The 255,981-nt window shown below is 41.2% G+C and overlaps 3 protein-coding genes and 1 pseudogene across 8 annotated transcripts; all 4 read left to right on the top strand.

The window, feature by feature from the left end:
- The first annotated feature begins 22,293 nt into the window (after positions 1-22,293).
- On the top strand, positions 22,294-232,914 carry LOC140204795 (trinucleotide repeat-containing gene 6B protein-like). 6 transcript variants are annotated; one of them, XM_072271598.1, is made up of 27 exons: positions 22,294-22,503; positions 36,511-36,612; positions 53,892-53,961; positions 54,632-54,731; positions 70,367-70,435; positions 82,934-83,004; positions 167,960-168,047; positions 177,208-177,229; positions 184,721-185,047; positions 186,771-189,200; positions 194,478-194,662; positions 198,703-198,777; positions 200,599-200,647; positions 201,946-202,091; positions 205,203-205,373; positions 206,937-207,071; positions 207,683-207,811; positions 208,261-208,362; positions 210,808-211,006; positions 211,692-211,847; positions 213,001-213,165; positions 214,359-214,505; positions 214,788-214,883; positions 215,515-215,724; positions 217,428-217,507; positions 220,363-220,502; positions 221,538-232,914. In XM_072271598.1, the coding sequence occupies exons 4-27, from the start codon at positions 54,678-54,680 to the stop codon at positions 221,905-221,907; spliced, it is 5,616 nt and encodes a 1,871-aa protein (XP_072127699.1). In that variant the 5' UTR covers positions 22,294-22,503; positions 36,511-36,612; positions 53,892-53,961; positions 54,632-54,677; the 3' UTR covers positions 221,908-232,914. The 6 variants fall into 6 exon arrangements, with proteins under 6 accessions (XP_072127699.1, XP_072127698.1, XP_072127701.1 ...); XM_072271597.1 differs by lacking the exon at positions 36,511-36,612; XM_072271600.1 differs by lacking the exons at positions 36,511-36,612; positions 205,203-205,373.
- On the top strand, positions 60,078-60,209 carry LOC140205618 (U2 spliceosomal RNA; annotated as a pseudogene).
- LOC140205399 (uncharacterized) lies at positions 60,539-61,869 on the top strand. The gene has a single exon (XM_072272990.1). It carries the CDS (start codon positions 60,568-60,570, stop codon positions 61,669-61,671), a length of 1,104 nt encoding a protein of 367 aa, XP_072129091.1. The 5' UTR covers positions 60,539-60,567; the 3' UTR covers positions 61,672-61,869.
- A 4,422-nt stretch (positions 232,915-237,336) lies between the features above and the next one.
- Positions 237,337-249,310, top strand: polr2f (RNA polymerase II, I and III subunit F). Its single transcript, XM_072271595.1, has 5 exons — positions 237,337-237,444; positions 239,239-239,308; positions 242,235-242,365; positions 246,935-247,006; positions 249,108-249,310. The coding sequence occupies exons 1-5, from the start codon at positions 237,425-237,427 to the stop codon at positions 249,196-249,198; spliced, it is 384 nt and encodes a 127-aa protein (XP_072127696.1). The 5' UTR covers positions 237,337-237,424; the 3' UTR covers positions 249,199-249,310.
- The last annotated feature ends 6,671 nt before the right edge of the window (positions 249,311-255,981 follow it).

Below are 255,981 nucleotides of genomic sequence, written 5' to 3'. Positions count from 1 at the left end.
CTGGAAGGTGATAGGTGAAGCCAGGTGGGTGGGAAAGGTCAAGGGCTGAAGAAGAATCTGACAGGAGAGAAGAGAACCATGGGAGAAAGGGAAGTGATAGGCAGGTGAGAAGAGGTTAAAGGTCAGAGTAGGGACTGAAGGAAGAGGGAAGGAGGGGGGAGAATTGTCTTTACTGGAAGGAGAAATCAATATTCATGTCATCAGGTTGGAGGCTACCCAGGCGGAATATAAGATGCTGTTCCTCCACCATGAGGAGGCCACCCTCTTCTCACAGCTGCTTTCTCAGGTTCCCACTGGCTTCAAAAGGGCAGCAAACAGTTTGGGGCGCATAAAGAGCTGGATGTGTTGCTTCGATGACTATCGCCCAAGAGCACTCACATCCGTTGTAATGAAGTGCTTCGAGAGCTTATTTATTTATTTAGAATTAAACCCTGTCTGAGCAAAGACCTGGACCCACTGCAATTTGCCCACCACCTCAACAGGTCTACAGTGGATGTCAATCTCACCGTTCCTCTGCTTTGGAGCACCACAAGACATCCTTATTGACTGCAGCTCAGTGCTCAACACCATCACTCTCTCAGTACTAATAACCAAGTTTCATCAGCTGGGAATGCAAACATGTCTCCAGATCAATATTAAGGGCTTCAGGATAATTGTCCAATAATTCCACTACTATTGAAATCAACAAAGTAGGTGGTCTAGATTTCGCTTCTCATTGTTTCCTTGATGTTAAAGCAGAATTGCAGGCAGCATGACCCTGATTCTGTGTGTGAAAGTTGCTTAAGGAACGAGAAAATCAATAACGAAGTTCAGAGGACAGTATTGCTGGGATTTACTGGGTAACACTGACATTGACATTTCAGCCTCACATTTCTTAACTATGTGTTAGGAAATCCTTGGCATGTAGCAGACAGAGGTGATCTTCACGGGCAGCTCTTAAATGGCAGACCAAAAGACATAGGAGCAGAAAATTAGGCTATTGTGTTTGGGCTTGAGTGCTATCACCTCTTATAAAGTGAATTCAGGCGACAACAGAGCTTCGTTTCCAGATAAGCTCAAAGCCTTCTATGCTCGCTTTGACAATCAAAACATGGAGGAACCATCACGAACGCTCGCAGCCTGTGTTGACCCTGTGACTTCAGTCCCTGATGCTGATGTGCGAGCAGCCTTCAGGAAGGTGAACCCATGAAAAGCATCTGGCTCAGACAGGGTACCTGGCTATGTACTAATGATCTGTGCTGATCAAGTGGCTGGAGTGTTCACTGAGATCTTGAACCTCTCACTGTGGCAATGTGTGGTAACCACCAGCTTCAAGCATGTTTCACCTATACCAGTGCCTCAGAAGAACACGGTAACCTGCCTCAACGACTATCGTTCAGTAGCACTCACACCCACAGTGATAAAGTGTTTTGAGAGGTTGGTGATGAAAAATATCAACTTCTGCCTGAGAAGCACATTGGATCCACTCCAATTTGCCTACTGGAGCAAAAGTACCACAGTAGTTGCCACCTCATTGACTCCTCACCCAGCTCTGGAACATCTGGATAGCAAAGATACATATATCTGGATGATATTTATCGACTACCGCTCAGCATTTAATACCATCATCCACCCAAAACTAATCAATAAGTTCCAAGACCTTGGCCTCAATACCTCCTTGTGCAATTGGATCCTTGACTTCCTCAGTTGCAGACCCCAGTCAGTTCAGATTGGCAACAACACCTCCCCACAATCTCTATCAGCACAGATGCACCACAAGGCTGTGTGCTGAGCCCCCTGCTCTACTCACTTTACACTTATGACTGTGTGCTCCAATACCACATACAAGTTTGCTGACAACACCACTGTCATAGGCTGAATCAATCGTGGTGATGAATCAGCGTATAGGAAGGAGACTGAAAAACTGGCTGAGCAGTGCCACAACAACAAACTCTTAATCAATGTCAGCAAGGCAGTGCCACAACAACAAACTCTTAATCAATGTCAGCAAGACCAAGGAGCTGGTTATTGACTTCAAGAGAAGGAAACCGGAGGTCCATGAGCCAGTCCTCAGCAGAGGATCAGAGGTGGAGAGGGTCAGCAACATTAAATTCCTTGGTGTTATTATTTCAGAGGACCTGTCCTGGGCCCAGATTGTGCAATTATGAAGAAAGCACAACAATGCCTTTACTTCCTTAGGAACTTGTAAAGATCAGCATGATACCTAAAGCTCTGACAAACTTCTATGGATGAGTGGTGGAGAGTATGTTGACTGGTTGCATTACAAGCCTGGTATGGAAATACCAATGCCCTTGAACAGAAAATACTACAAAAAGTGGTGAAGTTGGTCCAGTACATCATGAGTGAAGCCCTCCCCACCATTGAGCTAATCTGTACAGAAGATTGTAGCAGGAAAGCAGCATCTATCCTCAGGGACCCCACCCACCACCCAGGTCACGCTCTCTTCTCACTACTGCCATCAGGAGGAAGGCGCAGGAACTTCAGGTCTCACACCACCAGGTTCAGAAACAGCTATTGCCTCTCAACTATCAGGCTGTTGAGCCAAAGGAGACACCTTCACTCAACTTCACTTGCCTTATCATTGAAATGTTCCCACAATGTATTGGCTCTCTTTCAAGGACAGTTCATCTCATCTTCTTGATATTTATTGCTTATTTATTTATTATTAGTAGTATTTCTTTCCTTTTTTTATTTGCATAGTTTGCTGTCTTTTGCATCCTGGTTGAATGCTCAAGTTGGTGTGGTCTTTCATTGATTCTACTATGGTTATTACGGTATTATGGATTTATTAAGTATGCCCATAAGAAAATGAATCTTAGGGTTGTATATGGTGACATTTATGTACTTAGATAATAAATTTACTTTGAACGTTGAATGTCCTTCTGAAGTGGAGGGAGGGAGGGAGGGAGAAAGAGGGAGGGGAGAGAGAGGGAGAGGGAGAGGGAGAGAGAGAGGAAGAGGGAGGAAGAGGGAGAGGGAGGGGGAGAGAGGAAGAGGGAGAGGGAGAGGGAAAGAGGGAGGAAGAGGGAGAGGGAGAGAGAGAGAGGGAGAGAGAGGGGGGAGAGAGGGGGGAGAGAGAGGAGGAGAGAGAGGGGGAGAGAGAGAGAGAGAGAGAGAAGGAGAAAAGAAAAGGAAAAAAAAAACAACACACACATGGGGTGAAAAGGACCTGGTCCAACCAATAAAGAACAGCGCCCACAGGAGGAATCTTCTTGGGGGGGCATGGAAAACCTTCAAGGAACTGGTACACGGTTCCCTGTGACATCTCTGTAGCAACATGAATACCTGCAGCTTAGATTAGCCTGCGATGCAAGCAGATGCCCATGGGGTCTCTTCCTGCTTCTGTGAGTTGAAAGAAAAATCTGTTCTCAGACTGAGTGAGCACTCTAATACTGTGCTGAGCAGCAGACTGTAAAATATACTGTAGCGGAGGCTTTGATAGAGACCAGGGTTTGAGCCTGTCTCTCAGTCCTGTCAGTACTGAGTTTGCCCATTTTCCTTATGATGCGTGGGTTTCCCGCTGGTACTCCAGTTTCCTCCCACATCCCAGAACATGCCAGTAGGTTAAGTGGCTGTAGTAGAAGGATCACCTGCAAGATAGAAGGATATCTGGGGAATCAGTGGGAAAGTAATGGGTGAGGGAGAATCAATGCAGGGAGTGGTTGGAATGGGACTGATGGGTATGATCTGAGAGCTAAGCATGGGCTTGAAGACTGAATGGCCCTTATGTATGCCATGGAAAAACACGAAGGGCAGCATCAGCTGGCAGGAGTAGTCCTGCAGAAACGAGAGGAGAAGGCAGCCCAAACGCACATCTGAGGCTCGGTTTGAGGCCTTAAGCCACACATCTCCGTGAGGCTAAAGGATGCAGTTCAAGTGTCAAGTAACATCTCACCCAGGGAAACAGTGCTAATAATTTTGTTAGAGACACAGCACAATAATAGGCCCCTCCTGCACAATGAGCACTTACATATTTTGTTAAATTTTAGAGATGCAGCACTGTAGCAGTTTGTTGCCTTCTGCACTCTGATTGATTTTTCATTGATCCTTTTATAGTAACGATTCTATAACTTTGCTGAGTGTGCCCACAAGAAAATGAATTTCGGGGTTATGTATGATGACATAGATGTACTTTGATAATAAATTTACTTTGAACTTTGGTATTCTTTTCCACAGATGCTGTCTGACCTGCTGAGTTCCTCCAGCATTTTGTGTGTGGCTCTGGTAACAAAGTAATGAACCCACACTGCCCAATTACACCCAGGTAACCAATTATCCTTCTGTCTTTGGAATGTAGGAGGAAACCAGAGCACCCAGAGAAAATCCACACAGTCACAAGGAGGATGTACAAACTCCTGACAGACAGTGGTGGGAATTGAACCTAGATTGCTGGCACTGTAATAGTGTTACTCTCACCATTTGATATCATGCGGCCCCATTAGTTATTATTATGTTTCCAGATCACGTATAAAAACATATAAACAAGGGAATACAGTATGCTCTTACAATGTTATATAAAGCGCCCAAAGGAAATCCACACGGTCATGGGGAGAACGTACAAACTCCTTACAGACAGCCACATCGCTGGTGCTGTAGTGGTGATATGCTTACTGCCACACTGCCATGCTGCTCAAAAAATCTGGCTATCCTGTGAGCAAATTAGAACAATAATTTTTCAGACTTGTTGGATTACGGGAGACTCACAATACGCTGGAGGAACTCAGCAGGTCAGGCAGCATCCGTGAAAATGATCAGTCAACGTCTTGGGCCGGAACCTTTTGTCAGGACTGTAGGGGGAAGGGGCAGAGGCCGCTTCGTCGAGCACCTCTGCTCCGTCCGCCACAACAGACAAGATCTCCCGGTTGCCACCCACTTCAACTCTGCTTCCCATTCCCATTCAGATATGTCCATACATGGCCTCCTCTACTGCCATGATGAGGCTAAACTCAGGTTGGAGGAGCAACACCTCATATACCGTCTAGGTAGTCTCCAGCTCCTTGGTACGAACATAGAATTCTCCAACTTCTGGTAATTCCCTCCCCCTCCCTTCCCCTATCCCTATTTCACTCTGCCCCCTCCCCCAGCTGCCTATCACCTCCCTCATTGTTCCGCCTCCTTCTACTACCCATTGTGTTTTCCCCTGTTCCTTCTTCACCTTTCCTGCCTATCCCCTCCCTGCTTCCCCTCCCCCACCCTTTCATCTTTCCCCTTACTGGTTTTTCACCGGGAACCTACCAGCCTTCTCCTTCCCAGCCTCCCACCACCTTCTTTATAGGGCTACTGCCCCCTCCCTCTTCAGTCCTGACGAAGGGTCTCGGCCCGAAACGTTGACTGGTCGTTTTCATGGATGCTGCCCAACCTGCTGAGTTCCTCCAGCGTGTTGTGAGTGTTGCTTTGAACCCAGCATCTGAAGACTATTTTGTGTTTGGATTAGGGAGAGTCTTACAGAAATGTGCTAGGATGAAGATTAGCTTTATTTCGTCACATGTGCATCATATAGTGAAATGCGTCGTCTGCATCAACAACCAACCCAGTCCGAGGATGTTCTGGAAGGACAGGCCGCAAGCTTCGCCATGCTTCTGGTGCCTACAACTTACTAACCATAACCCAGACATCTTTGGAATGTGAGAGGAAACCAGAGCACCTAGAGGAAATCCACGGAGACCCGGGAAGAACATACAAACTCCTTCCAGACACTGGTGCGTAATAACGTTTCGCTAACTGCTACCACCCTAAGAATTCAGTTTATCCTATGAACAATTTTACAGACTTGTTGAATTTTGTGATGTCATATGGAAGAGTCTTACATGGGAAAGAGATGTTCCAGGAGGAAGGAAAACTCTGGTAACAAACAAAGGGAGGGATTTTCAATAGACACCAAAGCAGCTAGAAAGCAAAACTGCTCTACTCTGGTTTAACTCAGAATGTGTGTGAATGGTGAAATCAATGCTCCACATCACAGTGAAGCACTTAAGAGGAAGTGAGGTAACTCATGATGCAGAAAGGGTTGTTGTTAATATGTGGTTAAATAAGAAGGTGGGACGTTTATAACGGATATGTACCCTTTTGGGGCAAATGGTCTGTATAATCAGTGGCTACTTTATTAGGTACATCTGTACACCTACTCATTAATGCAAATATCTGATCAGCCAATCATGTGGCAGTAATTCAATGCATGACAACATACAGACAAGGTCAAGAGGTTCATTTGTTGTCCAGACCAAACATCAGAATCAGGAAGAAATGTGATCTAATGACTTTGACCATGGAATGATTGCTGGTGCCAGATGGGGTGGTTTGAGTATCTCAGAGACTGCTGATCTCCTGGGATTTTCACACCACAGTCTCTAGAGTTTACAGAGAATGGTGTGAAAAACAAAAAATGTCCAGTGAACAGTAGTTCTGTGGGCGAAAAAGCTTTGCTAATAAGAGAGGTCAGAGGAGAATGGCCAGACTGGTTCATGCTGACAGGAAAACAACATTAACTCAAATAACCAGGCATTGTAATAGTGGTTTGAAGAAGAAACTAGATGGGCTGAATGACCTAATTCTCCTTCCATATCTTGTGGTCTTATAGGATGACCAGTGGTTCATATTTAAGGTTTTGGGCAAAAGATAGAAAAGGATTTGAGGAAGGACCTTCTCCTTTGAGCAGCAAGGGGTAATCTCCTGGAGAGTTGCCTACACACTGGAAGAAGCAGAAATGATCAACGCTTTACACAGAAAATCAGATACAAACTTAAGAGAACTTGTGGATTGAGCAGGAAAACGACACAGAGAGGATTTTCCTGCAGAGAGCTGGCATGGGTTCAATGGGCAAACATTGTGTTCTCGTGTAATATAGCAAATCTATGAATGTCAGACAAACATTCTGTAGTGAGCACATGAAAATCATGGACATGAAGTAACAATCAGACCCATCCTAGTCATACATTGGGATCCCTTCAACTTCCTGTGATGCATTACTCACTCCTGTTAGGTACCTGGGAAGGTTGTGCACTGAGTCTGCTGTGGCAGAGTAGGCAGTCCTCTCCCCCGTGTCTCAGAAGATCAGGGGTTGGTCCCATCTCAGAGATTTCAATAGGTTTCAATAGGCATGTTTAATGTCAAAAAAATGTATACAATATACATCCTGAAATTCTTTTTTTTTGCAAATATCCACGATTTGAGCATACACTCTCAGCAGCCACTTTATTAGGTACACCTGCACTCAAAGATTCAAAAAACATTTATTATCAAAGAATGTATAAATTATACAACCTTGAGATTTATCTGCTTACAGGCAGCCACTAAGCAAGAAACTCAAATAACACAATTATTAAAAAAAGAAAGACCAAAAACCACTGCACAGAGAAAGAGAGGGAAAATAAACACAAATTATGCAAACGAAAGAAGCAAGCCAATAGCATTCTGAACCAGATTGAGTCCCTAGATCCGCTCCTGGAGCAGCCAGAGTAGGCCCAAGCCTCAGTCCTAATTCATCACACCAGCGGGCAAATAACGCACGGCTACCAGATCAGTTCACAGCCCTGGTGCCATGGAGAAAGAAAGAACATTCACGGGAGAGCGAGCAAAATCAGACCAACCCTCGCCTTCCAGTCTATTCGTGCAGACATTTAAATTGTCCAAGCACCAGGTAGTGGCTCACGATCCAGCCTCACACCCAGGTTAGGTGGACCCTGCACGTTAATGCAAGTACAGTATATTCCGATTAATTGGGATGCATCGGGATGAGTACATTTTGGCCCAATTAAGAGGCTGCTCCAATTAGTCAAAGTTTCATGCAAATAATTAAAAAGGTCTAGAATGAACAACTTCCATTTAACTGAGTAACAAATTATGTACGTATTTAATTGAAATACAGAACAAATTAGAACACTACCAATACTACTACAGTCCTATAAAACCGTGTATTAGCTCCTACTAGTTATCGATGGAGGAAATCATCTAGTGTACGTTCATGTGTTCTTTTGATTGACTGTAACGAACAAAAACTGCACAGACACCTAATGCAGATGATGGATTACCTTTATACAGTAAAGGCTTTTGGTGATTGCAAGATCCAAATCTTTCATTTTCAATTTAACATTCAAGATGATTGTCGACACATTCAAGTTCTTCATAGTCCTAACTTGCTGAAGTAGTGAAATCATTTAATTTTCACTCCCTGGAAGAGAAGGGTCTTGGCCCGAAACATCAACTGTTTACTATTTTCCATTGATGCTGTCTGGCCTGCTGAATTCCTCCAGCATTTTGTGCATGTTGCTTCATTTTCACTCCTGGCCATTTCTGGCATCTCCAAGCCTGAATGCTTGAAACTGCAGTGAGCAAAATAGTTCTGAATTGGCTTTCTGCTTCTTTCTCATCAACTATGAGTGACAAAAATCACTGTTTTTTAAACATAAATGCATGCAACTGATACTATTTAAAAGCTGTTTGCTTTGAGTATGGCGTAGTGCCTAAAGGCCACACAGGAGCATGCAACTGATGGTAGTTTGAAACTATTCAGCAACAGTTTCCTGTCCTAATTAAGCAGCATAGTGTCCCAAATAAATGAAGGGAATCCCAGCTCTTTATTTGATTAGTTTTTGTTCTTTAGGAGTTATCCCAAATAAGCGGCTGCCCCAATTAACTAGAATACACTGTATCTAATCAATCAATCATGTGGCAGCTACACAACGCATAAAAGCATTCAGATATAGTCAAGAGGTTCAGTTGTTGTTCAGACCAAAGATCAGAATGGGAAAGAAATGTGATCTAAGTGACTTTGACTATGGAATGATTGTTGGTGCCAGATGGGGTGGTTTGAGTATCTTAGAAACTGCTGATCTCCTGGGATTTTCATGCACAACAATCTGTAGAATTTACACAGAAAATCATCTGGTGAGTGGCAGCTCTGTTGAAAAAAATGATTTGTTCATGAGAGAGGTCAGAGAAGAATGGCCAGACAGGTTCAAGCTGACAGGAAGGCATCAGTAACTCAAATAACCAGGTGTTACAACAGTGGTGTGCAGAAGAGCATCTCTGAATGCAAGACACATCAAACCTTAAAGTGGAAGGGCTACAGCAGCAGAAGATCACGACCATGAACTCAGTGTCCTCTTTATTAGGTACAGAAGATACCTAAAAAAGTGGCCATCGAGCGTACCTGTTTGGCACATTTTATGTAAGAGACTTGTTGGAACACTGTGACATTAGACATTTGCTTTGGCAGCTGACGTCCTCCACGATTCCAAAGTAAGAATGGGAATCTTTGGTCTCATTTACGATAACAATTAATCACATTGACACTGCTGCAAACAACCACTGTGAAAAATCGTTAAAGTGGTGTTATTTTCCCATTTCCTTTGAGCACTTCTGTTCACTATTTGTCAAGATATTGATATGGGGTATGGTATCTGTGCTGGGTAGTTGGAGGAAGAATGTCAAACTTCCAGGAATACCCTGGACAAAATTAGCAACGCAAGTCGTACCATCAAGGTCAGAACAAGTGGAAATGATGATATGGTCATAGTCATAGTCATACTTTATTGATCCCGGGGGAAATTGTTTTTTGTTACAGTTGCACCATAAATAATAAATAGTAATAGAACCATAAATAGTTAAATAGTAATATGTAAATTATGCCAGTAAATTTTGAAATAAGTCCAGGACCAGCCTATTGGCTCAGGGTGTCTGACCCTCCAATGGAGGAGTTGTAAAGTTTGATGGAATAGAACTCAAATCCCTAACTTTGAGTCTGTGGAACTATTAATGAGCTATTATGTGGGGTAAGCATAAATTAGAACTTTAAGAAAGGTTTTGTGTGGTTAACAGTAAAAGTTGTTTTACCCGCTAACAACTTTGTAAGACTGGGATATTGGAAACTACTGCCGTTGTCTGTAAGGAGTCTGTATGTTCTCCCTGTGACTGCATGGGTTTCCTCTGGGTGCTCCTGTTTCCTCCCCCAGTCCAAAGGCATACTAATTGGTAGGTTAATTGGTCATTGTAAATTGTCCTGTGATTAGGCTAGGATTAAATCAGGGATTGCTGGACAGTGTGGCTCGAAGGTCCAGAAGCGCCTATTCCATGCTGTATCTCAATAAGTAAATTTTTAAAATTTGTATACTGAGCCAGCTGGCACATAAAAGATACAGAACAAAGAAAAATAAAGATGTTGTTACATGACTGGTTGCAAAGGATGAGGAATATACTAACCTTCAAATGAGACCCTAGTGAAAGCAATTGATGCATTCTAAGCACATTGTGAACCACCTAGATATGAAACCAGTTTTGGTTCTTTACATGTACCAGTAGTAGAGAGAATACTTTGAATTTTCTTTTAAAATGGAACAAAGGTTGTTGGCAGATCCAATATTCTTTGCTGGATCCAGTACCTGAGCTCATTACCTTTACTTTACTTTATTGTCGCCAAACAATTGATACTAGAGCATACGATCATCACAGCGATATTTGATTCTGCGCTTCGCACTCCCTGGAGTACAAATCGATAGTAAATAGTAAAAATTTAAATTATAAATCATAAGTAGAAAATAGAAAAGGGAAAGTAAGGTAGTGCAAAAAAAAACAAGAGGCAGGTCCGGATATTTGGAGGGTACAGCCCAGATCCGGGTCAGGATCCGTTCAGCAGTCTTATCACAGTTGGAAAGAATTTTATACAACAGAGAACAGTGCAGTGCAGTGCAGGCTCTTCGGCCCATGATGTTGTGCTGACCCTTTAACCTACTCCAAGATAAACCTAACCATTCCTTCCCACATAGCCCTCCATTTTTCTTTCATCCATATGCCTATCTTAAATGACCTTCTACCACTACCCCAGAAAGAGTGTTCCATGCACCAACTGCTCCCTGTGTAAAAAAGATACTTCTCACATCCCCCTCTACTTTCCTCCAACACCTTAAACTGGTGCCCTCTTGTATTAGTCATTTCCACTGTGGAAATGACTCTTATCTTCATGTATACCTCTTTCAAGTCACCCCTCATCCTCCTTTACTCCAAAGAGAAAGTCCAAGTTCAACTAATTCGAAGCTGAGTTTAATATGGGAACTCCTGCATTAACCTCCATGTTGAACTCATGTATTAAGGTTGTGGCTTTGAACAATGCATCTACCTGCCATTTAACTCACAAACTTTGGTTAACATGCGTGCTCAGGCTTTTATACAAATGCTATTGCCAGTTGCTGTTACAGACTTTGTAAGTATAAAACTGCTTGTACTGTATATGAGAAATAGGGAACAGATAATCAATAACGTTGATGTTGACTAGGAGAGAAATTTTGGCAAAGACATAGAGATGACCCCTTTGCTCCTCTTTGAAGTAGAGCCATGGGAGTTTTAATTGTTCAGGTCTCATTTTAACATTTCACCCAATTGTCATGGGCAGTTGGTGTATTGCTATTACCTGGTCCCTCATTATCACCTCCCTGAACAAGAAGGCACAGCAGTGCCTCCACTTCCTAAAGTCATTAAGGCAAGTGAGGCTCACCCCACCCACCCACCCACCAGCTTAACTACTTTTTATCATTGAGAGCATCCTGACAAGTTGCATCTCCATCTAGTAGGGGAGCAGCCAAGCATCAGACCGAAAGTCCCTTCAAAGGACTATGAGAGCAGCTGAGAAGATCATAGGGGTCTCCCTACCATCCATCGGGGACATTTATCAGGGGCACTGCATATGCAGGGCCCTTAGTATTATTAAGGACCCTACACATCGATCCAGCATCCTATTTGACTTTCTACCATCAGGCAGGAGACTCTGATACATAAAGGCAAGAACGGTCAGGTTGGGAAATAGTTTCTTCCCCCAGACCATTAGGCTTCTGAACTCCCTGCCACATCACATTCGAAATATCACTGGTACCTTACAATATTTAATATTAATGCACTTTAGTTTGTTACTTTTACGTGATTCATCTATAGATTTTATCTTAGCCTTCATAAGTTATTGTGTGTTATGTGCTTTACACCTTGGTTCTGAGAAACATTGTCTCGTTTCTATATACATTATATGGTTATATACGTTATATACATGTATATAGTTAAATGACAATAAACTTGACGACTTGACTTACAGCGCCAGTGACCCGGGTTCAATTCCACCACTGTCTGTAAATAGTTTGTATGTTCTCCCTGTAGCCATGTGGATTTCCTCCAGGTGCTTTTGTTTACTCCCACATTCTGAAGTCACACGGGTTAGTAGGTTAATTAGTCACATGGATGTAATTGAGTGGCGCGGGCTTGTTGGACTGGATGGACCTGTTCTGTATCTCTAAATAAATAAAACATATACAAATAAAAAATACTTATAATTCTGCAGATTATTGTAGGATGTGGCAAAAGTTAATCCCAGAAAAACAGACACAGATATGCAAAGCAGAGGAGACTAGCGATGTTGGATGGCCAATAACAGTACTATACGCATCAAAGTGCTGGTCAAAATATAGAAGGTATTGGCCTTTCTAAAAGTTGAAAGTATTGTTTTCAGCAATATAGCTGTTTGAAAATGATATTCCTTGGTTGGATCTGTGCAATATGTATTTGAAAATGGAAAGAGGGAGGACAATGAAGTCCATGCAGTAGATGAGATGCCTTTGTAGGTCAGATTTGGAACACCAATTGAAAGCAATGCATCTGGTGCCATATGAGGTCAATTGTGTGAAAGGAACACCCATTAGAAGGAACTATCCAAGATGTTGGTGCAAGGACAACTACTGCCATTTCCCTTTCCCCTCCCCACTTTCTTAATCTCTTTCTTCCCCCTTTCTTTCCAGTCCCGATATAGAATTTTAGCCTGAAACATCATTTGTTTATTCCTTTCCATGGATGCTGCATGACCTGTTGAGTTCCTCCAGCATTTGTGCGTGTGTTGCTCTGGATTTCCAGCACCTGCGGAACCTCTTGTGTCAGTAACATTTCAACTTGATTCCAAAGTGATATGTGATGTCCTCCTGAGGCAACCCATCTATTTCAAAGAAAAGTAGTTAAATCCATATAGTCAAGTGTACCAGATCAGCTGGGACAAGCCCTGTGAAGGTAGTGAACCCAAAGATTCATGAGAATCTTTGTAACAATGTAGTTTTATTAAAATTGTAATGATTGTAAAAATGTAGTAAACTGGAAAGATGTCCAAAGATTCTTGGGAGTAATTTCTGTATGGCTTTGTAGGCTAATGAAGATTGATTCAATCCTATCCATGATTTCAGCCTCACAGGTAACCATGCACATCCCTGTAGTGCAGCAGAGACACTGGAAAGCAAATGCTATCAAATCCTAACTGAGCACGGGCAGCACAGTAGTGTAGCGGTAAGTGTAACACTAATACAGCGCCAGCGATCCCGCCACTGTCTGTAAGGAGCCTGTATGTTCTCCCCATGACCCTTTGGGCTTCATCCCCCACTCCAAAGACTTAAAGGTGAGTAGGTTAATTGGTAACATGGATGTAATTGGGCGGCGGGGGTACATTGGTACATCGGTTACTGTGCTGTATCCATAAAGAAAATAGTAAGGAGAAGCAGTGGCAGTATGCTCTCACCTGTATCAGTGGCTATCAAGGATAAATTCAAAGAAGAGGCCGAGTCACTGACTAAAACAGTGACAGTGGCCCTAATACATAGACTTGCTCCCCATTTTCTCATTTGGTGTGTGTTACAATATAAAGTAGCAAGCTGAGAATTCGGTTGGGTTCAAGAGATCTTAAAAGGGCTCAGAATAGTAGCCATGAAGCTATGAAAGATTTTCTGATAGAGCTGAGAAGAGGGAAAAATTTTCAATGCATTGGATGTGGAGAATGCAAGAGAAGTACATACTTAGCCTAGTGCCACATATCATTTTAAATCATTGGAGATGACTGCTATTTGGAACCAACATGGCACGAGAGGAATTCTAGCAAAGCTGGATGGTGTATGGGAAGGTCTCAATGGAGTAAAAATCATGGGAAATGATGAATTGGTCTTTGTAGAAGGACAAACAGGACAAAAGGCAGAATGAGTCCATGACTAGAAGCAGATGAAGGGAAAATCTGTGGAATACTGAACAACTAAATTTTGAAGTTCTGGGTGAAGAACACCACTTTCATGAGTCACTTGATTGGCAGAAATGATCTGAAGTGAGATCCAGCAAAAGTGAACACCATGAAGCAGATACCAGACCCAACAAATTTTGCTGTGGTGCAGTTCTTTCTAGGGTTCGTCCATCTTCTAAGCAATTTCTTGCCCTGGCCAAGTGAAATACTTGAAAAACTGTGACAGTTGATTGAGTGGAAGTGATTTAAGTATTAGAACAAAAATAACTGGAAGGACTGGAAATATGAAAACCAGGGGATTCTGGAAGTGTTCAGCTGATCATTCAGGATCAGTTGGGGAGAGAAGCAGAGACAATATTTTGGATCAAGGACTTTTCGTTGGTGTAGTGTTGGCTGGATCAGATGAAGCAAGGAAACATTCACACAGAAAGGACTGTTGTTCAATGATTTGCTGATAAGAAGGTGCTGTCTGTATATGCAGACTTGTCTGTAGAAGATATTGGAGCAATGAACTATCTTGCTGCCATCAGGAAGAAGGTACGGGAGACTCAGGACCTACACCACCAGATTCAGGAACAGGTATTATCCCCTGACCATCAGGCTCTTGAACTATAGGGGATAATTTCACTCAGCTTCATTTGTCCCATCATTGAACTGTTTCCCCAACCAAAGGATTCATTTTCATGAACTCTTCATCTCATGTTCTCAATATTTATTGTTTATTTATTACTATTATTTCTTTCTTTTTGTATTTACACAGTTTGTTGTCTTCTCCACGCTGGTTGACTGCCCAAATTAGTGGTCTTTCATTGATTCTCCCATGGTTATTATTCTACATATTTATTGAGTAGGCCAAAAAGAAAATGAATCTCAGGGTTGTACATGGTGACATTAATGTACTTTGATAATAAATTTACTTTGAATTTTGAAGTAAAAGCTGCTAATGGTATACACAGCAGAGCTCTGTCAGATGTGGAGACGTATTACAAACCGTAAAAGAGCTACTTGTTGGCGTCGTTGGACTGAAGAAATGTTACCAGTAGCAATTATGGTAATGGTATGTGGGTACAGAGATCAGACATCATTTAAGAGGAGCAGATTGGGAGGCAGATTTTGGAAAGGTGCAAAAATAACAGGGTTGTTATCATGGGTGACTTTAACTTCCCTAATATTGATTGGCACCTGATTAATTCCAACACCAGAATTTATTAAGTGTGTCCATGATGGATTCCTGTCACAGTATGTGGACAAGCCAACCAGGGGGAATGCCATACTAGATCTAGTACTAGGTAATGAACCGGGTCAGGTCGCAGATCTCTCAGTGGGTGAGCATCTGGGGGACAGCGACCACCGCTCCCTGGCCTTTATAATTATCATGGAAAAGGATAGAATCAAAGAGGACAGGAAAATTTTTAATTGGGGAAAGGCAAATTATGAGGCTATAAGGCTAGAACTTGCGGGTGTGAATTGAGATGATGTTTTTGCAGGGAAATGTACTATGGACATGTGGTCGATGTTTAGAGATCTCTTGTGGGATAGAAAACGTAGAAAACATAGAAAATAGGTGCAGGAGTAGGCCATTCGGCCCTTCGAGTAAGGGATAAATTTGTCCCAGTGAGGAAGATAAAGAATGGTAGGGTGAAGGAACCATGGGTGACAAGTGAGGTGGAAAATCTAGTCAGGAGGAAGAAGGCAGCATACATGAGGTTTAGGAAGCAAGGATCAGATGGGTCTATTGAGGAATATAGGGAAGCAAGAAAGGAGCTTAAGAAGGGGCTGAGAAGAGCAAGAAGGGGGCATGAGAAGGCCTTGGCGAGTAGGGTAAAGGAAAACCCCAAGGCATTCTTCAATTATGTGAAGAAAAAAAGGATGACAGAAGTGAAGGTAGGACCGATTAGGGATAAAGGTGGGAAGATGTGCCTGGAGGCTGTGGAAGTAAGCGAGGTCCTCAATGAATACTTCTCTTCGGTATTCACCAATGAGAGGGAACTTGATGATGCTGAGGACAATATGAGTGAGGTTGATGTTCTGAAGCATGCTGATATTAAGGGAGAGGAGGTGTTGGAGTTGTTAAAATACATTAGGACAGATAAGTCCCTGGGGCCTGACGGAATATTCCCCAGGCTGCTCCACGAGGCGAGAGAAGAGATTGCTGAGCCTCTGGCTAGGATCTTTATGTCCTCATTGTCCACGGGAATGGTACCGGAGGATTGGAGGGAGGCGAATGTTGTTCCCTTGTTCAAAAAAGGTAGTAGGGATAGTCCGGGTAATTATAGACCAGTGAGCCTTACGTCTGTGGTGGGAAAGCTGTTGGAAAAGATTCTTAGAGATAGGATCTATAGGCATTTAGAGAATCATGGTCTGATCAGGGACAGTCAGCATGGCTTTGTGAAGGGCAGATTGTGTCTAACAAGCCTGATAGGATTCTTTGAGGAGGTGACCAGGCACATAGATGAGGGTAGTGCAGTGGATGTGATCTGTATGGATTTTAGTAAGGCATTTGACAAGGTTCCACACGGTAGGCTTATTCAGAAAATTAGAAGGCATGGGATCCAGGGAAGTTTGGCCAGGTGGGTTCAGAATTGGCTTGCCTGCAGAAGGCAGAGGGTGGTGGTGGAGGGAGTACATTCAGATTGGAGGATTGTGACTAGTGGTGTCCCACAAGGATCTGTTCTGGGACCTCTACTTTTCGTGATTTTTATTAACGACCTGGATGTGGGGGTAGAAGGGTGGGTTGGCAAGTTTGCAGACGACACAAAGGTTGGTGGTGTTGTAGATAGTGTAGAGGATTGTCAAAGATTTCAGAGGGACAGATGACAACGTATGATAGCCTTTTCGACCTTACTGGCTAGGAGAGCCATTTTATTGAAGTAGAAGGATTCTAATCCACCTACGGTCTTTTATTGGCTCTCCTCCATTATATCCTGTTTAAGTTTAGAGAAAATAAGAAGTCGGACATTCGATACATCCTTTAAATTTGAGCAAATCTGGCGACCTTTTATCCAATATTTGCATTTAATTTGATTTACTACTCTTTCAATCTTTTTTTTCCCGAAGTTTTAGATTTGATCAGAAAGTCTTTCTTTCTTTTTTTTGGTCCTATCCTCAAAATGGACTGCCCAGTCCCTTTTTTTTGTTTTTTTTTCCCTATAGTGTAGTGGGGGGGGTTTCCTTTTCATTTAAAACCCAATGTTTTTTCTTTTCTCATCATAAACTGATAAGAGGAGAATTGTTATTTCCATTTTTTATTATATATTTTATACTAGTTTAACAATACCTATGATTTTGAAAATGTCTATCTTAATTTCGGTTTATATTGTTACTGATATATATGTTTGAGATAATTCTCCTCTTGATTGTATTTATGCTCCTTTTAAATCAATAAAAAGATTAATAAAGAAAGAAAGGACTTAGACAGATTAGGAGGATGGACAAAGAAATGGCAGATGGAACACAGTGTCGGGAAGAGAATGGTCACGCACTTTGCTAGAAGAAATGAAAGGGTTGACTATTCTCTAAATGGAGAGAAAATGCAAAAAAAAACTAAGGCACAAAGGAATTTGGGAGTCCTTGCGCAGTATTCCCTAAAGGTTAATTTGCAGATCGAGTCTGTGGTGAGGAAGGCAAATGCAATGCAGCCATTCACTTCAAATAGAAATATAAAAGCAAAGATGTAATGTTGAGACTTTATAAATCACTGGTGAACCCTCACTTGGGAGTATTGTGAGCAGGTTTGGGGCCCTTGTCTTAGAAAGGATATGCTGAAAATGGAGAAACTGGAGAGGGTTCAAAGGAGGCTTACGAAAATTATTCCAGGATTGAATGGCTTGTCATATGAAGAGCGTTTGATGGCTCTGGGTCTGTATTATCTAGAATTCAGAAGAATGAGCAGTGACCTCATTGAAACCTATCGAATGGTGAAAGGCCTTGATAGAGTGAATGTGGAGAAGATGTTTCCTGTGGTGGGAGAGTCTAAGACCAGAGGACACAGCCTCAGAATAGAGAGGCGTCCTTTTAGAACAGAGATGAGGAAGAATTTCTGCAGCCAGAGAGTGGTGAGTTAGTGGAATTCTTGCCACAGGCAGTTTTGAAGGCAAAGGTCTTTATGTATATTTAAGGCAGAGGTTGATAGATTCTTGAGTGGTCAGGGCATGAAGGGATACAGGGAATTGGCAGGATATTGGGACTGAGGAGAAAATTGGATCAGCCATGATGAAATGTCAGAGTAGAAGCAATGGTCTAAATGGCCTAATTCAGCTCCTATATCTTATGGTCTAAGGTGGTAGATGATAGGTGAAACCAGGAGAGGGTGAGGGGATGAAGTAAAGAGCTGGTAAGTTGATTGGTGGAAGAGATAAAGGGCTGGAGAAGGGGGAATCTGATGGGAGAGGACAAAAGACCATTGACGAAAGGGAAGGGGAAGGAGCACCAGAGGGAGGTGATGGGCAGGCAAGGAGATGTGAGAGGTAAACAAGAATGGAGAATGGTGAGGGGGCAGGCAGTAATTACCCGAAGTTCAAGAAATTGGAGTTCATGCCATCACATCAGCTTGGAGGCTACTCAGATGGAATATGAGGTGTTGCTCCTCCAACCAGAGTGTGACCTCATTGAAGCAGTAGAGGAGGACATGTTGGAATGGGAATGGGAAGAAGAATTGGGTTGTCACTGGGAAATCCAGGCTTTTATGGCAGATGGATTGAAGGTGCTCGACGAAGCGATGCCCTAATCTACGTTGGGTCTCACCGATGTACAGGAGGCCACTCTAGGAGAATCGGATACAGTAGATGACCCCAACAGACTTGCCGGTGAAGTGTCGCCTCAGCTGGAAGGACTGTTTGGGGCCCTGAATGGTAGTGAGGGAGGAGGTGTAGCACTTATTCTCGCTTGCAAGGAAGTGCCCATAGCGAGATCAGTGGGGAGGGGTGAGTGGACAAGGGAGTTGCGTAGCCTACAATCCATGCGGAAAGTGGTAAGTCGGGGGGGGGGGGCGGTGGGATGTGCTTGATGGTGGGATCCTGTTGGAGATGATGGAAGTTACAAAGAATTATATGCTGGATGCAGAAGCTTGTGAAGTAGTAGGTCAGGACAAGAGGAAATGTCAACAGTTTCACTTTCTGCAGATCTGAGAAAGTGCCTTTAACCTGGAAGTTTGACTTTGTTTCTCTGTTCACAAATGCTGCCTGACTTGTTGAGTAATTCTGTGTCGACTTCAGAATACCAGCATCTGCAATTTTTAGATTTTCGAGATAATAAAGCAGTGGCTGAAGCAAAGGGTAGGGCAAAGATTGACTGTGAGGTTTAATCTATTTCAGACCATAGTTTAAATTGGGAGATAAACTCACCAGGCCAAATGACCCAATCTTTGTAGGCAAGGAGTAATTCCTAACAAGTCATAGTTGGGAGTGAAAGGATGCTTCTCTAGAGAGCAGAGGAACAATTACTGGGCAGGTATCTCAAGAATAGAATCAATAAAAGCAAATGTTTCATTCTTAACAAGTTCTAGACAGACCACAGGCGAACTGTTTTGTGTGAAGGCACACACTCAATATTCAGGAAGAGCCTCTTCCCCTCCTCCATCCAATTTCTGAATGGACATGAACACCACTTCACTACTTCTTTATTTCTACTTTTTTGCACTACTTATTTAAGTTAACTATTTTATATATATAATTCACAACTTTTTTCTCTATTATTATGTATTGTATTGTACTGCTGCCGCAAAGTTAACAAATCTTACAACACATGCCGATGATATTAAAACCGATTCTGAACTAGAGGGAAAGTTATGTGTGAAAGTTGTTACTTTGTGAATTCCTGTCAGATAGTAATCAAGCATTTATGTTATATGCCTGCATTCACACAGACATTTTCTACATCGTTGTGCACGTTTTATTTAATGGGAACTGGTATGTTGCTTCAGTCAAAAGACATCAATGATCACTCACAAGGTTTAGTTTATTAGAGAAGCATCACTGAGATGCTGTTCATGATTGACAGGAAAAAAAAATGTTGGAAATCTGAAATTAAAAAACAGAAAATTCTGGAAACACTCAGTGGATCAGGCATTATCTGCACAAAGAGTTATTGCGAATGCTTCCTATTCTGGTATCTTTTGTCCCCATTTGTTTAATCAATACTACTCGGTCCTCGAACGTTCAATAGTGGAAGAAATATTCCTTTTACTTTATCCGAACCCATTATTTTTTTTCACCTCCATTGAATCTCCGCTGAACCTCCTATGCACCAAAGAGAACAATTCCTGTTTCTCTAATCTAATTGTAGCTAAAATATCCCATTCTTAGACCTACTCTACAAATCTCTTGTGCACTCACTTTAGACCTCCATGTCCTTCCAAAAATTTGAAGACCAGAATTGGCCACAATAGATTATAGTTGTGATCTAACCAATATCATCTATGAATAATTATGCCTTTTTTGGAAAATATGGGAAATTAGCTTTCAGTTTTTTAAAAAACTGCGGCATACCAAAATACTATTATTCCAGTGCTAATCATAAATTAATTTTAGCTTTTTAAATGGCTTGACTTTAAAATTGGCTTTAAATATGACCATTTAAAAAAATAGTTTACCAATCCTCTACAATTTTGGAATCTTTCTGACAAGGGCACCAGATCCGAAAGGTTATTTTTTTTTTCACGGCCACTGCCACAGACCTTCCTGACTTGGAAATGTATCACCATTACGCTGGGGCAAAATGCTGGAACTCATCCTAGAAGCATAGTGGGTATGCCCACTCCTCAAGGACTGAAGCTCACCTTCTCAAAGGCACCTTTGGACAGGCAGTTATATGCTGGCTCAGCCCATGAAACCCACATTCCTTGAATGAATATTAGACCAATGATGCCTGACCTGATGAATGTTTCTCCCATTTTTGATTTTTATTTCAGATTTTCAGTATCTGCTTTTTAATCATTTCATGTTCTTATTTTATACCGTGTGGGGAACCACACTCTGTACTTCACTTTCAATATATTCTACCACTTTCAAATGGCATCTACCGATCCATGTATGTACTTTAGCATTATGTCATAACTATGGTGCTCTTCTTACCTCTGAATCATAAGTGTTCCCTCCCTCTTTCGAAACTTCATTTAGGCTGGTGTTGTGAACTATCAAGGAGTACTGCATTCAACTGATGGTTTCTAGCAGGTGGAACTAAGAGAAAGATCAGAGGACTTGGTCTAGGGCTGAAACCCATCCATAAACTCACGTTGCTAAAAAAGGTTGCCTGCTGTTTCTGGAATCTTCGACTGTTGAAATTCGATGTGGTGTACCTTACAGCAGTTTTACACCTCAAATAGCACTTTATTACCAGTGAATTACTTTGGAATGGCATGATAGGTACTGTCGACGAACAAGAATCTCTATTATTATTCAATAATATTCAATATTCCTAGATTTAAAGAGAAATTAGTAAACTGTATTATTTTATTTACATTTTATTATTTCTAAATCCTACCTTCCGCATTGCTTTTGCTGGTTCACTAAGCTGAGACACAATATATTTAATTTAGAGCCTTGGGTTTAAAGGGCATTAAAGAGATAATTAAATTGGTGCGAAGCTCTCGCAAATCGGAGTTTTGCAAGTAAATTTTTATTAGCCACTGCCCTCTTCTGGTCTGCTGGGCAGAAATTTGAATTTAGACGTCGAAAAACAATCACTTAAGACCTAGTCCGCTGCCATTATAAGGCCCAGAAAGAAGGTAAACAGCAGCAAACAGCATGGAGGGCGGTACTCCTCGGATGGACGTTTCCTTCAACCAATCCTGTTCCACTGGCTTGGCCACGAGACACGTTTGGGGCGGGTTATTTTTGTTTTTGATGGACGGCAGTGCATACCTTTTGGCTCGAGAGCTTCGAGTGAGGTAATGTTAGAGTCGGCCAATGAAAAGAAGAACACACGCAAAACAGGGTAAAGAATGTTTGATTGCCATTAAAATTATCCAATTAAAATACAACAAGGCAGGTCGACCTTATGTAGTGGTGTTTTGATTGTCAACTCAGTTGGCCAATTCCATGTCGAATTTTGGATGAAGTAATAGCGACGAGAGAGTAGGCGGGCAGGTTCTTTGAGTGACTTCTCTAATGTCCATTCACCTAAAAGAAGAGGCGGAACTATTGATCGATGTGATGTTGATCCATTTACAGAAGTCTAACGGACTGATGGACATTTGTTCTATCCAATTACATTTTGAATCTGTACCGAAGGCTTTGGATCGGAAACCAATAGGATACACTGTCAGGGCAGAGGGCGTTGCTCTGTGGCGGAGTTGTGTTGTGTTGTGATGGTCGGCGAGAAAGTTTTTTGGCGAATTCTCTGGCCCGTTTCGCGTCGCGGAGCAAGGAGAGAAGATCCTTAAGAGAAATAGCGGGATCGGAACCCTCGGAAGTCAATGGGATAGCCAGCAGCGCGAGTAAGAGCGGAGATACTTCCAGAAGATTCTGCGGGAGCCCAGGTTTACGGTGAGTTTGGGCCAAATGGCTGTGAGGAGTTTAGGGAGGGAGGAGGGGGCACGAAGGGAACCTGTGGGTTGCTGGGTGGGAGGAGGCGAGGGGGTGGAGCGCTGCTCTGAGGAGGGGCTCTGAGTTGGTGGAGGTGTGAGGGATTGGGGGACTGGTAGGCGGGGAGGGGAGGAATGAGGGGGAGGGGGAGGGGCAGGGAATGCCTTGGAGGGGGAGGTCTGGGTTTAGGAGGTAGAAGTGGGATCTCGGAGGGCTACTGGCGAGATGAAAAGGGGTAGGTGAGGGACTATGAAGGCGTAGACGTGGAAAGGGTGTATCAAGATTGCAGAGGTGGGAGTAAGGATAGATGTAGGCTCAAGAGACTGCAGGTGATGGAATCTGGATTAAAAATAGACCGTTGGAGGAACTCAGAGGGCCGGGCAGCATCTGTGGGGTGGGGAAATGGAGTGCTTGGATGCGATGTGTGGAGTGGCGAGTTTACCATCACGGGTAAAGCTCTCCCAACCATTGAACACATCTACATGAAACACTGTCGTAGGAAAGCAGCGTCCATCATCAGAGATCCCCACCACCCAGATAATGCTATTTTCTCGCTGCTGCCAAGAGTTAGAAGGTACAAGCCTCTGAACTCCCACCACCAGGATCAAGAACAGCTACTAGTCTTCAACCATCAGGCTCTTGAACGAAGGAGGATAACTACACTCACTTGTCCACTTATTGAGATGTTCCCACAACCAATGATCTCACTTTAAGGACTTTACCTCGTTATCTCGTGTTCTGGTTATTTATTGCTATTTATTTAGATTTGCATTGGCACAATTTGTTGTCTTCTGAACTCTGGTTAATTGTTCATTGATCCTGTTATAGTTACTATTTTATAGATTTGCTGAGCATGCCCGGAGGAAAATGAATCTTAGGATTGTATTTGGTGACATATATGTACTTTGATAATAAACTTTAATTTGAATTTCAAACTTTGGGTGGTATGTGTGTGTTTGGATGTGTGTGGTTGTTGGCGGGGGGGGGTGGTAGGCAATGAAGATGGCAGAGGTAGGAATATAGAGGGGTGGAGCCTGAGTAGTGAGTAGGGGTGGAAGAGGAAGATGGACTGTTTTGATATGGTAGTTGGGAGAAAAAAGGATAGTGGGAAAGGAATTGGAGAGGGAAAGTGATCTTTACAACCCTAAGGATCAAGGCATCTCCTTGATCCTACTTGTAGGAGACCCCTGTCTGTCTGTCTGTATCTTGTTTTACGGCGGTTGGATGTAGGAGACCCCAGTTAATGATCCACTACTTAAGTGCCTTCCATTAAAAGACCATAAGGCTATTAAGACATGGGAGCAAAATTAGGCTATTCTGCACATTGAGTCTGCTCTAGCATTCCCTCATGGCTGATTTATTATCCCTCTCAGTCCCATTCTCCTGCCTTCTCCCCGTAACCTTTGATGCTCTGACTAATCAAAGGACTCGCCATCTCATTTCTGTGATATTTATTGTTTATTTAGTTATTTTTATTATTTCTCTCTTTTTGCATTTGCACAGTTTGTTGTCTTCTGCGCGTTGTTTGAACGCCCAGGTTGGTGCGGTCTTCCATTGATTTTTATCATGGTTATTATTCTATAATGGATTTATTGAGTATGCCCACAAGAAAATGGTTCTAGATCGTGACATAAATGTACTTCAATAATAAATTTTGTTTTGAACTTATCAGCCTGCACTTTAATTGTCTTGGCCTCCAAGGTTATCTGTGCCAGTGAATTCCACAGATTCACTACTCTAGCTAAATAAATTCCTCCTCATCCTCTGCTCTAAATGAATGTCCCTCTATTCTGAGGCTGTGTCCTCTTGTCTTAGACTCACACACTTATCGGAAACATCTGCCCGACATCCTCTGTATCCATTCTTTTCATTCCCAGAGTCATTCTTGTAAACTTCCTCTGGACCCTCTCCAATACCAGCACATCTTTTCTTAGATAAGGGGCCTAAAAACTGCTCTCAGCACTCCAAGTATGGTCTGACCAATGCCTTACAAAACCTCAGCATTACATCTTAGCTTTTGTGTTCTAATCTTCGCAAAATGAATGCTAACATTTGCCTTCCTTATCACTGGCTCAACCTGCAAGTTAGTTTTTTGGGAATCCTGCACAAGAACTCCCAAGTCCCTTTGCACTTCTGATTTTTGGATTTTCTTCCCGTTTAGATAAGTGTCTATGTCTATTTCTTCTACCAAAGTGCATGACCACACACTTCCCTACACTATATCGATCTGCCTTTTCTATTGTACATACTATTTATTATGCAACACACATAAAAGTTGCTGGTGAATGCAGCAGGCCAGGCAGCATCTCTAGGAAGAAGTGCAGTCGACGTTTCAGGTCGAAAACATACTATAATTTACATATTATAACATATTATAATTTACTATAAATTGCACATTGCACATTTAGGCAGAGACATAACGTAAAGATTTTTACTCATGTATATCAAGGATGTAATTAATAAAGTCAATTCAACTCAACTCAATTCTTTGCCCATTCTCCCAATCTGTCCAGGTTCTTCTGCAGACTCCCTGCTTCCTCAGTACCACCTGCCCCTCTACCTACCTTCACATTGTCTGCATACTTGGCCACAAAACCGTCAATTCTGTCATCCGTATCATTGAAATTCAACATGAAGAGAAGCGGTCCCAACACCAACCTTGTGGAATGCCGCTAATCACCAGCAGCCAAACAGTAAGGCCCTCTTTACTCCCATTCTTTGCCTGCTGACAGTCAGCCAATCTTATATCCATGTAGTGCCATGGGCTCTTATCTTGTTAATCAGCCTCGTGTGCGGCACCTTGTCAAAGGCATTCTGACTTTGACACCATCAAAGTCAGAATGCACCATCCACTGACTCTCCTTTGTCTATCTTGCATTTTATTTCCTCAAAGAATTCCAACAGATTTGTCAGGCATGGTTTTTTAAGGGAAACTATGCTGATTTTGGCCTTATTTTCTCGTGGGTGATACCAGGATCACCTCTTAGACCTATGCTGCTCATCCTAGACCTGCTGATTAGTGATTATGCCCCGTGTCAGTTATATGTGTACTAATAATAGCCATAAATCCACAGCACCCACCCTCCATGTCTAATGGCATTTTACCAGTTCAATAATTGGCTAATTAAAAGGGATAATAATTACTAATATTTTAGCACCTTTCTGGTAGTTGTGGGATGGGGAGAAAACGCTGATGTGTGATTATTAATTCCGTAAGATAGGGCAATTAACTTCTGCTCCTCAGTCAAGTATCATTATTAAAGTCTAGTTGTACACATTAGTCTCAGTTGTAATAAAAGATAGCTTTTTAGTTGGAAATCTGTTCAAGGCTGCGAGTAGAATTGCAGTGGATTCAGAGCCAATTGCAGAATCACCAGGAGTATATTGTTCTGCATGATTCAACTCTGTAGTGGCTAGTCAAAATTTGATTCTTATCTAAAATTACCTAGTAATAAAACGATGTTAAGAAGACTGAGTTTACTTAATTATCTAACTTGGAGAAATTCAAACCCAAATCATCGATAGAGCTTTGTAGGCAAATGTTTTCTAATTTATTTCTGGTATGCAGTGTTTTAAGTACTTTTATCTAAACAAGTTGATTTGAGGAAATCGGAATGTATTCAGTGTGGAAATTGGAACAGATTCACAGCAGAAATATTTCCAGTTGTATCCATGGATGCAAAGCCCTTTTGGCTAAAAGTGACTTTAGCAAGGAAAATTTATGAGTTCCTTGTTGCAGTCTTCCTGAATCAGAAACCCTGGATCAATGGTTCCGTGCGAGCAGCACTTACAGCGTGACATGGAGCGTACAACACTGGCGATCATCTGGAGCTCGAGAAAAGCAACTATGATCTGCACAAAGCTATCGAGGCTGAGAAAACAATATAGGGAGAAGATTGAGTCATGATTCACAAAGAATAGCACACGTGACTTGTGGCGAGGGCTGCATACCATTGCAGACATCAAAGCTAAACGTTCTGGTGCCGCCAACATCGCAGCCTCTTTCCCAGATGAGCTCAATTGCTTTTATGCTTGGTTCGATGTCAGTAACTCTGAGTGTCCGAGGAAAGCCACTGCTATAATCTGCAACCTGGTCATCTCTGAGGCTGAGGTGCGCAGATGTTTCCAATGAGTGGGTAGTCATAAGTCTGCGGGATCAGATAGCATCCCAGAGCGAGTACTCACGATGTGCGCAGCGCAACCGGCAGATGTGTTTACTGACATTTTTAATCTCTCCCTCTCCCAGTGTAGCGTGCCCTCCTGCTTCAAATTATCCACCATTGTCCCTGTACCAAAAAAGACCAAGGTAACATGCCTGAACGACTGGTGTCCTGTCGCACTCACCTCAGTAATAAGCAAATGCTTTGAGAGGCTGGTCAAGGGTTACATCTGCAGCTTGCAACCACCCAAACTGGACCCCCTACAATTCGCCTACCGACACAACTGATCGACAGATGATGCAATTGCTACTGCTCTACATACCGTCCTTACAAATCTGGAGAAGAAGGATGCTCCAACCCTCTGACTCTCAATACAGGAGCCCCTCAGGGCTGCGAACTGAGTCCCTTCCGTTACTCTCTGTATACCCATGACCGTATCACCATCCACAGCTCCAATCTGCTACTTAAATTTGCCAATGACACTACATTTATTGGTCTTATCTCAAGCAATAACTCGGTGGCCTACGGGGAAGAAATCATCTCTCTGACTCTGACACAGTGGTGTCAAGAAAACAACCTCTTTCTCAAAGTTGCAAAAACAAAGGAGCTGGTTCTGGATTACAGGAGGAATGGAGCCGGGCTAACCCCTATTGACATCAATGGATCTGGGGTTGAGAGGTTAAACAGCTTCAAGTTCCTCGGCATCCATATCACCGAGGCCCTCACGTGGTCTGTACACACCAGCTGTGTGGTGAAAAAGGCACAACTGCGCCTCTTTCACCTCAGAGACTTGAGGAAGTTTGGTATGGACCCCCAAATCCTTAGAACTTTCTAAAGGGGCACAATTGAGAGCATCCTGACTGGCTGAATCACTGCCTGGTATGGGAACTGTATTTCCCTTAATCGCAGGACTCTGCAGAGAGTGATGCGGACAGTGCAGCGCATCTGTAGGTGTGAACTTTCCGTGATTCAGGACATTTACAAGGTCAGGTGTATAAAAAGGGCCTGTTGGATTATTGGGGACCCAAGTCATCCCAACCACAATCTGTTCCAGCTGCTACCATCCCGGAAGCAGTACCACCCATAAAAGCCAGGACCAACAGGCTCCGGGACAGCTTCTTCCACCAAGCCATCAGGCTGATGAACTCATGTTGATTTGAGTGTACCCTATATTACATTGACTGTTCTATTTATTGTGAATTACTATGATTGCACATTTAGATAGAGACGTAACATAGAGATTTTTACTCTTCATGTATGTGAAAGATGTAAGAAATAAAGTCAATTCAATTCAATGTGTTTTTTTGAGGTTTATGTTTCGTGCTGTGCACCTTTGTCCGGAGTAACAAAACGTTTCATTTGGCGGTGTACATGTATGTGGTTGAATGACAATAAACTTGACTTGAGAAGCAATATTGATCTTTTGCTTCAGTTAAATCGAACCAACCTGAATCAGTTGTTGACAAAATCATTTGACGTGTAGTGATAAATCTGACTTCTGTACTCAATTGGGTGTGAGACCTTTGTCTGTTGGGGTCGACCAATGATGTTGCATCCTAGCTGTCTAGATATGCAGACCTGGGCAGTACAATATGGAGAGCAAACTGCTGCCAACGTAGCAAGCTCCCTCTCTCCATGCATCTGATGAACCCAAAGGAATAGCAGAGCCCGATACAATTTGGCCCCAGCAGTATTGCAAGAATGTTTGGTCAGCGTTGAACTCAACATAGGGACTCTGGCTCCGGAGTTTTCCCTCTGGGTTTATTACTCCATGAGTGGGTATAGCCGCAAGGCAGTGCAGAGTTTTCCTACTTTTAGATGAGCTCCCAACTGTGACTCATGAGCCCCATCTGCCTGAAGCGACTGGTTTTGAGGCATCAGTAACCAGCCTTTGCCCTTTCTCCTGTCAGTAGAAACAGTTCTGCCAGGCTTAGTAGCTAAACCGCACGTGAAGTGCCGGAGCTGGATTTGGTTGTCAGAGGCTATTTGAGTTGCACGGATTGGGAGCATTTAATAGGGAGCAGGAGCTTATCTCCATTACTGTCCTTGGCTATAAACATCTTAAGAAACCTTGTTGGGAGTGGTGAAATTTGTTGCCTGAGGGGAATAACTTTCAATTTAAAACTTTCTGAAAGTGTGTGTGCAAGTTAGGAATAGAGTGAGTATAAAAATGGGAGGGAGGAAGAAAGAAAGAAAGAGTGTACTAAAGGAGAGGGATGAGTTATAATGATCGATGAGCAATTGGAGAAAAAGCAGGTGATGCTAATAGAGGGTGCCTATTTAGAAGCTCCTTTCTGATGAGTACAGAACCTTTTTTTAGTCAGAAGAAATGTCATCCCCAGCTGTATGTTTCATCTTAGAACTGACTGTGGACAAGGCAACGGTGAACTAAGAATGAAGTCTTTATGACATTGTGCTTTACCAAATCAGTAGCGATTATATATCTGGTAACTTAATATGTTAGTCTAAGCGAATTAAAAAATAATTCCATGAAAATTTCTGGAAACTTTTAGCTAGATTTTGAGAACAAACTTTCAGTCAATGGATTTAACCTGTCTGAATCAAATTTAGTGCTCTTTACCCAATCCAGAAATTTAATATAAATTGCCATCCAGATTGCTAGCCGAATTGTGTGCTGGAGTTTCTGGATTGGGGAATGGGTTACTGGATACTGCATCCACCCAAAGGAAGATGTCTGGGTATTATTACAGTGCCCTTTGTGGAAGCTTGAAGTATACAATTGGCTGTTAGGTTTTCTGTTAGACAAAATTGAAAAAGTGTACTAATTCTGTACAGTGGGTGGAGGTTTGTAAACTCTGGTAGTTGGATTGATACTATAAAATACATATGTTAATGGTACTTGGAAGCATATATTACAGCAATCTTCCAATTTAATATTGGGATGGCGGTCCTTGTACATACTGGTAAATGTACTGAGTAATTCTCTGAGCACGTTTCCACGGTTCCCAAAATACAAGAGCATGTTGTTACATGAAATCCATTACAATAAATGATTGGTATTTAGAGGTTGTATTGTACAAGTTATGCTTTCTGTAATAAAATATTGTTAATATTATTCATAAACAAAGTACAATTTCTGGAAAGAACTGGTTTTAAGAACCTAATCTTGAATTACTCCAGAGAGCCTGATTGTACACTTAAAATTGAAATTTGGGAGAGTTACAGAAGACAAGTTTTTATTTTGTACATTTTATGCAGTGATTTCATGCACTTTTTTGTTTAGAAATGTTCTTATTGTTTGTTAATTTCAACTTTGAGTAATAATTCCCTTCCTTCACATTGTAAAAATTTTCCAGTTCAGCTCCACATTGCCAACCTTTACTTCTGAAACTTCAAAGGTAATAAACAGTGCTAAATATTATTCTCAATTAAGAGAAAAAGAAATGCGCGTATGGGAGATGATTATATTTTTGATTGAATATCTTTCACTAAGATTTATTGTTAATTTAGTATAGGAAAGATCCCATGTTACATAGAAGAAATAAAAGCAGATAGACTTTAAAATAGTTATATGGGAAGTTGCAGATAGTTGTACTAAAATCATTATGGTACCAAGTTAGTTTTGAGGAAAAAGTGAGCTGTGCTGTAAAAATTAATTCCTGAAAAATAATCCCTATGTTTCTATCTCTCATCTACGTATATTACAAAAGTGCCATTTCTTTGTAATTGCTAGTTACCTTTCCAGATATCCAACAACTCGTCCTCCATTTTCAGTATATTTATCATATCATGGGATTAGTTTAACTGTCTAGGTCTTGCTTATTGTTATATTAAGCAATTGTAATTGTGGGAGTGTGCCTGTGCTGTAAAAACTTACTACTGCTAATAACTTCCACACTTGGAACCTTGTTGAATTATTTTACTTCCAGCTTTTATTCAGTTTCCAACAGAGCCATTTTGACAACTTAATGCAAAAGTTGACCAGATAAAAATATTAATAGAATTAATGAGGGATTGTTGACCAATGTTGTTTCTGTGTATGAGTTCTTGCACATGCTCTTTGGGTTGTCTTTAAGGTTTTAATTTATCTTCTGAAAAGGGATTTAAATATGCCTGGGTTTAAAAAAGATCCATAGTCAAAGCTTTTAATTTCAACTTTTGGAGAGTCTGAAAAATGTTCTGTGCACAGAATTAATTTCTGAGTTAGATTAGAATAATCGTAGCCTATGGTTTCAGTTTTCAAATTAATTACTGATGGCTTTTTGGAACAGAAAGTGAAAGGAACTGAGCAATAGGGTGTGGCAAAATAAAAATACAACATGAAGCTAAAGCTTTAAAATTGTAGCGAAAATGCAAATTGGCCTTAATCAAGGTTTCATTTCTGTGTTCAGATTTTGGTCACAATTTACCCTTCTAAGTGATTGGGGCATTAGTAAGAGTATCTTTGCTGCCTTCTGACTCTTCAACCATATACCCACCCAGACCCCCTACCGCAGCCATGTGTCCTTCCTGGGAGCTTGTCTATTAGATTCCTTCTTCTCCAGCCCTTGACCTTTCCCACCCATCTGGCTTCACCTGTCACTTTCCAGCTAGCCTCTTTTCCTTCCTCCACCTTTTTATTCTGGCATCTTGCCTTTTCTGAGTCCTGAAGGAGGGTCTCGACCCATAACGTCGATCATCTATTCATGCTGCTTGACCTGTTGAGTTCCTCCAGCATTTTGAGTGCGTGTTGCAATAGTAAGAGTACTTGTTTCTATATTGTTTGAACCTTTGTAATGTTGCTGAAAGCCAGCATGATCTTAGGATTGTTCCAGTATGGATTGAACTTGTAACCTTGCTTCAACTGCAGTGTAATAAATCTTTAATACAATTTGAATTCTCTCACCAGCTATATTTATATGTCCCAAAGGACACTTTGCTCCCCAGATGCTGCAGTGCATTGCTGGTCCCGTCTTTAATCTCCTTTTCTACAATCTCTGGAATTTCTAAAACTTCATTTCTCTCTTCGCCAGCTTCTACCTCTGTCTGAGAATTAAAGAACTGTAAAAGTGGACCTGACTGGTAAAACTATTCTGGTGCAGTTATCTGCAGCTAACAGTAGAAAACAAAAGTTTGATATCTATATGATCTGATTGATTTTCGCCACAGTAGAACAGTGCTTTTACAGCTCATGGTGTTGGAGCTTGGAGTTCAATTCCAGTGTCCTTTGTAAGGAGTCTGTATGGCCTCCCTGTTAATGTGTGGGTTTTTCTGGGTGCTCTCTTTTTCTCCCACAGTCCAAAGATGTACCGGTTAGTACTGCAAACTCATTGTCTTGCGTAATGACAATAAAGTTCGATTCTAGTAGGTTAACTAAAATTTTCTATGATTGGGCTGGGGTTAAATCAGTAGGTTGCTGGCAACACGGCTTGAAGGGCTAGAAGGGCCCATTCCACGTTGTATCTCTAAATAAATAAGTAAGCCTCCCTGTAACTCTCTTAAATTTATTGACATATCAACCTCTTACCTCCTTTTTGGGCGAGTCCTTTGACCTACTCAGTGTGGATATTTCTATTTGTTCTGTTCATTCACATGCTGTCTCCTAAACTTCAGTGTGCTATGTTGAGGTCAGTCAGGTTATGCTATACTGATACCTTTGATGACCTTGAATTATTTCTATTGGATCCCCTGTCATTCTGTAGAATAAATAGATAAATTAATAGAATACAACAAAATTGCAGTGTGATCACCATTCCTTAAGATTGGACAAATATAATATTTGCATATAAAAGTACCTATGTAGATAATGTTGATCTTTTGAAGGTCTAATTTGTGCCATTGGATTGTCGGCACATGGTGCATCATTTCAGGCTAAGAGTTCTGTTGTACTTCTTGTTAAGTTAGAAATGTTTTTAACGAAACTATTTAACTTTAGTGCTTTGCATATGCATTTAAGAGCTCAAAATTAGCAGCAGATTCAATGGGTTGAATGGCCTAATTCTGCTCCTACCTTATGGTCTAAAAGTGGAATCTCAACCTGAGAATTACTCTTTTCTGCTGGAAGCTACAAAGTAGTTCTATAGCAGCCTACTTCAGAATTACAGTTTCAAATGTCCTCTACATAAACCATCTGAGTTTATAAGGCCAGTGCCTTTTTGCCTCATCTTGTTAAGCTCAATGTTTTGGTTTTCTACCCATGCCTTTTTTTTTAACATTGATCAATGTTTTGGTAGCTAATCAAGAAGAAAACTTACAAGCTGAGGAAGTCACTGATATACAATTTAAATTGTAACAGTAATTCTCCAATGCAGTGTGTCTAGGGGCAATATCTGATGCAGAAAGTTGATGGTAAGCAAAGTATACTGGTTTCAAATTGTTTATTAAATGTGAAACTGTTAAGTTAGTTTCAACTTGGCGTTAATATTCCAATAGAATTTATCAACTTTAACTGTTATAATTTAATAATGATCTGCTTAGTAGTGTAATCTGTTGCAACTTCTCTGAGCAGCTGAAATTATGTGGGTATCAAACTGAAACTGAAACTTTAAAAATGTTTCCTTTTTAAATATAATTTTCCACCCCTGATCCCTCATCCCACTTCACTTATTGTCAGTGATATTTTTTCCCCCTGTAATTCCATTGTAACATTGTAAAATTTCTGGTACATTGAGAACTTTTGCTTTCAGAATTTCAATAATGACCTCTATGTATGTGTGTTTAGAATCTGTCCTTTGGTGTTGGCCCTGTCATTGTTTGAAGCTCTGCGGCAGTTAAGGTATAGAGTCGATTCAGCTTAATCGGGGCAACCACTTATTTGGGACAACTTTTAACAAAAACTAGTCAAGAAAATTACTTTGATTTCCTTTGTTTATTTAGGACACCATGCTGCTTAATTGGGGCAAGAGACTTGCTGAACAGATTCTAACTAGCATCAGTCGCATGAACTTGTGTGGCCGTTAGACGCTACGGTGTACTTACAGCAAACAGTTTTTAGTAGCGTTGTTGTGTGTGTTTCTGTTCTAAAGGCATTTATTTTTGTCATTGATAAGTTGGTGAGAAATAAGCAGTAAGACAATTCAGAACTGAGTTGCTCACTAGTTTCAAGCATTCAGGTTTGGAGATGCTAGAAACTCCCACGAGTGAAAATGAAACTATTTCACTACTTCAGCAAGGTGGGAACTACAAAGAATTTGAAGGTATTGACAATCATCTTGAATGTTTTAATGAAAATGAAGGGTTAGATGATGCCTGCACTGATTTTGTTCATTGCGTACACTGGATGAATTCCTCCATCGATAACTATTAAGGAACTAATACAGTTTTATAGTACTGTAGTACTATTGCTAGTGTTCTAATTTCTTCTGTATTTCATTTAAATACATAATTTGTTACTCAGTTTGTCTTTTTTTTGGTACCTTTTAAATTATTTCCATGGAACTTCAACTAATTGGGGCAGCCGCTTAATTGGGCCAATATGTTCTGGTCCTGTGGATTACAAGAGGAATGGAGACAGGCTTGCCCCGATCAACATCAGTGAGACTGCAGTTGTGAGGGTAAGTAGTTTCAAGTTTCTCAGTATGCACATCACCAAAGATCTCACCTGGACTGTACACACCAGCTGTGTGGCAAAGAAAGCACAGCAGTGTCTCTTCCACCTCAGGTGGCTGAAGACGTTCAGCATGAGCCCGAAATCCTCAAGACCTTCTACACGGGCACCATTGAGAACATCCTGAGTGACTGTATCACCATCTGGTATGGGAACTGTGCCAACCTTGATTGCTCGCTGGGCACTGCAGAGATTGGTACAGCAGCCCAGTGCATCTGTGGATGTGAACCGCTCCATTGAGGACATTTGTAGCAGCAGGTGTGTAAAGAAGGCCTGGAAGATCACTGGGGACACCAGTCACCCCAACCATAAACTGTTTCAGGTGCTTCCATCTGGCAAATGGTACTGCAGCATTAAAGCCAGGAGCAACAGGCTACGGGACAGCTTCTTTCTACAAGCCATTAGACTTATAAATTCACATGTCTGTACGAGGGGTGATTGATAAGTTCATGGCCTACGGTAGAAGGTGTCAATTTTAGAAAACCTAGCACATTTATTTTTCAACATAGTCCCCTCCTACATTTACACATTTAGTCCAGTGGTCGTGGAGCATACAGACCTCCAGAAAGTGTCCACAGCAGAGGTGATTGATAAGTTCGTGGCCTAAGGTGGAAGGAGATGAGTTATACAACTCTCGTTACATGCACATGCAGTTCAACTCTGAGTGATTATGCTGAAAGTTTGAAGTTAATAATGCATTGGGGTGATAGATAATTTCGTGGCCTAAGGTAGAAGGAGATGAGTTCAAACTTCAGACTTTATGCATAATCACTCAAAAAGTTGACCCGCATGTGCATGTAATGGGAGCTGTATAGTTCATCTCATTCTGCCTTAGGCCACAAACTTATCAATCACCCCTGCTGTGGACACTTTCTGGAAGTCCAAGATCTGTATGCTTCACGACCGCTGGACTAAGTGTGTAAATGTAGGAGGGGACTATGTTGAAAAATAAATGTGCTAGGTTTTCTAAAAATAACTCCTTCTACCTTAGGCCACAAACTTATCAATCACCCCTCATATATCATAATGGAGTCTTAATGCAAAGATTTTTACTCCCTCACATTGTGGGATGGATATCAGCTTTAAATAAATTCATTTCAATGTGTCCCAATTAACTAGTCCATTGTATTTTGTTTTTTTTTTGGCATTCATTGGAACAATTATTATTATTGAAGTGGTTGTATTTTGGATTCCAATAATTCCTGGAAAAGAGAGACCTTGCATTTATATAGAGTTTCCTCTACTTTGGTATTATAATACTAAAGTAGTATTGCAGCCAATCAGATACTTTTTGAAATTCTAGTCATAATTTCACTGTAGGAACTGGGAGAGCCGTTTAAGAGATGTTAAGGCCCTGTCTCAGTGTTTCAACCTGAAACATTAGCAGTTCCTTTCCTCCCATAGAATCTTCTTAACCCACTGAGTTCTTCCAGCAGGTTGTTTGTTGCAGCCAGTTGAGTGTTCAGAAGCAGTTCTACAAACAACAGCGTGAAAATGACAGGAAATTCTGTTTAATTATGTTGTTTGAATGATACTTGCTTCACTTACTGTAATTCAGAATAGTGCTATAGAATCTTCAATGCTGGTTGGAGAAAGCAGAAGATATCTTTGTACACCAGTTCATTTCAGTGCTACACTGGCATGTCAGATCTCTGGAGTGAGAGTTAAACCCACAAATTGTGAACAAAGTTTAAGAACTTGTTGGTTTTGGCCAACAGTACAGAATTCTGTTATGAGTCCCAAGGTGTGCATATATCCACATTTTATTCATGATAAATATAACAATATGCTTCTCATGAATACTTCTATGGCAGATTAACCTAAAATCTGCCTCTGTTTTGAGATGAATATGGATGCACTTTGTGTTCATTTTCTGTGCCGATATTTCTAGGACCTGATTGTTGTCTGATGATGTTGTGCTTTGTTCAGAATTTAGTGTTATCCATTGTTTTGTTTATGTTGAAGACCCAGACTCAATGAATGTTCTACTCAAAGGTCACACATATGATGCGCCATGTTGTTTTGCAGTGAATGTGCAGCTTTGTTAGTGAAGTTCTGGATTGTAGTCACACCACTGAAGGCATGTACCAAATTGAAGTTGGCATGCTTGTAAAGGAAGGGCAAAACTATGTTTGACAGCCTATTCTGCTTAATTTAGTTTTAATATTCCACACTGCATTGTGAATTTGTAATTAATGTTTCCTTCATTTAGTCTTTCTTCATCATTGGGCTAAAATGACACACAATGTATTTCCATATCAGGATAGTGTGCAGCATGAGGAGAACCTAAAGATGGTGGTGCTACCTTTGTTTTTCTTGGTGGTCGAGGTCGTGGATTTGGGAAGCACTGTCTGAGTAGTCTGGGTGAGTAACTATAATGCATTTTGTAAATGTTCACCTCAGCTACTTACTGCCAGAGGTGAATGGTATGAATGTTTATGCTGGTTAATGAGATGCGAGTCAGGTGGACTCCTTGGTTCTGGATGGTGTTGAGCTTCTTAAGTGTTGTTGGAGCAGCATTCATCTGAACAATTATTTCATTGAACTCCTAATTTGTACCTCACGTGGAAGATCTTTGTTTGTCGGAAGGGAAACACTTTCCACAAGAGCCTCTGATCTGCTCTGTAACTGTATTTAAGTGGTGGTCCAGGTAAGTTTCTGGTCAGTGGTGACCTTTGGGTTGTCAGTGATGGGGGAACTCAGCAATGGTAGTGCTATTGAAAATCGAGGGTAGATAGCAATACTCTCTTGTTGGAGATAGCCACTACTTGATTTTTTTGTGACACGTGTATTTTCTGCCATTTATCACGCCTGGATGAAGTGCACCACAGAAAGGGCAGTTGTTTCAGCTGGAGTATCAATTTATAGCCATTTGGGCTTTTAAAAGAGATTGGAATATGTTAAGCCACAATGAAGTGCAGAGGTACCAGGTGTCAAGGAACTGGGGCAGTGAATGATGTGTGATTTGTTTTGAATCTCTCTTTATCTGGTTTGTGAGATAATGGCTTTTCTAGGTATGTTTGCCCTTGTAAAGGTGATGGGAACTATTGCAGGCCATAAGGTGAAGATACTCCCACTATTTTCCTAGATGGGGCTTCCAGGATTTGAGGCCCGTTGAAAGAATATTAATGCTTTGAAATAAGAATAGTGTGTGACTTGGAAAGGAGCCTACAAGCAGCCATGTTATTTTTAATATATGGTTATGGAAGGTGGTTTTAACAAGTAGAATAATTATCCTTTATTAATTTAAATGGCTATACAGTTTGATTATCAAACAAAATTTGACACTGAGCTGAAAAGAAGGGAAACAAGTTCAATTAACCAAATGCTTCGTAATTGGGGTAATTTTTAAGTCGAATTGTAAACGAGGAAAGGTAAACTGGGAGGAAATTCCAGAGTTGAGGACCTAGCAATTGAAGTTATGATTACTATTGGTGGAATGATTGAATTTGTAAATGCTTAAGGCCTGTAGTCATGAAAGCTCTTGGATAGTGAAAATTGAAGAGATGACAAATAGCATTCAGGTAGCTAAGAATTCTGAAAACAAGAATAATTTTTAAAAATTCTCAATTAGATTATTTAGCAAAGTTCAATTATGGATGAATGGGAATAGTGAAAGTTAAGATGGAGGCAGTGGAAGTTTGGATGGCTTTGTGTTATGGAGGTAGAAACTGGGAGACAGGTCAGGTGCGTGTCAGATGAATTAAGAGGAAATGAAGGTATGCATTGTATGTCTGAAACAACTGTGCTGCTCTATTAATTATCTGTTGCTGGTTTGACCTAGAGATTGCACTTAATGCATAATATGTTAGTGGAAGGTACTTCTATTTTTATTCCATATATATAATATCTAAATTAAATAACTAGTGCAAAAATAGAAATAAAAAAAAGTAGTGAGGTAGTGTTCACGGGTTCAGTGTCCATTCAGAAATAGGATGGCAGAGGAGAAAAAGTTGTTCTTGAATCGTTGAGTGTGTGCCTTCAGGCTCCTGTACCTCCTTCCTGATGGTAACAGTAAGAAGATGGAATGTCCTGGGTGATGGTGGTCCTTAATGATGCCACCTTTTTTTGAGGCATCGCTCCTTGAAGATGACCCGGATGCTACGAAGGCTAGTGCCCATGATGGAGCTGACTGAGCTCGCAATTTTCTGCAGCTTCTTTCGATCCTATGCAGTAGCCCCTCTCCCCTCTACCAGATGGTGTTGCAGCCAGTTAGAATGCTCTCTGTGGTACATCTGTAGAAATTTGTGAGTGTCTTTGGTGACATACCAAATCTCTTCAAACTCCTTATGAAATATAGCCGCTGTCATGCCTCCATCGTAACTGAGTTGATATGTTGGGTTCAGGATTGATCCTCAGAGATGTTAACACCCAGAAGCTTGAAATTGTTCACCCTTTCTACTTCTGATGCCTCTATGAGGACTGGTGTGTGTTCTCCTGTCTCATCCTTTCTGAAGCCCACAATCAGTTCTTTGGTCTCACTGATATTGAGTGCAAGGTCATTGCTGCAACATCACTCAACTAGCTCCTGTATCCAGTTAAAACTTTCAACACATGGAAAGTGATGCGTATATTATGCTTAATCATTAAAAATAATCAAGTTGAGGATCTAGTCTGAATGTTTTAAGACCTGTGAAGGAAGATGAGGAAAAACAACACTGATGCAGAAAGTCTATATGAATTTATAAATCAATTATAAGTACTAGGTATTTATATAATTTATTTCACTATTTTGTTATTATAGATAATGTCAGTGTTGTTATGTGTGATCCCACAAACAGCAGTATGACCAGAATATTTGGAGTAATGTTAATTGAATTAAGTATCAGCAGCACACAGGATATATCCCCTAGTCTTCAAAATAATGCCGCGGAATCTTTTGCCTTTATTTGAGGAGGATTATTATAAAATTTGAAAGGTTGTATCTTGGACAGCCCAATGCTCTGGTAGTGGTGCTCAGAATGTCGGCCTAGATTTTGTGCTCTAGCCTCTTAAAGTTTAGAGTTCAAATCCTATTTATGGCTTGTGGATGAAAATAAACTGAAGGGTGTTTTGAAGGTGTTCAGATGAGTTTGAGGTAAAGAATTGTACCTTTAAGGGAATAATAATCCAGTCATCTATTTTTGTTGCATTTTCTCGCATATTTCATTAGTTCCCTTTTATACAGAGTTGCTTAGAGTTTGTGTGGGCACTAACCCAATTACTTAATGTTGTGATTGTAATAGCAGGTTCATATGCGAAATCCTCTCCTGTAGACAACATTCCAGTGATATTAACATAGAAACATAAAACATAGAAAATAGGTGCAGGAGTAGGCCATTCGGCCCTTCGAGCCTGCACCGCCATTTATTATGATCATGGCTGATCATCCAACTCAGAACACCGCCCCAGCCTTCCCTCCATACCCCCTGAGCCCCGTAGCCACAAGGGCCATATCTAACTCCCTCTTAAGTATAGCCAATGAACTGGCCTCAACTGTTTCCTGTGGCAGAGAATTCCACAGATTCACCACTCTCTGTGTGAAGAAGTTTTTCCTAATCTCAGTCCTAAAAGGCTTTCCCTCTATCCTCAAACTGTGACCCCTCGTTCTGGACTTCCCCAACATCGGGAACAATCTTCCTGCATCTAGCCTGTCCAATCCCTTTAGGATCTTATACGTTTCAATCAGATCCCCCCTCAATCTTCTAAATTCCAACGAGTACAAGCCCAGTTCATCCATTCTTTCTTCATATGAAAGTCCTGCCATCCCAGGAATCAATCTGGTGAACCTTCTCTGTACTCCCTGTATGGCAAGGATGTCTTTCCTCAGATTAGGGGACCAAAACCGCACACAATACTCCAGGTGCGGTCTCACCAAGGCCTTGTACAACTGCAGTAGTACCTCCCTGCCCCTGTACTCAAATCCTCTCGCTATAAATGCCAGCATACCATTCGTCTTTTTCACCGCCTGCTGTACCTGCATGCCCACTTTCAATGACTGGTGTATAATGACACCCAGGTCACGTTGCACCTCCCCTTTTCCTAATCGGCCACCATTCAGATAATAATCTGTTTTCCTATTTTTGCCACCAAAGTGGATAACTTCACATTTATCCACATTATATTGCATCTGCCATGAATTTGCCCACTCACCCAACCTATCCAAGTCACCCTGCATCCTCTTAGCATCCTCCTCACAGCTAACACTGCCACCCAGCTTCGTGTCATCCGCAAACTTGGAGATGCTGCATTTAATTCCCTCATCCAAGTCATTAATATATATTGTAAACAACTGGGGTCCCAGCACTGAGCCTTGCGGTACCCCACTAGTCATTGCCTGCCATTCTGAAAAGGTCCCGTTTATTCCCACTCTTTGCTTCCTGTCTGCTAACCAACTCTCCACCCACACCAATACCTTACCCCCAATACCGTGTGCTTTAAGTTTGCACACTAATCTCCTGTGTGGGACCTTGTCAAAAGCCTTCTGAAAATCCAAATATACCACATCCACTGGTTCTCCCCTATCCACTTTACTAGTTACATCCTCAAAAAATTCTATGAGATTCGTCAGACATGATTTTCCTTTCACAAATCCATGCTGACTTTGTCCGATCATTTCACCGCTTTCCAAATGTGCTGTTACCACATCCTTGATAACTGACTCCAGCAGTTTCCCCACCACCGACGTTAGGCTAACCGGTCTATAATTCCCCGGTTTCTCTCTCCCTCCTTTTTTAAAAAGTGGAGTTACATTAGCCACCCTCCAATCCTCAGGAACTAGTCCAGAATCTAACGAGTTTTGAAAAATTATCACTAATGCATCCACTATTTCTTGGGCTACTTCCTTAAGCACCCTGGGATGCAGACCATCTGGCCCTGGGGATTTATCTGCCTTCAATCCCTTCAATTTACCTAACACCACTTCCCTACTAACATGTATTTCGCTCAGTTCCTCCATCTCACAGGACCCTCTGTCCCCTACTATTTCTGGAAGATTATTTATGTCCTCCTTAGTGAAGACAGAACCAAAGTAGTTATTCAATTGGTCTGCCATGTCCTTGCTCCCTATAATCAACTCACCTGTTTCTGCCTGCAGGGGACCTACATTTGTCTTTACCAGTCTTTTCCTTTTTACATATCTATAAAAGCTTTTACAGTCCGTTTTTATGTTGCCTGCCAGTTTTCTCTCATAATCTTTTTTCCCCTTCCTAATTAAGCCCTTTGTCCTCCTCTGCTGAACTCTGAATTTCTCCCAGTCCTCAGGTGAGCCACTTTCTCTGGCTAATTTGTATGCTTCTTCTTTGGAATTGATACTATCCCTAATTTCTCTTGTCAGCCACGGGTGCACTACCTTCCTTGATTTATTCTTTTGCCAAACAGGGATGAACATTTGTTGCAGTTCATCCATGCAACCTTTAAATGCTTGCCATTGCATATCCACCGTCAATCCTTTAAGTGTCATTTGCCAGTCTATCTTAGCTAATTCACGTCTCATACCTTCAAAGTTACCCCTCTTTAAGTTCAGAACCTTTGTTTCTGAATTAACTATGTCACTCTCCATCTTAATGAAGAATTCCACCATATTATGGTCACTCTTACCCAAGGGGCCTCTCACGACAAGATTGCTAATTAACCCTTCCTCATTGCTCAAAACCCAGTCCAGAATAGCCTGCTCTCTAGTCGATTCCTCGACATGTTGGTTCAAAAAACCATCCCGCATACATTCCAAGAAATCCTCTTCCTCAGCACCTTTACCAATTTGGTTCACCCAATCTACATGTAGATTGAAGTCACCCATTATAACTGCTGTTCCGTTATTGCACACATTTCTAATTTCCTGTTTAATACCATCTCCGACCTCACTACTACTGTTAGGTGGCCTGTACACAACTCCCACCAGTGTCTTCTGCCCCTTAGTGTTACGCAGCTCTACCCATATCGATTCCACATCTTCCCGGCTTATGTCCTTCCTTTCTATTGCGTTAATCTCTTCTTTAACCAGCAACGCCACCCCACCTTCCCTTCCTTCATGTCTATCCCTCCTGAATATTGAATAACCCTGAACGTTGAGCTCCCATCCCTGGTCACCCTGGAGCCATGTCTCTGTGATCCCAACTATATCATAATCATTAATAACAATCTGCACTTTCAATTCATCCACCTTATTACGAATGCACCTCGCATTGACACACAAAGCCTTCAGGCGCTCTTTTACAACTCTCTTAGCCCTTATACAATTATGCTGAAAAGTGGCCCTTTTTAATGCTTGCCCTGGATTTGTCGGCCTGCCACTTTTACTTTTCTCCATAGTACTTTTTGTTTCTACCCTCACTTTACACCCCCTCTGCCTCTCTGCACTGGTTCCCATCCCCCTGTAGTGAACTAACCTCCTCACGCCTAGCCTCTTTAATTCGATTCCCACCCCCCCAACCGTTCTAGTTTAAAGTCACCTCAGTAGCCCCCGCTAATCTCCCTGCCAGGATATTGGTCCCCCTAGGATTCAAGTGCAACCCGTCCTTTTTGTTGGAGTAATGAACTTCACTACCAGATCTCCAAGAGTCTGCTTTATATAAACACAAGGGATTCTGCAGATGCTGGAAATCCAGAGCAACAGGCGTTTTGATTGTGTGTTTTTATATGTTGTTGAAGTCTGTTTGTCACCCTTTTGACTTCCCTTTGTGTTTAGGTAGATAAACAATTTCAGATAAGTGTAATTCTGATCCCAGGGTGCAATGTTTTGTCTGCAGCTGATGTGTTATTGACGTCCCTTTTTAACTATAATTTATCAAGTTTTCACACTTTCCCTTTTAATGTTCTTTCCTTTTTTTTGAGAAGGTGTTGACTTTGTGAGTGCCTACTTCACATGCAGGTTGTTTTTGATACTCTACCCAAGTGGCAATTTCTGTGAGAAGCATTCATTTTTATAAATAATCTTTCATGACTGTAGGGCATTGCAAACTATTTCATAGACAATTAAGTACTTTTGAAGTGTGGACTTTGATGATAATGAGCAGATGCTGATGACAGTGGTTGAGGAATAAATATTTGGCAAGTGCACTGGGGAACTTCACATGGCCGCTTTTGATTTGTATTAGATGATCTTCCATGTCCTTGTGAAAGGGAAGGTGGCATCTAAGTTTTTCCTCATGAAGGGCAGCAACTCTGAAAACAGTGCTGTCCAGGTACTGCATGGAATGTGTGTTACCAGCAACAAGACTAATCATGGGAGATTCCGTCAATGCTTTCGCCATTCCACAACCACTGTTATTGTTGTGGCTGAAAAAACAGCTGTGCTTGAACCAGTGTACATTCTTAAGTGGAAATACCGGCCATATTTCTCTGTCTGTGTGTCTCTGTCTGATATCTAACATTTAATCACAGTCTTCCACTCCCAAGATTTCTTCTTGAAAGAACATAACCGTAGGCAGGAGTGGATAGAAATGGAAAGGGAAACTTGTTCAATCACTGCATTTACTTATGGAACATGCTTCAGTTTTACAGTGTACATTTTAAACAAAAATACCTCGGGGAATTGGTGTAGTTCCAGAATTTATATTGAAACTGGGTTATGTGATACAAATGTTATGAGGAATTTAAGCAATTAATTTTTCAGCCGAAGTGTTTATGGAATGGATAACTAAGTCAAATAAGTAAGCAGGCAGTTTGGTGCAGTTTCTTGAGCTTGAATACAATGTTCTGCTCAGTGATATTGTTTTGAGTAAGGACAGTGCACAGGACCAAAGTGTTTTTTTCCTGAATTGCATAGTTCTTTAAATTACTTTGGGGGTAAGCCTGAATGCTTTGATGTTTCTAATTGTCCAAGTTTGCTGTCTGAAGAGACACTTCATCTGTGCAAAAACACTTACCAAACTTATGAAAGATTATAAATGGGGAAAACATCTTGGGAAAGATTTTTTTTTACATAAAATGCACTTTCTCATTATGATGAAAGAGTTTTAAACAATAATCTAACAGGGTAGGATATATGGAAACAGATTGTTTCTAGTGGTAGAGGGATTTAACCTGATGTGAGATAATGAACAGAGCCAAAAATTAGCATTTGAAATTGGAATTCTCTTTCAAGATTAGTAGGGAAGGAAAAATAATATGAGAGTTTTAATTTAGATTAAATAGATAGATGTTAGAAAAGGAAACCAGTTGGTAAATATGATATGGGCCATAAAGATACTAAGTGTAAACGTAAGCTTGAATGGGCTGAGTTACTGGTCTCTGATTTCACATTTCCGTTCAGCCTTTTAAATCTGAATTTTTGAATCCTGAATCAGAATTTCAATCCTAGCCAACTAGCTATAAAGTGCAAGCTTGATGATTTTGGTTATTACGGTTAGAAATAATTGGGAGCAGTTTGTTTTTTTATGTCCTATTAACTAATTGTAAAGCATTAACTTAACAGTAATTTGACATTTAGATGTTGAAGCCAAATAAATAAAAATGGGATTTCCAGAGTAACAGCTTTGTGACATCTGTCTTCTATGTGAGTTGCACATTGGATTCTTATGTTTTCTGTAGTCTCTTTCTGACAGAGAGGTACATTGGAAAATTGCAGTTTTTGCATTAGTTGTGCGTATCCGGCATAATTTGTGTGGATAAAATGTAGAGATAGTTGTAATCTGGAGAATCAGACTGGAGGATCCTCTGTATCTGATCTTTCATGAGGTGCCTATTTGTGATCTGGTTCCTGAGGAGGAGATGCCTTCAAGCAACCATTCATCAGGACCTTAGTACCCAGCAAACACTGCTTTCCTACTGAGACTGAGACCAGAGTTCTCTTGTTGTTTTTCAAGTTCTATGTGTCAGTTTTTTTAATTAGCTGTGAGTTCTATTTAGCATTCCCAGCTCTTAATCAGAGTTGAAGTTACCTGCCACACTTAAATTGATGTTATTCCGTTAAGATTGCCAATCCTGGATTGTCGGGAGTCTTCTGGAATTAATGTCTTCCAGAGACTGCTAAGTACAACTTGGGAAATGGATTGACCTGTCTGTACGCAGAGATTGTGCACATTCGGACAATGAAATTGATCAACCCAGACAGCATGCTGAGGTCTAATTTTCCAGGTTGAATGGGGAGGGAGCACCAGCCCTCCCATCCAAGGCATTCACAGGTTTAGAAGTACAGTTGTGTCTGTGATAGGATAACTCACTTCCCCCTAACCCCATGAACTAGTATGTGTGTTGAGGAGGAGCAGTTGCTTGAACAGGAGCTCACAGCAGTTCAAATAGCACACATACGCATGGGCAGTATACAGTCCTTATTGTCAGTGAGGTCTGAAAACATTGGATCTAAACATTTCATGATGTGATTGAGTGACAGCATTATACAAGATAAGGCTTATTTCAGTGTAAAAGAGAATAATGTTTGTACTTTGTTATTGTGCCTTCTCGCTACAAAATTGTGTGACTTACTGCTATTTGAAAAGTACAGAATTTGTGGATGTGCTAGCTAGTTTTTAGATCAAATTAAATCTTGGTTTTGTGTTCTTGGCTACTCAATTGAGAAACATTTAGCACTAATCCATGGTAAATTTAGGTTTCATTTCTGCTACAATAGGTCAAACAAAGGTTTTGTTGGCACTTCTATTATGAAGGTAAAAACTGGTGTTTTTTGAGGACTTATCTTGAACCTTTGATTTTTGTGTACATGAAGTGATTGAAATCTTTAGCGATTTTGTTCTTCACAGATAAAATCCAAACTCTGGCGCAACCGAGAATCATTTTATAATTGAGCAGCATGCACAAAATGCTGGAGGAGCTCAGCAAGTCAGGCAGCATTTGTGGAGGGGAATAAACAGTCAATGTTTCTGCCTGAGCCCCTTTATCAGGCTGGAAAGGAAGGGACCAGATTACTTTATAATTGTTTTAGTCATTTCTTTTCCTGCTATTGTATAACACTGTATAACCAAATCTAGTAGAAGGTGAAAAAGGATCATTCAGAATAGTGTTTCTCACAAGTTTAACAAGTGGAATGATTTTTTAAAAATTGGTGAAAAAGCAAGAATGTAGGAGCATTGAGGCACATTGGTGTTCTCTGGTATTGCTGATATAAAAATGAATGGAAATGCTGAGTTAGTTTTGCAAAAATGTAGCAATTTTAAAGATAGTAAATATATTAATCAAGCTGATTATAATTTTTGGTTTAAGTCAATGCTACAATTAAAGATCAGGAGAGCACGTAAATTCTTCACCCTAGTAATGAGTAGTATTTTGGAGAATGCACACGCGGTGAGTTTTCAATGTCTGATGAGATCGTAAATCTGTTTAAACAGATTGTGATGCAGACACTTGGCTAAGTTATTTGAGTTTATCCTAATGCAGATTTTAGGAAGTAATTTTTAAAAATTCCTGGAAAAAAGATCTATAATTTAAAAATGCATCAATACCTACACTTCACTAGGAAACTACCTATCATTGTACATAAATATGCTTAACGTGTTGCTCATTCATTTAATGCATTTTCTAAGATTTTAAAGCAGTGATGCTCATACAATTTCACAACATTTGTGAGAATCTTTAATATTATGTTCATTGAGCTGTGAAATGCACGTGAGATTGTTGCCCATCCATATTCTGGAAATGATCTGTGCCGATTAACAAATTCATTAATTGATGTAAATATTCATTTGTAATTTTGTCTATTTTTAAGGTGAAAGTGGTACCTTCTCAAGTAAAGCAAGGGCTGAAAATCCAAAGATTATTGTTCACCTTGCCAAAAAATCTGTAGTTGTTAACCAGTGAAGTTTCAAGTGATTTTGAGCAAATTAATCTAAATGGAGATAAAGCAATGTGCATTTGAAGAACTGTTCATGCTGGAGAAAGTTACAGCCAGATGCTTTTTTTAAAAATTGGACCTGTGAAAAGCTGAAGGGGGCAAGGCCTTTTAATATGTCTATGTCAGCCAACAGTTGGAAGTCCATTTGGCCTGCTACTGATAACCTGATTTATTGAATTCTATCGGAGGATTGAAAGGTCTCCTTATAGAGTGAAAAGAAACCTCCCCTTTTCCCAAGAGCTTTGGCTTATGGAGGTGGATTCATGGTCATTGTACAGTCCCAAGCAGCTTGATGTATGATTGGTCAATAGGATGGCTGCTAGTCACCCATTTGAGGGTAGAATAATTGGCATAAGGCATCAAAACTCAGCCTGATGTGTCATGCTCTTTGTATAAATACTCTTCCTTAGTAGTCGCAAATTCAAAAATCAATTGATAATTTCTTCGTAGAGCTCTGGAAAATTGTGGATTGTTTGCACCAGAACAGTTTCTTGATTAAAGTTTTATTTCCAGGAAAGAAAATTGTTGATTTTAGGTACCACAATATATGAGGAAAGAGTACTGTTTTTCTTCCAGGGGAAACAAATACTGTTGCAATATAATTTGGAAGTTGTGTTATAATTGGGACCACGAATCTGCTTGTGGCAGACAAGGGTTAATAAAGTTCTTTCTCTATTGCAATACTCGTGAAATTCCAGCCTCCATTTTCTCTACAGTCGCCTCGGCATAATTTTTTCAGTGCGATGTTGTGAAAACTACATGGGTTTCTGATTTCTTTCCTTCTACGCCTCCTCCCACCTTTTCATTGACAGTCATCCGTTTAGTTATGAGGTGGGCAAACTGCCAAATATGTGTGACAGCAATTAAGTGTATGCAAAGCAGCGTTGAATTTTGGGGAGGCGGTGCCTGCAAGCAACCATTCATCAGGACCTCTACCCAGCAAAAACTGCTTTACTACAGAGAGCGAGAACAGAATTTTGTTGCCATTTTTCAAGTTCCCACTGTGTGTGTCTACATCCATGTGTTTTTTTTGTATTTTTTAAAATTTCCTGTCCCAGTATTTGGCTGGCTTTCAACTGTCGCAGAGATCTTTTGTCTTATTTTGTCGTTCTCTCTTCGGTTGAGACGCGCTTGAGATTGGTGAGCGTTAAATGGGAATGAAAAATATGCAATTTTTTTCCAAAACACAAAATGTACCCTTCCTCACTAGGGGGGAAAATAAAGGTCATAGTTAGAAAGAATTTCAAATAGTCAATTCTTGCTTATACAATCTGTGCAAAAAAAATGTTACATCTTTTAATTCCCTGAGAAAATAATGACTTTCTTGAGACGTTGTTTGAATTGATAATTTGGTTCAAATTTCTTTCTTTTTAAGTGTTGGTTTGGTGTGCAGTGTTAATATTTGAATTTTATGTATCTTAGAGTTTAAAAAATTGTCTGATAATTTATTGCTAAATTTCAAAATGTTGCCCTTGCAGTAATTTTACTGTTGCATATTTGTCATACTACATATTTCATAACATTACTTGATTTTTTTTTTGGGTCTCAAGCACATCTCTTCCTATGTGAAACCTTGCAATTTTTGTTTTGTTTTGCTGTGGATTTTGCCTCCTTTCCCTATTTCTCAACTCCACCCACTGGGCAAAGGACTGGTGGTGAACACAGGTGCCAGTTCATTGTTGGGCTTTTGCCCAAATGATCAATCTCTGAATGTGAATTTTGACTGTGAAGATGTCAAATTCTTTGAAGGATGTATCACAGCTGATTGATGCTATCTCATCCAGTAACCAGGCATATGACTTTCTCAGCAACCTAGTTACCAGTCAGGAGGCATGGTTATTTTGCTTTCTCTTCCTTCTCCTAGGTGTGATGTGATAGTTGTAATATAACAATAATCTCCCAATGAAGTGAGAATAAGCTATGGCATAAAATAGAAAGTTTATTAGCTTGGAATGTCGGATCACAGTGGCTGGAACTAAGGCATGAAGAGCCAAAACATTGAGAAAAGTTTATGATGCCGCTTCTTCTTTTCCTCATTTCTCTCTCCACACCTGCTGTGTAGTTGTAATGCTAAGAAGGCTAAGCTGTGAAAGTCAAAGGATAATGTCATCAGGTGGTATAGTCGATGGGAGCTTTGATGTTCATGTAGATTGGACAGACCAACAGAAGATGGGTTTATTATTTGATTTCATAGTTTCTTCTTCTGGCATATCCAGGGACCAACTAGGGAAGATGCATTTTGGACCAAGTTTTGTGCAAAGTTAGGCTAATCTCGTTGTAGAAGTGTGTCAAGGGATGAGTTGACATAAAATAATTTTTAAATTGAGTCTGAAAGTGAATTAGTTAAGTAACCCGTCTAGTTTGCTAGGTGTTGGCTATGTCGCATTGTGAAAGTAGATTTCAAAGTCAGTCGATTAGTTAAAGGTAAATACTCAATAGAAGGATTTGTATTGTAACTCCTAATTCAAAATTCCCTAATCAGGGGGAATAATTACCAACATCTACCCTTTCTTTAGGTCATTTAAGCTGGAGATTTGATGCATTTTAATTCTGTTAATTGTTCCAGTACTTGTTCTGTGCTAATACATTGAATGGATATTACTTTTATGGAATAAAATACTCAAATGCGATATAGTTGGTCCAAACATGAGCGCTGAGAAGTTGATCAAGAAGTTTATAAGCAACACACACAATACTGGAGGAAATTCTTGGTTTTCCACCATCTGCAGATTTTCTCTTGTTTGCAAGAAGTTTATAATATTGTTTTAAGACCATAAAATATAGTAGAATTAGACCACTTGGCCTATTGTGTCTGCTTTGCCATTTCATCGTGGCTGAACCTTTATTGGGTAAAGAAACAAACGAAAGTTGGAAGTTTAATTGAGAAAATTTTTAGAATTTGACTAAGGATGCTCTGCAGAGAAAACGGTGTGAGATAAAATAAAAAATGTATAATTTTTATTTGTATGTAAACTGAGATGAGTAAAAATAATTTGGATCCCAAACTAACACAGAAAGGAGAAATTATAAATTTAATTCTTAACAGGAAATGACAAAAAGATTACACATTTTCATAATGTAAGTTAAATGTGTTCCAGAAATAATTGGGAAACCAAATCTCTGGTGAGAATGAGGAACTTAAAAACTAGTATTAGTACAGAAAAGATTTGGGAGTAACTAATAGAAATAAAAGCTATCAAGCTCCCAGACTTGAAAGCTGGAGATTATTCCTGCTGGTTAGAATTAGGAGTTGGTCTCAAAATTAGTTGGCCACTTAGACTGAGATTGCATGAAGAAAATTCTCCCAAAATGTTTTGTAATTCTCTATCTCTAGAGGACTGTGGATATTCAGATGTGTGTGTGTATATATATCAACATTTAATTGCTAGATTTTCAAATGCAAAAGAGATTAAGAGTTAATGACGATTGTTCTGACAATTAGAGTTGAGGGGGAATATCAGCCAATGATTAGAGTAGACATCGTTTGAATTGGCAGCTAGTCTACTTCTGCATAAATTGTTCCTTTCACATAATCATCTCAATGAGCCTTCCAGGGAATCAATGCTGTTGGTAAAATAGATGAATGTATTGCATTAGTGCTTCCTGATTACGCCATTCAAGGTAATATTCTACACAAGCATGAGATTGCTTTAGAAACCAAGGAGAAAATTCACAAAATTAGGGGTTTTCACTTTGATAATTTGGCCCTTCAAATTTACTGAGTGATGTCTAAGGTGTCGTGTCTGAGAATAAACATGAGGAAAAGTAAGCTTAATGTATTTGCATTTAACCATGCTAGAACAACTGTGATGGAGTTAAATTGAGGACTTACCGTGCTGTGCAAAAGTCTTAGGTACATATATACTACTAGGCTGCCTAAGACTTTTGCACAGAACTATAGTAATTTTATGCATTGTGCTGTACTGTTGCCGCAAAAAAAAACAAATTTCATGAAATATGTGAGTGATGATAAACCTGATTCTGATATGGGTCTCTATTGTGGACTGAGAGTGGGAAGGGGGCAGGGAGAGGGAAATCATGATTGGGAAAAGGAGGAAGGGAGTGAGGTGGAAGCAGGAAGCATCATAGCGACATTCTGTAATGACCAATAAATCAATTTTTTGTCATCAAATTACCTTGATTGGTGTCTCAGGGCTGGATGTGTCTGCACCCACACTACCTCCTCTGTCCCTGGCACTTCTCTGTCATTTGTCCCACACCCTTCCCATGTTGCTCCACCCTCACCACTTCCAACATTCTTTACTCCTGCCAGATTTACAGATTTGCTCTCTGCTCTAAACTGACAAATACAGTACTGTGCAAAAGTTTCAGGCACTCCAGCTGTATAGAGAGGTGTTAGAAAGTTTGTGAACTCTGTAGAATTTTCTCTGTTTTTGCATAAATGTGACCTAAAATGTGATCAGATCTTCACAAGTTTACAAATGGAGGAAACTCAGTACTTTTGCTACTCTCCCTAGGAGTGGGCTTCCTGCAAAGATTGCACCAAGAGCACAATGTGCAATGCTGAAGGAGATGAAAAAGAACCCAAGGGTAACAGCAAAAGACCTGCAGAAATCTTTAGAACTTGTTAAAGTCTCTGTTCATGTGTCCATTATAAGAAAAGCTCTGAACAGGAATGGTGTTCATGGAAGGACACCACAGAGGAATCCACTGTTCTCCAAAAAAAAACATCGCTGCATGTTTCAAGTTTGTAAAAGACCACCTGGATATTCTACAGGGCTTCTGGAACAATGTTCTGTGGACAGATGAGATGAAAGTTGAACTTTTTGGCAGAAATGCACATTGCTATCTTTGGAGGAAAAAGGGCACTGCACACCAACACCAAAACCTCATCCCAGCTGTGAAGCATGGTGGAAGGAGCATCATGGTTTGGGGCTGCTTTGATGCCTCAGGGACTGGACAGCTTGCAATCGTTGAGAGAACAAAGAATTCAAAATTGTATCAAGACATTTTACTGGAGAATGTCAGGGTAGCTGTCTGTTACTTGAAGCTTAATAGAAGTTGAATAATGCAACAAGACAATGATCTGAAAGACAAGAGCAAATCAACAACAGAATGGTTTAAAAAGAAAATTCCTGTTTTGGAATGGCCAAGTCAAAGTCCTGACTTTATTCCTATAGCAATGTTGTGGAAGGACCTAAGGCAAGCAGTTCATGCAAGGAAGTTCATCAACATCCCAGAGTTGAAGCAGTTTTGTAAGGACGAATGGCCTAAAATTCTTCCAAGCTGATGTGCAGGACTGATCAACAGTTAACAGAAATGTTTGGTTGAAATTATTGCTATATAAGGGGATCACACCAGTTACTGAAAGCAAAGGTTCACATACTTTTTCCAACAAATACATATAGTATTAAATCACTTTTCTCAAAAAATAAACAAGTATAATATTTTTATGTTATTTATTGAATTGAGTTCTCTTAATCTAGTTTTAGGACTTGCATGAAGATCTGATTACATTTTAGGTCGTATTTATGCAGAAATAGAGAAAAATCTACAGAGTTAACTGACTTTCTAGCACCACTGTATCGGTGCCTAAGACTTTTGCACAGTACTGTATGTTAAAGTTTCTTTTAATATATAAGGGGCGATCAACAACTGGAGCAAGCTGGCAAAGGATGTGTTAGGGTCAGAATGGAAGCTATAATGAGAAGAAGGTATGGATGGCTTTCTAGTAGGTTGAATAAAATATAATTAAAGGCCTTGTCCATCTAAATCGATTTGATTGCTGTTGCTTTTACTTTTTAGTTTTCAGTCAATAAATCCAAACTTTGCAATGAAGGGATGGAAATTAGCAGATAAAACAAATGGTGAAAAGATGGAACATGCAAATACAAATTCAGTAATGCAGTTACTTTTTGTGAAATAATTTGCAGCTAACTTAAATTGCTTTTATTCTTCCTCTTGTCTTATTAGACCATAAGACATTAAGAGCAGAATAGGGCCATTTGACCCATTGAGTCTGCTCTACATATATATTATGTAATATTTTGAGATAAAATTGGATTTGATGTTTATTTTTTGTGATTCTTGGGATGTGTATGACACTAGCAAGGTTGTTATTTATTGCCTGGCCTTGGCTGTGTTTGTGGAAGTGGTGGTGATGATGATACCTGTTAATTTCAAGGATTCAAATTCATTGTTATGGAAATAGGGTGATGGATGTTTAAATTGGTGGAGTGTGATTTGAAGGGCATCTTTACATTGATACCTTTTACCTAATGGCTTTGAGTTTCCAGGTGTTGTAGGTTGTGAGTTTGGAAGATGCTGTTATGGAAGATCTAGCAAATTATAGCAGTGTATTTTGTGAAGGTTACCCACTGCAACAGTGGTGTGCTGATAATAGAGGGAATGGGTTTTAAAGTCAGATGCAATTAATATTTACAATACTTTAGCAGCTTTTTCTGATGAATAGCTTCTATGCTGTGTCACCCAAAATTTGAAAAGAACAATTGGAATCTTACAGAACCACTGGTGTATCTATTGTGGATGGAATTTGTGTCGGGGAATTGAGAGTGACTTTTGTAATGCCCAAGATACAGTTTAATGTGTATTTGCTTATGCACTATTTTCTGGTACCATTCACATTCTTGAGATATTCCAAAATATTTTTCTCCCAGTATCTGTAATTGTTGTAATTTACTAGAAAGTTCTAAGGTTGGTATCATCTCACAGAAATGTACTAAGAATGTTTATGGATGCAGAAGATCTTAGAATATGCAATAAACACATCTTTTGAAATAAATTGTATTTTTGTACAATTGAAAGATCAGCTTTTAATAATTAATGAATTCTTATGAAAAATTAAAGGCGGTAAAAACATAATAAAAAACATAATTAATTGTTATTTATATTGCAGGATCTTTTCACTATATGTAGTTGGGAGAGAAGATCTGCTGGGCTATAAACGCCCTTGAAAACTGTCACAGGTAATATGTATTTTCTAATTAAGTGGCTGGTGAACTTTATTTTTATTATGAAGCCCATGTGTAAATTTCTATTAAAATCTGCTCCTGAGCATGGAGTAGCAAGCCATCTAGTTTGATGTCTAGAGTGATGTAGCAGTTTAAGTTGTAGGAATTGTAAAAGTACCTCTTAGAATGCATTAAAGGATCTGAGTAAATAAGAAATGTTTGAAAATGGGTTTTATGTTCTTGTAGATTACTTATAGTTCTTCCCATCTCCTCCCTTGTCTAAGAGCTAGATAGTGAAATAACCTTAAATAGTTTCAATATGTTTACCATTAGATACTCAATTCTATTCGCACCTGATTGCTTGATGACTGGTGTTGGAAATGGAAGACTGTCACCCTGGGGTGCAGTTGGGACTAATGCAAATTGTTAGTGCAGAATAATATGAACTATTCGACATTATTTTTAATTTTGATAAGCAGAAAATACTCCATTTCCCAACTCTAGAGCCTGGTTTCAGGTTATAATAATGATTATATAGTGATACAGTAAAAGTCCTGCTGGTGGGGGAGGTGGGTCTCAGATTTAATTTAAGCACTTATAATGGAGCCTAATTATTATTTGAAATAAATATTGCATTTGCCATGCCTGAGTTTTAATCTGTAAAAACATTTCTCTTTTCAAACAGTGTTTGTACAAAAGTGTTTGCGGATATTTGCACAGAAACCCTTCTCATGCAGGTTAATGACGGGTCAAGGCACCAGGAAGCAAATCCCAAGACCTTTAAGGTAAAGATGTCAGGTTTGGAGTTTTTGGATTATGTTTGTAATATAATTTGATGGCCTTTGATTGCGATTGTTTTGACTGTTCTATGAAGGGGATTCTTGGCCTGCTGGCAACACACAAGGTGCTGGGGGAACTCAGTAGGTCAAACAGCACCTGGAGGGAAATGGACAGTTGACGTTTTTAGTTGAGACTTTACCTGGACTATCCAGTGCCTAGGTGAAATGTTGATTGTTCAGGGTTTACTGGAGGTTCAGTGTCACTCCACCCCAACACTTTGAATTTAATGGTGACTTGTTTTCTGCAATCCCGGATTGAGCTTAACTTTCTTGTTCCTTTTCGCGTTCTTGGTTTCTTGGCTTTTTTAAAAAATCAGCACTTCAAGGACTGGGAAAATGAAAGGCGTGTCACTCTTTGGTTAGGTTGTGATTATGTGGGCAGTGGGAAAATCATCTCTCTTGTGCTTCTTGATCTCGTCACTCGAGATTCGGTGTCATGCAACTCTGCCACTTTGATCTGCTAAGTTCCTCCAGGGTGTTGTTCCCGATTCCAGCACACAGTCTCTTGTGTTTCAGTCTGATTTAGATGCTTTAAGCCTGATTCAATCAGGAAGTGCTATTATGGACCTCTGCACTGTGAGACTATAAGAGAGGAAATTATCCAAATTCCAAAAGTGGTAATTGTCCTCCAACTGTTGATTGAAGCTATTGTGTCTGCAGATGTTATGATGTGCAAGAAACAGAATAGTCTGTCAGTGCAGTGTCCAGGCTTGTTTTTTTAAACCAAGAACTGCAATAGCTTATAAACAATTAACCAAACGTAGAGTGATCCAGTTTTAGTTGCTCAGTTTGAATATAGGATTCCCAAATGAAAGTTGTATCAAGCATTTGTGTTTTTTAATCTATCAAACATTAATGGAAAATGTTGAAGTCCTCTTGGTAACATTGAATATCTGACATACCGTATAGATTGGTGCATAAGACTTCAACCTCACTTTCTGTGGTTCTTCAGCTTGGGATTTCTGCTCAATCTTTTCACTGCACTTTGTTAAGAACCAATCTGGTATAGGTTGGAAGCCCTTTATGCAGCTTTAAAAGCTCATCTATTGCAGGTGTGGAAAAAATAGAGACTAAATAATGATCATGTTACCATTTAAAACATAGTTTTAGTAGATAGTCAGCATGCTTGAACTATTTTTATGTCCAGGAAGTGATGCACGGCATTAATGTCGAAACTACTTTTAGAAACCTGCTCTTCTATACAAAGAATAACCGCTCTGGGTATTTTACTTTGAGTAACTTTTAAGTAAGTTGAAATCTCTTAAGTCAATTGTCTTCTATCTGTTACAATATCATAGTAGGGGTGAGTTAGATAATAAAGTTACAATTGGGTTTGCATACTGAAATTTTTTAGTGCATTTCCTTCTTCTTGGTTCAATTCTGTAAATTAGTCTCATACAATCTACCACTCAGTCAGAATGTTTTCACTTAGCTATTACCACAGGACGAGAACATAAAATGTTCCAATGCAACATCTGAGGATTAATTATAATAGCCAAATGCTGATCTTTATCAGGATGTGTGATTGAGGCTCAGTATCTGTTCAAGTGGTCAGGTAAGTATTCAGAATGTTGCAAAGGAAGGAAAGTAAGGTGTTTTCCAGGCAACACACACAAAATGCTGGGTCAGGCAGCATCTGTGGAGGGAACACCAAAAGGCTGAATGGCATACCTCAGCTTCTATTTCTTTTTATATTCTCAACAAAACTAGTATCTGCCTTACTGTAAAGTAGAGCAGTGTATAAAATATAAACATGAGGAAGTCTGCAGATGCTAGAAATCCAAAGCAACACACACAAAATGCTAGAGGAAATCAGCAGATCAAGCAACATCTATGGAAATGAATAAACAGTTGCCGTTTCGGGCTGAGACCCTTCTTCAACACGAGAAGGAATGGGGAAGATGCAGGAATAAAAAGGTGGGGGAAGGGGAGGGAGGCTAGCTAGAAGGTGATAGTGAAGTCAGATGGTTCGGAAAGGTTAAGGGCTGGAGAGGAAGGAATCTGAAAGGAGAGGAGAGTGGACCATAGGAGTAAGGGAAGGAGGAGGTGGCCTGGGGGAAGTGATAGGCAGGTGGAAAGAGATGAAAGGTCGGAGTGGGGAATGGGTAAGGGTTTTTTTTTACCTGAAGGGGAAATCAATATTCATGCCATCAGATTGGAAGCTACCAGATGGAATATAAGATATTGCTCCTCTACCCTGAGGATGGCTTCATCTTGGCACAAAAGGAAGGCATGGACCAATATATTGGAATGGGCATCGGAATTAAAATTTTTGCCAACAGGAAGTTCCGCTTGTAGCGATGGCGCAAAGGTGCATAAAATGTTAGCCAAGGTTGCCTAGGTAATAGCCATCTTGTACTTAAAATAAAATATGTAAATAAGTTAGTGATATACCTAGGTGATGTAATTCTTTGTTATCTGCTCACACTCCACTTTATTAAGATAATAATTTTTGTGTTTGTGATTGAGGTTTGATCTATTGAGTTGCTTGACTTGCTACTTTAAAAGTCTGTAAAATTATGTAAGCATAAATGGATTTGCACCAGTGGAGGTTGCACGAGACATTTCATGTCATAAATTTCCTAGTACAACCATAATAAAAACTATCTCAATTGTCTGAATAAGGTTCTATGTTCTTTATTTTGCCTATTTAAAATAGGATAGCCCGTCTGATTGCTCTAAAATTTGACAAAGTAGTGGAGTATTTATGACTCCTCAATTGATTAGATTTGTCAAATATTCCAAGAAATCATTGTTGTCAACTTGATTGCTTCTTGGAGAAGCCATTTGAAACATTCATGGCTATCAATTTAAAAATAATTGTGTAATCTGTCTTACTTTGACCACACTTCTGAATTTATTATTGTGAACTGGGTCTATCAGAAAGCATTTCTTGAGGCAAACCTTGAAAGCTGTAACGATTCTAGCCTGTGAGCCTTTTGTCTATTCTACATAAACTCAAGATTCTGCTGTTTCTCGCTGAAGCTGAAGTATCTGATACTAAGCTGAACAGTTTGTCTTTTCTATCTATTTTCTGGCACTATCAGTGCTCTAGCTATAAGTATTACTGCAAAGACTTATTTTTATTATTCTTTATTCTTAATTGCCGAGTTTGAATTGAGGTTGACAGGCCACTTCGGGGCACCTGAGAATAAATCATATTGGTGTGAAGGTGTGCACTATACTGAATTCACTGTTTTGTTTACAAAGCACTGCATGACCCAAGAGACAATTTGAGTTATTTACTATTGAATGTACAGTTTCAATGGCAAGTACAGTGATATCTCAACTGTTTTCTATGTGGTAATATTTTTCTAGATTTTTCCCAGTTCCATCATCTCTTCAGTAAGTTATCTATATGTCCTTTGTTGCCCTCCATTTGGGTTGTACTGTCTTTTTTTAAATCACTAGTAGTGGATTTATTTAAGTACCATTTTGGAGGCCTGTGCACATTAAAAATCTCAACAGTCCATTTTGTTTTGGGTGAGACATTAACCTGACACCTTGCCTGCCTGCCTTTTCAATTTGATAGGCTTGAAGGATCTTGTGGATCTCCCTCAGTTATTCTGGTTGATATTGCTCAGTTAAAGCTACAAATAACAGTATCTAGTCATTTTCATTATACGTTTTATGCACAAATGAGTTCCTTTGTTTTCTGCAAGTCATTCCAGTCAATTGAAGTGAAAGATGGAATGTAAATGCAGACCTGTCTTTACCTGATTCTTAATGATGAATATCAGTAAACTGTTTGTTTATGAAGCCAGCTGGTGGTGTAGTGGCATCCTCACTAGATTTCAAGGTGAGCGGTTTCGGGTTTGAATCGGCTAGCTCCCTGCCTGCTTTCCATCCATGCTATGTTGAGTGTCGAGCTAGCAACTCAGCCTTGTTAAAAAACGAACAAAAATGCTAAAGAAATGGCAACACGAGGAAATCTGCAGATGCTGGAATTTCAAGCAACACACTTAAAAGTTGCTGGTGAACGCAGCAGGCCAGGCAGCATCTCTAGGAAGAGGTACAGTCGACGTTTCGAGCCGAGACCCTTCGTCAGGACTAACTGAAAGAAGAGATAGTAAGAGATTTGAAAGTTGGAGGGGGAGGGGGAGATCCAAAATGATAGGAGAAGACAGGAGGCCACCCATTTTAATTCCATGTCCCATTCCCATTCTGATATGTCTATCCACGGCCTCCTCTACTATAAAGATGAAGCCACACTCAGGTTGGAGGAACAACACCTTATATTCCATCTGGGTAGCCTCCAACCTGATGGCATGAACATAACTTTCAATAATTCCCCACCTCCCCTTCGTACCCCATCCGTTATTTATTTATATTATTATATATATAATTATTATTTTTTTCTCTTTTTTTCTCCCTCTGTCCCTCTCACTGTACTCCTTGCCCATCCTCTGGGATTCCCCCCTCCCCTTTCTTTCTCCCTAGGCCTCCCGTCCCATGATCCTTTCATATCCCTTTTACCAATCAACTTCCCAGCTCTTGGCTTCATCCCTCCCCCTCCTGTCTTCTCCTATCATTTTGGATCTCTTACTATCTCTTCTTTCAGTTAGTCCTGACGAAGGATCTCGGTCCGAAACGTCGACTGTACCTCTTCCTATAGATGCTGCCTGGCCTGCTGCGTTCACCAGCAACTTTAAAGAAATGGCAAGGTTGCTGCCCGATGCGCCACAAAGCACGGAAAGGAACAACAATTTGTCTGTAAGGAGCAACTGAGCTTTAGCAAAACCTGTGCTGTCATTTGAATTTTCTCATTGATACCATGTAGTCAAGCACTTGGTATAATTTCTGCCACTGTTTTAACTAGAAGAAGCTAAATTAACTCTGGGATGTTTCTTGTCTGGGAACTGAGCTTTTTGCTGGATAAATATTAGACCATGGGGAAAACTTAAGAAACATTTCAACATTTTAGTACACAAACAAGAGAAAATATGCAGATGCTGGAAATCTGAGCAACACACAAAATGCTGGAGGAACTCAGTGGGCCTGGCCTCAGTGGCCTCCAGCATTTTGTGTGTGTTACTCAACATTTTAGCAATTTATTTTGGAATTTTGTTATGGTAAAGTTCCTACCTTAGGCTTAGACCTGCTTTTATTTTTTGTCTCTCCTTTCAAGCATGTTTGTAATTAATCAGAGCACCACATACATTGTGGGGACTTTTAATTGCTTCCTGCTGTAACAGTAAGGAGATATGAGACTGACACCAGTGTGTAGGACGTGAACTGGATGCAGCTGACTGAAAGAAGTCATTGAGCCTGCGTTAAATTAATATTAGTGGAAATGCTTCTCGGCCTTTTGGCGAAGATCAAGTGTAGTATCTGTTCTTATCAGACCAGAAGGCGGAGGAGGAGAGTTCGCGCTGACGCAGGGGTGGATCCTAATGCTGATTGGCCTCCAATCTAACACCCCATACCAGCGACAACAGCAGTGAGGAAGAAGATGGCAGCAGCGAGCAGTACATCAGCTCGAGGCCAGGGTATCAAGAACACTGTCAGGCTGACAGTGCGAGACCGGAACGGGGGCACCGGCTTCACCCGAGAGACCTTCATCCGGAAGGTCTTGCTGGAATGCTGCAGATTTACGCCCGAAGACATCTACTGCGTCCAGGACTTCGCAGGTTTCTTCGATGTCACTTTCTGGCAGGCTGCAGGGTGGCAGAAGCTGTACCAGCAGCTTCAGCTGAAGGGGACAGAGGCGCCGCTGTCGCTGCTGAAAGCACAGCCCCTCTTTGCAACGGCTACGCAACAGGAAAGGACAATCACGGTGCACATGTTCAACCCGCACGTGCCAGTGGTAGATGTCCTTACGTTCCTCGCTCGGTATGTGGAGAGCGTAGGAACACCAGCGGACGTGAAGGACGGGCTGGGAATCTGGACCAGCAAACGGCAGGTGAAGGTGAAGCTGAGGTTGGATTCCAACGGCGGCATCATCCACCCCCCCTCCGTCTTCGCCATCGGAGGGAACCGAGGGTACATGGTGTACGCGGGACAACCCAGGGTGTGCCGAAACTGCGGCAAGGAAGGGCACATCGCAGCCCAGTGCAGGGTGGTGATGTGCAGGAACTGTAAAATCGAAGGCCACCTGACCAAAGACTGCACGCAGGCCAAGGCCTGCAACCTCTGCGGACAGGCTGGCCACCTGTACAGAGCCTGCCCGAGGCGTGGGGGCACCTACGCACAGGCGACCAGGGGAGGTGCTGGCCCTGAAAGGGCCCAGGCAGATGCGGACGTACCCGCCAGCGCTGCAGATGAGGCACCCGACAGGACGGATGACGAGACCAGGGAGGAAGGTGCAAGCACCCCAAGACCTGCCACCCCACTGCAGACCCTCCAGGACCAGGCAAACGACGAGCAGGAGTCCATGGAGGAGGGGAGAGCTGAGGGGGAAACCGAATGGAAGGTCGTGAAACGAAAAAAGACCCAAAAGGCGGCAGCCAAGCGACAGAAGGCGGAGCAACGCCAGAAAAGGGCAGGGAACCACACAGCCCCTGGTACCCTGTCCTCTTCAGAGGAGGAAGGAGTTGGGGGAGGCCAGCAGCCCCGGCGGAAGAAGCGGCTGGCAGAACAGGTGGAGAGGAGGAGAGAGAGGGGAGAAAGTCTGCTGGCCACCCCCCAAGTACAGGAGGCGGAGAGCAGCAGACGCACAGAGCTCCGGGAATCCGGGAGCAGAGCCACGGCTGGCACCCAGCAGCCGGAAGGGGAAGCAGCCCAGGAAGTCAGCAACCCCCCGGGCCCAGACCCAGAACCAGAACGGCCACACACGGAGGAGTACTACCAGCAGTACCTGAGCCCACAGGAGGTGGAAGACTTCACAAAGGCGGTGGGGATGAAGGCTCAGGATGGCAAGGGTGAGGACGGAGAGCAGCCAAAATAAAAGACTTACAACGATGGCAGACCTTAAATTGGCGTGCTTGAATGTGCGAAGTTTGAAGAGTACTGGGCGATGCGTCAGCACGCTCCAGTACCTGGACACTGTAAAGGCTGATGTGACCTTCCTCCAGGAGTGTGGACTACCACATCTCCGTAACTACCGGAGGTGGTCACGGTGGTGGAAAAAAGGTTTGTCGGTGTGGTCGGGGGGCAACGATTGTCGCGCTTCCGGCTTGGGGATTCTGCTGCGGGGAGGCAACTTCTCAATCACCCAAGTTAAAGAGGTGGTTGCGGGGCGCCTCCTGGTAGCAGACGTCAAATACCGGGGCACTCCGCTCCGGCTGATCAACATGTACGCCTCCCCCGTGCGGAGCGAGCGGCTGGCCGTCTTCGAGCAGCTCCCACAGCTGCTGGTGACGACCCAGCCGGTCGTTCTGGCCGGAGACTTCAATTGCACCATTGATGCGGCTGGAGGACCCGGCAGTGCCGACGGCAGGCTAGACAGTACCTCTAGACTCCTGAGGGAAATGGTGAAGACAGCCAAGCTGCGCGACGCCTTTGGCACCCCCACAGGTCGAGCACAGCCGCAAGCCACCTGGACACGATCGGACGGCTCAGCCCGCTCCCGGATCGACTTCCTCTTCCTGTCTGAGTCCCTCACGGTCAGGTCCACCGACGTCACGCCGGTGTTCTTCTCTGACCACTGCCTTCTGAGAGCCACCTGTCACTTACGGGAGGACCAGAAGGCAGGCAGGGGGACGTGGAAGCTGAACGTAAAGCTGCTGACCCCAGAGAACATCGAGGAACTAGAGAGGGAGTACACAGGTTGGAGAACCTTGAAAGCCTTCTTTGATTCCCCGGTTCACTGGTGGGAAGCCACCAAGGAGAACATGAAGAGGTTCTTCATCTGCAAGGGTATTCAGAAGTCAAGGCAGGAGCAGAGGGAACTGCGTAAACTCCAGACAGAGTTGCAGCAACTTCTCCTTCTGCAGTCGAAGGGGGTGGATGTCAGGGAGGAACTGCGAGAGGGGAAGGGCCGGCAAGCCCAGCACCTCGCCGCTGAATCCTCCAAGATCATCTTCCGATCAAGGGTCCAAACCGTGGAGCAGGACGAGACGTGCTCACGCTTCTTCTTCCAAAAGGTGCACAGGGGGAGCTCTGTGATCCACAACCTTAAGGAAGAGGACGGCTCAGTCGCGTCCTCGCAGACTGACATACTGAGGATCTGCAAGTCCTTCTATGCCGGTCTGTACGAGGAAAAGGCCACAGAATCCACAGCCTCCCGCAACTTCCTGTCGTCTATCACGCAGGTCTTAGATGACGGCAAGCGGGAGAGTCTGGATCAGCCACTGACCCTGGACGAGCTGACAGGCTCCATCCGTTCCTTTGGGTCGGGTAAGACTCCCGGAAGCGACGGCTTACCGGCTGAGTTGTACTCGGCTCTGTGGAACTGGATGGGCCCAGACCTGCTGGAAGTGTACAACGCTATGCTTCTGGCCGGCAGTATGTCTGAGTCCATGAGGAAGGGCATCATCACCCTCATCTACAAGCAGAAGGGGGAAAGGGAGGACATTAGGAATTGGAGACCCATCTCTCTCCTGAATGTGGACTACAAGATCCTGTCCAAGGCTATCGCCAACAGGGTCAAGTCTGCTCTGGGACAGGTGATCCACCCGGACCAAACCTGTGCTGTACCGGGCAGGAAGATCTCAGACAGCCTCGCGCTGCTGAGGGACACCATCGCCTACGTGCAGGACAGGGGGGTGGACGCCTGCCTGGTCAGCTTGGACCAGGAGAAAGCCTTCGACAGGATATCGCACACGTACATGGCGGACGTGCTCTCCAAAATGGGATTTGGGGAGGGAATCCGGAATTGGATCAGACTGCTCTACACAGACATCCGTAGTGCAGTCCAGGTCAACGGGTGGGAAACAGACAGCTTCCCCATCAGGTCTGGAGTCAGGCAGGGCTGCCCCCTCTCCCCTGTCTTGTTTGTCTGCTGCATAGAACCCTTTGTGGAAGCCATCAGGAGGGATCGGGGCATAAGAGGGGTGACGCTGCCAGGCAGTGGAGGGACCCAAGTGAAAACCTCCCTGTACATGGACGACGTCACCGTCTTCTGCTCTGATCCGAGGTCAGTTCGCAGGTTGATTGGCACCTGCGAACAGTTCGAGCTAGCGTCGGGGGCCAGGGTCAACTGCACAAAGAGCGAAGCCATGCTCTTTGGCAACTGGCCCGACCAATCCAGCATCACCATCAGGTCCGACCACGTGAAGGTGTTGGGGATCTGGTTCGGAGGGGCTGAGGCGTGCAACAAGAACTGGCAGGAGCGGACTGCCAAGGTGAAACAGAAACTGGGACTGTGGGGAAGGCGCTCCCTGTCGATAACGGGCAAGAACCTGGTCATCAGGTGTGAGGTGCTCTCAGGGCTGCTGTACTTGGCGCAGGTCTGGCCCGTCCCCCGCTCCTACAGCTCGGAAATCACCCGAGCTGTCTTCAGATTCGTCTGGGGATCCAAGATGGAGCGGGTGAGACGGACCGCCATGCACAAGTCCCTGGACAACGGGGGCAAGAACGTCCCCAATGTCGCCCTCACCCTGATGGCCAGCTTCGTATGTGGCTGCATCAGGTTGTGTGTAGAGCCCAGGTATGTGGGCACCAAGTACCACTATGTGCCCAGGTTCTACTTGTCGCCCTGGCTGCGAAGGATGGGTCTGGCCCCACTCCCGCGCAACGCCCCAGTCAGCTGGTCGTTGCCGGCATACCTATCCCACGTAGCAAAGTTCTTCCAGGAGAACACCTTTGACCACAGGGCCATCAGGCAGTGGTCGGCACGAAGTGTCCTGCAGGCACTGCAGGAGAAGGACGTGATGGACACAGTGGGGTGGTTCCCTGAGCAGACTGTCCAGTTCATCTGGCAAAATGCCTCATCGCCAGATCTCACCAACAGGCACCAAGACCTCGCCTGGCTGGCGGTGAGAGGGGCCCTCCCAGTCAGAGCCCTCCTGTACGCCCGGAACGTCGTCTCCGCACCCCACTGCCCATGGGAGGACTGCAGTGAGGAGGAGTCTGTGACCCACCTCTTTGCACACTGCCAGTTCGCAAAGAGGGTGTGGAGGAGGATGGACGGGCTAGTGTCACGTTTCATCCCCAGCAGCTGCGTGACAGAGGACTCTCTGATCTACGGGCTGTTCCCGGGGACGCACACGGAGACCAACATCCGGTGCTGCTGGCAGATCATCAACTCGGTGAAAGACGCTCTTTGGTCAGCCCGAAACTTGATGATCTGCCAGCACATGGAGATGTCCGTGGGAGAATGCTGCCGACTCGCACACTCTCGGCTGCAGGAGTACGTGCTGAGGGACGCACTGAAACTTGGTGCAGCCACCGCAAGGGCCCGGTGGGGAAGGACCACAGTATAGGTTTCTCCACCCGTGGGAGTGGGAGGGGTGGGTGGGCGAGGAGTATACCCCTCAACAATGAGATGCTAAGCTGAACTACTGGAGTGCCACGTGGGTGGCTATAAACACGGGTATTTTACTGAGTATAATGGAAACGTATGTAAAGGATGGGAAGTTATTGAATGGTTTATTGTATATATTTATTTTTGAATAAAGTATATTTTGAAATAAAAAAAAATATTAGTGGAAATGAATTATCGATGTAAAACATGCTTCACTGACCCTGTCCTTTCGGCTGTCTTTGTTATTTCAATGCTTTTGTATCATCTGAATTTTTTTGTGAATAAATTGTATGAGGCTAAAAGGGAAGTGAGGGGTATGTAAATACTGAATTTCTGTTTATCCAATATTCTCCAGAAATCAGTGGCTATCCTATATTTTGATGAAGTGATTCTTGTTTATTAGTGAGCTTTGACAGTGACTGTTGCTGTGTGTCTGGCTTGGCTCAGTAAGTGCACTGTTGTGGATTCAAGTTACGAAACTTGAGCACTTAGTCTATGCTGATACTTCAGTTAATTCCTGAGGGAATCCTGTACTATGGTGATCCCCTTTATTTAAAGGGACATTAAAATTGGATTCTATCTGCCCTCTCAAATGGATACAAGTAACGCTCTGGTGCTATTGAGAGAACTGCAGAGAGTTATTTGAGTTACTTCTGTGCAGTTTACCCTTGAACAAACACTTCATGTATAATACCTATTCATTTTCCAACTACAACGGTTTGCAGATCTTGCAAGCCTATTTCTCTTTCACCAGGACTTCTGAGTTTATGCTTTCTTTTTTTTTAAATTATCTTGTCACTTTTTTGTTGGGTTAGGGTTCTTGTTCACAAAATGTCTAACCGTCTGTAGATTCCCTTCATTTTAACTATGATGTCACTTCAGAAGTGTTCCATGAGATGTAAATTGCTTTAGGTTACTCTGAGATTTTGAAAACTTACTATAGAGATTGTTCTGTATTCCCATTCATCCTTGCGAGAAATTGAGGCCAACTGGATTCTGGTGTTCATTTTCAGTAATGCATCACTGACTTGTGTTAAGGAATGTGGAGCCCTTAACATTTTATTTGTTCACTAGTCCAGGCATGTAGGTGGTTTTCATAGCACTCGACTTTTACTTAAAACCTTTAGCTTTTTCATCTGTTGCTTTTATTTTTTTCCTTGATCTTTCCACTCTTTTCAGAATTGAAAATAACAATGTATTAGCTGCTATAATGTAATACCATGCACTGGATTGTGTATTTTCTTCATTAATTGTGCAGTTTTTAAGCAGATGTGCCGTAAATGAGAATGCTGACTTCTGGAGCTGATCATTATCCTTCAAGATCCAAAGAAAGCGTGAATAGATATTGGGTGGGGATGTGTTCAGATACTTCTGCTACCCTCTCTGTGATTCTGAATGTTGTTAGGAAGGAACCAACGTCGAAGTTATTTAACTTCAGATAACTGGTGTGCATGGGACCAAATCAAATCACTACATATTGAGAAAAGTGGGAAAAATGTGCAGGTTCATTGATTTTAAGTTTTAATCTAGGACTAAGGTATGCTTAAAAATGTCATGGTTCCTATTATGAAGTGATGTCCCATGAAGTCAGAGGCTAAATGCTGTTATTTTCTTGCTTGCCTACCATCCAAAATAATTTATGCAAGTATGGAGCATATTTATTATTTGTTCTCTTGTTTATTATTTATCAGAGACAAACTAATCAGAATCATTAAAAATAATTGACGTTCATTCCATTTCTACACTGGTTGAAAAGACTTATCCAATTTAATTTCACCTCTCAACCGTGGACATATAGTCCTATCAGTTAATTGTACACATACATGTATTTTTTAAAGGTGATTATCAGAGTCAGTTTTATTATCACTAGTGTGAAATGTGTTGTTTTATGGCAATACATAATAAGATATAAAAACAAATAGTGCAGCAAGAGAGCGAAAGAATACGGTAGTGTTCATGGGTTAACGGACCTTTCAGAAATCTGAGGGCAGAGGGGAAGAAGCTGCTCCTAAAGTGTTGTGTGTACCTTCTCCCTAATAGCAGTAATGGTAAAAGGCCATGTCCTGGATATTGAGGATCCGTAATGATGGATGCCATTTTCTTGAGGCATCTTCTTTTGAAGGTATCCTCGATGGTGAGAAGGACTTTCTCGTGCCTGTGTTGGAGCTTGCCGAGTTTACAACATTCTGCAGTTTTTTTCACCTTCTGTGAATTGGTGCCTCCATACTAGGTGGTGATGCAAACAGTCAGAAGGCTCTCTGTGGTACATCTGTAAAAAAAAAAATTGTTTGTCTTGGGTGGCATACCAGATCTCCTCAAAATTGTAATGAAATATAGCTGCTGGCATGCCTCATTCATAATTGCATAAGGATGAAGAATATACATTTTTTCTAAAACACCGCATTAGAGGTTCTCCATAGCCCAGTGGGGCCTGATTTAATTTTTCCTATTGAAGACTGATGAGTTTTTTTTCATATCTATTTTTGAGGCGCACTTCTGAGATTTTCTTTTGAATTAGTTGTTTCAAATTTGAGCTTATTCATCTCAATTCAAAATTATACCCATCATTACCGTGCCACGAAAGAATGAGTGATTGCAGAGCGTCATTAGAAAGATGTGTGTGACCTGCATTTAGCTCAGTAGCAAAACAACATAGAAATCTCTGTTTTGGCAAGTTAGGTTGAGCATAGAATGTGCACTGCATCTTTAATTTTTCTAAAATCTCTATAGGGCCCCTCCAAAGCCTTAAGGGGGTCTAGTTATAATTCTTCTCATTGAAATTTGATGAGATTCTTTCAGATCTATTTCTGAGGTACTAAGTATTTGGGTGGACCTGACTTCAGTACTTTTGACTGATACCAGTACCTGAACCACAAAGGGAAACTGAAAATTTGTGCATCAGGTGGGAAACCAGCTACAATTAAATCATAGACAAGTATATCTGAGAGAAAGAGCCACATTTAGTGAGATACGGAATAAATGCCTTTTATTTACAATGACCGAAAAATCTTTCTTTTTGGATCCCAGTGGTGGAATGGATAAAACTTGCCATATTAATCTACTTCTAACTAAAGTTTGAAAGCAGAGCTTGATTGCCCTGGCTGTGCCATCATTAATACTTTTGACTTGGCGGGGGGGGGGAGAAATTGCACACTTAACCCTTAAATGGCAAATGTGGGGATTCCCTAAGTGGTTAGGGAACTGCAAAAGAAAAATATGTAAAAGATTGTAAACTGATTGGCTGAGATGAATATACAATGGTTTATAAAGCAGCTGTTGAAGCCTTAGTTCAAATGGTATATGATCATAGACAAGAAAAAATTGGAGATGTTACTTTAGGCGTAGCTAGATATTTTTATCATGTGTTACATTTATTTGACATTGTATGAAAGCAGATGAATTGAAAGCCTGTACTAAAACATCATTTATTTGGGAAAATGTTAAATAATTTGACCTGATAAACAATATGGATATATATTTGACATTGGTAAGAAAGCTTGCTTCAAATTTACTCAGATTAGAAAATGGTGAAGTTTAACAGCAAGGGGCAAGGAGTTGTTTATAATGTATTGGCCTTAATCTTAAAACTCAGTGCTTTTTTCAAAGTCATTTATATATTATTTGTCCAGAGTTGGAAGTAAAACAAAATCTAAATATTCTTAAAAATACAAAGTCAATTTATTATCAAAGTACATATATGTACCTATACAACCTTGAGATTTGTTTTTCGCTGGCATTCACAGTAAGTACAAAGAAACACAATAGAATCAATGAAAGACTGCACACAAGATGGACAAGCACTCAATGTGCAAAAGACAACAAACTGCAAATACAAAAAGAAAAAAGATAATAAAGTGATATGTAGTGTACTCTGAATACTACAACATTGATATCAAGTAAATTTACACATTGTTCATGGATACAAAAATACTTGTAGAGAAACATGTTAAAGGTAGTTTTTGATACATAATTTCAGTGTGTATGTTTTTATTATCTTTAACCCTCGATTTATAACAATGGTATTCAAATTGTGTTTAATTCACAAGGAGTGTTATAAAATCTGAATGCATTGAAATAAAAGCATATGTCATTATTGCCAACATGATAATCTAAGCATGGCAGGGTAAATCTACACAATACTCAACTTTTGGACTAAATAGTGTTTTGTGAAGATTTGTCATAGCTCCCTACTCTGATATTCTGCATCTTGCCTTTTTATCACCCTAATAAAAACTGCTTTAGGATCAGTGGACATACTTTTATAGTATTCGTATCTGGGGTGTATATTTGTAAATATGCTGCAGGCTGAGGCAATGAAGCTGTGTATAAGGAAAGAAGGAAAAACAATCATAAATCTTAATCTAATATCTTCTTACTCTGATACTGAGGTCAGTTTTGCATTTCGAATTCAGGAAGTGTGCTGGGCAGGTCCATAGATGTCACATGGCCAACTTAAAGTTATTTGCCTTTGTGCAAATACAGTTCGCATACTAAGGGCTTTGAACTATAGACCTTATGATTTGGATGAGGTCGGTACCAGATTTAGTAAAATGGAGGCATTAGAGACTGCAGATGCTGGAATCTGGAGTGGAAAAAACACAACCTGCTGGAGAGTCTTGGTAGGTCAGGTAGCATCTGTAGAGTGTAAGTGGACAATTGACAATAGAGGGGAATGGATGGTTGATGTTTCTGGTCAGTCCATAGGGTTTCGATCCAAATATTAACTATTATTTTTCTCTCTGCAGATGCTCCCTGACCTATTGTGTTCCCCAGCAGTTTTTTTTTCCTGGCTTTGTGCCAGATTATCTACCCAAAGCTATAAGATATGATTCTCATTTGCCTTTCTCCAGTGTATTACATAGGCTCTTGCCATTAAACAGTGAACCAGATTATTGTTCATTCTGGATCTCAAGGATAGCATCCTCTGGAATGTTTTATTGTCTGTTTGTGAGGCATTTGCAAGTACATGTTTTCTGTTTTCTACCCTCACTTTCTCTTGCTCTCACTTTCATTTTATTTTTCCCCACTTAATTGTGTTTTCTTGCATGTGTGTTTCTTTGGTCTCTCCCTCTATTCCCTTTCTCTTATCTTTTAACAACTACTCTGTGATGAATTACCTGCTGTACTGTGTCATGGCTTTGAATTTTTCACCTCATTGACGATCTAATCTATGGTCCAGGACTTGATATTGTAGAATTTACAGATTGCTCAGAATCTGATGTTATTCTGTTTCTAGGAGATGGAGAAGATGACAGAGGAACTGCACATACAGGCAAAGGAACATAATGCTAACACGGAGGTTCAGGTAAAAATGATTGTCATTTCAGATCACAATGAGTTACCTGGTTCTGTTGCATGTGCCACTGCTGCTGTTTATGGCCCAATGGCACAGTCAGCAAAATTACACAAAGTAAAATTCCTCAGATTTGTAAGATGAGTTCACTATTTACTTTAAAAGTACAGATAGTTTATTTAGGCTAACTGCCAGAATGATCACCATTAGGGAAAAGCAGATGTTCTCTTTAGAAATACTATTATAATCTATATACTACTAAAACTCTCATGCTCTGTCTGTTTGTGACCTCCAATTAGTGCAAGCGGTGCATTACAGCAGCACTTTTTTTTGGCTCAATTGAATTAAAATGCGCTAACTTACAGAATGCAGGCAAAGTTCAGGGTTATATATTCGTATAAAATTGCTCATTCGCCAAAAATCAACAGGCTGGCTTTCACCCAAGACCCTATCGGCCATCATGGAAATTGGGACACGACAGCTCGACGCATGCACACGGCCAGCCTCAGCAGCGACACCTACCGGAGCAAAAGGGTAGGGCAGCTCTATTTGGAGGGGACATTCTGCTCATCACCATCAGCATGTGCAGGATTGGGACACATCTAACTGCCACCCTCAATAAGAGATAATTAAATCTTATTGTAATGACGTACTCCGAGACACCCATAAAACCCTTTGCTGCAGTTGAAGGAGAGCGGTGACTATATCACATCCATTTAGGAGAGTGCCAACCACATCATCAAGAATAATCAGCATCCTTTGGTGTTAGTGCTTTGTATCTTCTATCCAGCATTAGAGTAAAAAAAATGGTCAGCCTAATTATGCCGCATGGAAAGGGAAGGGGGACATTATGGTCAAGAGATGACGCCATACGTCATTGGGAAGCGGCAAGGAGAGGGAGAGAACAAGAATCGGATGAGGCCAGGGCCGCACGACTCCAGGATCAGAGTCAAAACAAAAAAAGATGAGAGAAGAAGAGATAGAGGAGGAGAGGCATGCACGTCTCCAGGATCAGAGACAAACAACAAACAGCAGAAGAGCTGAAGAGACGGGGGATGAAAGGGCTGCATGTCTCCAGAATGACAACGAGAAGCACAAGGGTGGCAGATAAACCAGAAATGATGCCATCAAAAGTGTCTTTCGTTAAATGAGGAGCAGTTATATTTGCTTTGCTACGTGTCGTTCTTCTTTAATAAACTGAGGTTTTCTACTTCAGTTTGCAAAGCAAAGTGATACCAATAGCATTCAGGAAAATTTAATGTTTATTCTGGTCACATCAGACTGCACTACCCTTCTCTCCAAGGGTGCCCCAACGGGTTACCCTGTTGTCTAGTTGTTCTTTAAGCACTTGAAGTACAGTGTAATAGCACTTTACACACAATGTGTGGATTGGATTATTCCATGAGCTTTCTGATTTTTTAGCACACTTTATTTAAAGGAAGCTTTTTCTAACAACTTCTGTGTGTGACCCAACTGTAATTTTGTGGCTCCTTTCACATACACTGCCCCACAAAGTTTATCTCCTAACAAGTCTGTAGATCTTCAATCAACTTTTTATTTAATCTTTTATGCTTCAATATGTCATGTCCCTTACAGCCATGGTAAATGAACAAAGAAGTTCTACTGAATACAATGCTATAACGATTAGTTAATGAGGTGACTTTGGTTGTTGTGAGCATTTATTTTCGCATTGGATGCTTAGGAGTGTGAAATAACCAAGAATCACTGTGTGCTTTATGGTTAGCCATAATGGTCTGTGGAAATTGTATTTAACAAGTTCAGAATAATACGACTAAGAAGCAGAGTGATTACTAAAGCTAGAACAAAATAGCTAGAAATGGTTATTTTACATTGAATTTCCCAAGTCAAAAGGGAAATAAAAAGAAAGTTGTAAATGGTAAAAATCTGAAATGACTGCAAGTGCTTGGGGGATGCAGCAGCTAAATCAACAAATGCATGAAAATGGATATCGGTGTTTGAAGTGGAACTCTTTGATCTTAGCTCAGTAATGAGTGTCTCCACCTAAAAGAGCGACCTTCCCTTTCATCTTTTCAGATACTGATTAACCTCCTGCACAGTTCAGTAAAGTTGTACTTAACTGAATTGTGATAAAATTTGTATGTAGACCCCCAAACAGTAGTGAAGGTGTGGTCTACAAATTACAACGGGAGATAGAAAGACATGCAAAAAGGCCAATGTTACAATAGTAATGGGAGATCTCAGGATGTAGGTAGATGGGGAAAATCAGGTTGGTGCTGGATCTTAAGAGGGGGAATTTCTAGAACGCCTACGAGAGCAGCTTGTGGTTGAGCCCATGAGGGTATTAGCTGTTCTGGATTGGGTGTTGTGCAAAGAACTGGAATTGATTAGCAAGCTTAAGGTAGAGGAACCCTTAGGGACCAGTGATCATAATATGATAGAATTCACTCTGCAAATTGAGAAGGAGGAGCTAAAGTAAGATGTATCAGTATTACAGTAGAGTAAATGGAATTACAGAGGCATCTGAGAGGAGGTGGCCAAAATGGATTGAAAAAGAACACTGGCAGGGATGATGGCAGAGCAGCAATGGCTGGAATTTTCTGAGAGCAATTTGGATGGCGCAGCTTATGCACATCCCAAAGAGGAAGAAGTATTCTAAAGGCAAGATGACGCAACCATGGCTGACAAGAGAAGTCAAAGCCAACGTAAAAGCCAAAGAGGGGGCATATAATAGAGCAAAAATTAGTGAGGATTGGGAAGCTTTTAAAAACCAACAAGGTAACTAAAAAAAGTTATAAAGAAAGAAAAGACAGAATACAAAGGTAAACTAGCCAATAATATTAAAGAGGATACCAAAAGTTTCTTCAGAAATACGGAGTGTAAAAGAGAGGCGAGAGTAGATATTGGACCACCGGAAAATGATGCTGGTGAGGTAGTAGTGGCGGACAAAGAAATGGCAGACAAACTGAATAAGTATTTTGCATCAGTTTTCACTGTGGAAGACAATAGCTGTATGCTGGAAGTTCAAGAGTGTCGGGGCATGAGGTGTGTGAAGTTGCCATTATTACGGAGGAGGTGCTTGGAAAGCTGAAAAGTTCCCTGTACCAGATGGTATACACACCAGGGTTCTGAATGAGGTGGCTAAAGAGATTGTGGAGGCACTAGTAATGATTTTTCAAGAATCAATTGATTCTGGCATGGTTTTAGAAGACTGGAAAATTGCAAATGTCACTCCACTCTTCAAGAAGGGTAGGAGGCAGAAGAAAGGAAATTATAGGCCAGTTAGTGTAACCTCAGCGGGTGGGAAATTGTTGGAGTCGATTGTTAAGGATGTGGTTTCAGGGTACTTAGATGTATTAGGGAAAGTATTGCCTGATAAATCTGTTGGAATTCTTTAAAGAAATAACAAGGTGGATAGACAAAGGAGAATTAGTGGATGCTGTGTACTTGAATTTTCAGATGGTCTTTGACATGGTGCCATACAGGGGGCTACTTAGGTTAAGATTCCATGGTATTACAGAAAAGATGCTAGCATGTTCCAGTTTTTTCAATCAACCATTGGCTGATTGGCAGGAGGCAAAGAGTGGGGATACAGGGAGACTTTTCTGGTTGGCTGCTGGTAACTTGTGTTCCACAGTGGTCTGTACTGGGACTGCTTTTTTACGTTATACATCAGTGATTTGGATGATGGAGTTGATGGCTTTGTGGCCAAATTTGTGGATAATACCAAGATAGGTGGAGAGGCAGGTTGTTTTGAGGAAGTAGAGAAGCTACAGAAGGACTTAGACAGATTAAGAGAATAGGCAAAAAGGTAGTAGGTGGAATACATTGTTGGGAAGTGTTTGGTCATGCACTTTGGTAGAAGAAATAAAAGCATTTTCTAAATGGAGGGAAAATTAAAAAATTCAGTGAGTTCCTGTGCAGGATTCCATAAGACATAGGAGCAGAATTAGGCTATTCAGCCCATCGAGACTGTTCCGCCACTCCATCGTGGCTGATCCCAGATCCCATTCAACCCCGTACACCAGCCTTTTCGCCATATCCTTTGGTGCCCTGACTGCTCAAGGAATGATAGACTTATGCCTTAAATATACCCAGGGACTTGGCCTCCACAGCAGTCTGTGGCCGAGCATTCCACAGATTCACTACTCTCTCGCAAAAAAAAAAGTCCTCCTTACCTCTGTTCTAAAAGGTCACCCCTCAATTTTGAGGCTGTGCCATCTAGTTCTGGAAACCCCCACCAAAGGAAACACCCTCTCCATATCCACCCTATCTAGTCCTTTCAACATTCAATACGTTTCAATGATATCCCTCCCCACCCCCTGCAAAGCTGCCAAATACTCCTCATATGATAACCCCTTCATTCCTGGAATCAACCTTGTGAACCTCCTCTGGACTCTCTCCAATGACAACACATGCTTTCTGAGAAATGGGTCCAAAACTGTTGACAATACTCCATCCTGACTAGCGCTCAGCATTATCTCCTAGCCTTTATATTCTATTCCCCTTGAAATAAATGCCAACATTGCATATGCTTTCTTTACCACAGACTCGACCTGGAAATTAACCTTCTGGGAGTCTTGCACAAGGACTCCTAAGTCCTCCTTCACTTTTGATGTTTGAACCTTCTCCCCATTTAGATAGTAGCCTGCACTGTTGTTCCTTTTACCAAAATGCATTATCATACATTTTCCGACACTGTATTCCATCTCTCACTTTTTTTGCCCGTTCTTCCAATTTGTCTAAGTCCTGCTACAATCGCATTGCTTCCTCAGCACCACCTACCCCTCCACCTAAATTGGTGTTATCTGCAAATTTTGCCACAAAGCCATCTATTCCATTATCCAAATCATTGACAAACAATGTGAAAAATAATGGTCCCAATACTGACCCCGAGGAACACCACTAGTCACTGACAGCCAACCAGAAAAGGCCCCTCTTATTCCCACTCGCTGCATCCTGCCTGTCAGCCATTCCTATATCTATGCTAGTATCTTTCCTGTAACGCCATAGGATTTTATCTTATTAAGCATCATGTGTAGCACCTTATCAGATGCCTTCTGAAAATCCAAGTAAATGACATCCACTGCCTCTCCTTTGTCCGCCTTGCTTAAACTTCCCTTTACAGAACCATACTGACTTTGTTTTATTTTATCATTAGTCTCCAAGTCCCCCGACACCTCATCCTTAATAATAGACTCCAACACTTTCCCAACCACTGAGGTTAGGCTAACTGGTCTTTAATTTCCTTTCTTTTGCCTTCCTCGCTTCCTAAAGAGTGGGGTGACATTTACACACTTCCAGTCCTCTGGGACCATGCCAGAATCAAGTGATTCTTGAAAGATTATGAAAAATGCATCCATTATCTCTTCAGCAATCTCTCTCAGGACTCTGGGATGTAGTCCATCTGGTCCAGGTAATTTATCCACTGTAAGACCTTTGTGTTTGCCTAGCACTTTTTCCTGTGTAATAGCAATGACAAACACTTATGCTCCCTGGCACTTATGGACCTCTGGCACACTGCTAGTGTCTTCCACAGTGAAGACAGATGCAAAGTCCCATTAAATTCATCTGCCATTTCTTTGTCCCCCATTACTACCTCACCAGCATCATTTTCCAGTGGTCCAAAATCAACTCTCACTTCCCTTTTACTCTTTGTATAACTGAAAAAAACTTGTTTTTTTGATTCCCTAAAGTTACTTTGCAGGTTGAGTTGGTGGTGAGGAAGGCAAATGCAACGTTATGCTTCATTTCAAGAGGACTAGAATATAAAGGCAAAGATGAAATGTTGAGGCTTTATGAAGCACTGGTGAGACCTCACTTGGGGCATTGTGAGCAGTTTTGGGCCCCTCATCTGAGAAAGGGTGGCTCTGGGGATGCCTAGAGGATGGTTCCTATGGTGGGGCGTCTAAGACCAGAGGACACGGTCTCAGAATAGAGGGACATCCTTTTAGAATGGAGATGAGGAAGAATTTCTTCTGTCAGAGATTAGATTAGATTACTAGATTATGAGGACACTCAGTCCTTGTTTATTGTCATTTAGAAATGCATGCATTTGCATTAAGAAATGATACAATGTTCCTCCAGTATGATATCACAGAAACACAGGACAGACCAAGACTAAAACTGACAAAAACCACATAATTATAACATATAGTTACAACAGTGCAAAGCAATACTGTAATTTGATAAAGAGCAGGCCATGGGCACGGTAAAAAAATGTTTCAAAGTCCCGATAGCCCATCATCTCACGCAGACGGTAGAAGGGGGAAACCCTCCCTGCCAAGAAGCTCCAGCGCCGCAAACTTGCCGATGCAGCACCCTGGAAGCACCGGACCACAGCCAACTCTGAGCCTGTCCAAAAACTTTGAGCCTCCGACCAGCCCTCCGACACCGAGTACCATCTCTGCCGAGTGCTTTGACCCCGCCCCGGCTGCCGAGCAACAAGCAAAGCCGAGGACTTGGGGCCTTCCCCTCCAGAGATTCTAGACCACTCAGTAGCAGTGGCAGTGAAACAGGCATTTCAGAAGTTTCACCAGACGTTCCTCCGTGATCTCACATCTGCCTCCATCAAATCAGGACTGTGCTCGGCACCCTACTTGACAGATAACGGATATTCATCACCAGAGTGGCCGCTGCGCACTGCGTCGTGCTGCCATCTTCTCCTCTCCTAGAGAGTGGTAAATCTGTGGAATTCGTTGCCACAGGCGGCTGTGGAGGGCAAGTCATTTGGTACATTTAAGGCAAAGGTTGATCAATTCTTGTTTATTCAGGGCATGAGGGGTTACGGGGAGAATGCAGGAAATTAGGGCTGAGAGGGAAAATGGATCAGCCATGATAAAATGGCAGAGCAGACTTGATAGCCCAAATGGTCTAATTCTGCTTCTATATTTTATGGTCTCAGAAGTTACTCAGGGCTTTAGGTGTATGAGAGAATATTCAAAGGGACATACATCATGGAAGGTGGTTATTGGGTCCATTATAGCTTGTTGAGAAAGAACTACCCTGTCTAATCCCACCTTCTGGTTTAGGCCTGTAGGTCACAGCTATGAATACATCTGTAGTTCCAATTACTTTTTAAATGTGATGATGGTGTTGCATTCTACCACATTTTCAGATGGTGAGTTCATTACTCCTTACCCTCTGAATCAAAGGATCATCCCCTCTCTAATATTTCCAACAATTACTTAAAATCTATGCCCTGGCTTTAATCCATTCTGGTTTTGGAAGTAGGTCCTTTTTAGATAATATATCTAGGTTTTTCATCTGAAAAGTCTTCCTTTAGCATTCAGCTTTTAAGAAAAACAACTCGTCCTATCCAATCTTTCCTAATAATAGTTAATATATTTCCACTCTTAGCAACATCCTGTTAAATATGCTCTACACCCTATTCAGTGCAATCATATCTAACTTGTAATGTGGTGACCAGAATTCTGTAGTACTCAAGCTGCACACAAGTTCTCATGTAACCTCCCAGCTTTTATTCTGTACATCAGCAAATATCTCAAGAGATTCCACTTGTTTTAACCATCTTATTCACCTGACTCACTACCATCAAGGATCTATGGCCATGCACTTGAAGCTCCGGTTGATCCTTCACACTTCTCACTTGTTTTATATAGATCCCTGGTATGGTACACATCCCTAATGCACAGCCTTGCGCTTCGCTGGATTAGATGTCATTTGTCACTTTTCTGTCTAATTAACCAGACCATCTGTTTTACACTTTAGCAGTTTTCTCTGCACTGACAACAACATGGCTATTTTTTAAAAAATCTGCAAACTTTCATGGTCCCTATATTTCACTAAACTATCATTATGTTCTCCAACAGAGCAAGAGACTAAGTAATGAAAGCAGCCTGTTAAAATGTCTGTGAGCAATTACTTATTTCTTCATGACACTGACCATTTCTGGATCCAATTTGCTGTCCTATCATGGATTTAATATATTTTCATTGACCCAATTACCCTGTCAACCACCTTTGTAATTCATGCTCTTACCCTCTTCAAAAATAAAAAACTCTGATCAAGTTAGACAAGACCTTCCTTCATGGATCCATTCTCAATATCCTTGATTAATTTGTGCCTTTTGAACGATGGTGCCTCTCAAAATTGATTCCAGTGATTTTCCCGCTGTTGAAGTTAAACTAGCTGGTCTGTAAGTGCTCAGGTTATTCCTTCCTCTCTTTATGAACATTGTCAGTTCTCCAGTCCTCTGCATCACTTTTAAAGTCATGAAGGATTTAACTATTATTTCCTCCCTTGCTGCTTTTAACAACCTGAAATATATTTCTTCTGGTTTTAGCAATTTATCCACTTTTAATGATGTTAACACTAGATTTGGCACCTTTTTTCTTTGTGAATAATGAACCCTTTGCATCTCACTCTTGAATTTACATTCCATGACTATAAGACTGATTTACTTTCGTGCAGCTGGTTCTGATTCACTTTTCCTAAAACTTCATAATCCAATAAAATTTTTGTATTTTCCCAATTTGGATGCTTTTTCTTAATTTAGCTTTATCTTTTCTTCCATAACTATGCTGTCTAATGGAGTAATGATTACCACTGTAAAAATGTTCTTCCAACTCTGCACTCTTATATCCTAAAGCTAGATCCAGAATTGCCCCACTCTTGTTGAAACCATACTGGCTAAAAAAAAAAGAAGCAGGGATTCTGTGATTTTTATACCCCAGCATGGAATTCATCACTATAATTGTTTTAGTGTTTTTACAGTTGTAAGAACTTAATAGATTTGTTTCTTTGGGCCTTTGTGCTATGTGGTATAGCCCCAAAGGTGTGATTATGGTGTATGAGACTGTCCTGCTGGTTTTATCCATATAGCCTAATTTGATGATCTTTCATACTGTACATATTATCCCTTCTCACCTCTTTGACTTGTCCTAACCAATCTTGGCGTTCCCTATATTTCTTTTAATCCATCTCTATCTTGTACATTGAATCTTTGCTGCAAATCTTTAACCAACGTGATATCGTTAATTAAAAGAACATTCTTTCATGCCTCTTTGGTTCTTCGGCATATGTATACACTTCTGTACACATTGGACTGTTGCACTGGAATTAATTTGGAGATAACTAACTTCAGTGGTCCTGCTTCTGAATATCTTTCCTAATTCTTTTAACACTCACCTGCATAACCTTGTTCCCCTTTCTGCCAGTATTATTGGATATATATTGACTCTGGTCTCTGGCTACTCACCTTTTCCCTCCAGAATGTTCTGCAGACACTCAGTGATATCTTTAGCATTATTAATGCAATATTTCATCCCCAAGTCAATCAGCAAACTTAGAAATGCCTATCCATTATCTAGTTGTAGAATTCCTACCACTACGGTTTACTTTTCTTGACTTTTCTCCTCCCTCCTTGTATCATTGTATTATTCTTTTGTAATGGCCTTGGTTTGCTCCTTTACAAAAACTCCTATCCTATTTCTATTCAGACTCTTATTGATTGGAGAGCAAGATCCTCCCCTTACAGAAGGGTATACTTTTAAATCAACACACTGCTTTTTTTCTTAGTTGTCTGTGTACAATGTCTTAGTTCACAAGAAGACTATGATGTGAAGCACACTGTTGATGACACATACCTTGTAAGTGACCCCAGAGATGCCAGCAGCTCATCAGATTCCGAAACCGAGAGTTTAACCTTCTCCAACTGACTAGACTTCTTGGACCTGTGGTTATCTAGGAGTTGAGGATTGAGATGCTTTGCCACCAAAAGTAAAATGCACACACACACACTCACTCACAGCACAGTAACCAGTTCTTTCATTTGTTCTGACCTTAATCAGCAAGCCAGCACCATGCTGTTTCCCACTCCCTCTTGTGTCATTTCTGTTTTCAAAAGAATGTATTTGTGAAGTGCTTCACCTAATTTTCCCACTTCTCACTTCCTGAGTTTTGTACCCTGCATGAGTGAAGGGCTCTGGGGAATTGGCACTAGAGAAAAGTTAGGCCAAGGAGGAGCAGCTGAAGTAATAGTGAATGGCAGAACAGGCTTGAAGATTCAAGTGGCCTCCTCCTGTTTTCGTATGTTTTTGTGCACTCTATGAAATTCGACATGTAGAAATTTCAAGTTCAAAGTAAATTTATTATCACAGTACTTATATGTCACCATATACACAGGGTTGCTTCTCCCTGTAAAATTAGTATCATTGATTACGTAGCTGAATAGTTTCTCAGTGTTAGTCGTTTAAGGGAACATGGTCCCTTGCTTTTTTCCCTTCTGTGTTAGTTATGCCCACTCCCTCACCTTTGAGTTGGATGTTACGGGCTTGAGACTCAAAGTTCAAAATAAATTTATTATCAAAGCACATACATATATGTCACTCTTTATAACCCTGAGATTCATTTTCTTGTGAGCATACTAGATAAATCCACAATAGAATCAACGAAAAACCCCGCCAACTTGGGCTTTCAACCAGTATGCAAAAGACAACAATCTGTGAAAGTACTAAAAGAAATAAATAATAATGAATACATGAGCAATAAGATTGAGAATGTGAGATGAAGAGTTCTTGAAAGTGAGTCCATAGGTTGTGGGACCATTTCAATGATGGGGCAAGTGAAGTTGAGTGAAGTTATCCCCTTTGATTCAAGAGTACGTTGACATAACTGTTCCTGAGCCTGATGGTGTGAGTCCTGAGGCTCCTGTACCACCTTCCTGATGGCAGCAGCGAAGAGAGAGCATGTGTTGGGTGATGGGGATCCCTGATGATGGATGCTGCTTAGTGTAGAAATGCTCAATGGTTGGGAGGGCTTTACCCATGATGGACTGCACCATATACACTACTTTTTGTAGGATTTTCCATTCAAGGACATTGGTGCCTGCGTACAACGCTCCTTTGGTCAACATCTGGATTGATCATGAAACCATCTTTTTCACTTCTTATGTCTTTTACATTTGTATCTCATCTTGAATGTGACTCTGGAACTGTTGGAGCCTGTTTTTGCTGTATGGAGATCTTTTGGGTGCGTCAGCATTCTGTAGTCTCTGGGAAGCAGAGGCTCTGTGAGTGAACCTCGTGGTGAGAAGGCTGCAGGATGGCGCGCAAGCTGATGTTTAACACCATTTTGCCGGTTATAGCTTCCATTGTTTGCAGATTAAAGTGCCAAGGGCAATTGAAACAGCAAGGCAAGTGCCGAAGTTTGGAGTTAGTTTGCATGTTCAAGCGCTCTGACAGGATTCTGGGAGGCAGAGACAGCATGCACGAACGTCATAGTGGACAGGCGGCAGGACAGGATGCAAGACTATGTTTGGCGCCGTTTCATCGATTATAGCTTCCATTCTTTGCCAATTAAAATGACAAGGGGGATTGAAGCATCGAAGTGAGTGTAGAGGGTGAGCACTGGCTACTTGCCTTTTGATTGGTTGCTCTGTACTGGAGAGGGGAGGGCCTGTCGCTGCATGTTGGCCAGGTTTTTTCTGCATTTTTGATGTGGACTTGGACTATAGACTCTTACCTTCCAGTCTTGTAGCTGTTATATTGTGTTTTTTCACCAGACCTTCTCATTTTTTGTGTGCGAGGAGGTGGGATTTGGGAGTTGATGATTGTGGTGCTTTTCTTTTCTTTCTTGGTTTCATGGCAACCTGGAGAAATGAAGAATTTCAGAGTTGTATACTTTGATAATAAATGAACATCTGAACTGTTGGTGTTTCCATAACAGGCTATGAAGCAGCCAGTCAATGTAGTCCCTGCTGGCAGTCAGTTCTACTGTGCCACTACCACCAGACAGCGTCTTATTTAACACAGTGAAAGAAATTAGTCTGGTCAGAGTTAAGTTAAAATTTTGATTGCAACACCTAACAAAATTTTTATACAGATTCTGAATTTTGTGTTTTGTTGAAGCTGTACTACTTGCTAGTTATATTGTGTAAGTTTGGCTTTGTAAGATTAGTCTTTAAATAAGGGAAGAAAAGATTTGTGATATATATATTATTCCAGAAATACTCATTGTCAGATTATTTAAAAAGGTTAGTCAGTATTGATTTACAGGCAAACTTATTAGTCACTTGGTGCACAAAATGGATCCTTTGTATGACATTGAGGTAAATAAAGAGTTGACTTCTTTTGACAGGTCCTGACTATCATTTTTAATTTATTAAACATGGAGTAGTTGCTCAACATATGAAAATTGTGACCAATGCAGTTTGCAGCACTGACTCTGCTGGGAATTGAAGACATACTGGAGAATTGTTTGAATGGGGTCGTCTGTTTTTTTTAATTTCCTCTGCTTTCCACTAACTAACAGCATTTAGCAAAGAAGTGCCCCATGGGGTATGATCTTGTAACAAATCAAACCATAAAAATTCATATCTCCTGGAAAAAATGCAAAACTAATCCCTTGAGAAATAGGAATGTCCTGTGAAGGAAAATTAATAGTGTTAAGATTTGGAACAAAGGTAGCTTAAGAGAGACTTCATAGAGAATAGAAGATATTAAACGGTATAACATTTGGAGAAGTTTTTCTGCTTATGATCTTTGTCAGTCCTTGCCATTCTTGTTACAGACTGAACGAGAAGATTTTTCATCAGATGAGCACCGTGACACATCAGAATCTCCAAGTGAAGAGAGCAAGCAGTAAGTAGTGAAGAATGTTCAAGGAGATTGTATTTGCAGTTGGTTTATGATGCTTTGTTTGCCAAAGGACTGCCTCTGAAGTGAGATGTTGTTTCCTTTTGATGTAGTTATGTTCCCTCCCCTTGAGGATTTGATATAAAGTATATATTTATATATTAAATAATTAAATTAAATAAGTGGTGCAAAAAGCAGAAATTAATCAAAAAGTAGTGAGGTAGTGTTCATGGGTTCAACGTCCACTTAGAAATTGAATGACGGGAAGAAGCTGTTCCTAAATTGCTGAACGTGTGTCTTCAGGCATCTCTACCTCCTTCCTGATGGTGACAATGAAAAGGGGGTGTATCACTGAACAATTAGTAGTCTGTGCTCCCCTCTTGCCTCATCTGTTATTCAAGAGATAACTTGCCCACTTTAAGTAGATCCTCTTACTTTGGCCCATGTTATTGGATATATATTACTAGAAACTAAGCACATAATGCAATGATATGCTATTGGAATAATACAGGAAGAGGAGTGAAGGGCCTTTGTTTCATTTGTGATATAGTCACAAAGGTTATGTGTGCAAATCCCACCCTGAGAGAGAAAAATATTGTCTGATACTCCTTACAGTTAATTAAATGCTGCACAGTTTCAGATGCATTTTTTCCCAGATAAAACATTGAATTGACAATTGGACATGGCCTTTTGGATGAATTCAAGAAGGGGAATTCCCTCTGTGGTTCTATCTAGTAATTATCCTTCATCCAACATCGTTACAGCAGATTATTTATGCATATTGCTGTCTGTGGGAGCTTGCTCTGTGCAAATTGGCTGCATAATTCCTGTGTTGCAGCATTGACTACAGTTCTAAAATATCTAATTGACTGGAAAGTGTTTCTAAAGTCTGCTAGGTCACAAACAAGGTGGTGTATGAATCTAAATCCTTGCACTCTTTGTGATAGTTGAGTATACTCGTGTATCTTGCAGTCTGTGAAGAGAAGTATGTTATTACTTCTGTTGTGCTTTGCCAGTGCACAATGTTTTAACACATTTGTCCCTCAGGTGGCTTTAGTTCATGGGTTTTTTTTTTGTAATTTATATTTTATTGAATTTCATCATCAAAGAAACATTTCCATAAGATGTTTTTCAGATACTGTAAATATATATCATATAATCATATTTGTCACAAATCTCCACATAATATTTATCTGAGGTATACGCTTATAGAAAGGAGAGGAAAGAAAGAACAATCGAAAGAAGAAAACTATGTACAGAGTAGGAAGTGATCTTTTTTTGCAACATATTCATTGACTTGTGAGAATAAAATCAGGCCTATGAGGTGTTACGTAGTTAAACCATTTTTTCCAGTATAAATAAAATTGTTCCAACTTAATGATTAACAGATGCTGTTATCTTCTCCATTTTGTAAATGTCCATTGCAATTTCCATCCATACATTTAAAGTTGGGCTCTCCTGTGATAACCATTTCCTGGTAAGGGTCTTTTTACCAGCCACCAGCAGTACATTCATTAAATATTTATCTCTTTTCAACCATTCATGAGGTATATACCCAAATTAATGGTCTTACTCTCTAAGGGTATTACACATTTAAAGATGTCTTGTAGGGCATTATGTATCCCACTCCAATAGTCTTTGATAACAGGGCATTCCCAGAAAATATGATAATGGTTTGCATTTTGTTTTCCACAATTTCTCCAGCAAACAGGGGGGTTACTATCGTAATGGGATTTCTCAGAGGGTGTAATAAAATATCTTATCAAGTTTTTCCACCTGAACTCCCTCCATTTCTGTGAACTGGTACACTTCCATTGATACCTCCATATTATTGTCCAGTCTTCCTCCGATATTATTATCCCTCCTTCCTTCTCTCATTTTGTTTTAATGTATGAAGTCGAATGTGTTTTAAGATTTGACAAACCCTTATACACGCTTGAAATGATTTTACTACCATTGTCTGAATTAAATGCTTTTCTAAATAGCTCTATCAGACATGTACTTGCCTTGGTTACATTTTTAACTGTCCTATTAACATACTGTTGCATCTGTAAATACCGGTAAAAGTCTTGTTTTTCTAATAAGTGTTTCTCTTTGAGCATTTCAAAACTGAACAGTGTTCCTTCTTTCATTATATTGCAAATAGCTGTTATTCCTTTAGCTATCCAGTCCTTAAATCTAGCATCCAGTTTATTCGGCGTAAAATCCGCGTCATATGCACACCATTTAAGAATTGCAATATCTCTCTCTAGTTTATATTCTTTTATAATAGTTTTCCATATTTTAAGAGTCCATTTCACCCATGGGTTGTCAATTTTATTTGTGTAACTCTGTAGGTTGTTCTCAGCCATAATTGCCTGTATGGGGATGGAAAGTATCCTCTCCTCAATGTTTTTCCATTGAGCGTCATATGATGGGTTGCACCAGCAATCACAGCTCTCAACTGTGCTGCAAAATAATAATCTCTAAGAGAAGGTAGGCCCCATCCCCCCTTTTCCTTGGCTACTTGCAAAGTTTTGAGACAAACCCTAGGCCTTTTACCTTGCCATATATACCTTGATAGCATCTTATTCCATTCATTGAATTGATTTTGGTTAATCTCTATTGAAAGAGATAAAAACTGCAATTAGGGTCTGGGCAGTATATTCATTTTAATAGATTCAATCCTTGAACTGAGACCAAGAAAAGGAATTAGGTTCCATCTTGTTATACCTTCCTTAATTTTTTTTTCATATAGACTGATAATTGCATTCTGATAATTTTGCCAAATCTTTTGGCATAATGGTGCCCAAATATTTGATGGACTTTGTTTGCCATGCCCAGGAATATCTACTTTCAATTTCTCTTGGTGGGCTATAGTTATATGAAAGTAGTTGGGTTTTATCTATGTTGATCTTTGTATCCTGATAATTGGCCATATTGTTCAAAGGATTGCATCAATTTGGGTAAAGAGTCTGTTGGTTGCCCTAGATAGATCTAAATGTCATCCGTGTAACAGGCCAATTTATGCTCTGCTCCTTTAATAGTAATTCCCCTGATATCTTCATTTTGTCTGATGTACTGAGCTAATGGTTTCAGATATAATGCGGAGTAGTGGTGACCATGCACAACCCTGTCTCGTGCCCCTTTCTAGGAAAAACTATTAGATAAATATCCATTGATTTTAATCCTGGCAGTAGTGTCGTATAGTGCCTGTATAGTTTTAATAATTGTGTCATGTAGACCAAATCTATGTAAAACTCTATAAAGAAAATTCTAATTAGCCGAATCAAATGCCTCTTCAGCATCCACTCTTATCACTATTGCTTCAATTTCATTTTTTTTATATGATCCATAATGTGAAGTGTCCTTCGTATATTGTCTTGAGTTTGGCGTTGTTGTATGAAACCTGTCTGATCATTATGTATCAGTGTGGGTAGAAACTCTTCTAATCGTTTGGCAATGATGGAGGTAAATATTCTATAATCCACATTAAGAACAGATATTGGTCTAAATCAGCGGTCCCCAACCACCGGACCGCGGACTGGTACCGGGCCGTAAAGCATGTGCTACCAGGCCACGAGGAAGCGATATGAGTCAGCTGCACCTTTCCTCATTCTTTGTCATGCACTGTTGAACTTGAACACAGGGTTGCCAACTGTTCCGTATTTGCTGGGACATCCCTTATATTGGGCTAAATTGGGTTTGTTCCATATGGGACCGCCCTTGTTCTGTTTTTCCCCTGCTAAGGTAGAGCATTCCTATGAAACCTTTCGTGACGAAATGGTGTAAAGCGAAGAAGCAATTACCAGTAATTTATATGGGAAAAATTTTTGAGCGTTCCCAGACCCGAAAAATAACCTAACAAATCATACCAAATAACACATAAAACCGAAAATAAATAACACTAACATATAGTAAAAGCAGGAATGATATGATACACAGCCTATATAAAGTAGAAATAATGTATGTACAGTATAGTCGGGAAGATGAAGGCAAAACCGATTTGTGGGGGAAAAAAAATCGACACGTACGCGCATGTGCACATCACATGCGCTTCTGGTGCCCGCGCAAGGCTTCATGGTCATGGTAGTCTTCCTTGGTGTAAAGTGTCCCGGGATTTGACTTCTACTTTTGTCCCTTATTTGGGAGTGAGAAAGTTGGCAACCCTAACTGTAAAAGACATGTTAAGGTGAGTTTAACCCTACTTGAACACCCCTCTCCCCCCCGTCAGCCGGTCCACAAGAATATTGTCAATATTAAACTGATCCGCAGTGCAAAAAAGGTTGTGGACCCCTGGTCTAAGTGACCCAAATTCCATTTTATCCTTGCCTTCTTTCGCTGTAGCTGAGATTATCGCCTCCTTCTAGCTGGATTGCATTTACGCCTTTCTCAGGGCCCAGTTCAGTGTGGGGAGTAAAATAGGAATTAACTCGCTTCTAAACTCTTTATACCACTCTGCCGTGTATCCATCTGATCCTGGTGACTTGCTTAATTTAAGCCTACTAATTGCAGTTTTTAGTTCAGCTTCAGTTATGTCAGCAGTCATCTTTCTATTTTGTTCTTTGCTTAAAGTGGGTAACTCTAAAGAATTCAGGAAGGTGTCAATTTGGGTTAAGCTTCCCCCTGGAACTTTGGAATTATAGAGTTTTGTAAAACATTTCAAAAGCTTCATGACTTTCACTTAGCTTATTTTTTTTTATCACTTTTGTTCTTGGATCTCTAATTCTATGAATTGTATTTTCTGCTATCTTTTTTTCAGTTTCCATGCCAGTATTTTCATAGATTTAGATCCACTTTCATAGTGTCTCTGTTTCAGAAACATTAATTTTTTTCTAATTTCTTGTGTAGCCAAACTATTAATTGCATTCCTAGTTTTTTTAGTTTCCTCTAGTATATCCTGTGCCAAACTCAATTTGTGTTTTTTTTCTAGTTCCTTCAGCTTATTTTGTAATTCCGCTAATGTTTTATTCTTTATTTTTTTCTTATATGAAAATATCACTATAATTTTCCCTCTTAAGACAGCCTTCAGAGTATCCCATAGAATGGGAGGTGAAACCTTATCATTGAATTCTAAGTAAAGACCAATTTTTAAAATTTGTTCCTTAAAATAGGGATCATTGAGTAGACTTGCATTTAGTTTCCAAATAGTAGTCTTTGGTTGTAGGTCAAAATCAACAGATAAATATATAGGTGCATGGTCACTTACATCTATTGTCCCAATTCCACAGGTGACTACTTTGTCTCTATCTTTTCCAAATGTTATGAAATAGTCTATTCTTGTATATACGGAATTGGGGTCAGAATAATGAGTGTAATCCCTTCTGTCGGGGAAAAGGTCCCTCTATATACCAATTAGACCAACATCCTCAAAAAGAGTGTTAACTTTCTTATGTAAGGACTTTGTTTCATAAGTTTTTCTATTGGAAGAGTCTAACTTTGGTTGTAATTGTAAATTTAAGTCTTCCCCCACATATCAAAAGACCTTCTGTTTCCGTTACCACAATATTAGTAATTTTCTGGAAGAAACTAATATCACTTCCTGGGAGTGCATATATATTCAATAAAGTAACTGGATTTCCATCTATATTCCCCCTTACAAGACTATATCTGCCCTCCTTATCTCCCATTTCGAATACTTTTTCAAAATTTAGCTTACTTGAGATGAGAATAGCAACTACTCTTCTATGTCCTGATTTATATGAGGAGAAAAACAAATTAGTGAAGCCCATTCTCTTTAATTCCATTCCATGCTCATTATCACTTAAGTGAGTTTCCTGTAAATATACTACATGGGCTTGTTCTTTTTTCATTTTTGATAGAATTTTACTGCGCTTGACTAGATTCAACAGCCCATTGACATTAAAAGAAATAAATTGTCCTTAGCCATGTGTATTTATCTGTTAGTATATCATTGAAATTTGCAGAATATAATTTAATCGATCTACTCCCTGAACAAATAAGAGCCAAGAAACATGAATAATTTAAAAAAAAAGGTAACGAAGGTGTGATTCCAAGGCTGGGGTCTCTAGATGACCTGGGTTGAGCTAGAAGAGACGTCTAGCCATGGGGGATAGCCCCTCCTACCTGTGAGTTGAGGGCCCCCGCTGCAGTACCTATGAAAGTAAGTAAAAAAAAAATCTACGTCCATTACACAGAAATGATTTCCTTGTGTATTCCTCCCATGTATATATTCTCATTTAGGTGGGGAAAAAGGAATAAATGAATGAATTTTTTAAAAATTGAGTAATATAAACTCCACATTATAATACATATTTCTTGATATAGGTATATCATCATCTATTTTTCAACCAGAGAGTGGTGGATATATGGAATGCTGTGCCCCAGAAGGCTGAGGAGGCCAAGTCTCTGGATGCTTTCAAGAAAGGGATGGATAGAGCTCTTAAAGATAGCGGAATCAAAGGTTATGGGGATAAGGTGGGAACTGGATACTGATTGTGGATGATCAGCCATGATCACAGTGAATGGCGGTGCTGGCTCGAAGGGCCGAATGTCCTACTCCTGCACCTATCGTCTATTGTCTATTTTTGCTTCCGTTTAGTTTCTCAGCACTTTTAAAGTTAGCCAAACCGTATGGCTCTTCTGGAGGAGGTGAGGGCTGCCCTCGGAGAACTCACAGCCTCTTCCTAATATCCTTCTCTCGTACTGTTCCGGTCCCTTGGTTTCTTGGTTCTCTTACTATTTCCTAAGCAGATCGGGATAGCTGCTCAGCCAGACTTTCCCTTGGTTTGACCACGCTAATGGGCAGTCCTCTGTTATTCATGTCTGTAGTCGCCTCTTCCACCGTCTGATATAGCTGTATCCCTTGGTAAAATACCCTCAGTTTAGCAGGGTATGGGGTTTGGAATTTAATCTTTTCTTGCTTTAATATTTGTTTTGCTTCGGAATATTCCTTCCGTTTCTGTAGGACTGCCGGGCGGTAATCATGATCGAAGTATATTAACTTCCGGTTCCAAAACACCCTCTTCATACCCCAGGCCCTTTGTAGAATCTCCGCCTTATTCTTGAATTGAAGGAATTTAAGTACTACTGAGCGCGGTTTGCTTTGTCTGTCTCTGGGAGGCCGTGGGACAACTGAACGATGCATCCTCTCAGTTTCAATCTCCATAGTCTGGGGAATCTCCAGCGCTTCTCGCAGCCCCTTGTCTACAAAGTCTATGATGGACAATCCCTCCCCTTTGGGAACATTATAAGTCCTGATATTTTTCCGTCACGATCTTCCCTCCTGGTCAAGCAATTTACTTTCCTGTTGATTTAATGTTTTTATAGTCTTACTTCGTATCTGTTCCACTTTTTGCACGCGATCTTCCACCTTCTCAATTCGAGTCTCTGCCACCACTATTTTCTGATTGATGTTGGCGAGCTCTGACTTTATGTCATTGAGTTGCTGTTTTATATCTTTTTGGACTTATCTCTTCCAGAATTTTTATCATATTTGCCGCTTCGCCTGAATGAGGCCCCACGTCAGCCTAGCCGCCACGCACACGTGCGGGAGAGCCGCTCATTGTACCTCTCTCTTCCATAGGCTCTGGAGTGGTGCTTATTTAATCTCCATTCTTTTTCCCCATTCTTGCCCCCCCCTTATCAATTCAGATATTTTCAAAAGATCTTGTATATGATGGACTAACGGGGCAAAATGTGCGTTTTTCCGGAAGAGCTGTTGATTTAAGCTGCCATTCTGGACGATAACGTCACCGGAACTCCCAGTTCATGGGCGTTTCAAATGGAATTACAACTTGGAAACTTCAGATTAAATTGTTGCCAACTTTATGCTTTTCAGCAATAACCTTTAATGTTTTGTATTACTTTATAACTTTCATATACTTAATTCTAAAATACTGATTTTGTAGAAATGATTTACAGTAATTGATAATCAGTAACTGTAAATTCAGAAATCGCCTGGGTCCAAGAATTAGCTCACCACCTAATTTCTTCTGTGCTCCCATCTAATTTACTAGCGCCATTATTCCTGAGCCCCCTTTAAGTGTACTGAGTTCACTGGGAAATTTATTATTTAAAAAATAGTGAGAAAGTGTTGTGGTATGATGGCCCAAAAATCCTGAGTGTGCCAGATTGTTAGAGTTTTACTGTACACAGAATTTCCATTCTAGGATTTTGTTTGTTCTCTTCTTGTCCTAAATTTCCTAAACTTGATGCTGTTCCTGGACAGGTTAATTTTTTTTTTGTATAATGATAAATACTTCAGTTTCATGGTAGATAGCTATAAAATATAGCATAAGTCGCAAGTACACAAATAGCCAATTATGTATAAATATGTTGAAGATCGTGTACAGTTTGAGTAATTTAGTTTAATTTTGTACTGTGTGGACGTTCTCTCTGCAGAGCTTTTATAAGAGGGCACATTACGTTTTGTACTTTATATGGGATACAGTGCTCAGCCTAGGTATGGACAACTGTTTTTTAAAAAAAAAACTTGCAGTCGATTTTAGATGATTAAAACTGGTTCAAAGCAGAACTTGTTCTCTTCTTCCTTCCTTGTGTTGGAATTGGACTATGATTTCTCATCTTTAATTTTATTTGAAGATTCAGCATTCCAGTTTAATGTCACCAAAACCATCACTATTCTTGTGATGGTGCCCATATGCAAAGACCATTACCTTAGGATAGCTCTATACAGAGCAGAATTTCTGCGTTTCTGCATAATGCTTTCTCATTTTCATGGGGCATCTCTGGGGAGTATTTACTTTTTCCTCTGATTTACCTCTGAGCAACTGCCTTCTGGATGAACTACAAATCTTCAAGTTGAAGACAGAAAGGTAATTGACAGTTCCCTTTTGCTCAATGTGCCTATAACCTTGCCATTATTCATTAAGCAGACCCTTATCTTGGAGCCTGTCAAGTAATTGCTCACCTGAGACCTGCAGCTATTGCTGAGTTTTTTTTTTGCTGACACCAACCCTGTTAGTAAGTGTGGGCATCCCCTATATTTGGACAGGCAGGATGCTGTTCGTACAATCTTTTAGTGGATATTGAGGCAACAGGGACCTGTCCTATCCATTCTTGATGATGGCTCACAATTGCCCATTATATTGAGTTCTTCTGAATAAAATACTTTCTGGACCTTGTTATTGGTTAATTTCTCAAGTCACATTAATTGTGTGCTTTCCTGTAAACTTTTATCTTCCCTCCAGCAGAATTTCTGACTAGATTTCTGAATGCCAAAGTAAGATTTAATCAAATTTATAAGGTGAATTTATGCAAAATTAAAGTAGCAATCTTGTAAATTTTAGCAGTGCTTTTTCCATTATAGTGCAGTTGGAATCAAACTGCCATTAGAGTGTAGTTGGAATCAAACTGCCTGCCTGTGTACAATTTGATCCAGAGCAGCTGTTTGTCTAAACCAGTTATACCAAGTGTAAGTGTGCTGTGTAGCAACTCCGACCATATGAAAAAGAAATAGCTTGCATCAACAAGGCAAGGGCCCAGTTTGGGGAAAGCTTGTACTTTTTCTCTGGAAAGAAATTCTGTATGAACATAGTTAAAGTTCTTTAAGAGGTACATTTATATTGGGCACTTCCTTTCAGGCTGTTGCTTTGTTTTACAGTTGAATCATAATTCTGTTGAAATATGGCAGCCATTTTCCAGATAGCTGGTGTTCTCAAACAATAAATTAGTAATAGGGATAGCTTAACTGCTGTTCTATGAAGTAGTGATAAAGGATCTTTATATAAACTGGAGAGAATAGATGGGACCTCAATTTAAGTATTCATCTGAAAAATGCCTGCCATCTTTCTGCCATGTACAGCAGTCTTTCAATACTTTCCTTGGGCTGCTGCCTAGTTTTGTGTGTGGAGTTTCTGGAGCAAGATTTAAACCTGCTTGTCTGAACGATGCCAGAATTTGCATTAGTAATTGGACTTGGAAAATGTCAAATAAATGTTATAGAATTAGATAGAACATAGAATAGTACAGCACATTACAGGCCCTTTGGCCCACAATGTTGTGCTGTACTATTGAAGGTGACAAATAAAATGAACCTGTTATTTCCAACAAAGTCTATGTATTCTCAACCTTAAATGAAATCAAAATGCTGGAGATACTCATCAGGTCTAACAAGAAACAGTATAAAACAGTTAAAGCTTTAGGTTTATACCTTTTCATCAGAACTTCCATTGATCAGTTGTTGACCTCAAACATAAAACACTATTTCTGTCAGCATAGATGGCACCTGATTTCTAGACTATCTCCAGCATGTTCTACTTTTATTTCTGATTTTCATTAAATGCAGCATTTTAGCTTTTGTTTATATCAGGGGTTCCCAACCTGGAGTCCATGGACCCCTTGCTTAATAATATTGGTCCATGGCATAAAAAAAGACGCTGGTGAAGCTTTAGTGTTAAAAGTCCAAGGGGATTACAAATTACAACGGGAGATAGAAAAGGCATGTAAAAAGGCCAATGTTACAATATTCATGGGGGAGTTTCAATACGCAGGTAGATTGGGGAGAATCAGGTTGGTGCTGGTTCCCAGGAGGGAATTTGTAGAATGCCATCAAATTGGCTGCTGGTGACTAGTGGTATTCTTGGATGATTGAGTTGGTGGCTTTGTGGCCAAGTTTGTGGATGATACAAAGATCGGTGGAGGGGCAGGTAGTGTTGAGGAAGCAGGAAGTCTGCAGAAGGATTTAAACAGATTAGAAGACTGGGCAAAGAAGTAGGGGATAGAATATAGTGTAGGAAAGTTTATGGTCATACACTTTGATAGAAGGAAGGAAGGTGTAGACTATTTTCTAAATAGGGAGAAAATTCAGTAATCAGAGATACAAAGGGACTTGGGAGGCCCTGTGCAGGATTCCCTAAAGGTTAGCTGGCAGGTTGAGTTGGTAGTGAGGAAGGCAAATGTAATGTTAGGATTCATTTCAAGAGGAATTGGATATAAAAGCAAGGATGTGATGCTGAGGGTATACAAGGTACTGGTCAGACCACAGTTTGAGTGTTGTGAGCAGTTTTGGGCCCCTTATCTAAGAAAAATATTATTGGCATTGGAGAGGGTCCAGAATGGCATTGGAGACGGCCCAGAGGAAGTTCAGAGAATGATCCCGGGAATAAAAGGATTAATGTATGAGGAGCGTTTGATGCCTCTGGGCCTGTATTTGATGTGGTTTGGAAGACTGATGAGGGATCTTATTGAAACCAGTCGAATATTGAAAAGCTTAGACAGAGTGGATGTGGAGAGGATGTTTGGGAGTGGGAGAGTTGAGGACCAGAGGGCACAGCCTCAGACTTGAGGGGCATCCATTTAGAACAGAGGTGAGGAGGAACTTCTTTAGCCAGTTTGTGGTGAATCTGTGGAATTCATTGTCACAGGCACTGTGGAGGCTGAGTCATCGAGTATATTTAAAGCAGAAGTTGATAGGTTCTTGATTGACCAGGTTTAAAAGTAATGTGGAGAAGGCAGTAAAGTGGGGTTGAGAGGATAATATGTCAGTCATGATGAAATGGTGGAGTAGATGAAATAGTCTAATTCTGCTCCTTATGGTTTCAGTCAATAATTTCACTATTTACTTAGAATGACAATTTATGTTCTTTTTTCTTTCTTTTGTCTTAACAGTAGTTGTGTGCCTTTTTTTGTTGTGACATTCATTCTTGCTTTTATCTCGTGCCTTGACCCAGAGAGTCAATCTGCCTCTACAATTGCTGCTTTACCCACTGAGTTCGTCTAGCAGTTTTGCTCCAGATTCCAGCATCTGAAGACTCTTGGGTCTTCATTATCATGCTTTCTTCCAATTGCCCTTAACATTTTCCCTTTGTATTTATCAAATTCTTTTATGACAATTTGTATTGAATCTACTTCCACAGCATTTTTTTTTGGAAAACATTTTGTCAACTCTGCTCTGCATACATATTGTCGGTGCATAATTGCCAGCCTAATCTAGTTTGGCTAAATGTCATGTTTCAGCTTAAAGATATGCGTTTCAACACTCTATCCTGTGTTTACTGACCCATCTGCCACTGCTCTAGATGTGAAAGATTGTATTGCACCTCAGTATTTGCTGACACAACCTGGTGATCCAACGGATAAGACCACTTTAGGGTACTTCCCTATGATTGGTATAAATATTCAAAACCTTAACTTACTACAGTCTCCACCTTTTGAGCATCCATATTTACTTTAAATCTGTCAGCTTTATTTTTGTATATGTGCTGCCTTACATACAGTTCACACAATGTATTGTGTGTGTTCGGTATATTCTTTAAAAGTTTTTTGTCCTTTGTTGACAGGGAAAACTATTCAGTGGAATCCCCTCAAATATTTATCAAAACAGTTAATTGAAGGTGAAGAAATCTGATAGATTTGATAGTTAACAAGGATAAAACTGAGGAGATATGTAGGAGCGAGATAGATCAGCTGGTTGAGTGCTGTCAAAGCAACAACCTTGCACTTAACATCAGTAAGATCAAGGAATTGATTGTGGACTTCAGGAAGGGGAAGTCAAGGGAACACACACCATTTCTTCTTTGAGGGATCAGAAATGGAAAAGGTGAGTAGCTTCAAGTTCCTGAGCGTCAGCATCTTTGAAGATCTATCCTGGGCCAATATATTGATGTAATTGCAAAGAAGGCATGACAGTGGCTACATTTCATTAGGTGTTTGCGGAGAATTGATACATCAGCAAAGACACTCACAAATTTCTGCATATTTACCATGAAGAGCATTCTAGCTGGTTGCACCACCATCTGGTATGGAGGGTCTACTGCACACAATCAGAAAAAAACTGCTGAGAGTTGTAAACTTAGTCAGCTTCATCATGGGCACTAGCCTCCATACTGTCCAGTACACCTTCAAAAGGTGTTGCCTCAAAAAGGCGGTGTCCATCATGAAGGATCCCCATCACCCAGGACATGCCCTGTTCTCATTGCTGCCATCAAGGAAGAGATGTATGAGTCTGAAAACACACACTCAACGTTTTAGGAACAGCTTCTTCCCCTCCACCATCAGATTTCTGAATGGACAATGAACCCATGAACACTATTTTTTCCCTTTATTTTGCATTACTTAATTTTCTTTATTGTAATTTATAATTTTTATTATTATTTATTACAATGTACTGCTGCTGCAAAACAACACACTTCATGACATTTGCCGGTGATGTTCTGAACTTCCTAATCAGTATCTGAGGGAGATTGTTCATTTATACTTCCAGGTAGACGAAAAAGGAGCAGAAAATAACCAAAGTACTTGTATTAACAATGATATAATTGACAAGAAGGTGATTCAGCTGATTAAACTTGTTTTATTAAAGGCTTTAATTTGGGCTGTATTTAACAAATCTCTTCCTCAGTTCTTCCCAAATACTCGCAATATGGATGAATTACTATAGAAATATTTATGGCATTGCGCAGTGGGGTTCTCCTGTTACTCATGTGAGGATCAAAATTTGGTGGTCTTGAGCATGGGTTCCCATCTCTTGATGTGGAACAACAGGTTCCAATTTATTTTTTGTTTTGTAAGGAGTATTCAACCTGTAAATTGAACTCTTTATTCTCAGGTATTGAAAGATCTGTTGAGTGGTTCTAGCAATTTTAATTTTGATTTCAGATCTCCAGTACTTGCAGGATTTTTTGTTTTGAATTTAAGTCTACTTTTCAAGGGAAGAAGACTTCATTCATTTTAGGCATTATGACTCAAAGAATGTACGGAAACACTAATGTATAATTTTGCACTTTGTGGTACCTGAGAATAACAGGCTACTAATAAAATAACTCATTCAACATCCGGTCGGATCATCTAGCAATGCCGATGTCAGGTGCTGTTTATTGATTACATCTCAGTGCTTGACACCATCACAGCCTTAGTATTAATCAACAAGCTCCAAAACCTGGGCCTCTGTACCTCTATCTGTATCTGGATCCTTGACTTCCTCATTGGGAGATTACAGTCAGTAATAACATTACATCTTCGCTGAATGACAATCAACATTGTGCATCTCAAGGATGTTTACTTAGTCCACTGCTTTACTCTCTCTATACCAGAGATTTCTAACCTTTTTTTATGCTGTGGATCCCTACTGTTAACGGAGGGTCCGTGAACTCCAGGTTTGGAGTACCTGCACTACACCCACAAATGTATGGCTAGTCACAGCTCAAACACCTTCTGTAAATTTGTCAAATGCACAACTCACAACTATTGTTGCCAGAATTTCAGATGATGTGGAGGAGGTGTACAAGATTGAGATAGATCAGCTGGTTGAGTGGTGTCGCAACAACAACCTTGTATTTAACATCAGTAAGACCAAGGAACTGATTGTGGGCTTCAGGAAGGAAATGTAGAGGGAACACATATCAGTCCTCATCAGGGGGATCAGCGATGGAAAGGGTAAGAAGTTTCAAGTTTCTGATTGTCAACATCTCTGAAGATCTATCCTGTGCCCAACATATTGATGCAACTATAAAAAAAGCATGACAATGGCTATATTTTGTTAGGAATTGGAAGAGATGTGGTATGTCACTAAAGACTTATAAATTTTTATAGATGTACCATGTAGAGCATTCTAACTGGTTGCATTACCTTTGGTATGAAGGGACCACTGCACAGGATTGGAAAACGCAGCAGATTTGCAAACTCAGCCAGCTCAATTGTGGGCACAAGTCTCCCAAGCACTGAGGAGATTTTCAGAAGGCAATGCTTCAAAAAAGTGGCATCCATCATTAAGAAACCCCAAGATGACCCTCTTCTCATTGCTTCCATCAAGGAGGACAACTACCCTCTGTCTTCTATGGGCAAGCCAGTTCTGAACCCAAACGGCTAATTTCCCATGCATCTTAATTTTGTGGATGAGCCTCCCATGAGGGCCCTTGTCAAACAGCTTACAAAAATCCACATAGACAACATCCGCAGCTCTTATCTTCAACAGTCACCCTCGTCACCTTGTTAAAAAACTCAATCAAGTTAATAAGACACAACTTGCCCTGCATAAAGCCATGCTGGCTCTTCCTAATTAGGATCTTTTCCAAATGTTCATAAATCCCATCCTTAAGAATCCTCTCCAGTAACTTTGCTACCACTGATGTGAGACTTAGCAGTCTAAAGTTTCCAGGATTATCCCTTGTTCCCTTCTTGAATAATGGAACAACATTAGCTACTTGCCAGTCCTCTGGGACCTCACCTGTGGCTTGAGAGGTCACAAAGATATTAGTCAAAGCCCCCAGTAATCTCTTGCTTCTCTCAATAATCTGGGTTATATCTCATCAGACCCTGTGAATTTACCTAGCCTATTGCTCTTTTAGAGGCCCAACATTACCATCTCCTTTATGTTGAAATGCCCTAGCACATTAGTTTGCTTGAAACTGATCTACCTATCCTCCACTTCCTTCTCGTTGGTAAATACTGATGTATTTATTAAGGTCCGCACCCATATCCTCTGCATCCAAGCAAATGTTCCCCCCCAGCTTTTACCTTAGTGGTCGTACTCTCTTCCTAGTTTTCCCCTCGCTCCTGAGTATCTTAGAATGTCTTGGGCTTCTCTTTAATTTTACATGCCAAGGACTTCTCATGGCCCCTCCTGGCTTTCATAATTCCCTTCTTGAGTTCTTCTGTGGCTTCTTTATAATCCTCAAGGCCTCTGTTTGATTTTAGCTTTCTAAGCTGTAATACTTATGCTTGACTCTTCTTGACTAAATTAACCATCTCTTTTGACATCCAAGGTTCTCTTACCTTACCATCCTTGTCCTTCTGACTGAAACATACCTGTCCTGTACTCTGTCCAGTTGATCTTTAAGCACCCTTCACATGTCAGATATTGGCTTGCCCAAAAACAGCTGTTGCCAATTAACTCTCCTCAGTTTGTGCTTTCGTAATGCTCTCATTACTTGCTCTGCTCCAATTTAATACTCTCCCATGAGGTCCATACTTAACCTATGTTAAAACTTAAAGAAATTGTGGTCACTGTTCCCTAACGGTTCATCTACTGAAAAGTCAGTCACCTGGTCTGGCTTGCTACTTACCACTAGGTACAGTACAGCCCCTCCTCTTACTGGGCTATCTACATTTTGATTAAAAAAAACCTTCCTGAATGCACTTAACAAATTTTCCCCATCTAAATGTTTTGCTTTAAGGTAGTTCTGGTTTATATTAAGTAAGTTGAAGTCTCCCATGATAACAACCCTATTTTTACACCTTTCCTAATCTACTGCATATCTGTTCCTTAATATCTGGGTGGCTACTGGGGTGGGGGGGGGGTGTTGTAGTACAATCCCATCACAGTGATTGTATCCTTCCCATTTCCCACTTCCTATAGTGGGAGAAAAATTAGTAGCGATTCAGGGAAACGGGATCTATCAACATTTGGAAAGGCAAGGACTAATTAAGGACACTTATGATCATTTTGTTTGCTGGAAGTTGTGTCTCATGAATGTGAGTTTCTTTAGAGACATGACCCCAAGAAGATTGAAGGCAGAGATGTAATTGCTGTTTATAGGGACTTTAGAAAGACGTTTTAAAAGACCTGGGAAGTCAGGTTACATGGAATCCAAAGTGAGCTAGCCAAGTGGTCACAAGATTGTGAGAAGGGAAAGATTTAAAGGTGGCCTGAGAGGTGAGCTTTACACAAGGGCTGTGAGCTGCTAGAGGAAGTGGTTGAGGTGAGTAAAATTACAACATTTAAGAACACTTGGATAGATACATGAAGGAAGGCCTGGGATAAATGCAGGTGAATAGGACGAGCTCAAGATAATGACTTGGTTGGCATGGACAGGTTGGGCTGAAGGGCCTATTTCCATACATCTGTATGATTCTTTGACTCTATTTTTAAGTGCCTTAGGGATGTGCATTGAGGATGATGGTGGATGAAATCAATCCTTTCATAAAGTATGGAGAGTATTATTGAAAGCATACTACCTTTTGCCTACCATTCCTCTTTATGCTCTTGAACTTGGACGTTGCATTGATCACTGTAATCAGGTGATTGGTCCAGGCTTGCATATATACTGCACCCTTGGACTCTATGCAAGGCAGTGCTAAATGATTGAAAGTTTTGGGTTAGTGTTTATTGACAGCAACCAGATCATCCAATGAATTGGAGCTTGGGTGGTTCATAGAACTTGCACCAAGCAGTTTATTGTGCATCAAAGTTAAGTTACTCATTAAATTGAATATCTAATAAACAGAGGAAGCAGAAACCATAGTAACTTCCAATAATACCAGGGTCGTTTCTCTAGTAAAATGCAGCAAGTGAAGGATAATTACTTACAAATGATGTGCCTAAACTCACTCCCAGTCATCACCAAGCTTAATTGATCCACTCGTCTTCATTTGTTTGGTTACTCTGAAACTTTTCACTATAATCAATGTATCTATTTTTAATTAGTGTACAGATTGTATCCCAAAGACATTTAAATAACAAACTGGATAAATTGTGAATGAGTTAGGGATTTAATTTTAGTAACTATTGCGACATAATTAGCAATAATATTTTAAGAAAAGGAGCAGAGGTATAGGGTTAACAGCTCAAATTTAATTATTACAATGCCACCTCCACCCAAGCAGTCTACAACATGCAACTAGCCTGCTTAAAGCTTTCCTGAATTCTTTAGGGCCATTGTTCCCAGCCAAAGGGAGGAGTTATGCTACAAAGAATATACTGGTGCGGCAGTAATACAGTTTTCATGTTCACATTTACTTCCTTTCATAACTAGCCTACAATGATTCCAACTGCATGAGATCATCCACTAACTTCTGCTGAAAGGCTCAGACTTCAGAAATTGGGTGATGTGGAATTTAAATAAATTGTTCATTAAAATATGCCTGCTGCACATTTGTAGTTTTGTTTCCCACTCCTGATTCTAAAAGCTTGATGACTTCTTGTTGCATCAGCTGAGGTCTGACATGTAAACATAAGTTTCTGTGGGCCCCCTAGTAAATTTAATCACCACCAGAAAGTTCAGGTTTCTGGGCTGAGTGCCATTTCTTTTTGCTTGGCTGTGTGAGCACTCCTGCCTGGTTATTGCACAGAGGGCCACCACGCAGCAGACTGAAGGAAAGTCGCCACCTATTTGCCTTGTCTGTTAAGAATAAAAGCAGAAAGTTCTGGAAATACTCAACAATTCAGGCTACATCTGTGGAAGCAGAAGCTGTTATAGAAACATAGAAACATAGAAAATAGGTGCAGGAGTAGGCCATTCGGCCCTTCGAGCCTGCACCGCCATTTATTATGATCATGGCTGATCATCCAACTCAGAACCCTGCATCAGCCTTCCCTCCATACCCCCTGATCCCCATAGCCACAAGGGCCATATCTAACTCCCGCTTAAATATAGCCAATGAACTGGCCTCAACTGTTTCCTGTGGCAGAGAATTCCACAGATTCACCACTCTCTGTGTGAAGAAGTTTTTCCTAATCTCGGTCCTAAAAGGCTACCCCTTTATCCTCAAACTGTGACCCCTCGTTCTGGACTTCCCCAACATCGGGAACAATCTTCCTGCATCTAGCCTGTCCAATCCCTTTAGGATTTTGTATGTTTCAATCAGATCACCCCTCAATCTTCTAAATTCCAACAAGTACAAGCCCAGTTCATCCAGTCTTTCTTCATATGAAAGTCCTGCCATCCCAGGAATCAATCTGGTGAACCTTCTTTGTACTCCCTCTATGGCAAGGATGTCTTTCCTCAGATTAGGGGAGCAAAACTGCACACAATACTCCAGGTGTGGTCTCACCAAGGCCTTGTACAACTGTAGTAGTACCTCCCTGCTCCTGTACTCGAATTCTCTCGCTATAAATGCCAGCATACCATTCGCCTTTTTCACCGCCTGCTGTACCTGCATGCCCACTTTCAATGACTGGTGTATAATGACACCCAGGTCTCGTTGCACCTCCCCTTTTCCTAATCGGCCACCATTCAGATAATAATCTGTTTTCCTATTTTTGCCACCAAAGTGGATAACTTCACATTTATCCACATTAAATTGCATCTGCCATGAATTTGCCCACTCACCCAACCTATCCAAGTCACCCTGCATCCTCTTAGCATCCTCCTCACAGCTAACTCTGCCACCCAGCTTCGTGTCATCCGCAAACTTGGAGATGCTGCATTTAATTCCCTCATCCAAGTCATTAATATATATTGTAAACAACTGGGGTCCCAGCACTGAGCCTTGCGGTACCCCACTAGTCACCGCCTGCCATTCTGAAAAGGTCCCGTTTATTCCCACTCTTTGCTTCCTGTCTGCTAACCAATTCTCCACCCACACCAATACCTTACCCCCAATACCGTGTGCTTTAAGTTTGCACAGTAATCTCCTGTGTGGGACCTTGTCAAAAGCCTTTTGAAAATCCAAATATACCACATCCACTGGTTCTCCCCTATCCACTCTACTAGTTACATCCTCAAAAAATTCCATGAGATTCGTCAGACATGATTTTCCTTTCACAAATCCATGCTGACTTTGTCCGATCATTTCACCGCTTTCCAAATGTGCTGTTATCACATCCTTGATAACTGACTCCAGCAGGTTCCCCACCACCAACGTTAGGCTAACCGGTCTATAATTCCCCGGTTTCTCTCTCCCTCCTTTTTTAAAAAGTGAAGTTACATTAGCCACTCTCCAATCCTCAGGAACTAGTCCAGAATCTAATGAGTTTTGAAAAATTATCACTAATGCATCCACTATTTCTTGGGCTACTTCCTTAAGCACCCTGGGATGCAGACCATCTGGCCCTGGGGATTTATCTGCCTTCAATCCCTTCAATTTACCTAACACCACTTCCCTACTAACATGTATTTCGCTCAGTTCCTCCATCTCACTGGACCCTCTGTCCCCTACTATTTCTGGAAGATTATTTATGTCCTCCTTAGTGAAGACAGAACCAAAGTAATTATTCAATTGGTCTGCCATGTCCTTGCTCCCCATAATCAATTCACCTGTTTCTGTCTGCAGGGGACCTACATTTCAGGTTGGTGGCCTTTCATTAGAACTTTGAAGAGATAGCAATAAAAGAGGTTTAAATTGCATTGAAGGATAGGTGGTGGGGGAAGGTTGGTCCACAGAAAAAAACACCCTGAAAAAATAAAGAGCAGAGATAGGCTGCTAACCCTGCCATTCACTATGATCTGCTCCTGTCTCAGCCCTCAACTCCCCCTTTCCAAAATTGACCTATTTTATAAATACTTCACTGAGCAAACCTTCACAGTTCCAGAGATTTACCATACGCTGCAAGAAAAAATTCCTATGATCTTCAGTTTTAAATAATTGCCGCTTGTCTTGTTTGAGCCTTGCCTACTAGTGCAAAACTTCAACATCTATATTGGCTTGCTCTTTGTCTTATATGTTTCAAATACAATCACCCCCTCATTCTTGTATACTCAAAAAGAAATGAAACCTGACTTATACAGCCATTCCTGTTAAGGCTAGTCTGTTACCCTAGGAATTGATAAAGAGAACCTCTTCTGGATAGCTTCTAGTGTTTGTATATGCTTCCTTAAATAAGGGGACCAAACTCAGATATAACATTCCAGATGCCTTGCTCTTCCAATGTATGGTTTTGTATTTCTAAACTATTTGCCTTTCAAGCAGCTTGCTGTACCTGTTTGCTAACCCTATGTTTCACACACAAGAACACCTAGAATCCCCCCACCATGCTCCACTCATTTGTAGTCTCTCACTATTTACATAACCTGCTTTTTGAACTACATCTCACATTTTCCTAAATTAAGCATAATTTATAAACATGAGATTTGGCTAATGGTGGAAATCCAGAGCAGCACCCACAAAATGCTGGTCAGATCAGGCAGCATCTGTGGGAATAAATAAAGAACCGATGTTTTGGGCTGACACCCTTCTTCAGGACTGGAAAGGAAAGGGGAAAGGCATCAGAATAAAAAGGTGAGGGGAGATGAAAGAGCACCAGCTAGAAGGTGATAGGTGCAGCCAGGTGGGTGGGAAAAGTAAAGGGATGGAGAAGAATGAACCTGATGGGAGAGGAGAGTGGACTATGGGAGAAAAGGAAAATGGATAGACACCAAGGGAATCCTTCTGACCCGGTGTTCTGTTTTATAACCAGTCTTCAATCCATGATAATATGCATCCCCCAATACCATGTGCTCTTGTATAACAGCCTGTTATATGACAGCTTATCACATACCTTGTGGAAAGCTGCAAGTTCACCTGCATTGATTCTGTTTGTTACATCCTCAAAGAACTCCAGTCAATTTGTCAAAGGTGATCTCTGTTTATAAAACTATGTTAACTTGAATGCACCAAGTTTCTCTAAAGTGATCTTTACTTATACGCTCCATCATTTTGCCAGCTTAGTGGTGTTTAGTTTTCAGCTTTTTGACTTCCTTCCTTGAATAAAAGTATCATATTTGTGTTTATTTAATCATAGAATTAAGTTTTGAAAAACTTCAGCCAATAGCTGCACTACCTTTGTAGCCACTTCCTGTAAAACACTTGGTTACAGGCTTTTGACTTATTGGTGATCTTTATGCCTTTAGCCTTATTAGTTTTTCCACTGCTTGTCCTTTGTGATTGGGATGGTTACAGATTCTTCCATGCTATTTGAAACTAGCCCATTTGTCATCTCTGGGATATAAGTAGTGTCCTTTACTGACGCAAAAAATTGGTTTAAATTACTTAGCAAAAAATTATTTACCATTATTAATTCCTTAGTGGCATTCTCCAGAGGTTCCATGTTTGCTTTCACTACCATTTCCCATCTGAAGGATGCAGACTAAAAGAGGGCAGCATTGCCACACAGTCAGTGGAGCTGCAGAGACCCAGTTAAACCCTGACCTGTGTGGAGTTTGAATGTTCTCTCGAGGGTCTTGTAAGTTTTCACCAGGTAGTCTGGTTTCCTCCTACATCCTCAAGATTGATTACTGTAAATTTCACCTACTATGTATGTGAATGGAATAATCCGAGGGAAATTGATGGTAATATGGACAGAATTAGAGATTACTATAGGATTAGTGTAAATGAAGTGTCTCAGTCCCCAACATCAACTGTTACATCATTTCTATAGACGCTGCCTGGCCTGCTGAGTTCTTCTATCACTTTTGTGTGTGTTGCCCTGAATCTAATCAGTTGAAGGGCTTGCTTCCGTGGTGTATCTCGATGACTCTTAGTTTGGAAAAGGCTAGTGACTGACATGCGATAGCTGGAAGAGTTGTAAATAGAGGGAGATAAAATCTGACATCACCAGCAGACAGAAAACAAAATACAGTGCTGGAAATGGTGAAATACAAGACTGAAATGGCTGAATTCAATATCTGTACTTTCACCTTGTCCCTTCCATCTTTCAGGGATCCAAGCAATCTTTCCATCAGAAGCAGCAATTTGGATGACTTCTGATCTCATGTAGAACAACTGGTGTTCACAATATCATCTCCTCTGCTTTTGGAGAAACCAAACGTAGATTGGATGTTTGCTTTGTGGAGCACTTCATTCTTCCGATATGATCCTGAGATTCTGGTTTGCTACCACTTTAATTCTCCATCAAATTCCCATTCTAATAAATCAGTCTGTGGCCTTCTGCACTTTTATGATGAGGGCAACAAGGAACAACATCTCTTTCACCTGGGATGTAGTAGCTTTCCATATTGAGTCTATTTATCTGGCCATGAATAACTTGCTCCTTTCTCTCTGGGTTAGAACTGACCACTTCTACTTGTCATCTGTGATTTTTGACTCTGACCTTCCCTACCTCCAGTAATATAGCCTAATGTGCTGAGTGTTTCCAACATGACAGACAATGGTATAAGAACATTTAGACAACCGTGCTGCATAGCTCTTCTGGAAGTAGTTATTCTTATAGACATCCATATAAGACAATATTCACATTTCTGCCTTCAACCTTCTTGGGTTCACCTCTTTTAAAGAAACTCACAATCATGAGACACAAAGAGTTTTTGCTATATATTGGAATGTACGCGTTAACAGCTTCCAATATACCAGAATTTCCATCAATGGGGAATCCAGAAGCTGCCGCATTCACACATTTGGTCATATCCTATCAGAATATTTCTTCTGTCCTATCTGGCCTTCCCTCATCCTCAAACTAAAACTAACTTTATTTTTTTTCCCTATTCTGACTTAGAGTCTTGGATATTAAGTCTGTTTCTCTTTATGCCTGATATTGAGTGTAATCAGTATTCCCTGGTATTTGTAGCATGTGTTGCATTGCTTGTTATTCAGACCTCAAAATAATCTGTGTGATGTGTTGTTTTAGTAATTGGCAAAGTTGATCATGCACATTGTTTCCTGATAGGAATGGGGGTCATATCCCAAGCAACAAAAACATAATTGCTGAGAAGATAGCATTGAGGGAGTAAGTTAGCTGAAACTGGTAGCCCATTAGGGGAAGTTAGTAAAATATACTTCAAGGGATAAATGCTTCTTGGCAGAGAAAATTGAAGGATATGGTTAGAAGGTGGATAGCTGGAGTTTTTCCAGTAAAAGAAACTGTCTTATTTAATCCAATTGATCAGTTCCTGTTCCTAAAAATCAAAATATTCTTAACTGTAAAGTTCAAAGACAACAAACAGAACATTCTGTGTACCAGTGTAATATCTTATAATTCTCTTTACCCTGAAATGTGTAACACTGGACATATTGTTTTCTTGCCAGTTTCTTCTGTTTAGCGGAAGAGGCAAAAAAAAACTGCAGGGCCTTTTCTGCTTTAGTTTCGCCAAGGAAAACAGCATTTAAAAATTAACCAGTTGGGTATCAGAGAGCATTAGAGTTGCTTACATTTTGTTCAACTGTGTGTGATTACATCGGGTAAGTTTCGGTCTTTGTATATTGTGGCACAGTAAGTGAAGGAGGCAATTTCTTTCAATTCACTTTCTATATAGTGCTTTCTTTTGCTTTGTATTTTTCCTCAGTTTAGCTAATACAAACAAAACTCTCAAGGTAAGGAAGTAAACTATGCCTATATAATCTGGTCCTGGTAAACATACAAGCTTAGACTATGTAGAGTAGTAATCAACTGTGTAAATACCAGACATTGATAATCTTCAACAAGGTTGATTCTAACAACTGTCTATGATGAGCAGTACCTTTGTTAGATTCCTCCATTGTCAACATTTTGAGAGTCACCGTTGACCAGAACTGAAAATCAGGGGAAGAAAAAACTATAGGTGCCCAAAATCTGAAATATACATGGAAAATGCAGGTATTTTAACATCATCTTTTCTATCATTGGCCAAAACTTTATCTAGACCAGACGTGCGCGTGTGTGTATGTGTGTATACATGCAGTGGGTGGAAGAGTATGTCAGAAGTGACAAGTGACCCTTCAAATAACCACAGATAACCTTTCATCACTTAATAGATTTGAGTCAGCAGTTTCTTGGAATATTTTGCACTTGCTGAGATGGATATAACTTAAATATTGAGAAAGTTGGAATCCATAAAAACAGATGAATTAGGTGTAGAATTACAGTGTCTCTCAACTCTGCACTGTTATTTAATGAGATCAAAGCTGATCTGATTGTTACCTCAACTGCATGTTCCAATCTACAGGTGATAACTTTTCTGTTGATAATTCTTGTTGCTTATTAAGAACTTTTAAATATTCAGAAACTCTTGGTTTCATCATTCATTGAGAATGTGTGTTGCAAAGATTCACAACTCTCAGAGAAAATGTTTTGTCTAATTTCTTTTTCAAATGGATAAGAGATAAGCACTTATTGCCTAGTAACACACATAAAAGTTGCTGGTGAACGCAGCAGGCCAGCCAGCATCTCTAGGAAGAGGTACAGTCGACATTTCGGGCTGAGACCCTTTGTCAGGACTAACTGAAAGAAGAGCTAGTAAGAGATTTGAAAGTGGGAGGCGGAGGGGGACATCTGAAATGATAGGAGAAGACAGGAGGGGGAGGGATGGAGCCAAGAGCTGGACAGTTGATTGGCAAAAGGGATATGAGAGGATCATGGGACAGGAGGCCCAGGGAGAAAGAAAAGGGGGAGGGGGGAGAAAACCAGAGGATGGGCAAGGGGTATAGTGAGGGGGCAGAGGGAGAAAAAGAAGAGAGAGAAAAAGAATGTGAATATATAAATAAATAACGGATGGGGACCGAGGGGGAGGTGGGGCATTAGCGGAAGTTTGAGAAGTCAATGTTCATGTCATCAGGTTGGAGGCTACCCAGACGGAATATAAAGTGTTGTTCCTCCAACCTGAGTGTGGCTTCATCTTGACAGTAGAGGAGGCCGTGGATAGACATATCAGAATGGGAATGGGATGTGGAATTAAAATGTGTGGCCACTGGAAGATCCTGCTTTCTCTGGTGTACAGAGTGTAGGTGTTCAGTGAAACGATCTCCCAATCTGTGTCGGGTCTCGCCAATATATAGAAGGCCACATTGGGAGCACCGGACGCAGTATATCACCCCAGCCGACTCACAGGTGAAGTGTCACCTCACCTGGAAGGACTGTCTGGGGCCCTGAATGGTTGTGAGGGAGGAAGTGTAAGGGCATGTGTAGCACTTGTTCCGCTTACAAGGATAAGTGCCAGGAGGGAGATCAGTGGGGAGGGATGGGGGGGGTCGAATGGACAAGGGAGTTGCGTAGGGAGCGATCCCTGCGGAAGGCAGAGGTGGGGGGGAGGGAATAATGTGCTTAGTGGTGGGATTCCGTTGGAGGTGGCGGAAATTACGGAGAATTATATGTTGGACCCAGAGGCTGGTGGGGTGGTAGGTGAGGACAAGGGGAACCCTATTTCTAATGGGGTGGTGGGGAGGATGGAGTGAGAGCAGATGTGCGTGAAATGGGGGAGATGCGTTTGAGAGCAGAGTTGATGGTGGAGGAAGGGAAGCCCCTGTCTTTAAAAAAGGACAACTCCTTTGTCCTGGAATGAGAAGCCTCATTCTGAGAGCAGATGCGGTGGAGACGGAGGAATTGCGAGAAGGGGATGGCATTTTTGCAAGAGACAGTGGATGGAGAACCAGTGGATGTGGTATATTTGGATTTTGGGAGAACCAGTGGATGTGGTATATTTGGATTTTCAGAAGGCTTTTGACAAGGTCCCACACAGGAGATTAGTGTGCAAACTTAAAGCACACGGTATTGATGTGGATAGAGAATTGATTGGCAGACAGGAAGCAAAGAGTGGGAATAAATGGGACCTTTTTAGAATGGCAGGCAGTGACTAGTGGGATACCTCAAGGCTCAGTGCTGGGACCCCAGTTGCTTACAATATATATTAATGATTTAGACGAGGGAATTAAATGCAGCATCTCCAGGTTTGCAGATGACACGAAGCTGGGAGATCCGAAATGATAGGAGAAGACAGGAGGGAGAGGGATGGAGCCAAGAGCTGGACAGTTGATTGGCGAAAGGAATATGAGAGGATCATGGGACAGGAGGCCTAGGGAGAAAGAAAAGGGGGAAGGGGGAGAAAAACCCAGAGGATGGAAAGGGGTATAGTGACAGGGACAGAGGGAGAAAAAGGCTCCCCCTCCCACTTTCAAATCTCTTACTAGCTCTTCTTTCAGTTAGTCCTGATGAAGGGTCTCGGCCCGAATCGTTGACTATACCTCTTGCTAGAGATGCTGCCTGGTCTGCTGCGTTCACCAGCAACTTTTATGTGTGTTGCTTGACATTCCAGCATCTGCAGATTTCCTCGTGTTTGGGATCAAGTCCCTCTCTCTCTTCTGAACAACTCCAGGAAAAAGCAGCCTGCTTGATTGGCAGCCCATTCATCACATTATATATTCATTCTCTCCACTGCTTTTATGGTATAGGTATATATTGTACCATATATACAGTGGTAGCATTTTATCAGATTGTCAAACTACCCTTAATGACACAGACATATGCTTTCTATCACCCAGAAAGGCAATGATCAGCAGATACATTAGATAACTTGAGTTAGAAATTATCACAGCTTGGAAATAAATGGGCATTCCTTTGTTGTCATAGAGTCAGAATGTGAAACTCCACACCAAGCAATACTAGACTTCATGGAGAAAGATTATTATTAATGTATCAAGGGTAATTGGGGATTGATGTTAAATACTAGCCTTACTAAATATGCCATATAAATGAATATAAATGACTTGAGGATTGCAGCTAAATGTCACAGGATTATGAGTGAGTTTATTTTATAAAATGATATTTTCTCTCTTTATTTCTCTCTTACTTATACCTTTTCCATCACACTGATCTAGGGTTTTCTAAATACTTGGTCTCTGGGAATACCAGTACATCCTATTCCCCCAGATCAGACATGATTGTACCTTGGAATCATATTGACTTTCCTCCTTTACCACTGATTCAGAATCCCAGAACCCTGCATCCTAAACTGTAATTCTTTAGTTTGCCTGCCCCTGAGTGTGCTGTTTATACTTCCTTTGTGTTTGTTTGCATGCTGCTGAAATAGCAAGGGTTACTGGGGTGCAACATGATGTCACTGACAATGAGTGACAATACAGCCTATTCCTTTGGCTGTACCCGCATGCGCTTTCCTATCAGGAACTACTCAGCAGTGGCAACTGGGCTTGAATTTATTTTTTTTGTTAGACGTGCTCAAATTGGAGACATGGAAGCTTCCATACATCCAAGGTGAGCACGTCTAACAAAAGTCAATTACTTATCTTTGCTATAGCAGAAATCGAAAATCTGGTCAGCATCATGGTAACAATTGCATGTGATAGGGGGCTATAACAGGAGTTAAAAATGGGTCATGTAATTCATTACTATTTGTCTTTTAGCTTCAACCCAGAAAAGCGTAAATATAATTTAAAAACTGCATCTATGTTGTATTTGATAATCGAATGAGTTTATTGCTCATTTAGAACCAGGTGCACAGATCTAGGTAGTACCCCATATAGGCCATTGTGAAAACAGCTTGACTGTTTCATTCCTTGATGCTTTTAAGTCTAAATGGTAGATTTATTTTGTTTGTCAAAGCCAGGCTGGTTGAAATTAGTGGCGCAGTTGAGGCATTTGTGGCTGGTTGAATTAACCATAAATGTTAATAATTAAACTTAACGTGTGCTCTAGACGTAAGGTTATTTGTGCAATGTGACAGTTGGCAAGGTGGGAGAAGGGTTTGGTGAATGTTGGGATTCTGCTCAAAGAGCAAATGCTGGGCCTTAACCTACGAAGAGAAATTTAGAAATAAAGTTAATGGGAAACATTTATTAGGGTGCTGGAGGAAAGGGCTGCAACACCGGAAACTCCTGGATGGGCGGTGGATTATTGGGAGTGTGAATGGTGCAATACAATTGCTGATTGTAGGTAAGTTGTATCGTGCATTGACCACACAATGTGGAAAGTTCAACACTTATCTGGGTGTCTACTGGAACAAATAACTTGCAGGAAGGCAGTGGAAGAGTTAACGCTGTTGCTAAGTTGCAGATTGCTCTGGTGCTGTAAGCAGAGGGATTAACCTTACAGGGTTCTGCTGCATGTTCGAACATGTAAACTACCAATCAGAGTCCCTGTGCTTCCAGGGAAGGTGGGACTCAGCCTCTCTCGCTCTCTCTCCCTTACCCCACCTCTCCATTTGATTGATGGGACAATAGATCACATGACAGCCTCTCTCTGAAGGTCACAAATAAAAGCTTCCCACAGAAGCTAGCTCTTAAGTTCCTGCCAAAATGGCCGCCGCAGTCTCTGCTGGCTTTTGAGCGTTGTTTTTTTTAAAGAGAAGAGAGATCAGTTTTTTTTTGATTTATTATTCTTCTTTTGCTCTTGCCTTGAATGCCTCAATTTGCTGGATCCTTGCACTGCTGCACTTTATGAGGTTTGTGACTGATGCCTGTTCCTGTGGGTTGGGCTATTTTTTTAAAAAAAATTCAACAACACTGTTTAGTCTGTCTGGCAGCAAACAGCTACAGGGTTGGAACCTGGGCCTGGTTTAAAAAGGCCACAGCCATTTTATGAAAGCGGGTGGGTGGGAGGGGAAATGGTGGCTTTAAACTTTAAAGATGCTATTCCTTTCCAAAAGTCGGAAGGGTTGAAGATTCTGCAAAATAACGCCATGCTGTAAATGAGCAGCTGCTGATCAGTTTTCATTGCGAATGTGTATTGTCTGGCAAAGCAGTGAACACTAAATTATTTTCTCCCAAATCTTTTTGCTTTCATGCTGTTTTACCAATTTTTAAAATAAATGGCAAGTTGGTACAAGGAGGATTGTTCTTGCACTAGTCATTTTGATGGCGGAAAAAGGTCTTGTTTCCTCTGGCAAAGGGTGCTTTCTAACCAATTAGGTTTGATTTGCAAAACTGCCAAGTAGCTGGTTGAACTTACTTATAACATTGCGGGATAGTCTAACTAATTATAATTTCGAAACCTTTCAGTAAATCAGAACTGCAAAACTGTTATTGGTTAAAATGCTCATAATTTTAAAATTTATTTCACATCTTTTTTTTTAAAGATCAGACAGTCTGCTGCAGTTTTTAAATTGGTAATGTCGGATAGGTCCAGAAATTGCTTGCTTGTTTTGTCGTTACCCTGTCATTAACAACAAAAACCATGGTTGTGATCACAGCCAGTAAATTCCATATTCAAATTAAACTCCAATGTGAGCTTCTCTCTCTCCCCCCCCCCCCATTAAGTTTGTATGATATGCGTGCTCAGTTGTTTTGTTTTTGGATCCTGAGGTACTATGTGATATCTTGTTTTGTCTGCTATATGTTCTTCTCTCTTAGAGGATGACAGGGAGAGGGGGTGGATGGTGGTTATACTGCCAATGGTCTCATGCGTGAAAGCAGTTCCTTGCATCAGGAAGGTCATGAGTTCCGGCTTTTGGATTTGTGAGGCACCTCAATCTTCCTGCTCTTTTACCAGTAGTTTGGAAAGATTGTTGTAAAATTGACTTGAGAAAGAGTGACACACGATTAGCAGTTGGGAGCAGAGAAGGACTGTTGATGGTAATTGAATGAAGGAGCAAAGAATATCTTTGCTAGTATGACTGGAGTAGAACTTAGAATATTAAAGTTCAGTGTCATGTCTTCAAGCTTTCTGGAAAAAATATGTATTTTAGATGTGTGTTCATTGGCGCATGTGAGAATAGTTTTGCTGTGCTTTGGTTTATTCAGGATATTGGACATGAACAAATGGGATTATTACCAAGCAAAGGTTGTGTGGATAAGTGTGGATTGACCAGTGGTCAAATTCCGATGACCAGAGAATCAGGTGTATTATCAATGACATATGTTGTGAAAATTGTAATTTTTTTGTGGCAATGGTACAGTGCATCTAAGTAGTGCAAAAAAAGCAAACAATAGTAAGGTAGTGTCATGACTTAATTGTCCATTCAGAAATCTGATGGCAGGGTAGAAGAAGCTGTTCTAAAATGTTGCGTGTGTGACCTCAAGCTTCTGCATCTCCTGTGATGGTGGTAATGAGCATGCCCTGGGTGTTGGGCGTCCTTAATGATGGATGCTGCCTTTTTGAGGCATTGTCTTTTGAAGGTAGCCTTGATGCTGGGGAGGCTAGTGCCCATGATGGAGCTGGCTGAGTTTGCAACCCTTTGCAGTTTCTTCCAGTCCTGTGCAGTGGCCCCTCCGTACCAGATGGTGATGCAACCAGTTAGAATTCTCTGCATGATATATCTGGAGAAATTTGCTGGAGTCTTTAGTGAGATACCAGATCTCCTCAAACTCTTAATAAGATATAGCTACTGGCATGCCCTCTTTGTAATTGCATCAATATGTTGGGACTAAGATGGGTCTTCAGAGATGTTGACACCCAGGAATTTTTAAAACTGCTCACCCTTTCCACTGCTGACCCCTCAGGAAGGTGTAGTTGAAGGAATACACACCAGTCTTTACTGAAGTCCACAGTTCCTTGGTCTGCTAACATTTAGTGCAAAGTTGATGTTGTGACACATTCAACCAGACAGTCTTATCTTACTCCTCTATGCCTCTGACGCATCCTGAGTTGTGTCATTGTTGAATTTATAGATGCCGTTTGCACTGTGCTTAGCCACACATTCATAGGTGTAGAAAGAGTAGAGCAGTGGGCTAAGCACACATTCTTGAGGTGCCCCAGTGTTGATTCTCAGCAAGGAGATGATGCTATTTCCAATCCGACCTTAATGACATTCAAGAGAAAGCTGAGAAGGAAAAGGCGAGTGTAATATATAAATGGACTTATAAAAGAAAGAAGCAAAATATAAAATGAAGTATCGTACACCTAATATTAACATATAGGGTAATGGCAGAAAATATTTGATTTTTTTTAAATAGGTTCCCAAATGGTTGAAGTAAAGTAAGTATAAGTCAGGAAATAGAAGTGCATGTAACAAGAATAATGAAGTAAGCATGGGGGATTTTAACCTGTAGCTTGACTGGGTAAGATGTTGACAGTTTTAGTGTGGAGGATGAACAAAATATGGTTTTCTAACTGAGTGTTGATGAATCTAAAACTGGAGGGGTGAAGTATTTCTTTTAAATGGTCAAAAAAGAGCTTGGTAAGCCTTGGGTATCCTTGTACTTAAATGGCACTAGTAAAACTTCATCTGAAAAATGGTTTACCAATCTCAATCTCTCTATCCAAAAACAGCAAGGGTCCACAATTTTCTGGGCTGGTAGCTTTGTTGCATGATGAAGCATTACATCATGCAACTCCAAGGGTGTGGGAGATGCAGGGATGATGATGGTGTTTGCATGCCAGGGCCACACAAGAAGTTGGCTATTCAGAGCAGAAGAAATTCCTTTCACCAGAAAATAGTGATCCTTTGGAATTCTTTGACCAGGAGGGCTGTGAAGGCTCAGTTGCTGAGATCTGACTTTTAGATATTAAGGGATTCAACATATAGGGCAGAAAAGGGCTGCTGAATAAATTGGTCATGATCTGAATGGCCTATTCCTATTTCTATTGTGTTCCCAAATGCATTGATAAGGTGCCGCAGAAGATTGAAGGCTAAGGAATAAAAGGGACTGGACAAGTATTGATAGAAAAATGGGTAAATAAAAGGAAGATGGTTAGCAGTAAAAGATTGTTTATTGGACTGGAGGAAAGTGTATGGTGGAGTTTCTTGGCAGTCTGTACTATGACCAGTATTTTTCCTCAATATTTGATGCTGAGGAAAGTGAAGTTTTACATTTTAGTAGTCAATGAGAAAGGACAAGATTAAAGAGCAATATTCTAAGTGTTGCAAAAAGGAATATACTTTGGCTTGTATGTGCATAGTTCATTGGAAAGTAGAGAATTTTGTGAGAGTTGTTTCAAACAAAAGTGTATGGATATCTTGCCTTTAAGTAGAAGCGATAGAATTGGAAAGAGTAAAAAAAACATAGTGATCCTTTATCAAATGCTGGTTTGCCACAATTGAAGTATTCTGTGTTCCATGTTGTAGGAAATACATGAGAACTTGGGGAGGATGCCCGTATGATCCAGGATTCCAGGAATACACTGGTTGTTTTCCCAGGAACTAAGGAAATGGCAAGGAATCTGATAAATATTTAAAATCATGGAAGGTTTAGATACGAACTCCTTTTTGGCTGATCAATAGCATGGGCAAAACAGTTGAAGTTGACATGAGGGGAAAAAAGTTACACAGCAAGTGGTAGGACCTGAAAGGGACTACTAGTGTAGTAGTAGCTGATTTCATTGTAGTGTTAAACAAGGAGCTGACAAAGTATTTGAAAGGATGGCATTCGTTGGCTGATGAGGAGGTGGCAGGGGAGTGGGACTGTAACCAACCAAGAATTTTTTGAAGAATCTTAGAGCAGATTGAAGTCCAGTGCATGACAGTATGAATGAGAGATAAGAGTCTGCTTTCAACTTCAGTATTTATAAGTAATAGTTTAAAGGCTTAAGATTATCAGATCAAATTGTTGATGGCACATGTTGAATTCTGTGTGATACATGATCCTAATAACAAAACCAGAGGGCTGTTGTGAACTTGAATCCCAGACTGGTTGTACCGCAACCCCAAACTTGTATTAAAATTTGGACTTGAAATCTAATCCCAAATCATAGCGTGAGCAGTAATTTCATTCTTTGTGACTGGTTGTTAGTTTTAGTGTGGTTTTTTTGTGTAGCCTATGCCTAGTTACTGTCTATTACCCCTCCTGTGTCACCTGAACCTCCTTGGTTTTGCTCTTTTAGTTGAAGAATTTATACAGGTACAGGGAAAGCAAACAACACAGTTGTAGAGGTGGCCTGCTGGAATCATCTCTTACACCAAGACTGTTATATTGACTCTGGACTAAATTGCAGACCTTTGGTTTCATCTAGTGTTTTAAACAGGTCATGAGAGCATTCTTTGCAAAAATCTGATGTTGGCAAGCATTTCAGATGTATGAAAAAAAGACTAAGGAAGTAAGTGCTTAGTTTCTAATATGATCAGTACTGCATATCCTTAAGGCGTTTGGATTTTGAGGCATCTGGTGCTTTGCATCTGAACATTGGGAACCTGAATTGAAGGTCAAGATTGCCTTGAGCAAAAGAGTCCTTTGACATGAAGATATGGATGTTTTAATTGTAGAAATGAATAACAAGCTGCTATCTATTTTCTGTGCATTTATGGTGCAATTTGGTTTCACAAGTTAACATGACATCCACGTTGTGAATCTACTTACAAGGACGTCCCTTCAGAACAGAGATGAGGAATTTCTTTAGCCAGCGGGTGGTGAATCTGGAATTCATTGCCACAGGCAGCCGTGAAGCCCAAGTCATTCAATATATTTAAAGTGGAAGTTGATAGATTTGTGATTAGTAAAGGCATCCAAGGTTACGGAGAGAAAGCAGGAGAATGATGTTGAGAGGGACAATAAATCGGTTATGATGGAATGGCAGAGCAGACTTGATGAGCAGAATGGCCTAATTCTGCTACTGTGTTTTATGGTTTTATCTGTGATTATGTTGTGCCCAGACAGAAGTAATACCTGATCATTTTGGTATAAGAGATCAACGTGATACACAATAGGCCCAGAATGTTGGTGTAAACATGTCAGTAAATCCAATGAAATTTGCACTTACTGGGACGTTTTATGCAGCAAATTAAATTAGATCCAACAGTGGAGTTGTGGAGGGTATATTTGGAAAGTAGAATCAACACTACAAGAAAAAGCAATTTGTACTATGTGTAAAGGGTTAATCTTTGATATGGTGGGTAAATTACTGAATGGGCAATCCCAAAGTCCTGGACCATTGATTTGAAGGTGTGTTTGAATTTCACCATGGTGATTGAGAGATTTACATACATAGGAGTTAAAAAAAGTAGGATCCATAATGGTGACCATGAAACTGCCAGGTTGTTGAAAGTTCATTCTGTTAATTAGTGAGCTTTAGGGAAAGGGATCTAATTCTCTTGCCCATCTAGCATGTATGTGACTCTGGATTTCACAAAAATATGCATTTGATGCTTTTCTCAGAAGTGCACAAAGAAGCCATTCATCTCAGTGGCTATTTATAGGCATCCGTTAATCTCGTGAGACCATGGATTTGCACCTTGGAAGGTTTCCAGGGTGCAGGCCTGGGCAAGGTTGTATGGAAGACCGGCAGTTGCCAATGCTGCAAGTCGCCCCTCTCCACGCACCGATGTTGTCCAAGGGAAGGGCACTAGGGCTGATATATCTTGGCACCAGTGTGGTCGCTGAGCAATGTGTGGTTAAGTGCCTTGCTCAAGGACACAACACGCTGCCTCAGCTGAGGCTCGAACTAGCGACCTTCAGATCACTAGACTGACGCCTTAACCATGCGCCAACAATGGCCATTAGGGTTGGGGAAATAGTAACACTTCCCTGAATGGGTCAGTTTTAGGGGAAAAGCTTCCCTAGGTGCAACTGTAGCAGGTGTCCATTCATTCATGAGCATAAAATATTTTTTACCAAATTACATTAGTTCAAAAAGCAAACAGCTAGAGGAACTCAGCAAAATGAGGGATCATCATTGAACATAAAACAGTACAGCACAGGAACAGGCCCTTCGGTCCATAATGTTGTGCTGAACCAGCTAAAAAGCAAATCAAACACACCCAAACACTAAACCTTCTACCTACACAATGTCCATTTCCCTCCATCTTCCTTATATCCATGTGCCTGTGTAAACATCTCTTAAAAGCCTCTAATGTATTTACCTCTACCACCATATCAGGCAGCGCATTACAGGCATCCATCACTTTTGAGTTTTTAAAAAATAAAACTTGCCCCTTGCGTCCCCTTTGAACCTACCCCCTCTCACCTTCAATGCATACCTTTGGGTATTAGACATTTCAACCCTGGGAAACAGATATTTCCTGTCTGTTCTATCTATGCCTCTCAATCTTGTAAACTAATTGATCTCCCCTCAGCCTCCAGTGCTTCAGGAAAGACAACCCAAGTTTATCCAGCCCCTTGTGATAGCACATGCCTTCTAAACCAGGCAGGATCCTGATAGACCTCTTTTGCACTCTCTCTAAAGCTTCAGCATGACAAAGGAATAGCTGATGTTTTGGGTCAAGACCTGGTTCTGCTAATGCTGACTGACTGGAGTTCCTCTAGCAGCTTTTTTTCTTGCTCCTGATTCTTGCATCTGCAGTCTTGTGTTTCCAATAAACATAGTGACCTGATAAAGAATTAGATTGTGAGATCGTTCCAAATGGCATTGCATTAATATTTTATTTACAAAGTTTATAATTCGATTATGTCCAAATGGAAATGCGAGCTTCATTCTAGATTAAATGTGGGTTGGAACTTACACATGTTCAGCTGAGTGGTTATATCCAATCAGGCAATATTTGTTACTCAGCTTGGTTGACATTTACACTTACCCTCCATTTTTAAAAAATCCTTAGTGGTGATTTAATTATTTATTTCCGGTGTGTGTTCTTTTTTGCATTCTTCACATAACATCAAAGGTAGAATTCTATTAGGTTATACATTGGTGGGCAATCCTTCAGTGTCCAGCAGTATGTGGTTAACTCGATAATCAGTAACTTGAATTTTATGCATTTCTTATTCCCCCTCTATGTGAAACTGGGCAGGTTTATTACAGTAGGAAATGGAAAGAGTACTAACATTTAATCACTCAACCATGATTGATATCATTGCAGCTTCTTATAAGTATTTCTGCTTCTTAAAAATATGCAACCAAGAAGAAGGCTCTTCTACCTGTTGTTTTTGTAGTAGCTGTTTGAAAGTGCTATTCAATTAGGCCCTGTGGTACTCATTGCTCAGTAGCTAATATCTCTACTGCACCATATTTATCAAGCTGCCTTTTGGAAGTTATTACTCAATCAGTTTTGTTCTTTTAGTGTTACAGATCATTGTAATTCACTACAAATAGAAAAATAATGTTCCTCTTCTCCCCCCTCTCTTTCCCCCACCCCCCCATTTTTAATTCTTTCTGGAATTTTCAGCCTTGTGCTTCCCCATACTAATAACAATACATTTACTTTAGTACAGCAATGGTCCTCCGGGTGAATCATAAGTTCTGTTGAGTATGCAGAAAGAAATATTTCTCTGGCATTGTGGTACCTTATCGATTTCCTCAATTTAAAAGAAAAACAAAAAATGCTGGAAAACTCAGCAGGACAGGCTCTGGAAAGAACCAGTCAACATTTTGCTTGTGCAACCCTGAGAAAAAGAGAGAGACACGTTTTCAGACAAAAAGATAGGGGAAGGAAAAGTACACAAAGGGAATGTCTGTGATAGGAGGACTCAAATACTTAGCCTCAATTTAATTTCTCCTAGCAGCACTTAGTTATCAAAGATGATCTGTAATTTGGAAAATAAGAGCCTAACCTCACTGAATTTCTTTGAGTGGTTCACAAGGATGGATACAATTAGTATGAATTGGCTTCATTGTAACAACTTTTAGGGTAGATTGGATTACTGGCCAACAAATGCACTGGATCATGTGATTATAATTCCTTTCGAAAGTGTTGCTCAATGAAGGTTTTAACAGTGGTATAGCTTTGACGAGTTCCATGCGCACTTTAGTCCAACAATTATATGTTTCTTTGCTATAATAATTACAATTTCACTACACATGCCAACGTTCAAAGTAAATTTATTATCAAATTACATGTGTCACTATATAAAACCCTGGGATTCATTTTCTTGTGGGCATACTCAGTAAATCTATAGATTAATATCCATAATAGAATCAGTGAAAGACTGCCCATTTAGGGCATTCAACCAGCATGTAGAAGACAAAAAACTTTGTAAATACAAAAACAGGAAATAATACTATCAAATAAATAAATAATAAACTTTGCCTCCAAGTTGATGTGAGGGAAGGGCTCACGCCACCAGGTTCAGGAAGTTATTACCCCTCAACCATAAGGCTCTTGAACCAAAGGGGATAATTTCACTCAACTTTACTTACATCTGCTAGACTTTGATCTATGTTTGAATATCTTGTGCACTGTTATTGAAGATCTTCTAAGCTTTTCAACCTCCTTGATTTGAAATCAAGGTGGATTTTATTGATTTTTACCTTTATTACTATGTGGTCATTACTATATATGACATTAACCACACCTTGTCCCATTTTCTCTTTACTGTTTTTCTGTAATGATTCATAAGCAAAAACTGAACAATTAATTTTCACTTTTTCCTAGCTGCTTATTGGTTAAGTAGTTCAGAGTAACAAAAATTAAAGGAATTGGAGACAGGGAACTAGCTGTATCTACTGGATTGAATTGAGTAGTAATTGCTTTATGGACCAACATTAATATACCTGTTGATTGGTCTTGGAGGCAGAAACAACACTGGTGGTTCTCCTGTGACAATGGAAAGCCATTAAGGGTACTCTGGGAAGATAGATGTATACAAATGAATCCCATTTTTATTTTATTCTGAGGGTGGAAATATCTTGGGTTACTGCTCCAGCTCTCAGTTGCTCTTATTGTGCTCTGCAAGCATGCATACTTGGAGGATGTATTGAACTTTGCTGAAAATCTGATGTTGCTACTCCATCCAGTTTCTGAGGTAATGAATAGCATCTTAATCACGTTAATAGAGAGGAGTTGAGTGGTTGATGTCTGTGCAACTGTAGGACAAAATTGCATGTAGGGAAAAAAAATTTCTCAGATTGGCAATGTACCTGTCTTGGATCGGTATGGGTATTGCTTACATTCTGGGATTCTGGAATTTATCTATTTGAAATCAGGGTTTACATGCCAGAAATTTGTTAAAAAAACTGGTCACTAAGACAAAGACAAGCCACTCACCACATTGCATTAGCTTGCCTTTGTATTTTCTAACTAGGTTCTCCTCCTATTTGAGCTGATGCAGCCTTTTCAGTCTCCTTGCTCGGCTGTATCTGGCCGCTGCTGATACATTCTAAGCATTAGGTAGTCAGTTTGCACACTTGTGTGGGTGTGAGAGAGCTGAGATTTGATTATGTGTTGCAAAGTTTAGCAGATCTGGGATTAATCGGCCCTAAGCATCAACTGTACTTTTTTACATAGACGCTGCCGGGCCTGCTGAGTTCCTCCAGCATTTTGTGTGTTGCCTGGTAAAATAAAGAGCTGGGTTAGTGCAAAGAGAATGATTTTGAAGAACCTAGGTTAAAGTTTGGAGTTGGCTCATTAATTTGATGTAGAGGCTGGTTTGGTTGTGAAGGTATCAATCTGATACTGACTGCAGACAGTTTCATTCCAAATAAACTAGAGTCTGCTTCATTGCTACTGTTTTGTTCAGTTGTTAAAAGTTAAGATTATTTAAATAGGAATCACAAAAAATTAATATGAGGATGTCAGAAATAAGAAATAGGTTATTTTTGCACTACTGTACATTGGTATACATAATGGACCATACAGTTGATTCTGAACAGAAGTGGAAAGTTAAACGACTAAAAGTTATAAAATTAAAAGATGGCTTATGACTTTTTTCTTAAATGCATCAATTAAATATTTTTGTGCTAACCAGTGAGATGGTGAATGATCGGCAATAACCTTTTTACTATTGTTTAATGAGTCAACGTTATAGGAAAAAATTCAGCAACAGTTACAGTTTGAAGAATTACTGCTGTACTTCAGTTTTTGAAGGATCTTAAAGTGATTTAGTTATTGCAATTCAAGACTAAATTTATTGCTGGTATTCTAGAGCAAGTTGATGAAATGGAACATGTGCCCACCAGAATTGTAAATGTCTTTAATTCCGTTTGCTCACTCTTTATGAACCCTTATCTAGATTTGTGTTCAGAGTTTCACTTCTCGGAGCAAACACACAAGACCTGTTGTGAGCTGCAGCAAGGTCACCAGATGGGACTAGGTTTCTGTTTTTAGTTGTTATGACATTAGTTTTCCTGAGAGGATTTGGTATAAACTGTAGAGCTGGGGAACCAAAGTCAGTACTGGTACCAGTAAAAATACACAGATGCTTCTCTTTCCCTTAAGAAAGTAGCTGGGTTTTATAGCAATTCTGTAACTTTCAGTTTGTTTCACTCTTGCGATCGTCAGCAGTGTACCAATTACTTAACAGTTTCAAAACTAGTTTTTGAAAATCAGGACTATGGGTTGATAGTTTAGTCCTTGTCTCCTTCTTCCACAGGTTACAGAATGTTTTGCTTATATTCAAATTGAGCAGCACTGCAGCGTGGTGGTTAGCACAACACTACCAGTAATCCAGGTTCAGTTCCCACTGCTTGTGTAAGGAGTTTGTGCATTCTCCCCATAACCACATGGGTTTCCTTTGGATACTCTGGTTTCCTCCCACTGTCCAAAGATGTAACCAGTTGGCAGGTTACTAGGTCATTGTAAATTGTCCCATGATTAGGGTTAAATCGAGGGATTGCTGGATAGTACAGCTCGAAAGGCCAGAAGGACCTATTCCGTACTCTTTAATTTTTTAGAAAAAAAGTTATTTGATTGCATAGTCTATGTAGGACCTACGATTACCCCCAAAGGTGTGTGTTTATGTAAGTGAGGAAACTTCACGTGTTAACTTGGTTAAATTGGTGAGATGGAGCCACCAGTTGCGAAAGGTGGAAACCTTTTGAGATGCCAGAGTAGGGGCGTGTATACTCGTTTGGGGAGATATCTCAGGGAGAGGTTTTATCCAGATAGATCGGCCAGGATGGCACCTATTGAGGTCAGGCAACGTCAGGTTGAGAACCCTGATGATCCGAGGCAGCCCTTGACCTTGATTACGGCTATTCATAAGCCCTTCACCCCTGGGGAGAAACAGCATCTTGTCTGAGTTGCTCTCACTTAAAGTCACCTGTGGGAATTCAGAATTCTGGCACAAGCTCGAGGAAATTGTTGAAATTCACCAGATGCACGCGTTAGTAAAAGCGAAGTGCCCGAGGAATATGTGGAACAAGATGGCCCAGGGGGTGCAGGATTGTACATGGGCAACTACCTGGAGTGCCAGTAATGAAGAAAGATATCACTCTTTTAAAGGGGAAGTGAGGCAGCGGCTGGGGGGAGGCAAGAGTAGCTGGGGAACGATAATGGCGGTGATTCAAAAAGCTGACGAGACAGCCATAGATTATGCGGAACGTAAATATCGAACATATGAGGAGTATTCAGGGTTGGATAATCCCGGAAGAGATGACCCAGTCTTCCTAAAAATGCTGAAGGAAGGCCTGAGCTCAGTCTACCAGGAAGTTGTAGATTTAGGCGTAACGGTGGGGTCCAACTACTCTGCGATAGTTTTGTGGGCCAGCGAGATAGACCAAAGAAAAGGCAAGAGAAATCGTGAAGTGGGTATAGTGGGTGCAGCTGTTACGATGACACAGGGTTTGTTTTAGGTGCCAACAACCAGGGTACCTAGCAAAGGACTGCTGGACCAAGTATAAGACAGTGAAGGAGTTGATATGCTACAACTGTGGCCTATCAGGATGTGGCTGGAGACAGTGTCCAAAAGGGAGGGGGGAAAACCCAGGCGAAGGTCATGGCGGACACCCAGTCACTCACCCCATCAACAACCAGTCTAACTGTTGATCAGATCAAAGAGCAAGTAACGGCGCCTCTTAGGGCAGGAAAAGATGTGGCATCGGGCTCCACTGCTAGCGCTGGTGACCCACGGATGTACACAACGGCATTGTTAGGGGGAAGGCAATGCAATACGTTAATAGACACGGGCATCGGTATTGATATCAGATTTACCCTTACCAACAACCGGACAGGCCAGTTATATCAGGGTTGTAGGAGGGAAAACAGTAAAAGTAGAAAGAAGCGAGTCGCAAATACTAGAAATCGGGGGAGTGCAGCTTCCAGTGTATTTCTGGGTATGTCCAAATAATGAGGGCATGATCCTTGGAATAGAAATCCTAAGGGAAGCAGGAGCTGTTATAGATTCAGGAAAGGGAGAAATAATATGAATGAGTCAGGGGCAGCGAATGCATACAACCAACAGAATACACAACCTGCCCAGCATAGTCACAGCCGCCCTGATTATCAGAGACCGCATCCTGGATGGGGTCTATGGGTTACCTTGTCAGCAGTTCTCATCTGTGTGGGCTAGACACAGGCAAGATTGTGGGCAGGTAAAGATAGACCCAGTTAAAATAGATGGGGACCTGCATAAGCCCCCTAAGCAGGACCCTACAAACTGATACACTGACTGCTGATCAGGGTATAGTGAAGGAACAAAAACACCAGGGGATACTCAGAGAGACTGCAGCCACTCCAGAACATAAAGTTTTCCTAGTTCCTCCGAGGGCAGACATCACTGCAAATAAGGCAGCAGGGGAACTAGAGGCAATTGAAATTGCAAGTGTGCAGGAGGAAACAGCAGAAGCCAGCTTAGTAAAATTATATGAAGAGGTAGAGGCAGAAGAGACGGAAAAATGGAGGAGAAAAGGAGCAAAGGAGGGACCAGATGGGTGCTGGACACATGGGGAGGAAGGAGTCGTGGTGGCTCCACCCTGTATTAGACAGATACTAAAGTTATTATCATGGAATGATGCATGAGGGAAGGCAGAGCATGATCACAACCCTTCGGCAGGACTGGTGGTGGCCAGGGATGGGTGGGGATGTTTAGAAATTCTGCTACTGTTGTATCATTTGTGCTCAGCATATCCCTGGTAAGGGCAAAAAGCTACAGCTGGCAAATCAGCCTCGGCCGAGGGGACCCTGGGAAAACATCCAGATAGACTTCACAGGGCCCCTGCCAAAAAGCAGGGGGAAAAGCTACTGTCTAGTAATTATGGATCACTTCACTCGGTGGGTAGAGGCTTTCCCAACTGCACCGCCCGGACCGCTGCATGGATCCTAGTTCAGGAAATCCTCCCAAGCTGGGGAACCCCAGTCCAGGTGGATTCAGATCAGGGAACACATTTCACAGGGAAAGTGATGAAGGAAGTGTGCCGACTGACTGCTAGGGATTCGACAACGGTTCCATGTACCCTACCACCCCCAGGGTTCAGGGATGGTAGAAAGGATGAACCGAACAATCAAGAATGCGTTAGCCAAAGCTATAGCTGAGACAGGGAAGACGTGGGTTGATGTACACCAGGAATCCTGATGAGATTGCGCGCAACCCTGAACCGCACATTGGGTTTTAGCCCCTACGAATTATTGATGGGGTGAGCAATGCAACTCCCCTATGGGGTAATTACGGGTTGTGGGGAGCCTGGGGCTTACAGGGATAGAATGACCCAATATGTGAAAGACCTTTGTAACCAACTTAGAGTGTTGAAGGACCGAGCGAAACAAGAGCAGCGAATGGCTGATCAGAGAGAGCCAGAGGGAAAGGGGACAGTCCTTCTACAGCCCAGTGACCAAGTTATGGTGAGGGTGCTGCCAGAAAGGCCAGGGTTTGCCCCCTGGTGGATAGGACCACAGACGGTACTCTTAACCAATGATACGTGTGTCTGTGTGCAGACTCGGCGAGGCAGCCAGTGGAAACACTGGACCCAGGTTAAAGCATACAACTCACCCTCTTGTTGCTCCCACAGACTGAGCGGGGGACCAAGTGTACCCAGTAACCATGTAATTACAGGGAACCTAAGAGAAGAACACCAGCCGGCCATGGCAGACCTGACCACAGCTGATGAAAGCGTACCCGGAGGAAACGCAAAGGCAGAAAACGCCGAGAGCGTGGCAGAAGACACTGAGAGCGTGTTGGAAAATAATGAATAGCCTGCTAAAGTGTGATGATAATGGTACTCTGTAAAGAAGGCTGGTTGCTGAAGGTAGATGATTAATTTTATAGCATAGTATAGAAAATTATTCGAAAATAGATGTGGGGGGATTTTTAAGTTAAAGCAGAGATGGCAAGTTCCACCAATTTGATGGCATTTCGGACTGCACACGGCATCTGAAAGCAGTCACCCCCAGTCTGAGGAGCTGGGCCCTTTTCAACAGTTGGGCCAGTGATCGACCAGACAGTTCGGAAGGGGGTGCCACCGGGGAGAGGTCCTTGCAGACATTTAAGTAGCGGCCACCCCAACCCCTTCCTGTACATCGAGAAGGCTTGTGGGTGCTCCTGGAAGAAGGGTTTCAGCGACCAGAGGATGAAGGGCTGAAGACAAAGGAATGTGATTAAGCTGCAGTCAGCCTGCAGAGAGAGAGCTGACAGGCACATGAAAGGAACCACATTTTCTAAAGACTTGGAACAGCCTCTCTGCTTAACATTTGGTAGGTAACGATTAGGGAATGCTCGGATAGATATTGAGTCGCACAAAATTTGCGGGGGGGCAGGTGGGAATTTCGAGACAGGGCGTTTTTGCTGCCCTATTTGAGCAGATCCTCCTAAATTGGCCTTTCCTGGTACAAATTTAATTTTTGTCCAGGAGGGCCAAGAGGAGGGACTGTTAGAGTGAATTTTTGGATAGATGATTCACTTACACTTAAATGACTTTGGCTCTATTTGACAAAGTACTGTGGATTGAGTTCACAAAAATGTATTTCCTAAAAGCTGTGAATATCAGAATACTAGCCAGGTGCTGCGGATGGAAGTGTGAAGTTTACAGGTAGTTTCGAAGACAGCCTTATCTATACTTTATAAATATGAATTGTCCTCTGTGTTAGCACGTAAAATACCAAATAAATGTATTGTGGATTTAACTTGCATTCCTAAAGGCTGTGAGCACCATCCAGACATGGTGGGCGTCAGGAGGAAAGGATGAAGTCAGAAGGTGTGATGTTTTGTATGTAGCTTCAAAAGAAAGCATTGTCTATGCATTGTCTATAACCTTGTAAATAGGAATTGTCCTTTGTGTTTAGCAAATAAATATCGAGCCCACATTGGGCTAGCAGACCTTTCTACCGAAAGCATCTCCGTTCGTATGATGCCTGCTGTACCTTGTGTAGAATAAAGAAGCTGCTTTGTACCTACCAGTAACTCTGTCTCTGGTGATTTCATCCACGTTACTACATTCTTGCAACACACATCAAAGTTGTTGGTGAACGCAGCAGGCCAGGCAGCATCTGTAGGAAGAGGTGCAGTCGACGTTTCAGGCCGAGACCCTTCGTCAGGACTAACTGAAGGAAGAGTGAGTAAGGGATTTGAAAGTTGGAGGGGGATGGGGAGATCCAAAATGATAGGAGAAGACAGGAGGGGGAGGGATGGAGCCAAGAGCTGGACAGGTGATTGGCAAAAGGGGATACGAGAGGATCATGGGACGGGAGGTCCGGGAAGAAAGATGGGGGGGGGGCGTCCCAGAGGATGGGCAAGAGGTATATTCAGAGGGACAGAGGGAGAAAAAGGAGAGTGAGAAAGAATGTGTGCATAAAAATAAGTAACAGATGGGGTATGAGGGGGAGGTGGGGCCGGGGCCTAGCGGAAGTTAAAGAAGTCGATGTTCATGCCATCAGGTTGGAGGCTACCCAGATGGAATATAAGGTGTTGTTCCTCCAACCTGAGTGTGGCTTCATCTTTACAGTAGAGGAGGCCGTGGATAGACATATCAGAATGGGAATGGGATGTGGAATTAAAATGTGTGGCCACTGGGAGATCCTGCTTTCTCTGGCGGACAGAGCGTAGATGTTCAGCAAAGCGGCCTCCCAGTCTTCATGAAATTCAGATTGCGGCTCCTGCCACTGATCTCGGCGGCTCCAACACCTCAGGGCATATTCAAAACCCGGACTCCAGCAACGACCGTGGACACCTTCACAGCGATTGCGCAACCACCAACTGCGACGCCAGCCTTGAACTCCAGGCCGGGTCTTTATGTGCTGCTGTTGTGACTCCCGTCTCCCCTTCCCCCACTACCACTCCACAGCCCTGTCTTCCTCAGATCCCACCGTCAACTCCTGGGCCCTCGGAGGCTCCATCTTCCTCTCACCCCAACCCTCCCCTCTCCATTGACACCCCCAGCCTCCCCCCTCCCCCCTCTGATCCCAGCTCTCATCTGTGCCGGGTCTTTACCATCCCCTCCGACCTTCAACTGTCGGAGGCAGAACGCTCGGTCCTCAGTAAGGGCCTCACGTTTGTCCCCCTTCGCCCACACCTCAGTGAGTTCCGTGTTCGCCACGATGCGGAACTTTTCTTTCTCCGTCTCCGAGCCTACTTCTTCGGCAAGGACTCTTCCACCCCCACCGATGACCCCTTCTCCCGTCTTCAACCCTCCTCTTCATGGACACCCCGCTCTGGTCTTCTGCCTGCTCTGGATCTCTTTATCGCTAATTGCCGACGGGACATCAACCGTCTCGACTTCACCGCACCTTGTCCCCATTCCAACCTCACTCCTTCTGAATGCTCTGCTCTCCACTCCCTCCGCACTAATCCTAACCTTATTATTAAACCGGCCGATAAGGGGGGTGCTGTTGTAGTCTGGCATACTGACCTCTACCTTGCCGAGGCACAGCGACAACTCGCAGATACCTCCTCTTATTTACCCCTCGATCGTGACCCCACTAAGGAGCACCAGGCCATTGTCTCCCACACCATCACCGACTTTATCCGCTCAGGGGATCTCCCATCCACTGCTACCAACCTTATAGTTCCCACACCCCGCACTTCCCGTTTCTACCTCCTACCCAAGATCCACAAACCTGCCTGTCCTGGCCGACCTATTGTCTCAGCTTGCTCCTGCCCCACTGAACTCATTTCTGCATACCTTGACACTGTTTTATCACCCCTTGTTCAATCCCTTCCGACCTATGTTCGTGACACTTCTCACGCTCTTAAACTTTTCGATGATTTTAAGTTCCCTGGCCCTCACCGCTTTATTTTCACCATGGATGTCCAGTCCTTATATACTTCCATCCCCCATCAGGAAGGTCTCAAAGCTCTACGCTTCTTTTTGGATTCCAGACCTAATCAGTTCCCCTCTACCACCACTCTGCTCCGTCTAGCGGAATTAGTCCTTACTCTTAATAATTTCTCCTTTGGCTCCTCCCACTTCCTCCAAACTAAAGGTGTAGCTATGGGCACCCGTATGGGTCCTAGCTATGCCTGCCTTTTTGTTGGGTTTGTGGAACAATCTATGTTCCGTGCCTATTCTGGTATCTGTCCCCCACTTTTCCTTCGCTACATCGACGACTGCATTGGCGCTGCTTCCTGCACGCATGCAGAACTCGTTGACTTTATTAACTTTGCCTCCAACTTCCACCCTGCCCTCAAGTTTACCTGGTCCATTTCCGACACCTCCCTCCTCTTTCTAGATCTTTCTGTCTCTGTCTCTGGAGACAGCTTATCCACTGATGTCTACTATAAGCCTGCTGACTCTCACAGCTATCTGGACTATTCCTCTTCTCACCCTGTCTCTTGCAAAAATGCCATCCCCTTCTCGCAATTCCTCCGTCTCCGCCGCATCTGCTCTCAGGATGAGGCTTTTCATTCTAGGACGAGGGAGATGTCTTCATTTTTTTAAAGAAAGGGGTTTCCCTTCCTCCACTATCAACTCTGCTCTTAAACGCATCTCCTCCATTTCACGTACATCTGCTCTCACTCCATCCTCCCGCCACCCCACTAGGAATAGGGTTCCCCTGGTCCTCACCTACCACCCCACCAGCCTCCGGGTCCAACATATTATTCTCCGTAACTTCTGCCACCTCCAACGGGATCCCACCACTAAGCACATCTTTCCCTCCCCCCCCCCCCCCCCCGCATTCCGCAGGGATCGCTCCCTACACAACTCCCTTGTCCATTCGTCCCCCCCATCCCTCCCCACTGATCTCCCTCCTGGCACTTATCCGTGTAAGCGGAACAAGTGCTACACATGCCCTTACACTTCCTCCCTTACCACCATTCAGGGCCCCAAACAGTCCTTCCAGGTGAGGCAACACTTCACCTGTGAGTCGACTGGGGTGATGTACTGCGTCCAGTGCTCCCGATGTGGCCTTTTATATATTAGCGAGACCCGACGCAGACTGGGAGGCCGCTTTGCTGAACATCTACGCTCTGTCCGCCAGAGAAAGCAGGATCTCCCAGTGGCCACACATTTTAATTCCACATCCCATTCCCATTCTGACATGTCTATCCACGGCCTCCTCTACTGTAAAGATGAAGCCACACTCAGGTTGGAGGAACAACACCTTCTATTCCATCTGGGTAGCCTCCAACCTGATGGCATGAACATCGACTTCTCTAACTTCCGCTAGGCCCCACCTCCCCCTCGTACCCCATCTGTTACTTATTTTTATACACACATTCTTTCTCTCACTCTCCTTTTTCTCCCTCTGTCCCTCTGAATATACCTCTTGCCCATCCTCTGGGTCCCCCTCCCCCATCCTTGCCTTTCTTCCCAGACCTCCCGTCCCATGATCCTCTCGTATCCCCTTTTGCCAATCACCTGTCCAGCTCTTGGCTCCATCCCTCCCCCTCCTGTCTTCTCCTATCATTTTGGATCTCCCCCTCCCCCTCCAACTTTCAAATCCCTTACTCACTCTTCCTTCAATTAGTCCTGACGAAGGGTCTCGGCCTGAAACGTCGACTGCACCTCTTCCTAGAGATGCTGCGTTCACCAGCAACTTTGATGTGTGTTGCTTGAATTTCCAGCATCTGCAGAATTCCTGTTGTTTACTACATTCTTGGGCTGTTCTGCTTTTGCATAGCATTCACGTGCTCTTTGCAAAGATGTTTGCTACCTTTCTGGACATTTTACCTCAGTTGAAGTGGCTGTGGGTAAGTGAGGGTGTTGCATTTTTCAGAGAGGCTTTGAAAATATACTGGAGATAGCTCTGCCATAACAGATTTCCAGCAATGCACTAACAGTAAGTTATCTGATTTGGGAGTCTGAATATTAGTTTAGTTTGTAAACCATGTGGCCCAATGGAGATCATTGAGTGTAAGTATAGCCTTGATACTAGTGGCATTGGCCTGGGGGAGAAAATGCTGATCCATTTGAAGGACTTCAGAGTTTTGGTGTCATTTCTTGTGTTCTGAGGTGGCTGAAGGAGATGAACTATGTCTCTAAAGCACGTGGGAAGATGGAATCAATGCTTCATTTGTAGACCATAATTCTTCTGTCGGATTGGAGGTCTTGGATTGGTTCATTATTTTATTAATTGATTGCCAGAAGTCTATCGTTGGCTGTTTCAATACTGCTTTGGCTTCACCTCTTCACTGTTGTAATGTTTAAAAGCAGGAAGTTCTTGGTGGTATCTGTTCAGGATGTGGCTCCTGCATGTAAGCAACAACCAAAAGAAGTGTGTTTTTATCCAAGAATTGTGTGCTGTTCAATTACATTTTGAGGTGAGCTAACTACATAGTTGAACCCTCATCACCACAGCCGCTGGTTCAATATTTTTTTTTAAAAGGTAAGCTAGAGCTTAATGGGTAGCATTGCCTACCTAGAAGTTCTTGGAAAGGATGTTGGATTTTTTTTTAACTTGAATAGTTTTGATGTATCATTCTCCTGAATGCTACCTGTACATGATTGTCCTATTATGCACAGATTTGAAATTCAGCTATATGATCTTAGCTTCCTGTACTTAATTAAATCAACTACTATAATTTCCAAGTAGTAGACCTGGGTTTTGCTGCCTCTTTGCTGTTGTCTAGGAGTGTGATAACATAATGAACCTTGTTGCTTTTAATGGAAAGGTTTATGTTTTTAACTTGGACATTCATCACAGAACTATGGTTTACCTTTTGATTTGCAAACACAAATGGGAATGCACTTCAATTCAATGTCCTCTGATAGGAATTAAGAAATATGTTCTTTTACAGCCAACCACTGACATGACAAATGTGAATATGGCAATAATTGGTAGAGTCTTCAAGGTAATGACTATGCATTTCATTGGACTGGGAAGGTAGCAGCAACTGCAGCTTCCTTCCTATTACAAAAGATTCTCTCACATCAAGAAAGTAGTCACAGACTGAAATACTCCTGCCCGAGCGATGGTCTATGAAAGTTGGTGTGCTTCTGGATATTAAGTGTTATTATGTCTGGAGCTTTAATAAAATACCCTTGTATCTTGCTTTATGGGTGCTTTAGCTGATCTAGTACACAACTTAGTCGCTTTGGTTCTAGTTGTGCTTCTGATGTAAGATGTCTGGTAAAAGAAGAAGTAGTTTCACTTGGTTGCTTTTTCTTACCAGAAAAATGTGGATAGTCTTTGACATAGAGACAAATGGCAAGAATAGATCTATCTCTTGTTTTAATTGAGACCACTCTAAACATTCAGTCCTTCCTCACTGGTGCAACTTTTCAAGGGCATTGGGAATGGATGGTATAAAAATGAGCTTGCTGGCAACTACTACATTGAGAAATGAATGAGAAAAATTAGTTGCATAAGACCAATCAATTCTGCAGTCTCATATGAAAGTTCTCCCAGTCCATTCCAGGTACAGTCCTTCCCACCATTGAGCACATCTATACTAAACACTGTCACAGGGAAGCAGCATCCACCATCAGGACCCCCACCACCTGTGACATGCTCTCTTCAGCTTGCTGCCATCAGGAAGATGGTACAGGAGCTTCAAGACTCGTACCACCAGGAATAGTTACCCCTCAACCATCATGCTCTTGCGCCAAAGGGGATAACTTCATTCAACTTCACTTGCCCCATCATTAAAATGTTCCCAGAACCAAAGGACTGCTCATCTCATGTTCTTCATGTTTATTGTTAATTAATTTATTATTATTATTTCTCTATTTTTGTATTTATACAGTTTCTCTTTTTCACACTAGTTGAATGCCCAGGTGCTGTGATCTTTCATTGATTCTCTTGTGGTTATTGTTCTATGAACTTAAAGAGTGTGCCTGCAAGAAAATGAATCTCTGGGTTGTATATGGTGAGATATCTGTACTTTGATATATTTTCTTTGAATTTTGGAATTTCAACATGATGGGGAATCAGTTAATATGATTTGCTGTGAGAATTTTGCTATTTTTGATAATTAAATCTTGTAAAGTCCTGTAATTCAGACTTTCCAATCTTCGTTCAAGTAATTTGGAAGAAAATACTGGACATGACTGTATCAGTGGAATGTTGTGATGTGAAAAGGTAGCTAAACATCTGTATTAATGTAATTGGTGAGACCCATATACCAGGCATTATCTAATGGGAAATTGAAGTTTTGTTCTATGGCTGATTCATGAATAAAATTATATGCAGTCACCTGGAAGAGATTTTTTTTTCCCTTGCTGAACCAAAGTTAAGATAAGTAGTAACTTGGCGAGCTGTAATTAACGGGGTGGTGTAGAGATCAATAGTGGAACCTTAGCTATTTACAGTTTATATTAATGGCATGAATGGACTGTGTGTTATGTGACCAGCTTTGCCCAAATTGCAAAAATAAGTCAGAACACAAGTTTGAAAAGGCCATGAAAAGTTTGCATTGGAAGATCAATAGGTTAAGCAAATTTTGCCGAATGAGTATAACATGGGGAAACGTTACCAAATTTGGTAGAAAGAGTAGAAAAGCATAAAAACTGTGTATATCAGATACTTACAGGGTTCTGACAGCATTGCTAACTCAGATTGACAAATTCAGCGTGAACTGTATGTTGATTCTTTGACAAGTAAAATGTGCAGAATATGGAGGACTTTACCCCTCCGGTTGCATAAAATTTTAAAGATTTTGTTTGGGGCTTGATTTATTTTAAAATGGCATACTTGTCAGATTTCTTTGAGGGACAGTAAACTGATATTGTCAATTTCAAGAATTTTGGGGTGGGGGGGGCGAATACTTCTCTCTAAAACCTGTGCCAATCAACAAAGGGCAAACTGGCTTAATGAGCCAAGTAGTCTCCTATTAAATATTAGATATGTTGTAACATTAACTGAATTGTTGTGTATACAATTCAGTGTGAATTGCTGTATACATATGGATGTTTGTGTGATAAAAGATATTTGCAGGTTAAGAAAAGATTTGCCCCTTAAGGCTTTTCCACAGTGGCTGATCTGATAGTGACCTACATTTTGCATTACTAATCCACATTTGCTAAGGTTGTTGTAGCCGGTGGGGGGCGGTGGTAGAGGGGATAAGCTCCTGCTACCTATTAAATGCTGTCAATGGTATGCGTCTCAAATGGCCTCTGACAATCAAGGCCAGCTCCAGGACTTCACATTTCTACTGACAGAAGGGGCAAAGGCAAGATACTAGCACCTTAAAACCAGCTGCTTTGGACAGATGGGGCTCGTCAGCCATGGTTGTCAGTTCATGTAGAAGGAGAAAAATGATATCAAATGTGCTCTGCCTTGTAGCTATATCCACTCTTCAAGAAGGCTTTGGGTACCCACTCATGGGGAAAGCTTCGTGATTAAAACCCCAAGGAATCTGGAACTGGAGTCTTGAAGGCTGTCCTACATTAAGTTCAAAGCTGACTTGCAACTCCTGCGATATCACTGGTGCTAAACTGTATCGGTGGGCCATTCCTTTAGATTCATCAGGTGCGTGGTGCGTGCGAGCTTGCTACGTGGGCAGCAGCTTGCTCTTCATGTTGTACTACCTTGGCTTGCAGATAGCAGGGTCACAAAATCCTTGGTTGACCCCAACCAACATGGGCCTCAAGCCATGTTAAGGTTTCACACGTTGTTTAGCAAGACCCCTTAACTTTCAATAACTATTTTGTTTTTAAGGAAATGTTCCAAACATACAACTTTTGATATGGAAAATTTTGCCCTTATCTGTCATAAAGTGATGGTCATTTATTTTTAAACAGTGACTCCTAGCTCTAGATTTTTCTGTAAGTGGAAATATCTCTACATTTTCATGCTATAAAGCCCCTTCACATAAACAGTAGTCATAGACAATTAATCACTGCAGCTGAAGAAAGGCTGATGTCTAATCAAGTAAATTGTTAATGAAAACTAACCAGATACTGATTATAACATTTAAAAAAAGCCCGATGCTGGAAATCTGGAAAAGACAACATCCTTGAAATTCAGATCAGACAGCATCTGTGGAAGGTGAATCTATGTTGATGCTCAAGTCTGAGACCCTTTGTCAGAACAGGCATTTTTCAAATTGAAAAGAGTTTTTTTTATTTGTCTGCAGCATACAGTTTGGGAAACTGAGAGGAGAAAGAAATTTCAAACCACAACTCAGCACATCTGCCATTGGCAAATCTCAGCCTTAATATCAACTAATATATGAAGAACTGATATCAATATTTATATCAATGATCTGGATGGATAATGTGGTAAATTGGATCAGCAAGTTTGCTGATGATACCAAGATTGGAGGTGTAGTAGACAGTGAGGAAGGTTTTCAGAGCCTGCAGAGGGACTTGGACCAGCTGGAAAAATGGGCTGAAAAATGGCAGATGGAGTTTAATACTGACAAGTGTGAGGTATTGCATGTTGGAAGGACAAACCAATGTAGAACATACAGGGTTAATGGTAAGGCACTGAGGAGTGCAGTGGAACAGAGGGATCTGGGAATACAGATACAAAATTCCCTAAAAGTGTCGTCACAGGTAGATAGAGTCGTAAAGAGAGCTTTTGGTACATTGGCCTTTATTAATCAAAGTATTGAGTATAAGAGCTGGAATGTTATGATGAGGTTGTATAAGGCATTGGTGAGGCCGAATCTGGAGTATTGTGTTCAGTTTTGGTCACCAAATTACAGGAAGGATATAAATAAGAATGAAAGAGTGCAGAGAAGGTTTACAAGGATGTTGCCGGGACTTGAGAAACTCAGTTACAGAGAAAGGTTGAATAGGTTAGGACTTTATTCCCTGGAGCGTAGAAGAATGAGGGGAGATTTGATAGAGGTATATAAAATTATGATGGGTATATATAGAGTGAATGCAAGCAGGCTTGTTCCACTGAGGCAAGGGGAGAAAAAAAACTAGAGGGCATGGATTAAGGGTGATGGGGGAAAAGTTTAAAGGGAACATTGGGGGGGGCTTCTTCACACAGAGAGTGGTGGGAGTATGGAATGAGCTGCCAGACGAGGTGGTAAATGCGGGTTCTTTTTTAACATATAAGAATAAATTGGACAGATACATGGATGGGAGGTGTATGGAGGGATACGGTCCGTGTGCAGGTCAGTGGGACTAGGCAGAAAATGGTTCGGCACAGCCAAGAAGGGCCAAAGGGCCTGTTTCTGTGCTGTAGTTTCTATGGTTCTATGATGCTGTAAAATATTTTGTATAACTCCATTGCTATGAGTTGGGTTTCGTGCTGCAACCCTAGTGAAATCAAATTAAATAACTGCTTTGGCAGTGCCTGCCACGTCCCCCTGGTGTGCTTCCTCCTGTATCTTCCATGGTCCCCTCTCCTCTCCTGTCAGATTCCTCCTTTAGCCCTTTTTTTTTTCTCTTATCACCTCCCAACTTACTTTATCTCACCTCCCCACCCACCCATTTTCCCCTTCACCTATCACCTGCCAGCTTGTACTACTGCTGTTTTCCCCCCACTCCCACCTCCTTATTTTGGCTTCTTCACCCCTTCCTTTTCAGTCCTGAGGAAGGGCCTTGGACTGAAACGTTGACTGTTTATTCTTTATAGATGCTGGCCGACCTGCTGAGTTCCCCCAGTATTTTGTGGGCATTGGTCTGGATTTCCAGTATCTGCAGAATCTTTTGTGTTTGTGGAGATGTTTGTGCTGAAATTGCTATTTTTGTATAACTGTTGTGGAGTTTGTAGAGTCATTGTTTACTTAATAAACACAAATTATTTCTAACGTGGACACTCTTAATGATGGAGTGATCCCCATATATTGACAACTGCTTTGTTGCACTTCTGTATGTATAGTCATTTAGTGAAAGATAATCATGAGAATATTTTTCAAAACTGATTTTGATATACTGTTGCATACAACAGTATTATGATTCTATAAATTGCAGAAACTGATTTCATTGTTGGCATGTTGCTGGGTAAATTGTATAGTCTGTAATATGCAGTATCTTTGCCTCTTAATTCACCTTTGATGCTCTTAACTCCCACCACCATCAGTAATAGACCAACTATTATTACTCCTGTCTGTTTTAAGAGTTTATAATGTTTGTTCAAATATATCTCAAGGACATTATTGCACTAGATGTTGTTGCATCTCTAGTAGATACTTTTCAAAAAAAAAACACACTTACATTTGCAGTAATATTGAACCATTAGTGATGGTGAATTTTTTTTGATGGTCAGAGTTAATCGTAGTTATGCTTAAATGTTTTAGATTTGTTTAATCATTTTGGTCCACTTTCTTCACTGTCTAGTCCACTTGTTCAGGGTCCAAGTCTTTGGAGACTAGTCTGTGTTTTATATCTTCTTTTGTCTTAACGAAAATACTTTCATCAATAAGTTTCTCCATTTTATTGAACCTTTTAAGCAAATAGTTGGAATTTTGGCAGATAACAATTGGTTATTTTAATTTGGCTATTTGCAATTTATATACATAGACTTTTTATAGAGTCTAAGAAATTAAGGTGCAGTGTCATCTTGTCTCAACCTTCGCATTTGTATTGGTGCAGCAATTTATTTATTATTCCCCCCCCTCCCCCCACAGAACTGGATCAGCTGAGTTCGGCTTGCTATATATAGCTTGCTTTCCTTCAAAGTGCATTCACTTTATGTTCTAATAGTCCGACAGAGTAATAGTGGTGGAGCAAAATGTGTTCCAGAAATTTGCCCACTAAATTAAACCATCTAGTCCCAATTCATTTTGGGGGTTTAGGAAGAACCTTCATTTTGGAGAGGCTTACTTCTATGAAGGCAAATTGACTTTCACAATAGAATGAGGGAAATCTGCATTCTCTAGAGTAAATTTTCCGCTTTTACAAAGTAGAAGCTCAAAACATCAACTGTTTATTTTCCTCCATAAACGGTGCCTGACCCGCTAAGTTCCTCCAGCACTTCATGTATATTGCTCAGGATTTTCAGCATCTGCAGTCTCTCTTATGGCTAGGCCAAAGAGGTCATGAGTTTAATTCATGGTTTGAACCTCAGCAGTTGATCTTAGCTGAGGTTATCCAGAGGTGGCCTCAGACAATCTCGGTGGTTACCATGAGGATAACCCACAAGGTAGTCAATATGGAGTGGAATACATTGGAAGTTGCACTAATTTCCCCTCTCTTCTCCTTCACCCCCTTGCAATCTTTGTATGTTTGCATGTGATGTGCGGTGTTATTCATTCTCTATGGCAGGACGGTGTGACTTTCTGTAATTCTGGATTCTTTCATAATGAGTATTACAGCTTTTTTTTATGAAAACACAAGTGAAAAGCATAAAAATGAGTTTCAACAGCATGAAATGCAGTTGATGTTCACTCTGAGCTCAGACATTTTTTGTCTGTGCAGACCAACTCACTGAATTGCAGTGCTCCATTTTGAATTTCTTTATTTTTAGGGAAACATTATCATTTTGATTTTCTTGAAGGATTTGTAACTCATCACTTTCCTGATGCTTCAGACATTTATTAAAAGGAATTAATTATCCTGCACTGAGTTATGGGCACCCCAGTTAAACACATTTTCTGGGTACCATTGCATAATACCATAAGATATAGGAGCACAATTAGGCCATTCTACCCATCGAATCTGTGCTGTCATTTCATCATGGTGAATTTATTTTTCCTCTCAATCCCATTCTCTTGCCTTCTGCCTGTAACCTTTGACATCCTTATTTACCAAGACACTATCAACCTTTGCTTTAAATATAACCAGTGACTTGGCTACACGGCAGTCTGTGGTAGTGCCATCCACAGATTTTTCACCCTCTCACTAAAATTCTTCCTCATCTCTGTTCTAAAGGGATTTCCATCTCTTCTGAGGCTATGTCCCTGGTCATAGACTCCCCTACGACAGGAAACATCCACTCTATATAGGCCTTTCAATATTCGATAGGTTTCAGTGAGACCCCCACTCTTATTCCAGCGAGTACAGGCCCAGAGTCGTCAAATGTTTATTAACCCTTTTGTACCTGGGATCATTCTCATGAACCTCCGCTGGGCTGTCTCCAATGACAGCACATCCCTTCTTCGATAAGGGGCAGTCTGACTAATACCTTATAAAGCCACAGCATGGTGTCCTTTTATATATTAGTCTTCTCGAAGATCCTGAAGAAAAATCAAAAATAAATACACAAATACTGTTGTAATGTGAGCATTATAAAAGTAAGTAATACTGATTAGGATAATGGTAATATAGCAATATTTTCACTAAAAAGCTGTTTGTAAAGAGTGATTGTTTCCGGGTTGCAGGGGTTTAGTTCCATTCTTTCTGCCCAGTGCGCATGTGTGTAGTTCCCCCACCATGCACCGCATTTTCAGCGTAGCCTGTGCTGCATCAAAGTGACCAATCAGATTAGATAAGAGTTCAGACTGTTGCAAACATCAATATACGGCAGTGGTCCCCAACCTCTGGGCCGCGAAGCATGCAGTGGTGCAGCCGTAGTCGGGATGCACACAGCACATCTTTAAGGAAAGAAGCCGAAATAAACAGGCCCGGCACGTAAATGTCAGCTCAGATCAGAGGCGACGCAATCACTCGTGATATCCTGATAGCATAACAGAGGCTCCACGAAAGAAGACGAAAACATACAAATTCCATCCAGAATGGGAAGAAGAATTTCTATTTACCTTGGTGAAAGACAAGTGTGTATGTATGTTGTACCGCCAAACAGAAGCACTGACTAAAAGAGGCAACACCAACCACCAGGAATTTTAAGACACCTACCCCCCAAAGAGCGCAATTCGTGCCTGGAAAGTTGAGCTGAAATCGGGGTTGAAGGCCCAGCAATTGTTCCACAAAACATGCTGCTCAAAATAAGGCTGCTATTGAAGCATCATTTCGTGTAAGTCACCTTTTGGCTGAACACAAGATGCCTTTTACAGATGGTGATTTATTCAAGGAAGCAATGGTCATTACCGCAGAGATTGTTTTTAATGACGTTATAAACAAAAGTGGCATCACAACCGCAATACATAATATACTGCTTGGCCCTGCAACAGTGACAAGGGGGTAGAGTCACCGTCAGAGGACGTGAATATTTTTCACTACAGTTCGATGAATCCCTGGATGAAATGCAAACAGCTCAGCTTGTTGTATTTGTTAGAATGGCTTTCCAGGATTTTACAACAAAGGAGGACTTCCTCACTCTTTTGCAATAAAGGAAAGAACGAGAGGTGAGGATATTTACAATGAATTTAAAAAAATATGTCCGTGAAAATGACATTCCCATTCATAAACTGGTGGCAATTACTACTGATGGGGCCGAGCAATGCATGGTGTGCGCGTTGGTTTTATACCGCTAAAAGTCAGTGCCTACTTCGGGTCAAATTATCTATGTGAAATTGCATTTTCACAGATGAAAATTATTAAATCTAAGTACAGGAGCTGATTTACTGACGGACCTCACTAGAGTTGCCAACTTTCTCACTCCCAAATAAGGGACAAAAGTAGCAGTCAAATCCCAGGACGTTTGTGTTTACCCTGAGAAAGACTACCATGACCATGAAGTCTTGCATGGGCACCTGTGTGCGCATGCGCGTACGTGCCGATTTTTTTTTTACCCCACAAATTGGTTTTGGCTTAATTTTCATTATTTCTACTTTATATAGGCTGAGTATTTATCATATTCCTGCTTTTACTATATGTTAGTGTTATTTTAGGTTTTATGTGTTATTTGGTATGATTTGGTAGGTTTTTTTGGGTCTGGGAACGCTCAAAAAATTTTTTCCATATAAATTAATGATAATTGCTTCGGCGTAAGGCATTTTGGCACGAAAGGTTTCATAGGAATGTTCTACCTTAGTGGGGGGAGTACGGGACGGTTGGCAACCCTACACCTCACAGACGGTCTCAGACTGGCTGTCTGTAGTTATGAGCCAAATTTCAGGGAACTAGCAGAATCTATATTCAGCCCCAGTCACCACACTGAGTGCAACAGTCAATTTTTATTCATTTATTTTTCGTGTTGAAATAAAATTAAATAATGAAACTTAGAATTCAAGGTGTGAAGTATTGTAATATTCTTAAAGAAAGACAGCTATGGCCTGTTTGATATGCTAGTTACAGTGTTTTCTTGTTTGAATTAATTTGAAAGTTTGACAAAAGTATTTTGTGTAATTCAAATACAATTCGCCCAAATAAAAGGCCTCAAATTGGAAGTACAATCTGAGCTGTGTTTTCCCTAAACGATTTAGTAGGTAGATCTTGCCTTTCACTGAGGTCGAGGTAGGGAATCTTGGGCTTAAAAGGTTTGCTGACCACTACTGTACACCATGGTGCTAGGAACTTGGTATGAACATCTGTTGCCTTTGCTGCTGTGTTGGGAACCTGGTGCAAACCCCAGCACTCCCTGTTCCTGCAAGCCTTTTCCTCTGTTGGCATTCTGATTCTTTCCAGGGCTTTGAATGAAAAAAAGCTCCTTGTAAGAGCAGTGGGCCATGGTCAGCAATGCGGCCACTAAACACTAAGATACAGAGCACAGGGATAACCCTGGTTGACATCTAAGTGTAAACCAATGATGTCTGGCAGTTCCTCCATGTATTGCCTGTTACTGTATAGAAATACTGCAGCCAAACAAGGGAGGATACAGCGACTTCCACTGCATCCAAAACGTGGTGATGAAGCAAACTGTAGAACTCAGGTGGGTTGTTAGAACATAGAGCAGGTGCTGCCAGTCCCCAACTTTGGCCTGCGCTCCCTGTGCCAGGCAGGTTGTGACCTTGAATCTTGCAGTCCATTGCCTGTGCTGCCTGCCTACCTAACACTAGTTCATGCAGGTTGTCTTTCCACACTGAGCTATAGAGTAATTGTTTGCTACAGGAGCAGCAGCAGCACAGGCAGGTATTTGAACCAGCATCCTAGCACAGCAGCATGAAATAACAGATCCCTTCATGTTTCTTTTAATGCTGATTCTATTAACATTGCTTTCATGGGCATGCACCCTGAGTACTAAGTAAGGTACCAATGTATTAGAACTACCCAATCATTCATTCATTCTTTCAAGGTTAATATTCTTGATGCATAAATAGCCAATAATTAATGCTTTTCATATTGGAAGATCAAACTTATTCTTTGATAAGGGGCATTCTATGTAAAACAGTGCCTCCTTTAAAATAGACTGAGGAGGCTCCTAAGTGTCCATTAAAGGCTTATCCATCGATAAGCCTTTAATGGTGTAGCCTCCAACCTAATGGTATGAATATCAATTTCTTGTGAACAGAATCCTTCTCTCCCCTCCCCCCCCCCCCCCCCCCCCACTCTATTCCCCTATTCCCCGCTCTGGCCTGTTACCGCTCCTCACCTGCCTAGTACTTCCCCCGGGTCATTTCCTTTCCTTTCTCCTATTGTCCATTCTCCTCTATTAGATTCTTTCTTCAGCACCTGACCTTTCACACCCACCTGGCTTTACCTATCACTTTCTGGCTAGCCTCTTTTCCTTCACCACCACTCCCCCACCTTTTAGTTCAGCTCTCCCACCCCTCACCGTTTTTCTGTCAGTTCTAAAGAAGGGTCTCATGAAATATTCATTTCCATAGATGCTGCCTGACCCGAGTTCCTCCAGCATTTTGTGTGTGTTGCTTTATCCATTGATAATTCAGTTTTTAAAAAATAATGTATTATATAACAAAAAAAACACAACATAATTCCTTTGGAAAGAATTTGACTTTTCCATCTGTTTCTATTACTTGCTGCTATATGGTTTCCAAATGTGTAAATGTGTTAATTGAAGTATAGCTTTGGTGTACCCATATCCAGGAGAGTTGCTATCTTTTGATAACACACTATGGATCAAGACAGCATGGTATTCTTCAATCAGATGGGTTTGGCTGGTTGGCACACAGCATTTAATTTCTTCTAATGCATTACTTACGACATTTGTCAAATCTCTGCTTGTTTAACATGGGAGCTCATTAATTAATTATATAGGAAGTTGGAGTTCTAAACCTGAACCATTCAGTTCATAATACAGCCTTTGGTAAATGCACGGCTCTTATTATATTGGACCATGGATCCCGTGTTAAGTACAGGCATAACGGGTTTCTGTAGAAATTTTTCAATCTTAGAGTTCTACAGCGTGGAAACTGATCTTTTGGCCCACTGTATCTGTGCCAGCCACCAAGCACCTATCAATTGTGATCCCATTTCCTGCACTTCAACCGTTCACATTGTGTGCCATAGTTTTAAATACTCATCTACATACAGTTGCAAGAAAAAATTTGTGCACCCTTCACTATTACCTGGTTTTCTGCATTAATTACTCATAAAATGTCGATCTTCATCTAAGTCACAATAATAGACAAATACAATCTGCCTAAACTAATAACCCACAATCAATTGTACTACTTCTTGTCAATACTGAGTACAGCATTTAAACAATCACAGTCTAGGTTCAAAAAAAGTATGTGAACCTTTGGGGTAATGCTTTCTACAAAAGCTATTTGGAGTCAGGTGTTCCAGTCGATGATATTGGAGGTGTGGATTGTAGAAGTGTTTTGTCCTATTAAAAAAAGACACACAAAATTAGGTTACTGACAAGGCCTGCTCTTCTCAAGAAAGATCTGTTTATGTGCATCATGTGTCGATCAAAACAATTTTCAGAAGACCTTGGAAGAAAAATTGTAGAGATGCATGAAGCTGGAAAAGGCTACAAAAGCATCTCTAAAAGACCCGAGTGTTCATCAGTCCATAGTCAGAAAAATTGTATACAAATGGAGGAAACTCAGTACTGTTGCTATTGGCCCTAGAAGTGGGCATCCTGCAAAGATCACACCAAGAGCACAACGTGCAATGCTGAAGGAGGTGTAAAAGAACCCATGGGTAACAGTGAAAGACCTGTAGAAATTTCCAGAACTTTCTAAAGTCTCTATTCATGTGCCCACTAAGAAAAACACTGAATAAGATTGGTGTTCATGGAAGGACATGACAGAGGAAACCACTGCTCTCCAATAAAAAAAATTCTGCAAGTCTCAAGTTTGCAGAAGATGTCCCACAATGCTTCCAGGACAATGTTCTGTGAACAGATGAGACAAAAGTTGAACAACTTCTAGAAATGCACACTGCTACGCTGTAGGTAAAAGTGTACTGCACACCAACACCAAAACTTCATCCTGTGAAGCATGATGGAAGGAGCATCATGGTTTTATGCTTCTTTGCTCCCTCAGGACCTGGACAGCCGGCAATCATTGAGGGAATCAACAAATTCAAAATTGTATCAAGCCATTTTACAGGAGAATGGTAGGATCGCGGTCTGTTGTCTGAAGCTTAATAGAAGTTGGATGATGTAATAAGATAATTATCCGAAATGTGAGTAAATCAACAGAATGGTTTAAAAAGAAGAAAATTTGTTTTGGAATGGCCAAGTCAGAGTGCAGATCTTGATCCAATTGAGATGCTGTGGCGTGACCTGAAGAGGGCTGTTCATACAAGGTATCCCAGAAATATTGATGAACTGAAACAGTTTTGTGTGGAGTAATGGTCTAAACTTCCTCCTTGCTGTTGTGCAGGTCTGATCGACAGCTACAGGAACAGTTTGATGGACGTTATTGCTGTTAAAGGAGTTTCTACTAGTTATTAAATACAAGGATTCACATACCTTTTTCCAGCTTGGACTGTGAATGAATTGAACAATGTGTTCAATAAAGACATGAAAAGTTCAATTGATTGTATTATTAGTTAGACAGATTGTGTTTGTCAATTATTGTGATTTAGATGAAGATCAGACTACATTTTATGAGTAATGCAGAAAAATGGGTAATTGCAAAGGGTTCACTAACTTTTTCTTGCAATTGTAAATCTTCAATGTTTCATGAGAGTCCATCACACCTTTTGGGCACTGTGTTCCAGGAATCAGCCGCACTGTGGCCGGTGGGGGGGTGCGGGGGGAGAAGAATTCTCAAGTCCATACTAAATTCCCTATCCATCACCACCACCATCATCATCATCCTCTGGCTGTGGTCACCTATAATAAGGGAAAATTTTCTCACTCTCAGTCTATGTCCTTCATAATTTTGTATGTGTCAATCAGGTCCTGTCTTACCATTTTCCATTCCAAGGAAGTTAAACCTAGCCTATCCCAGTCTTTCCTCATAGTTCAAATGTTCCATCACATGCTACGTCCTGGTGAATCTCCTCTGCACTCTCTCCCATGCAGTTACATTTCCTATATGTGGCAATCAAAATTGTACATGGTTCTCTAACGCTGGCCTACTTAATGTTTTATTTGTTGTCCCGTAAGCTCATTGCTCTTATTCTGTGCACTAGACAGTGAAGGTATACGTCTCATATGCTGCCTTAATCACCTTCTACCTGTGTAATATCTTCAGGAACTTCTGGAGATGTAAACCAAGTTCCCTCAATTTGTCAGTACTTCCAAGGGTCTTGTCATTCATGAGAATATCCTATTTGTAATGTTCCTCTCAAAACACATCACTTTACATTTTTTAGATCAACTTCTGTCTGCCACTTCTCTTTGCATCTTACTGATTGATCAATATCATTGTTTCTGCAGATTATTCTTCTCTCTACCATTAACAGCTCCAGTAGTTGTGTTTTGTGTATCTAGAAACTTAATCGTATTCATAATCTAGACTGTTTAAAATGTGTACGACACTGCAAGTATCCTGCATTGATCCCTGTAGTTGTTACTGGTTACGGACTTCCAATTGCAACCCTCTGCCTCCTATCAGCAAGCCAGTTTTGGGTCCATTTTGCCAAATCGATCCTTAATTTTTCAGAACTTTCTCCCACATGGGACCCTGTCAAAATCGAAAATCCATGTGGACTATATCAATTTCACCACACTTATTGACTCTTATTCATCTACTCAATATTCAGTCAGTTTAATTAAACAGGTTATCCCCTTAATCAAATCGTTGATTAATTCCTGTCCCTCCAAGGAGGATCAGCATCTCGTATTCCATCTAGGAAACTTCCAACCTGATGGCATGATTATCAATTTCTCCTGGTAATTTTTTTTACCCCTCCCTTTCCCTCTACGTTTCCCTACTTTGGTCTCTCACTTCTTCTCCTAACTTGCCTAGCACCTCTTCCTGATGCCCCCCCTCCTTTTTCCCATGGTCCACTCTCGTCTCCTATTAAATTCCTTCTCGAGCCTTTACCTTTCGCACCTATCTGGCTTCACCTATCGCTTCACCTATCACTTCATTCCCTTCCCCCCAACCTTTTTATTCTAGCATCTTCCCCTTTATTTTCTAGTCCTGATACAAGGTCTCAGGCTGAAACGTTGACTCTATTGATTTTCATAGATGCTGCCTGACCTGCTGTGTTCCTCCAACATTTTGTTATTCCTCTGAATCTTTTCCTGCACTTTATTTGGCTTTGTTATTATTTTCCCGTATGCTATAATGCACTGATGTGATGAAATGGCTTGTATAGATACCATGCAAAATGAAGTTTTTCACTGTAGCTCACTCAGTATATGTGACAATAATCAATAAATAAATCGGTACTGAGACTCATTGCCTAGTAATTACCTGGCTTGTGGAGAAAACTACTAACTTTGCTGTTCTCAATCATTTTGTATCTCTGTGGGCAGAGAAGATTTGGAAATTTCTGTCCGAGCCTCAACAGTCTCCTCCCTAGAATGCATCTCATCTGTGCCTGGGATGAATCACCTTTAAGCCAACTAGGACAATTAATAATTCATCCTTCTCTATTGTAGTTTGTTCTAGAAAGCCCTCCCCACCTTTGAGCACATTTACTACATGTAGTTCTGCCATCAGAAAGCTGCTGCCACCATCAAGAGCCCTCCCACCATCCAGACCATGCTCTCTTTTCACTTCTACCGTCGCGCAGGAAATATAGAAGCCTAGGATCTAATGCCACTAGGTTCAAGAACAATTATTACCCTTCAACCATCGGGCTTTGAACCAGTGTGGATAACTTTACTCACCTCAATGCTGAACTGATTCTGCAACCTGCTGACTTGCTTTATAGATCTCTACAACTCATGTCCTCAGTACTTTTGTTTATTTGCACAATTTGTCTTCTGCACTTTAGGTGTTTGTTAATCTTGATGTATAGAAGAAGAAGAAATCCCTTAACTCTGAGTGGAGTCATCGAGACGCCGTCATGACAGCGTTTTTTTAGCAGGCTTTCTTATTTTTACGAGACCGAGTTGCTAGCTCGACGCTCAACCCAGCACGGATGGAAAGCGTGCAAGGGAGCCGACTGGTTTCAAACCTGGGAGCTTTGGCTCCGAAGTCCAGCGCTGATGCCCCTACGCCACCCGCCGGCAGTCCTGATGTATAGCTTTTTTGTAAATTCTGTTTTTTTGTAAATGCCTACAAGAAAATGAATCTCAAGGTAGTATATGGTAACATATACTGTAGGTGCTTTGATAATAAATTTTCCTTTGACTAGTCTCTGAATTCTCCAACTACAATGTCCTTCTCATTAAATACAGATATGGAATATTTATTTATGATCTTACCCATCACCTCTGGCCTCCTGCACAGATTGCCACTGCATTATATTTTTTACAATTACATAGATCAAAAGGTCCATGCAGGCTTTTGGGGGAAAGCATTGTCATGTGTCCTGCCTTCTCCTCTCCCTCAATTCTCTCCACCCTTGCAACTCATTCTTTTCTGTATATTACTTCAACTCTCCTGTGATTTCTTTACTTATTAAGCCACACTAAGGAATAATTTACTGTAGCCAATTAACCTTTTAGCATGTCTTTGGGATGTGAAAAAAAAACTCAAAGCATCCAGAAGAAACCTGATCATGGAGAGAACTCAGCACAGTTAGCACTCCTAGGCCCCTGGAGTTGTGAGTTAAACTGCGGCACACTGTGTGCCTCTTTGCTGTAAGAATTGATTATATAGTGTTGCATTTTCGATAGAGCTGCGATAGCAGGTGAGATCAGGGATCAGTTTAACCTCAATGTTCTCTACTCATGGGCAATCGCCAGGTATTAGTGGGTATGTTGGTACTGCCTCGGATGAATGAAGCTGTTTGAAAATGTAAAATATTGCTCGCTGAAGTACAGAAGAGAATCTTTGCTTTCCTTCATATATTCAGTGACTGAAGTGCTTTTGCTTTTGTTGTAACTTAAGTTAAAAACAAGTGTGTTACTTACTGTTTTTCTTTGCCATTCAGGGATCTGCTAACTTGAGACAGAACCCAAAGAATAAAATATTGAATCTGATTTGCAATCTTGATAAACGAATAAGGCTAGGAACTTGACAAGTTTTCAAAGACTGTTAGGAGCAAGATTTATTTTCATTAAGTATTTTCTGCTAAGATTTAAGTTGATAACAATTTTCATGCTATGATCATGTCAACTGTAAAAATCACCCAAAGGCTAATTTTAGATTCAGCTCCTTGCAACTCAAGATGTGTTTTGAGCCTATAAGTTTTATGTTGTGCAAAATATACTGCTGAGTATCATAGAAAAATGTCTTAAATTTTGTGAGCATAATTTTTTAGCAACACCTCATTGAAATACTTTGTCATTCTAATGAAGTGGGGGAATAAGGTCATTTGAATAATTTTCTTAAAAGAGCAAGTTTAAAAATTTAAGGGTGTATTTGTTCGTACTGTATGTTTGCATGGAGAAGTTGATCAGCCAAATTTCAAGAATCAGTGTGAGTTTCAAATTTGAGGTATATTAAGCTTTGGTCAGGCTTGGGGTACTCAGCTTTATTTCCAAAGAATTCTGGCAGTTAGAACAGGCCATCCCCTCTGACCTAGATTTGGATTGCTGTCTTTGTAACAGACATTGAACTAATGTGCTGGCTCATTCACTTTTATTATTCAGCATATTAAATCTAGTAGCCACCTCAACATTACAGTTTGACTTTCCAGTGCCATTGCATGCTTTAAGTTCATTGTTTTGAGAATTATTCTATGAAGCTGAAAATACTGGAAACTCGGGCACATCAAGAAGAATCTAAAGAAAAGAGAAACGGAATAAAAGTTTTAGTTTCTGAAAACGTTGAGTTCGATAAAGTCCAGAGGCTACAAATTCAACAATTTTGCATAGCTTGCCAGTTCTATGGTTATTGTTTAAATATTTTATCAGTTCTTCTCATCACAAATCTGTCTATTCTGGTGATTTTGTACAGCTCTGACTTGTATCTCCCAGTTTTATACATGTTTAGTTTGCTTTCTCTTTCTCTCGCTATTGTTAGAAGCCCATTAACCAGATGGGTATGTCAACAGTTTGTGATTGATAGCCTCACCCTGTAGGACGGGCTCCCAACTTGGGGTCCACAGACCCCTCAGTTAATGGTAAGGGTCCACGGCATAAAAGGTTGGGAACCCCGCTCTAGGAGATACAACATTTGCCCCATGCATTTATGCCATAACCTTGCTGTAACTTTTTTTCTCTTAGGAAGTTGCAAAACATTATACCTGAAACATTTCTTCTTTCCATTGCTGCTCTCAGTATTTTCTGTATTTATTTTGGATTTTCAGGATCTGCCTATTTATTTTTTAATATGTGATATTTGTATGGATAATTGGTCCATTGATCAGACAATGTATAAATAGATATGAACTCTCAACAATTGTCCCAAAAAATCTGCAGTCATACTGCGAAAAGAAACTTGTAAATAATAAATTCTCTAGCAGTGTACTCGATGTGCAAAGAAGAACATTATTAAAATCCCATTGTACCTTTTGCTTCCCACCAAAGTGGTGTGTGCTTGATTATGTACTTGTACATGGAACACAGCAATCTTTCCTACAGTGGAGTGGAATGCAGCCTGTGTTTGTCCATAAAATAATTCCTAAGAAAATATCATTTTCAGAGGTCAGGGGAGAGCAGATAATGTCCATGACTGCAGATTTGGACAGTTCACCAACAATGTGAAAGTTTATCTCAAAGCTCGAACACCCAAATGTAGATTTAACATTCTGATGAATAAAGAATTCCTTTCACAACAACCTTTTAATGTCTAAAAACACCCAACTTCTGAAATGCCTATTTAGGTATAACTCTTGAGGCTGGTTTTGCAATGTTCATGCATGTTATTGTTGAGCTTAACAATCAATGGCTTATTTCCTGCTGACCTGCCACAAGTGCTTAATACAAGCAAATATACTGATAAATATTATGGCGTTGTTATGAACATAATACAAAAATACTGTTTCCTTTGTTCAGCAATTTTCTTTCACATCTCTCCTGAAGGAATCAAGTTCTTGGTTCCATTCTGATATGCAGATGATAATCATTTGTTCAGAAGATAATTTGCCTAAAATGACACAGTCAAACTTGATACAGTTTTTTTCATGTGTGCACAATTTCAACAGGGATGATGAGGCAGGAGAGGCAACATGCACTTTTTTTTTCTCATTTCCTGACAGGACAGTACCACTGCCAAATGTGTCTCTCTAAATGCTGTAATTCAGCAGAGATGCATCAATCCTACAAAGTGGATGGACAGGGTAGTCAAAATTTTATTCAGTCAAGTGAATGCAGTAACAGATTTTTTCTATTAATTATATTTTACTGAAATCAGTGACAACATTGGTAATTTTTTGTCTGAGTCAAGATGCCCCATTATCGTTAGACCTACCTTAGCTGTGTGTGGAATGTTTGCTCACTTCATGTGGTAGAAGAAGAATGAAAGCCAGGTTGAAAGTATTAATTCTACATTTGATGGATTGTCAAGTGTTGTTTTGCTATCATCTGTTCAACTACTCAGTGCTTAAATGTTTAAACTGTTCAGCGGAGATGCAGTGTTTTGTATCATTTGTTTTTGTTCCGTAGGCTATCTGTTTCTATGATTCATTCCTGCTGTTTGGTTTTGGTCAGTCTGGATGAGCTGTTGTTAACCTGCTCTGCCAAATCATGTTAACCTGTTGCTTCTGATTTTGACAATTCTTATGTGCGTTTACGTTCTTCAGTTCTCAGCATAAAAACAAACATGAGTTGGAATATCTAGAAAGCTTTCCAGGTAGTTTAGGGAAAATTTTGTTGAACCAAAGGAAAAGATTGGAATGGTTACCAGAAACTTGAGAGAAGAGTGAGGAACAGAAGATTTTAGCAGCAAATTCTAATGAATTTAGTACCCGTGTTTGAAGGCAACAACATTAGTGTTGAATTACGCAGAAGTGCTTGTAAACTAGGAAAGTTTATAATGGTGGTTAGGACTAAAAAGGGTTGTAAAGGTGGTGAGGAGATGTAAAACAAGTTCAAAATTTATTATTGAAATACAGATATGTCACCATATACAACCCTGAGATTTGTTTTCTTGTAGGCATACTCAATAAATCCATAAGAGAATAATTAACAGAATCGGAAGACCACAATCTGTGCGGATTGGTGATAACATTGTGCGGATTGGTGATAACATGTCCTCCTCACTGATGATCAACACTGGCGCACCTCGGGGATGTGTGCTTAGCCCACTGCTCTACTCTTTATATACACAATACTATGTTGCTAGGCATAGCTCAAATGCCATCTATACATTTGCTGACGATACAACCATTGATGGTAGAATCTCAGGTGGTGACAAGGGGGCATACAGGAGTGAGGTATGCCAACTAATGGAGTGGTGCTGCAGCAACAACCTGGCACTCAACATTAGAAAGATGAAAGAGCTGATTGTAGACTTCAGGAAGGGTAAGACGATGGAACACCTATCAATCTTCATAAGTGAAGAGAGTGAGCAGTTTCAAGTTCCTGGGTGTCAAGATCCCTCGGAGGATCTAACCTGGTCCCAACATAGTGATTTAGTTATAAAGAAGGCAAGACAGTGGCTATACTTATTGTGAGTTTGGCATGTCAACAAATACACTAAAAATCTTCTATAGTTGTACCGTGGAGAGCATTCTGACAGGCTGCATCACTGTCTGGTATGGAGGGGCTACGGCACAGGACTGAAAGAAGCTGCAGAAGGTTGTAAATCTAGTCAGTTCCATCTTCATAGTCATAGTCATACTTTATTGATCCCGAGGGAAATTGGTTTTTGTTACAGTTGCACCATAAATAATAAATAGTCATAGCACCATAAATAGTTAAATAGTAATATGTAAATTATGCCAGGAAATAAGTCCAGGACCAGCCTATGGGCTCAGGGCATCTGACCCTCCAAGGGAGGAGTTGTAAAGTTTGATGGCCACAGGCAGGAATGACTTCCTATGACGCTCTGTGCTGCATCTCGGTGGAATGAGTCTCCGGCTGAATGTACTCCTGTGCCCACCCAGTACAGTATGTAGTGGATGGCAGACATTGTCCGAGATGGCATGCAACTTGGATAGCATCCTCTTCAGACACCACTGTGAGAGGGTCCAGTTCCTTCCCCACAACATCACTGGCCTTACGAATGAGTTTGTTGATTCTGTTGGTGTCTGCTACCCTCACTCTGCTGCCCCAGCACACAACAGCAAACATGGTCGTACTGGCCACCACAGATTCGTAGAACATCCTCAGCATTGTCCGGCAGATGTTAAAGGACCTCAGTCTCCTCAGGAAATAGAGACGGCTCTGACCCTTGTAGACAGCCTCAGTGTTCTTTGACCAGTCCAGTTTATTGTCAATTCATATCCCCAGGTATTTGTAATCCTCCACCATGTCCACCCTGACCCCCTGGATGGAAACGGGGGTCACCGGTACCTTAGCTCTCCTCAGGTCTACCACCAGCTCCTTAGTCTTTTTCACATTAAGCTGCAGATAATTCTGCTCACACCATGTGACAAAGTTTCCTACCGTAGCCCTGTACTCAGCCTCATCTCCCTTGCTGGTGCATCCAACTATGTAACTTAGGTACTAGCCTACCAAGTACCTAGGACATCTTCAGGGAGCAATGTCTCAGAAAGGCAGCGTCCATTTTTAAGGACCTCCAGCACCCAGGGCATGCCCTTTTCCCACTGTTACCATCAGGTAGGAGGTACAGAATCCTGAAGGCACACACTCAGCGATTCAGGAACAGCTTCTTCCCCTCTGCCACCTGATTCCTAAATGGACACTACCTCACTTTTAAAAAATACACAGTATTTCTGTTTTTGCACATTTTTTATCTATTCAATATAATTGATTTACTTGTTTATTTATTATTATTTTTATTTTATTATTTCTGCTTGATTATGTATTGCATTGAACTGCTGCTGCTAAGTTAACAAATTTCACATCACATGCCGGTGATGATAAATCTGATTCTGATCAGTGATAAAGACCTTGGGCATTCAACCAGTGTGCAAAAGACACAAACTGTACAAATACAAAAAGAAAGATAATAAATTAAGCAAAAAATATCAAGAATATTAGCTGGAGGTCTTGAAAGTGAATTCATTGGTTGCAGGAACATTTCAAATGATGGCACGAGTTAAGTTAATCTCTTTGGTTCAAGAGCCTAATGGGTGGAAGGGTAATAACTATTCTTGAACCAGGTGGTGTGAGTCCTGAGAGTCCTGTACCTTCCTGATAGCAGCATAGAAAAGAGAGGTGGAGGTTCCTGATGATGGATGCTGCTTTCCTGCAACAATGTTTCATTTAAATGTGCTTAGTGGCGGGGAGGACTTTACCCATGATGCACTGGGCTGTATGCACCACTTTTTGTAGGATTTTCCATTCAAAGGCATTGGTATTACAGCCAGTCAATATACTCTCCACTACACATATATAGAAGTTTGTCAAGGTTTTAGTTGTCATAACAAATCTTTCAACATGTTTGTTGAATTTGCTTTTTTATTCTCCTCATGTTGTCCAGTTTCTGGACAAGTAGCATCCTGTACTGAGAGCTCAAATAATGTTAGTCCTTATAAGTCCACCTTTGGATCTCTGCCTTTCAATATCATTTTGCTTTATTTGGAGAATAATAATCCTGATAGCATTTTAAAAATGATTGTAAGTATGTGCAACTGCTTGTTTTCTCAGACAATGGCCTACTATGTTGGAGGCCAAGCAAAGAAGTGCTTTTCAGCACAGTCTAAACCGGGGAACCATGAGATAGAGTAGTACTGGTTTCATAGCATCAACATAAGCGCAGTCACAGTGGATTTCAGTTAATTGGGAAACATCGGGACCAGTACATTTTAACCCAACTAAGAGGCTGAAGTTTTATGGAAATAGTTAAAAAGGTATTTTACAAAGACAAACTGCTGTTTAAATGAGTAACAATGAAATACAGAACAAACGAGAACACTATTAATACACTGCTATAGTTATCACCAGAGAAGTTCATCTTCTCTATACTGGCAGATTCTTTTGACTGACGGTAAATGAACAGAATTAGCACAGACACCTAATGTAGATAATTGCCTGCCTTAATACAATGTTATCTACGATTGCATCCTCCAAATCTTCATTTTCATTGTTACATTCAGGATGATTGTTGATACCTTCAAGTACTTAGTTCCTAACTTAGACCTAAAGTAGTAAATCGTTTCATTTTCAATTGCAGTTGTTTCAAGCCTAAAAGCTTGAAACTCAGAGCAAAACAATTCTGAACTGTCTAACTGCTTATTCTCGCCAACTATCAGTGACAAAATCACTGCTTTATGAACATGTGCACAAACCTGATGCTATTTAAACACTGTTTATTCTAAGCATGGTGTAGCCATAGAAGTGCACACATCTGATGCTAGTTAGAAACTGACAACAGTCTCCTTCCAAATAAGTGGCATAGCATCCCAAATAAACAAAGAGACTGCAGCATTGATTCAAGGCAACATCCCCTTCTGCTAGACCAATAACTTCCATTACAACCCATGTTGCAAAGCATATTTTTTTCCCCAAAATTAAGAATACTATAATGTTAGAGGCATTTCATTTGGGCTGAAATAAGAGGAAGTACTTGAATACCTCCACTTCTGTTTCTCTTGCTTCATCAGGCCATATATTAGGTTTACCCTTTCTCACAGTTTTTGTAAGTTATGTCAGAAATTTCTATGACTGCAGTAACCTAATCTATATATAGTCCAATGTCAAAATAATGGAATTAGCAAGCCAAAACAGTAATTTCACAATGTAAAATCTTCATTGGTACGAACATTTCTATATAACCATCCAACTACAAATTGCTTAATTAAAATAGGTCTTCCTAGTCTGAGTAGAATTCTTGACAAAGCCTTAAGGCAAAATTGTAAAAACTCTTAGACACTCTTGTTAGGTGATCTGCAGTAGAAAAATATCTGGCATATTGAAGTTTGATGTCTCGCTTTTTTAAAAACCAAAACCATTTGAATGCCAGCGCAACAATCTTCTTGGATAGTTACCACATATCAGGTTGATGTGCTTCCAGCCCTGTCCTATTGGTTCTGAAATGGCTGATGAAGCCAGTGTGAAACTTGGAGACTTTGCCTCCACAGAATGGGGCAAGAGCTACTTGAAGGGTGATGTATTCTTTCTGCTGTTTCACTGGGCTTTTGCACACTCTGGCAAATGAGATTGATCTCCCTCTATCTCAGTCTGCATGCTCCTTAGCTGTTTTGAATGTTTATAGCTCAGGATTCCCACGAGCTTGGTGCAGCTTTACTCTTTCTTCAAAGTGGCTTTGAGAACATCATGGAAAGTTTTCCTCTGTTCACTTCATGTTTTTTTACCGTGATGGAAATCAGAATGTGATACATTTCTTGAGTGTGCTGTAGTTAGTGCAAACAAACATGAGCTGTCTATTGGAAACGACAGTGGGTATTCAAGATGTTGGCCTGGGAGAAAATGCTATCTATCAGTATGCTTATTCTGTCAGTTGATCTGGAGTACTTTCTGGAGATGGATTGTTCGTGTCAGTGCTTTGAGAACTTCCAGGTATCAAAAGCGTGGAAAAAAAACAGATTTCACAGTTGATGATGGCTCATGGTTTTTTTTTGGCTGTGTGAAGCCTTGACCTTTTTTAAAAAAAAATATTAATTTTCCTGACCACAAGAGGCTGTGTGTGTTTTTTTAATATAGTTAATTGCGGATTTGTGTTTTGCAATCTTTGGAACGTGGGCTGGATATCCAAAGGAGGTGCAAGGTGCTCCTTCCCTCCACTGGGTTGTAGGTCACCCTTGAGTAATGTTTGGCACCTTCAGGGTCATGTGAAGCCATGGGAACAGGTCGTGGATTGTTGTATGAGCAGCTGGTGCATATCACAAGTCCAGGGTGTACAGCTGCTAATGCCAGGCAGACAGTCTGAAGAGTCTTGGTAATGGCTGGGGTAACCTGTCTTGTAAAGACACTGCACAGAAGAAGGCAATGGCAAACCACTTCTGTAGAAAAATTAATCAAGAACAATCATGGTCATGGAAAGACCATGAACACCCACGTCATATGACAGCACATAACGAATGAACAATTCTCCTAATTGTGTGGATAAATGATGTTCAGTAGAGGATGTTGCTCCTGTATTTCTTTGGAGAGTTAAAGCACATGAATATTATGACTGTAGACTGAATTCCCACTGCAATTTATAGTTGTTAGGCATGGTCTGTCCAGTAGTGATAGTTACCTGTCATATCATGGGTGATGCAGATGACCTTGTAATTTCTCATTTGATTAATGTTATAATTCTAACAGGTACTTATGAGATGTGCTTCTCTGGTAAAATTGAGTGGTGATCTGACTAAACTTGTAAGCATTGTGTCAGGAAGTGGATTGTTGGACTTAGCTTTCTCTGCTTTTGACGTGCCTTTTCATTTCTCAACTCTTGAGAAATGGGCAGAGATTTAATTTAAGATCAGCATAGACTTCCTGTGATTGGGTTTAATGTGCTGGTTCAGTGTTAGGTTGAGTGATAGAGTAGTTGAACGTAGAAACAGACCCTTCTACCTATCTAGTCAATGCCAGCCTGGTCTTCTGCCTAACCCCATCTAACTGCACCTGGTCCAAAGCCGTTCGTACTCTTCTCAGCCATGTATCCATCCAAAGTTCTTTTAAATGTCACATTTGAATCCACATCTACCACTTCTGCTGGCAGCTCATTTCACACTCACACCACCTTCTGACTGAAGAAGTTTCCCCTTAGCTTCCCCTCAAATATTTTATCATTCACCCTTAACCTGTAACCGTTAGTTCTGGTCTCCCCCAAATTAAGGAAAAGGCGCCTACATGCATTCACCCTATCGATACCTCTTGAACTGGAAAATGGTGCGATGTTCAAACCCTACAGGGAGATGACAGACTACCTCATTTTTGATGGCAAAACTAGTCTTTTGAGAACAGTATTTCCCTTCCATTTTGCCCCCTCAAAAAGTACACTAACCACTTCAGTTTGTGCGCTGGTCATCTGCCCATTGTGCCTTACTCAAGCTGGCAGTGTCAGTGTTAAAGCACCCATATGCCTGTTCTACATTTGAAGTCTGTTCAGCGCTGAGTTGAGTGAAGCTAGTCCAGGAGCCAGATGGCTGTGTGTGGCTTGATTGTGAGTTCAGGACAATGTCCGTAACTCTCACTCACTCAAAGTAGTGAAAAGACCAAGTCAAGTTTGAAGAAATAAGTTTTTGATCATTTTTGCATCCTGGGTCATAACTGCTGAGGAAAAGGAGTGTTACTTGGGGTACTTTGATAATGTTTAATGTATCATAAGTATCTTGCTTCTGCTGCACAACTTCAGAAACCATCCAGGTTTACTAGTATGACATTTCATCTTCAGCACCATGCATTCATGGAACTTCTGAGTTTGAAGGTCAACTTGTACTGAATTAAGGTCTGTTTTCTGCTTGGAGTAACACTCTCTTGCATCAGTTTAAGACTTCCTAAATTAATTTTGCTCATATCCACTAGAAACAGAAAGCAGTCCGTCTTTTTGTAAATCTTAGCTGGATTGGGATAGGGCATATGGAGGTGGAAGAACAATAACTCATTGTATATTATTCTGAAACTTTCTGTGCATAGTCAACAAAATGTCCATTTTGTATGTTTTTTTTCCCAGAAGTGTTTAGATGTTACATTAGAGATGAAGGCTTTTTAAAAGATTTGCTAATGTATCCCCTGTAGTGTTGCTTCTGTGAGCTGGAAGCTGCTTAACAGCTTAGGCTAGCAACAATCTTGCCCAACCAAACAACCGAGGTTCTTGAATACAGTATTGGAGAAAGTTCAACGAATCACTTGTAGTCACGGACAGAATCCTAAACTTGACAGTTGAAAGTCAAATAGTTTTAGAAATGCTAAGCAGTCACAGCAAATTGGATTGTAGTAGTTATGCCTTTGATATAATTAAAGGACAGGATTTCAATGAGTATGTTCATTTTTTTTTTAAACCTTGTAGCTCAATGCCTTGAAGCTGAATGGGGATTTCACAGCATAATACCAGCTCACATTTGCTAAGCAGTCACAATAACAGCAATGTCTTGATGACCTGTATCACTAGACATAATATACTTATCAGAAAGCATGTTTTGATGGTAAAGGGGATTAGAACTGAGCTATGTATATCTTCCTTCAAATTGTAAGTTTCTCTCCCTCTAGTGTGACCCCTGAATAGCGACCAATTTAGGTCATTTACTTAGAACACCTTTAGGAATTGTGAGATGATGGAAGTTGCTGCTTTGGGAACCAAAATAATAAAGCTTGGAGTAAGTTAAATAATAGGATGCATTTTGGCTATGATTGATCTTTGAGTGGACAAGTTTAATGTAGAACTTCTGGGGGGGAAAATGAGTTAATAAATGTGTTTGTATTTTTGTTTTAATTCTTAGAACAATTTAAATTGCATAATATAATTACTTAAAAAAATTTGGTTAGGGAATTCAAAGTATTTTAAGGAATGAGGCAATCAAAATAATCTATAGATTGGAATTGGCCAGTGGACCATAGGTTGTCTGTCAGTGAATTAGAACCTCCTGAACAATTTGTGAAATAAATGATTCTGCTCTAATTCAGCAATGGTTCTAACAATAGAGTACTTATTATTTTACTGCCTGCAACACTGCTGGTGTTTTAAGGCAGCAGTGAAGGTCCTCCAACCTTGGCCATGAAACCAATTTTGGTCTTGGTCTTGGCAGTATTCAGGGCTTCCTTCATTGTACCAGTAGCTTTCTCTTGTTTTTTACTACTGTCAGCCATACAAGTCCTGGGTGGAGATTCAGGAATACCATCACACACAGACATAGAAGGACTCTACAAAAGATTTTGTTTGACCAGTCAGAGTGTTCACCCCGAGCTGAACTCCCAAACCTGGAGAACCGGTGAACCACTCTTAGCCTGGCCTCAACCCTTTGACCTGTGTGGTTAGCCTACCAAGAGCCAAAGCATAAAGCCGTGATTCCAGCCAGCATAGTTCTCTGGGTCATTGAGACATGCAAACCTCCAAACCACAAAGGGTTGTGGTTGTCTTGAAGGATAGAAGAGTACATCATAAGGAAATGCGCTTTGGTATTTGTCTGTTCCAAGCATGAAAGTAACTGAAACTAATTCTTTTGCCTGCACATGATCCATATCCCTCCATTTCCAGTTCTCCCAGTGGCCACACATCTTAATTCCACATCCCATTCCCATTCTGACATGTCTATCCACGGCCTCCTCTACTGTAAAGATGAAGCCACACTCAGGTTGGAGGAACAACACCTTATATTCCGTCTGGGTAGCCTCCAACCTGATGGCATGAACATCGACTTCTCTAACTTCTGCTAATGCCCCACCTCCCGCTCGTACCCCATCTGTTACTTATTTTTATACACACATTCTTTCTCTCAATCTCCCTTTTTCTTCCCCTGGGTCCCCCCTCTTCCCCCCCCCCCCCCCCCCCCGCCCCGGTCGTTCTTCCCGGACCTCCTGTCCCATGATCCTCCTCTCGTATCCCTTTTGCCAATCACCTGTCCAGCTCTTGGTTCCATTCCCCCCCCCCCCCCCCCGTCTTCTATCATTTTTGGATCTCCCCCTCCCCCTCCAACTTTCAAATCTCTTACTCACTCTTCCTTCAGTTAGTCCTGACGAAGGGTCTCGGCCTGAAACGTCGACTGAAACTCTTCCAATAGATGCTGCCTGGCCTGCTGTGTTCACCAGCAACTTTGATGTGTGTTGCTTGAATTTCCAGCATCTGCAGAATTCCTGTTGTTTCCCTCCATTTCCTGTGTTTTCCATGTGCCTATCTAAAAACCTGAATGCCACTATAATATCTGCTTCCACTACTACCCCTGGTAGTGTGTTCTAGGGACCTACCACACCCAATTTCTCAAAACAATTAACAAAATAAAACAAAACACATCAAAGTTGCTGGTGAACGCAGCAGGCCAGGCAGCATCTCTAGGAAGAGGTACAGTCGACGTTTCAGGCCGAGACCCTTCGTCAGGACTAACTGAAGAAAGAGTTAGTAAGAGATTTGAAAGAGGGAGGGGGAGATCCAAAATGATAGGAGAAGACAGGAGGGGGAGGGATGGAGCCAAGAGCTGGACAGGTGATTGGCAAAGGGGATATGAGAGGATCATGGGACAGGAGGTCTGGAGAGAAAGACAAAGGGGGGGGGGAGAGAACCAGAGGATGGGCAAGGGGTATAGTCAGAGGGACAGAGTGAGAGAAAGAATGTGTGTATAAAAATAAATAACGGATGGGGTACGAAGGGGAGGTGGGGCATTAGCGGAAGTTAGAGAGGTCGATGTTCACGCCATCAGGTTGGAGGCTACCCAGACGGAATATAAGGTGTTGTTCTTCCAACCTGAGTGTGGCTTCATCTTTACAGTAGAGGAGGCCGTGGAGAGACATGTCAGAATGGGAATGGGATGTGGAATTAAAATGTGTGGCCACTGGGAGATCCTGCTTTCTCTGGCGGACAGAGCGTAAGTGTTCAGCGAAGCGGTCTCCCAGTCTCCGTCGGGTCTCGCCAATATATATAGAAGGCCACATCGGGAGCACCGGACGCAGTATATCACCCCAGCCGACTCACAGATGAAGTGTTGCCTCACCTGGAAGGACTGCTTGGGGCCCTGAATGGTGGTAAGGGAGGAAGTGTAAGGGCATGTGAGGCACTTGTTCCGCTTACAAGGATAAGTGCCAGGAGGAGATCAGTGGGGGGGGGGGATGGGGGGTACAAATGGACAAGGGAGTCGCGTAGGGAGCGATCCCTGCGGAAAGCAGAGGTGGTGGGGGGGGAAGGAAAGATGTGCTTAGTGGTGGGATCCCGTTGGAGGTGGCGGAAGTTACGGAGTGGCCAGTTCTCCCAGTGGCCACACATTTTAATTCCACATCCCGTTTCTCCCAGTGGCCACACATTTTAATTCCACATCCCATTTCTCCCAGTGGCCACACATTTTAATTCCACATCCCATTCCCATTCTGACATGTCTATCCACGGCCTCCTCTACTGTAAAGATGAAGCCACACTCAGGTTGGAGGAACAACACCTTATATTCCGTCTGGGTAGTCTCCAAACTGATGGCGTGAACATCGACTAATCTAACTTCCGCTAATGCCCCACCTCCCCCTCATACCCCATCCGTTACTTAATTTTATACATACATTCTTTTTCTCACTCTCCTTTTTCTCCCTCTGTCCCTCTGACTATACCCCTTGCCCATCCTCTGGGTCCCCCCCCCCATCCCCCCCCCCCATCTTTCTCCCCGGACCTCCTGTCCCATGATCCTCTCATATCCCCTTTGCCAATTACCTGTCCAGCTCTTGGCTCCATCCCTCCCCCTCCTGTCTTCTCCCATCATTTTGGATCTCCCCTTCCCCCTCCCACTTTCAAATCTCTTACTAACTCTTCCTTCAGTTAGTCCTGACGAAGGGTCTTGGCCTGAAATGTCGACTGTACCTCTTCCTAGAGATGCTGCCTGGCCTGCTGCGTTCACTAGCAACTTTGATGTGTGTTGCTTGAATTTCGAGCATCTGCAGAATTCCTGTTGTTTGCGTTAACAAAATAAAACTCTTGCTTTGCGCCTCCCCTTTAAACTCTTTCCTCATACCTTAAAACTATGTCCTTTTGTATTTGACATTTCGACCCTGGGAGAAAGATACCACTGTCTACTTGTGCTCCTCATAATTTTATAAACCTCTATAAAGTTTCACTTCAGCCTCTGATGTTCCAGAGTAAATAATCAAAGTTTGTATCCTCTCCATCAACCACTCCAAAACATCCACATCCTTCCTGTTATGGAGCAACCAGAATGGTATGCAGTGCTACAAATGTGGCCTAACCAAAGCTTTATATAACTGTAACATGACTTCCTGACTCTTGCACTCTATGTCACAAGTGATGAAGACAGCTTGCCATCCGCCCCCTTTACCACTCTATCTACTTACCACTTTCAGAGAAGTATGGAGTTGGAACCAGAGATGCAGCTGTGAATCAGTGCTGTTGATTGTCTTGCATTAAGGAGATGGGATGTTATGGTGAAGTTGTATAAGATTTTAGTGGGGCCTAATTTGGAATGTTGTGTGCAGTTTTTGTCATCTACCTACAGGAAAGATGTAAACATGGTTGTAAGAGTACAGAGAAAATTTACAAGGATATTGCCATGTTAGAGTTCGTGAGTTATAGGAAAGATGGAATAGTTCAGGACTGTATTCTCTAGAATGTAGAAGATTGAGAGGAGATTTGAGAGAGGTATACAAAATTATAAGGGGGGGAATGCAAGCAGGCTTTTTCCACTGAGGCTGGGTAGGACAACAACCAAAAGTCATGGATTAAGTGTGAAAGGTGAGAAGTTTAAGGGGGAACATGAGGGAATAATTTCTCGCCCAGAGGGTCATGAGAGTGTGGAATGAGCTGCCAGCACAAGTGGTGCATGTGAACTTGATTTCAACCTTTAAGAGAAGTTTGGATAAGCACATGGATAGTAGTGGTATGGAGGGCTGTGATCCTGGTGCAGGTCCATGGAAGTAGGCATTTTAAATGGTTTCGGCACAGACTAGATGTGCTGATGGGCCTGCTTCTGTGCTGTACTTCTCTGACTCTATACCTTCCCCTTACTTTTAACCTCCTGAAGTGTAATACTTCATACTTGCCTGAATTAAACTCAAATCCTATCATTTCTCCGTCTAGTACTGCAACTGATCATTATCCTGTTGTATCCTTTGATAACCACCTGCACTGTCCTCAGCTCCACTAATTTTTCTGCCAACTGCAAGCCCACCTACATCTTTGTCCCAGTATTCATTCCTTTGGAACAACACTAGTCGCAGACCTCCAGTCAAAATAACATCCCTCCATCTCTACCTACTGTCTTCTTTGGGCAAGTCAATTGTGAATCCAGGCTACCAATTCACCATGGACCCCCCAAGCATCTTAAACAACCTGTCATGAAGGACCTTATCAATTACCTTACTAAAACTATGTATACAGCATCGATTGCCCTGCCCCCTCAATCACCTTATCAAAACAAGACCTCAATTAAGTTTATAAGACATGACCTGCCCTGCACAGTGCCATACTGACTGTCCCAAATTAGTCTATGTTCTTCCAAATGCAACAGAGTCCTCTGCAATAACTTCCCTAATACTGTTGTGTGGTTCACTTGCCTATAATTTCCCAGATTATTCCGATTTATTCCCCCCCCCCCTTTAAAGGAACTGCATTGGCTAATCTCCAGTCCTCCACAACATTACCTGTGGTTAGAGAGAATACAATACAGATTTCAGATTCATTTTTTATTTATCATGTGAATATTGGAACATATAGTGAAATGCAACATTTGTATTAACAACCCTCACAACCTAAGGAAGGACTGGGGGCAAATCTCAAGTGTTTCCACGCATTCTGATGCCAACATAGCAGGCATACAACGTTCAGCAGTAGAACACAAGCAACAACACAACACCGCCAAGAAGTATAACAATGGCAAAGCAAGTTCCATCCTCCCACTTACATACCCAGACAATCCTCCAACCCCAAGATCCACCAGCTGTAGTCTGCAGCTTCCAGTGGATTCATAGACATTGGGCCTTCAGCCCGAGCAGTCTCCTCTGTTGCCTCTCTCACAACCTGAGGTAAGTCCTCTCAGGCCCCTGGGATTTATCCACCTTGATTCTTTTTAAGAGACCCAACAACATCTCCTTTATCTCAAAATATCCTGGTATATTAGAGTACCTGATACTAATCTCAGTATCCTCGTCCTCAGTGAATACCGATGCAAAGTATTCTTTAGGTACTTTATCCAAGCATAATTTCCTTCCTTTATACCTACCCCCTCTGTAATCGCCATCTTGTTTTTAGTGTACATAAAAATACCTGGGGATTCTTTAACATGACTTACCAGGGATATTTGTAAACAACAGGAATTCTGCAGATGCTGGAAATTCAAGCAACACACATCAAAGTTGCTGGTGAATGCCTGACGAAGGGTCTCGGCCTAAAACGTCGACTGCACCTCTTCCTAGAGATGCTGCCTGGCCTGCTGCGTTCACCAGCAACTTTGATGTGTGTTGCAGGGATATTTGTGTCGATTTTTGTTTTTAGGCCCTTTTAGTTCCTTGAATTTTTTCCAACTTTCTTTATATTCCTCAAAGGCCCTATCTGATTCAGCTTCCTAAACCATTACATGTGCTTCCTTTTTCTTTTTAACTAGATTTACAACCTTGTCATCCAGCATGTTGTTTGTTTTTTTTTACCTTACCACCTGTTCCTTGCTCCTTACTGGAACATGCCTGTCCTGAACTCCCACAAGTCAAATATGGACTTGCCCAATACCAGGTATTCCCAATTTTGATTCCTATGCTCCTGCTTAATAACGCTTTGCCCTGCCCCAACTTCATACTACTTTGCATAAAATTTTTGGATACACAAGCCAAAATTGTACTCATTGGCTACTTTATTAGGTACCCTTGTTAATGCAAATATCTAACCAGCCAGTCAAGTCAGCTCAATGCATAGAAGCATGCAGACATAGTCAAGAGGTTCAGTTGCTGTTCAGACCAAACATCAGAATGGAGAAGAAACATGATCTAAGCAACTTTGAGTATGGAATGATTGGTGCTAGATGGGGTGGTTTAAGTATCCTAGAAACTGCTGACAACCTAGGATTTTCATGCACAGCAGTCTCTAGATTTTACTGAGAATACTGTGGGGAAAAATTAACCTGCAGCAAGCTTCAGTTCTCTGGGTGCAAGCGCTTTTTTAATTGGAGAAGTTGGGTGAATGGCCAGACTGGTTCAATGTGACAGGAAAGTGACAGTAACTCAAGCAACCACGAGTTACAACAGTGGTATGCAGAAAACCACACTGTGTTCTACTCCTATACCTAATAAAGGTGGCCACTGACTATCTATCAGGAATACAAATATACATAGTTGATCAAAGTTCAAAGTAAATTTATTATCAAAGTATGTACATTTGCAAGAAAAAGTTTGTGAACCCTTTGCAATTACCTGGTTTTCCGTATTACAAACGTAATTACTCATAAAATGTGGTCTGTCCTTCATCTAAGTCACAATAATAGACAAACGCAATCTGCCTAAACTAATAGCACACAAACATTGTACTTGAGTACACCATTTAAACAATCACAGTCTAGGTTCAAAAAAGTATGTGAACCTCTGGGATAATGCCTTCTACAGGAGGTATTTGGGGTCAGGTGTTCCAATCAATAAGGTGAGATTGGGGGTGTGAGTTGTAGAGGTGCACTGCCCTATATTTTTTTTTAAAAAAGAGACAAAGTCAGGTTACTGACAGAGCCTGCTCTTATCAAGAAAGTTCTGTTTAAGTGTACCATGCCTTAATCAAACCAACTTTCAGAGGACCTTAGAAGAAGAATTTTAGAGATGCATGAAGCGGGAAAAGGCTACAAAAGCATCTCTAAAAATCTGAGTGTTCATCAGTCCACAGTAACAGAAATTGTATACAAATAGAGGAAACTCGGTACTATTGCTACTCTCCATTTACAAAGACAGGTGTATAAAAAGGGCCTGAAGGATCATTGGAGACCCGAGTCATCCCAACCACAAACTGTTCAGCTGCTACCATCGGGGAAACGGTACCGCAGCATAAAAGCCAGGGCCAACAGGTTCTGGGACAACTGCTTCCACCAGGCCATCAGACTGCTTAATTCATGTTGACGCTACTGTATTTCTGTGTTATATTGACTATCCTGCTGTACATAATATTTATTATAAATTGCTAAGATTACACATTTGAACGGAGACATAATGTAAAGATTTTTACGCCTCATGTATTTGAAGGATGTAAGTAATAAAGTCAATTCAATTCTCCCTGTTGCTACTCATACTGCAAAGATCATGCCTGGAGCAGAAATCTTCAGAACTTGCTAAAGTCTCTGTTCTTGTCCCCACTGCAACAAAAATACTGAACTAGAATGGTGTTCATGGAAGGACACTGTAGAGGAAATTACTGCTCTCAAAAAAAACATTGCTGTATGTCTGAAGTTTGCAGAAGACTACCTGGATGTTCCACAACACCTCTGGGATAATGTTCTGTGAACAGATGAGACAGAACTTGAACTTTTTTCCAAAAATGCACACTGCTACACTGGAGGAAAAGGAGCACTGCACACCAACACCAAAACCTCATCCAATAGTGAAGCATGGTGGAAGGAGCATCTTGGTTTGGGATTGCTTTGCTGCCTCAGGAACTGGACAGCTTGAGGGAACAGTGAATTCGAAATTGTATCAAGACATTTTACAGGAGAATGTCAGAGTAGTGGTTCATCACCTGAAGCTTAATAGAAGTTGGATGATGCAACAAGACAATGAACTGCAATACACAAGTAAATTAATAACAGAATGGTTTAAAAAGAATGGTTTCATATTGGCCAAATCACAGTCTAGACCTTAATCCAAATGAGATGGTGTGGCATGACCTGAAAAGGGCTGCTGTGCAAGGTATTCCAGAATTATTGATGAACTGAAACAATTTCGTATGGAGGAATGGTCTAAAATTCCTCCTCACCATTGTGCAAGTCTGATCAGTAGTAGCAGGAAACGTTTGATTGTGGTTATTGCTGCTGAAGGACGTTCTACCAGTTATTAAATACAAGGGTTCACATATATTTTCCAGCCTGGACTGTGAATGATGAAACAATGTGTTCAATAAAGATATGGGAAAAAAGTACAATTGTTTGTGTGTTATTAGTTAGGCAGATTGTGTTTTGTTTATTATTGTGACTTAGATGAAGGTCGACCACATTTTGAGTAATTAATGTAGAAAACCAAGTAATTGCAAAGGGTTCACAAACTTCTTGCCGTTGTATATGCAACCAAATACTACACTGAAATTCACTTTCTTGTGGGCATTCACAGTAAATACAAAGAAACGCAATAGAATCAATGAAAAGCTGCACACAATAAAGACAGACCAACCACTAATGTGCAAAAGAGGCCAAACCATTTAAATACAAAAAAGGGAAAGTAATAAATAATAGGCACCAAATATCAGGAACACATGTTGTAAAGTCCTTAAAAGTGAGTCCATATAGATACTGGTATCAGTTTAGTGCTGAGGTGAGTGAAGTTTCCCCTTTGGTTCAAGAGCCTTTATGGTTAAGGGGTAATAACTGTTCCTGTTGCACCCGCTGGTGTGCGTGTCTTGACTGAAGCCAGATGCATATGGAACAGCAGATCTACCATGCTGGAAGCCAAAGGAAATTAGTGCAGATGATCTTAAGCTATATTATGGGTGACATTGTACTAGAAATTGTAATTCCAATCGAACTACAAGCATGGACTTTTTTTTTGCAAGCTTGAGGTCCTCCTTTGCATTTGCACAATTGCCTTAGCATTGGTAAGAGCTTTGCCTGATTTTTCTTTTTGACCCAGTAGAGTTTTCACTCCTTGTTCTTTATGTTTAATATTGCAAAGAATTGTGAAGAAATCACTGACTTAATTAAGATGACTATTAAAGTTGCGTTGGTGTTTCCACACTAGCAACTATTAACTACTACTCACTGCAGAAAGGAAATCTCTAAGTAACTCAAAGTTAGTTGGTTCCTCAGAGTCTACAGAGGTTTTGATAATTTTGTTTTATTTCCAACTTTTTTTTGTTTCTTGCACTTCTAATTTTAATATTCTATTTACTAAGTAAATAATGGTCTTCTATTGCATTACAGAGAGAAGGAAGAAGAAAAGGAAGAACAGTTAATGGAAGAAAAGAAAAGGAAAAAAGAGGACAAGAAGAAGAAAGACGCCACTCAGAAGGTGAGAAAAAAGGTCTGATCCTTTTGAGTATTCAAGTAAAGTTTTTTTTTTGTTTTACTTAAATTAGTATTAGTTTGCATTACTACTTTTATTACTTATTTTGACAGCGTAGTGTAGATCACACTCAAATTTCTATATACCTTATCCAGTTGAATGAAAATAAGTTGTATATAATTAGGGCAATTTTCCCATTTACAATTCTATTTATAGCAAGACCTCAACTGTCTACCACATTACTCTCAGACTAGAGCCAGTTAACACTGTCTGATGTTTGTATATTATTGGGGTGGTTTATTTTCTCATATGAATAATGTATTATAAAATTGTTATAGCTTAAATAATCTCAATAATTTTGCACTTTACTGAAACGTCAGTTTTATATTAGCTCATTTCCAGTGCCCTTACCGAATCTTGTGTTGAGATCTGTTCCATTTAGTTTGGTTTTCCTTGATAAAATTGCCATAGTTGTGTTTGTGTTCAATCCAATGTGTTTTGTTGTGACAATCTGGGTCCCTCAAAATTTGCTGTGCAATTTTCCTATAACTTGAACTGTTAACCATTACCCAAGTTCATTGTTAAAGTACAGATTAAGTTTGTTTCTGGGTCCATGCCCAGATCGTGAGCTGTTTTCCAATTAGTTGATCTAATGCCCATGAGCTGAATACTATTCCATTTGTTGCCTTTAGAATTTACTTCTAGTCAATGTTCTGTTTATGCCTGATGTATACATGAAGTTGATTTCTTCTAACCTCATGAATTAATTGCTTCTGCTTCTGAATATAAGCAATAGGATTAGTATTAGGACATATAGTCTGTTGCACCAGTTCTGCTATTCTGTGGGATCATAACCAGTGTACTTCAACCACCATTTTTTGAATTACCTTTCAACCCTTGGTTTCCAGGTTCCTACGATGTATTGGGCTGGGCTGATCAGACCTAAAAGACTCAAACAGTTCGAGTGTGCAGGAAATGTAATAAACCTACAAGCACAGCAAAGTAACTTAAAGCTTAATTATTATCATAAAATAGAAAGCACAAGTAAGCCACACTAGATACCACGTAGTAAGTTACAAAAATTTCAGGGTACATGATCCTTAGTCTCCACTTAATTGTTGCAATTGTCAGGTAACTTGGTTGTTGCTTTTGTCAGGGGAACTCCAAATTCCTGCTCGTGAAATCACACTGTCATTGCCCTAGGCACTGATGATCACAGTCCCTCGGTCTAGGTGACATCCCAAGAACCAAGCGAAAGGTGCCTCAACAAATACGTCGATATGAGATAGGCCTGCACTTCAATGGTATTTTTGAACAGGGCCTCCTCTGCTTTTTGCTTATGGTCATTGTCTATTGTGTCCTAATTGCCGAGTAGTGTTCCTAATTGAGTTCCTTGACAAATTATTTCTAATTTAATATTATAACCAGTACTGTTGAATCCACTTCACGATGTCTCACTCTATGAGCAGTAGCTTGAAACTGAAGTTACCTATAACAGTTACATAACCTTTACATAACCCTAATTCTTGGTAAACGCCTTCCAGTTGATCCGGTGCTTAACAGCACACATTTTAGTGAGTTTCCTTCCCCACCTTACCACATCTGCCAGCCCAATGCACAGATTCCTACCTTAACCATATTCAGATACAGGCAATCCCTGCTTTTTCACCATTTGGGTAATGGAAATTTGCCCTTGCAGAATACACAAATCACTACTCAAAAGTTTGAGATGGGGAATAAAATTTGCTCTCACAGAATAAAAGCGGAGGGGGGTAAGTAACTAAATACAATTTTTCATATGTTTCTTGATGCATGAGCAGATCACGCAACTTCATATTATGAAAATTTCTGATATGGACTGTTTCCTAGAAATGTGATACACTATTACTGCAGCCACATGCAATTTGTTTTTTTTAATTTTTAACTTCACCCTTTTTTTCCTACAGGAGTTAAATAACATACCAACATTTTTTTTACTGAACATCTCATCGCTTATGCCAAATCTAACTGTCCCTCAGCTACAGGGTAAAATTGGCTGGTTAGCACTTAATATTCAGGCAGCCACAACAATTCTATTGTGGATTTGACAGGGAAGGGGCATGTGATTATTGCAGCTTCACCATTATGGTTCAGCTTGATCCAGTGGATAAAGCAATGGCTGATTGGCAGGAAGCAAAGAGTGGGAATAAAGGAAGCCTTTTCTAGTTGGCTGCAGGTAACTAGTGGTGTAACACAGGGTCTGTGTTGGGACTGATTCTTTTTGTTATATGCCAGTGATTTGGATGATGAAATTGATGGCTTTGTTGTAAAGTTTGCAGACAATACAAAGATAGACGGTGGGGCAGGTAGCTTTGAGGAAATAGGAAAAAAGAAGGATTTAGACAGATTTGGAGAATGGACAGTGTAGTGGCAGATGGAATACAGTGTCAGGAAGTGTATGGTCATGCACTTTGGTAGAAGAAATGAAAGGGTTGACTATTTTCTAAATGGAGATAAAATACAAAAATCTGGGGCACAAAGATATTTGGACGTCCAGGTTGAATCTGTGGTGAGGAAGGCAAATGTGATGTTAGCATTCCTTTTAAGCGGACTAGATTATGAAAGCAAGGATGTAATATTGAGACTTTATAAAGCATTAGTGAGGCCTCACTTGGAGTATTGTGTGCAGTTTTGGGCGCCTTATCTGAGAAAGGATATGCTGAAACTGGAGAAGGTCCATGAAAATGATTCCAGGATTAAACGGCTTGTCACGTGAAGAGTGTTTGATGGCTCTGGGCCTGTATTCACTGGAATTTAGAAGAATGAAGGGTGACCTCATTGAAATCTATCGAATGATAAAAAGGTCTTGATAGAATGGATATGGAGAGGATGTTTCCTATAGTGAGAGTATCTAAAATCAGAAGGCACAGCCTCAAAATAGAAGGACATCCTTTTAGAACGGAGATAAGGGATATCTTAAGCCAGAGTGGTGAATCTGTGGTATATGTTGCCCCAGGCAGCTGTGGAGGCCAAGTCTTTTTGTATATTTAAGGCAGAGGTTGATAGATGCTTGATTGGTCAAGGTATAAAAGGATATATGGAGAAGGCAAGAAATTTGGGCTGAGAGGAAAAATGGATCAGCCATGATGAAATGGCAGAGCAGACACAATGGCCCGTATGGCCTAATTCTGCTCATACATCTTATGATCTTGTAATCTTGTCCATTTGCCCCTAGAAGAACTGCTGATTTTTGTTCAGTTAGAGCCTAGATTAAATCCCAGGTCACTGCTGAGTTTGCTCATGAAAACATGGCAGAAAGAAGCATAGTATTTGGAATACCATCTCCAAAGGCTCTTTACTCAACACTTGTGCATGCTTTCCAGCACAGATGAGTAGAATTAGGATCAGCTGTTTGCTGTGTTCTTCATAGGGTGAAAGTTGCCAGTGCTCAACTCTTCCAGCTTGTATGTGAAACGTGGCTTTCAGAGTAATATGGCCCACAGAGGTGTAATCATGCTTCCACAAGCAGCATCAATAAAAGTGTGTGTCATTCAGACTGTCAACACACTTGAGCAATATTTACGCTGTTAAATAAACTGTGCATGGTTTTGGGCATGACCAGCAGAACGAAGAAAAACAAGACTGATAGTTTTTAAAATCTCACTTTCCAAATAATATCATTCTTGTTATATCCTTCAGACACAAATGCAAAATTGGATTGCCAACTGTCCAGTATTGATTGTACAGGACACTCTGTATCTGAAACAAATGTTAACCGTACCGTTGGATTTCAATGTGGGACACCAGTTTCCTGTTTTATTTTGTTTTTAAAAAGCCCATAGAGGCAGAGCTGGGAATCTCCAGTTCAATCACATCTTTAGAAAGGAACAGGTGTTAAGACCATAAGATATAGGAGCAGAATTGAGCTACTTGAACCATTGAGTATGCTGTGCCATTTCATCATGGTTGATCTGTTTGCCCTCTTAGCTCAATCTCCTGCCTTCTCCCAGTATCCCTTCATGCCCTGACTGATCAAGAATCTATCTTCAGTACCCAGTTCACTTTGAAGCCCATTGCATTGATGTAACCATAGAAAATACTGGGGAGGCAATGCTGGCAATTTGAAGTAGGCATTGGATGTTCTAGTTGATGCCAGACAAGGTAAGCTTACCCAACATCAGAAAGCAGGGATCAGTCCTCACCTGGGCTGATCACTCACTGTCACTAACTGCAATGTTTTTGGAAAAATATACATAGCTTTTAGTTTTTTTCTGAATCTCCTTTTGGCTTTGGTTGGATGTGTAACTCGTAGATTTGTGCTTAAATTTTCCCCTCCCCTTATTTCAGTTCATGCAGACCAGAATTTGACCATGAAGGAGGTTAGGTTGTACCTAGGATCTTCTGTGATTCAAAGTAGCATGTGACCTGCTGGAATACACCGTTAGCACTTTTGATCATAAATGGGGAGGTGGTGTGCACTCTTATTGATAGTGAAGCAGGTTACAATGAATTACAGAGATATCTTGATGAGATAGGGAGCTGGGCTGAGAAGTGGCATATAGACTTCAACTTAGACTAGAGTGAGGTGACGTATTTTTGACAGTAAAGCCATGATAAGACTGGAATGAATGTCAATGCACTGGTCAAGTGTTAAGGAACAAAAGACCAATTGCACAGTTTGTTGAAGAGTGGCCGGGCAAGTACACAGCGATGAAAAAGGTGTCTAGCACACTAGCCTTCATCAATCGGTATCAAGTTGAGGAATAGGTACACTGTGTTGCAGTTATGTAAGTCAATAGTGTGGCCACACTTGAAGTATTGTGTTCGGTTATAGAAAAGATTGTCAAGCTGGAGAGTGTGCAGAAGAGATTAATGAAATTGCTGCCTCGCTAGAGGGGCTGAGTTATAGTTAAGGGTTGGCTATTCAGGATCTTTATTCCCTGGAGCACAGGAGAATGAGGTGTGGCATCATAGAATTTTCTAAGATCCTAATGGGTATGGATAAGGTCGACAGTAATTGCTTTTGAAGAATTGGGATAGTTACCATGGAGGGGAGGGCTTGGAGGGTAATAGGCTTAGCACTGGCAGCTGGGACTCTCAGGGAGTTTGTTATGGTCAGCATGGACCTTTTGGGCTGAAAGGCCTGTTCCCATTTTAGGTTACTCTGACTCTGATGGAAACACTTTTCTTTTTGCCCAATTCATTATGAGCTTGCACTTTTGAATCTCTTCTGATATTTGTTCCAAGTGGAAGAACCCCAGCTTCTTTGTCTCCACATACCTTTCTAGGATTTTTTTCACCAAAGCAATGATTTGTGCTGGGATCAGGATCTTCCATTTCTGCAGTAGAAGAGAAACTTGTAACAAAGGCAAGATTTTATACTGCCCTTGGAGTACACACAATTTTCATTTCTCTGTAAGCAGCCTTCTCAGCAGATGTCAATGTGTTATATACTTGCAGTATGTTCCTTGGCAAACAAAGTTACAGCTACGAACAGTCAGAAATAACCTCATTTTGAAAGCTTAGTGGAATATAACCTCCAGTTTTTCTTCTTTCCTCTCCCTACTGCCACATAACAAAACAGTCTGTTAATGATAACAGTAGTTAGATTGAGCATGGAAGGTTCCTACTGTAACAAGACTAGCTTGTGTTGGCAATTATACATTATCATGAACTCTACAAAAGTTTTTGGGTGTGGAGGAACAGGGGACATGGTGTTAGGTCTTAACTATTTAAATTTATCTGCAACAATTCAAGGTTAACTGTTAACTCCTGCAACCAGCATTTATTGGCTGAATCCAGTGAGCTTCTGCTTACATTTTCCATGTGTTTTTGTTTGATTTATTATGTTAATTTAAGCAAAGTCCATTTAAAGCAGGATTATGTTGAATTTGTTGATGAGATTTTGTACATCTTGTGTCAGATTTTGTTAAATATTATAGCATTGTTAAATTAATGGCCTCTTGCATGATTTCACTCAATTGCACATTTGGGAAGCTTAAAATATTGTGAAGAGAGATCCAAAAGGGATAATTGAGGTGAAAGCGAAGCAATTAGAAGCTGCCAATTTGGTCAATTATAATTTATTGAGATGCTTTAAAAAATCTTAATCTGAATTCCGGACTATTGCATATTTGAGTGCAGTTTATGTACAGCTCTGGCCCCGAAAGTTAAGTTGTAGTTGCTGTCTTAGATCATTCTTCAGGAAGTTGACCGTGCAATAAAATGAACAGTTAAATTCATGTAACACGGATGCACAGGTGGTGGCTAAAAAAAAATATGTATTATTTTTGACCCCTGGAGCTTTATATTCGTTTTGACAGATTTGGGATTTCATTCTTTTGCCAAAATGACAATGATCTTGTATTCCTAAGCAGGTTAGATTAGATTCAACTTTATTGTCATTGTGCCAGATACAGATACAAAGCCAATGAAATGCAGTTAGCATCTAACCAGAAATGCAAAGAATAGTGTTACTTATAAAATAACTGTGAATAAAAAGTAAGTGCTACAGCACACAAATATAAAAGTACTGAGACAGTACAGTATGGGTGCAATACTGATTAGCGCTGTGATGTGAGGTTCAGCAGGGTCACAGCCTCAGGGAAGAAGCGCTTCCTGAGCCTGCTGGTGTGGGAGCGGAGGCTGCTGTAGCGCCTACCGGTTGGGAGGAGAGTTAAAAAGTCCATGGTTAGAGTGAGATGCATCTTTGATAATACTTTTCGCCCTGCTTAGACAGCGTTTATAGTAGATGTTCTCAGTGGTAGGCAATTGGGTGCCGATAATCTGCTGGGCAGTTTTCACCACAAACTGGAGTGCTTTGCAGTCCGATACGGGACAATTGCCATACCACACTGAGATGCAGTTGGCGAGTATGCTATTGCACCTTTTTGATCAGGATGGAGGAGTTCAGGGACCAAGTGAGATCCTCGGAAATGTGGACACCAAGGAATTTGAAGCTTGATACACGCTCCACTACAGCTCCGTTGATGTAGATGGGGACGTGAGTGTGGCTCTTAGCATGCCTGAAGTCCATAACAATCTCCTTAAGATCATGCTGCGCCGACTTCCATTCTACTTCCATCGAAATGAGCATACAGTAGATCATTTTCCACTCATTTATTGATTATTATTCTTTACCACATATAGCCTGTTGGAACCTCTGTGTTATTCTCTTCTCCATTGCCAGGAGTATACCCAAACATCACTCTTTAATGGTGATGTTTAGTGCAAGCTATCTTACATTCCAAATCTGGATAGAAAATTAGGTTGTTCATCTACCATTCAACTTGAATGTGCCTGCTGCTGAACACTTATTAAAGAATATTTCACTTTGACCTGCTACCATAACTCTCAAATAACTAATTCCACTTCTTGCTATGCAAAATTGTTAATTTTTATTGATTACCTTTAGTTATCGTATTTTCACCAATCAATTCAAAAGACCGTTATCCGCAACATTTGATTTTAGGCTCAATCCAGATCCCTCTTTACTGATTATCCACCAAGTTGTCTACATAAATGGAACCTCTTGTGTGTTGGCATCATTGTGAATTTATGCTACACCTTTTCTGTTGTTTAGAAAATGCCCTTTTTTGTTTCAACTATGTGTAAAGTACTAGGGTTAAGTGATATCAGAAAATAAACCCTTCCAAACAATAATTCTTGATGCTCCTTGCTGTATAAATACATGCAGTACTAAGTGATTCAGATGTCTGTGTTAATCTTCGGTAGTTTTGGTTTTCATTTTCCTTAAGAGTTCATTTTAGACAAATAGATTTGATGTCGTTACTTGCTCCGCTTCAGCGATTGACTTTGACAACAGGTGTTTAGTTGTAGCAATTGAGTGTGGTTAAGTTGTGAACCAAGATCTGTTTGTGTAAAAGTAAATTAAAAGATAAAATTTTGCTGGAAGGGCCTCGGGTACAACACAGCAAGGTTTAAAAAATCTTGGGTTTTATTGAATCTGGGCATTTAGGTAAGTAAATGTGGGCTTTCATAATTTGTTAATATGATCAGATTCAAGTGATTGTGTGTTTTAAATAGAATATTTTAGCTGAATTAATGACTGAGAGCCAGGTTGTGGGAAACGCCTGAGGATGGAATAAAACATTAAGGATAAATTAAATACATTTACCAGATTTCTGCAGACCAAGTCTAAATGAAGTTTATTTACGCAGAACTAAAAATCAGCAACAACTTAAACCAAAATTCTCGGTGCTAGAAATTTTTTGAAAAAATGCTGTAATTCCTTGGCGAATCGGTCAGCATTGGTTGAAAGAACCATTTGGAGCTGATGACCTTTCATTAGACTATATTTACCAATCCACTGGATACATGTGGATTTCTATGTGCTTTCTGCAATAGTCACTTCCACCTCTCTTCTGCTTTGGTGAGAGTACTCTTGCCAAACATCAGGGTTGTGCAACTGGCCCTCAAGTTTAGCAATGCACTAAATCAAACCCAGTGACATCATTGGTGTTGACTCTGCCAGTAGCTGGTATTATACGTTAACACGAGGAATTCTGTAAATGCTGGAAATTCAAGCAACACACATCAAAGTTGCTGGTGAACGCAGCAGGCCAGGCAGCATCTCTAGGAAGAGGTACAGTCGACATTTCGGGCCGAAACCCTTCATCAGGACTCAAAGGTCTTCGTCCTGATGAAGGGTCTCGGCCGAAACATCGACTGTACCTCTTCCTAGAAATGCTACCTGGCCTGCTGCGTTCACCAGCAACTTTGATGTGTGTTGCTGGTATTATACATTGTCTGAATGTTTGAATGTCAACTCCTCAGAAGCACTCTATTGAATAAAGTTCTGTTCCACTACAGTTAACTTAAAGTTATTGTTTTACCCTGTTGAGCAGAAAACCATATATTCTGATTCTATCACGAATATAAATTGTCATTACTCAGGATGAACTTTTTTTATTTCTAGTAACTCTTTTTAGGAGTATTATATTATGATGGCCACCGTATGGTATTTTATGACTTGCATTACTGCTCAGCACTATCCCTTGGAGACTGATTGAAGATGGATGTAAGATGTCGCTCGTCCATTACTTAATAGCCTCAATAGTAATAGGAATATTGGGAGCCTGTTAGTTACTGGTAATTTTGAAGCAAGATCTTGCTTATGGTGTGAATTCATGACTTTGAACTGACCAACACTTTTTCTGTGTTTCAGGTTACAGAACAAAAAACCAAAGGTGAGAGATTTCTTGTTTTGAAAGCACAGTTCAAAGGATTTATTCTTATTGTGTTCACTTCAAGTAGATCTGCATCTATTCAGATGATCATAAACAAAAATAATTCATCCAGCAATATCTTCACACTAGGATGAATAAAAGATTCAGAATTACTGTGCGATTTAAGCTCACCTGTGACTTGCTTTTCTACTTCCTTTCTATTTTCCAACTTGGTTCATATAGATTAAAAGTTTGTGATAGTATGTTTCTGAGACTATAAGTCTCACTGAAGGTTGGAAAATTGCTTGCACTAAAACTCAAAAGTTTACTTTGTGATTTATTTGTTGCCTGAATCAACCAACTTGGATGACTGGGTTTTAACCATTCAGAAATGCATTTAAAAAAAACTAAGTTTGCACTAGGAGCTGAAACTTCAAATAATATTGCTTTTGTATAAGTGGAAACTATGGCTGCACTCTTCTCAACTGAAGCTGTTTGGAAAAGTTACTTGTCCATTTACTGTCTAAGTTTACTTTTGTTCTGGGTTGTATCTATGAGATACCTTCAAGAAAACTCACTCCAACATTACTATTACTGCAAGATCCTGCTAGAGTCTTTTGGCTTTGGTACAGTAAAAGCTTCAGAGCCCACAAGTAGTGAGTAATACTTGGCAAGATCATACCACTAGTGAAAACCATTGCAAAGTTCTTCACAAAGAAAGATATTTTTTCAATGCTCTCAAAAACGCCTGTAACTGGGAGACATTCAACTTCCAGTAGCTCAGTGACGTTGCTATTTTCCATGAGTGTCATACAAGCGTGGTGTTAGTCTTTTCTACTTTGGAAGGCATCCTCTTTTTTTTTTTTTTTTTTGTTTTTGAATATGTATTTCTCAGAATCCAGCTTCAGATAGTAGATTCTCCATCTCTGTAGATCGCTACTGCCTAGATATATAGTGGGACCCTGACTCTAAGAACCTTAAACCATATGCTACCTTAGGTTACTTGTGTCGATCAAGAGAGTTGAAACCTTTGTGTTCTGTTCTGTACTGTGTAATGTTTCACTATCCATTGCTTCTGCTTATTGGAGTTTCCAGCAATTTATTTAATTGTGCACGACATTTATTTGGGTGTTAACATTGTGGAAGACAACAATTACGACATTAAGGAAGCTGGGAAAATGTTGCAAATAGCCCTTTATTTCTAAAAAAAAATTTGGAAAGAATTGCATTTGTAATTTGCATATTTCTGACAATTTTACAAGATGTTGAATGTGATGAAGGAATTTAACAGGATAGAAAGTCTAATGCCCTCGCAATGCATTATGCACAAAGCTATGCAGGGAGTTAAACACATTCTCAAAACTCACCTGAGCCGGAAGCTTTCTTCAGGGTTCTCAATGAGAAAACTTCAGTGAAACTGCAGAAAATTAAGTAAAACACATATTAAATTCAATACAGAATCATCTCATGGCTGAATACACTAATATTATCAATTATTTTCATGATCACCATAAAACAAAGTAATACACACACCCAATGTCCTATGGCTATGCCATAGACTGGAATGAGCTTGTGGCATGATGATAGCTTAATAGTGATGAACAGTAAACATAATTCTTCCTTCAAAGTACATCTGCTAAATGTTTACCAATATTAAGAAAGCTTAAGACTCACAGATATTGCTGTTTCAAGAGCAAATAAAGAGTGGCTGGAGATGGATGTCTTTCCACCATGTTTGTTCCGAGCGGAAATCCAAATTAACCATGCAAAAAATTGTTTATAGTTTTAAAAAAAGCTTACGAACAAGAAGTGATGGTTCATGCAAAACAAACTGCAGACAAAACAAACAGCGCTTCCAGAGGCAGAACGCTTCCTACCTGACATCCATGGTGTCAAACTTAACTACTGAAATTAAAAGTCAAATGATCACTTAATGGAGTATTTGGCAAATGAATGGACAGTTTCAAAGACCAGTCTTGAAACAGTCTTACTGCACAGTCCTTAAGTGTCTTGCTTCAAAAATGTCCTTGATGATATACTTGCTTGTGGCCATGTCTGATGAGCAGATTGGTGACATGGTGCTCACCCAGAATAATGATTGTGTCAGGTATCTCTGAAGTGAGTTGTGCTCTCGTAATATGTCCTCCGACTTGCTGTAGTCCCTCAGAGTCAAGAAAGTGACAGAGTTCACTAAGTTAACTTTGGATTGGGAAAGCTTCCTGCTTTGTGATGCACTGCACATCCTTTACATTCACCTGCCTTTGAACAACAAGGAGGATTCTAATTTTTGCCCAGTTGGGTTACTCTGAGAGGTTGCTTATAAGTGTGCCACACTGCAAAGGCTGTCATTGGCTATTCCTACAATCTTCTCTTTCAAATAGATACAACTCTCACAGGGTTTGAAATGACTTTGATGCCCATTCTCCAGGATATTAAATGGGCTGATGAGCACTATCGAGGCAGATTTTACTCACTGTGACTGAACCCATGTCCAGTCGTTGGACACAGGTGCGATGTGCTGACCATTGTGCTGTTCACATACCTTATGTATATGGTTGGTGTCTCTGCCAGGCAACTAGAGAATTTCAGCAGAAGAGTCACATGGGAGGATATTGTCAGCTATGTCCTTAAGATGTGAACAATCAGGTGCCCCTTCAGGAATTAGGATTTCATCTCTGTTTTTGCGAATATGGTCATAGTCAATGAGAGTTGGCAGGGGTAAGCAGACCTCTGCTCCTATTGACTTGGGGACAAACCTACTGGCTCTGCTTCTGGTAACTTCTGATATCCCAGAACGTGTCTTTAGAGTGTCCGAGGAAGTAGCTACATCTGGATGCTCAGCTGGCTTTCTGCCATGCTCCACTGCAGGTATGTTAGAACCAGCAATAGCCCAAGGTGCTGGCCCTGAATCTACAGCTGTCCAATTCTTCTGAATAGTCGATAGGTTCTTGGCCCAGTTTCCTGGAGACCATTGATGCTTTGCTGCACTGTGTCTATCTGTATTTTGCAATATATTGTTACTGCTTCTCCAATGCTACCCTCCCCAGTTTCTCCCACTTATCCAGATGACTGTCTGGTCCAGATTTGGACTACTGCCTCAGGGCTTCTCTAGTCAGACTCAGCATCTCACTCAAACTATTGTCCAATGGTGGTTTATCATTACAGCCTGGTGTAGCAAGTGGGGGCTGTGCAGTAGGCTTTGTGGTAGCTTCTGTTGAAAGGGTGAGCCACACATACACTTGGTTCACCATTTAATCCTTGTCTGCTCTTATTAAGTGGTGAACACCCATGTGTTTCCAAGTTGGGTGACTTTGTACCTTGAATGAGAATTCCTCCTCTTTGGGTTTGAATCTGAAGCAAAGGATCCAAGTTCAGGAGGAGGACTGGGTAAAACTTTGTGAAGCTTGATGGGATGCTGGTTCCTACCTTTTGTTGCTTTGATTTCATCTTCTGTTGAGCAACTATATTGTATTAGATGACTTGCACCAATGGTTGGTTCTTCAGTCACCTTCCTAGAGAGAGACGACTACCACTGTCTAAGACAGCTGCCACTTCATACACATTTGTCTCTGCTAAGAAAGCCTCAGCTTCACACTCATCTTTGAGGGCAGTCATTGTAGCTTCTACACGAGCGTTTTGAATTAGCATTTCAGCTTCGCATTTAGCATATGCTGTTCTCATTCCTGCTGCTTCAGTTCTGTTCTGGACCTGTGCTGTAGTTATGGTAAGCGTGGTTTTGCTTGATCATTGTGAAGATGCAATTGATGCACCACATTCTGACCTGATTTCCAGGGCTCGGTTGATTGAAGTTGCTGGGGTCAGAAGCGATATTGTAACATAAGCTGTTCAGACCTGTCTCCAATCAGCAGCGATGCCTTTGAAGATGAGTTATCTTTTGGCTCTGTTGCTCTCGCAGTGTTGCTTACAAAGCTAGGACTGGAGTTAAGCACCTTTTCAAAATTCACTCGAACTGGAAGCTTTCTTCAGAGTTTTTAATGAGAAAACACTTTGAAAAGATATTGTTTTTTCAAGGGCAAATAAAGAGTGGATGGACATGGATGCCTTTCAAGTGTTTGCTTCAAGTTGAAATCTGAATTAACCCGCGCAGGAAATAATGTGGAAAAACAGCTTATGAACAGGAAGTGATGTTTGTTCAAAACAAACAATGCCTCCAGAGGTAGAGCAGGAAGGAAACACTCTTTCCTCAGAAAGGGAAGTCTAATGTAAGTGAATGTACCTTAGCATTTGAAACAACCTGGTTCAAAGCTATTCCAGACAAAGCAGCATTGTGCAAAGTGAGGTGCTTGTGTAGAGTTTATTGTCTCAAAGGGCCATAAAGACTGATGCATTTAAAAGATGTTACTTGCTTCAAGCAAAAGGATTAAGTCAAACAAAGAAAGATAAAGTGGGTTAAAAGATCTGCCATTACCAAGAATGGCAAGTTAGACCTGATGGATTAAATGGTGTTGTGCAAAGATGGGCAAGTCTGCATTATGGTCTGTATTCTATGTAATGGATTTGAATGCTTTTTGCATCTGAATTTCATGGCAGTGTGGGCAAAGTCTTTGCAAAAAAAAAAAATAATTAAATTCAAATCTTGATACTGCTTCATCATAAAATACCTTGATGCAGTTCTGGCAGAGTACACACATCTTCAGTTCAGTGAAAAACAGAGCAATCCATAGCACCTGCTCCCATCCCCTTGTTCTCTGTCATCAATGCACATCAATTTTCTTTTTGCCCCTTAATACTGTATAATTTGCAGTCACCAGTTAATCTACCAGCAAATCTTTGGGATGTGGAAGGAAACTGGAGCACCCATCAGAAACCCACACTGCTCCAAAGAGGCTGTATTAACTGTCAATCAGTGCATGGGGTTATTATCAAACCAAAGCTCCTGCACCTGTGAGGCTAGCTATTGTGCTCTGTGTGGTCTTGAAGAGTATTTTATTTTGCCCTTGTGTATATGATGCGTAGTGCTGTGCTGTTACCTGAAAATGAATTAGTGGGCTTTTCTCATTCTCCTTGTTACCCTATTTTAAAATGGAACTCTGCCCTGTTTTACCAGGTGTGAAATGATTATCTTGAATCCTATAAAAATTTTGTTCAATTGTCACGTGCTCAATAAATATGTGATGAACTAGGTATGTGCCACAGTGTTTGAAAAAAAATGTTTGTTTGAAGCACTAGCCATGATACTAAATGCCTGGTCTCAATGGGACAACACCCTACATCAATGAACTAAACACAGCAGCATGGTTACATTAGCATTTTGAGGCAGTTCCAAGTAGTGCAAGCTGTTCTCGATCCCAGCTGGAAATCCATCATGGTCAGCAGAGAGGAGCTTGCATCTCCGAATGATAAACTACCTGGCTCAAGATAAGAGGGCTTGTCTATAGTTTGGTTTGCAGTGTGATTTACAAGCAGTCCAAAATACTGCAGTAACCCAGCCTCTGTAAGTAAAGGTCATATATTATCCATTTGAAAATGAAAATATGTGACTGCTGGAAATCTGAAAGATAACCAGAACTGTACTGAAGATCCTTCATCTGAAGGGCTCTATTACAAGCCTCTTAGAATTTTTTTTGCTCCATTTTTCCTTTAGAACTTCTATATTTTCTTTCATCAGTGTTGGGAACCTTTTATAGACTTTTATTTGTAATTCCTACCCTGATACAAAGTTCAAAGTAAATGTATTATCAAAGTATGTTCATGTCACCATATATAACCCTGAGATTCATTTTCTTGCAGGCATACTCAATAAATCCAAGAACTGTAATATAACGACCATATAACAATTACAGCACGGAAACAGGCCATCTCGGCCCTTCTAGTCCATGCCGATCTCCTACTCTCACCTAGTCCCACCGACCTGCACTCAGACCATAACCCTCCATTCCTTTCCTGTCCATATAACTGTCCAATTTAACTTTAAACGGCAGCATCGAACCTGCCTCAACCACTTCTGCTGGAAGCTCGTTCCACACAGCTACCACTCTCTGAGTAAAGAAGTTCCCCCTCATGTTACCCCTAAACTTTTGCCCTATAATCAGTGAAATACTTTGCCCATCAAGGTAGACAAACACCAGTGTGCAAAACTGCAAACACAAAAGACAAAAAAAAATAGAGCAATATCAAGAACATGAAATGAAGAGTCGTTGAAAAACGAGTCCATAGGTTGTGGGAACAGTTCAATGATGGGGCGAATTAAGTTATCCACACTGTTTCAAGAGCCTGATGGTTGAGGAAAAATAACTGTTCCTGAACCTGGTAGTGTTGTGTTCTGAGGCTCCTGTCCCACCTTTCTAATGGCAGCAGCGAGAAGAGAACACCTCTGTTTCATGGTGGTTTCTCCTTAAAGCTGTATTCTGTAATCCTTTTCTTCCTTGTGAATTCTATAGAACCTAAAATCCAGTGGTTCTATTTAGATATCCTATGTAAATGTTGCTATATGAGGGAATTCAAGTTTTCTTTCCCCTTTCCTGTCCTTAATGCAGTTGTCTGGTTCAAAGTGAAATATTTTAACCTCAAAGTTCTCTTCCAGTTCAGGGGATCCCGACCTGAGGTTCACAGAACCTTTGTGTAATGGTATTAGTGCATGGCATGTAAAGGGTGGGGAACCCCAGTAGATTTTTTTCCCTTTGGTGTTTTTCCTCCATTCAGGTACTTTATCCCATTTAATGGTCCCTGTTTCCGTCTGAGCATCCTCTGGAATACAGGGCTTGATGGCAGAAAAGGAGAAACAAAGACATTGGATAAAGAATGATCTTTGTGCTGATGTTGTTGAGCTCCTTGAGGATGATTAAGGGTAGTAATAATTAAAGACTGAGGAGCTGATCTCCAGCTACTTTTGGTAATGAGGGAGAAAATGGAACAGGCTTAGTAGGATGTTTAATCCTTTAGGGCTGCTTCGTTGTTTGGTAAGGTTGTGGCTAATTCTCTGCTGAAACTCTACAAATAAAAGCTTGGAGATTAGAGGGAATTGGTGGAAATCTTTGGAAATGTCTGGCTGCAACAGTAGGAGATATTTGATTTCCTGGAGGCAGTCATAGATCTGTTTATTGCTCTGCCTTACTGCTTGGATGATATCAACACTCCAGATTTAAACACACATTCTGCAGTCCTGTGGAGTATGGAGAGGTGTGAGGAAATCATTCATAGATTTTTCTCCAAGTAAGGCCTGTTGATAACTGGACTTGTGCTGTTAGTCCCAGATGGATCCCATTTTCATCTTTATGGCTCTATTCCATAAATTATTTGTGCATATGACTCATGTTAATATCTACTCAGTTAGTAATTTCTGAAATTATTTTCCTCTTTGAACTTCAAAAAAAGTTAGCATTTTGTATCCTTAAACAAATTTGCCTTGCATTAATGTGTTCCTTATAAACTTAAGTGCATATTGAGTAATTGCTGAAAGATGTTGTAAACATTAGTGGAACCTTGCATTCTTTATTTTCATATACCTGAGTTTCTGCTGGCTAATTGTTCTCTAAACACTTTTTCCCTTAGTGCCCGAAGCGACGAAGCCAAGCCTAAGCCAGCCTCCAACTGCCACCTCAGTTGGCAGTGTTCCAACACCAGCCGGCAACGGTGGTAACAATGCCAAAAGGGCGGTGGCCACCAACGGCCAGCCACAGAACGCCGCCCGCTATCTGCCCCGTGAGGTGCCTCCTCGATTTCGCCAGCAAGAGCACAAAGTGTTACTAAAACGTGGTCAGCCCCCTCCGCCTTCCTGTGGACTTCTTGGAGGTGGGGCGGGGCCTCCTGGGTTGCCAGGATCAAACCCTGGCACTGCACAACCCAACGGTCCACTGCAGCACGGCAGTACACCAGTGGGTAAGTGGATGCAGTTTTCAGCTTCTGATGTTTTATGGGAAAATGCAAAAGCGATGATGGCACTGAGAAAATGGTGAACATTAGATTTCTCTTCCAGGTTGTTGCTTCACTGATTTTGCGTGAGTTGTACTGTAAAACTTTGTTTAATACCAGCTAATGCCCATGAGGGGACTTAATACTCTTCTGAGACAAGGTCATGCCACAAAGCAGAGTATAGTCCCTGTGTGAATGCCATTGACACAATACACAAGAGTCCCTTCCTCACTCTGAACAATTTCTGATTTTAGTATCAATTTATGGAAACACTGGATAGAAATACAGGACAGACCATGAATATAGAGCAGCCTTGATGCTTACTGCCTGCCGATGGAAAGTATTAAAAATCAAAGTCATAGCAGCTCATCTGTAACAGTGGTAGCAGCATGCTTCACACTGTTAAGTATTCTCCTCTCCTGGGGTGTTTCTCTGTGTTCATTTCCAAGGACCAGGGAATCATAGATATTTTCTCAGCTGCCCATCTTTTAAACAGTTAATTACAATGGACAGTTGATGGGCTACTTAATTTGGTTGCCAGCATGAAACTTCATCAAAGCCACTGAATAGTTAGTAATATGAGGAAGCAAATTAAATTGTAATCAAGAATGAGAAACCCATTGGACCCAATCAAAGAGGTGGGTTGGATCTTCCGACAAGACATCGAGGAAGAGAGGAACCGTCCAACACTGCTGCTCCTGAATGGAACAAGCAGCAAGTTGTCTGGCTGCTGAGACACTACATAGATGGTTCTTCCTTCATCCCAGAAACAGGGAGACTTGTGTAACATCTTTTGTCTTGGCTCAGCTACAGACTTGGCTGGGATCAGCTAATTTTCCATAAGCTAAATATCTTACCTGAATTATGTAGCCTGTTTAGTTCAGTGCGCTTCATGACACTACTCTTCTCCAGCTTCTCTATTCTAAGAGTTGCAATTTAAAAAAGACAAGTTGGGCAGGTATTATATTTCCCCATTTATCATTTCTGTTTGTTAAATAGGGTTTTGTAGATCTTTATTCACTTTGACAGAAACCTAGCAAACACCATTTTACACTGATTAACCTCATTTAAATGATGTGACCAGATCTGATCTAGAGTCTTAAGGAACCCAATTGGACAAACTGATTATAACTCTAAATTCAAATGTTCATGCCCTCGCCTTTACTGAGAGAACAGTAATCAAATGTTATGATTGCTGTGGTCACTTTTTCTCCTTTGATATAGCCAGATATCAAAGATTTGTTAATGGAATCAATGTTCTGGACACTTGCAGTTGGATCAGAGTTCAGTTGGCTGTGCCCCTTGATAATGCTTAAAATTTAATGGGTATTTGTCTCATGATGGTTCTTGGCAACCAATATTTATTCTGGATTATTCACTTTTTTTTTTAGCTTTCTTCAAGATGGTTTCAGGTTTCTTGAATCTATTGTATTCAACTCGGATATGAAAACTTCCATTGTTAATTTTTCCTTCTGTTTTCTTTTAAAAGACTGAAACATTAATTTTTGGTTGGTATTGGTCGATGGCCTGTTTTATCTTTGTTCCCTGTTTTTTTTAATAATCCTGGAAGTATATTTTGTCAGTGTCAACTATGTTGAAAATAATTTTGAAACACTTATTCGAATAGATATTTACATTTTTCTCATTTAATATTTCAGGTGTTAGTTACATGTTTTGTTTTCTTTTGTAGACACAAACCCTGGGGGTGCTGGTTCAAATTATGCAAATTCTCCTTGGGGTTCTGGATCATCCAGCACTGACCTCAACCACGGCTGGGATAAGTTAATCGTAGACGGGTCTGATATGGAGGCTTGGCCTTGCATCACAGGCAGAGACTCTGAGTCGGCTTCGGAACACATAGATAACGAAGGTGCCTCAAACCTTGGCTCTGAGAAGAGCCAGCCACCTGGAAGTGGCGCTGCCAGGAGTTGCAAAGGAGCTGCAAACCAGTTCGCTGCTGGGGGCGGAAAGAATGAATGTAAAATGGGGGCCTGGAACATGGGCCTTGTGCCTAAACCCAGTCACGCATCTTCCATCTCTTCGGAGAGCAAAGACGGACTTAATAATTGGAAAAACTTGAGCAGCCCCGATGGAGCTGGCCTTGGGTTGACCTTGAACCCAAACATCAACCCATCGGCCTGGCCAGTATTGGGCCAGGAGGGCACTTCTGGAAAAGGGACTTCGGAGACGGACATTTCGAGCTCCAGTGCACAACTTAGTGCAGTAGGTCAAAGCCCTAGGGATCAGGATGGTACTTCTACAAGCGCCTGGGCAAAACAGTCTAAAACGGAAAATGCGGGTGTTACATGGAATGCTTCTGTTGGAGAACAGCCTCAATTTCAAGCTCTTAACACTGATGGACCAAATAATGGCGACACTAACTCTTTGAATGCAAGCTCACAGAGCACTGGGAACCCTTTACAAAATAAGGGAGTGTCTGAAACAACAGGGAATGGGACCTGGAATATGCCCTTAGGAATGGGTTTGGGAAACCCCTTGGTTTTGAATCAATCTGTGAGCACTGAAGCCTCATCCGAAGGCAGTATTAGAGGAACTATGGAGGGACGGGCAACTGGGGGTACTTGGAATACTGTTTGGGGGTCTTCTGGAACTGATTCCATTTCTGGACAAAATGGTACAGGAGCTGATGGCAATAATGGACGCAGTGGCGATGATGCAGCAAAGAATGGCTCTGGTGTGAAACAATTACTTGTGAATAGATCAAGGACTGAATCATGGGACAATAATGGTGGATCCTGGGACTCTGAGACACAAGACCCCAACAAAGCAAAAAACTGGGGTAAAGGGAACAGAACAGCATCTGGTAGTGCTCAGGGTTTGTGGGGTCAACAGCCAGGGACTGATAATCAGTCAGAAGGAGATTGGGTTGGCTCTGCTAAGGAACAGAATTGTGGCACAGGCGGATGGGACAATCACAGGGTAAATCCCCTCCCAGAAAACCAAGGAGAGAATGCTCAAGTTTCCAACTGGGCAAAAGCCTCTAGTTCCACTGGGAGTGACTCTGGTAGTCGAAGCAACAACAAAAAGGGGGGCTCTGACAACCACCCAGGAGGACGGCGCTCAAACAAGGCTGATCATCCTGACCAAGAAGAAGTATTACAAAATGTAATGAACAGGGCTGATCTAGACCCAAGAGTGCTGTCAAATACTGGGTGGGGCCAAACTCAGATAAAGCAGAACACAATTTGGGATGTCCAGGAGTCACCTAGGAATGAGAGGCGCACAGACAAAGGAACAGAAGGGTGGGAGAGCACTGCCACTCAGAGCTCTAACTCAGGGGGCTGGGGCGAAGGGCCCAGTCAAACCAGTCACTGCACCTCTGGGTGGGGAGATGCTCCGCAGTCTTCAAACATCGAGTGGAAGGATTCAAAGACTCCAAGTGGATGGGTGGACCCAAAGAGCAGTCAAGGTTGGGGAGGTGGAACACCAGAAGAGAAAACACCATCTTGGAATGATGGGCCTAGAATGAAGGAGCCAGGTTGGGGAGCAAGACAGCAACAAACTCAAGGATGGCCGGCCAATAATGGCTGGGGCGATGGAAGTGGGCAACCAGCTGAACAACCAAAATCAGGTGGCTGGGACAGTTCAAACCCGAGATGGGGTGAGAGTGGCCGTGGTGATGTAGGATCTTGGGGAGGTGGTAGTAGTTCCAATCCTAATCAAAGAGGTGGGTGGGAGGACCCCCCAAGACACCAGGGATGGGGTGAGCCATCCAAAGCAACCACTTCTAATTGGAGCAAACAGCAGGATGTGTCTGGTTCCTGGGGCACTGCCTCCAGTAGTAACCGACAGTCAGCACCAGGTTGGGGCTCTGCACCTGTGCCCATACCGCCTTCTGCTGTTCCACCTGCAACCATCCCAACTTTGCCAAAGGAGGAAGAACCTACTGGATGGGAAGAGCCTTCACCTCAGTCCATCTCCCGAAAGATGGAGATTGATGACGGCACCTCAGCCTGGGGTGATCCCAACAGCTACAACTATAAGAATGTGAATCTGTGGGACAAAAACTCTCAAAGTGAGAGCTCTGGAAGTGGGCCGTTGCCTCGTGAGCAGAACGCATCAAATGCAGTTACAGGACGTGGCTCCACGTCAAGTGCTGGTAGGCTATTGCTTATATATTCTTCCACTTTTTGCATTCAAATGTACAAGCAAGTTGTTGATTTATATCAGACGTTCTGTGGCACATCACTTTATGCAATTTGGGGGGCATTTAATGTACTCTCTACATTCATGGCCATCCTAATAAAGGTTAATCTTTGAGTCAATGCAGCATTGTTTCACCTGATTCCTCTGGAGGAGTTGTTAATTGAGGAATGATTGATCTGGAGTTACTGGAGTAATTTTCTAGAGTACGAGGTGATTCCATTGAGACATTCAATATGATGAGGAATATTGACAGGGTGATGCTGAGAAATTGTTTTCCCATGGCTGGAGAGTCTAGCAATAGAGTATATTATCCCAGGATAATTAATTTAGAGATAGGACGTTTCTTTGAGAGTTATGAGTCTTATGAATAAGTGGATGAGTGGTGAGGCCTGAGGGGTATGTTGTCTATACCTGTTCTTTGCATTTTTATTATATTTTGCTTTTGCAACAAAAAGAGCTAAATCACTTATTCTGGTGGATAAGTTGAGTCTTAAATTGCAGCATTTAAGTTTTACAGGCGAAGAAACTTCCATGTTTGTCTCCCAGAATTAATCATGTTATTTTGGCTGGGAAATGATTTGGTTAATGTTTCTAAGTTGATCCTTATCTAGTGAAGCCTTCTGGGGGAGCTGCCTTTCTGCAGAGATAAGTTTTGTCTGCCTTTCCTGTGAATGGTCTGCTAGTACCTGATGTCTAGGCTTGAACACGTAGTAGCAAGGTGGACAGTGAGGCATAGAGCTTCCGGTAAACTATATATCAAGTTCAGAGTAGGGATCAAACAGAATGTTCATCCATTGAGTGTTAGGATTTAATATTCCTTATCTTTGTAGAGTTAAGTTCCAAACATCATTACCTGATAATATAAATCTTGAGAAATGATAATGTACCGAGATGGTAAATGTCAGTTCTAATTATGGGTTCAGAGCTCACTATTACAACAAATTCTCAGATTCTGGGCTGATCCATCATTTGTTAATGTGCAACTGAACCTTGTTGACTGGGGAAATTCCAGACTGGGAATTCCACATTGGGATAACCCTTGGGCCAGCAGGAGGAAAATCTGCTATCATAATCTGGTCTCCATTACGCTCTATTTTAAATAGAAGTTTAGAGAAGGACAGTGCACTCTAAAACAAAAATGATTTACTCTTTTGGAATGGTTGTGTTTTGTTGGCTAAGACTGGAGTGCATTATGTCTTTTATTTAAAAAGTATTTGCATGCCAGCTTTATTGCTGCAGTGAAATATTAGTCAATTATGGGGTCTGTCTTTCTGTAAATTATTTTGGCTACAGTTGAGCAGACAGAGTCAACTTTGGGTCCCATGAAAGTGGCGCCAATTCATCTAGACTGGAGTGCAAAGGGCCAACACTCCTTTACAGCGCTGAGGTAGTTCTACCTTTCTTAAAATGCAGTTACCTAAGGCCTCACCTGCTTACTTGTGTAAAAGATCTCAAGGCAAAATTTTCAAGAAGAGATTGTGTTCTTGCAATACTCAACCTTCGTGCAACATTAGCATTACAGCTTATCCAAGTATCTGATTTGATGTTTGTGGGGGCTTTCAGAATCAGGTTTAGTATCACCAGCGTATGTTGCAAAACTTTACAGCAGCAGTACAGTAAAATGCATAATAAATACAGAGAAAACAAAACTCTGTGTATATTACAGTAAGTGCAAAAAAAGATAAAAGATGCATTACTTGGTGTATTGGCTGTCATTTGTATTACAGTAGTGGTAATGATTCAAAAATAGTTAATTGCTCCGATGTGCTTTACTCTATCCTGTAAGGTATATGGAAGGTGATTTCTAGGATTTAGATCCTCACTTTTAGTTCACAAATTACTTAATGCGTCAAAACCATCTTAATTTGCATCAGTCACTTGGTAAACTGGATATTTTTTCCAAATTCTTAATACAAGTTAGAAAATTTGATAACTACACATCACAGGGAGATCTCCCCCAGTTTCTTAGCATGAGTTGTGTAAGTTTTGTGCTTGTGATCTGTGCTGCTTCTCAGAAATTTTACATATAATTGTCATCCGTCTGTGTAACTACTTTATTCTGACTCTCCCGTAACCCTTTAAATTACAACTGCAGGAAAGGTTGGCAGCAGATGCAGATTGATGCCGGGAAGTCCGAGTTGCAGTGTATGCACACACAGGCTTCTTTGTGTCCTATGAGCTGTACCTATTTGCTGGTGGAAGAATTAATCTCTGAATTCCATATGCATGTTGTAGTTTTCTATCTCATCACACCAGACAACAGCAGAGATCCTGTTTTTTTGAATCTGAGTTGTGATTTTAATGAGATGAGCTAACCATAATTGGAAAATTTGTGTTTAAATCTGAGTCAGCTGCTTACTTTGTGGGTTTCAACAAAACACAGTAGAACGTATTACTGATGCCTTCTTACTGGTCAGTGGAAGGTTTTTCAAAATAATAAAAATGTTGTTAACATGGTTAGCTTTTAGTTGTGGTAAGCTGACATTCCCTGCAGCAATGCTCACATCTTTAAGCTTAAAATACATACAGAACCTTTGAATTTGACTGCCTTGGCTAAATGGAAAGAACCTATCTTTCATGTAGCACGTGCTTGCCTGCTGTATTTGCTTTAACAATGGTGACCATTGCAAGCTGAATTTATTTTTCTGGTGTATTGTTCGCAGTTCCATGGGGATACTCAACTTTGTTTTCCTAAAAAAGATCAGCTCTCTGCAATGCAGTTGTGAGGCAGCAAGCAGGGTAACCCTTTATAAAGTGGAATGGAAAATGAAACTGTTTGATTTCACCCATTGCCATACCATTTTTTAAAATCCTGTTTTGGGTTTGAAGGCATTGTAAGAAGAGTGTGGGTGTTGAATTAAGTCAACATCTGTACTCCTTATTAATGTCGGACACATTGTGGTACTGAGTTTTCAGATTTTTATAATGCCTCAATGACTCTGAAAGGCTCACTTAAACAGATCCTTCTCTTTGCTCCACTACATCAGAGTGAATGCCACAGAACAGAGCAATGCTGCCTGAAGGGAGCTAGAGTGGGAGGATTAACAGATGGTTGTTGGTATTCAGGGCAGGACATATTGGAGAGAAGGAAGAATGTGAGTACAAATTCCTAGCTGAGGGCTCTGGATGAGGGTAATGCTGGCTAAGAGAAAGCTGGGTCTTGAAGGGGAATGCCATATCAGAATGGCAGCACGTAGTAAGACAGATGTAGGAAATTCAGCAGAAGTTATTAAGGATTGGAGATTGGTATAAATATTAAAATTCCAGCAACTTAATTTGTCAGCATTCAAACACTTTGGTTTCATTGGACTAAATGATATACAAATCTTAAATTGTGTTTAATTATTGAATACGAGAAGCAAATTTAGTTTCTGGCTGCCATGCCCCACAGCTTTAGCTTCAATCTGCTCAGCTGAAATGTTGTTATTCCTCACCACGCCTGTGGTGCATCGGGTGGTAACCTTGTCGCTTCTTTAGCATTTTTGTTTTGTATGAAACCGAGTTGCTAGCTCGAGGCTCAACCCTGCACGGGTAGAAAACATGCAAGAAGCCGGCCAGCACTCGCCTCAAAGTCCAGTGCTGGTACCACTACGTTGCTGGCTGGACTCCGCTCACCTGAAAGAGCATTGGTTAAAGGCATGTCTGTAAAGCCAAAAACAGTGCTTCATCTCCAAAGAGTCACATTAAAAAAAGTCACTTCAGCAAACTTCTCACCAGAAGGTTGCTAGGGTTCTCAGAATCATGTTGTGCTTCTTTGATAAGGAAGGATTTCCCACAAGTGCTGCATTCAGTCCACTGACTCATTATGAAGTTGTATGACTAATGCAACAGTATCAAGAGATTATCCCACTGCTGACATACACCTGTTAGAGTATAAAAGTGAATGTGTAAGAAATGAATTGAATGCCTACTATATCACAGTGGATATTACAGAATGGAGTAAATAGAGTTTAGAGCTGTGCCACACAAGTAGGGCAATGACTTGTTGAAAAATTCTAAAACTTTAAAATCCAGTAAAAGTTGGAATTTTACTCTAAAATTGCAATGAAAGGTGTTTGCCTGGAATAGATTAGACACTTGCAAACACAGCTTGACAACAGGCTACATACTTTTATTTTGGAAGATTCTGGAATCACTAGAGTTTAGCTTCATACCATGACGCAGTTTTCCTGTCTATTGCTTAATCTTTCCAAACAAGGTGTCCAATTCAATACTGTACTAGTGCTTAGCTTCTGTAAAGCTCGAGTAACTTAGTTAAATTACTGAGTCTTGGAATTTTTGATCACCTGCTGTTTATATTTATTTCATCAATTGAAACAATGAACATGACAAATTGTCGTAAATTCGACTTTTAGGAATAATCCCAATGTTTTGTGTGACTAGGTTTTAAAAAATTTTTAGCTGTGCATAATTTTATCTTTTAATTCTAATTTTGTTAGCATTCTTTCAAGCAGTTGATCTAGGCCTATACTCACTAGAGTTTAGAAGAATGTGGGGGTGAGGGGTCTCAATGGAATATTGAACGGTGCCATAGTAGTGTAATGGTTAGCGAGACCCTTTTACAGCTCGGGGCATCAGAGTTCGAAGTTCAATTCTGCCATCTGTAAGGAATTTTTATGTCCTCCCAGTGGGATGCGTGGGTTTCCTCTCATGTTCAGTGGTGTGGTTCATTGTGCTCGAAGGGTCTATTCCATGCTGTATCTAAATTAAATAAAATAATTAACTAAACCTTGGTAGAGTGGACATAAAGAGGATGTTACCAGTAGTGGGGAATCTAGGACCACAGGGCACAACCTCAGAATGCAAGGGCATCCCTTTAGAATAGAGATGAGGAGGAATTTCTTTATCCAGACTGCTGCAAACAACTGTGGAGGCCAAGTCATTGGATATTTTTAAAGCTGAGGTTGATAGGTTCTTGATTAATAAGGGTGTCAAAGGTTACTGGGAGAAGGCAGGAGAATGGGCTTGAGAGGGATAATAAATCAGCCAGTGTTGAATAGCAGAACAGATTTGATGGACTGAATGGCCAGATTCTGCTCCTGTGTCTTATTTCTTGCACTGGACTTGTATACCTGATGGCTGCTGATAGGGGACCTTTCTGTTCCAGTTATTTATCACCTTTGATGGTTGAGTGACCAGGAACCTATGTCCAGTGATTTTTTTTGTTTGTAAATTAATTTACAAATTACTTTAAATTTTGAGTTTTAACATGCCAAATGTATCTTTTCAGGTTCAAAATCGATACAGGATGGGTGGGGAGGTGGTGATCGGCCTACTGTGGCAAATACTCGGCCCCCAAGCTGGGAGGAAGATGATGATGGGCCAATAGGCTTGTGGAACAGTACTGGAACTCAGGAGAGTAGCTCACCCTACAACTCCTCTAACTGGCCCGCAAGCGGGAAGAAAATGCACAAGGTATGAAAAGGAAAAATCGTGATGGTAATCCGGTTGTAGAACACTGCAATGAGGCCACTCTCAGGTTGGAGGAGCAAATCCTCAAATTCCCTCTGGGTAGCCTCCAACCTGACAGTATGACATTGGTTTTTCTAACTTCTGGTAATTCAAAGTTCAAAGTAAATTTATCATCAAAGTACATATGTGTCACCATGTACAACCCTGAGATTCATTTTATTATGGGCATTCTCAATAAATCCAATAACCATAATAATCAAAGAAAGACACACGAACAGGGCAGACAACTAGTGTGTAAATAGACAACAAACTGAAAATACAGAAATAAAGAGAAGTAATAATAAATAAACATGCAATGAATATTGAGAACATGAGATGAAGAGTCTTTGAAAGTGAGTCCATAGGTTCTGGGAACAGTTCAGTGATAGAGTAAGTGAAGTTATCCTTTCTGGTTCAGGAGCCTGATGGTTGAAGGGTAATAACCATTCCTGAATCTGGTGGTGTGAGTCCTGAGGCTCCTGTACCACCTTCCTGAAGGCAGCAGTGAGAAAAGAATGTAAGAGCATCTCCTGAGTGGTGATGGTTCCTGTGATGGATGCTGCTGTGATGGTTGGGGGGTGGGGGGAGAGGGGAGGTTTTACCCATGATGGACTGGGCTGTATCCGCTACATTGGTGTTTTCATAACAAGCTGTGATGCAGTCAGTCAATAGACTGTCACCCCTTCTCCCTTGTTTTTTTTTTAAATTCCTCTTTCTGGCTCATCCTTCTCCTCCTCACTTGCCAATTACCACCTTCTGATGACTCTCCTTCACTTTCTCCCACGTCCCACTCCTAACCGATCACTCCTTCAGCCCTTTACCTTTTTCCACCTATCACTTCCCAGTTTCTCACTTCCTTCCCCCTTATCTGGTTACACCTATCACCTTCTACCCTGTGCTCCTTCCCCTACCCTCACCGTATTCTGGCTTCTTCCACCTTTTTTCCCAGTCCTGATGAAGGGTTTTGGCTAGAAACATCGACTCTTTCTCCCTCTCCATAGATGTTGCTGACTTGCTGATTTCCAGTATCTGCAGAATCTTTTGGTTATCTAAAATATTTCCACGATTTTTGGAGCCTAATTTCAGTCAACTTCTAGCCAGAAGCTGAGGCAACCTCTTGTTTTGCATGCTGTTTCTTATTGTGCTATTTTGATCTACTTATTAGTTTGAGGCACATAAACAAATAGATAATGTCTATGAGATTTAGCATCAATAATTGATGGCATCAATATGTTATCAAATGAAAAGGAAATCTAGCAATTGTGTCAGTTGGGAAGTTTTGGGAATACATCAGGTTTGCTGTTATCTGCAAAAAGTTCAAGAAAGATATTAGATAATGTAACTTGAGTAATGTAACAGAGAACCTCCCTGTTGTATTTCAGGTTTTCAGAGTAACAAGTTTATTTTCCCCCATTTGTAGTTGCAACAGCTAGAAAACACTCTTACAATTATGGTGGGAAAGGTGGTTTGCAGGAGGGAATGATTTAACAAACCAAAATATGTTTAGATGCACTCTGAGATTATGCAATTTCCTAGATAGTGCATAGTTAAAATTTTGTATGAAGATAGAAATGTAAGTAATGGAAAACAACAGTGAGTAATAGCATTTCCTTTCTTTGAGAATAAAAATTAGTCATATTTTCTGATGCATTTCTAGCTAGGGTCATTTATTTCTGTTGTACAGGGTTAGGCTGTTGAAAGCATATGCTTGAATTTAATTCATTGTTTCTTAAATTATATAACTGCACTTGTGAGAGTGTCATGCATGTTTTCTTGACGAGTTAGAAACCTGGTGGGGTGAATATTTGCAATAGCACAAAGCATATTTGGCTTTTTGAAGGGTTTGGATCTTTTGTGGTAATAGATTTTATGGTAATGTTTTCAAAATCATTGCAGAAACTAAACTCATTTAAGTTGTCAGATCATTTTCTGTTTTGTGCAGAAATTGTGTATCATCTTTATACTAATTCACTGTTTCTGATTCATGTCTGTGCTGCTAAAACGTATGTGATTTGGATCACGGTACATCTTGTGCAGATTTTTGTTTAAATTGATAAGTATATAGGAAGGTTGCAGTGACTCCTGCACACAAACAACTCAAAATGGTGAGCTGAGCAGTTGCTGATCTGCTGACAATGAGAGTACCCGTTCCTTGCAGTTTTCCTTGTAACATTTCTGGGCTGCATCACCCAACAGTTCGCATGTATTTCATACAAACTGGTACTAAATTGATTATTATTTGTTTCCAATTGGAAAAGGTTGATTACAGATTATCTCTACATTCTTAGAAAACTGTCCGTTTCTAACACAAGGCCTTGTCATTTGTGCCTGTGTCAAGAAACGAGTTGAAAAATCCAGAGTTTGCTTATTTTCTGTTTCACATCAATTCAGTGAGTGAATTTCATTCCATTTCTCATTATTTTGGGTAATGTTTGTGACTTCTGTTGGGATGAATTTCTGTAATCCAAATGGCTGTATTGCCTGTATTGCGAGGAAATAGCAGTTCTAAAGTGATGTCGTCAACAGGAAATATGAACAAAGGATGAGAGTCTGTATCCCACTAGACCTACCCTATTCAACGCTCTCTAAAATTGTATGTTCCACAAAGATTGCCTTTCTTTTCTGTGAACTCCAGTATTGATTGCTTTGCTGCAGCTATGACTGCTTACATCCAGAAGATTTTTGTCAAAGTGCCACATAAAAGGCTGTTGCACAAGATGAGAGCGTTGTCTGTTAGCTTGTCGTGAAAACCGATCATTACACAGGAGGATGAGTCCTTTTCGGGCTAAGAGGATATAATTAGTGGAGTGCACTAATTGGCTGTTCATTCTTGATTATTTACTATCTATATTAATGATTTAGAGGAAAGAAAAGTACAAGACATCAGAGTTTTCAGATGATATGGAAACAGCTGGGAAGGCGTGGTTGTTGGAATGAAGATGCAACAATAACAGTTTGTCATTATATAGCACAAAATGTCCAAAGTTTTTCACAAGAGCCCTTTAAGAAACTGATGTCAAACCACATAAGAAGATTGTCACCAAAATGTTAAGTTAACTGTGAAGTTAGAATGGGACTGGATGGCTTTGGGATGAATGACAGAGCCCAGAGCCTGGATGCTGAAGCATGACAGTCATTTATGGAGCAATTCAGTTCAAGATAGTTGGGTCAAGTTACAAAGTCTTGGGCTAGAGAAGGTTGTGGATGTAGGTGAGGCTAAGAGCATGGAGGGAATTGAATATAAAGCTGAGCTTTTTAAAACTTGAGGAATTGAATCATGGGAAGCCAGTGCAAATTAACAAATTTGAGTGTGTAGTGGTACAAAGATTACTGTCTGCTTCTATGTTCTGCTTGTGCAGCCAAATTCCAGGGTTGATGGTGTTCAGTTATGTTTATAAAGCTGTACGGTTTAACACTGCATCTAACAGGTATTCTGATTGAAGTATTTTTTTGGCTCGCCCTCTCCCTGCCTTGTCATATTAGCTTCTAGTGATATGACGTGATAGTCTGTAGTAGCTTTTTGGTTCATTAGGGTAAAAATGTAAATCCTGTGTGCTGTGTGACAATTTCCTTAAAATGAAGTGATAGGCTGCATTGGTTTAAATGTACCAATATCAACCATGATAACATTTCTGCCCCGAGGTTTCAGGGAAATGCATTTCTTTTTGCAAGTTTTAGGTGGCTTTTTCTGCAAAAAAGAAATGAGGTTAGAGGGGGGAAAAAAAAACAAATTGTGAAGTAATCCTTTTTGTGACCTAGTCCCTGAAATTAGGCAAGACTTAAATTTTCAGGGTACCTATGCAATCCTGGGGATAGGAGGAGAAGTAGCATTGTAGTTCAAAAAGGTTTAAATCAGTTGAATGGGATAATAAAAGACCATTTCAACAACAAAAATCTGAAAAAAAACTTAGTAAATACAGAAAGTTCGCAGAATCAAAGTCAAAGTAAAAAAGCTTAATGATTTTGACTCAACTGATTTTACTATTTTTCTTCTTTTCCTCTAGGGCTCCATGAAAGGTGGGAACAATGACACATGGATAAACCCTCTCTCTACTCAGTTTTCCAAAATGGGATTACTGGTAAGAACAGCTTTACTGAATATGCTGAAGCCCTGATGTACCTGCTTTGCCAGTTAAATTTACCATATTAAGCCTATTGCTGACTAGACTTAGCACTGTAAGCTTCATGTCAAAAAAGTAGTTGTGTGACAAAAAAATAGACTAACGATTGTCGTACGTTGTTGTGCCATTCAGAACCAAATGAAAATATCACTACTCTTGTCGTGTATTTATTCTCCTTGCAAATGTTTTTATCAGTGCAAAATATACAGCAGAAAAGAACCACAGGCTTTAATGTGCAATTCATTTCCTGTGTTTTGCCCTTAATTTTTTTACCTCAAATTTCACCAGCAGTTCCTGCCACCACCAGACTTTAGAATCTGCAACTTTAACTTGAAGTCATGTAACACAAAATGTAACATATTAGGTCTTGCTGACACATAAATCTATATAGGACGGTTCAATAATTATGCAGCTGGGTGCTTTTAACAGTTCAAATAGACTAAATACAAGAATAAAGTGTTCCAGTAAGATTTATGCAGCACATTTTGTTGTGTTTTATACTACAGCCGACATAGCCTCTATGTCACAAGAGGCTTAGAGTAATGAGGCTTGGTCAGGCTTAATATTGCAAATTACGCAACCAATCCCAATGACGACTGACCATTACATGATCTGCAGTTTCGCAGTGAAAATGGCAACAAGTTCAGAGAGTGAAATCTTGCATTGGTTCATAATTGACTAAGTCCCTCACAAGAGATATCATTTCTGAACTTAGCACTAAAGTTTACTGCCGTACTCTGTCTTAAAACCACACAAGCCGGCGGTATTCAGGAGCTATATAGCATAAAATGACAATATTGGGTTACAGCCAGCATTTATTTATTGCCTAAAAGTCTTTAAAAAGATTGGGGTTATTTGTATGTTTTGTGGTTATCGCTATTTGATACTAGAGATTACAGTTGCACATATCAACCCTAATGCTTGATTGGAGGCACTTGGAGTTATTTATTTGTTTACTTAGCGATACAGAGTAGCCCCTTCTGACCCATCGAGCCGTGCCACCTCAGCAACCCCACAACCCTGATTAACCTTAACCTAATTACAGGGCAGTTTACAATGTCTAATTAATCTACCTGGTATGGCTTTGAGACTGGAGCACCCAGGGAAAACCCACACATTCCACTACAGAACGGCGCCAGAATTAAACTCTGAACACTGGAATGCCCAGAGCTGTAACAGCATTTTGCTAATCTCTACACTACCATAATTGTTTCTAGTAATAAGAGCAAACTATATATAGAGGACCTTAACTTTCTGTGGAGGTACTAAGTAGGAATGTTATAGCAGAGGGTTCTATTTATTGTATACTTGGAATACAGTGTTTTAGTCTGCTTACTATTTGGTTCAGAGCTGTGTTCAGATTTCTATTTTATTGTAGGTGCATATTATTAGTATATGGAAGAAATAATAAAGTTTATGATTAGTCTACCTGTGCGCGTGCTATAAATAAGGATTTAAATTGGAAATGGTTGGAGCATTTTAACAGGAAAACCCTGTTATTTAAAAACTCTTGGAAGAATTTTAAAACAATTGTTGATGATAATCTTTTCATCCAGAGATCAAATTTAACCCTTACCAATTGCGTAAAATGCTTTCCTCTTTTGCTGAATTCTGATCAAATAGGAATGTGCTGAACATAGATTGTCAGACATTAATCCTTCCTATGGTTTTTGAGGGGTGGCTTGGTCAAAAGAAATCTAGCAATAAGGGGCAGGAGGAAACTGGCTTTAACATTTGAATGTTTTATTTGTATTCATGGTATCCTTGCTTTACTTGCAGAGGGAGTCTTCCGAAGACAGCGTTGGTAACAAAATGGACTTAACTGTTGGTGAGTGTTAAAACATGATATAGGCTATTTCAGACAGAGAAAAGATTGCAGATCTGGTACTTGTACTAAATTGTACTCTTATCAAACAATATTCAAGTGATAGTGCTGGGGTTGAAAATTGATGATTGCAATCTTACTACCTTCTATCGTGAATGCTAAATATTATTTGGGTGCATTTCAGACCAGTTGCAATTCAGTTTAAAACAGAAGATGCTGGAAAGACTCGGGAAGTCAAACAGCATCTCTGTGAAAGAGTTTCAAGTCTGGGACCCTTCCTCGTATAATTCTCTTTCCACAGAATCTGCCTGACCTGCTGAGTTTTTCAAGCATCTTTGGTTTATATTTCAGATTTACTGCATCTGAAGTTTTTGTTTTGATTTTTTGGTCTCAATAACTTGGCTTTTCCTTCATGTAGAAAACATCAAGTGAAAAGAGTCCACAACTTCATCAATATTTATGAATAAGTTAGTCTTCCGCAGTCTGGCTGGCTTTCAAGAGGGGTTTCACTGGACCAATTATCCATTGAGAGAAAGCCAAATCATAAATGCCAAAGCCTAGGACACTGCATTCCAGTTCTTGTCAGGCTTTATTAATAAGGTAGATCAAGATATGACCTGTGAGGAGGTCACAAAAAGTTTACAGAAGGATGTAGATGGGTTGAGCACAAAGGCAAGAAAATGATGGGGAATTCAAGGTGAGATTGCTTACTTTCATTAGGAAAAAGTACTTTATGGGTGGCTATTGTATGTGTAATGATAATGTACAAATGTGACCATTTAGGAATGCAAAGATTTATTGATATTTACCTGTGCTAGATTCTAGATTCTAATGGTGTAGGTGCTGGGAAGCCATTTCCTTGGTAAAAATCTACAACTAGGGAAATGGGCTCAAAATAAGTACTAATTTATTTTGAGGTTAAAAAATTTTTCAGGGATCTTATAAACCTTTGAAACCTTTTACTTCCAAGAGTTATGAATATTGAAATGTTAAGTATATTCAGGTTGGGATTAATAGATTTCTGGGCTTTGAGGGAGATGATAAATGAACATGGTTGCTGAATATTGGAGCAGATTTGGGAAATCTGTATGGCCAACTCCTATTTACTCTGGCTAAATATCTTTGTTAAATAAGCTTAGAATGTGAATGGAGGCTTTGATTTTCTGGTCTTGATTATGGTGTCCTCTAATAACTATATACTGTTGAATAATTAATTATGTCCCTTTTGGGTCGGGTGGGGTGCAGATTAATTGGGGTTCTCTCCATAGTTAAGCTTCTGCGTTTTTAAAAATTTCTTCTAGGTGGTCTACCAGATAAAAAGCTGGAATCTGATAAAAGAGGAATGAACATGGATTACAATGGGATGATGAGGAAGGATAGATCGGGATTCCGGCCATCAAATTCCAAAGATTCGCCCACCACAGACAGTGGACCCTACTTTGAGAAGGTGAGAACTGTGGTGGTTGTCCGTCGTACTTGATGATAGGAAACCTGTGTAGGATAGTCTCCGTGGAAAAGTTGTTGCACTGGGGCAGTTTCACTCTTGACCTCGGAAGTCTGGGTTGAGTGGCACTAATAGTCATTAAATGGGGTCGTCTTTGGTTGCAGTGGATGACCATAACTTCATCCGTGCTTCATCATGTTCTTTGCTCTCCACAGAGCATTGCAGAATGCCTTCCTGGCCATCGGATCTCATTGAATATCTCATCTGCCCTGTCTGCAGGAGCTGATCTTGCAAGCTAAGACAGGCATATCCCTAGAGCAAAAGGGTATGAGGCACAATGGTTACTCTCACCTGCTTTAACCCACATGTCAAAGTAGTGTATTGTGGTGTAGCCACTGTTGTATGCAAACAGCTAGTTGGAGTCACAGGTGGGGAACAAAGGTGAATGAGCTGCCCCAAATTGGACACAAGCAGCCCCTTGACTAGAGGTACTACCCTTTCCTGGACACCCCATGCATCCCTGTTGAAACCTCCACTAGTAGAGAATATATACATTTATATAAACTTCTCAACTCTTCCATAAATATCTTAAACACATTTATCTGCTAATCCAAATCTAATGAGATCTGAAACTCGAGAAAATCTGGAGATGCTGGAAATCCAAAGCATGCACACAAAATGCTGGAGCAACTTAGTAGACTGGGTAGCATCTATGGAAAAGAGTAAATGTCAACTGTTTACTCTTTTCCATAAATGCTCCCTCACCTACTGACTTCCTCCAGCATTTTGTGTGTGTTTTTCTAATGAGATTAGATTGTGTTTTGGGTTGGACCTGATTGTGTTCTTCAAAACATTAGGGATTTGAATGGCCAGGCCATTCAGCTTGTACTTTATCCAAGTGAATTTTACTATGTGTCTGGGTGTGGCAACTGTGTAAGGTATTACTCAGCCAGGGAACAAATGAAGGTCCTAAAGATTATTTTCAGTAAGTGACTTCAAGTTTGACTCTGTGTCGGTGGCACAGTGTGATACACAATGAGTTTGGGCTGGGATATTGCCCAGGATCAGCAGTGGCTTTTCTAGTGTTGGCCTCAAATTTGCCTTGGTATCACAGTCAGGCAATGTCATTCAGTGATGGGATAATCAGGGAAGTTGGGCGGGGGGGGGTGGGGGGAGAAGTGAGAGTGGAGATTGGCAGGAGGTGCATGAGGGACTTTGATTGTCTTCAATGTGTGTAGGTATCATCTGACTGCATCATTTCTGGTAATGCAATTTTCTGCCTGCATCTCTAGGTTGGGCGTGGAATAAAATGTTCAGGCCAGATTTGGACTGGGTGCAGTTATGTCAGGTTTTAATTTTCACTTTAGTTTTAATTCTGAACACAATATCAGAGAGAGGAACAATTTTGTTAAATAATATAGTACATCAAAAGACATTGGAAGATCACCTATCACTTTGCCATGTATAGATAGTAGATGTTGGAAATAGATGACTTCACTGGAGAGAGATAATTAATATTTTGTATTGAAGACTTTCTATCATAACTGGCAAGTGTGACAAGTGTATTTTAATCATGGAAGAGAAGGATGGGGGGGCAGTAAATGATCAGTTAGTGAAATGCAGAAGAAATTAGATGGTATGTGAAAGGGAGAAGCAAATTAAATATAAACAAAACTCTGGAAATATCTGGGTCATCAGATTTTTAGCTTGTAACTTTATTTCTTTGAAATTAAAGGGATATTAATCAAGAGATAAGGGTGTTCAGATAGTTTTGTGTGAGCTCCTTAGATGCACTACATCTGAATGGAAGCACCCCAGCTGGATATTATTGTTAGTATGGGCTATCACTTAAATCCCAGAATAGTAACACACTGCCCCTTTAAGTCAGAGTCAAGAGGTTAACTATTGAGTGGAACCACAAGGGAACATTATTTTTCGCCTCTGTATCATTTGCATTTAAGGTAGTTGCTTATCAAAAAATGGAAGCTCATCATTAGTTTGGTTGTACTAAACTTGCTTTTAATTTAAATCTAGAATTTAAATTTTTTGCACAAATACTGAGATTTTCATAGAATATTTCTTGAATTGATCAGCTTCCCCTCTACCTTTCTAGTTCCTTGTTAGAATTAAATTTATGATCTGGTTTGCTCTAAGCAAGCTATTTTCTATTTCTCTGTATAATGCAAGTGGAATGTGCTAATTGTTCAGCATATTGATTTTAATTATTTATTATTGAGATAGAGCACAGAATAGCCCCTTCTGGCCCTTCAAACCACACCACCCAGCAAACCCTCAATTTAATCTGAGCCTAATCACGGGACAATTTGCAATTTCAAATTAACCTACCAACTGGTACATCTTTGGACTGTGAGAGGAAACTGAAGCACCTGGAGGAAACCCACACGGTAGAAATTCCTTACAGGCAGCGGCAGGAATTGAACCCAAGTCATCTGTACTGTAAAGCATTGTGCTAACCAAATTTGTGCTGCAAATTTGGGAGCTGCTGTCGCTTTTGTGAGCCCCTTCTCCTATCTTATTCTGCCAAAGTATGAGCCTAGGGAGCAGAATTCTGTGGTATAAGTACTACGGATTAGTAGAAGCTTCTGTGCCCATGATGTTTTTTCAACTGTTTACTTCCCATCTAATTATAGTGTGTTAAATCAGAGTAGAGGGAGTGTAAACCAGCATTGATCACATAAATGCAATTCTAAATGGACAAATGAGTTTGTTGCATAAGTATTAACCGACTTGCATTACTTGCATTATACAGAGAAATAGAAAATAGAAATTAACAGTGGGCTCTTGGATTGTCAGATTAGGCAAGAGAAAAAATATCCTGCAGCAGAAGGATTGCTGTGTTGCTGTAGAAAGCTAAGTTGTTCCCTGTGTGTGATGAGGGGTTTTTATGTGAAAGTTTGATTATGGCACTAATTTTGTCTTACTGTGTGCGTGAGGCCTAACTGCTGTCTTATTTTTGTTTCTTCTTCCCGCTCTACCCGCAAATCATTTTTGTGCTGTTTCCTTGTCTGTTTCTTACCCCTACCTTCTACCCCTTTCTTTTCCCCTCCTCATCCCTAACACCAACTGCATGCTGATTGGCTAACCGTCCTTCAGCTGACTTTGCCTTTCTCCAATCAAGATGGGTGCCTGTCTGACGAGGCACCTAACTCGCCCTTCTCCCCTCCTCCGAGCTGCAAGCTGTCTCCCTCGGGCACTGCTCTACCCACCGCCAACCTCGGCTGCATCGGCTCTGGTTTTAACATGCAAAACCTAAACGCTAGACACGTAAGGGTTCTTTCTGAATGTGTCTTGTGAAGGGATGTCATGATACTATGCAATCTAAGTGAGCAAATCTTAGTTCTTTTTCTGTCTACACTTTCCTATCACAAGCTGAGTCCACCAACTAGTAAGGTTATCAATAAGTGTTCTATAAGGAGCAAGTTTAAGCCTTGCCCCATTCTCTCTCTCTTCTCCCCCCCCCCCCAATGCTTTTAGGCAGGCCTCTTCATACTTATTTCTTTCTGTTTTTCATTTCCCTTGTCCTCCATTCAATCAGTTGTATTTTTTGTACCACAGCAACATTGAAAGTGCACAGAAAAAGAGTATCCAACGATTTAAGAATTGTCATAATTGGGATGAGGAGTATAGTGGGGAAAAGTGCATTTATTTTATTAAAACATTGCTTGATATGTTGTAAAATGTCATTTGTTATGATTGTGTTGTGCAATGAAGTGCTTTCCGATCACTTATTGGTACTTCCCCATGCACTCCCAAGAAAGATTCATATTGATTAATTTCTTGCATGGCTGATTTTATTTCTGGGGTCTTTTTCTATCATATTTTTGTGATGGTTTGTGCTAAATTGGGAAACGTCGTCATTCATCAACAAATGTGCCCATCATACTCCACTTTCTATCCACAAGGGAGCTGGACTCTCATGTGCCTGAACTTAGACAGAGAGAGTTAGGACCTCCTGAGTGGTTGTGATCTGTTCTTGTCAGAGTTCAGTTCTGAAACCTAAATTCCCTTCCTTGATCCCTCCCCTAAATCACTTGTGTACAATGTTCTCTTACTGTTAAGCCAGACAAGACCCTAAGGTTACAGCAAACTACTCTGCTGCAGCTCTCTAGTTAAGAACTTAGTGTTTAATCCAAATCCTGACCGCCCGAACCCTCTCGCATTTTAAATCTGAAATGCTGTTTGTAACAGTGCATTCAAAGGGCAAGCTGGAGGATCGGAGGATAGAATAGGTTGGGTGGAAGGATTTGAATGATGGTGGTGATGTTAATTGTTGTGGGGGATATTTGCTATGGTGAGTATTATGCAATGTTATGAACCAATCAATTTTAAATGATAGCTGAGGTTCCATTGTGGCTTCTTTAACAACACTTTTCTGAAGAGAAAAAAATAACACCACCACACTCCGGGTGGGTTCTGAAGCTGAATCTCTTGTGACATGTAGGAGGGAGCTTTGCAAGCACACATGGGGAAAGTAACAAAGCCCTGAGGGAAGGTGGCTAATCCATTTGGACTTCTGTAACAGTTTCTTTTGCTGCAATTTCCTACATGCTAAATGGAATGTTGCACAACTTCACGCAAGCAAGGGATTTCTTTCTGTCCTGGTGTTTGTGACAATAAACTAATCTGAACTATGGGGATTGCATAGAATTGCTATCCTTTACACTGGGCATGTGTGAATGTTTTTGTGTTTCCTGTGGTGATTTTCCTCTTGGCTGGATTAGGCTTCAAGTTACACTGTATAAAAATATTCAATGCAAGGAAATTTAATTGATTTAACACTTCTATTAACTCTCTTCCTGTCTGTCTCTTTGTCTTTTACACACACAGAATGGCAATCATGGTTTATTTGGCAGTAGCACAGCACAATCCAGAGGCGTGCACACGCCTCAGGTGCCGTCCATGAATTCATCCCAGCCTAACCTTCGGGCTCAAGTGCCTCCGCAGTTCCTGCCCCCTCCTCAGGTATGTAACATGGAGTCCAGTTCAACTCACTCCCCTTTATCCTCACTGTACCTTAATTTGGAGAGAGTGGGCTGCATTGTGATTGGAGAGTCTGGATTTTGAGAGTGATCAGTTCTTGGTTTTGGAATCATACACAAAGTCTAGGCTAAACATTGGATGTTTGACTGAAATTTTTTTAAAAAGTGCTGGAAGTTATCATGATATCCGTGGAGAGAGAACCACCTAACATTTCAGGTCAATGGAAAATCATTGTTTTGAAACATTAGCTTCGATATTTTTTTTCCCCAGAGATGCCATCTGATGTACTGAGCATTCTGTTTTTATTTCAAGTTCTAGCTTTTGCACTTTTTGGCATTTGGATGTTTAACAGTGGGTGCCCATTGTGAAAACTGAATCATTTTCCAACACTGGTATGCTCTTAGTATAAACTTCCTTATGCAGAGGTACCGGACATCTGATGCAATGCTGTCATCTTTGCTGCTTGACCTGATGTCCTTAATTGTAGAGGATATTAGCAGAGTTAAATTGATAAATGTATTTTTTAGTTTTGTTAGGTGATATTTATAGTTTCATTTATTAAATGCTAAATAGATTTTTTGGCTTGTTTGCAGGTTCCTGCCCCTATGTTGAAGCATGCCACTCCAAATGGTGCCCTGAACCCAGCCCTGTTTGGCCTCGGTCCTCAGCTAACCCCTCAACAAATAGCTATGCTCAGCCAACTTCCTCAGCTTCCACAGTTGGTGAGTACCAGTTCTTTCAAAAAGAAGCCCACGTGTCCTAGTACTATGGCATGATGTGCTCTTTAATGGATGTATCTTCTCTGGTCGGACTCTATTATTATAGATCATTTACATAGAAAACTTGGTGCTGAAGAGCATTGCTGCCACAACTTTTAAGTGTGGCTTTGCATTTCATTTTGTGGCTCACTATCATTTTGATGTTTGTTCTTTGGCAATTATAGCTTTATTTCATTAAAACTCCAAAGCCTTGCATGTGATAATGGGTGGTATCTGAAAGGATGCACAGTACTCAATGCTTAGAGAGAAATGACAGATCTAAAGAGCTATTAAATCTATCCCCCATTGCCCTGCTCTGTGATTTGAAGACAAAGTAAAGAGGAGCAAGAATCTGGTCTTCCCTTTCATTGTGATTTCCTGTCTGTGGTTCACTGTGACTTCTCCCCACACAGGCTTACCAGCTGTTGCTTCAACAACAGCAGCAGCAGCAGCAGCAAGTGCTGCAAAACCAACGGAAGCTGTCTGCCGCCGTCCGACAACAACAAGAACAGCAAGTATGTGATGCCTTAGATGGGGAATCTGTTGTAAATTCTCTTTAAAATTTTTTCCCACAGTGCTGGGGAATATTTTTTATTCTTTTCGGGAGCTTTACAGGATAGATCTGGAGATGATATTTTCTGTTAAGGAGTGTCTTGAACTAGAGTAAATGGTATATTGTAACATCTATTGAGATACAGGAAAGAACTTTGCATGCTATCCAGGGGGATAATTTTATATGTAAGTACATTGAGGTAATACAAAGAGGAAAAAAAACAAGTGTAGAATCAGTGATAAAGATTTCAAAGGAAGTGTTCAATCATCCAGGCCAGAAATTTCACCACCCTGAGGGTAGGCAGTCTGCACCCAGCAAGTTTGTGGAAACCTGGTTGCTGAATATTCAATACAGATACAGAAATTTCAGAATTAAAGAGATAAAAGTGATGTGGTTAGTGCAGGAATGTGGCGCCAAGGAATATGCGGAATATGTTATTGAATGGCAGAGCAGGTTTGAGAGGCAAATGTTTCTTACCCGAGATTCCTTGCCACTATTTATTACCCTCTTTGCTAGCAATTAAGCCAGGAGTGGTAAACCATCCAAACACAAAGGACACTCATGACTGGTGCATTTCTGCGAAATAATTTGTAATTCTCCTGTCACAGTTTATAGTTTTGGTGGTGAAACAGAACAGATTTTATACGCTTTCTTGCGGCCAATCTGTGCTGTAGCAAAATGCCTTTTACCTGTTTGATATGGGTGGATTGTACTATTAGTTCAATAGTATGTCACGTACCAAACCAAATAAGATTGAAATATTAACAGAAATGGATAAATTACAAAATTATCCTTCTGCCAGATTTCTGTCAAATAACATCCCCACTCAAGATGGTTGTATGGCCATTTACCTTGCAACATGAATTGGTGCAGGGATGGATGATGGCTGAGTCAGTGCATCCAGAGAAAGCTAGATGTTGCATCTGCTGCATAGATTCATGTGAGTCAGGGCAGCAGTGTTGTGACTTGTAGCCTTCGTGAAACTGAAAACTGCAGACATTGAAATTTTAAATTAAAAACAGGAATTGCTGAAAATACAGACTAACGTCCTCCAAGAGGATCACATCCTTGTGTTTTGGAGGCTTATGTGCCTCAATGACCCGGAGAACTATATCGGTTGGAGTCAGAGCTTTATGATTTAAGCCTTGGTAAAGTCATGCCAAACAGGTCAAAGGGTAGAAGCCAGACTAGGAGTGGTCCACCAGTCCTCCAGGTTTGGGAGTTCAAGTCTGAACTATAAAACTTGACTGGTAAAATAAAATTATGACAGAAATGGCAATGATGAATCCTTCTACACCTGAGTGTAGCAGTATTTCTGAGTCTCCACCTGGGACTTGCATGACTAACGGTAGTGAAAACTGAGGTACTGACACAATGAAGGAACCCCTAAACATCACCAGAGATGGGGGACCTTCATTGGTGCTCTAAATGCCAGCGGTGGAACAGGGACAGTAGAGAGAGATACAAACAGCTTAAGCTAGCATTTAACACTACATAGTCATATGGTGAAGATTCACCAAACATTTTGAGTTCTGTTGCTAGTCATGTACTCTGAAATGACGAGAGTAGATGCTTAGCACTAGAAGGCCAGGCAAGTGTATTGATTTCAGTTGCATTTGGACATGATATTCTGTGGGGATAGTATAAGGAAGATCCAGTGTGGAATTGGAGGGTGCTATTGAATGGATCCTTAGCCTTGGAGAAGATTACATTTCATCATCTGCTCTTTAACTGCAATGTGATGGAATCACCCCAGTTTCCCTCAGTTGAAGCCACTTTGTGTTCAGATGCCAAGATAGCTTTTAGCACAACACTATCTCAGCTCGGGGTGTTGGAGTTCGGAATTTAATTCACGTGCCACCTGTAAGGAGTTTGTATGTGATTTGTTATTGAAGAAACCATGAGTCCTGTCCTGGTAAGGCAGATCCTACAAGAGGCTTGTATGCTTTACTACCCAGAAGAAGAAAATGCAATTATAGAATTTCATCCACTTTGACATTTTCATGGACTGTATCTGGTAATGCAGCATTTGCTTTCTTAAACATTGTCTGATGTGTCAAAACACGGTACTTTGAGGAGAATCCAAGATTTACAAGAGACTGTAAATGCTGGAATCTGGAGGAACAAGCAACCTGCTGGAGGAACCTAGCAGGCTGAACGGCATCTGTTGATTGGTCCATTGTCCAGATGACCTGAGTCCTGATGCAGGGTTTCAAACAATTCCCTTCCTCCAGCATATGCTGATTGATGTGCTGAATTCCTCCAGCAGATTATTTTGAAGCTTGTAAACTGGCATACTGGCTGAGGTGGAGGAGCTGACTGGATAGAGGGAAGGGAAAACCTGAGATGAGACCAGTGAATAAAGGAAGACCTGAGATATTGAACTTGTACTTTTCCTTTTCCATAGCTTGTTCGTATTGTTAGCGCCCTGCAGCAGCAACAGCAACAACAACAGCAGCATCGACACAACAGCACCCCAGGGATGAAGCATTCTCCATCACACCCTGGCATGCCCAAGCAACATCTGGATAATGTGCCTAGTTCTCTTCCCTCTGGCCTTCCAGACTTCCAGACCAAAGGACAGATTCAGCCAGGCTACCCAATGGGTGAGTTCCTTCATCGGGTTGTTTTGTAATTTTGCTGCTGTTTAAAGCATTTTCTTAAACTTTTACAAAGCTTAAAAGACTATAAGACATGAGAGCAGAATTAGGCCATTCGACCCATTGAATTTGCTCTGCCACTTGATTATGGCTGGTTTATTTTTCTTCTGAAACTCATCATCCTGCCTTCTCCCCATAGAGACCCTCGCTAATCAAGAACCTATCAAAAACTACTTGAAATATAGAAACATACATAGAAAATGTATGTCTTGTATAGAAAATGTATAGAAAATATACCCAATGACTTGATCTCTACAGCTATCTGTGGCAGTGAATTCCACAGATTCAGCACCCACTGGCTAAATAAGTTCTTCCTTATCTATGGTCTAAAGGGACATCCTTCTATTCTGAAGTTCTTTCCTCTGACCCTAGAATCTCCCTTTATTGGAAACGTCCTCTTCACGATAACACCATTTAGTAGATTCTGGTGAGATCTTTCCTTATTCTTTTAAACTACAGCTAGTACAGGCTCAGAGCCATCAAGTACTCCACTCATTTCATTTCTGGAACTATTTGCATAAACCTCCTCTTAACCCTCTTCATTGCTGGCACATTTTTTAAGATATGAGGCCCTAAGTGTTAGTGTTATGGTTTTGAATTCCTCAGCAATAAAATACTTCTCACATTTCAGGCATGAGCTCAAACATGAACGTAAACCAGTTAGATGTCAACAGTATTGTAGGAATGAAAGAACCTCAGTCGCAGCAATCACGGCTCAAGCAGTGGACGACTATGGATGGTCTCTCTCCTGCCACTCCACCACCAGATCACAATCCCTTGAAAAATGGTAACTGTGCAGACATTATGTTGGGTGTATTGAACTCATTACTGGTTATTCTGTTTGCTTTTTCTCCTGCAGTTTACAACCTTTTAAAGCCAATATCTGTGTCACTTAATCACGGTTATTTTTGATGCCTTCTCTTTTCAACCATGGATGTTGTGTACTTTGCCTTTCGATCAATTTCACCTGCTGGTTACAAACAATTTAAGCACAGTTTAGACATAAGTGCAATGAAACGCCCACATGTAATAAACTAGAGAGTTGGAGCCCAAGTTAAATTGCTGCTCAGTTTGAAAATGCTAGATTGGAGCTGTGTTCCCCAGTTGACATTAGGTTGACTTAATGTAAAGTGAGCCTGCACTGTTGAACAATAACAATAGTTCACAGAGTATGATTTCAAATTGATGTTGGATTGGGGAATCTGTAATGGCTTGCTAGTTAATAAAATTTCACAAGTTAGTTTTGACATCTGTGTTAAAATCTTGGTATGTTTCATATGAAAAGTCTTGAGATACAAAGAAAGAAATAAAGATGCCTATTAACTTGTATCGCTACTCCTAAGGAAATGAGACAATTCTAAGATGAAAAGTCTGGGTGGGGCAAAATTTGGCAGCCGTAAGAGTTAAATTTTTATTTATCTCCATTCTTGTCAGGATCTCTTACTTAAAATGATGTTGAGCAGTGAGTTACATCGATAGACTGCTTTGGCAGCTGAGAATTTGTGCTATATCCAGAGCACTCCTCATGGAAACAATTACCTTTAGGATTCAAGTTGTATGTAGCTCTAAGTTCATTTTTTTTTTGGAAAGTGTGTTAGAGAGTTGGTTGTGAAAGTGGTTCATCTTAATATTTTTTGCTTGTTAAGTTTTGAAATTCAGCTGAGTGAGACTATACCTTTGACCTGAAACTAGGAGCAAGCTTGGAGGACCCTGTTCCCTGGTATCACTCAGCCGCCGGTCAGCACTGTAAAGCACATCTCATTATCCAGTGCTGGTTAACTGGCGGGGGGGTGGGGGCATGTTCAGTTGTTTTTCCATGTATGTGTACAGTCCCTTGAGTGGTTTGAATACAAGACATACAGAATTGTTTTTGAGATTTTTTGCTGATTAATCAGCTGAATTGTGCATTACTAGTTTTGTAATTTTATGTTGTTTTGCAGGTGCTATTTCGAGCAGCATGGCGCCACCGGTGAAGCCTCGAGATAGTTTGCCCTATTATGAAATGATAGCAGGTGATTCCTTGGCCAGTCATTCTGGCCCTGCGAGTGATAACTGGTCCACCCCTAAGCTCTCAAATGGTTCCAGCGGATCCAGTTGGCCTCCAGGTCTGAAATAATATGTAAACTTTTTTTTTAAGTAATACAAGACCCATTGAATGTGGTCTCTTTGTGGTAAAACAGCTTCAGTTTGAATCAGTGGGGTTGGCTAATCTATAAAACAGGAATTTAAGCTCTTAGTACTAATTTATGACTTCTAGCAAAGAATTGTATCATCATTTGAAGAGTAATCAGTGGTGGACCATGACCTGGGTTCAGTGCCTGTCGTGTCCTTCAGTCCTTAAGTGAAAAGAAATCTGCAAAAGGTTATATTCTGTCAAACTTCCACTGAACTGGTTATTAGTACTTATCAACAATGAGTGGTCATTAGGAAACATCAAGGATGCCCACGGAAACTTCAGGGCGATGAGTCTCCTCGGAAAAGTGAAGTATACTTCACATAAGTGTCTCGGGGCATCCTATTCCAATAGTAAAAGTTATCAGTAGTTCTGCTGTAGTATCAATTCTGATTCTTGAAGCAAACTTCTGATTTCTGGAACTAAGTACAAAAGTATTTGTCCGAAATGTTCTTTTACATGCTTGTTACTTAGAAGTGGAGTAACAGTTTATCCTGATATTTATTCTTGGAATGTCGCCCGTGACAAGGCCAGCATTACTCATTTATCTTAAAGTAACTTGCAAGGTAGTTTCAAAGGGCTTATCCATTGCTTTGATTGTGGAGTTGCATACAGACCAGATGGGGCTTGCATACTTCCTTCCCTAAAAGCCATTCGAGAACCATGTGGGTTAATTTTGTGGCCTCCATTACTGATGTATGCTTTTTAAATCCAGATTGATTTAAGTAACTGAATTTGAATTCCACAAAACCATCCAGTGGTGAGATTTAAACTTGTGTCTTTGGATTTCTATTTGAGACTTCTGAATTACTAGTCTACTGTGCTAACATATCCCATAATAGCAGCATTCATTATCCTTTTGGAAATTCCGCAGATAAATATGAAATGAATGAGTGGCTACATCAGTCCATGTGTGACTGTGAAGCGAAATGTATTCCTTTGACTATCTTTTAAAGTTTGCTAGAAAATTTGACGCCTTGGTCAATACATTACTCCCTCAGACCTACTTTGAAACATCGTGTTAAATGACAGTCATTATGTGCCGTGTTTTAATGTCATTTTGTGTCTCGTATATGCAGTAATAAAATTAATTAATGCATTCTCTTCCTCTGCTTTAATTTTCAGAGTTCCGCCCTGGGGAACCATGGAAGGGTTTCCAAAACATTGACCCCGAATCAGACCCGTATGCGACCCCAGCGAGCATGATAAACAGCTCTGCAGCACCCCCATCCCCGGACTCGGAACACCAACTTCTCAGGGACAGGAGCACAGGTATAAGGGGGCTTACTGTTTATCATAGTTTTTTTTTAAGTGTTCCTTCGTATTAATTCTGAGAGACCTGAATGCCTATTCTACTAGGATAGAATATGCAGAACACCATCCTCAAGAAATGAGAGGGACACTCTTGGGCATTGCAGGGTCTGTAGGTTTGCCCACAGTGGTGATCATCATAATGTTATTGTGAAAGGGCATTAATATGGTAACATTAAGCTCAAATTGTTCATCTTTGAAGTGAATTCTCCATAACCTTTAACTATGCTCTTTAATCCACAGGGTCCAGTTCCTCCCTGAACACCTCGCTGCCTTCACCCGGTGCCTGGTCCTATAGTGCCTCAAACAGCTCCTACAGCACTGTACAGAGCACTTCAGGTTAGGAGTATTACATTGAGCCATTCACTTAAATTCCCTGTACCCCTCTGGATATATATTAACTGTTGTAATGACGGATTTGTATTGTTTGTGAGCCATATGTAAATAATGTGAAGTTTACTGTGCATTGTAATTAAGCAGACTTATCTGTACAGTAAAGTCCATTGTTTTCTGCTGTATATTTGAAGAGGCAGTACAACATTAAATTGTTAGATTAGGCAAGAGCTTTAATATCAATTCTCATGTTTGCCCGTAACACTGTAGTTCGTTTCTTTATTCTTTATTATATTCCAGTCCCAGAATCTACTTCCTCAGTTTCCTTGTACAAACCAACATTCCCCTTCAACTGCAAGATTTAATTCTGATCTCATTTTATTGTTTTCCTAATACAGGATTGCAAGGTGAATAAGTTATGAGACTGATTTGGCTATTGTTTTTATATTCTTTGCTAAAATGTAAGTAGGGAATATACATGTGCTAAAAATAAGATTTTCTTTTAGCTTTAGACTTTTACATGAATCTTTTTTGACTTTAAGTATATTGTTCCATTTTCTGGTGTGGGGGTTCTGATCCAGTTGCACTGCTCCTTAAGTTGTGTGTTAACAGCATCCTCATCACATTATTGTTCCAGCCAAGTTCAGTGACTTCAAGTCTACGTGGTCTCCAGATCCAATTGGACATCCTAGGATGTGGAAAAATCAGATGTCATCTAAAAACACTAACCCGCCAACACGGCCGCCACCAGGACTGACCAATCAGAAACCTCCTTCATCTCCATGGGGTAGCGGAGCACCCCGATTCAGCAGAGGATGGGGCATGCAGGAGTCACGATATGCCCTTAGTGCGTACCTTGTCTGTTTTTCCCTCATCTTTGGTTCTGTCACTCCAGTTCAAAGTTATTTTATGTTATAAAATTCATTCTTCTGGGTTTAAACTACTATTTTCAGTGTGCTTGCATAATCAGTGTAAGGAAATCCCAGGCCACGAGTCAGTGAACTCTGTTCACAGCTATAGCCAGCTCAACTCTGTGGCTGCAAAATTACCCTGGAGGAATGATGACCTGCCTGCATAATCTAGACTGATCTATTATGCAGTGATGGAGGACGTATTGATTGGGTTGTAAATTGTTAGTGATAGCATTTGCAATTTAATCACAACAAGTTCAAGGTGATACACTTTGGGAGATAACACTAGGAACAAGCTCTAGTGTATGACCATAGATCTCTCAAGATAGATCAGGTCGTGAAGAAAGCATATGAGATACTGGTCTTCATTAGAATATAAGAGCAAGAAGGTTCTGATACAGTTTAATAAAACATTTGCAAAGCCACAGCTGGAGAATTGTGTGCAGTTCTAGTTGCCATTGTTACAGATAGGTCATGATTATAAAGGAGAGGGTGCAGAGGAAATGTACCAGAATGTTGCCTTGGTTGTGAGCAGAGTTTGGAGAGATGAATTTGTTTTCCCTGGAGCAGAGGAGGCTGAGGGAGAACCTGATAGAGTTGTACAAAATTGTGAGAGACGGATGTCTGAAAGCAAAGGAAGCAGTTTAAAGAATCATCAAAAGGGTGTTTGCAATCTGGTGGGGCAGGTGCTCCCACAAGACTTGGGATGGCATAGTTACTGTCATGCTTTGCAGTGCCAGTGAATGGATCAGGGTTCAATTTCTGCCACTGTCTGTAAGGAGTTTGTACGTCTCTCCATGACTGCGTGGGTTTCCTCCAGGTGCTCCTACAGTCCAAAAAGATGTATAGGTTGGGGTTAGTATGTTTTGGGCATGCTATGATGTTGGTACCAGGACTGCGTTTGTCATTGCTGAAAACAATGCAAACAGCTGTATGTTTCAATGTACAGGTGATAAGTAAAGCTTACCTTTATATCTGATGAGCATTTGAATTGCCAAGATGTAAGGGGCAATGGACTAATTGCTAATAAATGGTATTAGTACAGATGGATACTTGATGGACGCATGCTCATGCTGGGTCAAAGGACTTGTTGCTGTAAAGTGTGACAAAAGATTGTATTATCAGATGTGTTCTTTAGAGCAGATGTTGAATCAAGGTTATTGATCCTCAAGTGGATGTGAATGAACAGACTGATTCCTAGTCAGGTAGATGATGCTGCTGTTTATGGGATTTAGCCATGCTTTTACTTCTCAGATTACTCACAGCAATTGCATATCAGACTTGCTTAAATCTAATTGAATGGTGGAACAGTCTTGAAGGAATGTGTAGCATCCTCATTTCAAATGTTCTATGATCTTAGACATGTAAATGTTATGAGTCTGCATTTAAAAAGTATTCATTGGCTGCAAAGTATTGTAAACTTGTGTAGGGATGCCCAAGTTTGTCCCTCCAAACCTGTCAGTAACTAATAACTGTGTCCTGACTTCAATTTCATTCTGCGTTAGCTCCCAGAGTTAATGAAATTTGGCAATTCCCTTCTGTTACTTCGTAAATATTAATTGGGCTGCCTGTCTATTGCAAATTAAAAGCATTCTTTATTTTCAAGAAAAATGCACCTCATCTGCTTCTCTCTGTTTAGGTTCTAACTGGAGTGATGGCAATTCGGGTGGATCTGGTCGGGTCAGCTCCTGGCTTGTTCTTCATAATCTCACTCCACAGGTAATGAAATTAGATTTATCAATGTCACAGAGCTGGCTGTGCTTCCTGGTGTGTCTAAAATGTTTTCTCTAGCATGTTAGTTAAGCCATAGTAGCTACTTATTGTCACCTGGCATTGCATACGAGTTTCTTGGTGTCCATCACTTTTTGAAAGTCAGCAAGTAAGTGTTCCTGAACTTCTGCCAATTCATGAGTTTTAGAAACTGCTGTATTATTCTATGATTCCATAAAAGGGATATCCCTGTTGTAAACTTTTTATTTTTCACTTTTCATTAGATGTCCATTATAGCATGTAGAACTGTATTTGATATCCTATACGTTGCATAGAGATAAATTGAAATTGGAAACTAAATGAGACAGAGTGGAAGATCAGGCTGACACAAAGCCAGAGACAGAAACAAAAGTCCAAAATAAATTTTATTGTTAGTGTTGATATGTCACTATATACAACCCTGAGATAGATTTTCTTGTGGGCATACTCAGCAAATCTATAAGATAGTAACAGGATCAGTGAAAGATCAACCAGAGTGCAGAAGACAATAAACTACAAATGCAAATATAAATAAATAGTAATGAATAAAGTGAATATGAGATAAAGGGTTCTTAAAGAGAGATTGTTCGTTGGAGGTTCATTTCAATGATAGGGCAAGTGAGTGTAGTTTTTCCTTTTATTCAAGAGCCTGATGGTTGAGAGAATCTGCTGGAGAAAAGGAAAAGTCCAGGATTTCCTGAAGCTCTAAATTGAGGGCACTAAATTGCACAGCCTAGTGGTACAAGTCTGACCATTAGAGATTGTTTGTCGTTGTCTACTGGGCAGCCTGATATTTTCCAGCAAGAGTAGTGGAACTCAGTCCAGTGATTAACACAGGTTTGGATATCAATGTCTAAAGCAAACATGCCAAAGATTTACAAATCCAATAAAAAAAATATGCTGCTAGACCTGCTGAGTATGAAAAAAAAGAGTACATTTGTGAAACCTGTTCTGATGAACGGTTTTTGCCCTGAAAAGTTAACTATTTTTCCATGGATGTTTCTTGATCATTTGAGTATGTTCAGCAATTTCTTTTTCTTATGAATTATGGAATACACAAATACTGAGATATCCGAAAATTAATTGAATTTGAATTCAAGACATTAATTGCCTTAGTAATCCTCCTACCAGTGATTTTTATGGAGAACTAGTGGGATATATCTGTTCTACTGATTAATTGACTTGAATAAAAGATGAAACCAAATTTTAATGCAGGGAGGCAGTCACACTGCACTGAAAAGGGCCCTTCAGTCCAAATAGTCCTTGCTAAGGTGCCTACATGAGCCATGTGCCTATCCAAATAGCTTTCAAGAGTTGTTATTATACCTGTCTCTACCACATACTCTATATTTAAAAACTTGACCCTCAAGTCTCCTTTAAATCAGAATCAGTTTTAATATGTTGTGAAATTTTTTACTTTTGCAGCAGTAGTACGATGCAATAGGTAATAGAGGAAAATGTGAATTACAGTAGATATATATAGTTAAATAAGTAGTGCAAAAATGAAATAGTAGTGAGGTAGTGTTCGTGAGTTCAGTGTCCATTCAGAAATCGGATGGCAGAGGGGAAGAAGCTGTTCCTGAATTGTTGAATGTGTGCCTTTAGGCTCCTGTGCATCCTTCCTGATGGTAGCAAAGAGAACAAGGCATGTCCTGGGTGATGGGAGTCCTTAATGATGTTCGCTGCCTTTGAGGCATCCTTGAAGATACTGCAGAGGCCAGTGTGCACATGAAGCTAAATTTACAACTCTTTGCAGCTTAGTTCAATTCTATGCAATAGCCCCCACCCTCTCCTATACCAGACAGTGATGCAGCCGGTTAGAATGCTGTCAATGGTACATCTGTAGAAATCATTCTCCACTTTACCTTAAGCCTATCCCCTTTAGGTTTAGACTCCCCTACCCTGGGAAGAAAGGGTGTGACCACCCACCTTATCTATGCCCCTTGTGACTTTATAAACCTCAAAGGCTACTCCTTATCCTCCTCTGCTCTGGGAAACCAGATACGCTTCTCCACTCTCTTTTTAATTTGGGGCCCACCCAGCAGCATTCTTGTGAATCTTAAGTGACCCATTCCATCCTTAGTTAACATTTTGCTTTTATATACCAACAGAATCTTTTAGGATTCTTTTTTATCTGCCAAAAATATCTTGTCCCTTTTTTTTGTCCTGCTGATTTTCTTTTTAAGCAGAATTCATATATCTATCATACACCTCATGGGATTTCCTTGATCCCACCTCCAATTGATTCCTTTTTTCTGACCAGAGCTTCACCATCTTCCCTAATCTTACTATTTTGCCTCCAACCTCTCTCTATCTCACTTCTTAAAGCCTCACACTTGCCATATGTCCGGTTATTTGCTAACGGCTTCTCCCAGTCAATCCTTGCCAGTTCCTGTCCAATGCCATTGAAATTTAGTGCTTTTTGTCAATTCCAAAAAGTGGTAGGCATTGCGCCAGAGCATTGGAAGCTTTGCTCTTTGGTTGATGCGATTAATCTGAGCTGTGTTTTCTTTCTCTAAGTGGATAGCTTTTGGGCCATATGGAATAAAGGCTTTGGCAGGGCAGGGTACGAGATCACAGCTTATGTTGGCATAGCAGATGATTCCAGAAATTGTTGGGTCGGAAAAGAATGAACAGTATTGGGATTGAGCTCCATCTTTAAGCTCCTTCATTGGAAAAACATTAGCTGTAGGCTTAAGTATAAACAACATCACTTAGATGGGTGACAAAGATTTAACATTGGATGAAGGCCCTGTTCTCCTGTCAGAAAAGTAGAAGTAGAAAAGGCAATTTTCACTTAAATAGATTAACGTTGCTTTCCTCAGATCGATGGCTCCACTCTCCGAACAATCTGCATGCAGCATGGCCCGCTGATAACATTCCATCTGAACCTGACACACGGCACCGCATTGGTCCGGTACAGTACCAAGCAAGAGGCTGCCAAGGCCCAGACTGCGCTGCACATGTAAGTGTCTGGCTTTGAAATAATAAGATTATTCCTTTGCCTGTTTTCCCCCCGCCAACTAAATTGTTCTCTAGTCGGGAAAGTGAGAACAATCTATTCAGAAGCTGTTGACACCAGCCTCTCCGTTCAGCATTGCATTCTGTTTAGAATTTTGATGACAGAGGCAAATGTATACAGAAATGCACAATTCAAATTGGCAAAGCTGCAAGTGAACCTTCGCCTGCAATGAGAAAAGAGCTCTTTCTGCTGAAGCTTAGTAGCTGCCAGTAGTGGGAAACCAAAATGAAAGGAGAATATACTGGAAATTCAAACAGAAGACTTAGTATCTGAAAGAGAAAGAGCAGACTAAAGCCATGATCAAGTGCATTCCATCAAAGTTCATAGCTTATTGCACATGCTGAAAAGTCCACTGAGCATTTCTGGTACTATTTTTCCTCTTGCTTTTTAAGGCTTACATTGTTGCTGTTCTGTTTTGGGTAAGGTTGTCGTTGCTTTCTGTGCCTTGTAGTGCATCGGGTGGCAACCTTGCTGTTTCGTTAGCATTTGTTTGGTCTGTTTTTTACGAGGCTGAGTTGCTAGCTTGATGCTCAACCCAGCACAGAAAGTGTGCAAGGAGCCGGCCAGATTCGAACCCAGGCCAGTCGCCTTGAAGTCCGTTGCCGATGCCACTACACCACTGGTAATCAATTTGAATTGTATGCAGTACGGAAAATATAGCAGTGGTTGACTTGGGAATATTAAGAGTCTAGTCATCAGTGTGTTCATTAAGCTTAACCTTGCTGCAACCCAGGATGAGTTTGGCAAATTCTATTTCTTTCTAAAGGATCACTTAGCTCTTTGGTTTGTATAAGGTGCTGCTGGTTGAAATAATCCCACTTTCATGGAAGTAAGTTAGAAAGTTAATGGGGAGAAATCAAAAGAATAAATGAAAATGCCCTTTGTTCACCATTAAAACCATTTACATTTCTGAGCACCTTTTTTGTGTCCCCGGTATCTTCCCTTTCTAATCAATTGCCTTTTCCTTTAATTCTGCAGGTGTGTGTTGGGGAACACTACCATCCTTGCTGAGTTCGTCAGTGAAGAGGAAGTCAACCGCTATTTTGCACAAGGTCAGTTGTCAACGCCTTCCCCGGGCTGGCAGACGTTGGAGACAGGACAGAGTCCGATGGATCCAGTTGGAAGCAGCCTGCATACGTTCGGTGGTCGGGCCAGCCTGGGACAGTGGAACAGTGCCGGAGGAGTGGGCAGGGGTAGTGGGAACTTGGCGGGAGCCTCGCTTTGGGCAACCCCAAGCTACACGGCGAGCCTGTGGGGGGCCCCGAATTCCGACGATTCGCACCGAATGGGCAGTCCAGCACCCCTGCTACCTGGCGACCTCCTGGGTGGAGGGGCTGATTCAATTTGAACTTTTAAGCTTTCAACCTTTGACCTGTGACCTCGTGAACTTTTTTGAACAGCAGCACTAATGTGTTTTATTTTCAAACTGCAATAAGTTTCAAGACAAGTTTAAAGAAAAAAAAGGAGAAAAAAAAGAAAAAAGTGAAACAAATTAAGGGGGTCATCCACAGTCTCTTTTGTGCACATAGACACCTCCCTCCTAATTTTCGGCTACTTTTTTTTAATCAAAAAAAATAAAAAAATAAAAACAACAAAAAAAACATATCACACTTCAAAATACTTGAATCATGAACGCCAACATTAAAAATGTGAAGTACACTTTACCATCACACAATAAATAAGTTTTTTTTTAAAAAGGTAGTATAGTTTTTCCTTACATGATCTTCCCCCCTGCCCCCCCCCCCCTCCGTATTGAGAAGTTGTTGCAACAGGATATTTACTGAAAACTCAAAGCAGGCTTTTAAAAACTTTTTTTTTTGCACTGGGCACGTTTCCGTCCTCTGACATGCAATAGCGGAGACGCGGCAGAACCTCACGTATTAATGCTAGTGATTGACCAGGGCGGGCATTGAGCCTAGCAGTCACTTATTAGATGTACAAGTTACTGGCTATTACTATGCACCCGTACCAGTGCTGTATGTGCCAGCCCTTTACGGCTGGGACATGGCAGTTACAATTGTTAAACTTGCATTGTGGGAAGGTGTGGGGTTGGAATTCAGCACAGACTCTTAAACTGCTCCCCTGACTACTAAATTCACCACCAGGACCACTACTAAATCACACAGACCAGAGAGGTTCCATTTGATTTCTGGTCAGTGCTGAATTAGCCTGCTCTTGGCCACAGAGCTTGCTATGCTAGGGCTTTAAATTGATCTCCATGACCCCACAGCCACCATTGTATGTGAGGGTCAGGAGCGAAGTCACAGTTTTCGTTTGTCATGACTGTCAACCAACCCTTTGTAGGTGTGGCTTTGAGGTGGGGTCGGAGTTGAACTTAGCAGTAATGCCCTCTGTGGTTGAATACCCAGCTCACACTCATTGTCTAGGGTCAAGGATGGATAATGGCTGCTTGGGCAAGGTTGCAAAGGGCTGTTAAGTCATTGGCATAGCATAATCTTAAGGAGGAGGGGGGGTGGGAAGATGGCATCTCAACAGCATTAACCTCCATCTCCTGAAAGTGATATTAGGATCAGAGATGCCTCTGTTTGATTAAGGTTCTGAGCGTAATTTTGATTATCAATTTCCACAAAGTTAGTTGATCCAAGGAGTTGATGTTTCACTCCAATTTTGCCTGTTGCCTCCCTTGTCCAACCAAAGGTTGTCTTAATTTTGATTTATAATTGAGATGTTCCCAGCCCTACGCTACCATGCTGCTTATTTTGCGCTCTATTTAAGATTTGGTTACTATGTTTTTCTGTAGAAAATTGTAATTCATTTAGTGATAGCACAGCAATATCTTGACCACCACTAAAATGTGCTGATCAAGATATCATCCTGTTTATGGTGTCATGTCATCATCGTATTGCTGACGTTGTGTGCTGTCAGTAGTTTATCCTGTGCCACTGTTAAGCACCGCAGTAATCTTTTTATTTCCTTTCCTCTCTTTTTTCTTTCTTTCTCTCTCTCTCTCTCTCTGGGCTGAGCTGCCCTCTGAATGCTACATTCAAATGACATAAGCACTTAAAACCAATGTAGGTTAGAAAACTTAGTGTAGAGGTTTTCAAGTTAAATTTACATGTTGCACTCAGTTTCAAAGTGTTGGGGGGGGGGGACTTGCATTGTGTACTGTACCAAGCTTTATCATATTTTTAAACCAGGGGGTTCCTGGCGGGTCATTCATTTCCCTGCCCTCTCCCTCTTGAGGTATTCAAAACACTTAGCTAATCCAATGAAGGTGTTGCCGTAATTTAATTAAAAAAAGCTCCTTTAATATAGTCCTCCCTCCTTTGTATATGTTTTGTGTTTTTTTTAATCTTTGAGCAGAAATGTAGCTTTCCAATTGGCTTGGCTGGCTTGAGCCTTCCTACGTTCACCTGTACTGCCTGTAAATTGACACTTCCACAAAATGGCTTGTCGCCACCCACAAAGCCTCATCGGCACAAGTCTGCAAAACTGGTTTACAGCCAGCTGTTTACATCCCACAGTCCCCGGCAACTCCACTCTTAACAAGAGCTTCTCTGTAACTGCACAGGGATTTTGGAATAGGACCGAGCTCTGGGGACAACCCTGCTTATGGCTATAATAATCCTTGCTGTGTGCAGCTCGCTTTCCTTTCCCTACACCGTACAGGTTATTTCTTTGAAATTACGGTCCATTTGTAACAGCAAGACATTCTGTGGCCATTCTGTGTACTTGCTGACCCTGAAGTATGCAAACAAACGTTGCTGTAAATCTAGGTTTAAAGTTACATCAGACTGTGTAGGAATAGCTTTAGCATTTTTTTTCTTGTTTACACCAAACATTGAGCATGTCTGCATGCGTATGCAGCACAATGATGCACGTACATTAAGGGATCACAGCTAGGGTCCTAAACAGACCTGCTGTGTGACCACATCATCGAACAAAAAGTCCAATTTAAACTTTAATTTAAGGATACTGAAAGTGTATTTCTTTAAAATGTTACATCAGGCGTGTATTATGAATGGGTTTGTGTTCATCTCCTGTCCAATTTTCCATTAGTGACAGTTATTACAGATTTTGCTCACTCTGAATTCAAATAATTTAATCAAATGTGTTGAGTACAGTTGTGCTGGAGACTGGCACGCATCCTAAAAAAAACACACACACACACACATGCACACATAATACACACACACACACCTTCAACAGGCAGCAGACTATTTCAGTCTTGCTGCTGTACAGGCTGGTACTGGGTCCCAATTAATGGTAGATAAATGCCGAACGCAGAGAGGAGGAACAGTACCTTTGTTCACTGGTTGATCACTATATAAAAGTTATAAACGTTTACGTATGAATGTTCTTTAATAGTTTAAAAGCAGTGTGTGCTTTCCTTTATTTCCTTCCCTTTATGTTTAAGCCCCCTTGGGTAAATCGAGCGAGAAAAGCATTTACTTGTTAAGGAAACTATATAAAAATGTTGTTAATGTTGTTATAAGTATTGCACCTTTTTTCTGTTTTTTAATTGCCCTCGTGTTTGGCTGTAGTGTTATTTTTTTCTTTATAGACAAAGTAGAGCATTGTAGAATGGGTGTGAGGGAGAAGGGTCTGCATGGTAATGGGCAGTGACAAATGATGGAGGGGAAAGAGAAGGAACCATTCATTCTTTGAAAGTCCTCATGGCTTTGGAGGCACACCCATGTCACGTCAGCTCAGTGATTAAAAGTGGCTGTAATTAAAAGTTAATTTAATCCAGTTTCTGATTCAATCAGTCCAATCTGTAGAAACCCCTTACCTTTCCCCATTCATTCAGACATGTTGTCACTTTGCATTTACCATGCTTCTCCCACCCCTCCTCCCCAGTTCTAGCTCACATGCACACCCACCCACATGCGCCTCACTCCTGTGTGCTTGCTCATCTTCCAGCAACTTGTGGAGTGATAAAAAAAAATTCTGAATGTTAGGGAGGTGTCCAAGTGTTTGGCCTTGTCCTGTTTACATGATCTTTAGGGCTGTGTCGAATTGTTGAATTATTTTGAAGAATCTTACATTTTTTAAAACAAAAAAAAGTGTGTAGTTTGATTGAATAGTCTGCTGACCTTTGGGTCTGGAAGAACGGGGATACTGTACAAAATTACTGGGCACTGTTATCTAATCTAGCCACCTATGCTCTGTTCATTAGTGGAGAGTCTGGATATTGTAATAGTCACCAAAGGCTACAGAATATTTTTTACTCCACTGACTGCGGTAACATTCACAACAGCTAGTCCAAACTAAGGTGGATAGAGGATGATGTTACCGGTACTCCATCGCACTTAATCCACATTTCCCTTTTGAGAATGTGGACTCTGAGACTGATTTATATGAACTGTTCTAATAACAGATTTTTAAAAATATTTTCAAATATTGTTGGCACAGTCCTACAAATTTTTCCAAGGCATTGTAAAGTCTGAAATCTGAGGAAAAAAAACATTGAACCGTTCTTCCACCAAAACAGGATAACAAAAGACCAAAAATATGTGTTTCGTATTTTTAGATGAAAAACTCTGGGAGCATTTGACAGTGTTGTTTTTATTTTAGTTTGCATTTTCTTTTTGTTTTGCTTCAATTATTTTACTTCCTCCTAAAATTTAAAGAAAGTTCTCAGGAATTTTTAGGGGAAAAGCCAGTTCCCGAAATGTTGTTTATTTTTAAGAGGGAATAAAAAAAAGCTGATGTTTGACTTTGATGAGATTTAGATTTTTAAATCTATTTGTTGCACCAGTTCCAAACCTATCTAATTACGAGAATTCAACTTAAATAGTGATACCTCATAGTGGTCATAGAGCAGTCTTTCTGGAGTATTTCAGTTAGAAATAATATGCATACACAATTTTAATCACACTCAGTTTGACTGCAAAAGCAACTCTTCTCATCCAGGAGAAGATCTAGATAGAGAAAGGCTAGGGTGGAGGGTAGAGGTTTACCCGAAGTCCCTTCTCAATGTACAAAGACTCATTGCAAAATGGTCACCCTATAGATGGAACCTTCTACTCAAGTACCTGCGGCAACTGAGTTGCCTAGTATCTACTGCTGTCTTGTCCAAATCCTTAAGGAAGCCATTAGTGGATCTATAGTGAGTTTGGGAACAGTTAGACTGGGTTAGTGTTTAACAAGCTATATGTTCACTGTGCTTCCCTGTTCTGATTGATCTTGCTATGTGTAGGGGGAGTGGCTAGAAAGGGCCAAAATTATTTTTAAACAGAAAAAGTTATTGTTAGATGAAATTGCGGGGAATTATTGATAAAAGATAAGCACAATTTGTTTCCTACTCTCCCTATTCTGTACACCATCCTGGCTTCTTCCATTTTGCATGATATTCAGGGGCCCTGGTTAAGAGCTAGCAATTGTTTAAACTGTTTTGGATCCATTCTTTGTACTGTAATGCTTCAGAAAGGTGGGAACTTTGGGAGCTCAATGAAAGGGGTTAGATTTGCTATATTATTGCTGTTACTACTGTAGTAAGTGGTGTGTTTTAATGTTGAACAGCAGCTTTGAGTATTGCTCAGTTTGGCAACTGAGCATTGGTACTTCACACTAAAATAGTTATCATCCTGATCTCCAAAATCTGGACGACGAGCAAATACTGCAACAGAAATCAATCTAGCTTCAGTTTCCAAGATTGCATAACCCCTACCCCCACCCCACCACCTCATAGTTGCCCATTACTGAAATGTTGAAGTGTTATAAACATAGGTATATCCTGCAGCAAATCTATTGCTTAGTCACACACTCCACAGTAATAATCTGAAATATCGTCTTTCGCAGAATATTTTCCAGGAAGTTCCCCCTAAGTGATTGAAGCATGTTGCAATGATTTTCCTTGTCATTTCTTCCCATCTGGAACAAATTCTGGTTTTGATGTCACTAGTGATGGTATGATTATTTCTGAATGAATGTTGAAGTCCCTGATAATTGCTCAGCTGATTATTCAGTAAGTACACACCTACCTTTCTCATGTTGGGTGTTGGGGCAGAAGCACTTGAACACCGTTTTACACCCTCCCTCACCTCACCCCACCCTACACAACTTGCCACTTTGTAGATGCATTTGCACTGAAGCGAATCACAGATGTATGTTCAGCAATAGACCCATGAGAAGCAAGATTTGTCGATGAACTGAGTATTTTAAAACACTGCTTCAAAACAAAATTAATAACACTGCTTAAAAGCACACACATGCCAGAGTCCTACTTGTACATTGCCCATGGGAGCCATACAAATGTCAATTTATTATAGTGGCAATGACTGAAGCCTGTAAGGCCAAATAGAAATTGTAGCAAGTACAGAGCCCACAGCACCTTAAATTATAGTTTTCAGTTGGTGCCTAAAATGTATTATCCTGAATCTCTCTTTCAGGTAAAGACTAAAGAGTTAAGTCTGCTGCTAGGGTGCAGCATTGTTTATCATAGGTTCTTATCATTCCTTGGCTATTCTGCTGGTTACTCTTATAGTCCAGCCCCTGTTGAACTGCTTAACTGTCTTGTTTTGTGATTTGTGTGGGGGTGCAGAAATTTCACCCCTCTGGTAAGATATTAATTAGTTAATTTGTTAGTTGTACCTTAACCCTGGAAATGCCAGTTACTAGTTGTCTGTAAAATAAGGGGGCGTGTGTTTGCAAATTGTGGTTCCTGTTCATCGGCCTGTGGAGAATAATCATATTCTTCGATATCCGGAATGTTTTATGTAATGAGTATCAAGTTGAGTTTCTAGTCAGTTGCTTTTCTCAGATCTTCAGTTAATGTACAGGAACTTTTTACATATAGCTCTTGGGAGCAGGTGGGGAAAAGATGCAAAATTTACCTTGTGTTAGGACGCCACATTTGAGAGTAAGAGATAATCAACTTTGGCAGAGAGCAATGGCACTTTAAACACTCAGCTGTCTCCATTACAACTTGTAAAATTAGTTTCTCCTCAGAAGATCCTGTATGTTTTCTTTTTAATCTGGTTTTGAGCCTATGATTGATGTCACCTACATCCTATTGGCATTCCTTGGTCTGTTTTGGTGGGTTGGAGTGGGGTGGGGGTGTAGAGTGAAAGCTGGTGCCCTTTTAGATCTATCAGTCTCCCTTTCTAGATAATTTGATCAAAAGCACCCCAGGACCCTAATTACTACTTCTGCAAGGAATGACTGAAATCTGAAGATCACTGAGCAGTCTGTTGCTAATCCACTGCAGTCCCCGAGTAATGTTTGAAAAGATGCTCAAGTCCAAGTTTAAGCTTGCCATTTAATCATCTAGCTCTCCATTGATCCCAGCCTATGTCATTGACTGACTTAGAGGAACATTGATTCCTATTTCACCAGCCATCTCTGAACTCTGCACACATTGAACTGGATCAACTTAGTCATGACTGAGTCCTTTCATAGGGCATTCAGTGTCACTGTCTTCATTCCTTGTCTTTGTCCTCTCATAAGCCAGGAAGGTTATAATCTCCATGCAAAGTTTTTGTTAAAATGTAATTAGTGTTTTTACTATCGATCAAATTTATTGGCTATAAATGGTTGGGTCACAGCATCAGCATCAGGTGGAACCTATTTCTCACGTTTGTTAGTGGAAGATGAGGGCTTAAAAGAAATGGGAAACTTAGTACAATCTCTTCAGAATATTGCTCTCAAACTTCCCTTCGAAGTTGTTGATAATTCACTCATTGTCTTTGGTTACTTTGCTCGGGTTGAGCTGACTGGAATGTGGAAGCAACTGGCGGGCTTCCCATTTAGATATGGATTGCATTACTGACATTCTGCTTTTCCCTCTTCCTAAGACCTGCATGAGTAGGGGACGCATTGTGCTGCTATTAGTTTGATTGCACAGTTCATCTGTATGCACAGCTGTAATGGGGTGATGGTGTTAATCATAACTATAAATTAAGTTTTATCTGGGGACTAGGGTGGTAGGGGTGGGGAGGGAGATTTAGACTTTGCCACATTAGGCTGAACGGGGTTTTGTGGGGAATTGGGTGCCACATCTTTCTAATGGAACAGTGCCACTTTGCTGTGTTTCTCAAGTTGGAAATTTAGATTTGTGAAGGATATCGCACTTTGACTTAAAAGAAAAAAATTCAGTGATCAGAATTTCTGACTTTTTTGAAAGAATGTCTTATTTTTAAAGGAAGTCAATAGATGTGACAGAGGTGTTGGTATATTGAATGAATATTACTATACAGTTAATATATGATCCAGGGCATGATCTATTTCAGTGATATTGCAGGGTGTGTTTATTGTTTGCTCTCTCCTTTTTGTGGGGAGGGGGAAGGTGTTGTGGGCGGGGTGATGGATTATGAACTGAATAATTTTGTGCATGGAAAATTGCTAAGTAACAAAATTCTGACAGTTGCCTTTGTGGTCCTCCATCTCCTCTTCCCAACATGCGTGGTTGCAGTAATCAGTGTCTTGGGGTCTAACTGAATAAAACTCCCAGTTTTATAGGGGAAAACTATCAGCAGTGCTTTGGAAATTTCCTTTAAGAAAACAGTATCAAAAAGCTTTGGATTTCATCAATCCAACAGTGTATGTTGCACAATGAATTTAGTCTATATTAAGGAATTTGTTTGTATTTATGGCATTGATAGGGGAGAGGAGTGGCTCCTACTCATAAAGAATTCTTTCTAGAATTGCATGTGGCATGCAGCTTGTTTCTCACCCTTTTCTACACCCTCCTGTGGCTGTTTAAACTGTGCTTTTTCTTTGCTGATAGTTGTCTTTCTCTCTGGGGTAAATTGGGTCGCAGTCTGGGGAAGAGGTACAGCTATTGGTAATTGCCTTTTGTAAATAACTTGTCCTGTGAGTTTAACTTCATTATCACAACACCAAACAAAGATAATGAGATCGTTTTGGGTCATGGTTTGATATTGGGATTACAGGGGGAGGGGGTTGGATCCTTAATTAATTCAGTTTAATCGAAGGATTAAGCTTGTTGGAATAGTGCATGTAATTTGATCTAAGATTTATGCATGGCAAGGGTCTTTATCTTCTCCATTTGTTGCACTCTTTCCAGGATGTGGTGATACACTCCCAGTACATTCTTTGTATTCCTTCCTTACATCAAATACCTTATTGTTCCCACAGTAGATTACATTAGTTTTTAGACCAGTTGCTGCCCTGTGCCCACTCCCTTCATCTCCATTAAATTTTGCATTGTACACAAAATGGGATACATCTTGGATGACCCATTGCATTGCTCTACGTTGTACAAAGAGGCATTAACAATCCTTTATGAAGTGGGGTGGGGAAGAGATTGAATTACACTGTTTACACTTGCCTGATTCAATTGCTGTGACTCAGATAGTGATGTCTATTATTTTGCTGCACCATGACAAAATTTAATGAAAATAAACACTTGTCTTAGTTGGAGTTTACAGGGTATCAGTGGACAATGCAGTGCCATGTAAACTGGGGTAACTAATCATCTGACAGTGTGATGGAGAGTGTTAGGCACCCTCCCTTTTCAGTGAAAGTGTAGAGTGGTCATGTCCAGGACTCCTGTCTAAGTTGTTTATTGGTGCAGCAGTCAGTGACACAGAAGTGCAGTAAGGAGGCAGCATATCAGAACTGCTCAGGAGAAGTTGAAACTATTTTTCAGTTGCAGATAAGTGATCTGTACATAAACCTTTACAATTATCACTCGACTAGTGTAGATTTCGGCAACCAAGAAGGAAGAGATTTAAAAAAAAAAAAACTTATTCTGATAGTACTGTGAATTATATATATATATATATAAATATATATAAATAAATATATAAAAATCTTAAATTCCGTGGTTCCAAGGATTTCTCAATTTTTTTTTATAAATGAATCCTAATGTTATATAATGAACAATTTAGAACATTTGCAGAAGATTTTGCTGATATGTCATACATTAAGCATGTGCGTATTTTGATAGGTTTTGAAGAAAAAATATATATGGAACTAGGTGGTGGGGATAACTAGGTGGTTTGGTATTCGGATATCTGATTTCCTACTGTGCCTGCCCCGGTACCAGTTCAGTATTGGTGCTATCGGACTGTCGCTTCTTACATTGTTAAATATTGGCATGGCAACCCCGTAGCACATGCAGTGGGATACCTGGCTCCCCAGACAGGGTGGCAGTGGGTTTAACACTTGCGGACTTGGCTCACCTGCTAGGGTTTGGAAAGAAACTTTGAATTCTTTTTGAGGGTTGCCATAGGTAACTGGATAATCCATTTTTTTTTGTGATTGGGGAGGGAGTGGAAAGAGAAATTTGATGCCATTTTCTCCTCTGTAAACACACCATCCCCATCTGACAGAGTGAGTGGTTGGTTGGCCTCGTCCAAAAGCAAAATCATCATCCAAGCCTTCTTTACTCTGAGTTGAAGGTGGGTTCAGTAGCGGAGTGATTTCTGTAGGGATATGGTGTGTGTGTGTTTGTGTGTGTGCACGCTCGCGCACGCGTGTTTGTGTCGAGAATGCAGTGTTGTCACTAGAATTACTTAGCGTAATGGTGCCAATACACTATAGGGAAAAAAAACTAGTACTTAAGCCAATACATTCTGTGATGCTGTTTTATTTCATCACTTAAAATTGTTCCCCTCTCTTATCAGCACTGATTAGTAACTGGCAGTAACGCACTTCACCCCAGTATTATACAGCTTGGGTTGTAACCAGGGAGAGTGTTATATTTGGGAAAGGAGAACTTTAGAATTTCACAATAGTTTGAGTGGCCAAGAGTACATTACGGTTTACTGCAATACTGGTGACAACACTGTAATGTATAAATAAATTTTAACAGAAGTGAGAGAGAGGCAGGACTGACACACATCAAAAAATGAATGTATTTCATCATTTAAATAAAAATGGCCTGCAAAAATTTGTTTAAAGGGATACTGACTTTTTACCATGTTGGGAAAGGGATGGGTGGTTAGGGTGGGAGGGGGGGTGTGGAGTAATCATCCCATTAGTGGGTGCCATTGCCTTTTAATTAGAAAATGAAAATCTGAACTATGCATTCTGTAACCAGGATAGGTACTTATTAAGAGAGGAAAAATAAAATCACTGGTTCATTAACAAATTGTGTTGCTCTATGTAGTTTGTACAAATAAGCTGAAGAGTTTCCATTTCTTGATCTGGCCATAGCTGGTACTGTAACCCCATCGCTGGAATAATAAGGGTGAATTTTTTTATATTTCAGAGCAAAATATTAAAAAAAGTCATTTCATTGAAACTGAAACAAAGTTGTTCTAATAGGTATATATATAAAGAATTTTGAAATTTGCTTTTATCCGTGGTTTGTTTTGAGGATGTGATTGTAATTGTGCAACACAGTTGCTTCAGTGGACTACATAATTTTTCTTGAGAAAAAAAAAGAGAATAAACATGTTGTGTTTGGCTGCTAAGCATTAAATTTGGTGTCCGGCTGTGTTTTCTTTCACCTACATTGCATGCAACAATGAACTTTGCCAATTAGTGTGTCTGGGAATTGTGGGTTCTTCTTCAGGATCCTGTTGCCAGAACCATTGGGGAAAACTTTTACTTCAAGTCCTCTATACATTAGTTATTGAAACTGGGAAAAGAATCACTGTTTGATATGCAGCAAAGAATCCTTGTGTTGGAGAACTGCTAAAATATCTGATTAGATTGAATGCCCTCAAAGCTAATCTTGGGTAACTAGTGGTACGATGTGTGGGTGGTGCTATAGGAATTGGAGAAGCCTCTTATTTAAAATCTCCATGAGCTAAATTTGGCATACCTAATATTTATTGGATAGGTGAATCTTTCTTTAGTTATTGTGCCCGCACTTCTTCCATTGTTGGCAGCATTGGGAATACTCTATGAAAGTGAGACAGGCATGATCAAATGTGCATGATTATTTCCAGAGAAATTGACTTCAGAATCGTTGGGAAGGAGAGAGGGCTGAATCTATCTGTGGTGACCCCTTCTGGATAAAAAATGAGGTAGGGAGAGGAAAGAACATGATTGGTGTTGGGTGCAATGTTTGCCTCGTTAGCCATGAGCATCACAGCATGCAGAAAGATGACCACTGGCTAGTGCCGTTCGAGTGTTGGTACTGTGCTCCGATGCAGATCCCATGTGTATCTGGAACTGATCAGTGCCATTTGTCTGAGATCTCCCAAATAGGTCATGCAACTAATGACCAGCAGGCCTCAACATTTCAGATCCAGCAGCCACATTAGTTGAGCTTTAATAGGTCAAAAATTATGGAACATGAATATCTTTAAATACAACTTTTTTTTTTTAATAATTTTCCAGTCTTTCACTTGTATTGTCCTGCTCTCAGCAGTTGGGCAGTCTGGTAGTGGTCAAAAACAACCTCTGTACTGCAGAGAAGTACACATAGCCAGCTTTCTATAATTGAATCGGGCATGCATAACGTGGTATTTGAAAGGAACTTGTGTGATGGCAAGTGGTATTCCATGTGTCTGCATCCAATGGTTTACAGGAGTAAGGTGAGGTTGGGAACAAATCTGAATCATCATTAAAACAAGTTGAAGCCATAATTAGTGTGAAGCTTTATTGGTAAATAGGTCTATTTAGGTTCTAAAGAGTCCAGCTGTGGTAAGATAATAGCGTATTGGATCCTTCTCAGTTCTGTACTCTGTGCAACTGTTTGTCCAGGATTTTAACAGAACACCCTACAAGCCTATGCTTGTAAAGATGCAAATTGTTATAGGAAACCAGACAAGATGAGTATTCAATTAAAGATAATTAACCTGCTGAGTATATGAAATTTAACTGAATATGCAGATGATGTTTAATTAAACACCTTGGACATTAGAACTAATAAACCTATTACATTGTTGAATTGGCAATGATAATGACTACCATATGTAACTTCAATTGGTGCTGTATGGGGAATTTAACACCTGAATTACATTCAGACAACACATAGGAGCAGAATTAAGCCTTTTGGCCCATCGAATCTGCTTCACCATTTCATCATGGCTAATCTATTTCCCCCTCAGCCCAAATCTCCTTCCTTCTCCCCATATCCCTTCATGCCCTGACTAATTAAGAAGCTATGAACCTCTGTCTTAAATGTACCCAGTGACTTGGCCTCCACAGCTGCCTGTGGCAATGAATTCTGCAGATTCACCACTCTGGCTATTCTGACGCAGTGTCCCCTGGTCTCAGACTCCTTCACCATAGGAAACATCCTCTCCACACACATTCTATCATGTTTTATTTCAACAATTGAAAGATGGAAATCCAGTATGTTTTAAGTTGTAGAGAATGGGGAGGGGTGGAGAGACTAAAGGGAATGTGTGTGATGGCGGTAGTCGTAGTAGGCAAGAGGGGGGTGAAGGCTTGTTAATTGTAAAGGATCAGTTTAGATGATGCAACCAGTCAGAATGTTCAGAAGTCAGACATGCAGCTACGAATGGAGTTCCCACAAAACAACATGCCCATAGCTCCTTGGCATCTGGCAAATCCATCTTGCCAGTTGCTAAACATCCGTTCATATGTATGTGAATTGGGTCCTCATAATGGCACATGAGACAATATCTGCAAATTAAGTATTACAGGTGATTAGTCTTTCTTTCAAAGTGGCTGGTTCTGACCCAATAGGGAAAAGCAAGTTAACTTACAAATTCAATAAGTTGTAAGTGTTAGAACATGCCTGGTTGTAAGATGAGATTGTTTCCCTGAGTTCTATCTGGCTTCACCGGAATAGAGAAAGAGGCCAAAGCTGGATGTAAGAATGGGATGTAGAATTAAAATGACAGGTGGGTGGAAACTTGGGGTCATTCATATGGACTGAAGGGAGGTGTCCCCCAAAAACCAGTCACCCAATCTGAATGTGATATCTTCATTGTCAAGAACTAGTGATGCCCCAGCTTCATAGCAGTAGAATCCTGGCTTTAGATTTTGTCTGTTTGGAATTTGCATGGATTTCCTCCAGGTGCTCCAGTGTCCTCCCATGTCTCGTGGTTAATTGGCCTCTGTAAATTGCTCCCTGTATGTTGGCCCTACAATGTCTTGGTACAGATTTCATGGGCCAAAGGGTCCTTTTCTGTGTTATATATCACTGATTCTATGACCATCACATTGTAGATGTCAAATGTAGTACACTTGGAAAAAGTTCTAGTGGAGGAATACTGTGGTCTCAAATTGGGAAGAAGTGAAAGAGTAGGGGCCATTGTTGCCTCTCTCGCAATTGTATGGGAAGGTGCGATGTAAAGGAATTGAGTTCAAGAGTTGGGAATTTATGTTGCAGCTTCATAAAACTCTGATTAAGCTAGACTAGACAATTCCATTCAATTGAGTTCCTTCCCATTCCACAAGTTTACCGGGATGCTGTCTGGGTTAGAGGACATGTACGTAAGGCATAAGGAGAGTTGGATGTACTTGGGTTGCTTTCTTTCGAGTGGAGTCTGAGGTTTAAAAGATTAAGGGTGGCACAGATGCAGCAGACATCTGGTGTCTTTTTTCACCAGGGTTGAAAAGTCTTATACAGGAATGGCAGACCTTTTTGAGTGTGTGTGCCCAGTTTGGTGTTAATTAAAGAAAATCTTTTACATCATGTTAATTTTTCCCTTATGACCATTTTACAGAAAAAGAAGAGAGGAGCACACTCTAGCCATGAATGGTCCATGAGTGCTATCTCAACCATTTTGCTTTCTTTTTAATGTATGGTCTCAATGAAATTACAGAGGACGGTCTGTAAGATGAAAGATGAAGATATGGGGTACCCTATCCTTTAGGTGGCAGAGAAGGGTGAGAGTGGTTGAAGAACATAGAACAGCTGTGGTTGACATCTCTATCAACTATGGTGAACAAGCATAGATGGGCATCTATTTGTGAAAGGAGGGCCATTAGGCATCCAAGTATGGAGTGGAGATGTAGGTGGACATCCAGTGTGAAGATGAGCCAGTGTGAACCTAAATTACTAAAAATCAAATTGGTGGACAGCATCAGATGCAGGTGGAAGGACAATGTACTAGAAGAGGAATAGTCGGGGTAGGAATGGGACAAGAGAAGGCTTAAATAACAAGATCCCAGGAAAAGGATTATAAATCAGTCATAATGCAATAGTGGAGCAGAGTAGAGTCGAATGAGCTAATTCTGCTCCTATGTTTTATGGGCCAAAATGTGTGGACTCTTGGCAGAACCCAGTGGCAATAGTGGGTCACATAGCACCTTAATTAACTGAGACTGTTTCAGCATCCAACTATTAGGTTAAATTTAGTAAACCAGCCCTCATGTGAATGTGGGTAGAAAGTAGAAGTGGGTTATGAGCGGTTGGAGGCTCGAGCCAAAAACGTGTGTGTGTGTTTGGGGGGGGGGGGGTGGAAAGATGATCAACATTTTGGTCTGAGCCCTGCTTCAGGATCAAGAAGCAACAACCATTCCTCTCTCATTCCACTGATGCCACACAAGCTCCAGCAGCAGGGCAAGCTGTTTCTCCAGCCTCCGGTGTCGGAGGCTGTGGCGGGGGAGCAGCTCCGGAACGTCGGGGAAGAGAAACGGGGGCAGATGGCTGTGGCGGGGACCTCCCTGCAGGGTCGGGCAGCATCTGTGGGGGGTGAGGAATCCGAAACGTAGACACTTCCTCTCGTACCCCTCACAGCTGCTGCCCGACCCTCTCAATCCCTGTGGCATCTCAATCATCTGCAGGCGCCATGGCCCAAGGAGGGGGTTGAGTTGTTTTGGTAATTTTGGTTTATTGAAAAGCAAGGGCATTTTTATGTATAATAAATATTGAATAAAACAGTTGAAGTAATGACATTGGTCGTGTGGGTACAACATCTGGGTAAAGGCGGTCGAGAACGTGGCGCAGCGCCGCTCGTTGCCTAGCGAGATGACGTCACAGACGGGGTCTGGAACCTCTGACCCGGAAGCAGTGCCGTAGTCCCCAGTGGCGGTGGCTTGAAGGAGCGGACGCCCGTGCAACCATGTCGGATAACGAGGATAAGTGAGTGAGCGAGAGGGAAGGGGTGGAGGGAGAGAGTTTCGTCGACTCCATGGCTCCGGGACGCCGCTGGTCACGAAGGCGGGACCGTTGGTGTCGGTTGAGGGTTGAGGGGGAGCGGCAGCCAGGCTCCCACAGTTGGTGGAGAATGAGCCGCAGGCCCCGGGTTCAGTCATCGGCACTGGCCCCCTCAGGGACCGGGCGGGAGGCCTTGCGTTATGACCTAAAGAGCCCCTCCAGCACAGGCAGAGTAATTGCACCTTTCTGCTCCTCTCTCCCCAAAGCCCTTCTCATTGGGTCCAGGGCAGTGGGGCAAGTCTGGCCGGAAGACCGGACACAGCTGGTGGGCTCCGAATGGTGTAAGATCTGGAGTTGGGGGAGGTTCGTGAGCCAGAGTTGCTAAATTTTATTCAGCATAGAAGTATAAAACATCAGTGAGGTCTAATTTGGAGTATTGTGTGTAGTTTTGGTCACCTACCTATAGAAAAGATGAAAATAAGATTGAAAGAGATCAGAGAAAATTTACAGGATGCCGCTGGGTCTAGAGGACCCAAATTATAAGGATAAGACTTTATTCCTTGGAACATGGAAGATTAAGGGAAGATTTGATAGAGGTATACAAAATTATGAAGGGTATAGAGAGGGTGAATGCAAGCAGGCTTTTTCCACTGAGGTTGAGGGGGTCACGGGTGAAAGGTGAAAAGTTTAAGGGAAACATGAGGGGAAACCTCTTCGCTCAGAGGGTCGTGAGGGTGTTGAATGAGCTGCCAGTGCAAGTGGTGCGTGCAAGCTCGATTTCAATGTTTAAGAGAAGTTTGGATAGGTAGCTGGAGGGCTGTGGGAGTAGGCAGCTTAAATGGTTTGGCATGGACTTGATTGACTGAAGAGTCTGTTTCTGTGCTGTACTTTTCTATGAGTGTACATTAGGAGAGGGATGGATGGTAACTGTCTTTTCCCCAGGATAGAGGAGTTCAAAACTATGGGTATAGATTTAGGGCAAGAAGGGAAAGATTTAAAAAGGACTTGAGCAGCTTATTTTTTTTAACCCGGAGTATCTGGAATGAGTTGCTCGAGGAATGGTTGAGACAGGTATAGTAGTATCATTTTATCATTTAAGAAGCACTTTGGTAGGGACAGGGAAGGTTGAAACTAAAACGGATATGGGTGGAATGCAGGAAATTGGGACTAAACAGGTGGACACTGGACTAGTTGGGTCGAAGGGGCTGTATCCTTGCTGTATGACCTTATGACTGTCGTGAGGCCCAGACCAACGTCCTAGTCTGGCTAAATCGCATGCTAGGAAGCAGTTGGAAATAAAAGTGGGCAGTACAATGCTTTACAGTGGGTTCAATTCCCGCCATTGACTGTAAGGAGTTTGTATGTTCTCCCTGTGACTGCGTGAGCTTCCTCCGAGTGCTCCGGTTTCCTCCCACAGTCCAAAGTCCTACCAGCCTGTAGGTTAATGTCCCGTAAATCAGGGAGCTGCTGGACGGCATAGCTGGGAGAGCCAGAAGGGCCTATTCCATGGTGTATCTCAATAAATAAAAAAAAAACTGCAGGTGTTAGCAATCTGAAATAAATACAGAATATGAATCAGTTTATGCAGGGTGTAAACAAGCCCAGTAAGTCCATACTGACCTGACCTGATACCATTTACCTGAGTTTGGCCCCTTATCTCTAAAATGCTGGACAGTCAGCAGGTCTGACAGCACCTGTGGAGAGGGAAACAGGGAATGAATGCTTCAGGTCGATGACCTTTTCTCAGAGCTGATGTTGATCCACTTTCTCCAATTCCAGTTTTGATGGAGATGATTTCGATGATGCAGATGAAGATGAAGCGATGGACGATTTGGACAATGTGGAGGAGGTGAGTGACTAGATGGTTCTCTCTGTCTGAAGAGTGGCAAACTCCCTCCTTCAGTCTGAAGGTGATGGGCTCATCCCACTTCAGAATTTGCAGTGAAATTGATGGATGTGTATTGGAATTGGTTTATCATTGTTATATGTGCCAAGATAAAGTGAAAAGCTTGTCTTGTACACTGCTCATACAGTCATTACACAGTGCATTTAGCTAGAACAGGGTAGAACAATTGAGGTGTAGTGCAAAAAAATTGAAGTATAACAAAAGGAGGGGTATAGATTGGGTAAACGCAAGCAGGCTTTTTCCACTGGGGTTGTGTGAGACTACAACCAGAGATCATGGGTTAAGGGTAAAAGGTGAAAAGTTTAACAGGAATATGAGGGGAAACCTCGTCACTCAACGCATGGTGAGAGTGTGGAGCGAGCTGCTAGCGCAAGTGGTGCATGCGAGCTCGATTTCAACATCTAAGGGAAGTTTGGATAGATACCTGGATGGTTGGGGTATGGAGGGCTGTGGTCCCATGTAGGTCGATGGGAGCAGGCAGGTTAAATATTTTGGCTTGGACTAGATGGCCCAAAGGGTATGTTTCTGTGCTGCATTTTTCTGTGACTCTATGAGCTACAGAGAACGTGTAGTGCAGGTAAATGACAAAGTGGAAGATCATACTGAGACAGATTGTGAAGCCAAGAGGTCCACGCCAGGGTCTGGTATCAATGGGATAGGACTGTCCTTGAGTCTTGTGGTGCGTGCTTTCAGACTTTTTTTAATCTCCTGCCCAATAGGAGGAGGGGAGAACAAAGAATGTCTGGGGTAGGTAGAATCTTTGATTATGCTGGCTGCTTTGCTGAGGCAGCGAGTCATATAGACAGTCCATAGAAGGGAGGCTCTTGTGGCTCTTGTACTGAACTGTGTCCACAACCCTGCAGTTTCTTGTAGGCACATGCAGAACAGTCACCCTACAGAGCAGTTACGCATATGCCAAATAGTTTTTACAGTGCATCAATAAAAATTGGTAGGAGTCTTCGGGCACATGCTGAATTTGTTTAGCCTCCTGAGGAAGGAAAGGCATTGGTCAGCTTCCTTGTCTGTGACAGCAGTGTGGTTGGAGCAAGACTGGCTATTGGTCATGTCGTATGTGAGAGAGCATTGGATACAGGAAAGTATGAGAGATGTGGGATTGCTCAGAGAGCTAGCATAGACTTCTGGGGCAGAATAGCCTTCAGCTAGGTGATATGGACCTCCTTCTGGTGAATGTCAGCGATTGTCAGGTCTGTCTTGAAGGGGAGTGGCAGATATCTTTCCACTGTTCTGACCAACATAAAGTAAGGTTGAAAGTTCTTGGCGGGCCATGTGGTATGTGGAGAGGGAAAAACACAGTTAATGTTTCAGTTTGATTACCTTTCTAAAAAAAAAAGTAAAACAGTTTTGCACAAGAACAAGCCCTTTGGCCCATGATCAGAATCAGGTTTGATATCACCAGCATATGTTGTGAAGGTTGTTAACTTGCAGCAGCGATACAATGCAATACATAATAATAGAGAAAGAAGACTATAAGTAAGTATAAATATATAGCCGGCCAGTGGTGTAGTACCATCAGCACTGGACTTCGAGGCCAATGGTCCCAGGTTCAAATCTGGTTGGCTCCTTCCACACTGCCCTATCTTGCAGTTTTGAGCATCGAGCTAGCAACTCAGCCTTGTGAAAAAAAAACAGACAGTAGCTAAAGGAAATGGCAAAAATACCACCTGTTGTGCCACAAGGTGTGGAAAAGAACAAGTGTATGTGTCTGTGTGTGTGTATTTTATTTTTATATAAATAAGTAGTGCAAAAGCAGAAATTTAAAAAAAGGAGTGAGGTAGTGTTCATGGGTTCAATGTCCATTCAGAAATCGGATGGCAGAAGGGAAAAAGCTGTTCTTGAATCCTTGAGTGTGTGCCTTCTGTACCTCCTTCCTGATGGTAGCAATGAGAAGAGGGCATGATCTGGGTGGTGGGGGTACTTAATGATGGACACTGCCTTTTTGAGGCATCGCTCCTTGACAAGTCCTGGATGCTACAGAGGCCAGTGCCCATGATGGAGCTGGCTAAGTTTACAACTCTCTGCGGCTTACTTCGGTCCTATGTAGTAGCTCCCCCCCCCCCCCACCCCCATACCAGACGATGATGCAGCCAGTTAGAATGCTCTCCACTATATCTGTAGAAATTTTTGTATGTTTTGGGATCTCCAACTCCTAATGGAATATTGCCTAATAATGTTGTGCTGAGCCAGTTAAGTTATTGATGCCTGACTAAACTAATCCTTTCTATTTGCTCAGGTCTCTGCCTCCACCATTGGCAGCACATTGTAGGCACTCACTATATTATATAAAAAAAAACCAGAACTTTGCCTCACACAATCTCCTTTGAAACTTTTCCCTTTCACTTTAAGTGCATGACATCTGGTTTTAGACATTTCAACCTTGAGCAAAGGATACTAGCTGTCTATCTCCTTCTGTGCCTCATAACTTCTAATGGATCTCCCCTTTTATCGGGATTTAGAAAGCAAACTAGAGGTTAGGAGTGAAAGCTGCAGTATTTAAGTGGAACCCGAGGGTAGAATTTCTTCACTTAAGAGAGTGGAACTAGCTTTGAGCGGAAGTGGTGGATGTTGGTTCAGTTGCAACGTTGAAGACAAGTTTAGATAGGTACATGTGTGAGAGGGGTGTGGAGGACTGTGGTCCAGATGCAAGTCAATGGGACTATGCAGAAAGCCAGGGTGATAGTACAAGATGGGCCAAAGGGCCTGTTTCTCTACTCTGAGTCTAAGCTTGTAAAGAAGTGGGGGGGAGTGAAGGGAACAAAGGGAATGTTTTGTGGGGTTGACACCAAGAGGAAATGAATGATGTAATCTTCCATCTGATCTGATCTTCCACCTTCCAAAAACTGTTTTACAGGAAGACCGTGAGAACGTGGAGATCCTTCCCGCGGCAGACGGACAGCAGGCCAACCAGAAAAGGATCACCACCTCCTACATGACCAAGTACGAGAGAGCCCGAGTACTGGGAACGCGGGCTCTCCAGATAGCGTGAGTGTCAACACTGAGCGGTGTGCCAGGATGCTGTAGGGGTATTGTAACGTCCAGCTCAGAAGCAGACCCTTCAACCCAGTTTCTCCACACCCACTGGCACTAATGCTAAACTACCTGTTACATCGCCAGTGGGCGTCTAGGGCACCAATGAAAGTCTCCACCTGTTTGTGTAGAAGGATTCTTCAATACTGTGCCAATTATAATTTTTTAATGACCAGTAAGGGTTGTTAGTCCTGAGCTGAACTCCCGAACCTGGTGGACCGGTGGACCACTCTTTGTCTGGCTTCTACCCTTTGACCTGTTTGGCATGGGAGACCCATCCGGGAGCCAAAGCACAAAGCCCTGACTCCAGCCAACATAGTTCTCCAGGTCATTGAGACTCACAAGCCTCCAAACCCTATGATGAGATTGTGGTCCTCTTTGAGGAATGCTAAACTAGAACCATTTTATTCTCCTTAGCTTCTGCCTAGACTCTGTCATTCACATGCAGGGCCAGTTCTCAACAGGTAATTAACCTACTAACATGGAGCCACAAGAGACTGCAAGTGCTCAGTCTCATATGAGCTGCATCCAGATAAAGGGTCTCAACCCGAAAAATCGACTGTCCCGTTTGCTGTACAGGTGCTACCCGTCCTGCTGAGTTCCTCCAAAACCTATTAACCTGCAAGCCTTTGGGGAGTGGGAGGAAACCCACGTGATCACAGACCCTGCAGACTCCATGCAGGCAGCACCTGGGGTCAGGATTGAACCCGGAAGGCAGGAATTGTGAGACTGCAGCTCTGTTAACTGGGCCACTGTGGGAGGGTGGGGGGTGGCAGGGGGAGAAAACACTTCCTGCGACATCTTTAACAATGGCAGCTGCACCAACCCAACTACCTCACAGCTAACAGTGGAGGAGACGCAGCGGCCAATTTGTACGGCAGTCCAGAATCAGAATTTGGTTTAATATCACCGGCTTGTGTCGTGAAATTTGTCAGCTTAGCAGCAGCCATACTGTGCAATACATAATGGAAAAAACTGAATTACAGTAAATATATATAAAATAGTTAAATGAATAGTGCAAAAATAAAAAAAATTAGTGAGGTAGTGTTTATGGGTTCAATGTCCATTCAGAAATCTGATGGCAGAGGGGAAGAAGCTGTTCCTGAATCGTTGAGTGTGTGTCTTCAGGCTCCTGTACTTCCTCCCTGATGGTAGCAATGAGAAAAAGGCATGTCCTGGGTGTGAAGGTCCTTGATGGTGGAAGCTGCCTTTCTGAGGCATGGCTCATTGAAGATGTCCTGGATGCTGTGGAGGCTCGTGCCCATGATGGAGATGACTGAGTTCACAACTTTCTGCAGCTTCTGTAGCCCCCACTCCCAAACGGTGATGCAGCCACGGCACATCTGTAGAAATTTGCAAGCGTCTTTGGTAACATACCGAAGTATATCAAACCCCTAATGAAATAAAGACGCTGTCGTGCCTTATTTGTAACTGCATCAATAGGTTGGGCCTAGGATAGATCCTCAAGATATTATAACCATATAACAATTACAGCACGGAAACAGGCCATCTCGGCCCTTCTAGTCGGTGCCGAACTCTTACCCTATCCTATTCCCACCGACCTGCACTCAACCAATAACCCTCCATTCCTTTCCTGTCCATATATCTATCCAATTTAACTTTAAACGACAACATCGAACCTGCCTCAGCCACTTCTGCTGGAAGCTTGTTCCACACAGCTACCACTCTCTGAGTAAAGAAGTTCCCCCTCATGTTACCCCTAAACTTTTGTCCTCTAATTCTCAACCCATGCCCTCTTGTTTGAATCTTCCCCACTCAATGGAAAAAGTCTAACCACGTCAACTCTATCAATCCCCCTCATAATTTTAAACACCTCTATCAAGTCTCCCCTTAACCTTCTACGCTCCAAAAAATAAAGACCTAACTTGTTCAACCTTTCTCTGTAACTTAGGAGATGAAACCCAGGCAACATTTTAGTAAACCTCCTCTGTACTCTCTCAATTTTATTGACATCTTTCCTATAATTCGGTGACCAGAACTGTACACAGTACTCCAGATTTGGCCTCACCAATGCCTTATACAAATTCAACATTACATCCCAACTCCTATACTCAATGGTCTGATTAATAAAGGCCAGCAAACCAAAAGCTTTCTTCACCACCCTATCCACATGAGATTTCATCTTCAGGGAACTATGCACCATTATTCCTAGATCCCTCTGTTCTAAAGCATTCTTTAATTCCCTACCATTTACCATGTATGCCCTATTTTGATTAGTTCTACCAAAATGTAGCACCTCACATTTTTCAGCATTGAACTCCATCTGCCATCTTTTAGCCCACTCTTCTAACTGTCCTAAATCTCTCTGCAAGTTTTGAAAACCTACTTCATCATCCACAACACCACCTATCTTATTATCATCTGCATACTTACTAATCCAATTTACCTCCCCATCATCCAGATCATTAATATATATTATAAACAACATTGGACCCAGTACAGATCCCTGAGGCACACCGCTACAAACCGTCCTCCAGTCTGACACACAGTTATCCTCCACTACTCTCTGGTGTATCCCATCTAGCCACTGCTGAATCCATTTTACTACTTCCATATTAATGCCTAACGATTGAACCTTCCTAACTAACCTTCCGTGTGGAACCTTGTCAAAGGCCTTGCTGAAGTCCGTATAGACAACATCTTAAATGATGTTACTAACTGTACAGACTTTAAACGTGTTGTGGTTCTCATCTGCAGCAGACTGAGACAGGAGTATTTGATGGTTCCTATTGGAGCTGCTCGCACGAGTTCCCTTCTTGACGGCACTGGAATTTACCGTGTCACGGGTTTTAAATTCAACAGCAAAAGGTTCTGAGAGTGTAGTGGTCAGGTTACTGCACCAGTGTGGGCAACTAAACTCAAATCAGTAAATCAATCTGGAATGGTTTAAAGCGGTTGGTTTCGTTAACAGTTTCACAACGGTGGGCGGCATAGTATCATAGCGGATAGCATAACACTTTACTGCACCAGCGATCGGGGCTCCTGGTTATGAGTTTGTTCTCCCTGTGACCGCTGGGGTTTTCTCCAGATACTCCCATTTTCTCCCACATCCCAAAGATGCATAGATTAGTAAGGGTTAATCAGTGGTGTGCTCTGTGGGCAACACTTGCAGTCTGCCCCTAGGTCATATTCGTACCTGTGGTTGTTGACACAAAGAACGCATTTCACTGTATGTTTCAATGTACATGCGACAGATAAAGCTAATCTTTAAAATGTTTCTATGAAGCTGTAGGATTACGTCTAAACCATCTGAAGACCGTATTTTTTTAGATTATGAAGACACGTAGTCCCCTTTTATTGTCATTTAGTAATGAATGCATTAAGAAATGATACATTATTTCCTCCAGTGTGATATCACTAAACACAGGACAAACCAAGACTGAAAAAACTGACAAAACCACATAATTATACATATAGTTACAACAGTGCAACAATACCATAACTTGATGAGGGAAGTCCGTGAGCACAGTAAAGTTCAAAGTCTCTCAAATGTCCCACATCTCACGCATACGGGAGAGGGAAGAAAAACTCTCCCTGCCATGCTGACCACAATCCGACTCTGAGTCATCCGAAAACTTCGAGCTCTGATCAGCTCTCCGACACCGAGTACTGAGCGCCATCTCTGTCTGAGCGATTCAACCTCTTTCTTGGTCGCCAAAAGCAGGCAAGACTGGGGATTTTGAGGCCTACCCTCTGAAAGATTCCCGACCACACAGTAACGACAGCAGCGAACGGGCGTTTCAGAAATTTCTCCAGATGTTCCTCTGTGCTTTCACGTCTGCCTCCATCAAATCAGAATTGTGCACGGCCCCTATTTAACGGATACGACATCATTTTCACCGGAGAGCTGCGCACGCGTGGCGCGCTGTCATCTTTTCCTCCCTCCAATTGATTTCAGACCAACATTGTGACTGTCACTGTGTGGTTCTATGTGGCATTGGAGGATGGAGATAAATGCACATTACTGAAGGAATCCATTTTAAAAAATCTTGCTGGTAATGTTAAGTTCACAAGATGCCAAATCTACTCAGTGGATCGGGCAGCGCTTGTACAGAGAGAAACCATTAATGGTCCTGGACGTTAGCCTTCTGTAAGGCTTTCTAGAAATGGCGGTGGACGGTCCCTCCTTGTTGGTAAGTAATTGATAACAAGGAGACTGGTGGACGGTCAGGGTGCAAGGAGCCGGGAAGCATCTTCCTTGGTGCTCATGTAGGGGTCTTTCTCCCAAAAAGCTAGGTGCTGGTGGCCTGTGGAACATTTTCGGCCTGAAGTCGGTGGTTTGTTGGGTACGGATAATTAGCGGCAGGAAATGGATATAAGCCAGGACTGGTAGAACAGACTCGAGTGGCTGAATGGCCTTGTTCCTATAATGGAGCAAGCTGGTAACTCAGTGTGAAGTGTGGCTGCACTCCCTGTTGCTTGTCTGCCAGGATAACACAGTGTACAGTGCGATTCATCGCTTCTCTCTCTCTCTCTCTCTCTCCCTCTCCCTTTCTCTCACAGGATGTGTGCCCCGGTCATGGTTGAGCTCGAAGGAGAGACAGACCCACTGCAGATAGCAATGAAAGAGCTGAAGTAAGTTCCAGCTTCCATACCTGGCTGCTGTTCCTCATCTAACGTGCTTTGGTTTGCTTTACAAGGGCTCGCTGCGTTGTGCTCGACCCACTGATACTCAGCTGAGATTATGTAAGGCAGAATGAATCCTTTTCCCTTATCTCCTTACCTACCCATCACCTCCCTCTGGTGCTCCACCCCCTTCCCCTTCTTCCACGACCTTCTGTCCTCTCCTGTCAGATTCCCCCTTCTCTAGCCCTTTATCTGTTTCACCAATCAACTTTCCAGCTCTTCACTTCACCCCCTCCCTCTCCCAGATTCACCTATCACCTACCACCTTGTAATTCTTCCTCACCCCGCCCCCCATCTTCTGAATCTGACTCCTTCCTCCTTTCCAGTCCTGCAGAAGGGTCTCAGTCCGAAAACTCGACCATTTACTCTTTTCCGTAGAAGCTGCCTGACCTGCTGAGTTCCTCCAGCACGTTGTGTGCGTTGCTCAGAATGAACCCTTGCTATGCTATAGGCATCTATACTGTCTGTCAAATAAACAAGCTGAAAACTGCAAGTTTGGTTTCAGGAACATAGAGACATACAAGGCAGCAACAGGCCATTCAGCCCCTCTGTGTCCATGCAGAACTTTTTTTACCAATCCATACTCATCACATTTACTGCCACTTGGTCTGCAACCTTGGTGATTCAAGTGCTTGTCCAGATACACCCTAGGACCCTTCCACTCATGATGTATATCTTATACATGTTAAGCCGGAGCAGAATTAGGCTATTTGGCCCATCGATCTGCTCTACCATTCCATCATGGCTGATTTATTATCCCTCTCAACTCCATTCACCTGTCTTCTCCCCATAACGTTTGACACCCTGACTAATGAAGAATCTATGAACCTTTGCTTTAAATATACTATACTTGATGACTTTTTGTGTTCTATCGCAGAGCAGCAGTGAACCATCTGATTGGCCTATCAGAGTTCTCTTTGGGAACTAGTTGACTTGATCAGCATTTCTGATCTGGCTGTTGTTCACAATTGCACTTAATAATAATTTAAAAAAAAAAGCCACTTGGTAATGAATTCCATGGATTCACCACCCTCTGGCTAAAGAAATTCTTCCTCATCTCTGTTCTAAAGGGATATTCTTATATTTTGATGCTGTGCCCTATGGTCCCAGACTGTCTCATTGTTGGAAACATCTGTTCAATGTTCTCTCTATCTAGGACTTTCAATATTCAGTAGGTTTTAATGATGTGCTCCCCTCATTCTTCTAATCGCCAGTGAGTACAAGCCCAGAGCCATCAAATGCTCTTCTTACATTAACCCTTTCATTCCCAGGATCGATCTTCTCGTAACAGATCACTGGGCGCTTTTAAAAATAGAACACTAAACATTACATCAAAGGAGTAGGCCTTTTGACCCACGATGTCTGTACTGAACATGATGCGTAACCAAACCAATCCCTCCTGCCTGTTTGTGATCCATATCCCCCGTTCCCAGCGTGTCAATCTAAAACACTTCTTAAAAGAGGCCTCCATTGGTCGGATCGACCATAGATATTGCGTCCTTGCTGTCCACATGAGACGCAAGCCAGGGCAGTATAATCTGGAGATCAAGCTTTTACCCATGCAGCAAGCTCCCTCTGTCCACGCAGCTGATGAACCCAAAGGGACGGCAGAGACCGTTACAGTTTGGCACCAGCAGCATTGCGGGAGTGGCCGGTCAGCATGGACCTCAACGTAGGACTGCCTTCTGTAGAGTTTACCAGCTGTTCAGCATCACTCTGCAGTCTGAGGCCACTCTCCTCACCACCAACAAATTCCACGCTACACGCAGACTTGTCGATCGTACCTCGTACATTCGCATTGTCATTAATGTACATAAGCAACAAGGGTCCCAGCGGCAATCCCCACTGTACACGGGTGGTCATGGTTGCTACCAACCCAGCTACTTGCTAGCTGCAGTTGGATCCTGTGGGCGCTGAACGTTTTGAATTGGTCTTCCATTGAGACTGCGTCAAATGCTGTATAGATGTCCACGTAGATGACAGGCACTGCTCTCATCACTTCCTCGACTGTTGCTGTTTCCTAATGGGAGTGTTTACTCTTGCCTTCCAGGGCTCGGAAAATCCCGATCATTATCCGACGTTATCTGCCGGATGGAAGCTATGAGGATTGGGGAGTGGATGAGCTGATAATTGCAGACTGACCTTTGCTGCTCTGTCATATTACTTTGTACATGTTTCCTCTATTTAAATGTAGCTATTTTTTTATTGCATACTTGGATTTGTAAAATAAACAGTGTTTTCTGTTGAACAATTGATTCTTCTGGAAAACAAATGCGAGAGTGCGTGACTGAGACAGAAGTGGTGGAAGAACTCAGCCAGCCACACATACGCTGCGGATAGAGAAGCCGGGCAAAGTATTGGGTCAAAGTTGTTGCTTCTGAATCGATACAGTAGAGAATCTGTGCCTGAAAGATCAAGCCACAAAGGATCTGCTACGGACATGTCTGAGAATTGGCAGTAGTCTGGTGCTGGTGGGGAGGGGAAGCTGTTTCACTTCACACACAGTTGGTACAGAGCAGTGGTTCCCAACATTTTTTGTCATTGACTAACACTATTAAGTAAGGGGTCTGTGGTACTCAGATTGGGAACCCCTGGTATAGAGGGAGCTTTGTAATGTATGTAAAAAGTTTTTTGAAAAAGTTTTATTAATTTATTTAGAGTATCTATACCTGTCTTAATTCTGTACTTACGAAGTGTACACCAAACTAAAATATTGCTGTGCTTGTCCAGGGCGCTCTCCAGCCCTGTGATGCTCACTGGTCCAGTACAGCCTGGACACTAGATGCTTCCTTTCCAGGTGCTCCTGAGCATGAAGGTGTCCTTGGAAGGGGGCAGTCAAGTGGAACCCTCGATGGCCCCACGGCCTGGACCTCTGAATGGCCACCCTGGAGCAACTAGATGAGTAAGTCCTTGATGAGCTAGCTCCACACCCGAATAGATGCCCAAAGATCAGGAGGCTGAGGCTGAAGGAGTGGATGACATGCTAGTGTAACGCTTTACAACACAGCAAATCAGGGTTCAATTTCTGCCACTGTCTTTATGGAATTTGTACGTGTTATGTTTTGTAACTCCAAAGCATAAAAACTAATTGGAAGGGAAAAACAAGGGAGCTGGGAATGTGAGTCTAACTTTTTTTTACTTTAAGCGAAGTGCGAAAGATGTGGCGTGATGTCGTATGCCATTTACGAACTTTTACATATAACCTGCAATGCATTATGTAAACAACAAAGAATGCTTAAAATTATGTTCACAATATTGTTCAAATTTTAAATATGCAACACATCTCCCTGCTTAGCTATAAACTCCAACTCAATATAGTGTGTGTCTCCAGACTTTCAATTCAGTATCTTTGAAAGGCCATTCAGACTCATTTTGTGGAGTGACTGGAGCAGCCAAGCCAGTGTCCAATTCCATTAGTAAATTGTGAGCGTGTTATGTGGTCTCCAGAAGATGCTTGCTGGCTGCCGTCAGGACATCCTCGGACTGTGTTGACTGTTTGTGCAAACCACACATTTCACTGTTCTGATGTACATGTGACAAATGAAGCTAACAGTAGTCATGGTGAAGGGAGATGAGGAATTCACCTCTCTCCCTCTCCCGGATTCTCCTATCACCTACCACCTTGTACTTCTCCACTCCCTTACACTGACTTCTCTTTCTTTCCAGTCCTGATGAAAGGTCTTGGCCCGAAACGTCGACTGTTTATTCTTTTCCATAGAAGCTGCCTGATCTGAGTTCCTCCAGCATTCTGTGTGTTGATTTAGATTTCCAGCATCTGCAGATTGTCTCGTGTTTGCAGCCTCCCCCTCTGTTGTTTCCCTCACCCATTCTAACCCAAAGCTCCCTGAAACTGGAGCAGTACTGGCATGGGGGAGCTACTGCACAGGATCAAAGTAAGCCATACAGTTTAGCAATGCTATGACTATTTTGATCATTTTGCACAAAAATTGATTTTTTGTTCTAATTGTGTTCTTTCTTGTAAGAATTCTGTGTAATTTATGAACGCAAGATTCTACAAATGCTGAAAATCAGCATCTTGAGTCTTGAAGAAGGATCTCAGCCCAAAACGTCGAACCTATTCCTCTCCATTGATGCTGCGTGACCTGCTGAGTTCCTCCAGCATTTTGTGCTCCTGTAGTACCACCTCATGAGTGGTACCTTGTCAAAGACCTTCTGAAATCTAAATGTACAACATCCACGATATTCCCTTTATCTATCCAACCTGTGTGGGAGGGAACTGGAGCCCCCGGGAAAAACCCCTGCATCCCACAGGGAGAACGTACAAAGGCTCCTTATGGAGGAAGCTGAGATTGAACTCCGACACCCCAAACGTCGCGCTAACCGCTATGCTATGTTTATGCTTTTCTTCTGAATGCTGCGTGTGTGGTGCTGTGTGCCTGTGATGCTTCTACAAGTCGGCTTTTCATTGCACCAGCGCACGCAATAAGCGCGTCTTTGGCCGTGGGTCGAGTTTTCAGATGGCAAAGTTGCAGAATTGCTGTTCTTGGCGCCATCAAGTGGCCATGTTTGGTACTGTTGCCGACTCCGGCCAGCAGCTCGTTCCCAGTAACAGCAGCAGAATCGATAGAGGTCCAGGTGTGAAATGGGACCATATGCCTCCGATACCGCCGTTGGCCCTGCCTCACTGAGCAGCACATTCCCTTCTAAGTCATCTTTCAAATATCACTGGATATTTGAATATGAAATTCAAGGCTAATATCTCCCTTTTGCTAAATCCCAATCACCTGGTTGCTTGCCTGACAGTGTGAAGTATCTATGGCAAAAAACAAGCATCCAGTCAACTTTAAGGGGCATGGTACTTGTTACTGGGTTATTGATATTAAATCCCACCATAGAAGATAAATTTAAGTTCAAATTGGTAAAATCAGTGTTAAAAGTCCAGAAATCCATGTTATTGTTATAAAAGTCCAGCTGGTTCAGTTATGCAGTCAAGCGTGGATGGGACCTGTGAGAATGTTGACTCTTACCTGCTCTCTTCTCTGGGCAAGGCCTATTAGAGATTGATGAAATCAATCACATCTGGAGTTTCTCCGGTTAGCGGACGATTTCCCTCCACGCCTCTCTGACGTAGTGGGGAACCGCGTACGAGGCAAGTTACAGCAGTGGTTTGCCATTGCCTTCTGCCGGGTGAGTTTCCAAAGAGATCACCAGCTCGTAACCCAACACGGAATGGAAAGTGTGCAGGGGAGCCGGCTGGATTCGAACTCGGGACCTTTCGTCCCGAAGTCCAGCGCTGATGCCACTACGCCACCAGCCGGGTCAGAGATTGGTAAAGAATGCATTAAAATCTGCTGCTTAGTATAACTACCAAATAAAAGCAGATAAATGTCTACACCTTTTTATATCTTCGAAGATCTCAGAACATACCATCGAGCACTACAGCGCAGACAGGCCTGTCAGCCCATCTAGTCTGTGCTTTCTCCCTAGTCCTATCATCCTGCATGTGGATCATAGCCCTCCATACTTCTCCCATCCATGTACTTATCCAAACTTCTCTTAAATATTGAAATAGAACCCACATCCACCACTTCTGCTGGCAGCTTATTCCACACTCTTGTCACTCTCTGAGTGAAGAAGTCTCTCCTCATGTTCCCTGCTACATTTTGTAACTCCGAAACATAAAACTAGTTGGAAGAAAAAATGTCTAGAATGCGACACTAACTTTGTTTTTGATTTAAGCGAGGCGCGTGCATATGATGTGGTGGCATGATAACGTATGCCATTCACATACTTTTACATATAACCCATAATGAATTATTTAAACAACAAAAATTGCTTACTCAAACAACATATTTTGCAATATTACTCAAATATTACTGAAATATTGAATACACAACATTCCACTTAAAAATTTCACCTTCCACCCCAATCCATGACTTGTAGTTCCCGTCTCACTCAACCTTGGTGAAAAATGCCTGCTTGCCTTTATCCTATTGATATCCCTCATAATTTTGTATACCTCCATCAAATTCTCATTCTCCTTCACTCCAAGGAATAAAGTCCTAACCTATTCAACCTTTCCCTATAACTTGGGTCCTTATTCCCAGCTGCACCCTGGTATAAATTTTCTCTGCACTCTTTCAATCTTATTGATATATTTCCTGTGGGTAGGTGACCAGAGTTGTACATAATACTCCAAATTAGGCCTCACCACTGCCTTATACAACTTCAACACAAATCTAGCTTGATAGAGGTATACAAAATTATGAGGGGTATAGATAGAGTAAATGCAAGCAGGGGTTTTCCACTGTCGGTGAGACTACAACTTTAGCTCATGGGTTAAGGATGAAAGGTGAGAAGTTTGAGGGGAATGTGAGGGGAAACATCTTCACTCAGAGGGTGGAGAAAGTGTGGAATGGGTTGTCAGCAGCAGTGGTGGACGTGGGTTCAATTTCAACGTTTAAGGGAGTTTTGGATAAGTACATGGATGGGAGATGTGTGGGGGGCTATGGTCCAGGTGGAGGTCAATGGGATTAGGCAGAATAATAGCATGGACTAGATGGCACAAGGCCTGTTTCTACACTGTGGTGCTCTATGACCCTATGATTCTATGGTTTGTCTCATATCTTTAAAATTCTAAATAAATTTATGATCAAAGTACATACAGTATATATCACCATATAAAACCCTGAGATTCATTTTCTTTTGGCATACTCAATAAGTCTATAGACTGATAACCATAACAGAATCAATGAGAGACTGCCCAACTAGTGTGTTCAACCAGTGTACAGAAGACAACAAGTGTGCAAATACAAAAAGGAGAAGCAAAAATAGCGAGAATAAGATGAAGACTCTTTGAAAGAGAGTCCATTGGTTGAGGGAACATTTCAGTGATGGGGCGAGTGAAATTATCCCCTTTGGTTCAAGAGCCTGATGGTTGAGGGTTAATATCTGTTCCTGAACCTGGTGGTGGGAGTCCTGAGTCTCTTACACCTTCTTCTTGATGGCAGTAGTGAGAAGAGAGCTTGTCCTGGGTGGTGGGGGACCCTGATGATGGATGCTGCTTTTTTCCTGCGACAGCATTTCATGTAGATGTGCTGAATAGGGAATGTAGGAGATGGTAGATTGCTGGATGCTAAATGAGAAATTAGCCCCCATCTTCTGAGGTCTCCGCCAAAGGAATGAGGTTTACGTTTTCCCAAGGTGTGTGTGGATAGTTCTATAGGAATTGCAAAAATAGGTTTGCTAGAGTGGGATTGATAAATTGGTTTATTATTGTCACATGTACTGAGAACCAGTGAAAACCTTGTTTTGCATCCCATCCCATCCATTCAGATCAGAACATTGAGGTAGTGCAAGGGAAAACAATAATAGAAGTGTTCCTATTACAGAGAAAGTGCAGAGCAGAGAGAGTGCAGTGCAGGCAGACAATAAAGTGTAAGGCCATGACAAGGTAGATTGTGAGGTCAACGGTTCGTCTTGACTAACAAGTGGACAGTTTAATAGCAGGATAGAAGCTGTCTTTGAGCCTGTTGGTAAATTAAAAGGATTAAGAGGAGACTTGATAGAGATGTTCATGATCAGGTAGGATTTAGAAACTGTGAACAGAGGAACTCTATTCTCACTGGGAGATCGTTCAAGAAGAGAGGACACAAACCTAGAAGTTTTGGTCAGAAGTTGTCAGGAAGGTGCAAGAGAAGAACGTGGTAATAATCTGGAATTTATTGCCTGAAGGGGGCAGGCAAGATGCCGGAAATACCGTATGAGGGTGTACATCTCAGGGAAGGACACAGAGACGAGGAAACCAAGGCTGAGGAAGTTATCTAATAGGATTATGTTTATCTTTCCACTGGTGGAGACAATTCTCTATTAAATACTTTACATTTTCATCACTCCTCGGCCTTTTTTCCCAAAATGCCCAACACGTTGCTGCAGTGATGAAGAAGGCGTGCCAGTGGCTATTCTTCATCAGGAGCTTGAGGGGATTTGGTCTGTCACCAAGACTGTAGCAAATTTCTCCAGATGTACACTATGGAACGTTCTGACTGGCTGCATCACCATCCAACACAAGGCATTGAAGGAGACAGTAGAGGTCCGAAGGCTCACCATTTGACAAAGTCCTCCATCACGGCCCTGTACTCGTCCTCCTGTCCTCCCTTCATACACCCAACTATTGCTGAGTCATCAGAGAATTTGTGCAGATGACATGACTCAGTGTTGAAGCTAAAGTCCGAGGTATACAGGGTAAACAGGGAGGGAGGCCCCAGTGCTGTTTATAGCCATGTCTGACACACAGCTCTGAAGCCGCACAAACTGTGGTCTGCCAATCAGATAGTCAGACTCTCAATACAGGAGCCCCTCAAGGCTGCGTACTGAGTCCCCTCTTTTACTCCCTGTATACCCACGGCTGTATCGTCACCCACAGCTCCAATCTACTAATTAAATTTGCCGACACAAAGGAGTTGGTTGTGGATTACAGGAAGAATGGAGACGGGCTGATCCCTATTGACATCAATGGATCTGGGGTTGAGAGGGTAAACAGCTTCAAGTTCCTTGGCATCCACATCACTGAAGTCCCCACGTGGTGAAAAAGGCACAACTGCACCTCTTTCACCTCAGACGGTTGAGAAAGTTTGGTATGGGCCCCTAAATCCTAAGAACTTTCTACAGGGGCACAATTAAGAGCATCTTGACTCCCTTAATCTCAGGACTCTGCAGAGAGTGGTGCGGACAGCCCAGCGCATCTGTAGTTGTCAACTTCTCATGATTAAGTACATTTATAAGGACAGGTGTGTAAAAGGGCCCGTAGGATCATTAGGGACCCAAATCATCCCAACCACAATCTATTCCAGCTGCTACCATTTGGGAAGCAGTACCACAGCGTAAAAGCCTGGACCAACATGGAGGGATATGATCCAGGTGCAGTTCAGTGGGACCGGGCAGAAAAATGGTTCGGCACAGCC

This window comes from Mobula birostris, chromosome 11, assembly GCF_030028105.1.
Source record: "Mobula birostris isolate sMobBir1 chromosome 11, sMobBir1.hap1, whole genome shotgun sequence".
NCBI lineage: Eukaryota > Metazoa > Chordata > Chondrichthyes > Myliobatiformes > Myliobatidae > Mobula > Mobula birostris.
Note: the sequence above shows the minus strand (reverse complement) of the source record. Positions and strands in the feature narration are given on the sequence as shown.

Excerpts from the sequence above, each read along its gene's own strand:
- LOC140204795 (XM_072271597.1), top strand. The coding sequence starts at position 54,678 with ATGCAGGTTAATGACGGGTCAAGGCACCAGGAAGCAAATCCCAAGACC. Across the intron at positions 185,048-186,770 it reads GCACGGCAGTACACCAGTGG|ACACAAACCCTGGGGGTGCT; the intron begins GTAAGTGGATGC and ends TTTCTTTTGTAG. Across the intron at positions 194,663-198,702 it reads GCGGGAAGAAAATGCACAAG|GGCTCCATGAAAGGTGGGAA; the intron begins GTATGAAAAGGA and ends CTTTTCCTCTAG.
- LOC140205399 (XM_072272990.1), top strand. The coding sequence starts at position 60,568 with ATGTTCAACCCGCACGTGCCAGTGGTAGATGTCCTTACGTTCCTCGCT.
- polr2f (XM_072271595.1), top strand. The coding sequence starts at position 237,425 with ATGTCGGATAACGAGGATAA. Across the intron at positions 237,445-239,238 it reads ATGTCGGATAACGAGGATAA|TTTTGATGGAGATGATTTCG; the intron begins GTGAGTGAGCGA and ends CTCCAATTCCAG. Across the intron at positions 242,366-246,934 it reads ACGCGGGCTCTCCAGATAGC|GATGTGTGCCCCGGTCATGG; the intron begins GTGAGTGTCAAC and ends TTTCTCTCACAG.